This window comes from Tympanuchus pallidicinctus, unplaced genomic scaffold, assembly GCF_026119805.1.
Source record: "Tympanuchus pallidicinctus isolate F22 unplaced genomic scaffold, pur_lepc_1.0 scaffold1, whole genome shotgun sequence".
NCBI classification, from domain to species: Eukaryota; Metazoa; Chordata; class Aves; order Galliformes; family Phasianidae; genus Tympanuchus; species Tympanuchus pallidicinctus.
The window spans coordinates 97,665,452-97,953,809 of NW_026294618.1; the positions used below are offsets into that span (position 1 = coordinate 97,665,452).

Consider the following 288,358-nt stretch of genomic DNA (forward strand, 5'->3'; position numbering starts at 1 on the left):
TCTCATCTCTAGTTTTCTTCTTCCAGCTTTCATTTTTACAAGTTAGATTTCAAGGTCAGATTTTGCACTCAGCAAATATGCCTGGAAATTGAGAGTTGAACAACTTTCCGTCCCTCCAATTAGGGTTAACCCAAATGCTTGGCATACTCTAGAAGCAGAAGAGCAAAACATAATGTGGCGAAACATTAGTTTCGCCCAGGGAGAGGGCTGAGTGAAGCCATGCCTGGCTCACTGTGTGCTCAGTTGGTGCATAACTTGTTTGTGACCATATCACTCTCACAGTCCCAGATGAGCAGGGATGCTTTATTTTGATGAAAAACATGGGGGTCTGCAAACAGGGTACTCAAAGTAAGTGTACAAATCATGACCTCTCTGCACCTCCATTTGCACAACAATAATGCAGATCAAGCACATTTCTTTGCTTATTTATTTTGAAGCTAAGTTTTGCATGTGGAATATTTAAATTCATAGTGTGGGTTTGAAAATGCCTTTTCAATCCAATACCTTACCTGTAGGGAAGGCCAAACTTGGACATTTTTCACCTTACCAGTGATCCTTTCAGCAAACTTATAAAGTCACATCAGTTTCCTGAGTTCAGTAAGTTCCTGTGAAGTGCCATTTGTATTTGGCAGCAACAGAGAAAGCCTGCAGGAGAAGTTTTTATCTCCTGTCTGTGAATTGGTTCTGCAGCTGCTTGCAGACATTCATTGTGTTATGTTAGTTTTAGTCTATGGGTGGCAGTCACTTTCTAAATTTCTTGCACGATGATTGCAGTCTTTCCTGCACTAGCCTTATCAAATTTGCTGTTAGTAACACACATCAACAGGCAATCGATAAAATCAGAGCTAATTACATAATGTGTTTTTTTTTTTAAGAACTGTCTGTAGCACAAGCAGATGTTAAATGAAAGCTAATAAAGTGTGTCATCGTTTAAATAAGGGTATGCCCTGGGATTTTACACTGGCCAAACTCTGAGTCACAAAAGGCAATTTCCATAGAGGTTTGCATGCATGGAAATAATGAAATAATCATGCAAGCAATGCATACTGGAGCTAAACCTGAGCAGTCATTACGAATCTGCAAACATTTCTTAGCTTGCTAGCTTGCTAAATGAAAGAGAGCAAAGGCAGCAGACAGTGCAGCTAGCAAGGTGTCAGGCTGCTTAAATGCAAAAATATGTTATCAAAGTCTGTACATGGCCATGTGTTTGCATGTGTGCACTGGAAATCCAGTGCTTGTCTAAACAGAGGCTCTGTCAGTATAGAGATGGTGCTTATTTATTTGACTTGTACTCAAGAAGGGAGAATTTAAACTGTGGGCTACTTCACACTGTGAAGGATAGCTCAGAAGGCAGACAAAAAGAAACATCTGGCTTTCAGTTTTTTAATTCAGTCCACCTATAACCTTTCATACTAACGCTCTACATTACTGCAAATTATTTTTAGCATTTTTATTCCTTTAAATCTCAAAACACTGAGATTTGAGTCACTAACACTATTCAAGTATTTGTCTTTGTGAGCTAGTCTCTTTCTGAGCTAGTAAGAAATTTCTAATCTCAAATCTGGCTGCCAGTGAGAACGAGAAGGAGAGGAAAATTCTAAATTCCACTAAAATTAACTGAAGTTAGCAAGTGCTTCATCAGAAGTATCATTTTGTTGCATTGTGAATTAGGTATTGTAAAGGCCATGCATTTGGGCCTTGTGGTTTCCACAAGCTAAGTCTCCTGCTTGCAATTTCTGTAAAAATTGGCAGTAGTAAGCAATTTAAATGTCATGAACCAGAGGTCTTGTGTATCCTTATTCACTTAAGTTTGGAAAAATAAATAGCTGACTTTTATTTCCTATTTATTTTTGGAGTCTTGAGAGTTTACATATTTTTTAACCATCTTTCTCTGAGTCCCTGAATGCTGAATATTTATTTTATTAGGGAAAAAAACAAAACCAACCAATGAAACAAAACCCCCAAATTTCAGGTCATAACATTAGCTACGTACCTGGGATTTTTAATAGAGTTTCATTTCACAAGTTCTGTTGACATTGGAAAATCCAGTCAGCTGTTTAACAAGTTCTTAAAGATATATATTTTTTGTATCTTTAACTGATTTTTATTGAGACAAAGGGAAGGATGGCCTCTGACTTTGATGACAAGATCAGCACGTTAATGCTGAGTCACCTGAAAAATCCCATCCCAGTCTCTCAGCTGCTCTTTTGTGATATTAGGCATTATTAACTGGCCTTGCCTGCATTTTCTGAGCCAGCGATAAAAACATCCCAAAAACAAAGAGGAATAGCTGAGAGGAAATAACGTTTTTTAAAAAATTCAATACTTTTAAGTAATGGCCTTAATGTTCATGAATAGTGACCAGTGAAAGTTATCATCACATTAACAAAAGAAGAATCTTATCTGAGCTGTTAAATTTCTGTTTTCATCATGAATATTTGTTTTCATTATTCAGCTGCCTTTATTTAGTTCCCCAGGAGTGGAAATTGCTCTTTTGTAGATATCCTGTTCCTTCCACTTATTGATAATGATATAAAAGGTTATTGGAATGATTTGTCTCTCCTGTTGCCTGAAAGCCTCTCTTGCTCAACACTCAAGCCCAGGTAAAGACTGTAATTATAACTAATGCATTTCAGAAGCTTGCAAATATTGGTGGAGGCTTTGAAAACACAAAATAATGTGACTTTAAGTTATAGCATGTCAGAACTTTCTGGGGTTAGTAGAAAAATACCTCCCAGGAAAAGTAATTCTGCATGAGTTTTTGGCTGCTGCCAGTAGAGCATCTCTTAAAAAGCTATTCTAAACAAGAGTTCCTTCAGACAGGAATTTAACTCAAAGGACTTCCAGTCAGCCTAGCAAAATTTTCAGTGATATTTACAGCCTGCTGGACTTTTTAATCTGTTTGGTCTGTAGGGCTTTCACCATTACTCTGACATTCATTTAGCTCCAAAGCTTTTCAGTCTTACCATCAGATCAACACAAAATGTCTTCTTTTCCTTCTGTACCTGGACAGCAGAAAGTAATAGTAAATAGTAAATGCTATAACAAGATAACCATGGTGGTCAAAACCAACATTTTAGGAGGAACCAAATTACATCAGTGGTAACTTGGCATCTTTCCTCTTATTCCCTTCAGCACAACCTACAGACCAACTCCTCAATGGAAGATGAAGCATGAAAACTAAAATGAATTAAGTATATTTATTGGATTATTTTTGTCATGATATTTTAACTACAGAATTATACTGCTAAATAACCTAAAGGCACCATCACATTAACCTTTCTTTGCTGTTTCACAGTTTATTGACTTTCATAAAAATCAAGGCATCATACAAAATAACTAATCAGATTCAGGGAGCAGTAGTGCTGTGAGGATGCATTTTAATCAGAAATGGTGAAGATTTCCAACATTTCTCCCTCTCTGCTACAGAGTGACATTTTTAAATGCTCAAAGGGCATGCAGGTCCCCAACTCTCAGTGAAGCTAAGTGAGAATGTGATGTGCAGATCTGATTTGTGTTCTTTATAGTAATAATAAAATGTTCTTGCCATCATTTATTTATTTCAGGTTTATTTTTTTAATACGCTAATAAGAAAATATGCCAACTAGGGACACTCAGGAAAAAAATCCCCTCTCAGAACTGCAACTGTAGAGCTGAGGGCACACACCTTCCAGTAATTATATTTTATTTCAGCAGAATATGCAGACATCTTTTAAAATCCCTTTATTATATGTGGCTAAATAAATGCAGCTATTTCAATTATACTCAGTATAATTTTGTAATTGCTTGGTTTCAGAAATTGCCTGAATCTTTTTTTATGTATTCTTTTCATACATGTATGAATTATTTGAATGCTGCAACTGTGAATGTCTGCTGAAAGAGGGAATTAGAGAGTCCTGTTGAAACTCAACTGCTCTGAAAAGCAACACTGGTATTTTCAGAATTATTTTGTCCAGAAGATATTTTCTGCTTATTCATTAGGAATCAGTGTTAGAGGAGACCGATGGTCAGTTTTCTTATACTCCTGGAGAAATGCACCAGTCTGAAAAGAATGTAATTTTGTACCTCAGGAGAAATAGAATTCTTTTTTTTTTTTTTTTTTATAAAGCATAGATCTCAAACTCTGAACTTGACTTAGGGCTTTAGGAAAATGGGTGTATGGAGCAGAAGATGAATTTGGTGCACCTAGATAGATCATGTTACTGAGAAGATGAGTTGCAGTGACAAATATATTTGAAATGTTAAAAAAAAAAAAAAAAAAAAAAAGAATAAATGTGGTCGTGATTTCATTAGAATATGAGCACACACAAATATATTTTCATACAGATGGATCAGATGATTGTTGAGTACTTTGTAAATTTGAAAATGGGAGGCCACTAAGGCATTTAAGGACATCCAAAGATCTCACTACAAGTGTTTGATCTGAAGGTAAATCTGTGTTCTGATTTTAATTGTGTTGCATCTCAAATCTGGCTAGAACTATCAAATTTTTACTACCTTTTGATAAATCATAAGTTTTCTCTCATTCTGTATCCTGTGATCAAAATTAATTAGAAAAAAAAAAAAAAAAAAAAAGTTCTGTTCAAAATAATTGTATACTAGGGAGAGGTTTCAATGACTTTGATTACCAGATCTGCGAACTTATCCCATGTAGATAGAACTATTACATTTTAAGAGCAGCATTTTCCTTCTTGAGCTTCTCTTGTACTTACTGCCAACAAATCCAGTGATAAAACTTTCTCTTCCATATTTCTTACTGTTGTACAAGTGATAAGGTATAGTTTGAGTCTCTAACTCAAAACCATTTATGGATTAACTACTCAGTACAGGAGCTCGACGACTGAAGTGTTTCAGGATGGTGGTATAACATTCATTTCATGTCTGTAAGAACAACATATAGCCCAATTAAAAGGAAGCAAGGAGGAATAGAGAGGGATGATGGCTCACTGATTAGCGACAAGAGGAGGGGATGGATGACAGCAGCAGGTGAAGCTTCACCTTGTTGTTGGGAACATGCAGCTTGCTGGAGATTAGGTACAAGAAATAGCTCAGAGGGATTTCTTTCAAAACACAGCTGTTAGCTGACACTGGTTGACAATCCAAGGAAAAACACTTGACTATGAACTGCTCTACCTTACTTATTGTACTGTAAAATGATTTGTCTGTCAAGTACAAATGTTGATAGGAAGATATGCATAATAAACTTATCATAAAATATCCATGTATAATGTATACCTTAATCAGTTATAAAGCTAATTCAAAGTTGTTTTGCAAAGTTGTCTGCAAAAGTTTTTGCAAAACTTTTCAACATAACTAAACTGAGAAGTTTTTGCAAAATTAGAATGGAAAAGCTGTTTGATTTTGGGAGTCATCAGCCACTGTGCAAGTAACAGAGTAGTAACTTCTTGTTTGGTATTTGACTTAAATTTACTCGTTTTTATGAATGTTACATATTTTTGTGAAGCTGAAAGTTTATAGGTAGATAGCTCTGAAAGTAATGTCTCCTATTTATTTCCATGGAAACTACAATAGATACAAAGTACACAAACACTACTTGAAAAAGCAGATTCTCAGCTACAAAATATATTTTTTTTTACAATAGTCACTGCCATTAGCTGTGCAATTTTCCCAGTGATAAATAAGAGCCTGCATGCTTTGCTTATAAAAATCTGCACCAATGGAGGCAACTCACTGTTGCCACTGCTAAAATGCACCACCCACTGCCTCACTGTGCTCACATCCACTGTTTGGTCTCCATAAATGTTCAGCAAGCATTGATGAATGCTGGTGGATGCAATTCTTTCCACAGGGAGGAAATCAATTCCACACCATTGCTTCATAGGCACTTCCATGTCAGACACTATTCTGTGAGACTGCCCCTCTGCTGCCATTTGTTGCACAGCAACAACATGTGATGGAATATTGGCAGGAAGTTTCAGCCTCTGCTGCCTTATCCCCAGTATCTGTCTCTGACCTGTGGGCCAATAACATAAAATAGGAGGCATTAGTTTTGGAGCAGCCCTCATGCTGTTACAACTGGATGAGCTAACCAAATATATTCCAATACAAAGCAATAGTTTTTACCCTCACAGAGTAGTTGAGAAACCTATTTGCTGGTATGGATTCTGTATAAATAATTCATTCAACTCTAATTGAGGACATTAAGGGATTATAAACCAGAATTCTATGTTGAAATTAATATACAGATATCTCTAAAGATGCACAGATTTAAGAGCCAAAAATGAAAATGATGATAATATAATCTGAACTCTTGCATAATCCAGACTAAAGAATTTCAGTGGTTTTTATTTAAAATACTAAATGATTGGTTTTGAGTAAACATGTTATGGTTTGATTTTCACTATCAGAAGTTGAAGGAAACTGAAAAGGAACTCTTCTGAGTTGCAAGACGTCAAATACACTCAGGTCTTGCTGAGGTTGACAGCATAATAACAAATAGGGTCTGGATTCTGTATTGAAAAAATAAAACAGAGAAATGCAGTAAACAGGTTTTAGAAAAATGCAGAAGTGCTAATCCAATAAAATGGATAAGTCAACAGCAGTTATCAAGTTTGGGTTTTTTTTGTGACATGAATGTTACCCAGTGAAGTCATGGTAGAACGGCAGCAGATGCCTAGTCAAATGAACCTGACTGTGATGGACATGTGAAGACTTCTGTGTTTCTGTGCCAGATAATACAGTCAGCTTCATTGCCTTCACAATGCTTTGGACATTCATTTTAGCTCCTTATTGGCATACATACTTCCCAGCCTGCCAGACATCTCTGTTCTTCAGTCATGCACAGCTCTTACTTGGAACTGTTTTGCTCCACTGAAGAGTTATTTTTGAAGACAGTGAATGAGAGGAATTCATATTTTCATCTAGATTCCTTTGACAATGGGCTATGCTGTGTTGCCAGTACCACTTTCCCACTGGGTCGAATGTGCCGTGTTTGTGCTTGCTTAAGTTGCCAATATGATTGCACGTTTTGGCTTTAAAAAGAAATAAGAAATAAATCAAAAGGCCAGCAAAGAACAGTGATACAGCTTAGGGTCTTTACTTCATTTCAATGTATATATTTATAATTGATTTTTAAGCAAAATTCTAAATTTCTAGGAATTGTATGTATGCTTGGCTGTTTTTTCTTCTCTCTTGTTCACGGAACCCTTTTAAATGAGGCAGCGCTTGCAGATGCGTTTCTTAATTAATTGTGAATGTGTAGTGTGGTGACAGATGCAGAGGATGTTGCCTTTATCCTGATCACATTAAAATGAGTTGTGTTGAATATTCTATGATGCTTGGGGAAATTGCTTAATCCTATTACTTCTTAGAGAAGATTGAGTACCTCCTAATGTGAAATACGAAACCTCAGAGCTGCACAGTGCAACTGCTGCCTCTGAGAGCGCAGCACAAAACGTATAGGATTTCTTCTAATGTGAGTCAACAATGATTTCTAAGCTTGTTTATCACATAAATGTTATCAGGCAAATTATTAGACAGTTGCTATGGAAACAAAGGCTTACTACGAGAAGGATTTGTTACCATAAGTAGTTAAGACAAATACTCAGGCCTGCAGCGCTGTTGCAAACAGTCAGCTCCTGGGGATGAGACGACAGATAACAAAACACCTATTTTTACTGATAAGAACAATAAGAAATATTTACCAACTGACCTTGCTTTTTTAGTAAATACAAATATATTTTCAAGGTGTGAAATTCTGACGACGTTTTTTTGTTTCAGTCTCATTTTGTGTGTTTCGAAAAGATAATATAGTTGTTGGCATTTAATAGAGCACAGAGACATCTGGAAGGCCTGGACAGTCTTCTATTTCTCCACTGTAGTGTTTTATGAACCAAAATGTCAATATATTCCATCTGGAGATAATATTAATTTCTGGTGTTGAATTTGATAGAAAGGAAAGCAAGATGTGTGGAAGTGGTGTCTTATTCAGATGAAAGATATAATGCAAATATTTGCAAGAGGAATCAGTCAAATTGTTCTTGATTACCTTCCTTTGCAGAGCAGCAGAAGGAAAATCTTAGCTTTTTATATTAATCTCGTAAAGAAAAACAGGATGTTGTCTCAGATCTCCACATAGGTTTCAGTGTCCTTGTGTCGTGCTAGGGGCTTTCATAACATTTTGTGTCTGACTCAGGCAGTTAAGTGAATCTCTTCTGTCATTTTGGAACATCGTCTTTGAATTTATAGAGAAAACCTTGGAAGATGTGAATGCTATAAACTGAAACAAACAAAATAAGCTATAAACTCCTGAAAATAAAAGGCCTTTTTTTTTTTTTTCTTACTCTCATAATTTTGAAGCTAATGGCTGATCTAGGAGGCTGGGTTATTTCTTTATTAGAGCCAGCAGTCCCACTGTTCTCGTGAAGGTGACCAGTATTTCTGTGAATGTGTTACTGAAATATTTTCATGTGGCAGCTTCCAGCAGCATGGCTTTCAGCTTGTGAAGCATGAAGCAGCACAGTGCATTAAGTGTGGGTAGCAATTACGCACATGAGAGGGAGAGTCCTATGGCAAGAAACAGAACTGGAACAGAAAGACAAATTCCAGCAAAGCAGACTGTTGTGGCAGTTTACACCAGCAGAAGTGATTTCCCAGTGCTCTGAGCATATAGGAAAATGTGCCTATTACACAGCTGGGCTGAGACTCTCTCATCAAATCTACAGTGTACACAAAAGGGACAAATAGGTGACATTAATCATGAGATTTACTTTTTTTCCTAGCATCTATGGGCAGCTACAGAAAAGAAGATGAACAGGCTATTGATCTCAAAGCAAACAGGATGGCTGTTTAAGTTAGACTGAGTCTAACATATTGCCACAAATTACATTCGAGCAATAAAAGAAAAGCCAGAGGCACTGGAGAGTTAAAATACTAAAACAAATGATTTATAGAGCTGAATTTCTATGCACTGAACGCATATGTTGAATGTGTGGGAAATGCAGAATGACACAACTTTTGCTAAGACCAGCATAAACAGACAACAGTATCCATCACTGAGTTAAAATCATCTCAGACGTGTAGCAAGAGAACAAGTTTTTCTGGCGCAATAGAAAGAGCTAAGGAAATTTTAAGACTTCATCCAGGGAACACAAAAGCTCTCTGTGGAATATTGAATTGAGGTAAAAAAATGCAGGTTAGCCTTACGGTTGATGCCCTAGGACAGATCCCCCCATTCAAGCTGCAGGAAAAGATGAATTGTGTAGACCTGTTGCTTTGGAAACTGCTGAGCAAAGAGAAAAACAACAGGATGGATGCATTCTTTTTTGTTTCAGGGAAAAATAAGAAATCAAATATGTTAAAGAGGAAAAAAAAAATAATGCTTTCTGCCACCTACAAAGGAAGACATTTCTGGAACAGTGATTGATGCCAAACATGTATCTATGGCAAATTTATAGATATACGTATAGATGTATTTTATGTTGAGCATAGCAGCAGGAATCTGGCAGATTTTTTTTCCAGCAGACTGAGCCAGTCTTTGTATGAGTTCAGCACCTTCTTTGGGGAGATCGCTTCCTCCTGCTGCTGTTTGGATCATGTTTAACACCTGAGGTGTAACACATTTTAGATGATGTAGAGGATTTTAAGTTTACATAGATGAATTTTTTATCTGGGAGAAAACAGTAGAATATACACCCAAAGGCAACTAGACATTTTGGAAAGGATGAGAATTTTTTCTACAACTGACTAGCTATGCAAATAGTGTATGACAGAAGTGATGAGAGAAAATAATCCAACAACATATACAGGTGGGTCGTCTCTTACAAAACTTTCCCAGAAGTCAGTGAAAAATACTAAGAGATTTCTTACTTTGAGTGGTGTGGAGGGAATTTGGGCCATCTCTTATAGGCTTTGAGATGTTGCAAAGTTAGCTCAGAGAATGAAATCCATGCCCTTGAATATACTGAGATGGGTCTTCAAAATTAACCATTTAAATTACCAGAGAGGGAAGCTTCATTTCCGAAATTGTTGGTTTTTTTTTCCTTCTGATGCGGAGGCATGTATTTACTGCCTTCACCCAGGTGCAATCTAAAACTGGAATGCCACAAACACCCAACAGAGATGGCAGGCTCATCCTTTTGTTTGAGTGTGAAGTCAACGAAGGTTGTGTGACACCAACAGCGGCTGGGGACAGAAACAGGGAGGCTGGGGTTAAATTCCCTTTTCATTCTGAGAAAATCAACTATATATTGCATGCTGTTAGGAAATTGTCTTTACGCTTCCCTGGAGATCATCGTTTTTCATCCCTGTTGAATGTGGACATCAGATTTACAGGAATCCAAGGAGGAGATTTCAAAGAGAGAAAGTAAACATGGGCTTGGATTTAATGTCTGTGAGTAAGGAATGCAGCTTGAGAGGGAGGGACTTGAATCTGCTACTGAGTCTGCTACTGAGAGTATTTGTATTTCAGACATTTGCTAGGTAAGCAAGACAGAACTATGGTTGTCTGAATTAAAGACTCTGTGGTTTTGGTTGAACTTCAGAGTAGGTTTTCTGCTTTGGAGATTTTGGGCATGGTTTTCTTTGGGTCATTCGCTCTGCAAATTTTAGACTGCTCTAATTCTACAGAGTAATAGAAGTGTCTAGAGAGGTGATTGGTTTAGCAAGAATGAATGGTAGCTGCTCTGGGTATGTTCAAGAGCAAGTTTTTCAATGCCGATAGATTTGCAACAAAAGGTAAAAAAAAAAAAAAGGCACCTTCTCGTATGCCTAATAAGTCTGGTTAATGGCCTTGTGGCACACAGTGCAGATTTGGGTTTTAAGCACTTGGTTTTTGCCAGATTTATATCTGAAATGTACCAATATCACTTAGGATCTTGCCCTTTATGTGAAATATAGCTGCTTAAGCAGTTACCACTCTCTGGTAAGAATAATGTCCATGATGCAAGGCTGTCTCTCCAAATTTTGGGAAAGTTCTGTTAACATGGAGCAATGCGTTAATTTTGTCTCTGCATATTCAGGGCTGAAACTGCTATTAGGATTAGGATACAGTTATATGAAAAAGGAAAGAATCATTTTCAGCCTAAATATTTTTGGTTTTGATAGCTTTTCATTTTCCAAGGTTTAGATTAGATGTCAGGGGGAAGTTCTTTGTAGAGAAGGTGGTGAGGTGCTGGAACAGGTGCCCAGAGAGGTTGTGGGTGCTCCATCCCCAGAGGTGCTCAAGACCAGCTTGGATGGGACTCTGGGCAGCCTGGTCTAGAGCCAAATCTAGAGGTTGGTGTCCTTCCCTGTTGCAGGTGGTTAGAACTGGATCATCCTTGGGATCCCTTCCAACCCAAGCCAACAGATTCCAAAACCTGTATGCCGTTCATAGAATCAGCTTCTTTCTGATGACCTCTGACATGTACATAATTTTATAAGCTCTTCTGTTTTTAATATACTTATATGTGCATATAAAGCTACCTTATGCTCCCAGATAGAAATATATGAAGATATTTTCAATGGTTTAAGCAGTACTTCAGTCCTTCTTCAGGTACATTTTAAGATATCAAACAAATGAGGTACTACTGACTTTGGAGGAAAGAACTAATTTGCTTTTAGCATTAGTTTAGAATAAGAAATGGATTATCTTTATTTCCCATCTTTGCTTGATTTTTAAAAAAGTTTAATTCTTGAAAATTCATACCTTTTTTTTTTTTTTTTTTTTTTTAAATTTCAAATGATATGAACTTTTTTTTCCCACTTCTATAAATACAACAGAATGTACTCAGGAAGGGAAGTGGTCTCACTAGATCTTTTCATATAAAACTATATTATGTGTGTGTATTAAAGTAGATTATATGGCATCATATCTATCATATAATCAGTGAAGATCTTGCATACCTGTGTATTTGACTATTAGGAGTAAATATAGCCAAAAGTATTTTACAGAGCAACTTTGAAATTTGAGAGCAGATCTCTTTTTTGAGTACAGCTGACACTGAAGCAATTCTCGTTGGTAGTTGCAGTGTGTTTCAGCATGTGTTTCTTAGTCCAATTCTGCTTCAATGAAGCAGTTTCCTTTTCCTTCCTGAGATCAGATTTTCATGTTCCCCTGTATAATACCTGGTAACATCTTGAGCAAGGCATAGAAGTATGAAGGAAATAAATGTCTGTTCTTCTCTGTCTATAGGCCGGTAGCTTCATTGAGTACAGTGTGAAAGACATGGAGCTCAGAATATAGGACTGCAGGGAAGAAGAATGATTTTACATATTTTCTTGTGTGGAGTAAATTTTAATTGGTGGATAAACACTGTACTGCATTCATTAATTCAATCTTACAATTCCTGTTCTTTCCCCTCCACAAGAGATAGTTTATCTGTAAAAGAGAATATCCTCTGAACCAAGCAACTGTCAGTAAGTGTGTTGCTACAGATATGTGCTGAGGGAAAAACTTTTTTTTTTTTTTAATGTTAAGCCTTTATTTATCTTCTTTAGTCTCTGTTTTTCTTTTGGGCAAAAGAAAACAACGAAAACTAAGCAGTTCTGTGACTTCCCCCCCTCACCCCCCTTTATTGCTTTTCCCTCATTCATTAATTTTCTTTCCTTTACTTCACATCTTAACACTAAGTTGAGCTGCCTTTGCTTTTGTGTATTAGCATTATTTGTATCTTTTGGAGTGGAAAGATGGCAGGTAATTCTGGCAAATTGTATTTTATTTTCTTTTAGTCTGTCACTCAGATGCTCAGTTTTAGGAAATGGAGCTCAAGGATGAAGGACAATTGGTTACCTGTGTAGACTTGTAAAATGATGTAGAGTCTAAAAGATGTAGATGTGTAAGATGTAGAGTCTAAAACTGAACAATCTTCACTGTGTTATTACAACTCAGCTCCACCTATTGCCAAGTTTGAAGGTCATTAAAAAAGAAAATTCCTCTTTACTATGACCTTTGTCATTAAAGAGAGAGGAGGAGAGAAAGAGAAAGCTGAGACTCCCATAGGGCTGTGAAAGAATCTGCTAAAGTCTTTGGTCCCTGTTGGAATGAGAGGAAGAGGTTAATTGAATACAGAGGAAAGGAATACATCCCAAAATGAGCTGTGTGACCTATTTGTGTTCTGAGAGGACTTTCAATGAGCTGGAGATGCTGGTTTGAAATCTGCCAGCATTAAAAGGTGAAGTGAAAGTCTTGCTGGGAAGAAGTATTTTTGTGTTATGGTCAGGTACTGACCTGAAGATTTGTTCTGAAGATCTACCATTAGTAAAGGAGATTCACAAATAAAACAGGGTCACATTTTCCTGAAAACAGACCTCCACTTGTAAAAACTGCTGCTTGTAATATGTGCTTCAAACTACCATTTAAATATCTAGCAAAATGCAGAAGTCCGTAGTCTGTCATCTCACTCTGCCAATGAGAGAATTGAGATTTATCCTGGTTTCCCAAGAGAGGAAGGCTTCTGTGACTGCATTTTGCATATGAGTACACACATAGGGTTATGTCTGCACTTATTTGTTTTCCCCATTCTTTAATACATTTTTAGTCTATTGGCTAATTTCAATCAAATTTCACAAAGATGCAGAATTTTTCATTTTTACAAGTTTTATTAAAGAAAAGAAAAACAAACAACAGCTAGAAAGTGGAGAGCCTGCTTCACCACAACTCTCATGAGAATTAGCACTTGTTAAGCAGAATGAAGTATACACAAGGGATAGCCACAGAGATATAAAATAGTAATAATTCTGCCTTCATTAGTTGTATTGTTTATGAAACTACTAGTCTTCAAAGTTTAGCAGGTTCTTGAGTCACTAAGTAACACTAACTCTGTCCTTCAGCTAGCAGTGAGGAAAAAAACAAGAAAAACAAAAAATCAAAAGCCCGAGGCAAACAGAAGCATGAGTGGGCAAAAATGCATTTCATTTGTCAGCAGGAAAGTGTGCCTTATTGCTCTTCTGTTAGCTTTCACACGATGGGCTGGATTTCTTAAATCTGAGGGTTTACCGGTGAAATAAGACATATGTTCCTATAAAAGAAGATACTGAGCCAGTTTTTTTCCCACTTGCTTTCATTTAAATTTGATTTACTCTAACATATAATTATTGTAATCATATATACGCACACTGAACCACTTAAGGATAATGCTACAATAGCTTAGATGATGATATCACAGAATCACAAAAACATCAAGGCTGGAAAAGACCTACAAGATCATCCAGTCTAACCGTATACCTATCACCAATAATTCTTGCTAAACCATATCCCTCAACACAGCATCCAAACGTTCCTTGAACACCTCCAGGGTCAGTGACTCCACCATCTCCCTGGGCAGCCCATTGCAATGCCTGACCACTCTTTCAGAGAAAAAGAGCTCTTTCACAGATAAGCTTGACTCAGCTTAATTCTGCATGTTAAAGAGAGAAATTAGATCTTAGCAAGCATGGAGATCTATGTCTTTGTGCAAACTGCAATTAAAGCCCATACCTTTAAAACATAACGAATAGAAATATCAGAAAATAAATTTCCTATGGTGTATGTATCAGAGTAAATCTTTCCCTTAAATTGATGATAGAAGTAGCATAGTGAGGGCTGCTAATCCTTGTCTTTCTGATCTGTGTTTCTGTGGCCAGACCAGCAGTGATATGAACACCTAATGAGGCTTTGTCACTGATTTGCACCATCAGCAGATGTCCAGTACAGAATGCATCCTCTAACCTATAGTATATGTACTGCAGAGCTTGAGTGACAATCACGTGTCTTGTCACAGGGATGTGCTAATGAGTAGGTACTCAGGCAGCTTTCCAAGCTCTTTGTAGCTGTTATATGAGGTATTTTTCCTTGGTTGTATGTTTGTTAGTGCAGTGTATGAGGGCAGGGAGAAAAAGAACCTATGCAACTTCTTAGTTCATCTCTGCAACCAAGTGTGCGATAATTATTTCCAATGTTACTTTCTGCAAAGATGATGATCATGTTTTCAAGGCTGCTCTGTTCAATAAAAAACATTGATTTCTGCAAGTACCTTCACTGAGGGTTTTATAGGTTGTTGTTTGGCTCTTTCTTATTGTATTTGTTGCCCTATTAATTCTTGTATTTGAAATAGCGTGGCACACCACAAGTTTAGTGTCAGTTTCCCTTTCTTCCAGTACAGCAAATCTGTTCTCCTCTACAGCAGATGGAGATAAACTGGCTGCTAAATGGTTGACCATCACCTCAGCAATCCATAGATAACTGAAGAAGCTGGTGTGACACTAAATTAACAGGGTGATAATACTTCAAGAAATTGCATTTGAGAGGAATGCCTAGTACTTGGCTGTGTGTTGGAACAAAATACAGGCACTCCATCTATTGTACTTTCTGTGATGTGTTGAGATGTTTATCTTTTCTGAAACTAATGTCAAAAGCTAGCATTTTTTAAATGAGAAAACTGAAAGGAACATCTTTTTTCTTTGGGAGGGGAGAGATCCCTTTTTAACCATCTCCACTGGCATACAATTCATGCCTATACCCAAAACTCATATGTTATTGATCACTGCATGCTAAGGTAATTCTTGTTCATTGCAGTCCTTCCTCTGCGTGGAGCATGGAAGCAGTTTTCAGTTGATTAAACACTTTAATATGGCAATTAAAAATGTGTGAAATATACTATCATTTTCCTGTTTCCTGCCATTTGTGTGTGTAATAACAAAAGACATGTCTGAAACATGCAAAAGGTAATGGGGTTTTTCTTTTGTACTGTAGAGGGTAAGATTAGAAGAGCTTACATAGAACACAGGTATTGGCCTGTACAGCATGGAAAGGTGGGATCCATGTTAAGGAGGGAAATGCTGCTTTTACGTGTTGTTTCCTGGAAGGGTTTTCAGCAGAAAGAAAAAAACAATTTATCTGGCAAACCCTGATGTGGCATATATGTTCCAACATTGCTTGATTTAGACTTATTTTTCTTTCTCCCTTACTGATGCTGCAGGGTCTGAGGAAAGTAGCAGAGATCCCTGAGTTAAAAACAGAGCTGGCCTGTAGCTTAGACCTTGATTTTCAGGCCTGCAGCTGGGAGTCTAGCTTATTTACAACAGGACGGTACAGGCAGGGACAGTGCATAGTGCTGTGTCCTGCAACCCTGCTTCCTAGCCATCACCCACGGTTGTGGCAGAGTAATTCCCTTTCTCATTCACTTTTCTACTGGAGCAAAATTGTTCACAAAGAGATAGTTTAATGTCTCCCTGGAACCAGACTGAAATCAGCAGTTCAGGTCAGATATAGGGTGGATGGCTCTTAACAACGGATATTCATGTGTGCTTTATAGCCAACAATAGCTTTTTCTCTGGGCCACAGCTGAGCTGTGAACAGGTTATTGTTTATTGCTGTTGCTGTGTTGGAGTTTGCTGAGCTCTGGATTTACCCATTCAGTTAGGTGTAGGAGAGCTTCCAGTCTCATTACAGTCAAAATAAGCAGTTCAGTCAACACAGCTTCTTCTGACAGAAGTAGGTCATGGAGTGATCTGGGCAATTCAACCACTTTAGTGTGGTTGGAGACTCCTACTCCTCTTCTTTCCCCTCCCCGGCAGAGGAAAGGGAGACAAGTAGGAGGTAGAAGGCTATCTTTGTCACCTAAGCAGGAAAATTTTCTGTATTTTGTGGGTTCAGTTTGTTTCCAGCCCTCAATATTTTCTCTGTAATCCAATGAGAACAGATCTTGAATGCTGCTTTTGTCGTCTCCCCCCTCCCCACTTTAGGTTTCAGAATACTTGGTTTGTCAGCAAATAACATAAATAAACATTTAGTGATAGTGTTAGTAACACAATATGTAAGAACATACAGCAGCTGACTACTTCATAGCCATTACCCAATTGATTTCAGTGTGAAAAATTAAGGTGGGTAAAATAACTGTGCTGCTTATTCACTGTTGATGGGGATCCAATTATTCTGTTGTTTCCAACTGTTTTTTATTTGCACGTTCAAGACTGACAATATTCTCAGAAGGACAGCTTCAGACAGCAGTTTGCACCTATAGCTATAATGACTTCTCTTCTGCTACAGTGATGGTAATCTGATCTTAGAAAACCGTGCTGAATTTCAAAGCCCGTCATGTCAAACATACAGTGTGACATTAAAAATAAACAGAATGACTAGAGCCAGAAAGAAAAGAGATTCTGAAAATACCATTTGATAGAAGTATTTAGAAGACTGAAAAATAAGGCAAGTTTTCTGTTTTAAAAATGATGTTCACAATTCATTCTCTAGCAATAAAATTTGGCTTTCTTTTTTTTTCTGTCTGCCATTGTTTGGCTTTGCATCTGTGATGCTCTGGTTGCTCACATGCTTTTGAATACTACTGTCCTTTGGATTTGGCTGTGGCAATGATGTTGCAAAATACCTGTTACAGCACTGTTAGTTACAGTATTGTAGCATGCATTTCTTTTTTTAATAGACCTCTGCTCTGTCTTCAACATTATTTTCAAAATGTAAATCAATAATATAATGCTATCACTGAAAAGCCCTATATCTTCATCTGCCTCTGGTTTTTGCCCTTATGCCTTGTCTTGTGTCCAGCTGAACATTTTTGTGCCAGTGTGTGGAGGTGGAAGAACATATCTGAGGTATTGGAGAAGAATGTGTGTGGAAAAGGATACATATATATATATAACAACACATAGCAATCTGTGCTTTGCCCATGACTTTGTGAACTGTCTCACTACAATATCTACAGTATAAGTGCCTACAGTACTTGGTTTTGAAATTAGTTATCAGTGGTCATCATATGTTTGTGACATAGAATCATAGAATGGCTTGTGTTGAAAGGACCTCTAATGCCCCTTCTATAGGCAGGCACACCTCCCACTAAACCAGGTTGCTTAAAGTCCAATCCAGCCTGGCTTGGAGACTATACACAGCCCCTCTGGGCAACCTGTTTACTCATCACTCTCGCAGTAAAGAATTTCTTCATAATATCCAGTCTAAATCTAACTTCTTCCAGTTTAAAACCATTTCCCCTCATCCTGTTGCTACCTGCTCTTATAAAAAGTCCTTCTACAGCTTTCCTGTAGGCCTCCTTTAGCTACTGGTAGGTTGCTATAAGTCTCTTTGGAACCTTCTCCTCTACAGGCTAAAGAGCCACAACTTCCTCAGCCTGTCTTCCTTGTAGGAGAGGTGCTTATCTTTTTGGCCCTCCTCTGGACACACTCCAGCAGCTCAACTTAGTGGAAATCACTCATAGTGGGTGGTGTAATTTTGGGGCAGTGTTCTTTAATGTTATGAATGTCTCCTTTTTACCATGTTGGCTCACAACATCAGATGTAGATGTTGGTGGTATGGCAATAGAGACTGAACCTTTCCGTCAATTTTCTGCTTCATTCTGTAGCTGTGCAACAGATGACAGCAGAGGGACAGTCGGACAGAACAGCATTGGACATGGAAGTGCATAGGAAAAACAAAGGTGTGTCATTGAATTGCTCCGTGCAGAAAAAAAAATGGTACCCACCAACATTAATCAACACTTGTGGAATGTTTCTGGAGACCAAACAGTAGATGTGAGGCAGTGGGTAGTGTTTTTCAGCAGTGGTGGTGGCAGGGACAGTGGATCACCTCCACAGGTGCAGATATTTATTAGTGTGGGATGCAGGCTTTTTTTCTTTGCTGGTGAAAAAGCACAGCCAATGGTAGTGACTGTGTTGAAATACAGTGCTCTGTAGCTCAGAATTTGCTCTATTAGTGTTATTGTGCTCTTTGTATCAGTGTAGTTTCCATGTAAATAAATAGGAGACATTATTTTTTAAAAACTTTACATATTATAAATATGTAAGGTTTATAATATAAGGCCTGGATGCTGGAAGAATAATATTACCCTTGACTGTGCAACAGCAAGCAGGATAGATCTGTTCAAATGGAAAAGATGTAAGATTATTTAATGTAGGACAAATAGTTTTAGGGCAACGTGATTATGGCTATACTTAATAAAAAGCTGAAGTGTGAACAATATAATTTGTAAAGATTTTAAACAAGGTCTTTTAGCCAGAAAAAAGCAATACTGCTAAAGAACTGCTAGAGAATAAATTGGAGATGAAATTAATGAAAATGATGTCATGTAGTAGTTACATGAACAGAACAAGTTACAATTCCAATAGAATTGAAAATGAAAAAATAGATTTCCTTCACGCTTTTCCTTTCTGATAGTCTTGGTAAAACGGTAAGAAACTTTCTCTATTCTTCACACACACAACTTCTTATTTTTCCCTAGGAAAAATCCTAGCTACCCATGTATGGAGTTGTACATATACATAAAATGTATGCATGCTGGGAGACAAAATGATAGATTTAGTTTTAATGATTTAGCACTTTTAGGAACCCTCTTACTATCCTAGCCATTTTTTTGAGGTTACCATTTCTGCAGAAAGAATGACAGGGCAAGATATGAACTGCTGCCTCAGCTGCTCTGCTTCACAGCCTGGGGTATAACGTGAGTGAGGATTGAAAGAAATGAAATTAAGATGCAGTAGGAATCACTTGCAAAATCTTTCTTTTACTAATCAAGAATCTGGAAAATAGAAACAAAATTGATCTAGTATTTTTCTTACTGTCTGCTTAAGTTATTTTAATTTCTATGAAGAATATGTATCCTTATTAAAACAAATCAAAATTATTATTTTGGACCAGAATTCACTTATTATGTTTTTAGGTCTTCCACATGGGAGCTCTGACACTGAACTCCCCTGCTCTGGTTCAAATAAGTGATTGACAGTAATTATCAGCCATCTGCTTCAGAGAAAATCAAATTCATATGGCTTTCTGGGCTTATGGCCTTAATATGTATAATTTGCTTGAAGTGAATTTCTTTAATATACTAAAATATACTGAAGTTAAAACAGTATCCTATTCATTTTAAAACTCTCTTTCTATATATTTTTTCATTTAGATTGTTGGAGCTCTTCAATATTTTGTAATGTTTGTATGTTGATGTTTATCATTTTGGAAAATATTTGAGTTCTAGTTTCATAGTGCATGCATTTGGCTTAATGACTGTTGGTTAAGTGAAGAAAAAACCTTATTGTTATAATTAATGTTTAGTATGAACTGCTATTATCACTTGCACAGACAATACCGAAGGATTTTAACCTTAGGATAGAATTACTAACAGTACAAAGGACTTAAGCATGGACTTTGAGATGCAGCTACCTGAGCAAATGGGAGTGAGCCCACTCTTCTCTCTTAATATGAGAGACTGAGCTGCACAATTGTACACAAAATGCCCGAGCCTTACAGTCTCAGGTGATAGAGAGTTTCTGGCTCTCTGTGACGGATTTGTCAACATGGCTGAGTGCTGAACGCTTTGGATCTTTGATGAGAGCTGTGAGTTTATAGCAGCCAAAAAGGCTCCAGGTCATGCTGATATGAGAATTCACCCCTGGTTTTCCATTGGATAATGTCAGAGGGGAACCCTATCACTCCATCCAGCAGTGTACAAAATTGCAGTCTGACTTAAATGTAAATGAGTCACATAATCCATAATAGGTCAACATCCTACTTAAAGAACTGTTGGCTACTTCAAAAAGTCTTGGGGAAAGTCATCCTTACCTGAAGAACATGTTACACAAATAAATAATCATTTTCTGTCACGGAAATTGAATTTTGGAAGAGCTGATGAGTCTAAAGATGCATCAAAAAATTTCAGCTGGTGATAACTGACCAGCACCTTTCTAACAGTGCAGATACACCACTTATCCTTTTGTTACTACTCCAGTACACTTTGCTTTTTGAAGAAATAGGAAAAGTAGAACACCAGGGGTTTGTTCCCCTCCATCCCATTCTCTGTTCACTGGGAGCTTTTTGCCCACTTGGGTTTTAGACTTTCAGTGTTCTGTATCATAAATTTCATATGGTGGAGAAAACTGCATGTTTTCTTGTGCCTGTGCTCTGTTGACTATTTCCTCCAACCTGCGAACTGGGTTGTACATAAACCTAGGGTAGAGGAGACTGGTCTTGAGGTATTTGCTGTTACATACCAAAATGAAGTGATAGAAAAATAAGATTTATGATTCTTTCAAATCTCATATGCTCTTTTGATGAAATAATGGTAACACCATTTTAATGAATATATGAATGAAAACTGCTGAACATTGATGTCTGTGTTCCATATCCTTTGTATTTTTGGCATTTACTGGCACAATAGATGAGAAATTACTTTATAGTTGTATGTTAATATTGATTTTAATTCACTTCTAGAATTGCGTTTTTGGTTAAAGATTGATCCTTTGTCACTCACAAGCAATGAAACTGGACAGTGCCATGAGAAGTAGTCATTTACATATTAGGATGAAGTTCTTAGCTGCTGTAAACTTACAGTACTACTTTGAAGTTATGCTTATTTAATGCTACATAAGCACTTGCCCTGCTGTATTTATTGCATCGTGAGTGTTTTGTTCTGAATAAGAGCAAATTCTATCTTCGGGAAAATGAGAGGACTCTGAGTTGCTATAAACAGCTGCAACACCTCTGGCCTTGGCAGATGTTTGCTGAAATTCTGGTTTTATGTTAGGAACATTCCCTCATCTCTATTTTTTAATGGTTGTGGACAGGACATTTCCATCTGTTATTTCCTTTCTACCTCTTTTATAAGCTTATGCTGAGGCACACCCTGATTTTTGTTTATTGCTCAGATGTTATTCTGGGATAATGCTTTCCTGGGTCTAGAAAAGCTTCTGAAGGGATTCTAGAGTGGTGCCAGGGGCCAACATAGAATCATGAAATTACTCAGGTTGATAAAGACATGGCCAGGGCACATGGAGAAATCTTTGCCCATTGCAGCAGCAGCAGGGCTATTCAGTTGTTTGTTTCTTTTTCTCCCTTTTCTCCAGTCCCATTGTAATTGACTACTTTTCTCTTTTTATATTAAAAAATACTCATCTGCTAAACTCCAGTCCCTCAACACAGGTATCATGTCATCATGTTTATAACTATTGCTTCTCTCATTTTGCACTGTTCTAACTTCCTGGAGCTCCTTCATTTCTATGAAAAGAGCATTTCAGATCCTTAAGCATCAGAGAGAAATAATCAGTGCAAAGTCCACATTTTACCTCATCCTTTGTGCAGACTGTTTCCATACCAATTGTTGCTCAGGACCCATGGTAGTTCCACTGATCCTTCCACGCTATGAAAGGATGAAGCTAATACAAATAATTTTGTTATATCACCTATTTCATGATGTTGGAGTAAAATCTTATTGAAAGCCTACGTGTTCACATGGCTTCTTTATCCCTAAAATAAATGAATAAATAAAATCTAAATAATGGCTAGGGTTTTGGGGGGACTGTTCTTGTAGGTTAAGAAAGTTTCAATTTAAAATGGTGATTCTGAAGATAGAATTAAAGCCTGATATGTTTATTATCATGAAAGAAGGGAAAATATAACAAAAAATCTTCTGTGGGTTTCAGTAGTTCTGTATACTTCTAGCAGGTGTTTCATTAACTGTCTCACATCACTGAGTACTGAAATTAGCATTTTATTGTAAAGAAGACTATAATGTATTTTTAGCTATATTAATAACTCACTGAAATGATGTGTGAAAATATCTGGCACTCTAGATTTTCTTATCTTTACATTCACGTGAAGTAGAAAGGAAAAATGCTAAAAAAACGAGAAGAATAGTACTTTCATGGATGGGAATGTTCTGTTGTTTCTCCTATATTGTGAACTTAATATTCATTCTCTCTGTTTTCTTCAGTGTCTCATACTGTAGCAATCAAAAGTTGGAGGGGACATCTTCCCCTCTTTTTAGTTTGAAGAAATTTTTATTTGCAGTTTGCTCTGGTACCCAACTAGTAAAATAGATATTGCAGCTCTCTTTGAGTTGGTGAACTGTTAAAATTGCCACATTAAAGAATAACTCTTTTTTTTTTTTTGTATATTTTACAAATATTTACATGAACAATAATATTCTCTCATTACTACTTTGTATCTTGGCAAATTGCTCTTAGATCATATGCTTTTATAAACAAAAAGTTGTTCTTACACAAACAAAATAATTATTATCCATCTCTTGCCTTCTATTTGCTAAAATTTTTGAAAGCAACAGTAACTAAATATGCTGATGCAATCTTCTGAAATAGCAATTAAATCATACCAAAATAAAACTGGTTAATTGTCCACTGAGAGCTATGGAATCTGTTCCAGATTATCATATGCAGAAAGCATCCTCTGATCCCCTTTCTTGCATCATATCTTAATCCAGCTCATTTTTCTTTTTTTTTCTTTTTTTTTTTTTTTTTAAGACTTTAATCTGAATTATAAATTCCACTGCTTGCTTTTCTTTCTGTGCAGAAAAAATATTAGTCCAGAAATGGCTTTGGTAAGTGATAAGTCTTGTGTCACAAGGACAATTTCTGAATGATCTCCCCTATTGAGGCAGGAGAGTGGTGTGAAGGAGCATGTCTGTTTTTTCCTGTTGGTTTTAGACTTTTCAGACTACTATCTTGAAGCTATATTCCAAAAGACAAACAAATCTGTAATATCTTGTTCAGGCTGAAAATCAAAGTTAAAAGTACAAGTCTAACGCCCTCCTTCTTTGAAAGTTTGGAAAAGTTCTGGTCAGTTTTTGAAGCTGTGGGCTTGGTTGACTTGTGCTGAGATTGAATCATAGAATCACCAAGGTTGGAAAAAGACCTCCAAGATCATTCAGTCCACCTACCATCAATATTCCCCATTGAACCATGTCCATTAGTATAACGTCTAAATGTTACTTGAATGTCTTCAGGGATGATGACTCCACCACTTCCCTGGGCAGCCTGTTTCAGTGCCTGACCGCTCTTTTGGAGAAGAAATGTTTCCCAATATCCAACACAACTTGAGGCCATTTCCTCTAGTCATATCACTAGCTACATGGGAGAAGAGGCTAATTCCCAATATGCCACACCTTCTTTTCAGGTAGTTGTAGAGAGTGGTAGTATCTCCTTGGAGCCTACTTTTCTCCAGACTAAATAATGTCTGTTCCCTTAGCTGCTCCTCTTAAGAATCCTGCTCCAGATCCCTCACCAGTTTTGTTGCCCTTCTCTGGACGTGCCCCAGGGCCTCAATGTCTTTCTTGTAGTGAGGGGCTGAAAACTGAATGCAGTATTGTGGTGTGGCCTCTCCAAAGCTGAATATAAGGGGCTGACCTCCTCATTGCTCCTGTTGCCTACGCTATTCCTTATAAAAACCAGGATGCCATTGGCCTTCTTTGTTACCTGGCTACACTGCTGGCTCATTTTTAGGAAAGCATCAACTAACCCCAGGTCCATTTCTTTAATGGTCTTCCAGCCACTCTGCCTCAGGCCTTTAGCATTGTCTGGAGTTGTTGTGGCCAAAGTGCAGGACCCAGTACTTGTTCTCATTGATGCAATTGGCCTCAGTCCAACTATCTATTCTGTCCGGAATCTCTCTGAAGGACAGTTCAAACTATAGCCAGATCAATGCTTCCTCCCGGCTTGATGTCAGCCGCAAATTTACTGAGGGTGTACTCAATATCCTCATCCAGTCCATCAATAGATATAATAAACAGGACAGGCCCCAGTACTGTTCTCTGGGGAACACCATCCATGATGATTGCCAGTTAGATTTAGCTCTATTTATTGGGTTTGTTCTGGGTAAATACCCCAAAACCTTAGATTCCTATCTAGATTACTTCAGCATAGAAAACTGAGTTAGAATTTCCATCAGCTGAATTTTGATAAGTTTATGGCATCTCGCCATCTAGTCCAGACTGGAATGTGGACTGTTAGACCCTAACCAGAAGGTTTCAGACCTTCAAAAATACGTTTTTGGATCTTTATGTGGGCAGAGATGGAGCAGAGAACTAACATGTTCTTGTCATTCAGTTCAATTCCCTTATAGCTCTGATACTGATAAGGAGAGATTTAGCAGTTGCAGACTCGAGTATGAGGAGATACTAATGTGCAAGAACTTGTAACAAACATACAGATTAATTGAACAACTGCAATATATAGGAACATTTTTCACTGTAAGGAACAAACAGGCAGGAACAGGCAGCCTTTTTAATGTTAGGTGAAGATTAATGCAATGTGGTATGAGTTACAGGGTGGTGGTAACTCACTAAACCTTCTCCATATGAGTTCTCCTGGAAGCCTGTAAAAATGCATTATTTGCTGCACAGAATGTTGTAGGCCAGGTTAAATGCTCTTTCTTGCTTTACTGTTTCTGATCAGAAAGAAATGGCACTCCTGACTCCAATTATGTAGCAAAGCAAAGGTGTGTCTACTGAAAGAAATTAGGAGACTTTGCTTTCTCTCCTAGGGTGCTGTTTTATGGAAGAGCAAAATCAAGGAAATCACTGTTAACGTGTATGTGTTATATTTGGTTTGGTTCACCTCCTTTTTAGTGGATTTGTTTGTGACACCACATCTCATAATGCAAACTTTCACAACTGCAGTTGGATGATTCTTATTACCCTGATATGATAAAGGAATTGTTATGTACAATTTTGTTTGAGTGGGTTTGTTTATTTATTTAAAACATTTAGGAAGTTGCAGATATTTTGGTATAACAGAAGTCCACCCCAGACCCACTGATTTTTCTTAGAAGCGAAGGAATACTTGTTCCTAGCACATCCTTCTGAAATATTATTTGGACTCATTCAAACTGGTTGCAGACACTTATTCCAGTGAATGTTGATTAATAAAACAACAAATGCAGCTGATATTTCAGTGACCTTCTCATTATTCACTTGGAAATACACAGTTATAGCTGTGATTATAGGTGTTATATTCATGCTGTCTATCATTTTCAAAGAATATCTCCGTCTTGCTCAGTAAAACCTGGCTGAGCCTTTATTGCCTGTGTCCCACTCTGTTGTTGGCCTGGAGGGTGTGCTGCATTATGCGTACGTTGTTGTTGATTATTCTGTCTCCCCTAGTTTAAACTATGCGTCTGCATCTGTTCCTTGAAGAGGTATTAATTTTTAAAACATTAAAAATTTCCATTATTTTAGCAAAAAGGAATTCAATCTTGCATATTCCATGCAAGCTGTTGATTAATTCCCAAGGCGAATGTACCCTTTAGGTTTACCATCTCTCTCAAATTTGCCTATTCTGTGCAAAGAAAACATTGAGCTATGATCCTGACAACTCTAGTTATGAAAACATATTTAATTTTGGTATTACACAGTCTGAAAATATTACTGGGCGGTTAGTTGGTCAGAATATGCAGAGAAACATATTTTGTTTTGATACACATGGCTGAGCAAATAAATTACCTACGCATTTGTAATTTTAATCTTCGGCAGTTTCCTTGAGGGAGATGGTGGAAGGCATACAGTAGTCCAGATCATATTCTTTTCTGCAAAACATTAATGAAAATTAGGTTGTTGATTCTTTAAATAACAATAGCAGAAGCAGTAAATAGAACCAATTAATCTTTGTGAGTAGATAGATTCATCATAGTTATCTATTTGCACTGCATTCACATCAACCCCTGGAAATAATGCAGGAGAGCACCACTGCTCAGCTATGAGTGCTGATTTGTCTGATGCACTTTGGCAGATGTTGCCGCCTCCACAACTTCAAAGGTACCAAAAGAAGAGGAGTGGAGAAAGTTTTGTATCATGATTGCTCAATCTTGAGAAAACTTTAAAGAGTTTGCAAAAATCTCTCTTCTGTGGCTGAAAAACAGCCACAGCAGTACAGGAACTGGGTGCTGTGCTGGTCTAGGTAAAATTTTGTTCTCTCCTTTGATGGTGCCAAATATAACCCTGCTTCTTTTCCTCCAGTTTAGTTGCCTTGCATAGTGAAATTAAAAAAAAAAAAAAAAAAAAAATTAAAACAAAAACAACCAACCTGGCAAAATATCTGTATCACATATAACATTATTTAGCCATGGTATTTTTGGTAACTACTGCAAATCTGGGCTAAAGTCCAATTAAGGGAAATGTCATTAGTATATATACTTGAGTAAGAACTAAAACCATTGAAATCCTGAATTTTTAAACTGGAAGTGGGGAGTAAAATATTAGAAAGTAATGGAGAATAATCCATATGAATGTCTATTTACACTATTTGTAAATTGTGTCATTTGGAACAGAGCCCAGGAGCAAGTGTGAACATTGCCAAAGATTGCATGGAGATATAGCATTACAATGCTGTTCACTCAGGTCATAAGTCAAAGTGGCAAGTTGTTTAAGTCTTAACTGAAATGTACTCTCCTTTAAGATGAGAATAAAGCTGTAAACAGATCCTTAATTATCTTAACAGGTAAAATATCTTTTGTTGAAAATACTGAATAGTGAGAACGTTTCTCAAAAACATGCTATCAACATATTCAATTTGAAAGTGTTCATTGAAAAGCTTAGCTACTAAACACAGAGGCCCAGTTGCCCAAGCGCCCATGAATGTTAGTGTTCAAGAGACATTTGGACAATGCCGTATAACATGCATGAACTGGTTTATCGCTGAAGTTTCAGGTAGTTGTAGTCAATTTTTGAAGGTCTCTTCTAACTGTTCTCATCAACCATGCTCTACAGTACGTGTTTTCTGGAAAGACAATCATTCCGGTGGTCTGAACAACTTTACCTTAGCAAGATGGATATAAATCTACTTTTTAATTTTTTTTTATTTTTTAATAATGCAAATATTCCACCAAATTGCCAAAATCACATGACTGAAAAATATGCAATATAAATTTCACTATAATTTTTTCAGCAATTCTGCAGTAGGTTGCCTAAGTATACAGTCTTCACCAGGACACATCCTCTTTATGTCTTTGGGATAAACCATTAGAATGAACAACCACTAATAAATGCAGTGAATATAACACCCAATTAATTCCTTCACATCTTTTTCCCGGGTTCATAACAGGAAACCCGTATCCATTAAATTCACAGGGTACAAGAAAACCTTACCCTTGTTCATCATTGTATCACACAGAACATTTAAAAGTACTTGAAAATAACACCTTTGATCTTTGAAGTATATATGAAGACCAGGCTATGTCTTGACTTGAACAGTATCCTTCCATTATTCTAAGGTCACTTACAGAAACTCAGAGATGTGTCACATGTTGCCACACACTGTATTAAGTCTTCCATGCCAGGAATGACATTTGCACTTTTGTTGGCTGTATACATTGCCCAAGTTATGCCTTATCATATCATAAACTACAACAGCAAAACTGAAAATGTTGAACTGAAATCTCTCCATTGGTGACACTGCTAAAGATATACCAATAAAAAGGAGACTTGAATAAAAGTCATGAACATTAAACTCAGAAGAGTAGTAGTAATGATCTGCTTGAAATTTAAAGTCTAATATTTCAAGTTTTGCTCTATTCCATTCTTTTCAAATTTAATGGATTTATGATGTGACATTTCATTTGCTTTTCCCTGCAATCATGTCACCTGTGTCTGCATGGACATCATTATTTTGACATGAGTTCCAGAAGATTTGCTGTAAGGATTACTCAGTTCCTAGTCATAACGGGGAAGCAAATTAAATACAAGCATGTGAGCTATATTCTATAATTCACCTTCACACTGAATTTCAGTGATGATCAGAAGTAGGGAGTTTCAATTTCTGTATGTGGAACGTGAATTCTGAACATAGTGGTAGGGACATAGGAGTATGAATCTCTGTGTACCCAGATGAATCTGTAAGATGGAGAGGTAACATTAATGCATGTGGCAAAAGTGTTGCCATAAATGCCACTTTGTCATTAAACTGGAAACAACGACATGAGAAGTGATATATAATCATTCAAAAATATTAGCGATTCATATGGCAAATATTGTTTGCATTCTCCAAAAAGACACTTCTATTTAATACTGTATTTTACTCTGATTATCTTCAGAAAAATCATTAAAAAGCCCGACAAAACTGGCTCTCCAAAACATATATCATTCCTCTTTTGTAAAAATGCCACATCGTCAAATTACACAGCATCTGTCCTGAACTGAACGTCTGCTGTGCGTGGAGATTACTGTTAGCTCCTAAGATCATTTCTACATTAACACAGATCTAACTTCTGACTGACATATGAAGAAGCTATACAGATCTTAATTAATGCCATGCTATGAAATGTGTAAAGAAAATTATTAATCAGTTGATAGGTAGAGTTATGATTTTACTTTTTCTCCAGAATATCTGTATATGTTTGGCCGGGTTTCTCTGTGATAACAAAGCCACCAACTGGAGCCTAACGTTTCAATTGTTTCAATTTTTTTTCAATTGAATTACATCTCCTAACACTACACACTGTTTTGGTTTACAAAGAAGAGTGTGCTTGAAGCATGTGATCAGGATGACAGGTGACAATAAAAGGCAAAATGCCTTCTCAAGAACTCGCCTGATGTGCCCCAGCTGCAAATGGCCACTCAGCCCACAGCAGTGAACTTTGCTCAGTGTGGTACCCAAACAAGCACACAGCTTCTCTGAGCAGCTTGTTCCAGCATTCTATCACCCTCAATCACCCGCACAGTATAGTTCTTTCTCATGTTTGTGTGGAACTTCTTGTGTTCTAGTTTACACCTGCTGCTCATTGTCCTGTCACTGGGCACCACTGAAAGGAGCCTGGCCCTGTCCAAATGGCACCCCCCCCTTTAGGTATTTATAAGCATCAGTAAGATCCCCTCTGCTCACAGCTTAGTAGACATTTGCAATGACAAGCATTCTGAATTAATTATTTAGTAAATTCACAAGCCATTCTGAAGAAAAGTCATTTGTCAGAATTCATGTGAGGAGGTGCAAGGATGATAAGTCTCAGCTAGAAGTGACAGATCAAGAAAGGGAAAGCGCCTACTGCAAAAGTGCTGTCTATATTAAGTTAGGAGGCATCTTCTGTACCTTTTCTTTCCTTGTATTGCTTCCATATAAAGCCTTTAAGTTTGGGAACTGTGTTTTCCTGCTTATCTCAAAAGAATTGTAGAGACTGAAGGTCAAAATGTAAATTTTGCATTGCAGTACATTTTTGCAGCCTGAATCAATATTCGTTGATTGATAGTGCCTAGTATATGGAAACTGCACTGTCTTTACCAGCATTTTAATTATTAAATAAAAACAGAAAATGAATGCAAAAAATGCTCAAGATTTGTCTGGTGATTTTTCTTTACTGGAGTGATGTTCTTTATTTTGTGTGAAAATACTGAATTTTTCAGGTCTTTTGCTGGAAATGAAGAGAGTGTAGGAGATAAATGAAAGCAGAAATGAGAACAGAAATCAGTAAATAGAGAAACAAAGGTATGGAACTTTTTTTTTTTTATGGAAAGTGTGGGAACATTCTTGGTCACATAAACTACAATTTAAAGACATGACCTTATGCCACTATAATGGGGTAAGACTCATAGCAGGTTCTGTATAAACCTGCTAAGCATAAACAGTATTACAATCAATACCAAAATTCTACGTAATGAAAATTAAAGAATACTAGTAATTTCAAGAGGATATTCATTTTTGGACTATCAGTTTATTTGCATCAGTTTTGTTTTGGAGTCCCTTTTAACTTGTACAAATGCAAGGTTTGGAATCAGGACTTCATTTACAATTAGTAGTACTATGCAGTTCTATTCTGCAAGAATTTTATTGTTCCTTCAAAAACTGCCATGCAGCCTCTGAAAGAACAAGTGATGTTTCCAGCACCCAGTCCTGAATCTCTTTCTTGGACAAATTTACCAATTTCACAGTAGCGTGGAAGTATATATGAGAATATAGTATGGGTGAGGACTTAAATCCATGAAAATATAGAAAATTTTGTATTCAGCAAATGTGTAAAACTTAGTAAATGCAAGTTAAAGGCAAAGCCTTTTCTGTTTGGTTTTAAGATTGATACCCCCTCCAGAGTCCTAAGTATTCACTGTTAAATGCATTTTTTGCTGTCTGCAATATCCTTTTATAAACCCGACTTGGTTTCAATACCCTGAGGCAACAAATTTCTCATTTGTAGTGTAACAAAGAATTTTCTTTTACTGTTTTGATTTGTGTGAGACCAGATACTTGTTAACAAGATACAGAGATTTACTAAACCAGAGATGTACATCGGGGTGATACGATCCAGTTTGGTACAAGTTTTATGAGCTTAATATATTAGTGAGCCTGCGTTAAATAAACAAGTAGGTAGACGTTTGGTACTGGGTACTGATAAACAACTAGAAAAGGCAACTAGCTGAAAAATAGGTCTTCAAGGCGAAACTAATTCTGAAAGTCACAAAGAAAATTATCTGACTCTTGTAGTACATGATTTCTTACGTAACAAATGACACTGAAACAGTTCCAGGGCCTTGCTTGCAAAGACAGGAGGGAAGACACCAACTCTAACGGAGTGCACACGCAGAATGTGCAGAAGCAAATTCTGAATATGAGCAGCTCTCAAATGACATAGGGTGGGATGAGAGGAGGTCTCCATTAGTATCCAGGCAGCTCATGTATCTCTAATTCTAGCTACCCATCCTGGGTAAAAATGGAATAGGAAAGAGCACATTTCTGTTTCTGGCTAAAGGGCACCAGATGAGTATTTCTGGGGTGGAAGCAGTTCTACCAGCACTTGAGGAGCCTGACACTGGGTTATGGTCATGAGCATTGCCCAGTGTTTATTGCCTGGGTATTAATGATGAGATAATGCAATCCTTTTCTACACAGCTGTGCCATTGGTGAAAGTTGTAATACTGCCAGCAGTACTTGGGATATTAACGCACATTCTGCGTGTGCACTCCGTTAGAGTTGGTGTCTTCCCTCCTGTCTTTGCAAGCAAGGCCCTGGAACTGTTTCAGTGTCATTTGTTACGTAAGAAACAAATATATTAAGGACTGAAAAATAATATGATTACAGTGAAATAGTGAGTTAAAAGTTCAAAAGAAGCCACTAATTTTGGACTCCCTGCTTTTTAGCTGCTCAGACATGAAACATTTTGGTAAAATTCCTGTCAGTATTGAAGTGAAGGTGCATACCTGTTTTGCATTGCTTTGCACAAAAGAGAAATAACAGGAAGAGTATATGGCTATTTGAGAGATGAATGCTTCAAAGCAGAAGAACATTTTTTAGCCTAATAAAAAGACGTAATCACCATAAAAGTAGAAAGATATAAAAAGGAGAAAGGATGGTGAAGTATTTGTGGAGATATAAATATTCCCGAAGTCAATTACATTAGAAGTAATAAAATTAGTAATTAATAATGAATTATTAAATTTTAAATACTACTGCTAGTTAGCATTGGAAAAGTCAATTTATGGCTCGGTATTTAGCGGGACTGTTATGCCCTACAGCAGCAGGTAACTCCTAATACATAGATCCATCATCTGAGCTTGCTGCAAGCAGTTGTTCTGCTGTTCTGAGAGGTACTGACTGTTTTCCCAAAATGCTCAGTATGGGGCTAAATTCTGCCTATGGCTTTCTGTGTGAATGTGAGTATCTGCAATGCAGTCTTTTTTGGAGGATATATTCCTCATTAAGTACGCATGTGTATTACGCATGCTACTGCATTGACCTTTCCCACCCACTTCTGTTTCATTTGGTTTGCACAGATAATGTCCCTGGCGTTTCTCTGCCCCATCCATCAAGCAGGGTTATCATTATAAGCCTTTTCTTAAATCTAGATTTGCCCACATTTCTTCTTGTCTTTTCAGAAATAGTACTTAGGCACAGGCTTAAGCTGTTGTTGCTGTTTTGACTTGCCCAGACTGCACTGAGTGAAAAGATATTGTCTTTGGCCAGTCTGTAGGCTGCTCTGAAAGTAATGCCTCCTATTTATTTCCATAAAAACTACAACAGATACAATGAGCACAGTGTTTGATAAAGCAAATTCTGATACAAAACTTATTTTCCTTACAAGGCTTATTTTCCTTCATAGTTTGGGAAAGGGTTACTTTTTAAAGTACTTATAAGGAAATAAAGATGCTTTCTCAACATGGAGCTTAGTATCAGGACCATAAAATGCACTGATAGTAATGCAGCTGTGTTTTTTCATTTAGTGTGCTGACATTCAAATACACGCATTAACAATTTCCTTTTATTAAGCTATCCCCTTGGTAATATAGTGAAAGATTACAGGTTATTTGTGACAAATCCTGCAGCAGGTATTGTGTATATAGCTGTGCCTCCAGTAATTCACATAAAATAGATTTCAAGGGAAAACATTTGTTTTTCAACATCTCATTTCATTTCTTCACTCTACTGGAGAAATTTCACCACGGTGAAAGCCATTCTGTTTCTGAAATGAGATACATATGATATAGCACACTGTTTTGGAGAATGCTGCACAATCCATAAACTTTAGTGCATGTACTGTAATTGCTTTCAAAGGAAGAGTAAATATGGCACATAGCTGAATTAGGTAAAGAATCAATTAAGATATCTGCCTCTCTGCCATTTACGATATGTAAAAAGCATACTTTTGAAGTGCTTATTTTTCTTAATTTAAGCATGATAAAATTATATATGCTTAAAAAAAAATAATAATAGTGCCCTAAGCGTTCCTTTCTTAAAATAGAGTCATAATTTCAGACTAACCTACTTCAGGGTGATTTAAAGCTTTAGCATAAATTTTGCTTTGATTTTGTCTTTTATTGACTGAAAACACAATCTGACTCAAAAACATGGCACAAGAATGTTCTAATGAGCTGGCTGTATTATCTAATCCCTAGAAAGATTCAATTTTGAATCATTATAGATGCGTAGACCTAGCTTATTTGTGGGCAAGAACAGTTTCTCATATTGCAGATACATATTGTACCCATATAATAGGCATAGTATTAAAAAATGATAAAAATATAATATAAAATTGTACCCAATTTTTTATATTTATATATAAAATTATATTCTATATTTTTATATTTTTAATAATTTTCACCTATTCATTTTTCACTTCAAATATATTCTGTAAGATTTATGGAACATTACAATCCTTTCCATGCCTTTGCCTTTCCTCTTACCTTTCTCTTTTCTCTTAATATCCCCTGTTGTATCAAAATTGACTTGGGAAGAACTGAGACAGTTGTAGTTCGCTACCTTAATTACAGGTTTACCATAACTGACACTCTGAAGAGAAAAGTACAATGAGGTATATGTTGTTTTAATACTTAGTGATATCATTCTGAAGTTCTGTTTTAGCATCAATAGATTTTGAGTTCCCAGCTTGGTAGGAAACAAATACAGTTTGATGTCTGGTAGGTCATTTTCTAGTACTTTAAAGGCTGCATAACTTGTATGCTTATAGAATCCACACATGGAAAGGTTAACATTAAGAGCGTAAAATTCTTGGAATATTGCTAGAAGCAGTTAGCTAAATCCCAACTTACTACATTTAGATTTAGCTGCTTAAAATATGTATTTTTGGTTGAGCAATGTAAAAGGCCATGAAAACAGAGGTGAGGGAGTTATTGTGGAACAGATATTTCTGTATACTATGTTAAGCCAGTTGCAAGGCAAGATGATCCATGACAACCAGCTTGGCTTCAGCAATGATAAATTGTTCCTGACCAATCTGGTAGACATTTATGATGCAGTGACAGCATCAGTAGACAGAGGAAGAACACCTGAATATTATCAGGGAGCTTGAGCACTTGTGTAAAGAAAGGCTGAGGTACTTGGGCTTATTCAGTCTGGAAAAGAGGATGCTTTGGATAGGACTCATTGTGGCCTTTCAGTATTTGAAGGGAGCTTATAATTAAGAAGGAGACTGACTTTTCACATTGTCTGATAGTAATGGGACACAAAAGAATTGCTTTAAACTTAAAGAGGGGAGATTTAGATTAGATGCTAGGAGGACTTTTTTTTTACTCAGAGGGTGATGAGACACTGGAATAGAACCTATGGATACCCCATCCCTAGAGGTGTTCAAGGTCACGTTGGTTTGGGTTCTGGGCAGCCTGATCTAGTGGGTGTAAATCCTGCTGATTGCAAGGGGATTGGAACTAGATGGAATTCCAACCCAAGTCATTCTGTGATTCTGTGATATGATTCTGTGCACACAGGCTGTTTTGCTGGTGTTGGCCTTACCAGGAACAGAAGATAAAACTCTGAGCTTTCCATATTAAAACACAATCATGGATGACTCATCAACCATGTTTTCCTTGTTAGGAGCCATTTAGCATGGTACAGCTGCTCTGTCTACAGTTAGTGCCAAACCTTGTGTCAGAGCTGCTGGCTCTGCTGGGTCAGGAAAGGACAAATTAAGGATCAGTACAACTGTTTTTGTAAAGCAAAAAATTGACTGGAAAAAGACTGATCCTTTACCAATTGGCTAGTGTTATTCTCAGCAGAGAAGCCAGCAGTGCTTTGTTAGAATTGTAGTGTGAAAATGTGTGTGTGGCTTCCCACCAGGGCTGGCATTGAGTATTCTTGAGCACTGGAACATCCACATCTTGCCCCTAACTTGCAATGACATACTCTCCATCAGACCCATTCTTCTTCACATTGCTGCAACTACAGAACGCAGCCTGGGGGAAATTACCCATATATAATCCAGTAGGCTTCCAAAAGCTTCATTCATAGGAAAGTTTTTCTTTTAAGCAAGTTCCAGGCAGAAATCTGACCTTAGTGAATTGAGAGGAACCTGTAAAATATTTTACAAGAAACCTCTTTTATTTCTTTCAATAAGATATATAGTTTCAATGCTAAATATCTACTTTAATTGACCCAGATTTTCCATTAAAATATGAAGAATAAGAACAGCCTAAAAACCCTAGAACAAAAAAAACTCTCAAAAATATTTCAGCTTTATACACTTCTGTTTGAATTATTTTAACTTTCATTCTTAAAAAATATAAGCCTTTGTCAACATCTGCAGTGGTCAAAATTATCTGCGTCTGGTTTTCTGTAGAATCCTTGTTTGACTGCCTACGTGGTGTCTTCCTTAAGGGATATGTTTTTCTCTTGGCAGTACTCAAGCCTCTGAATTCTGAAAGTATAAAAAAGGAAAGATTACCAGAATTCTGTAAGTGGAGATCTTGGTACAATTTAGGAGTCTTCTTTTATTTTGATCAATGTTTGATTGGTTTTTACCCTCCATCAAATTCTTTGCATGCATAACACACTATAGACCAAAGTAGTTAATATATGATGGTTTGAAAGCTGATCTAACTGGCCTGAATTATAGAGTGGTTTGGGTTGGAAGGGACATTTAAGATCATGTACTTCCAACCCCCTGCTATAGGTAGGGACACCTCCAGCTAGACCATGCAGTCTGGTCTTGAATACCTCCAAGGAGGGGGCACAAACTCCCTCAGCTTGTCTTTATAAGAAAGGTGCTCCAGTCCTCTGAACATCTTTGTGGCCCTCCTCTGGGCTCACTCTGAGAACAAAGATGCTTTTGAGCTATAAGGTTTTAAGCAGTTAGAGAAAAATCAAATGACTTTGATGACATGTCTAATGTGTGATATGGCTGCTGTATAGAAGTTGTTTTTTGTTTTTTTCTTGGTTTTTTTTTTTTCCCCTCCTGAGACAAGGAGAAGAATGTGAAATAGACATTAACAACTGTGACAGCAACTCATGTCACAAATGTTCCATTTAACTTAGTATTCTATTCTGCTAAATTGTTTATCCCTCCTCTGACCTGTCTATTTACAGAAAAAGTGGATTTGAGTTTGAAAAGATTTCTTGCATTTTATAAATGAAATTTCATGTTCATGACTGTTTTCCAAAGGGAAAAAACAACAGTAACAAGAAAAACAAAACAAACAGACAAACAACAACACAAAAAAAGCTGTCAAATCAGGGGCAGTTGTGCTGATCTTAGGACTAATGGCTTAGCACTGTCTTAGGTCTGCTGCTGAAAGCTGAGATGCAGGGATGTGCTGCATCTGAATATGGGATTAATGTTTTTTTTGTTTTGTTTTGTGCCTAGAAATGTGGGTTGCTCCAAAAGTAGGCCTATGACATAAATTCAGATACTTGTATTTTCAGCTGTTGAGATACATCTGCTAGTATTCTGTAGGTGCTGGCTTTTGTGAGCGAAAACTATTATCTTATGGATATACAACACTTTGCACCCTGTGTATATGCTGGAAGTTGCAGTTTGACTTCATGGGCTATGGAAATAGAAGTATAAACACATGCTGCCTTGAACATGGCTGGTAGACAGTGGACACTGCTTAGATCATGGGGGTTGCATCTTGAAAGCTGTATCAGAAATATGTGTGCAGTTTTGTGTAGACAGGCTGAAAGGGCAAGTGAAAAATTGATGAGAGTTTATATCTTAGTCAGCTTTTCTTTCCCTGTCATAGTATTCTGGCAATACTGCAAGCAAGTATTGCTCTGGTAGGAATTAAGTTTTGATGTAAATATATTTCCCATGATGTTTACCTGAGTTTACCTGAGTGACAAAATCCGTGTGGACTTCTCATTATACTACAAATGAGCAATTTTCTCTCAAGCTCTGCTAAGAAGGGCCAGATTAATTTCTCATAAATATCTCTGAGAAATGGCCTTTCCAAGGGCTCCTAGAGGTTTGTGGAATAGGATGTTCCTATTGTTCCCTGTCCCAGACTTTCTAGACCAAGCAAGAGGATTTTCTTGTTCAGTCTAATGAAGAGCTCTGAAAGTCAACATCAGCATGCCGTTTGGCAAGCTGTACTTTTCTGTAAGTAAAGTGATTATAGTAATTTATGCCTATAGATTTTAAAGTAAAATGTCACCATCATTTTGTTTCCACATTATAGGTAGGGAAAGTTGGGACACTGAGAAGTCAAAAACTTGCCTTAGAGTCAGAGACAGATCTGCTTCTCTTGAAGTCATGCACTGCCCAAAACAGCATTTCTAAAGATGGCTACGTCTGCAGTTTTGTGTTTCAGTGGAAGAGAAAAAAATAGTTATCACTCCTACATTTTGCTTTATGTTTCTGATTTATTCAGGATTCACATTCCTCGGTCTTGCAGGGATTAATGGTTACTTGAGATGCTAAATGATCTGCACATTTTCTGACAGGGGTGGTGGTGTGGTTTGCTGAAGTACAATTCCTGGTGTAGACTAAGATTTGCCTGCAGCTTCAATTAAGTTTATCTAAACAAGTACTCTACCAGATGGTAACTTGTAATTGTTCTGGATTATCACTGCTGAACTGCTCTTTCCTCAGGACTGGGCCAAAAACCACCCTTGTTTTTGTTTTGTTTCTTTCTGAAAGTATTCTAAGACCGTGTGGCAAATGGGTATACAATGGAAAGATTAGTAATTTGGGATGTGTTTTGTCACTTTATTTTATGGATTTCAATCAGTTGTCCAAGAGGAATCCCTTCAAGGAGAGGCCATGATGGATGGATTTAATGTTTAGAGTACTGCCCTTGCTCCTTGTCCAAGCAACTCTGTGAGCAAAGTAAAATGACAAACAGTGGCCTAAATCCACACATGCTGATCAGGATTAAAGCTAAATGTACCTATTTTGTTGGATTTGTACCTATTTTGTTCATGGATTCAGCTTTTATTATAAAGAAAAGTGTGGTAAGCACAAATTATTGCATCATGCTAAAAACAGGAGTTAAGTTCTCCAGATTCTGAGGATTTGAGTGCTTGTATAGAGTCAGATAGGTAATGTCAAATATCTCTGTGGTGAAGCTGATTGATAACGAAGTAACTCTGATTTATACCAGATGAACACCTCTACCCAAATGAGCCAAAGTGCTGGTTCATTGCTGTTGGCTACATGTCAAAAACATGACTGCACAGGGAACACATCAGTAACAGAAAATACAGATGACAATAATTCTTAACAATAGGGAAAAATACAACAATAGGAAAAATAATTAAAAATGCAGTTCACAGCTCTGAAAATAGGACTGAAGAACTACTGTGTAATTAATAAAATTCACAAAATGTCAATCAAGTAAACAACCTGATTTTGAACAGATTGAATATACAGAGGGCCAAATTCTGTCTTTAGCTGCTCATGCAGTTTTGTCTCCAAGGCAGATTTACTTTATAATCTGTGAATAGATAACAATACAAAACAAGAGAAAGGATGCTTTCATGGTAGCCACAAATGACAGGCATTAGGCGAATCTGCTAGGTTTAACAGAGCTTTAATTGAGAAGGCTGATCTTGCATAACAGCAGCAAACTATGCTGCCAGTCCTCGAACATATCCTCTAATAAAATATCATTGTTAACTGTTAGCTGTTATGAATACAACACTGGGTTCCAGCCAGAGAATCATAAGCAGTTGATTGCCCAGATAATGGTAACAATTTCCAGTACTATTGTGTTGCAGCAATTTAGTGGATACAGCAGCTTGAGAAAGAGATGCAACTGCTTGAAGAAAAAGGTATCTTGCTGGCGTATCCTATAAAGAAAACTTAATAGCAAATAAATGCTTAAAAATTATCAAATTTTCTGGTAAACTAAGAATGTGGATGAAGAAAAGTTGGTCTAGGTTCTTCTCACCCTGCAGAAAGATAGAACATGAATAGATCTGAATGGAATATGAAAGAGTGGGTAAACACCATTGGTACGGCAGCTGAAAACTGGTATAGTAAGGTCTCTTGTAAGAAAAGAATGGGACATCTACTATGTCAAGCACAAGCTTCGTGGTGATTCTTGGTTCAGCTACACAAAAATATAAGGACCTCAAGTGACTTTACTAGTCCAGCCTTTGTCTAAATGTCCATTGACAGATGTTTCTCTAGTCCACATTTAAACCGTTTTTGTGGTAAGCATTCCACAACCTCCCTATCTATAAACTGTTCTAGTGCTTATTTTGTACTATCATTACAAAGTCCTACCTCATATCTAGCCTATTTTAGTTCTTGCTAATAGTCCATACATCATAGGTAAATGCAGAAAACAACAGATAACTATCAGGTTTATAATAAATTTTTATAGTGAAGGAAATGAAGCAAAGCCTTCTATAGTCTTCTCTATCAGTTCCTTCTATCTTGATAAATCATGTTTATTACCCTCTCATTATTTTTGCCCTCTTTGAGATCTCTCAATTTTATTCACATTTTTCCTGAAGTGTTGTGGAAAATGGGATAAACTCCTTCAGTAAGGCTGTGTCTGTATTGAAATGAGTTGAATGGAATAATGACTGATCTTGTACTCACTATGTTTTTGCTAGTACATCTCAAAAAGACACTTGCACTTTTTGAGGCATGTTGTTTAGACTCACATAACTGGAAGTCTGTTACAGGCTTTACCAGGTATTGCACATTTTGTGTTTGTACACTCTTCTTTCTTTCCTTAATCCACTTTGCAGTCCATGGTGAATTTCATTCTGATAATTTCAAACGATTTCTCCACTTGATCAAGACTGTTACTTTCTGTAAGATTTTCACTCAAGGTGCTTTCAACCAGCTAGATTTCAACTATAGCACAGTTTTTATAGCTGGATTCACTGTCCCATCTTGAATGTCTTTTGTAAAATAATTAAACAGGAGCAAGCCACATCTAGGTCTCTTGAAATACCCTCCCAGTATGATAACATAGCACTTTTGAGTATAGAGAATGATGCACACACCTTAGACAAATCAAATTATGGTTCAGTAGGAGAACACCGTGATACACTGTCTTGAAAGCCTTACAAAAGTCAAACTAAATCACTTCTACAGCTTCTCCACACTCCAAAAAGCCAGTTATACAGTCAAAGAAACTAATGAGTTTGGTCTTACACGATCTGTTCTTGACAAATCTGTGTTGTCTGTTTCTTTTCTGCTTGTTATGCTTGAAAGTCCTAAAAACAGATTATTAGTAATTTGTCCCAGTATCTTTCCAGGTGTCAGTGCAATGCCACCTTGTCTACAAATCCGCAAGTTCCTCTTCTCCACTTTTAAAATCTACTAATTTGTCTTTCCTCAGGCCTTTGGGAACACAACAATTCTCATAAGATCTTGAAGATAATTATTAATGGTTTAGAGATTGCTCTAACAAGTTTCTTAAGCACTTCAGGATGAATTTCAGTAGGCCCCACTGATGTGAATTCATCCAACATTCAAACACCCTGCTCCTTCCCTGCTTTTGCCTGTGTTTCTCTTGCTCAAGCTAATCACGTTAAGTATTTTGAACATTTTTTGCAAAGACAGAAGCACAGGGGATATTGAATGCTTCAGCCTTCTGTTTCTTTCAACATTTCTCTCCTCTTCCTTGCCATGATTATTATTACCTCTATCTAATGCTTTGCCTTTTAAAAATGAGCGATTTGTGATTCATTTTGTATTATAGCTTCTCAAGGTTTATTCCAGCCATTTCTTGCCTTATTCAATGCATCCACTGATGATGCATCTAGTTTATGAACATTCAGAGAGTAGAGTGATTTACATGGTATTTACACTGCAAATGGACTCACTATGGAATCTAGAGTTTTCCCCGTTTTCCGGTGTGCAATATGTAGAGTTTTGACATACTGGACTTACTGGCTTCTTTTTTTTTTTCCCGTATGCACAAATGCAGCAAGGTGGATATATGGTGTGGGAATTCATGACAATGAAGTTTGTAGAGATGGTTGTGTAATTGCAGTATTGGAAAATGGCATTATCTTCTCCATCAGGCTTGAAATCCAGAGAAATGCTTGCAATTGCAGTGCAAATATAGGTTGTATATGTTGTATATACAAGAGGTTTCTATACAAGAGAAAGATTTCACAAATGGAAAAAAAAAAAAGGAATCAAAAAAGGAGCATATTTCCTGTGGAATCTTAAATAGCAACATCTCCAAAGTTACCTCTTCGAAGGAAGATTTCCAGAGGTACTATTGGGATGGTCTTTATCTTTGCCTTTAAAATGCTGCAAGATAGCTTATAGGATAGCTTACAGTATTGTTCAAAACCCATGGCTGTGCAGTAGAGCACTGGGAAACTGCATTGTAATAATCACAGTTCTGTGAAAAGAAAGGTTTAGTTTGTAAATATTCACTGGGAATGTAAGAGATTCAATGACTGGTTATGACTTCGGAAAGAACATCAGCCAACCTGCTGCATCAGGGCTTCTCTGAAGGATTTTTATGTGGCCACTGAGCCCTCCCTGGGTTTCTTCCAAACACAGAGAATAGAGTTGCTGAGCATAGCAGAACTCACCCCGCTCAGCTTCCTTCTGCTTTGAAACCGTGGGAGCCAACAGAGAAGCTGCTGCTTTGGCACTGGTTTGTGATCCTGCTCTGGACTTCTGACGTGTATGGCCCAGGAAGAGTAAAATTCCTAAAAGACCTGTTGCTTTCCTAAATAGGGGTAACTGTTCAGTAGCTGAAACGCTACTCAAATGCATACCAGGCATTTCCCCATTGCAGTAGGAAATACACAGGAGCCTTTTATAATAGTAGGTTTGGGGCATTCTTCCTTTCTCCCATCATGTCCCCCATAGTCCCAGTGGGGCCAGCAGAGACTTGACACCTGCACTGTCAGTACTTTTGCTCACTAAAATGGATAAATATTGATTCAACTGTTAATTCAAAAGATGAACTCTCAGGAAGGAGGCATTATGGAGGCATTGCTCCTTGCTGATTTTTTTGCCTGATAGCATTGCCTGGAGGCCTGTATCAGTGCTTAGGAGTTTGCATGAACAGTTAACAGAAAAAGCTTGCTGCTGAGCAGGAAAAAGAATAAGGCTCATTAAACATACTGGGTTACTAACAGTAGTGTTATTCTTTATCTGAAATGCTGACACTAAAACAAAATAGAATCCACTTTTATTTTTAAAGCTCTGACAGATTAGAAGACAAATCTGTATGCAGCTGTATCAATTTGTTACCTCAATTTCATTCTATAAAGACAAGTTTGATTGCAGAGCTGTCCTGTGCTGCGTGACTCCACTGAGACTTCATGTTGCACTGAATCAGCATACTGTCAAGCCTTGAGAATCACCCATTCAGATAAGGCTTCCATAAAGAGCTAACTGTTTTCTAGCCAAGAAAATCCTGTTTCTCAGGAATCTGCAACAGTCACACATTGAAACTGAGAAAGGGAGTAGTGTGTATGTATGTCTTACATCTGTATTACTCCTACTGTCACAAAACAAAAATGATTGACTTAATAATTTTTCTAAAACGTCTTTGACTTTCAGCAGGTAGTTTGTGGCTATATAGGGCTCTTGAATTAATTGGAAAATGTTATGAACTGGGGCTTTGCAGAAAGGTCTGCTTGGGCTCCTTGGGTATTTTGCAGGGCACAGGTGTAATTTTCAGGTGTCTGGCTTGTGAAATCTTGTTTGTTTCAAAGTGATATAGTGGAAGTCTAAGCTCAGGGAATGACTCCAAACCCAACTTTAAATAATGACATCTAGAGCTGAGAGGGCAATAGTACCTTAATAATCTAGACCTGTGTGAAAAGAAGGTGTAGAAATTGTGGGAGATCACAGCCATACATGAGTGATTTGGTTTCTGCAAAGTCAGAAGACATTTAGGTTATACTGAAGTCCAACTGAAAAATATCCATGCATCTATAATGGCTAAATTCTTAAGAATACACACCAGTTTATAAGTCTGATAGAAAGCTACCTTTAAGTCTTAGATTCATTGGAATCACAGAATCTTTTCCAACTAGGTTGGAAAAGTCCTTCAAGATCATCAAGTCCAACCATCAACTTGATCTACCAAGTCCCATCAATAAACCATCTCCCTTAGTTAGAAAGATCTGGAGAATGGCTCCTACCTGATTAAAAAATATCACTGAAAAAACAAAATTCCTTGGTGTGTTTTTCTTTCAGGATTCACATCTGGAAGTCTTTTATTTGATGTATTAAATGTTTGGCTATTATTTATTAATCCAGTTAGAAGCTTTCTACAGGTTTGTCTCAATTCTAGACATTAAAAGATCTAAGAAATGTATAATAGCTAGTTAGAATGGACAGAGTTTCAGCAGGTTGAGTAATGTAGTCAGTCTGAATTGAAGTAATATGATTACAGACAAATTGCTGTTATTCATTCAGATATCTTTCAGGGGACTATTGATCTTGCCAAGCCTCAGAGAATGTGTTGTTCCCGTGTGCAAACACAAGCTGCTATGCTCACACGGGTCAGTGAAATTCAGAACTGTAGACACTGAACCAATTGCAACAAATCTGGCAAAGCTGGAGTGGATCTCTGGACTGTCTGTACTTCCAACTGTTCAACTACAAAGAGAACAACTCTTGTGCATTCAAAGTTAAATGGAGGCTATTAAGTTCTGGAAAGATCACAAGAACTGGCTGAGTCAAAAGTATTTTGAGAAGTATTTTGGTTTTAATAATGCTACTTTGAAGCAATTTAAACTGAAACCTGAGGAAGCTTGAGTTTTTTTATTATTATTTTATTTTATTTATTTTTTTCTACGTAAAAGGCTAATACAGTGCTTTGGTTTCAGTAATTACTTCCTTTCTGAAATTGATAACATGGCCTAATAATGGCAAATGAGTGAAACTCTTTACATTTTGTGTTTCCCTCAAGTAAACAAATATAATGGCTGGGTTGAGGAATCACAGACTCATAGGATTGCTGAGATCATAAATTTCAAACCCCTTGCTCAAAGCAGGGTCAGCTGAAGCAGGTCATTTGTTACTCTCTAGCTCGGTTGTCAATACTTCCAAGGATGGAGATTCTAAAGTTTTTCTGGGTAACCTGCAGTAGTGTTTGACCACACCACCAGTAAAAAATGATTTTCTTACGTTTAAGCGGATGTTTCTGTATTTTGCTTTGTGCTTATTACTGCTTTTCCGGTTACTGGATATCACTCAGAAGTATGGCTTCATCTCTTTAACTCCCTTGTGAAGGAGTAAGATTGATAAGAGTCTTCCTGACACTCCTCCACCTGAACAGTCCCTGCTCTCTGACAGTCTCTCCTTTCCCACTAGAAGATGTTCCAGCCCCTTAATCATCTTTGCAACATTGTGCAAAACTCACTACAGGATTTACTTGTCTCTTTTGAATTAACCAGAACTGGACCCGGTACTCCAGAGATGTCTCACTAGTGCTACATAGAGTGGAATGATTCCCTCTGTCAGTCTGTTGGTGATGCTTTTCCTAATGCAGTCCAGAAGGATATTGGTCTTTATTGCCACAGACTCTTTGTTTGGTCATGTTCAACTTTGTGTTTCCAGGCTCCAGGTCTCCTTCTGAAAAGCTTTTCTTCTTAATGGTTGGCTCAGCATATAAGTGGTGTCTAGGATTGTTCCTCCCTAGATTTAGGTCTTTGCACTTCCGTTTGTTGAGTTTAATGAGCTTCCTGTCAGACTGATTTCTCCAGCCTCTTGACTAGCAATACAACCATTAGGTGTTTTGACCACTTCTCATAGTTCTGTATCATCTGCAGCCTGTTGCCCCATCATCTAGACCATCTAGACTGGTAATCAGTATTGACCCCTTTATTAAAATCTAAGAATCTAAGTTACACTGCTAGTGATTGGCCTTCAGCTGGATTTCATGCTGCTAATCACAACCTTGTGAAACTCACAGTTCAGTCACTTTTCAGTCCATCTACTCTCTACTTACCTAGCATTTAGAAAAAAATTACCTTTCTTTAAAAAAAATAATTCAGCTAAGGTGGAGGAAAAGGAATCATAGAATGGCTTAGGTTTGAAAGGACATTAAAGATCATCTAGTTCTAACTTCTCTGCCATGGGCAGGGTTGCCAGTCACCATATCAGAATGCCCAGAGTCCTATCCAACCTGGCTTTGAATGCCTCCAGATATGGGAAATCCACAAGCTTTCTGTTAATGTGCTCCTGCACCTCACTTCCCTCAGAGTAAAAGATGTCTTGCTAACGTCCAACTTAAATCTCTCCTCTTTTAGTTTAAAGCCATTCTCCCATATCCTATCACTATCAGACTGTCTAAAAAGTCAGACCCCCACCCTGCTTGTAAGCTCCTTACTGGAAGGCTGCAACGAAGTCTCTCTGGAGCCTTCTCTTCTCCAGGCTGAATAAGCCCTGCTACCTCAACATAACTGCTTAGAGTTGGAAAGGACTTATAAAAGTCATCTAGACCAACTCCATTGCAGTGAACAGGGATATCCACAATCTAGATCAGGTTGCTCAGAGCCTGGCCCAGCCTGGCCTTGAATGTCTTCTGGAACCACATCTCTGGGCAACCTGTTCCAGTGCCTCACCAACCTCACTGTAAAAGACATTCTCTTCACAGGAGAGGTGCTCCAGACATTTGATAATCTTCGTGGCTTTCCTCTGGAACCACTTCAACAGCTCCACAAAAATAATCCTAGAGGATAACCAGAGTACAGCACAGGAATTAAATGTGTCCTGAATTCCCTGTGGAACCTATAGAATGCATGGACACAAATAAGTACTTCCCTGAACTGTGCTATCAACTGCTATGAATCTTTATCATAAAACTCAGGAATGGTGCCAAGATTGCTTAAAAAAAAGCTTTACTTTTTTCCACTGAAGATTAAACCCAAATATAAATATTCTTCATAATATTCTTTCAGTTTTCAAAAAACTGTAATCAAGAAATCACCTTGAAACGAGAGACATTAGTGCAAGTGCACAAATGGAAGGCCTCCTAAATATGTACTTTGCTCCAAAAGTAATGTCTCCTATTTCTTTCCATGAAACTACAACAGCGACAAAGAGCAAAATAACATTATTTGATAGAGTAAGGAAATGGAATGGAATATTGACACGAATTTCAACTTCTGTTATCACACCAACATTTGCCTCTGGCATTATGGGCCAACATAATAAAACAGGAGACATTACTTTCAGAACAGCCCTCAGACAAGTTACCAAGTGTTTCTGAAAGTATGCTAACAAAGAAGTTAATATTCATTAAAAAAATTTCTGTGCAAGCTAGGAATAAAGCAGAGCTGCACAGTCCATCAGTTATAATGCCAAAATAACTGGTTTTGATAATTTAGTGTAAGTGGGCAAAATGCCTTAAGGATTCAGTGTGTACATTAATAAGATAAACAAGTACAAACTTATTGCTCTTCAATTCATAAAGTTTTAATACAAAAGATACTAATAAAGCTGATAAGTTAAAACCGATTAACTATCAAATTACTTTTTAGAGACCACAGCAAAGTTACTTTCCTTTTAATATGATGATAGGCAAACACAAGTGCAAAATCATCTAGTTGAAAAATCTTCTGTATAAAATGCTATTAGAAAGGGAATGGAAAGCTTACTTTTAGGAGTATTATTCTCCATTGGCCTTAGAGGAAATCCTACTGTAAAATAAACAAACAAAAAGTACTACCCTCCTATCACTGACAAAGCACTCATAGAGTAGAGCTAAGGATCAATACACTGCTCTTATTCAGAGCCTTCAAAGAGTGAAAATAGAGTAGAGGAGGTTCTTATTGTGTTGGGAAGATGGCTGATGACCATGGTTCTGGTTCTGCATTGGAGAGCTCATAGGAGGATTTTAGGGTCTCATAGCAGAAAAGTACAGCCATACCCACACACTGCTATGGAGTTCCTCTGCAGTTCATTCTACAAGGTCAACCCTTTGCACCCATATCACCCGAAGAGCATACAGGCTGGGGATTTGGTTTGATATGAGAATCTGATGTCAAGTGCAAGCTTTTAACCTTTTGAAATTATGGTCTCAAGTAATCACAGAAAGCAACCAGGAGTGAAAATTATTTCATTGCAGTTCACATCAGAGTGAATCCTTATGTAAATTAGTCAGCTTTTCGATGCCAGTCCTTTCTAATTTGCCTTGTTAGTGTGTACCATTGTCAGAAAAGAGATTATTTAGTGACCTTCAGAACACAGCACATAAGAAGAAAGTTAACTGAATCAACACATCGTAGAAAAAAGATTACTTATTGTTTATTGTTGCATAAGCTTCACCATTTGTGGAAATCTCAGTGTAATTTTGTTCACTGTGCAAGTATTTTGATCACTTAGGTCTTCGTATAAACTAGTTTACCTCATCTTAGAGGAGCAGCGCATGGAGCTTACAGCACAAGTGCAGTAGCAGGCTACCTGGTTTGCAATTACAGTTCAGGATAGATATTACTACATGGTCTTTAATCAAGTCTCCTGGTTCCAGTTTGCTCCACAGAGACAGCTGAGCATGTACAGACCTTCTGGCGATTTACTGTGCTTCTTGTCTGGGTTTTGCAGTCTGTGTTAACGCTACAGTGGTGAGATTTTAGCTAGTACTTATTGCAGCTGTATGGGGAGACTTAAATCCAAGGATGCCCAGATTTGTGAGGCACTCAGACATACATAAACATTTCAATAAATATTTTCTGGCTGCATCTGTAGTTGCATTTAGAGCACTATAGTTCTAAATAAATACATCATTTTATAAATACAACCCATACAGCCCATAAATTAGCTCTCTCTGCAGACACAAATGTTTTTGCCACTGTTTTCCTTTGAAATATCCTGTGAAATTAATACATTTTCATATTTTTTGTAATTTGCTTACTCCTATTAACATCGTTTATGTTACAGAGGTGCTAAGGATGTTAATAAAGGGATTAACATAGAAAGTTCAGCACGTTCCCTCCTTCCCACAGACTGGAGATGATTGCAGTCAGTAAGGCTTACCTTCCTACTGTTTCGTACTACTTGTACTGACATTGATTTAAGTATGGCAGCCAGAATTCTGAGCAGAAATGCAGTGTGAGCTGGATATGCTCTTAACTTTGTCACCAGCTATACCTGATACATCTGGGCAGGCCATTATATCTCTCCATGCCCCATTTTCCCACCAGTAAAACCTCTTTCAGAAAGTTTTGAACTCTGTGACACTGTTAAATGTGTTTTGAAACAGATGAGGAAAACACATAAAACCCTGGAATGTGTTCAGCAGCATCTAGACAGAATTATTTGCTCCGGTGGCTTCTAAAATGTTTTACTGGATTCTGATTTTCACCCTTTTTTGTTTCTTTCTTTCTCTCTTTCTTTTTCCTGACTACCTCTTCATTTGAAATGAGTTGTTACGCCTGTCACCTTGGGACTGACTTGCTGATAAAACAACAGATGAAGGCAGTGACCCGGTACAGTCAAGTGTCTCAGACATGTAATAATCTGTGATGATGCTGAGCATGTTTGAAATAAATGTTCCTTCATTCTAGCATTCTCTGCTCTAAGGATCTCTGGAGTTTTTTTTCTATAAATTAGAAAGAGTAGAAAGCTGTTGAGGTCACACTGTTCTACTATCTTTGCTAGTTATATGGTAAAGTTAGAGACAATATTGGTTACATTAAACTTGATAAATTGTCCAAGGTGAGCTCACAGAACTAATTTTCAAAGCCATGAGGTCTATAGTAGGAAATAAAGACTGTGTGCAGCACTTTAAAGATCTTGATCTATCATTTTTTTTTTCTGATGACTGAGTTTAATGGTTTAATGGAATTGGAGTTGGACAGCAAAGAATCCAAAGGTCAGGGCTTCATCCAGGTTTGTGTGACATTGATGTGGACAGTAGAATATGCTTAAATTTATGTTTTAACCAACTTCCTTTTCTCTTTAAAAATAGTTTTCAAAGGGTTTCTTAAAATTCCTTCTTTTATATTTTCCAAATTGAAAAGCTGAGACCATGAAAAAAGATATCATTTAGCATTGTGGCAAGGTGTTTGTTTAGGAAACGTGTTTAAAGCATTTATTCTCCCCACCCCAGAACTTTATTTCCTCTTTTTCTATCATTTTTCTTTTTTTTTTTTTTTTTTTTTTGGTCTTAATTGAAATCATTTGAGAAATGCAAATCTAAATTCTCATATACATTCTTTTAATGACTTAAAATAGCAATGCCAAAAAAAAAAATCAATGAAAAATATCTTAGAATAAAATGTCAAATTCTATAGGGGAGTGCATGGGAATTGCTGAATCATGGCCTGAACCTCTGACTAATCACCTGAGATGAGTAATGGGTCAGCCACGGGAGCACAGGTGAATTGCCAGAAGGGATGGAACCTGGCACCTCTCCTAGACTTGTTTAGGAGCTGACTACCAAGGGGAAAGGATCTCTTCTGGAAATCCCTCCTCTGGAGTTTTGCAGTGAGCCTATGACGTGGGTAAGCTTTCTATCTATTCTCTTTTTGTTATTATGATCTGCTTTGCCAAACTCGTTTATTTCATAACATCTTCATATTCATTGACTACACACGGTGATAGAACAAAAATTACACAAATTTTGAGTAAATTACTCAATTACTGGCAATCAATCAATCAATTACTGGCAGCTATCAAAGGAAAGGTGAAGTTTTAAATGCTCTCTACATAATATTGAAAATAAAGCAAAATGGTCCAGGCTAGGTTTTGCAGAAGGCAAGGGAGCTTTTAACTTACCTTATACTTGTGCTGTAGCAGATGTGGCTGTGCACAGCCTGCTCCTGCTTGCTTCTCTAACTCTTTTTCTACCACTTTAGCAAAGTGTAGTTATTGTCATGGCTGATCTGTTTGGTGCTCTTTTTGCTGCAAAGCCAGGGCAGGGCTGCCAGGAGCACAGTGGGGTTCATAGTCAGAGAATTCCTTTTCAGTCTTGTGGCTTCTTATCTCAAGCAGGCATTGCATACTACACTCACTGCTGTTACCACGGTGCAGGTAGAAGCTGCAGCATTTTCTGGATGAGAAAGCCTCCATGTTTGCCTTTTTGCAAATGAGTGCTGCTGTGTCCATGTTCTTGGCATTCAGGCCCACGCTCTTGTTAGCAGCAGTGTCCTGTGTGCTGCTGAAAACACACAGAATAAGTGAACAATGGAGGAGGACTGGAAGATTGAGGGCAGCTATACTCATAGCAGACCACAATTTCATTTCTGAAAATAATTTGTGAGGAGTCAACTGCGATGCCTTACAGAATGGCATTTGCTTCAAGAATTAAAAAAAAATGAGAGAAGGCCCAGATAATTCAACTTTTCTGAAATTCTGAATAATTATTATCATTTGGCTGCTCTCTTTTTGAAAATAAAAAGGAGGAAGTTTTAGAAAGTGGATTCTGGAATTATTCAGAAGTCAGAAGATGCAAAATTACCCACCTGAAGAGGAAGCAGTTGTTTTTCTCTAATTGAATCTGAATTTATTTCATTCTGACAAAGTATCATAATTTTTCCGACCTCCCATGCAGCTACTCTTTCTCTTTCTCTCTTTAACACACTGGTGTTTTAATTTCCCTTGTTGAAATATGTTGGTATATGGGAATCAGAATTCACAAATATCTGTTGATGCATTTGATATATTGAACTTTAAAAGTAGTCTGAATGGGAAGAAATATGTGCATTTAGAGATTGCTGCTTGCAGGAGTTCAGTGACACAGTGGAGATGAGGAAGGATCTGCTGACAGTTTGATGAACTCATATATCCAGAAAAAATACAGCTTTGAGAATGTGGCAAAGAAACAGGAGATGTAAGCAATGGGGAAAAAAAAAAAGTGTGCTTGTGGTAAGGCTGGTACCTAATGTAGCTGCGGGTGCATTTGTGGGCTGATCATTACTTTTGTGCCATAGAGGATCTCTCTAACAGATCTGGTTAATGAAGTGTTTTCAGCTTGCTTTTTTTCCCCCAGTACAATATTCAAGAGAAAGAGCATAGTGCATGTAGACTGCCACTGCAAACTGAATTTATCTTTATTAAGTAGATTTCTGACAGGGATGTCCAGATCTCAACTAAAGAGTATGTTGATTCAGAATTGCAAGTGAGTGAATTTCTTGGATTCCTATTCCAGTCCATAAATATTCTTATTCCATCTCTCAGTTAAAGTAATCAAAATGTGTACGTCAAAGCTATGAGAAAAATCTTGCCCTGAAAGTTTCATTGAAATCAGAGTCCAGAAGAAAGAAATAATTTACTGTGTTTTGTCCTTTACATATGTGAATGTCTTTCTAAATCCAGACTTTCTCTGATTAGTCTTTCAACAAGAACTTAATATACAGCAGAATTTCAGAGTCACAGTCAAGTGCCTCTTTCCCTTTTCTAGTCTGAGTTTAAAAAAAAATATTCTTTTGCATGTTTTTCTCTTTTATCTAGCAGAATTGTCCTGTTACCTGCTTAACAGTAGAGTGCACAATATTGCTTCAGCATAAAGTATATGCTTTAGATGGATTTGTTATGAAGGCATACCCAAATAGTTTGAATGCTACAGTCTGATTTTAGCAGCTCCTTCTACTCAAAGGCTTGAAGTTAGGAAGCGTGTGCCTTATTTGGTAGACCATAGACCGTATGTTTAATGAGTGAGTTTGATCTCTTGATTTGAAGAGTAATGTTCCAGCTTATGAACATCATGTGACTCATGAGCTGTTCCATCTTTTTTTTTTTTTCCTCTGAGCACATTTTTGAAGTCTCCTTGCACTGTCAGACCCCTCCTGGAGAATGCTGTGCACATTGTAGCACTCATTGAATGCTCAGATATGTACTTCTCCAACTGAAGTGGTACTGTGATGTTGGCCAAGGTTGGCTACAGCGTTTTCCTCTGCATACTCTTTGACTCACTTGAAGACATATGAAAACTATTCATACTAACCATGAACTAGGAGATACTGTGTTAATGCACATCCCACAGTGTGGTTGCTTAGCACAAGCAGATTTGGATGACTAGAGCATTCCTTCATGCATCTACATCTATTGTGATATTGTGTTATGAATAGACGCCAAAAAGCAGGCACCAAATCCTTATTCTATTGTCATGTATATGGTAACCTATGCCATATACATGACAATTCTTACCCATACAGCGCACTTTACCCATACAACACACTTTACATCACTATATCCAAAATACAGTCTGTGAATGTCATTGTGCTGCTAGAAATTTACACTTGTAGTACTTTGATTAAAAAGCTGCAAACTTTGTCTCTTAAAATATTGAAAATATTAATGCATTTTCTGGGAAAGCAAGTGAAATTGTTTGCATGAGATGAATATACATCAGGAGACGGTACAGTTGTATCTGTTCTGGTATTCTGTAATGAGAAAGCATGTGGTACATTTTATGGTAGCTAAGTGGAAAGGCAAATATGTAAAGAAAAAAAAAAATTCTTAAAGAAACAGTGGATAACAGAGAAAGCATTATATAGGAATTAAATCATGCCCACAGTGTGGAAATATTCTTGTCTGGAAAATTTTAAAATGTTGAGAGCTTTTCTTATGTTTCTACCTTTCTTGCTTTACAATCAAAGTCAGATTCCAAGAACAAATTGTATCAAAAAAATTTCAAATTTACTCTGAAATGCACCAAATGATGAATGTTTGGGGTGGGGGCAGAGCAAAGGCTCAAGTGGTTAGGTATTTGTTGCACATCTATCTTAAGATTAAGAATTCACAAGTAATGCAAAAGTGATTAAATACGGCAATTTTAAGTTGTATGTGAGAATAGCTTGATTTTTCTGAAAGAATGATATGGAAAATCCAGCTGCTAGAAGCTTTGTGACATTATTCTGACAAAGAGAATTTGGAAAGAGAGAATACTTAATTAAAACAGAAATTATGTGTGTAGGGATATTTAATTATTCAGTTGCCTCTTAAGATTGGGAAGCATTTGGTTGTAGGAAATGAACAAATTTTTTTTTTTTTTTTTAGTTGAAATTTACTGGGATACCTGGTTGTCTTTTGCTTTTGTTATGAAACATATTATAATCAGAAGTTAATCTCTAAAAACACTGAATACATTTCAATTCAGTATTCCCATGTTCCATTCCCTTTCATCTTGAGTCTGAGCTTTGTGTGGTTTTGATAAAAGATGTCTTTATTAAAACTGGCCTTAGGTTCAATTATTTTATGGGCTGAATTTCAAGAATGTAGACTAATATTAGGACAAGAGAATTTCTGACTACTGATTCTCATTGGAAATGTGTCACACCTGTCCAGGATTATGTTTAATTCAGTGCTGATGACAAGTCTATATCCTGACATTGTTTCTGTACCTCTCTTTTATTGTTGTCTTTTTTCAATTAAGAAATTCAGCTTCACATTTTCTACAACTACTAAAGACTAAGAGCCAAGAAAACTCTTTAAAATAAACATTAGAGTTTGTGTTACTGAATGAAATGAGTGGTGCTTCAGACATACTGCTCTCCATTTTTGTGGATTCTTATAGAGGTCTGCATGGGGGCATGGTATTTCTTCATGTTGTAGGCTATCATTACCTAATAATGCATAAGCTAACCTTGGATGATCCAACTTGGGTATTAGAGGCAATCTTAGTTGCTTAGTAGTGCTTTCCACATTTTATTGAGTTTTATTTTTTTTCCCTTTTTTCCCCCTTGTTACATAAAAGGATTCTTAATGCAACCAATGATGTAACTTATTGTATGCAAATTGATGTGGCTTGGATTATTATTATTTTTTGAAAGGCAGTTGTTCCCTAACCACCACTTTTCCTTCCTTTCTCCCCTTTTTCTTTTAAGCCATCCCTATCAGTATTGTAATAAAAAGGAAGGTGAAACAAGACCCAGTCTTTCAAGTCTCTGGTAAGTTGAGGTACTAAAGGAGCTTAAAGTAAAGCTCAGTACCAATTCCAATTGTCTTAGCATTTAACGTGGTGCCTGTGTGCATGGGGTGATGCACAGCTGCGTTCTAGTCTTAGAGGCAACTACACTGTGGCAAGAAGAAAATAGGATAAGGGAAATGGAATGCATTATTTCTTGTGCCTGTTTACAGTCTTGACAAACACAATACATTGCCATTCCTGACACTCAACACCTTTAAAATGTGATTAATCCAGTACAGTCCATTTGTCTGCCATTGTTTGAAACATCTCCTTTACAAGACGGTCATTTTAAGACTGTCAGGTCTGCTATCAGCTCAGCTGGCATTACTCATATCACTGAGTGCTGTTTCCTCTTCTCTGCTGCGCTCCAAACTATTTGGAGCCTCATGGCTGGCTAGTCAATGTTTATGAGGTTGGGAAAGCAAATTTATAAGTAACTTAGTATGCAGATATTGAAAAGTCTACAGTAGAAATCATTTTAGGAAAAGGTAGCAATTGAAAGAAATTGTTTTGGCTGCTTAAGCAGACCTATATATCATGTAAAGAGATACTTTTAAAATGACTCTACTCTGCCCTTTTTCCCCCTCTTTTTTTTAAATGCATACACGGTTGTTTATGAACCTTGTTCCTTTTGCTGATTAAAAACTTTTTCAGAGCTGAAGGAGCATTAATGGTATTCAAGGATTCAGTTCTTTATTTTCAAAAAGCAATAATTTCTGCCTTCTTCACCATGCAAATCCTGTTACATTAGATACAAGGGCTGGAACAGACCTGGTTTATAGAGGTGCATTTCCCTTCAAAGCAAGCTGTCAGTTTGCAAATTCTTCAGAAGGCATCTAAGCTTCTAGTGAGGAGGGAAAGGGGAAAAATTTTGGAAGTGAATTATGCACACAGCTCTATCTGGGTTCCAGAGGAAAACATGTCCCATTCAGGGCAGATCCTTTCCAATGGAAACAATACACAAAGACAGGACTGGGTCTTTGCCTTGAGACTAAGGAAACTGAATTGACACAATGAGATGATATAAATCCCTTTGCACACTATCTTCAATTAATTTCCATGGTTAACTTGCATATCTACATCTCTATAAATGTTTGTCTACTTCACATTTTGCAAACTTTTACTTGTTTAACTCATGTTTTCATCTTATCTGAGTTAAAAGTGATTTTGAGGTAATGGGCAACCACAAATGTAAGTGACCTCTTTGACAACAATTATTCTTTAAGCTGAGCTGTATGAACATTATTCCTATTCTAGAAATTTCTTTATTGCATTCAAAATAACTGATTAAACAGGTATGATCATCCAGATCTACCTAGGAGATGGTAGCATGGAGGGCCTAAAGACTGACAACTATTCTCTTCTGTTGGCTTTGGTGATAAACTGGCAAGGAGATCACCTTCTAAGTGAGAAAAGGTATCGATGAGGGAAGACAAGTCTGATTTTATTTATGTACATTGAGGAAAAAATCCTACCACAGTTTAGCTCTGGAAAAGGTTGCCTAGAAATGATGTGGGATTTGCAGTCCTGGGGAGTTTCCAAACCCAGCTGGAGAAGGCCCTGAGCAACCTGCTCTACCTTGGCAGTTAACCCTGGTTTGAGCTTGGGTAGGTGAGGTGGTCCTGGGCAGCCTGAGTGAATCTGGGGTTCCTTGCATTGAACTGCTCTGTTTAGCAAATATTCCCTGCCAGATATTCAGCAGTAGTAGTTCTGACGTGCAAAATTTCTTTACAAGCAAGGGTCTAAGGAGATCTCTAATTTATCTTACTGTATGGGAACCGTTAGGTCACAGCCTGAACCAGTGATTGAGCACCTGGTGAAGGGGTGTAGCCAGCCCTGGGAGCACAGGTGGAAGCAATCTGCCTGTGTCCCCTAACCTCATTTAAGGGCTGGCAGCTGCGAGGGCAGGTCTCTGCTTGGAGATGGTGTCCTCTGGAGAGTTTGGCGAGCTCTAATCCTCAGAAAGAGGTAAGCAATTTTTTCTTTATTACTGGATTGTGAGTGCTACCTTTCTTGGTCTTAAAGGAACTGTATTTGCGCTGCCCAACCTTATGCTTATCTTCTTTCAATTTCTCAACTGATTTCTGAAACAGAGCAAGTAAAGGGAAGCACACGAGTTGTTGTAGCTTTCCAAATTTCCACAGAGGGAATAGCGTCTAAGCATTGCCTCCAAGGCTCAGATTTTCTTTAGATTAAGTAGGTGATGTTAAAGGAAACCATTCAGCGAATGGCATTGTTATGAGGCACTCCTGGCGTCACGTTGCCCTTCCTTGCTTGTACACCATTGTGTAGTTGAATGCCAGCTTAATGTGCCTCTAACAGCATCTATCTATCCGCTGACCAAGGCACGTGCAGGTTGCTTCAGAAGGACTAAAGTACAAAAACATAGAGAGCAGGAAAAATCTCTAACGTAAGGAAACATATTTTTCAGTTCCTGCTGTTCTTTGTTATTACTCTTTTCCCATTTATCCACTTACCCTGCTGCCCTAACTTTTGACACTTTTAATTTATCTGTTAGCTGTGATTAAGATCATGCTACATTCATGAGGAATGACTCTGTTTGCCAGGAAGCTTTCCTGAAGTATTGCAGCTCTAGCAAGGGACTATATTGTGCTGTAGTCAAATATAAAATTTATTAAATACTCATTTAGAAAAAATCTGCAAGTTTAATTCCTGTTGTATTTGTTATGTGTATATCCATTGTATGGATATTGTATTGTATGCATTGTATCCATCCATATATTTATGAGAAACACGATGCACAAAATCTTGCAGCATGGTGCAGCAGTGCAAATTTGATGAAGCTTCCTTTGCTATTGTGAACATCAACTTGCGCTTTTTTTTTAAAAAAAAGCAAGCAGTACAAATGTTTTATGAGACAACTAAGTTTTCCAGAGTCAATATTAGGAAAAAGATAATGGCATATATATATATAAGTGGGGCTGTAACAGGTCATGGGCTTGCTGAAGTTTTCACCAGTAGATGTATAGCAGGCATTGTGGAAACATCCTTGCTCATAGCCTTGTTTGGCTTCGTTTCTATGGACTTTTCATTACAGTTTGTTCTCTTTTCATTGTGTTTTTTTTTTCCTACTCAAGTTTGAAACTTCCATTCCAGCATCAAATAGAGTAAAAGGCTATTGTTTCTTATGCTGGGGCTAGCTAGGTATGTCAGACTTTTGCCAAATACTATTTTTGTATTTGTAGAATTTAAGATAAAAATAGGTTAGATAACCATCACCCAGCCTACTAGACAACTGCTAAAAAACACGTTAAATTCAGATGAGGCCAAAGCAATCTAGGAAAACAGCAGAGACCCTGCACTGTCAAATCAAAGCAAAACCAACCAACTTCTATTATTCATAGCAAAAATAAACATCTGCTGGGTTTTATGGGAGGAGCAGTGCTTTTAGAGTTGGCCATATACCATTACGCAGTGGGTGATCTATTACTTCGCATGGTGAAAGTAGGATGAAAGTGAGTAGAGCTACCCCTGAACAAAATACTCTGGATTTAAGTGTGATAGCATGAACTACACTGCTTTAACACAATAGACACTCGAGATGTAATGTTTTCAGTGCCAGGAAATGCCTCCTGCTAACTTCAGTTGGAGCTGATGAACAAGAAGCAAAAATAACTTGTGCTACTTATGCATATTTGAAATCCTTTAACTTGAAATTATAGCAGCGTTTCTGAGAATTGAGCTTTATGCCTGCTATGTAACACAATATAACCAAAATCAATATCCTAGTACTGACACTGCATTTTTCCACATTTTAAAAGCAGGACCATGCCTGGCTCTTGCAGTTGTACTATGAGTGGGAAAGCAAGATAGTCTTATCGCTCATACTGCTATGTAACACTCAGGAGATTTGACCCTCTTCTGAACAAAGAATTTGCTGAGAACTCAGCTGAGACTGGGGCTGCGGTCTGCCCCAGGTGGCTCTAAGTGGCCCTTTAGCTGGTGGGGAACGTCAGCATTATGAAACCCATGTGCTCTTGCCCTTAATCATGGTCTGCTCTCAGCACCAGCACCTGCTGTGATTTTGTTATCTTACACTAAGGCAGGCAACTTGCACTCTTTTGCTATTTTTTCAGACATTCTGAAAATTGCCTTTTGATGTAATATACAAGATCTTGTTCCAATATAGTCGTAGAAGCATAGTTCTTGAGATCATGTCCTCCTTGTTATCTATTTACATCCACTGATTATGCCCTCAGGTACAATGCTTATCTGGTCTGGGGTGTTTCAACTACTTACAAAAGTGTTGTTGAATTGCAGCTGACAAAACCGAGATTATCAGATTTTCTTGCAGGCCTTTTCAAAGTACTCTAATGTATTTTTTGTCATCTAGGGCATGCTCATGAGCTTGATTGCTAGATGTGTAGCTCTGCTGGATTCAGAATGCAAATGCCCTCATATGCTTTTTGTTATCTTTACCATCTTTTAGAATGGTAAATTCATTAAATGAGTGTTCTGTATCTAAACGTATCATGTACTATTTACCAACTACCAAAATTTTAGCAATACTTTTTGGCTAGATATTATATTGGATATTGAAAATGATTAAGGAGCTACTACTGATAGTGTTATGTATTTTTTTTTTAAACATTAAGCAGATTCTGAATTAAAGCATATTATGTACACAAGGCAAACCAGGTGAGCGTGAAATCTAGAGTTGCCTTCCATGTTGCTGTAGCTCTGTGTGGCTTTGCCCTCCTTTCCCATGTAATTTCCATGCTTTACAAAAAGATGAAATTTGCTGTATACCCTGTACTGATCTGACTCATTTTTTCAGGAAAGGGTTTGAAAGTAAATATTTCTATGATTTTAAAGAATCTCTTTACAACTATTTAGGTAAATTACTGTGTTCACACTGGCCTCCAAACTGGCAACATAAGTGCATAACAGCAGCACCAGTCATCTCCCCACATAGTGCCAATGGGTGTAGAGACTTTAAATTAAGCTAAATTCATTTTTTGGCTCTGTTGCCAAGACGCACAAAAATGAAGTGGAAAATGTGGCAGTTAAATTAGGAAAGAGTAAGAGATGGTGCTTTTATCTAATGGAAGGATGTAGTACTGTATGAAGAGGAAGAGTTTGACAATGGGTATGAAGAAAAAAATAATGAGAGGAAATTATTAAGAGGAGAAATTTAGATTTTAGTATCAGGGAACTTATCCAGACAGTGAAATCTCTTACAACCTGGGATTGTCTCTCAAGGGAAGATGTTCAAACTTAATTGCTTTGGGCATTTTTAAACAAGTCTTGTCAAATTGTGTGGAAAAAGTGCAGAGAACAATAACAAACTTGCAGAGGAGTACACTAGGTGACGTGCTAAGCTTTGCCACCTCTTATTTTTGATTCTTTTGTGGCAGTGTGAGTGACACCAGTTATAGTGGCAATTTTTGCTGAGAGGAGACCCGTTTTCTAAGAGCTCAGCTGTATTATTGCCTTGGTCTGAGCTGCAGACTTCGGAAGTTCAGAATGAAAAAACTAATGCTGTATTTGGGTGATATCTTTTATGTCAAAGCTTCTCTTAGGTGACCATATAAGTGGTCAGAGAGAAATGTTCATTGGGCTGGGAAAATGGAAATTAATTGGACTGTGAGGACCCAGAGATATGTTCTGCTTGCCTATAAAATGAGAGGTTGCTTCTGGGAGCCTGGGGAAGGATGTCTCCATGTGCCCTGAGGTTCAGGTACAAATCTGCTCACACGCATTATTTTACAGCTTTCCACTCACAGTAGGCAACATCAGAGTGAGAAGGCAATAAATTACAGTCATTCCAGAAAAGATCACTTTTCCTCTCTATGGAACTGTTAACTGAAATTAATAAAAAAAAGTTTAAAGTTTAATTATGCCCTTATCCTCCACCCAGCCACAGAGGCACTCAGGAAACAAACAGGCTGTAAACACAGAACAAAGTAAGCTGTGAAAACTGCTTGTATTCTCATTATTTGCCATGCAGATTTTGTATAGTCACATTTAAATTCTGTTGACTAAAATACAATATGAACTCATTTGTGTCAGGTGCAGGCACATAGGCGTGTCAGAGAACAGATACTAAAAACATTGCAACTTCTTGCGGGAGGGAACAAATAGAAGTCCAAGAGCGCAGACTCCAGACAGAGAGGAAAAGATTGCTTCTTCCAGGAAGCAAGTCCCCTGGGACTGCAGTAACCAGCAACCCTGTCCTTAGTGGCTATGTGGCTGGAGTTGTTTTTTTGGAGATGTTTTTAATGTTGTCTGTCTGTCTGAAAGTCTATTTCTTCTATTTGCTTGCTAACAAAGTCTGTGAATATTTGATTAAAAACAAGTATGAAAACTGGGGAAAAAGGAAAGGAAGTTAAGCCTATGTGTGAAAGACTATGCTGTGCTGAGGGTGGGGTGAAACTCTGCCTGCCCGATCTGCAGATATAAGAGGCAAAGAAAAACTTACCTGCGCTTGCTGTTCTGTTTTTGTGCATGTGGCATTGTGCTTGTGCCCCGGCCCTTATTTCACCTTTAGGTGTCTCTGTTCTGGGTCAGTGGTCCGTAGGGCTCACTGGAGGAGCATTGCCTCCTCCTACCGGTTGTAGAAGGGACAGGCTGTGACTTGCCCTTGTAGCCTGTGAGTTGGCTACCCTTTAAATAGAACTGAAAATACTTCAGTCTTTTATAGTGCTATGGATTTGCCCATCATCCATTGCTCTGATTGCTGCCATCTGTTTAGTAGATTCATTTGTGGTCTCTGTTTCTACAGTTACCATGAAAGGTCTCTAGATCAGAGACTGTAACATTATAGTGTTAGTAAAGTATCCAGCATGGTAGGTGTCCAGTTCCATTTTGAGACCAAGGGGGAGTATTACATTTCCAGTTATGTCTTTTGTTGTTATCCACTGTAAATCAAATCCTATTTCCTTTTTTCCATAATGGTGTTCTCATTGTCTTGAATGGGAGATATATTTATTCATGCCAGAATACATGAGAAGTCTGTTCTTTCATCATGCTACTTCACTTTCACTCATTTTTAATGAAATGATAATGCTCAAATGTTTGTTGAGATTAATGCTGGTTATAAACACCTACATGCTGACCTATTGGAGAATTTTCGTGTGTCACTGATCAGATTGATTTCAGAGAACTCTTAAAAAGGGTGGCAAAAGGGTGGCAGTGTATGTGACAATACATCATATAAGCTACAACAATACACTGTAACTAAAATAGACTAATATGAGTACTCTGAAATGCTACTCACAGAAAAGTAGTAATAAATATGAATGGCTTACTGTGCTTCTGCCTTCATTTTGGAAAGGCTGAGAGGGATGGCACTCTTCAAAGGTTGTCTGTTTCAGCTGCTTTATTAGAGAGATGCTGAGCAAGGAACTATTGATCCTAACAGCATAGTGAATTTAAGATGAGATCCAACAGGATTTGCAGGAGTAAGGCTTGATGCTCTTCTCTACCCCCATAAGCATCATCTCAAGATATTTAAAAAACAACAACAACAACAAAAAAAACAAAAACAAAAACAAAAAAAAAAACCCAAAACCTTGAGTAAATTTAGATTTCAACACATGAAAAATCCAGGCTCCATGGGATACAGGCTTTTTGAATTCCTCCCTGTAAATGGCTTATTCCAAATAATTATTTTGAATTTGCATTTTTTTCTTCCATGTAGCTTCAAAACATGTTGTAGTAAGCAATCAAACTTACAATGGCAAATTTCTTCATTAAGCTTCAGCCACAACTGTTCAACCATGGGCAAGTTGGACTAGATTATTATAATGGTCATTTCCAACCTTGATGATTCTATGATTCTAAGTTATTTAGAATACATGTGCTTAAGTTATATCTATTACTTCTGGAGCTACTTAAGATGATCTTTGGAAACTTGAGGGAAGGGAGCTTACCTTGTGAAAATGCAAGGAAGAATTGCAGTGAATGTTGCAATACTCTGCAAGAAAGGAAGAGACTTTGGAAAGGCTATTCTGTGTCCCAAGTATGGAGCTGTGATGTGGATACTGGCTGATAGACATTTGCCCAACCTTTTGTTGATATTTATGTTGGAAAAGGCTTGGTTGGCAGCCTGCTCCATTTGATACATAGTTATGTAGAGTGCTGTATCTAAATTGCATTCATAACAACACACGAGGAGCAATGGATATCCTACCTACTGAAACATCTTGTTTGTGTTCCTTTCTAGCTGTCTCTGTAGACCATCAGATTAAATTCTTCAGTGCTCATTCATGACTAGCACCGCTTCATTCAAAGCTGCTTATTGGTTCTCATTCCTGCCTTTACCCTCTTTCCTACTTGATACAAAGCAGACTCCAGCTGAGGTCTCCCTGACATTGAGACACACTTTTTGCAGAGTGTGTTGCTATTCCTAAAGAATGAAGTAGGGTTTGTCTTTTTTTTGTGTGTGGCTTTATTTTTTGTTGTTTTTAGCACGAGCTGCATTGACTTGAAACTACAGAATGGGGCATGGTGATAACTCATCAATGTTTAAAATCCAGGAACAGCAGCCAGCTAGTCATAATGTTAGGTTTTTGTCACTGCTGAAAATGTGACACCTCTAGTTTGCTGTTCCTCTCACTAATATCACCATTTGGAACTCTGGAGGTCCAGAGATATTAAATGTATAATCTGAGAAAGTGGGACCATTAATATATTTGTGAACTGTCCTAGTGTAATTGTCAGAAGGAGCAGCTCTTGGATCTGGACTTTATCAAACTCCTGCTATCTGAACTTGCCGTAATCTCATTTGGGTCAAGAGTTTTAATTGTAGCCATTCTGATGGATCAGAAAGTATCTTAGACAGCTGAATAATTTTCTTAATTGAGATTTGGAAGCTAAACCACATGGTGTTGGTTGTTGTTATTTTTAGTGTAAGGAAGGAGAAGAAAATCTTGTAATGAAACAATAGTTTTTTTGGCTAATTTGGACAAAAGAAAAAATTCATTGCAATCCAAATCTTGCACTGATCTGGATAATCTGGAAGTTGTGAAGCAAGATGTAGTCTTAAGCAACAGCTATTGCTTAGATGTCTAAGTCCAGCTGAGACAAAATAGAGGTCAAGTAATGGCATCAGTCTTAATAGTAAATGCTTTCAGTTCCATTGAATGTATCTCAAGGCAAGAAATTAGATGCCAGGGAAAAAGGTGTCTGAGGAAATTTAACTCTGATTCTAAGAGACCACCTCAAAACTGTGTGTTCTTAGGGACAGATATGGAAGGCATTAAGGTGTATAGTTTTATGTCTTCCAATCTGAGAGCTTGCAGAAAGTTGAATTAGTCAATAGGAGATTTCATACATGTTTTTACCTTACTGGAAAAAAATCGCGATAGCCATTCTCTCCTTTAAAGTGGGGAAGAACTCTATTTAAAAAATAAGAAAATAACGTACCTAACAGCTAATAATGAAAATGGTTATTGTGGTTGAATGCATGTTCTGCAGGTCATTTCTCTTGTAACTAAATTATGCTTGAGTTTATGTTGTTCTGTATTGAAGCCAAGGAATGAGTATTGCAAAACTGTAACTTAATGCATGAAATCTAAGTAAGACAGATCTTTTTGAAGTGTTTGCTTTTAAATTGTCTTCACAGCTTTACTAATTTTTGTATGGTGTGTATGAGGACTACTCCAAAAGTAATTCCTCCTATTTTAACATGCTAGCACATAATGTCAGAGACAGATATTGGTGGGATGGCAGTAGGGGTTGAACCTTCCCACCAGTAATCTTTTACATGTTGTTGCCGTGTGACAAATGGTAGCAGTGGGTCAGTCTGACAAAATGCGATCTGGCATGGATGTGTGTATGAATCAAAGATGTGGAATTGAATTCCTTTATGTGGGGGGGAAAAAAACAATATACATTGACACTTGCTGATTGTTTATGGAGCCCGAACACTGGATATGTGCACAGTGAAGCACATGAGTGGGTGATGCATTTCAGCAGAAGTGACAGCAACATGGGGTCATTTCCTCTAGTGAAGACTTTTACAATGATAGTATGCAGGCTCTTATTTATCACTGAAAATGCATAGCTAAGGGTGGTGACTATTCTGAGAGTATTTTGTAGGTGAGAACTTGCTCTATAATATAGTGTTATTACACTCCTTGTATCTGTTGTAGTTTTCTAGGAAACAAATAGGAGGCATTACTTCCAGAGCAACCAACGTCATTGTACCGTTGAACCTATAGAAACTAGTTACATTGTCTGTGGTTATATATATACTTTCAAATTACACTTTTTTACATGATGTCCAGACTCTAATTTTTGCCTGTCTGAAGTAATGAACAGTTTGAGTAGCCATAGGTTGATGTGACAGTGTCTGCTAGTAAACTGATGGCAGCAGAGGCTGCAGTTAAATTCTGTTTTCAAACCCCTTCTGTCACATTGACTCGTCCCTCTCAGTGGCTTTCAAGTGAATCTATCTCCGGAGTCATGCCTCTACTAGTCAGCAAAGGATGCTTCCGTGTTGGAGTCATCCAATATTCAGAGGAGTAATACACATCAATTCATTGAGAGCTTTCTTAACAATTAATACTCTACCTTAAGGTAAAATTGGCTAGTTTGCCAGTAATTATTAGTAAGCATTACAGATAAGACAATATTAGGCAAATACATTCCTATAAAAACCTGAAGGACTCTTTGGTACGCCATTTGTTCCACAAGGAAACTGGGTACTCTCTAATAACAAATCTCGAGCAGTATTTCCACTGCCCGTGTTGCCTGTCTGGTGTGATGTTAGAATAATTTTTTAGTAATCCTGCCATCAGCTGTTGGGATAGCACTGCTGCACCACGTTTGTGTCAAAGCTGGGAGCCTGGCAGAGGAAACGCTTAGCATGTTGTGTAATTTTCCTCTCTGCTATTTGATTCTTATCCTCCAGTTGATCTCCTAACCTGGTAGTCCATTTTAAAATTTCCCATATAATAAAATGCCTCCTGCTGATCTATAGAATACTGGACTCTCCTTTCCCCCTTGCAAATGTGACTGGTGCTTCTGATAACTGTTAAATGTTGAGCTGTGGTGGTGTTTTCTCTTACTGTGATTATTTTGTTCTTTACAGTTGATTAACTGATTTGCACAGCTTGCTCTGTGGTGAAGGAACCTGCCCAAAACTTCACTGATAAAAATGAGTTAAATGAGGATCTCTGTTGCGCAGATGAATTGTTAGATGTCTAGATCTTTTGATATTTTTCAGGATTGTCCATACTGGTGTGGTCTTTATACCTTTAACTGCTATTGAATTGCAACCTGTATTGTGATGCAACAAGTCAGATGCCTCATTTTAGAGATTTGCTCTTTACCTCTGAAATGAGGTGGGAGTGGCAAAAGAGGAGTGAGAATACAGAAAAAATTATGATGAATCTTGTGATACTTTAAATTTCTCCTTAATTTCAGAGTATAGGTATTGTTAAGAGGGAATGAGTAATGTTTCAATATGCCTTTTAGGAGAATCTTGTGTTCAAGTACTGGAGCGTATAATATCTTTTTTAGATAATATGTTGATACTGTATATGGCTTTTAACATACTGTTTATTCTAAAGCATTCCTATGTGGTCTTTTGCATTCAACAGTGATTTCTGATTCTTTGTCTTTACTGTCTCTTCACCTTCTACCTTTCATCCTTTCATCTTTATTTTTCCTATTACTTGGTGTATTAATCGTATTCTTATATCTTGCAGATAGGCATCTTGTTCCCATTTACCTTGTGCAGGGGAAGGGGTGGTAGCCAGCTGCCTTGGGAAGATAAGTTCTCATGGAGTGACTGGCTTTGCTTCCCTTGTTGTTGCATCCTGATAAACCTCTCTGTTTCTATTTAGCTTGGTAAAATGACTTACAGGCACTAAATACTTGCACAGCAAACATATTTCCAAAGCCATCTAATGTGTGTAAGAGCTGATTTTCAAAGACTAGGGAATTTTATTCTCCAGTTTATGTACAGTCAATTTAAAAGGCTGCCAGTATGATTCAAGTGAGATTTACATTCTGTAAGGGAGAGGCTGAAGCCCAAACCAAAACCCATTAAATACATTGGAAATCTTTCCATGGCTTTTGGGCACCAGATCTGGCCTTGGCAACCATGAAAAGTAAGAGGCAGAGGAATATTGAGTCCACAGGCTTTTTAGCCAGTCATTTTTACATAATTACATGAAAATATTCTCAGAGCAAGCAATTCCGCACTCACACACAAATCCAGTGACAGGAAACTGTTCATAAGGGTAGCCTATCCAGAGAACAGGTTTTTTAATAGTTATATTTTTTGAAATCTAAGAGCCATTTGTAGAGAAGATCTCATAAGAATGCACAAGAATGTCTTGAATGAGAAGAGTGCTGCATTTGTCCAAATTCCTGTCCAGGTTTTGTTGTTTTCGGTTTCTCATTGCCGTTCCATACTTCTGTGCATAGGTTAAAGTGCAGAACCACCTTAAGCCATTATTGATGATGTAATGTACCCTTTTTACTGTCTGCTGAAATCGCAGCTGACAAAAGTTTGTCTTTCTGCTGTTTTCTTTGGAGACCTTCCTGCCAAACAACATAAAGATTCGTACTGCAAAAATACTGCCTTTGCAGGCAGTGACAGCTCCTGCTGGTCAACCCCAAAGCTGCTTCAGTTTCAAGATGGGGAAAGAGTTAACGTGCATGCAATGACATCTGGTTCCTGGTAAAAGGCAACTGGAGACAGAAGCTATCTTCAACATGCAGAATCTCCCTGTTGGCCTTTTTTTTTTTTCTTTCTGGTTATACGTCTTGTAGTCACATTATAGATGTCTGCTGGGAACAATAAAAGCACATGATCCTTGCAGGTGAAACAAAAAGAGAATTTTCTTAGTGCTTGATCTGGATTGATGTTAAGATTGGGTCAGAATGAAAGATGATTCATATTTTTGCCTCAATTCAAAGCAAAATACTGAGACAATAATATGCAGTTAAAGTTCAGGGGAAATTATGGCTACAGCAATGGTAGTGCAGAAGTGTGCCCAACATACTTGCTTGCAAATGAAACTTGGTCAGATGTAGAAGGCAGATGGATGTTCTAATCTTGAGATAAAGACTCCTGATGAGGAAGCTTGACATTTTTCTTTCCTTCTCAAAACTTATTTACTGTGCTTATTTTTTGGAGAACATAAATTAGTTAAGTCTGAACGCTGGTGATAGAGAGAGAAGGTAAAAAGTTGCAGGGAAAGGTAGATGCAGTGAGGCAAGCTACAGCTTCACTGCATGGTGGATCACGAGTACTTAAAATTCCCATTTCCTCGTGTAATTATTGCTATGAAAGGGGGGAAAAAAGCAAATAAAAATCACAAATGCACTGTGTCTTTATTCTAATCCTGGCAGATAGTTAAGCATTTTAGCTTTTCTAGAATAACTCACAGGTATCTTTTGAGATTGTAACTTCCTGGACAAGAGGTATCTTTGCGCTTCTTTGACCACTCTTCCTTTATTCTGTTACAGTCAAACTGTGGCTGTACGGTCTCTAAAAAGTTAAAAAAATAAATAAAAATAAAAAAAACATTGTTAGGTTTTTCTCATGTATGCTCATATCTGACATGAACAATATGTTTTACAGTAACATGTTGTACAGTTTGCAATTTAGATAGCATGTACTGATGTGCTGTGTAGTTAAATGTTATTGTGTATTCTCAATTTGAGATAGATTGACTCAACTCAAGCTTTACAGGGCTTGAAAAGATTGTACAGTGCAAGTCATTACTGCCTAGATGTTGCAGAGTGTTATGGTGAGCAAAGACAAGTGTCAAATCCTTTTATCTAAGGACAGAATAATTCCCCATTTTAATCCTAAAACAAATGCAATTTGTGAAAAGTCAAACATAAAAGACTTGCATTTTGATAGTCTCTATAAGCAGATATTGGAGTAAATGCAATCTTCTGAGAGACATATCATGCCTGTGGGTTAGAACAAACTTTGCTAGTAATTATTGGGGGAAGGCTCTGACAAATAAATGGTAGGTACCATGTCTGAGCTTTGTCTTTGCCCTTTGTGGATTGTGATTAGTTTCAATAGTACTTTTTTGTTCTGATTAATACTACATCACTTCCATCTCCAATCCAGTTGTGATCAAATAAACATAGCTTGAGTTTCAAAAAATAAACACCGTTCTTGTATTTTCATTTATCTTTCCTAGTATTAAATGCACTTCAGACATTTTTCTTTAATTAGCAGAGTTTGAATTTGAGTGGCTGTACTTGTAAGAGTTTTAACAGATAGATGCTTATTTTGACATCTAGGAACATCTTCAATGAGTACCACAGTATTAAGGTTGAACTTGCATATGCTACTGGCTTTAACTTTGGAATTGCAAACAGTTTTCTAGTAAAGATTGAAAGCTTGCACGTTAACAGCTTGTTTCAGATATCTCAAAGGTATTGCATAGTCTTTCCTTTCATAAGAAATATAGTGGCAGATGCTATTGCTAGTAGTGCTAAAAAGCATCAGTTTGTGTCTCTCTGTGGACTAAATTCAAGTTCTATTAAAATCAGTGGAAAGGTTTTGCCTGCCTGCCATGAAAGCAGAGCAGACCTTACGTCTTTGAACTACGTGAGCTGAAAATGCCTTTGGTGCACAAAACTTCTTAGTCTACAGTTCTGAAGACTGGTGCTGACAACAACTGGGGTTGTTTTCATTTTCCCATAAAGTAACTCAGGAATGTGCACTTGCTAATTCAAAAAACATTTAGGTGTTTTAGAAGTTTATTTTCTTGTAAGCTGCAAGAGACACAGCAATAGTTTGTCATTTGGAAGTGCAAAACTACTGCACACAAGATCTCTTTTGGCATTAAGGCTAATGATATAAGCGGGCCTATTTCAAAAACTGTTTCTGTTTTCCACTTCTTATTTTTCATGTGAGAGGTTCTGCGATTTCATGCTTTTCATCATGCATGTGTTGATAATGTCTGATGTTTTTTTTGCTTGCCTAGAAATTACTGAAGGAAATTCTTCTAATATCAGCTGCCTGTCCATATCAAGGGCCAGCTTTGTGGTTGTTTTTTTTTTTTTTTTTTTTTTTTTTTTAAGCTAATGATGCTATTAGTGCTGTGAATTTTAGTGGGGTTAACCTTCCATGGATGTTACATACATGCACAGGTGCCTGCAGCAGTACAAGCCCAGAACATGGGATGTCTGGGAACAGTTTGAGGTGGGATTGTAACCAAGTGCATGGCCACTAAGGATCTGTAAAATTTATTCACTGTAGATTTGTAGACATCTGAATTTCATTAGTTCATGGCTTGGTTCCTATGTGCCGTTTACCTTGCTGTGCTGTAGGTCCATGAAATTCCGTCATCGTTTGGTAAGTGGTCTGGAGTACCTGTGATGCTTGAAAACTGGGGAAGGTGGCATTTCCTTTGGCATTTAAATGTTGCTCTGTATTGTTCGTTGCGACTCTGAGGCTTGCTGAGTGGATCGTTTCAGGAAAAAAAATAAAAAATAAAATTTCTTTCTCTCTTCCACTTGCTGATATTGAATCCATCACTCTACTGTAACAGTAAAACATCCCAACAGTGGTTTTAGCTTATGCTCGCTATTCAATGAGCTGAAGAAATGCTGCTTTGACTTTTGCTATCAAGCTGCCATAGATGGCTGTCAGCAGTGTCCAGACGTTATAAAAATGCCATCCTGGTAAGCGTGCAGACTGCATTCAAGACCCTCCTCAGAAAAGGCCTCCTTTACGCTCCTTATTCAAACAGGAAGTTGCTGTGCTGTGGGGGATTGCATGGTAGGAGAGCAGGGCTGCTTTCCTTCTGTCAGAACAGTGTTATGCCTTTTGAGGGCTTTTCTCCTTGGCTGCTCCTTTCACCAACTGTGAAATGAAGAGCAACCAGTATGGATGAGTTACTGCCAGCTCTTTTTTCAGATGGAATGAGTGAATAGCTTTGTGAACCAATTGGAGCTCAGCCTCAGTCACCTTAGTCCTCCTCCTGTCTGTTGGGGCTGATGGTTGACAGCTTTGTGAGAGAAATAGCTAGGTATTGTGATATACAAAAATTAGGAAATGATTCTATCATCTTTTCTTCATGCAGCAACTTCCCTTTTAAACTGTAAAGAAATGCAATGGAAGACTTTCTGATCTATTTATAAAAATAGACTTCATTTATTTAGCTTTATTGCTAGGAAAGTGAAGATATGCATATATCCACATAAATATATATTCAGAAACAAGTAGTCCGTGAATACCGAAGGCAGTTTTTTAAACAGTTCTAGAATTGCAAGCCATATTAATGCTTCATAATATGTGTACATGTAGTTCACTTTTCTGCTGACTTTTTTTCTTCAGAGGAAATAAACACACTTTACCAGTTCGCCCATAGCATTCACTCCCTGGCTTTAATTTCATAATGTTGGAGAAGGAAGGCATGTAAGGATTTGCTTGATAAACAGAAATGTTTCTCTCTTTATCTAGCTTATTATGAGGCAGTCATCAAAAGTAAGTTAGGAATGAAAAGAAATAAAATCAATGACAATCAAGCAAATGTTCTAATACATGCTTAGCATTTTACTAAATGTCATTGGTGTTAGTTTTTAGCAAAATGTAATTTTGTTCTGGACTTAAAATACCAAAAATTGGTGCATTAATGTTGTTGCTATACTAATTCAGATTTGCTTCTCTGTAGAACAGGCACTAACCCGATGGAGGTGTATGGGTAGCCATTTACAGTTGAAATATGAGTTGTCCCATGGACTTTGAGACATGGCAAACATGAATTTTATATACTTTGATGCAAATGATTTATAACCACAGCTCTGTAACTATAGACTAGGGATTAAAGATCTGTCCCCAAACTCATGCAATGGGACACTATTCTTTACTGGTTTTTGGGTGATCTGACGCAATCTGTTTTCTCTGGATTCTGTTTAAGGGTTTGTTTGTTTGTTTTTTAACATAACATCAAGATGTTATAATGCTGGCTTTCTTTTAAAACTGTTAGAGCAAAATAGGTAAAGCCCAGAAAGCGAGCTGTAAATCGTAAGTGGTCTCATTGATAAAGGTTGTTATTGATAAGTCTTTCTGACAATCTGTATGTGTAGTTGATACTGTCTGTAAATGCTCTAAATGCCTGTATAGATACTTTATGAGGCAATAAAATAAATAAAGATGCAACAGAGGAAACCCTCTCCAAACAACTGAGAGGCATAACAAGCAATTTTAATAAGTTTAAATCAAGGTGATTTGTTTAGAACTGATACACTTATGCCAAGTTGATTTGGCAACAAGAAGAAAAAATGCTGCGTTGTTAGTACTCACTTTGCTCGTTAACTACACAGGTCTGTCTTTCTGGACTGGTGGAGGTAAGGCACTTCTTTAGAACTTATTTTTTGAAGAGGAAAGAGCTGACTCATAGTATTCTTTTGTAGAAAATTCACATAAGATGGGTGTTATAAATGGGTAGTATATAGTTGTAGCCCTTCAGGGTTTAGGGCAAGAACATATTAAGTGCTATAGAAGAAGGCAAACTCTGTTATCAGATATTAGCTGTCCAGTCTCTTAATAGCCTTGGGGTTTGAGAGCCAGAATTTACAGTTTTCGTGATCGTGGCAAAAATAACCTAATAATTGAATGGCAAATAAAATACTTAGTCTGGAATACAGTCTAGAAACCAGTAGTTGCAGAATGAAAACCTTTGCAGAGCTCAGAGGAAGGTGGAAGATTAAAGATGTTGGAAACTTATTATAGATTGTGCCTTAAATGATTTATGAATTCTGTTTATGAATCTAGAACAGTATTTACTTTGAGACACAGAGAAATCAAACAAAACACAGTAGTATGTTTTCCTTAGCAGTTGAAGACAAAATGAAAAGGAATAATATCCCGCATTTTCATTTCTTATAAAGTTTCTCATTCTAAGAATCTTTTGTGCTGGCACTTTTTAATAATGGAACTACTTCTTTGCTTCTGGAATAAAACGTGAGGCTTAAGCAGTAGGGATCTGTCTGCAAATTTAGTTTTACCTTTCAGTGCAGTTACTTTTTAATAAGACTATAGCAGCTGATTAATCGTGGCTTCTGCATCTATAATTTATGTAGGATATAATTGCAAACAGACTGCCCATCAAACTGAACTCATAAGAAAGTCTTTCTATTTACAGTAATAGAAGATAGCATTTATGGATTCCTCCCAGCTCCAACGTTGTGCCACTGAGCTGAGACTTGGTTGTAGTGAGAATTTGCAACATCCATTAAAACTAATGAATTAGTATTGCATATCTTGTAATCACCATTAAGTAAACATCAGTAATACAGAATATCTGTTTCAGCCTACTTTTGAAAGTTTTGTTATTAATTATCTTAATGAAGGAGTTCTTATTTACCAATATAGTTTATAACTTGAAATGTCTGTCAAGTTGAGAATTCAACTTCATACCCATCTATAGTGAAATCCTGATATATGAAATTTCTGAATTGCATTCTCTTTAGTAGTCTAATGTGTTCTCTGTAGTAGTTATGTATTTGTAGCATGCTTGACAAGAAGGAGCTGTCATCTTATCAGCAAATACTACATTTAGATTCAGTTTTCATATAAGCTGAAGTATAAATATATTTGCTTACATGAAAATGTTACACCAAACATATAGTTATGGTGGTTTTCCACTGCCAAAATATATTAGAATATGCAAGAAAATAATTCACTGTACGTGTCTTTTGTTAAATCTCATGCTTTATGGGATTTTCCTGTGCCACATGAATTGTAAACCATATTCTATTTCATTTTGGTTTTTTTGATAACTGCTTGAGGTTGTATTAATGTTGCAAGCAGATATATCTTGGTGATGTCCTCTCCTAGTAAAAGAGGTATGATCCACAACAAGGAGGGTCATATTGCACAAGAGGCTCTTCTCTAGTCAAGTCAACTAGCAGAAAGAGTTTAGCACATTGCAGCATTAAGTTACAAGGTGTCTTTTAATCAGTTTTTGCATTTTTATTATATCCAATTTGATGTTGAGCTCTCTAAGAGCAAAAGCTATTTGACATAAGATGGTTCACTTGGGCTTGACAAAAGAAAACAAATATGCAAACAGCAATCTATAATGATAATTTGACTCATGGCATATGCTTTTTGGTTCAGTGAGTTTCCTGTATTGATTTTTTGAGCTTGAGCATTAACGAATTCCATTTTCAAGCAACATGCACCCTTTGGGATGTGCGAGCTTTCTGAGTATTATTGAATTAAGGCTGTGGGATGCTCACATGATGTATTTTTTTTTCTTGGCTGCTGATGGGGGATCCAGCTGAGTTTTTGTTCTGCAACACTGTTTCTGCTTCATGGTTGCTGTCTCTTCTGATTTTTCTTTTGGAACGTAAGCTAACAGCTTGATAATTTTAATTAAAACATTTGATAAATATTCATACTAATTTGTCTATGATTTGCAACATTTTTTTTCACTTGAGATCAGCCTTTGCACTGGGTATTCTCACATGTAGGTTGAACTAGCAGTTCTATTTTTCAGTGTACTTGCAACCATAGTTCCCTGGGTTTTATTTTAATAATCTATGCAATTTTCTTTACAGCTTTCAGTTCTTTTGCATAATTCAGTCAGTTCTCTTGAGTTAGCTCTCATATGTATCAACAGAACTCAGCCATGTGGGCTCCCTGACCAGTAGGAACTACCTCCTCTACAGAATAGTTCATAAATCTCATAGAATGACTACGGTTGGAAGGGACTTTGAGACTTATCCAATTGCAGCTCCCCTGCTAAGGGCAGATACCTCCCCCCAGCTCAGACTGTCCAGGGCCCCATGCAGCTTAACTTTGGACACCTCCAGAGATAAGGGCATCCACAGCTTTGCCGGGCAGTCTATGCCACAGCCTCACCAGCTTCTGAGTAAATAACTTCCTCCTAATATCTAGCAAAAATAATCTCCTCTTCTAACTTAAAACCATTTCCCCTTTTCCAACCCTGTTTAAAAAAAAAAAAAAGTCTCCTTCCTGCTTGTATGCTCCCTTCAAGTACTAGAAGGCTGCAATGAGGTATCCCTGGAGCCTTCTCTTTTCCACACTGAATGAACCCAGCTCCCTCAAGTCTTCATAGCATCCCTTGACTAGTTCTTCTTTAGTCTTTGATTAATATGCTGTACAAAAATACACTATTCTTGTGGTAGCTGTTTTTATGCTTTGTGATCAGCAGAGATTGTGGAAATACGATTCTGATGTACAGATTATAGAAGAGAAATGAAAAACTGAATTCCAATTTGTCCTTAACAGACAAATTTACTGGCACAAACCAATATTTGAATAATATTGCCAGAAACATGATCTATAGACCTATATTTACACTGATACTGTCCATATATGAATTTAGCTAAGCTCCACAATTACGGAACGCATACAACATCATTCTGTGGTATGAACGTCTGTTCTTAAATTGCTTATAGAAACTGATGTACAAGTCAGCTACTTGCTGACATGTGAAAAACAGAAAAGCTGACCATTTTTCAAAGGAGATTTGCAGCTACAAAAGTGCTTCTTCTGCACAGGGTCATGACTGAGTACTTGCTAATTTTTTTTGAGAATTATGTAGCAATGGATGACAAATAAATAGGCGAAAATTAGTGTGGCACTGAAAGAAATCACTTTGTGGAGAGAGAAGACATTGCTTCTGAATTCCAGAGTTAGCTACTTTGAGAAGAATGACATGGAGATTTTACTGTTTTGTGTCCTTAGATTTGGAGTTGTCAGTGGAAATATAGGACTGCTAAACATATAATATGATTTGTCACCTAATTGGAAACTAGGTACATAGCTGAGAACAGAATAATTGAATTAATTCTCTGAGCTGACACAAAGTCTTGCCCTGACTTTTGCCTCTTAGTATTCCAAATTGCTGCTTCCTCACTTGCAGCAGTGCCTGCTCTAGGACCTGTGTATGAATACTTGAAGAGGTTGGCAACTTCTTTCTTGCAGCTTCAGTGTCCCAGTGTGTGATGCTTTTTGAGGACTGAAAGAAGTGGTTGCAAGAGTAAGTATTATCTGCAATATAAAAAGGATGTTAAGATACTTAAATACTTAAATACAACCAGAAGGCAGTAATACTGGTAACAGGGCTGGAAGCAGTGTGCTGTGAGGAGAGACTGGGGTACTTGGGCTGCCTGCTCTGGAAAAGAAGAGGGCAAAAGGTGACCTCACTCCTCTCAAAGAAACCCTGAGGAGGGGAAGCAGAAGGAGGTGCTAGACTCTGCTCCTGAAAATCCATGGCAGCATGAGAATAATGCAGAGCTTCACTGGGAATGTTCAGACTAGACATTAGGAAATAGTGTTTGACCACTCTCACGGTAGAAAACTGAAACGGGCTTCATAGTAAGGTGGTTGATGCCCAGAACCTGTCAGTGTTCAAAAGGAAGCTGTCGTCTTATCAATAACATTTTAATTTCTTGTTAGCCCTGAAGTGCTCAGGCAGTTGGACTTGATCTTTGTAGGTCGCTCCCAGATGAATGATTCTAGCCTTGTCTAGTCTTTTTCAGCTAGTGCAGCAATTCATCAGAGCGTGGTCAGCCACTAGTGTGGGCTAATCTGAGATCACTGTGACTTCTGCTTACTATATTCATTGTAAAATAAGCCATTTCATCTGCTCAGCTTCAATGCAGCTTGGGGAGAGAGGCTCCAAGTTTCCCCATCCTTTAAGCCTACATACTTGTCCACAGCCTGCAGTGAAAACATGGGACCTGACTAGCAAAGAATTGAAAACTGATAACAGATGATAATTCCTATGAAAGATTTGTTTTACTCTTTCCAGATTAAATAGTCTCAAAATACCAAAATGGCCTCCTTCCACAAGTGATCAAGATTCTAAAGACTCTTGTTGTTTTAAATGCATTTAATGATCAAACAAACCCACAGATAAGTGAATCTTGAAAAGTAAAATAACTTGCTAAAGCAGAAGCAAGATTAGAGAAAACAGTCTCAGATCATCAGATTCCCATTTATTTTTTTAGCTTTTTTTTCTGTTGTTTATAATGATTAATGACAAACAAATCATCCTCATTATCAGCTTCCTTGTCTCTCTGATGGCACTAGGAAATATATTCCAAAACTGTTATCTAAGTAACAAATGCTTGTTTATTTTTATGAATGTAACTCTACCAGCTTTTCAGCTAGAAAACTGAACTCATCTATCATTTGTGAATTGTAAGGTATTGAATTATGAGCCAGAGCCTAATTTGTAGACACAAACATCTACAGTACGCAGCCAGCTGGGCCCAGGGATGCCAGTACAATTGGTGCCCACAAGTTAGTAAGAGAGCTCATTTAACTGTCTGTCTTTGAAAACTGTGCTCCTACATTTCTAATTTAGTTTGGCACCTTTGGAAAAGACATCCTGGGTCTTTGTTACAACTGAAAATAGATTTGCGTGCTTGGAATTCATTTAGATAGCATATGTTGCTTCAATTGTTATTAAGTCAAAAACATTACAACACTTTGTCAATAATGCTGCATAACATTAGCAATTAATTGGAGGCATCTTTTTGTTGTAAAAATAAATAAGTTCTTCTGTCCCGTATGTGTGCTTTTTAATGCAAGCCCTTATAGTGTTAAATTACAGCTGCTAAGGTAAAGGTGGAATTCAAATCATATTAGTGAATAGAAATGTTCTCAAAGAGATAACGATTGAATTTGCTGAGCCTATGAAGTAGTTTTTGGAAGGATTAGACATTCTGGTTTGTACTTTTTTTGTGGAGAGCATAATCTGCTGTACAAGTATGCACCTCTTAGAGGCAATTTATAATTAATATAATTGCTTAATGGGACATTTCCCTTGACCATAGCATGCCACGCTGCCCAAACATCTTACACTTCAGTGCATTTTTGAAAGGCCACTGGCATTTCTCAGACAGGAGAGTAAAAATGTTTCCAACAAACAGATCATCCTGCATCACTAAAGCAGGTCAGTAAGTTGATCATGAAATCCCAAATCTCGTATCCTGCATATGTTTGGATTGCTAATATATTTTCTAGTTGCCCAGTTCAAAATATCTGTTCAGAAGCTATACCTTCACTGATATGAGCTCCAAGTGTTGCTTTTAAATTATGATAAATTGTGAAAAATTCAGTGGCCTTTCTTAGAGTGCTGAGGGATCACTAAATAGTACACATAATCTATTGTTATTATGTAAGCTGTGTTTTCTACTGATTCTGGGGTGACATCACTTTCAAATACAGAAGAACCCAACTGAACTGGAGAGTGAGTGGTATCTCTTCATTAGGAATTGAGTTGAGTTGTTTTCATAAAATAATCACACTTCAGTTTCTCACCTTTTCCTTGTTTTGCAAAATTGTAATCAAATGACTCCAAGAGTTTTATAAAGCTTTTATTAACAAGTAAATTATTTACAACTTTAAGATTACACAGAACTATCTTCAAATCACATGTATTTCAGTGACTGTTTCTGTTCAAAACAAAAAAAAATTCAGAAGAAGGGAAAACATACACAAGAATAAAAAATTACCCTGGAAATTTATATGCATACATATAGGTATATATTTTAAATACATAGAGAGATTCGAAAAATAAGTATTTTTCATTATGGGAATTTGAGACAAATTTTATTTTTGACCACGTAAAAATTACAAAACAAAGCAATACGTATCTTTTCATTTAACTCAAAATACCTGGTGGGAGACAATGGAAGTACCAGGAGGAGAGAGTTATTTCTGTTGAGAAAAGCATTTGCATTTCTATTTGAGCAGCAGGTGTGATTTGATTTGCTAATTCAACAAACTGAAAAATCAATTATTAATATATCTCTAACTTGTCTACCTAAATAGAAGGTATTCTTAGTAATTCCAAGCTGAATATGAAATGACTTGTAGTAGTACTAGGGGAAAAAGTCTTGATGGCATTCATTTGTTGGTTAGATTTAAGATTAAGAATACAGGCACAAACCTAGCCAATCTTTTGAAATTCTGCTTCTGTCTCTGAGATGGGGAGAAGCAAAGAAATTTGGATTGCTATGGTATTGTTTCTCATACATGTATCAGGAAATGATTATATCAGAGACTGAGATGATATCCATTCTTCTCAGAAGTTATTATGCATTATTTACAACTTTTCCTTCAAGTCTTCTTTTTACAGTGTAGAACGTGTTAAATCGAAAACTAAAGAACAGAGTTTAATTCAGTGTCATTTTTGGAAGTGATTAGTTAATTTTGTTCTCAACTTTGTGGTTAAATAAAACTTAAAAGCTGTGTAAGGCACAACTTTTGAATCTTGAAGCAATGACGTGCAAGGCAAAACCAAGATTGACATTGATATTTATTTTTAGGAAACTTGCTACTGAGAGCATCAGTGCAACTGAGGTCAGTATTGCATTTTTCTGCTGCTTCAAGTTGCCAAACAAATGAATGTCTTTGTACTCTGATTATCTTTTACTGTTTTTTTTAGAAACAAGCATCAAAATAACAAAGTGTATCAATGCTGTGTACTAGGTTCTGTTAGACATACAGTATGTCAAATGAATGGGACCACTACTGTTTTCACTTGTTTCAGTGGAGTTTTCCTAATGGATTTTCAAGTGGACAAGTATCAATACGAATATATTATAAAAGCAAATGTTTAATACAATCCCATGTACAGTGTACGGTCCCATGAATGGTAACAACCGTTGTTACAATGTCAGCTAACCCCCTCACCTTGACAAATTAGAATAAGGAATAGTTGTAATCATTATTTGAACAGCTTTCAGTGATTAAGCTATTCAATACATTACACTGGGTTAAGCTGCAAGAAAATGCTGATTTGTGCTTTGTAAAGGCATTCAGTGGAACAATAAGCTGGAAAAATACTCTTTTAGTGAACATATTCAACACTAATAGATTTAGTATGTATTTTTATTATTTTTTGATGTATTTACTCTACTTGAAAGTGGAACAACTACAGTAAAATAAAATTAATTGCAGAAACTGCATATATAAAAGAAATATTTTACAGGTGATGATGGTTTGTGTAGCTCAGTGGGTGAGAAGAGCTTGTCATAGAGAGTGTTTTCAGTATTTGATCTGTGGTTTTGCTCATCTTTGAGGATGAAAGTGGGTCGTATTGCATGTGCCTGACCCTTGAGGGAGGTGAGTGTAGGCTGTGCTTTATTGCAGTTGTTGGCAGAGCAGTTTTGAAGAGTATCTCAAATCCTAAAAATACATTTGTTTGTTCTGTTGTCCAGTGGTAAAACTTCCGTGCATAAATGATGCCTGAGAGTAAATTGCCACTGAATATAGCTAATTAAACTAATGCTAATGGTAGCCCTGTGTTTTTTTCTTCTAAAGCATCTGCTGTACTCCTGAGCATGAAAGAGGAATACTGAAATACAAACGTTGTTTTACTAAACCTCTGTGTTCGCTAATTACAGAAAGGACGTAAGGATTGAAACGGAAGGTGGAAAAAAGAACATACAGTAATGACTGAGCTTTCCTTAGAGTTCTATTTCTATTACTGTGTATTTGGGAAATGAATAGAGTTATTTTCAAAGTACTTTATACTTGTTCAAAAGCAAAACATATAAAAGAAAATTATGTTTGGGGGTTCTGGAAATTGAAAATATCTATTAATATCTATTAATTCTCTTTCAATCATTAAAAAAAAAATGATACAGAACTGAAGGACCTTTGATATAAGTCTGCTGCTTTGATCAATCCTGTTATTGTTGTTGCTTGAAAAAACTCCTTCTACTGAAAAAGCTACCCTAAATCATGAAAAAGTGTTTATTTCAGGATTACCGTGGTATCCTTTACCTGGATCCATGCATCTAATCAAGCCTGCTATCTTTCCTTCATCTTTTGTCCTGCTTACCAAAATAAGGATAGCTACTGCTCTAGCTGTCTTATTTATATCTTTCCCTTCTCCTCATCCTCACATTTAATTAAAAGCTTGCTGTTGTGTGGTAGGGCAGATAGATGTCAATTTTCATTAAAAATGAACTATAAAGAAGGCAGCTTTCAAAAATACAGCCATCTTCAAAAAAAAAAAAAAAATCCTCAAAGAGGATTATGGACAGTAACAATAGCTATCATGCAGTGCTTGAGTGCTTGGGATTTAAAGCTTCACAGTGAACTCATGTTTCTGCTTATATAGATGATACAGAGAATGGATGCAGCAGTCCCAGTACCAAATAGCTTTCTATGAATTGTAAGGAGTACCTTAAATCTGTGCCATTGATGGAGGGCAAAATACAAAATCCTGAGCAGCTCAAATGAGACCGTAGGCATGTGGATAATGTGGATACGTATTGTGTGTATACGTGTACATATAGAAGTAGACATAAACCTGGAGTAAAATCTATTGTGGTATCTGTATACATAATCTTGCTGTCCATTGAAAGATGGGTCTTTGAGAGTATGAACCATGCACTTATTTTTTTTATGGAGTTAATTGCTCTTGGGATGGGGCTCAATCATCTTTAGTTTCCCACTATATGTTCGTAGGATGGAACTGAATGATTTTTTCATTCAGTTTGCTGTTGTGATGTATTCACAATAATATAGCTTAATGTCTTTCAGCATTGTTACATTTTTATAGCTTTTAAAAATGTACACAATGATCTTGCTGTGATTTTGTTCTTTGTGTGTTTGGGTTAATTTGCTTAAAACCAAAAGGCCAACAACTGCAGCAGTGCAGAAAGTAATTCTGAAACTTCAGTATATATTCCTTTGTGCACACTGACTTCTCCATTTTTACATTGGAAGCAAGAAGAAACAAGATTGTGTATCAGTCAAAAATGTTAGTTTTCTCATATTTCTCAGTTCATTGCAGTAAGCATATAGTAAAAATCTGACATGATCAGCACTTATTTTTGTTTTCAAACTAAGGAACTAGGATGAAATGGCATAAATAGTCAGAAATGAGACTCAGTGTAGTTTTACTTATTAACAGTATAAGGGCTAGCAGAGGTGTTTACTGTACTTTATTGCTTATGCTGTTGTCATTAATTGCTGTTGTCAGTAATTGTATTGAAATGGTGTGTTGTTCTAACTCTTGCCATGGTCTGAAATAGGTTTATTTTCTTTTGCTTGTTTCTGAGCTTTCGTGTAATATAGTGAAATCAGTTTAACCTTTGACATTTTAACCAGCAGATTGGAGAGCAGCTCTAGTGAGTTTATTCAGAAGAGCTTGATTGCTCTGTTGGAAAGTACATATGCAGATGTCAGTGACTGAAGTGAATTAGCCATCTTGAAAGACACTTGAATTTACACTGAAGTTTTCTAGTTCTGTTCTTTGAATAGATCCCACAGTAACTGAATTCTCATATTTTGCACCAAAAAATGTTGTACCTTATGCGCAGAACTGAGAAACTCCCCTGACTGTTAAAAAAATGTCGAGATGGCTTTTGAGAAAAGAATATCTGATACCACCTGTAGCAATCTTCTCATTCTCCGTGTTCTGATATTTCCATATCGAAATTGATTTCTATTACTGACCTAGGGATGACACACAAGATGACAATGTGCTGAGCATTCAATGTCATTTCAGCTCCTGGATATTTGTTGAAATTTTCAGCCCTTCATTCCTGTTGCCTGACAGAGCTGTCTTCCTATACTCAAATCTTTCTATGTACTGGTTAGCTTCCTGCAAGCACTGTGCTAAATGAAAAGAGGATCCCAGAGGAAGGACACAGCACCAAAGCATCAGACAAGGTTACAATACATGTTAGTTCAGTCCATCCCTGAGAAAGACCTTCATCTTTCAAATACTGACTCTTGAGATTCCACTGGGCATTCACTACATGCTTTGTTGTCACTTCTGAAGGGAAGACAGGAATACCAAGTTTCCTGAAATTTTATTGAGGGAAATTGCTGCCATGTCTTAGTAGAAGATAGTAGAAGATTAGAAATGCAAGTACTATTGATACCTTCCTCCTCTCCCCTCTGCCCCCCCCCCCAACACACACACACAGTAAGAAAGAGGCAAACTGAGATTGAAGCACAGATGTTACAAAAGTGGAGGTGAAATAACAGGAGTTCCTTTAGAAAGTATGGTCTTGAAGAACAGTAATAATAACTGGTCTTTAACATCTTAAAGAAAGAAGTCATTTGCACTGAAGTCCTATTTTGCTGAATATTATTCAAGTAAATAAGTTTGAGATGAAAGAATTTCAGTATATCTATTTTAGTTGAATAGCTATGGGAGATGCCTGTCCTCTTTCACAGTGCAATAATTGGCTCAAATGCTGCTTCCAGTTAAGCAGCTCCTATTGACTTAATGAGAATCTATACTGTGCTTATAAGTTTAGAGTGGGAGGTCAAGGTCAGAGCAGGTACCTTCATGAAAGTACTGATGACAGATTTAAAATATTAAGACGATAGGGAAAAAAAAAAAACATTGTCTGAACATGAATTTCATTTTCTACAGTATATGTTTAATAAGACACCTGAAGTAAAACCCTTGAGAGTCTTACCATCAGAAGCAAAACGCTGCAACCCCCTGTGAAGGTGATGTGCTATATTTTCTCAGGATTTCTGTAGGTTGGTCTTTGTCACTGACATAGCGGGGTGTTTTGCTATGAATGTGACATTTCTGAAGAGATCTAGACTTTTTTAGTTCTAATAGTGATTGAGAAGTTCTCCAGCAATAAACCTCTGTTCCATCTAACACGCTGTTTTGACAAAAGTAGGGCCAATCTGGTGTTCTTGATACACTGTTGTGTACAATCTTCGTTATGCCTCTAAATGCAGTTTTTAGAAAGGACTTTACATTTATAGCTGTAACTGATGCTTGTTTATGTTTTCTGCATATGCCCTTCCTTTATATTTCAAAGACCATTTTATATCCATATGTGTATGTTAGTGAGCTTTCCATCTTTATGCATATTTTTAATTTCAGGGAATATACATAGATAAGCTTTGCAATTGTGCAGTATTTAGCCTACAAAGACAGTTCTGTTGTCAGGGAACTCTCACACCTCCTAAGGCTTGACTGGCAGAAGCATGTTTTCCAGTTGAGTTCTGCCAGTGGTATTTGTGTATGACAAATAGGACCTCAAAAGGGAAGAGATTCAGGCAAGACAGTGTGATATACCCTTCTGCAGAAACATAAATGATTTATTATATAATTCTGAATTATTAATGTTTCATCAGATGGACTTGAAAAGCTTCAGCACATTATTGTAAACACTGCATCAGTTCTGACTGACTCCAGGTAAGATTAAAGTAAAAAAGCAAGGTAGAAGACAGAGCTGACTATAGTGACTAAAAATCTCTGAGGGTCACAAAAGGAAAGAGCTTTGATCAGTGTCATCAGAAGAGTGTTTAAAAAAAAAAAAAAAAAAAAAAAAAAAAAAACCATTTAAATGTTCTCACTAGAAGTTAGCAGTTATAATACCAGATAGAAAAATAAAAAAAAAATAAAAAATGCTGCATGGTGAGGTTGGTGGCTGTAAATTAAGAACAGGTTTGCAGCCCTTAGCTTGACTGATTTTTATGAATCACTGCAGTGATGAAATGATGGGTCACTGTCCTTTCTGAAGTGAATGGAAGAACTAATATGCAGGTAGGATCCACTTAATAGAGAAGTCTTATTCCTGTTTTGGGTTTAGGTTAGAGATACAAAGAGATAGCTTCTTTTCCTGGCCCTCAGACTATTTTTCATTTTTGTTTTTTTTTTGGGTAGGCAGTGATGAAATTCCAGCAGGAAGTCTAAGAGCACTCAAGAGGAACTTTAGGGCCTTGGGACAACTGGTTAAGGGATTAGGAGCACAAGCAATGTTTTCTTCTATCCTTTCTTTTGCGAGGAATGGTGAGGGCAGAGACAGGAAGAGCCAGCTGGGTGGCTGGGACCCCATGAGTTGTGGTGGATGGAGTTAAATCCAGCAGGAGGGCGGTTCCCTAAGGCTCAGTATTGGGGCCAGTTGTCTTTAAAATGATCATTTTATCATTTAAATCTTATAGCTTTTGTTTTCTCTTTCTATATCTCTATGGTCAGCTGAGATATTGAATATGGATTTGCAGTGCCAGATAAATAATGCAAACTTTGATGGATCTTTCTGACAAAGTATATTTTTATGCTTTAAAATACATCGTTCTTTATCTTTTAGCTTTCAGAGCAGATTATGATGCGAAGGTTCCTTTTATGAGCTACAGAATAGGGAAGGGTCTTAAAAGATTTGATATTTGGGGAAGCACTGTGGCATGAGTCATTAGCTCATATACTCTTGGGAATTTTTCTGTTTTCGTGGAGTCAACTGAGCTTAGATGCTTTTATGTGTAAGAGCCTTGAGTGAAAAACAGGTATATTTAAGAATTAAAAAGAAATTAGAAAATATAATGATAGAAAGTGACAGATGTTTATCAACAAAGAGCATATAATTCTTTAAGCCAGTTTGTAGAAAAGTTTGAAGAAAACATATGTCCTTGCTCAGTTATTTTCCTCTGGCTGGTGGAGGGGGTGTATGCTTTCTGTATTGACCTGTTAGGGAGCAAAAGAGGTATAGCTAAGAAACTAAATGAAAAATTGTGTATCTCCCTCTCTTCTGATAAAACAGATCTTTTTCATAGCTTGGAATAAATATTTGGAAGGTGTCTGTCATAGCCTAATGTAATAGTCAAATGTTTGCCTGAGATAGCTGACAGTCAAACAGCCTGAAATTACAGAAGAAGAGCATCTTAAAGCAGAGGGATCCAGTGTTGATGATCCATAGGTACTTCTTACTGAAATATCTTGTTATGGGAAATGTCAGGATCCTTACCCACAAACTAATTATGGAAAAATAGATGTCAAAGATAATTTACATGTGCACGCAAATTGTCCTTCAGCTGAACATTTAAACATTTTACTTAATAAAACACATTTTTGAATCACCAGCAGAATTAGTGCTGTGTCAGTAAATGCTCATACGTTATGAACTCTCTTTGTAGGGGGGAAAAAAAAAGAAGAATCTATAAGGTGTTTCCCCCTGTGGAAGGATTGTTATGCATGGGTATGTTAGCCTAGGCTATGGTATTGGATTCATAGTTTTTGTTTTTATCTTGATTCACTATCTAAAGTATTACACTTTAAAAGAAATAATCTAAATTCTGAATTTATTATCTAAATTTGTTTGTTTTTTTTTTAAAGTTCAGTCACTGGACGTCAGCAATATCCATTTTCAATGTTGCTTTTGTCCTTCCTTTTGCATTTATGCCATTCATTGTTTTACATGAGAATGGAGTTGGTACACGATATAACAAGGTTTTGTTTTTAAGTAAAGGAGTAAATAAAAACGGCAAAAATAGCATTATTCAAAATATCACTGAAGAAAATATTCTAAAGCACAGTGAATCAGCTGTCCCACAAAAACAATTTCAGATAAATGGAAAATCTTTTTGTTGTGAGTTGATATTTCCATCTATTCAACTAACATGAATTGGTTTTCTCTCTACTTAGCTTCAGATCTGTGTAGTTTTAAAATACAGGTAGATTTCAGACTGAGCTTGGTGTGCAATAATATGTTGAAATGTTCCTTTCTAACATAGCTATGAAACATTTTGATGAACACTTTAAGCTTCTTAAAATTCCCTTCTGTTTTTTTCATTCAAACTATTTCACGAAATGAAAATAACTATGTGATCAACATAATTTCTCTTCCATTTTTTGTTTTGGTGAAGCTTTTTGTCTGTAAAGTCCTTTTGCCCAGCTCTGCTCCCTAGTTATGAAAGTGATAAAATCAGTAAAATGGATCATAACAAGGGTTGCTTCAGATTCTAGTGCCATGTGTATCAGGTTTCTAAATACTCTTGCAATTTACTAAACAAGGTTATTTAATGTGTACAGGCCAAGAGAAATAAGAATACTTCAAATATAAAATCCAAACTATTTTCTTAAGTACTCAGATTTTGCAAATATTTTAGGTAACTCAGAAAATGTCAGGACAAACAATAATGCAAGTGTATGAAGCGGCATGCTTTTGCCTCATTTCACTCACTAATATATTAGTTTTCTGCAGTTTCAGGGCTTTTTACTGATGTATCTGGAAAACATATTTGTCCAGATGTTGAACCAGAGCTCAACAGCCAAAATTGTTTTAATTTTTGTATTTCATAAATGATGTGAGGCTTTTCTATTACCACTGATTGTTTTAATGGCTACTTAAATTTTAGCATGAATTGCAAGGATGAAGCAATCTATCCATGGTTTTTCACTGCTCTTTTCTTGCATTCTAAATTTTCTTGCATTCTAAAGATGCACATGGATTGTACTGTGTTGATTAACACAGAACTACCTTTACATGGGTGGTTCCTGCCCTAGGCTCGATAAATATTATTATTTAATAATGTAACCTAATGTTGATGCAAGTTTATATACTGGTTCTGACATTCACTCCAGCTTCTTACAAAACTATTATTTTTACTATAATTTTGTCATTTAACTGCAGTTTATGCTTTCTGCATGTTTTTATGTATTATATCTGTTCTGGAAAACTCAAATAACTCAGAACAGTAAAGATATTTTTACACTTCTGAACATTGCTGTTTTTCAAAAACTTTTGTACTTCTTAAAATTGAGACTACATCAGCTGAAGTCAGAGGTAAAGAAAGTTGATGTACATGAAGAACACTACATAATTTCATGCAGGCCCATTTCTTTTGGTACACAACATGTTTATTTTGCCATATATTGAGTTCAGTGTTAGGCCTATAGAGAATCCTGAGTATGAGCAGAAAGGTCATATTGAAAAGGGGTTATAAGAAAAAAAAAAAAAAAAAAAAAAAAATTCTGCTGATTGCAATGACTGCCTTGACAAAAATCCCAGATGGGTATTTCTGTAAAAGTTAGAATTCAGGGTCCTGCATGTGTTCTTCCATTGATGCATATGTAAACATTCATAGTGATATCCTAAAAGTAGAAATATTTGCAACAATCATTCATAACAGTAGAACACAGGGATCTGAATTATGTGAAGGAATTTATCTATTTGACTCTCAGTGTCAAGGTTAGATAACATCAGGACAAGGGGAAATATTTTGAGGGAGGGAAGATTTAGGTTGGATGTCAAGGGGAAATTCTTTACTGTGAGAGTGGTGAGGTGTGGAACAGGCTGCCTAGAGAGGTTGTGGATGCCCCCATCCCTGGAGGTGTTCAAGGCCAGATTGGATGGGGCTCTGGGCAGCCTGGTCTAGTATTAAATAGGGAGGCTGATGGCCCTGCATGTGGCAGGGGGGTTGGAGATTCATGATCCTTGAGGTCCTTTCCAACCTGAGCCATTCTATATTTTACGATCCAGCAGCATTTTATGTAAGCTCTTATTTGTGTACTTTCTTGCAAATTCTCAGTGATCTCCTTTTTCTACCCCTTTTGAAAATCAAGATTTCTAATAGAGTATTTTTGTAAAGGCAAGGGAACTCAGATGTTGAGCATTCATTTTGGCTGCACCTTCCTGCCAAAAAGCAGCAAGTGCTTGGTTTGACTCTCCCACCCACTCTGTCTTGAAAGTCCTGGGCATCTGTGTGAGATATATCCTCCCCCATGCCAGACAAACAAACGCCATCTGGACGGAAGACGCTAAGGCATTCTCTGAGTAACGAGGTCATGCCTCAGGAGTGAAATGAGGCAAAAGCGTGCCGCTTCATACACTTATTTACTGATTTCTAGACTCACAGAAACCAGCAAGAAGGAGAAAAACAGTGTAAGAAATACAGAAGCTAGCTACTGAAACTTGAGGACTTTTTTTTTTATATAGCGGAACTATGTGCTTTTCTTGTAGGTTTTTTGTTTCCACCATTTTCATGGTGAAATAATCTGATATGTGCTAAGATCCATGTGATCAATGGATGGTAGAGGCTTTATTTGTGAATTAGAAGATGCAGCATTAATGTGAGCCTGTAGTGAGTGTGTAACAGTGGCATTCATATCTATTGTTATGTTAATGTCTACATGGTTTGATGGTGTTGTTAACAATCTGCATAACAGTATTTTCTGAGACGATCTAAATAATAATAATATGGAAATAGCATTGCAGCTAGAAAGCAAGTGCTATCTTTAGGAATAAGATAAAACATAAGTAATGTTATAATACGCAGATAAATAGTATGAGCAGATGAACAGAGTAATAATTTTTTTTAAAGTTCTGTGCTATTTCCTCAGTATTTCTCTCTTGAGAGATATTAGAAGACGCCAGACTGTCCCGTGATTCTTTAGTTCCTCCAGAGGCAATAGACCAAGCAGACAAGAGAAGTACTAGTCCATTCCAGAGCCCATCTGCTATTTCAGACTTAACTGCTTACCTATCCATCCTACCGATGCAGCAGAGAGACAGAAAACTAAGCAGTGAGAAGCAGGCTGCAAATCTTACCATGATTTTTATATAACACTGGAGATGTTAAGATTTTTTGCTGCCCTCCTCTCAGCTGTAAACCAGGAAACACCAACTTCTCTGTCATCTTTATGTGGTCATAAACCATTTCACACAATGACATCCCACAAAAAGATTAAAAGCAATTCAGTCAGTCTAACTGAAGAGGAACAAGTGAAATGGAAATGTTGTTTTTGAGTGATGGTGTGGAAGCTGCTAGACAGAGCTTGGTGATGAAAGATCTGTGGATGATCTCTGTGGCCGGAAGAAGATATTTTAATTTCATATTATTTTTTAATACCGTAACAGAGCAGGTGCCAGACCTAATTAGCTGCACAATTAAAAGATAATATCATTCAAGAGTGGAATAATAAAATTAAATAGTAGATTTTAATTACTTTAGGACAAACTTAGTATTTGATACTTGACAGAAATGTGCTTGTAATATTAATAACTGAGCTTTCCCTACAGAGCAGGTACCATCTACACCTATAAGTACAGTCTGAACCAGCTCAGATAGGATTTTTTTTTTTTTTCATTTGAGAGGGAGGGTCTCCTCTGCTGCCAGGAAATTGACTCAAATACTGAGCTTAACCTGGTGGTTAGACTACTGCACTGGGTTATTGGAATAAAATGATACACAGTAATTGAATGTAACCATGAATAATTCTATATGTGTTCTGCTTGCTTGCCTACTCTCTCAAGCTACCCACAGGGTAGTTCTACAAGCAAAGCAGCATCAATTTAAAAGTAAAAACAAGATTAAACATTGCCTGGTGGAATAAACTGTATATCTGTGGTTGGTGCCTTCTCTGAAAAGAAGCAGTTGCTGCCCTTCTGTCTGGTGACAGAGGTGACAGTGTGCAGAGCAAGATGTGGGGTCTTGCATGGGAACAGCAGGTGCACTGCCTGTAGTAGCCTTCTAGCTGATCTCTATGCCAGCTCCAAAGGGATGGCTGCTCATAGGGGTCAACCTTCCAGCATTGCATTTTTGGCCTCTCTTCTACCAGCCCCTGACTTCTCCTAACACATTTGGCTTAGATTATAACTTTGTCTCTGTGCGATGCACAGCTGTGGAGCAGCAAGCCCTCCTCGGAGAATGGGAGAATTAGAAGCAGTTTCTTGAGAGGTTTTCTTCCTGATCTATCCATGCACTTGGAAGACAAAAGGCCATTTTCTCCAGCCTCATTATATATATATCTTGCTGTCAGCTCTCTGGTACTGTATCGGTGTTTTGCTTGCTCTGTTTCCCCCACTTCTTTACTTGCCCTGGCGCAAGTCCCTTGATTTTTCAGTTCTACTTTGGTTCTTTTGTGGCTGCTGAGATCCATATGTTTTTATTTATAACCATAGACAAGGCGATTTTCTTGTCCTGAGTATTACAGTGACATAGGGACTAATCCTATTTTTTTTATGAAAATTAGTGTAAGGATTTCTTTTTATATCTATGGGAAAAGGCTAACCCGCTCAATGATTATGTCTTAGAAAATTATATAATTTGGGTTTGGTGCCATAATGTCTCAGTAAATTTTTCCTGTTGTGCTGTCTAATCCAAACAACATGTGTTATATATGTGAATACACCTTAGGGTACAATCGTTACTGTCTGTAGTTCTTTGTGTAGCTGCTAACTGGCATAATTTTAAAAAATTCTCATTAGCTTGCTGCAGATAGAGGGCTTAATAGATCACTGGTGACAAATACGTTTTTAAAGTATGCTGTGTCAAATCCCTTGCTGTGAATTGTGTGTGAGAGAAATAGATATACTAGTTATTGCAGTATGTAATGCTGCTTTGCTTTAGTGTTTCTGGGATATTTTAAGACAGAAGCACATTTTAGCGGCTCAGTGAACCAAACTACTGATGAGGTGTATGAGAAACAAACCTTGAAAACAGGAGTTTGGATCTAGCCCTCCCTTCCTCTTTAACTTGCTCCAGCCCTTCCCTGACGGTAATAATTCCCAAACCAATGAGTTCATTTTCTCGCATCTATTAGACTTTCCCATTCCCTCAATTGTTTTTCTCAAGACAGTTACTCCCAGCAGAGTCACTTTGTTCCACCTCTCTCCCAGAAGCTCCTTCACTTCTGCTGGAAATATCTTCAGGCAGATTTTCTCCATCTGCTTGCTCCTGTCTGTGAAAGACTGCTGCAAGAAATGGAGGTGCTGGAGAACAAGTCTAGGTTGGGCAGCAGGGTTATATGTAGCAGTCCCCAACAAGAGTGAACTAACCACAGATGAAGATTATTCACTTTGATCTCACAAGAGAAACAAGCGTTTTTCTATAGCACAGGTGGAAGTTCTTGGAAGCTTCAGGAGGTACAGAGATACAATTTGTTTGCCTTCTTGGCTTTAATGCAGGATCCAAACTGTCTGGCAGAATGAACTTTCACTGCTAGTGTAGGAATTTGACCAGGGAGGCAGCTATCTAATGAGAGGTGGGAAGGGGCTGATACTAGTAAGCCTGGGGTGGAAATGCCCCATACCAAGGGGCAAACTTTTAGAATGTGAGGAGAAATTCTGAACCTGCCCTGCCCCTGTGACTGGCTTAGTGTTGCCCTTCAGCATGCATGGAGAGGGCAGTGTTGTTTGCTCTCCATCTCGATTCTAGTGCCTCTAATAGTGGTGTAGAGGGACAATCACATTCAATGATGTGCTGCAGGGAAGTTGATGGTCACATATGTGCCAGAGCTTGGATAAACTATGACATCTTCCTTTCACCTGTGTGCAAACTGGGTTTTGTTCTGCTTCCTATTCAAAATACAGTGTGATGTCTTATATATATGAAGGACAAATATGAAGAATAAATGAAGTTATTCTTCATTATCACAAAGTTATGAAAACAGGGTTCTTTGGAAAGAAACTTTTCTGACCCTACTAATTCAGTGTTGATAGTGTTCTACGACTCGTGTTTTCTGTTCTTGTTCTTTGGAATGCCATTTGCAGCTTTAAAAATGCTTTTATCCTTCCTGTCCAAAAGCAATCAATCCGGTCACAGACCCCATTCCATATCTGGGACCAGATATATTGGCAGCTTTCAGGGCTATAAGGACACTCAGAAGCTGTTAGTATTTTTTACTTTCTCTATAAACAATCGTCTGGGATTGTATCAGTGTAGTCCTTCTCTTTTCTTCTCTTAAAAAAAAAAAAAAAAAAAAAAAAGTATTCTGTTTTAAAGTGAATCGTACATTTTGAAAGCTGGAGTAGGACTGCTTGAGGGGGAAAAGTTTTTATCAGCATCTTGTTATATCGGATTTTTCTATTAAATAAGATATATAGGACATATTAAATGATAACAATTTTTAAGATTGATTCTTCTTTTATTTTTGGTTTATTTACTAGGATCACGTGTGTTGTGTAGTAGCCTTGAAATAACTGAATTGAGTCAAATTTGAGTGGAAGAAGCACTTTCAAATTTAGTTTGCTTGTCTAAGCTGGTGAGCACTTGCTACTTTTTCAGCCCCAGGAAGAATGATATACCATAAGCTTTAATGGACGTGTCAACTCAAGGTTACATAAAAGCCTGTTGTTTATCTTGTTGTATTTTTAAGATAAAATTAGTACCCATAGGATGGAAGAATTGAGCACGTTGTACAGTTTGAGTATAAAAGGTGAGGGAAGCACTGATCTGTCTTGATTTGAGGTGAATGAATTGGCATGGAGTGAATTTCCTTGCTGTGCAGCTACCATAGATTCTAAATCTTGGATCAAACATTTGCAACCCTAATGACTGTGGTTAGCACTGAGCAATAGATTAGCTGTAATGTGCAAAGGTGTCTTTTGAAAGCACAGTAAGGTCAGATTACAATTTCCTTTCCTTGTGTGCAGAAACCCTCCTTGTTTCACAACCCAGCTTTGAGCCTTCAGCTCTCCCCTCCAGCTTGCCAAGTCTGGTGTTAGGCAAAGACCTCCACTTGCTGTAGGAGGTGTCATCAGTTGACACAAAGGTTTTTATGTCATCTCACTTGAGCGCATCCCTAAAGAGGGAAATACTAATGTCTTTTGTCAGTGTGAACTGACACTGGAAGGCATGTTAAAGAGAAGTTACTATCTCAGCAAAAAAGTAAATCTAAAAGTTTAAAGTGCTTTAGATTGACATTAAGGTTTGTTTCTAAATAAGAGAAGAAGTACCTAGTTGAAAAAGCAGTTACACAAATCTTTTTTCCTCTTGGTCTCTGACAAATCTCTCAGTTTTTTTTTTTTTATATTTCAATATATATATCAGCAGTGACTTGGCATTACCATATTGAAACTGTATGGGTACGTACTCATTCATTAACACTTGTAAATGTTCTTTATATGATCATAACTCAGACCACTGTGAGAAATGAATTGGAAACAAATTCCTGTGTCCTCCAAACTTTAATTGTATGATAATATGCTCTTAGCAATTTAGGTAAGACTGGGTGAGGTTACCTCTCACGTTATCAAGATGGATCTTTATATAAGGAGAATGTTACTTAGCTCTCCTATTCCATTTCTGAAACCTCAGAGTAAGGGCACCTGCATTGCTAAGGACCACACCAAAACCAAACACAGACTTTGTAGTAGTAATTTGTAGCATTATGAAATTGAAGTCTGAATCGGCACTGATTGACATCAACAGCTCTCATCAGTTCCAGTAGACCAAGGTTGACATTCCTTTGAAATATCAAGGATGGTTTGTCTTTTTCTTTTATTATCTCATTAAGCACAGGACATGGCGTCTAAAAATTTTCTCTCGTGAGTTTTGTTCTCTGTCATAACAAAGTTAGTGAGCATTCCTCAAATATAAGCAAGCTTCATTTTTTCTTATTTCTTAGCCATCACCATCTTCATGATAATAAAAAAAAATGCTTTGTAGAGCTTTTCACGAAGATGACAGACCTACACAGAAAGTCCAGGATCTTCTGCAGAGAAGAAATAATAAGTCAAAAACAATCTCCAGGCCTTTTCTAGTCCATTAATTCTACCAAGGCTTGTAGTTTTACCTGTTTATTCAGCTATTGGTGGGTAGCTTCACTGAAGCTATTCAACCCCATTCATGCTTCTGCAAGCCAGTCCATGACTCACTGGTCCAGGCTGGATGATGGATGTTTTCATCACAGGGTTTTTTGAGGGGGGAAAAAAAAATCCACATATTTACTTCTAGTGTTTCTTGGGATGAGCTGTCTGAGCAGAATGTCAGCTATTTCAGGGGCTGAAATGTGTTTCTTCTCAGCAGCTTCCAGGATGGACAGAATTTGCAACTAGCCAGGACCAAGCTTTTCCCTGTCTGTGCATGACAGAAGGGTATAATTCAAGATATCAGTGCCCCCACGTGTGATGGACAGAACTGGCAAGTAATGCTCTAACAGAGATTAGGCTAGGTCTTTTTGTTTTTCCAAGCTTTTATAAAAAGCACTCATAGAAATCTATAGTAAGACTTCCACAGATTTCAGCTAGTCTTGGACTTCCTTTTTTTTTTTTTTTTTTTTTTTCCAGTTGCATAATATTTATTCTGACAAGGTTCACTCAAAATCCCAATGTTCCAATGTTTAATAGTAACTTTTTTTTTTTTTTTTTTTTTTAAATGAGCATTTCTACCTGGAGCTCAGTAAAACTGATTAACTGGTTGCAGAAAGGAATAAAAAGTAAGGGACTTGTTGATTTTTCTACATATTGATGCTTTAAAAAAAAATTCTTGCTTCAAAAATATGTTGGTTGAAATGCATATGTCATTTATCACTTAAATAGTAATAACAGTGTCTGTTCCACGCTGCAGGCTGGATTCTGACATAGGTAGATTGACAGTGTTCACTCAGCAGAAACAATAAACAGATCAATAGCAAAACACAACCTAGGGGGCTGGAGGTGTGACAAGTCAACCATGGTTTGAGTCTTGCTGGGACCTTTATTAAACTTGTTTGTACATCTGAAAACAACTGATGCTTCATTGGGTTGAAGGTAGCTGCAAATATTGGTCTGAAAAAGAATAATAACAGTGCCCCAGAGGAAGATGGTAGCTCAGGCTTCCTTTTTTGGAAGAGTAAGAGGCATTGAGGCCTAAAATGTAATTAACTGAAAAGCCAGCATCTTGTTTCATTTTGTTTCCTTCCCCACAGATATTGTCAGTGATCGTTTGGTCTGAGCCTTTCCCTTAGGTGTAGGAGGAAGAAAAATCAGATGTTTACCTGTCCTATCCTTCTATCTTTCCCTTCACTTGTTACACCCCACTAGGCAATGGCAATGTACCTCCTGGGTGAAGGAAATAGCTAGTTCCTTCCAGTTACCTTACTGGAGGGAGTGATAATAAGAATGCCTTGCTATCTCTTCTGCCAAACTGAGCAGATTTCTGACTGCAAGACTAGCAGAGAAAACTTCACTCTCTTCAGGCAGCAGTAACTCAGGTTTCCACTTTTCACCCGGTTAGGGTTGTGTTGCAATTACACTGCCCTGGAGGGAGCCCCGCTCAGGGCTTTTTCCAGGAGATGTCCTTAAAGCAAGTAGACCCTGCAAATGTTTTGTTCATATTTCAGGCTATAAAAGGAGTGTTTCTGATCTGAAGGTCAGCCAAGGTGAAAAACTTTGAGGTTTGAATTGTGTGTTCCGTTGATTGGACTTCTATGGGCAGGGATGAGGTCACCAGCAGGAGAAACTGTGGTGTTCCAAAAGCAGCATCCAAAGTGGACAACTGTCTAACTGCAGGCACCTGAGTGGGCAGAGGCTCTTTTTAGATGAAAGTGTCCGGCCTGCCTGGAAATGCTGCTTTAGTGTCTGATGCTCAGCATGATAAAATGAAACACTGGCCGCTATGAAAAATCTCCCTCCAGCAGGCTGATCAGAATGGGTGATGACCTCACTTTCACAAGTGCCTTTCTAGAACAATTTTTTCTTTAAACAAAAGAAAGTAACAAGTGGTTCTCTAAAGAAAGAATTTGCTAATACTTGGAATTAACTCCTTGCTATGTCCCCAGTTCAGCAGCATTTTGTTAAGGATTGTTATGGACAGTGTGAAAAGTCATGGGGCCAAGGTATTCAGTACATGACTCTCACATAAAGAGCTAATTATGCCTGTTTCTACCTAAGGAAAGACAATGTAAATGCTCTAGGTAAATTGGTTTCACCTGCTTACTATTTTTTGTAATACAGGGTGGTGAGCGTTGAGCTATCAAAAGAAAGCCAACACATTTTGAATAGCAGAGTTTAATTAATGCAGCCTGTAAAAGTATGTATTAGCGGAAGGGTTTTCCTCGCTGTGGGAAATCTTGTGAGATGCCTTCTGCATTCAAAAAATGAGGATCTCATGAGTTTTTGATAAACAGCATGGTTGCATCATTGCTTCTGGCTGGTACCACAGTCCTTCAAGCATTGGCTGACTCTAACATTTCTGAGTCAATATGAGCTAGACTGTTTGTAGAAACCCATGGTGGTAGTTAGGGACTTGAATCATTCTCGCTTTCTTTTAGTCACTCTGTAAATTTTGCATATATTATTTTACTTTCACTGAATCCACCTCAGAGTGCATACAGGTATTCTGTCACAAAAGGTTACATTTGCAAAAGCAGTTAATTCCATAGAGTTTAGATATTGATTTAAATTGGAATCACACAACAGGAACATTTCTTGAAAATGCAAGGTAAAATTAGACCAGAAGTCAGACCTCAAAGAAAAATAAATCAAATACAGGGTAGCTTGAGATGACCCAGAAAAGATCCCAGCTGCTCTCTGTGTAAATGAACAAATCTTTTTAAAAAGGGGGGAAAAAAAAAAGCCAACACTTTAAAAAACAAAACAAAACAAAAAATCTCTACGCTTGAAGTATAGGTTCAGTGGCATATCACTCAGCATAAATACATTAATAGCTTACCCATGGTATTTAACTGGCTGAGACAGAAACTGAAAGATAGTAATGATATGACGAAACAGAAGCTTCCTGCTACTGGTAAATTCATCAACCTCATCTTGGATACAATGGAGAAATAGTACATAAATTTTACGTATTGTCATTGGTGACCGCCTAATCAGGTTTCCTAAAAATGCTATAGAATCAATTTTCTTAAAAATGTCATAGAATCAGGGAGTTGAGTTGGAATGGACCTTAAAGGTCATCTAGTCCAACTCCCAGAGATGTCTGCCACTTGCATGGGCGGCCTGTTCCAGTGTTTCACTACTTTTTATCAAAAAACAAAACAAAACTTTTTTCTTATATCCAGTTTAAATCTCCCTTCTTTTAGTTTGAAAACGTTTCCCTCTGTCCTATCACAACAGATACTATTGAAGATTCAGTCTTATAAGTCCCCCTTTAGGTACTGAAATCTGCCATCAGGCCTCCATGGAACTTTTGGTTCTGTCAGGTTGTCCTCACAGAGTTGTTCCTTCCCTTGAATAAGTTTTGTGGCCCTTCTCTGGATGTATGTAAATGGCTCTACCTCTGCCTGCACTGAGGACTCCACATCTGGATGCAGTATTCCAGGTGAGATCTCGTCAGTGCAGAGTAGAGGGGCAGGGTCACCTTCCTTGGCCTGCTGGCCATGCTAATTTGGATGCAGCCCAGGGTATGGTTGGTTTTCTGGGCTACGAGTGCACACTGTTGGCTCGTGTCCAGCTTGCCATCCACCAGTACCTCCAAGTCCTTTTTGTCAGGGCCTGTGCTCTATCCTTTTATCCTTCAACTTGTATTGATAGCGGGGATTGCTGCAACCCAGGTACGAGACCTTGCACTTGGCTTTGTTGAGCCTCGTGAGGCTCTCCTGGGTCCTCTGCTCCATCCTATCTAGGTCACTCTGAATTGTATCCCACCTCTTGTCGACCACACTCCACAGCTTGGTGTCATTCACAAACCTGCTGAGAGTGCACTTGATCCCAAATTTGATTTGACACATAAAACATGTCCGACTCATTATTTTGGAGCTACTTATATGCAACTACAAATAAATGAGGCCTGTAGGTCTGTATCTTCATTTCTGCATGTGTAGAAATAAGATGTATATTGAGTATTCTGTATCCAAAATTATTATTTCTCATTGGTAATCGGAGGTATAATTCATTAAAAGTTATAGCTCAGCATACAGTGTAGAAAGTTTTAAAGAAATTCAAAAGAAAAAATAAAGCTTACTGTTCCAGGATAAATGCATTTTAACCCTTCATTGTAGGAAGGTAGGACTTACAGCAGGAGTACTTTCACCAAACAAGTGCAAGCAATTGTTTTAATCTTTCATTTGTGAGCAGAAAGTTTAATTTTCCTTATCGTGATCAAGGTGAATGGAACAAATAAATGCAGTATGTACACAGCTGAGAAGGAACAGATTTCCTTCAGATACAGAAGTCTGCGGAGGCTTACAGTTATTAAGGCAATCAATGCTGCAGCTTTATTGGGTACAATTCTGTATATTTGTATTTCTATTGATTTTTTTTGTAAGTGAACATTTTGGACTTCACTAAAAATATAAAAAAATCTCACTAAGCTTTATAAAGATACTCTTCATTATCTTAACTCCTGTTTTGCTACATTCAACAAAGAAATATTTATTTCCTGTAGTAATTCCAAATATTTTTCCTCAAAGAATTTGCACAATGGTGTTTTCATTTTCTGATTTATGTATAATGTACTTCCAAAATTGTTTTACTTTCTCTCTTATAATGCTATCCTAGATACTGCCTTCTCTTACTTTCAGCAAACTGAAGGGGGGTTGCAAATGTAAAATCTTCTTATGTGAGATTCAATAAGAGCAATATTATTTCTCTATAGAAATGATTAGAAATTATTTCTAATTATTATTAACCCAAGAGTTCCAAGAAAAAAACTATAGGCATGTAAAAGTAGTGAATAAATCAGACTTTTCAAAGTATTGTCTGGAAAGACATTATGAGGGGTAGTGATGAAGTTGCTATGTAATCATAAAGCATCATTTTATTTCTTAAGTAACCCTTTGGTCCTGTTTGGAAGTTAGTTTATGCAGGGAACTGTTAACAATGAATGGTCATAAAGAACAGTGTTAAAGTGCAGTTGCTTACTGTTTCCTCTCCAAAGAATTAAGATTGGTTCATCTTCTAGGATATTGTCTGACTCTTTTAGGTGCTTCACCACCATCCTTGATTTCCTAAGTCATATTTTATCCATTATTTCAGCTGGTAAGATATTTTTTTTACCTGGATTATTTAAAATGGTCACAAGCAAGTGCAAACATTGTACTAGAGACAATATTTTAGTGGAAGAGAAATAAGAAAAATAATTTATTCCTTAAATTGAATGTCAATGTATTGAATCATAATTTGCTCTAACAATTTGCTTTCAAAATAAAACTAGTAAGATGGATAAGTCAACAAAAACAAAAACAAAAATTGTTATTCCAGCCTTGATGTGATTTTAATTTACAGTATGTTATTGTGAGGATTATTTGGAAAGACAGAATTTCTGAAGTATAATTCAATAGGATACATAAAAGACAGAAAAAAAGAAATTAAATTTTATCCTTTAAAACTTGCAAATCACACAAGGAAGACTGCCTGAAAGTTTTTTTTTTTTTTTCTCCTTTCTGCTCAGTACAAGCAGCTTTGAGATTTTCTTTCTGTCTTAGTGGACTGAGAAAAACGTTTATCTTTAAAATCATGCACCTATAAATCTCTTCTTTTTACCTTTACCAAACTGCAGAATCATGGATGTGAAATTTTCTATGCCTTAAGTCTGCTGCAGGCTGTTTCCCACATTAGTTGCTAAGAGGTCAAAAAGGATGTCATCAAATGCATTTGCTTCTACCTTCATATCATTGTACCAAAGACACAGCTCTTGCTGTTTTTGTCTTTAATATCCGAATTTTGGCAGAGGGAACCACCACTTTTAGTTGGAAGGATATTAAATTATTAATATTTATAAATATGTTTTATTTCTTCTTTGTGGAAAAAGTAAGTCCAGAACTGCCTGACATAAATCAACATAATTCCAGTGATATCTGTAATTAAAACAAAGTAAAGATACTTCCCTACTTTAATTATTTATATTGTATTATCCATTATAGTTATGATTACCATGGAATTAATGATGCTTTTCTAATTTATGCCAGCAAAGACATAAAATACTGCCCAATATAGGAGATTTAATTCATATGGAGTGAATGTCACTTCCTTTAAGCACAGGTAGTATCCTTCTTGTGCAACTCATTAAAATACATGACGTGGCTGCCTATTTTATTAGGGCCTCATTGGCAAACCATCAGAGACTAAATGACAAGAAATATGAAGTTTCAGGTATGCGATTTAAGTGAAAAGCAGAACTTTGCTCTCTCTCCAGAATAGTTCCAGCCTTATACCTCCAGTCTAACCAGGATGAGAATGCAGCTCAAGAGGGAGAGAGCATGTGTGCAAATGAAGAGAGAAAGTAGAGAGAGGCTTAGAATTTATTTCAGCAAGTTGTCATGGGAAATGAAATTACTCCTTTTTCCTCAGCAAACAAAAAGTTAGAGGCAAATTATTTTAAATAAATCAGTGCTACATGGCACTATGAAGTCTGCTGAAGCGAATGAAAGCCTCTGACCTTCTCAGCGCCCCTCTATTGCAGTAAATATTTCATGACTGTAATAGAATTAATAAGATTGAAACCTCACACGTGGGCATGCACTGCACAGACACAGAGTGAATGTGTGCTTGAGTGAATCAGACACCAGAGGTAATATCTCCTGGGAGGAAACCACAGGGCTTGGTAGCTGTATGTGTTCAGTGCAGTGTTCTAGGCAATTCTTGTGTTGGAGGAAGGACTGTTCATAATCTTCCCGCACTTAAAGAAGATGGGTGTCTCATCAGAGAGTGTGGGCTAATTCTGATCTGTGCCAAGATGCTAGCAGAGATGGATTGTAATGTTCCAAATCTGATGAATAATTGTATTAGTCAAGCGCTGGCTATTTTCCTTAAGCAATCAGAAACCTCAAAAGCAAATTCTTGTTGTGGATTACCCTGCCACCTTCTTTCTCATGGAATTTGACTAGATATAAAAATTAAGATCGGTTGAAGGACGTCCACTGATTTCCACATACTTTGAATTTGACTCTGAAGAGACTGAGCTGTGAATTACCGATAATGAGGAGCCCTGAATCCCTTTCATGTGTCCCTGACCCTGTGTGTGAGATATTTCACCTGTCTACCTTGGAACTGCTTTCCAAATCTATATATTACATTCATTACCTATCCTAGACCCCTGCCATAAATATCATGGACTGAGAGGAAATAAGTCATTAGTTTAGGAAATTTGTGGGTCCAGATGAGAAAGGTTGTGTCAGGTAGGATGAATCTACACACTTCTGTGGGACAATTATTTGCCTTGTAGAACAATATTTTTAGAGTTTCGTTTAAACAGTTAATTAAACAGTAAATTAATATACTTCTATTTATTAATACAATTAATATTATGTAGAAAAAAGCAATAGATAAGCAATAGAATTACTAATATTTTTAGAATAGTTTTGAGTCTTATGGAGACAGAAATCTCACTTTTGCTTATCTTACAGACACCTCAAATTCTTCATGTAAACTACTGAATACCTCATCTTCAGTTTTATGATGGGTGTAATAATCTTTGCTTTTCAGATATAGTCTATTTGTGCTGTAAATGTTTTCTGGGGCATTTGTCTTTGGAGGAATTCTTGTATAACCCAAGATGGTTGTGGCCTCTCTAGGGACCTCATCAAGTAACATCTGACAGTCTTCTCATTTCCTTCTTCTGTAGGTGCTTAAGAGTCCTTACAAAACAGTTGTTCCAAAATTTGTATGGCCGCTATACAAGGCAGGAATTGGGAAGATGTATATAATCTCTCAGTTAGAAGAATAAAGGAAAACCTCAGCTATTTCCATTTGCTCCCCTTTTGATACGGCGTCAGTGCAGCCCAGGGCAGTCAGAAAGACCAGACATGCTCTGACATGCTTTCTGCTCTCTAGGTGAGGTTAGAGTTGATTACTTCCATTTTCACTTCTTTTGCCAATTTAATGGCTATCTGCTGTAGCCAACTCCACTCCTTTGGAGTTATCTCACCTTCTAGATGTTTTTTTTGCCACCTATTATGCTGCTTGTCTGTTTGTCATCTAGGTCTGATAAGATGTTAGAAATGAAAAAGAAGTGTCAAACTACCTGACACTCAAAAACCTTAGCAATATTTTAAAATCTGAGGGGAGATCTCTCCAATCTTACTTTTCTTGTGAGATGCAGGTCATATGTGAGTAAAACTGAGTTTATTTATGTTGGAGTTTTTTTATGCACTGAATTACTTTTATTAAAATAGTTTGCAAATAATCATGATTTTTGTGCATTATTCAGACACAATGATAAAATTTTTATGTAAAAATTTCCATGTACTGCTGATTGCTGCATCATCTCAGCTTTGCCACATTTAACATATTTTAACTTTTCAGGTTTCTGTTTGATGAGGTCTGTATGTTAATTAAGGGAAATTGCTGGTGTATATGGGAACAGAATGGCTTTTTTGTTAGTGTTGAAGGGCTGGAGGACGGCAGTTTTCAGGATTCTTTCATTTCTTTTCCATCCATAAGGCTTCCAAGACAGCTCAAAATTCTTCCTGAATTTCCTTGAGAAACAGTAGAGGGGGAAATAAAGAGCACTAGCAAATGTCTCCACTTTGTTTCTTTACAGGATTTGTGAGGAACTGAAAGTTTTCTGTCTTATGTGGTTAGAAAAAACAAGACTTTGAAATGTGTGTAATGACTTTCTGCTTAATAGGCTTTTAATGCTGGGGCTCAGAAGCAAATTTTTTTTGTACTGCTGAGCTGTGCTGAGTATTTGGTTCCTACTGCTCAAGGTCTGGTGTTGAGTTGAGTAAGAACACCTTAACAGCACGTTTATCCAAAATGGTTTAACATCCCTAAGCAATGTATAAGTAGAGGATTCTAAACACACAGGTTGTAGGATGATGGGGTGAGAGAGTGGAATAAGTGGTGGAACTGGACCTTGTTTCAGGGCACCCCAGGCCTCATAATGAACAAAATACCACATTGTGCCATGAGGGCAGCTGTTGCACTTCAGTAACCTGCTCTCCTATCCAACTCCACCGTGACAAATCATCTACCTTGAAGAAAACATGAGGTTGTTTGTGCTCTTTCCTCTGACACAGGCCAACAAAGGCAGTGCCATTAAGAGCTGAGACCCACTTGTTGTGTAGCGCAGGTTTCATGTGTTAGGGGAAAGAGAAAACCTGATGTTATTGGTATGTCTGTGCTTTGACATCTGCATGAGTCAGAGACTGCATGTGGAAAATCCTTATTATGTGCTGTAAGTGCAGAAAATAAGACTGCTGCTTTTTCCTTTCTGTATATTTACGAATAGTTGAAAGCCTAATGAGAGTATTGTTTTACCTGACTGAGAAATCTTACAGGTTTTGCCTCATCCTACTTAAAGAAATATATCAACGTCCTGACTTTCATATAAATTTGTTGTCTGATTTTGTAAGAGCCTTACCAGTCCTTGTAGTCACTTGACAGATCTGTACAACCGTATGTAGATCCTAATAGTAACTGTTACTCATGAGATGAGATCCTGCCTATTATACCAGCAAGTGAATTATGTAGGGTAAAAGAGGTCTGAGGAGAATATCTAAAACATGGCAGTTTTCAATTACAGCCTTAACTACATGGAGAAAATTTATTCCATTTACACCAAATTCCATTCAAGTTAGAGTGGCTTCAGAAATAAGGTTGATTTCAGAGGCGTTTCTAGGAGAGAGGATATATATAATGTGACTTGTGATTGTAGCTGATTTCCTTTCTTAAAACAAACAAAAAACAATTTGAATAATGCATTTGGAAAAATGATCCATTAGGCTGTTTGCTTTCCTGACTCTGTAAGCAGCATTCACAACAAATGTACCAAAAGCCTGTGTAAGAGGAAAAAGGAAAACAGGAAGTAAGGAGTGTCATGGTGTCTTCATATTTAACATGCTGACCAGAAGCACAGGAAATCTAGAAGGACATGCATCAAGGGTGAGAATGTGAACAAGGGGGATTTGATGCTGTGAAACAGGATCATCAGCATGACTGAAAGTGAGAAAAAGCTTCAGAGAAGCTTCAGCTGCTAAGTGTTTGCCCATGTCTACCAGACTTATATTACAAATGATTACAATGGAATAACTAGACCAAATTCTTGAAGAACCAAAACCAGTCTTGCATGGCTCAGAGTAAGTGATAATACCCTGATTATTTCTGGAGAAACACTGGTAAGTCCCAGACACTTGTCTCTTTTATTGACTTGAGCATTAATTAATTTATGAGTGGGTTTCACATTTCCACATGTTGCTGAAAAATTATAGAGCTGAATTAATTATTTGGTAATCGGTGAATCCCATTAGGTGAAACAATATGGAGTTGTTCAGTAGCTTAAACATTATTCAGCATTAGTGTAGCAGTTGTATACTCATTACAATGATGATGCTTTCATTAAATATACCTCCAATTAGTTCTGGTTCATTTTAATCTCTGACTCCTGAAAAAACATTCAATCAAGTACCATGACAAGAGCAGAATGATGAATATGCCAGGGCCAGCTCTGTGCAGTCCTTCAAGGATACTGTGCAGGTTATAGTAAGGAGAACTTCAAAAATGTTTGCCTAAGGTTCTTCTCTGCCTTGAAACTTTTTATATAATTGTAGAGTCATATAATATTCTGATTTGGAAGGGACCCACAAAGGTCATCAAGTCATGTTGTTCTTCCTCTCTGCTTTAAATAAAGAACAACTCCTGAGTGTCAGGGATTGCATACGAGAGGAAAAACAAAACCCATCCTAACAGAAAAGTCTGCCTGCAAGTATTAGGCAAGAAGGGCATGTACTTCCTGTCCCCACAATGATGACCTCGCTCTTTGCAGAGTTGGATACCAACATCTATCCTACTAACATGTGCAGAGGAGTTTCTGTGATGTGATATTGGGTAACCAGTGGGTTTTGGGTTCCCTCTGAGCAGTACTCTACTGCCGGTTGTCTTGTTACAAAAGTCCCTGACTGCACTGGTACTGCTTTGCTGCTTCTCTGACCTATGGTTAAAAGAAAACTATTGTTACTAATCAGAAAATTGGAGTAGCTAACAAAGGAGACAATTCTTATTCCTTGAAGGATGTGATTTTAGGGGAACCAGTAATGGATAAGGAACCTTTCCCTTTTCAAATCTCAACAAGGCAGCCATCACTGAAAATCATTATCATACTCTATTTTGTCTGTCATCTTTGTGAAATGAGTAAGTAGACTGGACAGATACCGTATTACATAAAATAATATTACAGCCACCATCTTTGGAGTCTCTGTGAGCTAGCTAACATAGACTAAAATGTGGAGTGAGAACAGAGAAAAATTCAGTACTGTATTATGCGTATTTTTGTCTGATGGTTTTTGAATATGCAGCCTAGAAGGCTGCGCTCCATATTCATATTCTGTGAATCTGAAATCTTTCATTTAGTTTTGTCTGGGCTCCCAAACATTAAGCAAATGATGCGTTTCTGATTAATAGTTCTCTTCAAATCTTAAATCTGAATTTCTTCTGCTCAACTTGCACAGAGACAGTGTGAACTTCTTCACAGGTACCTACTGCAGCTCCTTTCAGAAGTGCTACCAACTAATTCAACAACTGATGACCTGTCTGAGCATAATATTAGTGAATTTGATGTCTGTTCATTCCATTTTTCCTGCTGGAGCACACAGATGAAGAGTTTTTTCATGCACTTCATGTGCACTTGTCCTGGGAGATTGTGCGAGTACTGTGTACTTCAAATTCATTTGCTGTTTTGGTTTCTCTAGCAACTAGAAGGTGCCTTTGATCCTTCTACCATCTCTTTGTTTTTGCATTTTGATGATTTTATCATGAATTCATGTTTAATTCATGTTGAAGTGATGCAGTAAGTGGCAACACTCAAAGAAAAGATACTTTTTACAAAATCATACCATATTCATTTGAACTCTGTATGAACTACTATATTCCTTTCAAGCAGAATATATTAATGAGTGCAGATATTAAAAAAAATACTTACACTAACATTTATTATCTCATGTGAGGTTACAGTGGAAATAGATCTATCAGATAAAAAAATAAGTGTGCTTTGAGTAAACTTTTAATTGAAATACATTTACTGGAGACTAATTGTTTTATGTTAGCTTTCTGATTTTTGTCATTTTTATGCCTTCTTCTACTTCAGCATTACACAAGCACAGATACCCATGAATTTCATGGGCGTAAATCACATGAATAATTAACATGACATAAGCAAATCCAAAATAGGATCATGTTTTTCTTCCAAAAAAAAAAAAAAAAAAAGGCAAATAAGCTTCATGTAGCGTGCTCTGTTCACAGGCACCTTTCATGTTTTTGACAAGAGAAAATATTGGGGCATTTGTTTCTTTTTGTTCTATTTATTTATTTATTTTTAATGAAGCATGATTGAAATGGAGGAGCTGTGTGTATTTTTTTCAAAGGGAAACCATAAAATGCTGTGATGTTGAAAGTTCTCGTAGGTCTGAGACATGAGATGCATGTGGTCGTTGCCTCAATTGAGATAGGTTAGGCACAGCCCAGTTCATAGATGATACCATCTTGTGTGGATTTTAAAGAACTATAGCCACTGTGCCGTGCAGTTAAACTGACTTACTCAGCTAGTTAGTCTTCTGCAGCTGTATAGATTTGCCCCACATTAATACTTGAAAACTATTTTTCTTAAATGGCAAAGCATCTTGGGCATTGGAGTTTTTGACATAGCGCTAGAGAGCCTAGAATGGAGTATTAAAAAAATAAATCCATCATGAATTGCTCTGTGGCTTTTTTTTTTTTTTCATGGTTTTAGCATTCACTTTGAAGTACCATATCATGAGCTCTGTTAGTTGTAAGGCAGTCATATTCATGAAGAAGTGGGTTCATCTCCCTGGGTGCCAACACTCCCCTGATCATCAGGTCAGAGCAGAGGAGAAGCAACAGGGGCATGTAACCACTGGGATGATGCAAATTGTATAACACTGGGTTTGTAATTTAAGCCAATGAACAGCAGACTATTAAAGAGCAATTATAGCTTAAGAGAAGAAAATGATGGTTACATAAATCTAAATTGGATTATATTTAAATATATGTAAATCTGATTGAACTTGAAATTTAATCTCTAGGAAAGCTTTTTAATTTACTGTTGCATGCAACAGTTTATCATTTTGAACAGAAATTAGTTCATTGGAGGATTATTGGTCTTTTTTTTCAGGACTTCAGTAGTTGTTGAAATTGTTGTTTGCTATAGACTGCACTGTTTCATGGTTTCTTTAGCATTGTGAGCTTCAAGCTCACAGACAACTCAGCTGTAATATACAGTAGTTACTGGAAACGCTATAGTAGTTGCTAATGACAGTGTAGACTTTTGAATCTGTATGGCATTTTTCTCCAAAAGAAACTGATACAATGACATAAGATACAGCTGCTTAAGAAAACAAAAACAAAAACAAAAAAAACCAAAAAAACAAACACAAATGCTGTGGGAGGTTTAAATTGAATTCAAGTGTGTTTGGGGCTTTCACAAATTGAATTCAAGTGTGTTTGATGGATATAGGAAGTGCTGAGAGGGGAAGAGTTTTGGTTGTGGAAATAGACTTGGACTTTGTAGGCCAGGTTGATGGTTGGACTTGGTGATCTTGAAGGTCTTTTCCAACTTAGATTATTCTATGATGATTCTATGACATGTAAATTCATGGAGCGTTGCACAACTGATTGTGAGATCATACCCAGAGAGTGGTGGTCAATAGCTCAATGTCCAGATGGTGACCAGTGGTGGTGGTGTCATTCAGGTGTAAGTAGGGATTGAGTGCACCCTTAGCAAGTTTGTGGATGACACCAATCTGTGGGTGCAGTCAACATGCCTGAGGGATGGGATGCTATTCAGTGAGACCTAGATAGGCCTGAGCAGTGGGTTCAGGTGAACCTCATGAGGTTCAACATAGTCAAGTGCAAGGTCTTGCACTGGGTTGTGGAGACTCCCACTATCAGTACAAGCTGGAGGACAAAAGGATAGAGTACAGCTGTTCTGAAAAGGACTTAAGGGTATAGGTGGATGGCAAGCTGGACATGGTGCCAGCAATGTACCCTTGCAGCCCAGAAAGCCAACCATACCATGGGCTGCATACAAAGAAATGTGGCCAGTAGGTTGAGGGAGGTGATCCTGCCCCTCTGCTTTGTACTGGTGAGGATTCACCTGGATTATTGTATCTGGATGTGAAGTCCTCAGTATACGAGAGACGTGGACCTGTTGGAACACATACAGAGAAGGGCCACAAAAGTGGCATGAGAGATGGAATACTTCCCCTGAAAGGACAGGCTGAGAGAGCTGTTCTGCCTGGAGAAGAGAAGGCTCCAGGGAAACCTGATAATGGCTTATCAGTATCTCAAGGTGGACTGTAAGAATGAAGGGGACAGATTTTTTTAACAAGACTTGTGATAAGATAAAGGGAAATGGTTTCATAGACTCATAGAGAATGATTTAGGTTGGAAGGGATCTTTAAAACCATTTAATTTCAACCCCCCTGCTATAGGTAGGAACAGCTCCCATGAGACCAGAAGCTCTCAGACTAAAGGAGGAGAGATTTATGCAAGATTGGATGTAAGTCTTTCTTATATTCAGTCTAGCACTGGAACAGGTTGCCTGGAGAGGTGGTGGATGCCCTGTCTTTGGGAACATTCAATATCAAGCTGGATGCGACTCTGAGCAGTCTTATCTAGTAGTAGGTCTTCCTGTTCATTGCAGGGGTTTGGACTAGACAGCCTTTAAGGGTCTCTTCCAACTCAAAAGACTTTCTAATTATATAATACAGAATTAAAGGTAAGCAAACATGTTTTCAAATTCTCCCTATATTAAAAAAAGTGTTAAGCTGATATTTGTCTGGTTTTCTTAAGGTGCTTTCTGATCTAATTTACTTCTTGGCCAAAGTGCGTGACTTAGAGATTACTTACTAGCTCATGGCTGTGGGTCAGATGTCATTTTAAAATGTCTCATATTATGCAGAATCAGCTCTGATTGACAACCACTGTGCCTGTGCAAAAAAAGATGGAAAGAAAGTAGAAGAAAAACAAAAGCAGGTGACAAGGGGCCCAGAAACAATGAGAGTTTGAATGAGAACACCTTTATCACATCTGCGACAGCAGCTTAAAGGCCCAAGGAGAGAAATAAATTTTGTAAATCAGGCTAAACATTTTTTTACAGAGTGCAGTGTGCAGCTTAAGAACCAAGCTGGGGAAAATAGCTTTTGCAAATCAGTAAAGATAACATATGTTACTAGCTACCGTTTAGGTGCAGGGGGAGATGGGGGAGAGAAATACCTTTTACAGGACAAAGAACTTACGTGTATGTGTATTTAATATGCATGATTTGGGTCATATAAAAAAGTACATAAAGGAAGTCTTCTTTAGTGTATGGCCACCGTAGTTACATCCCATATTACATGGGATGTTGAATTAATACATCCCATATTTTCTATGGGAACTGTAAGCCTTTGTGTGCATTTTTAAGCATTTTTTATTGATGTGTACTTTTATATAAACCATCCATTTGCACATATAGAAACATCTCTATTTAGAGCAATGATACTGGCATGTAGTGACTTTGGAGAAGCCTTCTGAAAGAAGATAAAATGACCGAATGTATCATGTGGGAACTCCTGTTGAAATTAGAAGGATTAAGCAAGAAATCAGTAGGATGATCCTCCCATAGATTAATATTTAGTTTATCCAAGGCAATTACGTGTAAAGGAGATCACAACTTTTAACAGGCCCTCACATAGCAGAATATGGGGCCATGAGTAAGATCCAGAAGTTTTATTGCCAGTTATAGGACCCTTTGCAGAAGCAAAAGGCAAGCCTGGTCTTGAAAACATATGATACTGGAAACAGGATGGTATCTGAAGCAGAAAAGAGTTTCTTTCTGCTAAGCAGAATTGGTTGATAGTGCCAAGTGGTACTGAACTTGGAAGCAGTTGTTTAGAAATGCCCGTCATTTTTTGTTTTGCTTTTGTTTTTCCTGTCTGATCTTTTTTTTTTTTTTTTTTCTGGATGAACAGGAACTGTGTACAGATTGAGGATAGGATAGACTAGCAAAGAACATACTGAATATCAACCCACTCATTTGTTCATCAGTAAGAAATGGAATAGAGAAGATCAGAACACTGAACATTTTTCATTTTATATATATATAAATATTCCTTTTAGTTCTTTTTTTTAAAGCAAAATTGGACTTTGGGATCTTCCAACTTATCTTAATTAGTCTATTGAAATAGACTCTCTTGTGAATACTAGAAAACTATATTTTAAAATATTTTTAATATTTTTAAAGTGTGGATTTGTCTTACCTCTGCTCCCTGTAGCTTAAATGATGCAGGAACAGTCAGCATAATAAATAAAATGATGTATTACCACTGTCAGTAGAAAATGTTATATTGGATAAGACGTGTCCTCCTTCTTTGGGATGTTATTGTTATTGATGGGAGCTTGGGTTGTCTGTTGCCAGCAAGCATGCTGGGAAGCCATGTTTATTTTCCTCCTTGTGAAAGGACAGCTGTTTTTTGCTTTGACATCAGTTGTCCAGAGTTCTGTACATTTTTCATTTGATCGAACCAATTCTGTCTCCCTAGTTTTTCCACGGTTATTGTGGCTGTTTTTAAAGACTTTCTCCTAAATTTCTTAAATTTTGGAATGGACAAGCTTACTTGATCTGATACTTTCTTTTTGAGCAAAACAGCCTGTTCATAGTGGATTTTAAAGGCACCCTTTAGTAAAAATGAAAATAATTCTGTTGTGGTAGGAAGTCATTATCAAACTTATTTAAGAAACACTGCACATATTCTGTGCCCCTGCACTGACTTAGCCTGCGTACTAAGTTGACTTAGCATAGGAACAGCTGCAACTGTATGCCAAGTGGATAATAAAAATGTTAAGACTGTAGTACATGATCTGATTCTGGTAGTCTGGGGGTCATCAGGAAGGTAATTTAATGGAAAGAAGGCAATCCTATTATAACTTAAATATTCATGTAATCTTGAAAATACACTTTGAGCTGCTGTTCAGTATGCATTTTTAAAATGTATCTGTAAGCCAAACTCAAGTTTATATTTCATGTGATCCTGGGATGATTTAGCACTTCCAAGTAGCAGTTGCAAGACCTTGTTTTTATGTAGTTGAGAGATACCCTTAAACAAAAAAGTACCAGCTGGCTCAATTTTAGGGTGTAACTTCAGAGGCAGCTTGGGGAATCATAGTTAACTGTGTCCAACATTCCATTCGTTATTTAAAAGAAGTTATCCATTACTTAGACATACTAAGACAAGATAATGTTAGTATAAATAATGGGATGTAGAATAGGATTTCTGAAATACAGGAAGACTGTAGTTGCTATGTTGTTTACTGAGTATAAAGACATTGAGTCTTTCTTCTAGTAATATCATCTGCATCATTTTACACAGTAGTGTTTTTGGCTTAAGTAGACATTTACACTAGTGTTCTGCTCATGAAACTTTCAGATACCTTCACTGGAGTAGCACAGTGTTTAATGCTAGGATGATACAAATAACTCTTAATCATGGTGATTGACTATATAATTTTGTAGGTGTATGCTTTCATTGCTTTAAACGTGCTTTTGAATTGTGTCCAAATCTGAAGTTGAGTATTGATCTGATGGTGACTCTGTTTCCTTTGTTCTATTTCATTTTTTAGTATAAAATAAACCTGACTCAGTGTCTGATTCTGTAACTGCTAATTAATACTTCTGTCACACTAAGAGCCTCAAACTGAACCTGTAGGGGGTTTAGATCAGGAAAAATTTCTTAGTGGAGAGGCTGATCAAGCATGGGAACGGGCTGCCCAGATGTTGCGATTTGTGCTTATTGAGTATCTTGCTTATAAAATGACTCTGGAAGGAACAGCCTACCTGCTGTTATTGTAGTTTTGTATTGCTTTTTCCTGTTTATTTTTAATTTGTGGTGCTTTCAATTTGAGCTGAGCCAGAATCCTGAAATAAAGACCTTGCTGAAAAGGTGATTTGCTGAACTGCAGAATCTTCTAATGAATTTTTCTTTGGTTATTCTGCCTCTAGCTCTGTTATTTTTGCATAGGGTCTGACACTCCCAATAAAGCTAATGTTGAAGTTACAATTAAGACTTGCAATCAGAAATTAATGGTAAATATCGGAATAATAGGTATATTGTGGTACATTCTAGTAATGAGTGATTGATGTAACAAGCACAATGATCATGAAGCTGTGATTTTTCTGCAACAGATGAAGATAAAATATAAAACTGCACATGATCATGAAACAAAGTGAAAATTTGAATTATTTCTCATTCTGTAATGTACAAGCGAGCTGCCACTCCACTCTTCCTCTCCTCCCCACCATTGATCGGATCCCCATGGGGGTTCTGGGCTGAGGCAGGGCACAGCAAGACGTGTTCAGAGAAGGTTCCTTGAGATGCAAGATGAAGAGTTTGTTGATAAGCAGAACTGAGCAGGCAGCCTAGCTAGCCAGGAGTGGAGATGTTTTGGAAGGGTAGCCTGTAAAAGTTGTTGTTTTTACAATTTTGACAATTCTGAAGAGGGTCACAAGAACAGACGCAAAGCAGGAGAGTGATAAGAGACCTGTGGAGCCATTCAACCAGTCCTCTAGAAAACAAATTATTTTCACCTGAATATCTTCTGTTTAATGTAGTGTATAGAAAGGTATATGACACTGTGCTATTATATTCTCACTTCCTTTTGTTTTGTTGAACTATTATGTTTTAAATAGGTCTATTGTACTGCCTATGAGCCCTGTTTTGAGCTGTTTTATTAGCATAGAAGTTAACTAATCAAAGGATGCCATCCCTGCATTTTTCCAAGCTGTTATTATTTAATTTGAACAATCTTTCTGAGCACTTAAGAAGTGCTACATCCTCTAGGACAGGTTTTGTTTTCTGTTGGTTTTAATGTTGAGCTATGAAAGGTGTAATAAAAACAAACAAACAAACAAACAAAAACACCCTAAGAACTTCCCAAGCCCTAAGTCTAGATTTAGTGGTTTACCGCAGCCTGGTAACACCAGTTTAAAAAGAAAAATAAATTAAGTCCACAGTAGCAGTGTGACACAGAAATAGTATTTCTGCTTTTCTCTGAGGGTGGAGAGAGAGGTAAACTATGAGGGAAGTTACTTTTTAGAAGAGACGTTAATCTGTTTACTTCTCCTTTTATCCATTATTGATCAGGAAGGCTGTGCTTCTTTATTATAGTAAAATGAGTACTATGGGAATGCTTCAAAATTATTTATTGGGTTTACTTTTTAGTATAATTGAATAAATATTATGACACGCTAAAGGAATACCCATTATTATAACTTCTAAAAATGATGTGAACAAACATAAGCTTTTTTTTTGTAGCAATTTTTTTTTTTTTTTTTTTGTCTGATTGAAATAAAGAGATTCTTGCCTGAGTGTGAACTCAGGCCTTCAAAAGTACATTGCAGCAATTCTGCACTAGGTAGGGCATGGTATAGTGCAGCAGGTTGAGCACTTAGAAACTTACATCCCCAAGATATGCTCTATGAATGGAGCTATCCTGCGCAGATTTACTAGCGTGGGTGAAGAGCAAAGTACTTCTGTTTTCAGTATGACAAGAGGCTTAGTTTCAATATTTAATCTCAGGTTAATTTCAGTGGATTTTAGGCTTCTTTTACTTACACATCTATTTAAATAGAGCTTTGATTTCATTTTTCTGCTGAAGCTTAAAATTTTGTACAAGATTGTGCTGAAGCAATTATTTCATAAACCCTACGTTGTTAAAATTGGTTCTTGATTAAAAGAAGTGTAGGAGTGAGGGTTGACTTATCGCTTGCTGCAGTACAAGTGCCGTTTTCAGAATTGGATGGAAACAGGAAGATACATTTCATTTATTTTCTTGCAGTGTTTGGGCTTTCTGCCAGCTTTTCTATGAGGTGCTCCAAAAAGGACATTGAATCATGGCAGGAACTGTCAGTGCAGCTGTGTTTTTCCATCAGAATTGCATGAAAGAATAAAATTCATTTGATTTTTAAGGCAAAACTGTATTTAAGGTCCAGCTTGCTTGAAACAGTGCCCAGATTTGTTAGAATTCTAAGTTCTGGAAACTTTTTGAACAGTGTCAGCTAAATAGCTTGGTGGGATCATAGAATTTGACTTTGTGTTGCTCAGGTACTGATGGCAGAGACTACTCTGGTATGTTCTTTTGTGTATAGGCTCTGTACGTCATGATGATTTATACACTATTATGAGCTAGGAGGAAGGCTGCAGGCTACTTTATCTACAGCCATTTAAGTCTTTTTTCCTTTCTCTTCACTACAGAAATGGAACTTCAGGCTTGTCTTCTCTCCCGAACTAGATAAATATCACCTGTTTCAGCGTGTGGTAACTCGTGCTGAAGTTAAATTTATCTTCATAAATGACCACTTTTTAGGGAGGTTATCTCCTGTTGTGTGGTTCTCATGCCTAATTTATTTTGAGATTGCAATGCTTTGACCCATGGACAGAAAAAGGCACCAGCCTGGAAGTCACACAATTCAATCAGTTGTAGAATGCGTCAAAGAAAGATCCTATACATTTGCCTGAAAAGATCTGCTCATCATAGGCACCCCTAAAATATAAATGGAAATAGCAGTTATGGTTGAAGAAATCTGTAGAAAAACTAGACAGTGATTTCATTCATTGTTGTTTGTTTCTCTTTCTTTGGGGGCCCAGCAGAGTTCAAAGAGATATATGGAACCTTTATCCTTCATATGTTAAAATTAGTTTCTTCAGCATGTTGTAGGCAACCTGACTTATGGAAATATTGCAATGTATTCAGGCATGGCTATGTTTTGGGAGTAGGGTGGCTTCAGAGGGAATACTAAAGATCTTATCTTTTGGTGCTGTCAGTCACTGTTTTGTAAACTGGTCACATATTGCTGATGATGTGTACTAATCCACTTGCTGCCTGTAACAGCACTTGCTTTATTTTCTATCCCACTTTCATACCTTTTTTGGCAAAACCACAGGGGAAATATATTTCAGTGACAGTATATGGTAATTTTGCTCTATGCACTCTAGCTCATTACACAATCCTTGTCTTTCTATAATAGAGAAAGGATTTACGTCTCCTACTATCATTTCTGCCACACACTGATTCACTGAAAGAGCTTTGGGGTGGTTGGGAGTAAATTTAATTTTCCCTGCTGTTTCATGAAGAGTGAATCACTTTCTAGCAAATGATGTCACTGCCAATTTACAAGTTTTTCTTCCTGTACCTTCTATGTAGGAGGAATCATAAGGACTCTCTCTTTCTTTTTTTTTTTTTTTTTTTTTTTTTGTCATGGTAATGCAGTTAGGAGTAGAGGGCTAGATAGCGCAGGAGGCAGTCTTCAAGCTTTTATTTTTGCCAACATGGATAAAAAGCTGAGCTTGAAAGGAGGGGAAGGAAGTGCCACATTCAAACTGGCTAATGGAGAGTGGAGGATTTTGTGTAGAACTGTTTCTTAGATACTCTGGAGACTTGTTTTCTCTGGGGTCTACAACTGTAGCTCCAACAGTGAAGAATTTTGTTTGCTTTGCTTGTCATTTTTGAAACAGACGTTGAATTATACACTGTGAAACTTGTTCAAAGAAGAACTTTCTCTTTATAAAATAAAGAAAAAGAAATACTTTCTACTATTAAGAACATTTTATACACACAAATTTTGAACTATGACTTCCTATGAACTGTTCTCGACTCCTTGCTTCTGATGTGTTTTTTTTGGGGGGGGGAAGATGTATGTGAGTTTCTGCTTTCATTAGCTCCCTCAGCTTTTCAGGAGAGAAATAATTGGTGAAGAAGTTGTGTTCTTGCCATATAGCTGATCATTTGCAAAAGCCAGTTCCTCTCTGAATCAGTTTTATATGACAAAGGTAACCTCTGTAGATATATATATAAGTGAATATGAAACTAGAAGATGCAATGCTAAAAAAAAAAAAAAATACTAGTGCATAGCAAATAGCTATATACTGTGTACTAATAATAGCATCTGTATGCTCTATTAAATGCTCTAACCCTAAAAATACTAATGTACAACATCTGAAAGTTTTCTTAGATGCCCTAGATATTTATTAACCCCAACAAACAGAACTCAGAGCACTCTGTAAATGGAGCTCCATTTTTATTTGCATCAAATCCCCTTACAGTAAGTAAAACGCTTCTATCCCACTAACTCCAAACCTTCCTCCTGCTGGCATCCCATGCAGGTATTCTTGAATGAAGTACTTGAGGAGTCCTGCCTTTTTGTATTACTCTCAAGTAATTAAGATAATTGTCAAGGAAGCTGTCTCTTCAGGTTAATGAACAGTGACTTTAATAGAATTTTCAGCAAAGCAAGTATGTTCTGCAGAGCGTGTGTGGGATTTGCCATATAATTGCTATGCCAGACCACTCATGGTTAATCTGTGTAAGCCAACATGCTGATTGAACCTACGCACAGGTGTCTGCATTTCTGAAGGTAGCTGGTTCACATCACACTATTTCTGTGCATGTTGAATTCCTGTTATGTGAAAGTGCTTCGTGATTACAGATGCTGATCTTTTACATTTACATGAATATTTCACTCCTGAGATGGGGAAGAAAGTTTGTTGACTTTTAACATGACTTTCAGTAATGGAAGTGTCAGATAGACAACTTTGCAACCATGTGTTGTTTTGTGCTTGTCTATAAGTCGTACGTGGGGAAAAAAAAAATCTCAATTCCCTTTTAGTAAAATTCAACTGTATTTCAGGCTTCTGGAGGCATCTGGATTTACTCTAGGTATGTTTTGTGGATGAATATTTCAAAAAAATCTAGCCCCGTACTTTCTATGATCATAAGTCATGTTTAGTTGCATGACTAGATCACTCATCAAAAACTATATTATATGAGACTGAGTTGTTCTTTCTTTATTATTTCTCCTTTTGTGTGTGTGTGTGTGAATTGGTATATTGCTATATATCTAAAACATAAATTAGTATCTTCATATTGTCGAAGTCTGCTGTAATTATAGAAGTTTGAAATTCACTTCAATAAGCAGTGAATTGTTACAACATTTGACTATATGATAGCTGTTTCTGTTGCTTTTTTTTCCTCTTGCACGTAGAATAAATATTTTTACATATTTTCACAGACAGTAGAAAGTCTCTGCTATATTCACAATAGGACTATACACTATCTGTAAAAGAATTCCTTAGTTAGCACAATCTCTTAATTAGAGGGCAAGAAAGCAATGTTACTACACTTTTTAAATGTTTCATTATATCTTCAGAACAAACTAAGCCATCACCAAATTCCCTGGGAGTATCTTGATACACAAAGTTGAAGCAAGAAGGTCCAAATTAGAGCAAGTCAAGAACTATAGTTCAAAAGATTTGTTTTCTGAAGAAGATAATATTTCCATATATTTTTATCCCAATTTTGCAACTTTTTGTAAGAAGAAACTATCCTGGCTAGTGTAATATGGCTCTCTTGTGCCTATTTGATATGAGTCAGTCTTTTATCACACCTCCCAAAGGACTTATTTCTGTGCTGATACACTAGGTGAACAGTGCTTGGTTGTTTATTAATGAATGTATATGCTATGAAGAAAAACCGTTAATAATCCCATGGGTATCTCTATGATACTCCTCAATACGGTGTCTGAGTAGTTTATAAATGCTGATTTTATCTTCAAATTAGCCTATAATTTAAAGTCATGACAAAGTTCCTGTTTTACAGATTGGAAATTCACAAGAGAGCTTAAAGGCAGAAGTACCTACCAATTGTTGGCAGCTTGTCCAACCAGTATGAAATACTGTGTTTTTTAAAAAGTGAAACACTGCTTTTTGTTGACTTTCACTGAGCTTATAGGTGCTCAACATTTCTTCACATTAGATCCACTACTTTTCAGACTACAGTTAAATACCGTTTCAAGTTCTTCGCATACCTATTTTCTTCCGCAGCCAAAGGTATTTTAGGTATTTACCTCTTGGTGACTTCTTGCAAAAGATTGTTTTTAAGTGGTTTACTTAATCACAGTAGATATTCTTTGGAGAAGCAAATGCCCTACGACTGCTAGTTTCTGTATGCTGCCCATCGTAGCCCTTCCAGCAAGAGACAGCTCTATGTGTCTGACGTGTGCACAACAGAGCTTGGGCTTTACCAGGTGTAAAAAATAATCTGAATAAAGCACTGCTAGTATTTCACTACCTGGACTTCTATGGTTTTATCTCAGCACATAGTCATTTATATTGTAGTTTACACTGATTGTCAGTAAAACAAAGAATAATTGCCACATAACTTGAAACAGGAGTACGCGATGGCATCTTGGCCACGTGGAGCCTGTATGGGTGTGATTATCAGCTCTCTTGGTGCAGTTGTGACCAACATATTTGCAGTAACATCCAGAGTTTGTGATCTCTCTTGAAAGGGTCTCACAAACTTTTGCATTTCGTTTATGACTCTCAGACAATTAAAATGATAAGCAAATATACATTCCTTAGATCTCTTGCATGCGCTAGATGAGCTGTTACAAGGCAATGCTGAACAACACTGGCCTCTCCTCTGTGGGACAAAATGTTTCCCTGCTGTGAATCCTGGGCTTGCATGCACCGACCAAGCTCAAAAGCAGTTCTAGATGAGAAAGGTACCAACAGAATTATTGGTACAATGGGCTATGGCAGAATAAAGCTATGAGGAAAAAGACAGGCAGAAAATAATTTGTGGCAAAATACGTAGTGGAGATGAAGCAATAAATTGTGAAAAACAGCAGGGAAGCACCTGTTAGACCTGGAGATTAACTCAGTGAGGAAAAGCTAAGTAGATACTGATGTTGAGAAGACAAAGCAAGAAGTTTAACTTGAGAAACAGAGAAGGAAACTGGATGGACATGAGATTTTTTTATTTTTTTTTTCTATTTAATAGCAAGATTAAGACTGAAAATAAACAGCTGTTAGGTGACTATAGGGCAGATATGAGAGTTCTGAGGATACTGTAGTATAGGCAATACAGATGAAATCTGCAAAGATGTGAAGGAAACATTGGAGAAAACTTTGGTAATATTTGATATCCAGTAGTAGCCTTCACCTCTGTAGTCTAAGTCCTTTCAAAAGCACACTTTTTTTCCTTCAATTTGTTATTTTAAAGATAAATATGTCATTCTAGTGAACTCTGACAGTCTGATCAGGGTAAAAAAAAAAAAAAAAAAAGGCAATGAATAAGTTAATTTTTCCTACCCATCAGGCTTGTAGGCTACAGACATAATGTGCGTCTCTCCTGAATAGAAAATAAAAATGCTGCACTATTCTCATGACTCTCACTTATTCCAATACGATCTCGGTTTTAACCCAAAAGCTCTGTCTCTACTAAAGTGGCAGAAGAAGCCTCATGCAGGGACTTCATATTCTTGATGATGTCCTTCCAGCAAGCTCAGTGGTATTTATCTTTCTGTTTTTCCTCGGAACTTTGCTGTGGAGGGACATCAAGAGTCTGCAGTTAGTCCAATCTTCTAACCTCTTTGACATGTAATCTGTAGTTTACTTAGGTGGAGACAAAGATGCTTTGCATTTCAGGTAGGAATCAATTGCACAAGGTACTAATGTAAAGACCTACAAAGAGTGGCCTGGGGATCCATTCTACCACTGCTAATAGGTCAAGATGATATTGAGGTTACAGTTGACAGATGGAGATCCATCTCTAAGGAAGAGGAGATTTTTTTTTGTAGATCTCTTTGAAGGTAGATTCTATCATATTCTATCTGGAAGAGAAACTCCCAATTTGAAAGTTATGGGCATCCCAGGATAAATGCTGTTTTCTTCCCTTGAAGGCTACCAGTTGCTTCAATGTTTTTAATGATAGGAAAGGTGTCATTGTGCAGTATGTCCCTAGCACTCCTGCCTACTTGGGCTTCTTTCCTGCTTATGACCTGCAGCTCTGGGATCCGTGTTTGTTCCAAGGAAGCAGTGGACAGCAGCAGTGTTGTTAAAAGTAGAACCATGACATTTCTGAATGATTAATTGAAGTGTTATAAGAACAAATGTCTTGTAGGTGATTGATTATTTTCATGGTTTAAGAGTGGTTCATATTTTTCATGTTGCTTTGACTGTGACACTTACCCGCGGTTTAGAAATGTTGCATCTCACCTTAATGAAACATTCTGAAAGAGCATTTAATCTCCAGAGCATTACTCTGATTTCCACATGTTGTGTATCCCTGGGTCATGCATTGTGTTCATCTGCAAGAACACTGTGCTTTCATTTATTGAGTGCCCCATGAACTAAGTATTTTCAGGGGATAACCTGCTGTTCACCCTAGGTTATTTCCAAGCTCCTTTCTTTAACTCTGTCATGTTAAATAGTGTTGAGCACAATGGATATTACTATGTATCTGTAATTTGTTCTCTGTTTTGTTTTGGTTTTTCTCATAGTAAGTTTGCTTTAAAAGAAAATGGCAAAGGGGGTTGGGGTGGAGTGGAAGGTCTATTATTCAAACCCTGGGAAAGGGTGAGCACAGTGCTGGTGCCTATAACCTCTGAAAGCACTTTCACCAGTAGTTTAGCCCCAGTGCCTCTGAAAACCTATTCAATGTGATATATGAAAGCATAACCCTCTGTAGTATAGGAATCAATGGAACAATTCATGTAATAGATGACTGTTCGAGCTTGTTCAGGCTGCCACTTGAACATAATTGGCATCTATGTAATAAAATACTAAACACCAAGGGAAATATTTTAGATGTTTATGAGTCATCACATGGTTTATTATAGAAGACTGACATACAAGTGTATAAAGCAAAATAGGGTAACTAGCACTTGAATTACTGCTACAGTATCTAATAATTAAGGAAATACAGCAATTTTAGACTTTCCTTGTGTTTTACTAATGCACTGTCAAAATTCAGTTGCTGGGAATCTGTCAGGTGTAATATAGCATCAGATTTGCAAGCCAATATTTTTACATGAAATCCTTAAGTCATTGCTCAAAAACACAGGTGTGAAATACAGTTCTTCAAGTGCAGCATTACTGCCAAGCAGAACTGGCAGAACAGTTGCACAGTATGTTGCAAGCATTTCTGAAGGGGTCCTGTCTTTTGCTGTGTGCCTTCATAGTGTTTAGCACAGCTGGGAGTCCTTATCTCAGCTGGAGGCCTCTTTAGATGCTACTGTAATGGAAATAATCATATATTTGTCAAATGTATGTCTTATGCATGTTAATAAATTCCCTATTTATGAGGAGAACCTGCTTGCTTGATATTTGAATAGACTTGCAGCCTCTTGATCTCTTCCTGCACATCTTGGGCTCTGTTTCTTTAGAGGAGAATGGTAAAGTAACTTGTCCAGAACTCTCTAACAAAATGACAGCATTGTTTCTAGCACCCAGATAGCAAATTTAAAGCCAGCTCTGATCTGACAATATATTGCAGTATTCAGTGTGCACAAGTTAATGTTAAGTGTTGTTCTGTGAGGTGCTTCTCACATATAAAGTTAGCAATCACACTACACTGAAGTACCAGAGCTCTCCTCTTATTCCAGTTCCATTCACTTGACAGTCTAAGTTGCCACCCTCCACTCAACTGATTTTTGAGTGAATGGAGAGGAAGCAAAGGAGTACAACTCTGTCTGCAATAGAAATGAATGAGTGCAGCACTCTACCAGACAGCATACAATTGCCCATACATATTTTGTTTGTTTTGCTGAGTAACAATGCTCAGCACATCTGTTTCACTCCATGCCATTCTGTGCCTTGCAGAATTATGCCACATCTCTGCATTATTTATATTTTTTTATTCTACCACGGAAAATGGGAAAAATAAGATGCAGCTCTGTCTTTCAAATGTTACATTACCAATATCAGTACATCTTCGCCTCCCTCAGTGAAAGACAGCTTAACTACACCAAGCAAATTAGCGAATAGAGATGTGGTATGTGCATGCAGATGATCTGTACTTCACAGTATTTTAATAACCTTTTCTGTCTCTATGAAAAGTGGATATTTGTCTTTTTCAGATGCAGAAATAATCTTTGAACTACCTCAAAACATCTTAACTAGAAGGGCTTTTCTTCTTCCTTACCTTATCTGTGCGCAAGATCCTTAGCTGTGGCAATTCTGCTTAGCTCTGCTGTATTTTGAATTTTTCACTTATAAGCAGAGGTCTCTTCTACCATTTATTCCATTTTTTCCCTCTGATTCTCTCTTCTATCCTTCCTGTTTTGATTATGGAATGAGTCAATTTAAATTTGAGACTTCAATTTCTCTACAAAAAGCATTTCTCCTTGGATGATGTGACAGTAAATCATGCTTTGTTTCATTGTTCCTAACAGTGGTTGTCATTTCTATATTATGGCTTATTCTGAGGGTGTGGTCGTATATGACAGAGTAAGAAGGATCAGTATTGCCAGTGCCCCACCACCAAGAAGCCAAAATTTGTTAAGTACCTCATTTTTCTCCTTGTCTGTTGTTACTAGCTTGCCTGTATCACTCACTGGGGGAAGTACACCTTCCTGGACTTTCCTGATTGGAGTACCTGTAAAAGGTTTTCTTGTTCTTCCTGAGATGCTTTGTAAACAGAAGAAGGGAAACAAGAAATTGCTATAAAGGAAAGAAAGGGTCTGCTTATGCTGCTCCTGGATAATCAGAACCTTCCAGGATAGCTCTAGACATTGAGTAGAGTGTAAGAGAAGTATAAAGAAAGCTTTAGCGGAAAAAATGATGCTGGATCTGGGCCTGTGGTACAGGTGAATGTCTTGCTGTGATGCAACTCCATCTAAACTTCAGTGACCTTGGAGATCAAAGCACTGGATAAAGACTTCAATTTGCAATCACACTGGGCTTGCTGGGAAAGATTTATAATCTTTAGTTTTAGAAATAGGCTAGCATTAGCTATAGTGTGCAGGGCAGGAACGTGCTAAGGGTCAAATCTGATGAGAAAATTTGAGGGTTCAGCTAGCTCATGATGAGAGAACATATACTTTGCTAGATTGTACTAATGCAAGGGCTAATTTCCTTTTCTTCTTCTGGTAATGTGACTGTTGATGAATGCAAAGTAACTGATGTTAATATCCAGCCACAATTATCTGCAGCATAAGCTTTACTTGGGGTTGGAAATTAGCTGGCAGATTGTATAGTCAGCTTTCTGGTCCTAAGGAACTGCCAAACCTGATCCAAAGGGGATGGTAATACTATGTGAATGACAGTGATACGTGTACATTCTTTCAATTCTGCAATGTGGAACTGGAAGCTCTGACTATTTAACACCTTGTGTTTTCAGCTTTTAATCAAACCCGCAGGCTATAGAAAATTCACATAGAAATCACACAGCAGAACTTCTCCTGGGACTTCCTAATTTTCTCCAGCATGGAACATATTTTGAGAATAGTATTTTGAGAATAGTAATTCATGACAACGTAATCCTTTGGGGACAAATCTAAAATAAGAATAGTTATAAGAAAGTGAAAATAAAATATTTTGAGCCTCAAAAAAATTCAGTAGGGATTTGATCTCGAGATAAGTTGTATTTAGGCCATTCTTATTAAGTCAAAGCTGATTCACGTATGCCTAGTAGAAAAGTTTATGAGGTCTTTAAGTTAAGAGAGTGAAGGTTGGAAGTCTTGTTTTTTTTGCTCTTAAAATTTGAGATAATGGGAATTCATCTACAAGTCAGAATAGAGCCCTGACTGTTTTCCTCAATAACTGAGGTCTTGAAAAGATATTCATTCATTCATAAATATTCATTACTTTACTCTTGTAGTAAAAGTAGGGATGAAGGTATGTCTTATCATTAGTCTTTCACACAAGTTCTTTGGGGTAGTATTAGAGTTGTATTTTTTTATTTGTTATCTTTGTTGCCACATATGTAGTGTGTGTTTTAGCTGGAACAGCAGCATAGCTATTAGCTGATAAATACATTTATAGTAAGAGAAAATACAATAATCTCTGTTGCAGTATACTTAGCTATGGTAAAGTGAATGGTAGAATATCCAGCCAGAATTTTTAGCAAGTGATAAATTACCATCATTTGCTTTCCCAACCTATTAGGTTGGGAATAAGTAATGCACTTCAGTATTGGAAAAATGAGAATTTTGCAAATTGCACAAATTGCCTAACAGAAAAGAGCTGGCTGAATTGTAACTTTGTAACTGTTAAAGTATTATTTATGGATTGGTGAAAACTTGACAAAAATTACCATTACATACTTAATTTCTTTTAAAGTGGATGATACGGGTTTTTTTTTAGCAAGTAGGTTCCTTATCAACTCGTGCAAAAAGTTTGTTTGAAAATATAAAAGAATCCTTTCCTACTTCTGTTTTATACCATAGCTTCAGGAATGGTCTTGGATATGGGTAGAGGTGAGTTGCTTAATTTGATCTTTTTTTATAATTCCCTATACAAACAAAAAATAGTGTGTAATTTAGCTTTCTTTCTATCTTATGTTATTTATGAAGAAATTGTGGAACATAAATAGATGGTTTCATACGTAGTCCTGTAACCATCTCCCTTAAAAAACAAGTGAAGAGGCAACATCAGCAACTGAACCTTGTAGCCTTACTCATCTGTTTGCCATCACTCTCAACCTTCAGTATTTAAATAAAACCAACTCTGAGTGTAGAAGCAGAGGGTTAGTACAGGGAGGTGGTTTCAGCTATGAGGACAAGTGTGTGTTTGTCCATGTGTATGTTTTCTTGCATGAATACAGATCCAGGCCTTATTAGAGGAGCTGTCAGGGACTGCAAGCTGTCTGGGTTTTCTGCAGGCTTAGGTAGACTTGATTTCTGTAACTTGTAGTCAGGACTGCAAGTAGCTGGGATTACCCTTTATTCTGTGTTTTCCTGTGCTACCATAACTCAGTGTAGTGGAAAGTTGTTGGCTCTGGTTTTCTTGGTGACAATCCCTCTGTAGCACAAGCATCTTGCTGAGAGTGGAACAACATCTTTTTGCTTCTTTGTACTGGAAGTAAGTGAAAGTTTCCTTCTTGCCAAGTGTGGTAGAGTTTTGCTGTAGAAAGGGGTGATTTGTTCTTTTATTTTTTCTTCTCTCCAGTGCGTAATTTCTCTGTGTTGTTCCTTCCTGAGCTAAATGCTAATCTATTTGCTAATGCAAATACTCAAGTTGTCCCTTCCTGAGGTGAAGAACATCATTTATTTGTGTTTTTTTCATCACTTCTACAATTTGGTGTAACTTAAACAAATCAGAAATTGTGAAATTGCTGGATCTGCGTATCAGAAATGCAACTATGCTTGCAAAATCTTTTCTTCCATGCGGCTAAATACTCCCTGCATGCCATGAAAGCAACTAGGGAAGCGTTGACAGGCATGTACAAAAAGCCTCATCTGGCTGTAGAAGATTCCTACAAGCTTCCTACTTTGGTCTGCTGTGGTCACACATCACAGGGTCCATTCATATGCCAGAGTGATTCATGTCTGCCAAAATGGGAATAAAATGTTATTTCTGGTGATTTTTTTTTTTTTTTTTAATAACAGTTGAGTGTATGGGAAAGTCTTATGAAACTTAATTGTGACTAGAGCCTCAGTTTAGGAACACCTTTTAATTGGTTTCACTGGGACTTCGATAATATTTCCTGCAGTTAATTGTTGAATTGAGGACAAATGTTATAGGATTTTGTGGATAGTTAATGTGTTCTAGAAGGACCGTAGACATGAGAAATCCCATAGCTTTTGTTATTCTCTCATAATACTCCACAAATTTATATTCCTCTATCTTTTTTTTCACTTTTTCTTCCAGTAAAATGTGACTTTGAGTCTATCTGAATGTGGCTTTGCCATACAGCAGTCAAATACAAAACTTGCAACCTCTGCTTTCCAAATAAGAGTTGAGAGAATGTTTAAAAACAACTGGAGAAGAGATTTGCACAGTACATTCACGCCAAAGGGAAGTGCTCTAAGAAGGACTAGAGGAACAGAGACCAGCTTGAAAATCACTTGGATATTATGGCCAGATATGGTGCCTATCTTATTCTCCTTCTCAAACAGTTGTGATGCCATTAGAAGTCAGTGCTTCCCAACAAAAGGGGTTGAGTTTCAAAAATGAAAGGAACCATTGCTGTGTGCAGTTGGCAGATGAGTTTGTAATATGCTCTGGGATTTTTTTCCATGTTATAAATTCAATTTACATCTCATCATGTGCCTAGTTAAAGAACAGAATATGTCACAGTAGAGGAAGAGAAAACTGGGAACAGGCTGCGATCATGTTGGCAACCATGTAAGTCTAGACCACCTCTCTATCATTTCTTACCCCAGGATAAATGAAAGCAAGGCAGGGGATCTTTGGGGAAAAAAGCAAATAAACAAACAACCGAAATTCATATTGGACGAATTATAATAGTAATTATATTTCAAGTGATTTAAACGCTAAGAACAAAAGGAAATTGTGAACATGAATAATATTGGAGATGAGTCACAGAATGTAAATTTATTTATTTGGTGATCAGTCATTCCTTTTGCATGCTGCATTTTTTGCAAGTTGTGAGTTTTTGTGATGGCTTGGTACCATCTGGCAAATGCTAGGAAAAGACACATTGGAATAAGGATCTGCTCAAATTCTGCCAGTGCTGTGTACCTAAAGTTCCAGTGGTGGGATCAGAAAAGGACTTGTCTTGTACTGCTGGCCATACTTGTTGGCCAAGGCAAAATGCAATGTAGCAAAAGACAATTTGCCTTTTAAGAAGACAGTGTAATGTGTATTTCCAGAAGTAGAAATTGAATATATATATTCCATGTTATGAATGAGTGAGACCTGAGGAAATGTCAGCACCTAAATTTAACTATGTATTTTAGAAGTTTCAAAAAACTCCAGAGAGTTATTACTACTCTACTTTTTAAATTTTTTCATTATTAAAGTCTGTTATTGTTGTTTTTTTTTTTTTTTTTTTAAATTGTGATGTGCTTAAAGAGAATGTATATTGTTGACTTTAGTGTAGCAGACTTGATTATTGCAATTAAATTATAGGCTTGCTTGTTTTTATTGGGTATGGGTCAGTACTCCTGGGCATTTGTGTTGCATGTTACTTTACAAAAGGAAAAGATGAAAACTTTCTCGTGTTTAAGTGGCAGGGGGAATTTAGGTATGTTATCTAGAATGCAATTATTTGACTTGGAGCACAGACAAGAAAATGAGACTGTGTTTAATCCTATAAAAAATGGCAAGGAATTCCTTAATGGCCATGTTTTGTCAGGATCTGGAATTGGCGATGTCTCTAAAAGACCGTTTTTGTGGTGCCATTTTCAAAAAGGCATAATTAGAAAATCCGTAATTTCGGTGAATTTACTGTCAACTGCTTTTTTTTTCTTTTTTTTTTAATTTTTTTTCTTTAAGAGATGTGTTTTTGTTCTGTTATATTCCTCCTCTGTTCAGTGCAGCCCTGTGATGTCAGGGAGCTAGTCTTGGAAGGAAGCAGCTGGTCAGACCCCATGCCATCCATTGACAGGGAAGCTGTTTCCCTGGCAACGGGAATGATGAGAAACCAAAGAACAGCTCTTTTTCAGTTCATATTTCTTTTTCACTCGCTGTTGCAGGAGCTCATTAGCTTCTTAGGAGGAATCATATAGCTACTATCAATCCAAACTAAAGCTAACTGTGGAACAGTGTAAATGTCTCCACAGTTTTCAAGGTTATGAGCCTGCTGCTATCAACATTAATTTTGCATCGAAAAATATTAACAAACCAGACATTTTTTCCCCTTTTGGAATTATTCATAGCGCTGTACCAAAACAAAGAGGCAAGGAGAAAAAGTAAAAATTGCTATACTGGGTTTGGCTCATGCAATGTGCAGAATGCATTTGTGTGTGCAAGGATGCACTTTCAAGTTTGGCACCCAATTAGGGTTGTAGAGCTTATGTATGTGGTACTACACAAGCCTTCCTTTTTATTAATGCTCCTGATATTTCAGAGATCCTTAGGAAAAAAAAAAACAACAACACAACAAAACAAAATCAAGAGACAAGACAAATGCCGATCCAGGCTGCTGGATTGGCATAAAGAGTTTACACTGAAGGCATTCTGGTGTTTCCATGCTTGAGTGAGACCTCGAAGCTCCTGCCTGTGTGTTGCTATGCTTCATGTAAACATTCACCAAAGTGAACTGCCATTTCTCTGAAATTTTGCAAATGTTTTTCCCTTGTAACATCTTAGTGAAAGTGACTGCATAAGCTATAGGGCCATGCTAAAGACTTGTTTCACATCAGCTAAGGGACTCTTAGGATCTATTGTTTGTGTAATAAAGACTGAGGTTATTGTTTTCAAATATTGAGGTTAATTAATACAGAAATGCAATCAAAGCACGATCTCAGGAATTAGTAAAACTTTAGTACCCCTGTATATAGGATAGGATTTCATAGTTTATGCTTATGTAAATTGAGTGATTTAACTCATTAACTCACACAGAGTAATATATACATGTATCCATATATATTTTTAATTTATTGTTTCTTAAAAATGGCATAGCAGTGGAAATTTTGCAAGGTTTGAGGTTTTTTTTTGTGATAACTGCAGAACAGCTGCTCTGTCAGGAGTGTAAAAGGGCCTTCTACTTGCCTGTGTATGTAACCGGGTGCACATGCTTTCTGCGTTCTGTGGTAAGCAGAAGTGGACGTTACTTTGTGTAATGCTTCAGAGGAAATGTGCTCTTTCCTCTGATATGAACGTGGTGAGATTGGTGTCAGCTGAGGACTAAACCAAACTGAAAGAGCTCTGGGAGGTTTGTGTGTTGGATTTCATTGTGAGCTGCACAGGTTGGAAAATTGTTGCTGCGGAGGTAGGACAGAATTTAGTGTTATTGTCAGGTGGTAAACGTAGTGACTTTGAGTCTCAGCTGATTTAGCTTGGTGTGGTTTTAGAAGTGGCTGCTTCTAGAACTAGCAACTTGAGGACTTGTGTAAGAAAGCTCTTTGAGAGCGAAGACCAGTAGTCCCAATCCAGTTTGCCTAGTTTGAGTGTGTCAATACAATCAATACATCTCTAAAATTCAACAAATTTCTGCTGATTCTAGGGTATCTTGAAGCTCTGGTCAAGACTGTTAAGATGATGCTGTGTGAGCAGGTAGCATGAAACAATGGGAATACGCACAGATATCCAAAACCTGAATGTTAACTCTCAAAAAAGCTCTCTACTAATAAATTGAACAAATAAAAGGAGTTGTAGTGTGAACAAGTACTGTCAAGCAGTCATTTTTATAAAACAATTTTTTGTCAAAATCTTCATGCCTTCAAGCATTAGTATGATTAGTAGCTATAAATCTTTATAATGGTTACTATGCTGCTTTAAGTTGCGTAAATGCTGCATATTTAAATGTCTCAATAGCTACTGGTCTTGTAGTTATCCAGTGGCTTAAAAGGACCACCAATCTGGTCTTTGGAGATAGAAAAAACCTGGATTATGGCACTTTTTCCCCCTTTTCATGAAGTGTTAAAGCTGAGAAACAGGCGTATATGAAGACCTCCTTTGTTTTGGATTGTGACGAGAAATTTTTATGCAACATCAGGCTCAATTCATGTGAAGTTAAAGCTCTTAAAACCTACAGACACTGATCTCTTTCAGAAAAAGTAACATCCATCCTCCAGCCCAAAGTGTAATTTTGCTGCAGTGCCATTTCATGAACAGGCATTTTTCAGGCTTATGCTTTTGTTTGTTCCTGGCTTTGTGACTATAACTAAATACCAATTAGCTCTATCTAGTTAGAAGTTGTTGTCGATCGGGGGTCAGAGAGGTGATGCTGTGTGGATGCTTCATGGCAATGATTCCCTTGGGCAGTTCATGTACTCTAAAAACAATGCAACTCCCAGCAATATGTTAAATATAAATACTAACCTTTCATTCTCATTGCTGTTTTGATTTTTTTTTCCTTTGTTTTTCTATTTTTAGCTAAATACAGGGTCTCTTCTGCTGTTGTCTGTTTGCTTTTTTTGTTGTTGTTTTGAGCTCCAGCATTTTAACACATACTTCACAGGATGATGGAATAGCACATTATTCCCTGTCAAATCCATATATTGCTCTTTCTTATTCTTCACAAAGCATCTATATACAGTCAGAGACAATTCTGATGTTTGTTTTATTCCTAACCTCTTTCTGGGGGTTCCCAAAATGAAAACTACAAATGCGCTTTATTTCCTCTTCAGCACTGTTATGCCTGGCTCACAAACAGTGATGCTAAATGAAATGTGATCAAAAAAACCTTCATAAAAATTCAAACAAAATGTGTTACTTGAAAGGTTTCCAAATTCTGTGCTCTGCTTCTGCTTTAGAAATGGGCTGTAAAGCAATTTATTATTATTACTATTAATATTTTGGGGATATAATCTAATAAGCAGTAGTCAAGGCAAATGTTTGAATGCAGCACAGATGCAGACTGAAAGATGTGAAGATAATGGAGTCTCACATCAGTGAGTGGGGTTTCAGTGACAATGGAATGAAAACTACTTCTCGTTCTATTTTTTATTTGTAGGAATAGCTAACCTGCCTGATAAGGCATGAATCGTGTCTTTCTTCTTCCTCCTCACACTGGATTATACTCTAAACCTCAAAAATCTTAAGCATAGCTTTTGAAAAAGGTTTGGGAAGCTTAGGAAGAAAGTGTATTTTGGGGCTGGAGGAGCTACAGTCTCAAACAACAGTGCTCAAACGTCAGATTCGTCATACTCTGTCAGTGAGGAACAGTGGGTGACAGCAAATGAGGAGTGCTGGCTGAAGTAGACACTTCTTGAAGCCTTGTGAAACTCAATCTACCCTAATAAATCTGGCCAGCGTTTTCGCCAGTCACAGTTGTGCTGGATGAGGACACTGGAACACAGCCTATACACAGCAGTCTGCCACAGGGACTTCCTTAAACCCCACTCTTGTGTTAGAGTTACAATAAATAACACAAAAAAAATATATATAAGCATTCATTTGAAATATTGGATCTGTTTACCAAACCACTGCTGTAGGTATGATCAAAGACTAACTCAGGAAGCTACAGTGAATGTTGTCACAGTGGGTATTAAATCTTTTCTTATAACAACATAAATGTTGTAAAGTGACACTTAATCTGTCTTACTAAGACTTGAATGAAAGTCCAGATATCTCTGAGAAGTATCCAATTGTATCTGCTCTCCTGACATGCTTTTTCTTTCTATAACAGAGCAGCATGTCAGGGTAGCTGTTCATTACATAGGCACTCATACTGCAATGGAAGTTAAACAGTCCTTCAGATTTTGGGAACCCTCTGGGCACCAGATTCCAGCTTGAACTGTTTGAAGTCTGTGTCAAGAGTCTAGAGATGAAAGAATTGCTCTCTTACTGAGTGTAGGAATTATGTGTAATGAGATGTAATTTGCCTTAATGCTATTGTACATTTTAAATGCTATGGTACAGCTATCAGTGTAAGTGCAGCTTTGAACAGTGGTGGTGACCTGAACTATAGCGGTACCAAAGCCGGTTCTAAAACTCGATTACACTAAACCAGATTGATAATTATACAGCCTTCTTTGGAGCAGTAGTTGCTCATAAATATTGCTAGCACTTGTGAGATCACACAGACTGCCCTTGATACAAATTCATATGCAGGCAAGCTTGAGGGGAGCAAGAAATCTTGCTTTTCCTTGTGGGAGGTGTTGAGCTAGAAAGGAGTTTAGCTTGGATTACCAAGTTCCTAGTGGGTGGAGAGCTCAGCACCTGTTAGCTTTCATTTGAAGCTCTGCATCTTTGAAAGCTCTGCATGCTGTATCACTTCCCTGGAGATAATGCTTTGAAAAATAAGTGCTCAAGCATCAGAAACCATCCAGAATAGGATATTTGTGTTTGATTTGAGGAAGATACTTCCTGTGCAGCTGGATATGCGTGGTTTTCTGTTGTTCTAGAAATTAGTTGTATGAAATCTATTCTAAAAAGCTAAAAAAAAAAAAAGGAAAAAAAAAAAGAAGAAAAAAACCCCACAAAGTGCTTGAATTGAAATTCAAATTACACTGGCTTAGAATAAGAGTCATTAATCAAAAAAAGAAAACAGAAAGGGAAAAAAAAAAAAAAAAGAGAAATCCCTCTTAGACAAAGGGTTGTCATCATCCACTGGGACACTTGTTGATCCATGAGCTCTTTGATTCGATTCGCTTGAGGGAGAGATGCTTGTTAATAACAGAGATATTAATATAAAAACCAAAACACATACCCTTTTTGCACATATTAAACACCCATCCTGTCTTGCACAAATTAGCACATTGTGTATGCTGCCTGTGAGTCCCCATAGATTAATTTACAGATTCACATGAATTTATCCATTGGGTACACGTTTCTAATGCGTTTTAAAAACCCAGAAAACAAAACATAGCAACAGCCCACCCACGTTTGAGGGGGTGGATGCAAAGAAAGTGAAGTGTTTGGGAATCCTTTTTAAATACACAGTGATGTTACATTCCTAGAGCATGTCTACTAATTTAAGCAGTGGGTACCCCAAGGTTCTATGTCAAACCTGCTCTTAATAACGGAGGAGTATTTAATACACTGCATTTTCTAGCACTTGTGCTGGTCTACTTTCGTGCATCACAAATAATGACATTTCTACTGCCTATCATGGAAGATTATTTCACATGGTAACAGATCTTGTCTGTAGGAAGTTTTTGTTATTTGTTTTCTAAAGCTCTTTATCGCCTTTCAAATACTATAGTGAGTCATGCTCTTTGATAACTTTCCTGAAACATCGGTAATCTCCCTCTAGAAGAAATGCATGAATTTGAAGATGAGGATAACTAATGATAGAAAATAAAGTGAAGATGGAAGTGTGAGGCTGAATAATATCGCAGTGTATATTCTATATTCATGCGTTCCGTTAAGGAAAAAATAAATAGGACAGAACAATTTGCTTTTAGTTGTGACATAAAAATAATTACTCACCTTCCTATAGTTTCTGTTCAGAACTAGAGGAAGTGATGGTTGCCTCCTATTTTATGGCCAGCTTACTATGGGCTTAAAAAACTTGATTTTATAGATAATAAAGGGGTAATCTTACTTAAACTAGTCTTCCCTGAAAAATTAGAAATATACATTCACCAATTGATTTCAATAATGTTGCAAATGTTATCCTATGACAGCTGATGGACATGATGTGTTTGCAAAATTACGTCCTAGCAATACGGTATGTTTTAAAATCTTTATACAAAATACAGTTTCTCTACTAGCTCCGTGATGAATAAATAGATATTATAGGGCTGGTTTGTATGTATTGTTGGCATAATTGAAAGAGACTGAGCTGAATTCAAATGAGAAATTTAAAAATGTGATATCGTTTAGGCTGCAATTTCCCAATCTGTGTCTTTTTTTTTTTTTTTTTTTTTTTTTTTTTTTTTTTTACCTTCCACGGGTCTATTTTGGCCTGTACTAGCAACAGACCCATTATATTTATAGAACTAAGAGCAAGAACGAAGGAAACATAGACTGAAGAAACAGGGCTCGAAGAAGTGTTCCATCTTGACTTGTCTTCCAGAATTGGATTAAAACATTTTCCTTGCTCTAAAATATTGGCATTGGTGTACAGATGCTGTGGTGGGACTGCTAAAAAGGCAAAAGTAGTCAGCAAAATAAGAGTTTTATATGGCCTTGCTACAATGGGAAGGGGAAAGTGGAACATTTGAAACCTGTGTGAGGAAAACACCAAGGAGGTCGTACGTGAGCTCAGTGTGTGGCACAGCAAGCTGCAACATATCATAAAGCAAAGAAAAATTGCGTATGCAATGAGGGGGAGCTGCAAAAGGTAATGCAAGGGAGGAGGACAATATCTAGCCTGTCTGTATTTGCTTGAAGGTTGGTGTCACTCAGCTGAATAAGTAATGATTTTACAGCTAATTTTATGATAAGTACCTTATGTATGTGACATAAAACTAAATATCTAAGAGTAGTGGTGATCGCTTGAAGAGGTCCTAGTGGTATCTTATTTTCTGGCTTTCCTTCATTTAAGTACATTGGGTGACCTCTATTCAGAAGAAACCTTGAAATACAACTTCTGAAACCTTTGACCAGGTCTTTGGCTACAATAAATGATACCAACTGTAATGGTTGCCTTTAGGCGAGACAGATTTGCAATATTTGGAAGAGTTTATGAAGCAGTTATAATAACTTCCTTCACATCTTGTGAATTATTTATTTGTTTCCCATGGTCACCTTCTACGGGTAAGTTGGTGAGCAAATTAATCTGCAAACTGTCTACAGAAGCATATTTAAGAGAACATTGGAAACTCTTTTACATGCTTTCAAATGTACATCAGACATCTGAATCTCAGAGTTACAGTCTGCACGATACAAACAGGTTATTTTGTTCACAAAAGATTTAGGTTGTCTTGACTGAAGAATAAGAAATGTGCAAGAATCCCATCATTATCGTCAGATGAAAAACATGAGTATTTTCTAAGAAGTTATTTATGAAAAACATGAAATACTTGAAAAAAATTCAAGAGTAGCAAAGATGTTATAATTGCTTATGTATTTATTAAAAAGTATTTACTAGTTATTTATTTTCAAAAATGCTAATGCAGGAGGGGATAATGAATTATTAAATGTATTCCTTCTCTGTTTAAAAACACTGAAATGTTTTGTATTTCTAAATACATTACTGTTGATTGGCAGCTTCTCTACTCTGAGGGCTGAAGGTCAAGAGATAAATAATTTGAGTTATAGATGTTTTTCATGTAAGGAATACACATTTTTTAATGTATATTTACTTATTTACATACTTGTGCACATCTATAAATAAAATACTGTACATTCTTTTTTTACTTACAAAGTAAAAATAGGAAATAGTATTCATAATGGTGAAGTGGGGGCAAAGGGCAATGCTTTCTGTGAAATCTCCTGGAATTAAAAAGCTGTTTTTGAAGCATATCAGAATAACTAATGTGGTTGCTTTTGATGCTTATTGATAGAAATACTGACAATATTGAAAAAATAGGAAATTGAAAGCGGTGATGAATCTTGGAAGAACAATGTCAGGGAAATTATTGCCAAAAATATGAAGATGACTAACGTCAGATGATGATTGTCAAGCAGATGAGATGCAAACGAAGCTGAATAATGTTGGCTGATGGTTCTTAAGTGGACATGAACAAATTGAGATGAATGATGAGAAATAATGAATGTCAAATAAGAAAAAGTAAATCAAGATAAACAACGTCATATGAAGTTTAGTTAGCGACTAAGAAAGGAAACAGGTTTTCATTTTCACAAGGTTTACACATACCAGATCACTGAGTAAAGCATTTGCATGCTTTGAACTCAGAATAATGGTCTGGCGGTGAGATGCCACAAGAATAAATAAATGATTTTTATTTTATTTATTTATTTTTATTTTTTGAGACAGTACAAATGTATATTGTCATCTGCTAGTGCCTGATTTTGTTATAGATCCCTCCTGCCTGGGTTTTGTTACAGATGAGATATGCTCCTTCTAGTGAGCTCCTCATTTAAAGAACAGTGTCATGCTGTGAGTGCTAACGGAAGCAGAAAGGCTTATTAATGCTTCTTCATTACAGTCAGGCTTTTAACTTTGAATGTCTTTGTTCCTTATGCTTACCTATTCCTCCCTTGTTGAATTTTAAATTGAATTTACTTAGTGCTTTTTTCTTACAACATACAAATTTTTTTTTGTTTAATTAATCTAACAACTAATATTGTGTATTTTATTTGGTTCTTGGATTGAATGTAAGTTTGAGAAATTTAGAAGTGGAGTACTCAATCCTGCTACTAATGACAGAGCTAAGCTGCTGAGGTCCAAAATGAGAGGCAGCTGGAAGGATCAAAATCCACTTACTTGAGCAGAAATTCAGTCAGATCATTGTAGGCATCTAAACTAGAAAACCTCAAGAGGCATAGTAATTGGGCTTCCTATATTATGGACATTTTGATCTCTTGTATGACTCAGCTATTTCTCAACTATTTGTGTGGTATTCTGTGTGTAGCATGTTTTGTGGGGGTCAATTACACCTATTCCTAGTTAATACATTTTTTTCTCTTTCAAAGTAAAGAACAATAATTAATTTGCCAGATTATGTCATTCTGGTAAGAAACACTTTTATGGGCGAAAGTGTGTGCTGCTTGCATGTGTCCTGCAACTGGGTGTCCTTGGCCCTGGTACTGGGAGTCCTGCCCTGAGCACTCTGAACAGGCAGAACAAGTTGGGGAGCTGGTCTCTGACTTCCTTCTCAGCTCTCCTTGGCAAATAAGAATGTTCCATGAGTTTAACTTTGGGTGCCTCAAGTTTATAAGGCTGTACTGCTTTCCTCCATGGTCTCCAGTTAGATGCCACAGAACCAATGGTCTCCTTAGTCTGAGTCTATCAAGACTTGTATTTTTCCACATCATCCTGCTAGCTGACACTTGATACCTGTACTTAAGAAGTGAAAAGAAAAGTATTTTACTAGAAGTGTCTTTTTCTTCTCTTAAATGACTATTTCCTCACGTAGTAATCATACTTGCTGACCAAGGCTTTGTGGGATGGATCCATGTTCTACCCATTTGCAGTCTGTGTTGCAGACTATGGGCATGCCAATGTACCAATCTAGAGAGTGATCGGAAAGTGTTAAAAAGAGGTGAGATTGGCTACTGTAGGTAATCTTGTTTTTTCCATGTTTGATATTTACTATCCGACTGGATAGAGGCATGGTGGGTGATTATGAGGAAAGAGGAAAGTTTAAGGGGTTTTTTTGGTGTCAGGAAGGACCAAATCTGCATATCTTCTGAAGATTTAAATGAGCTGTGCATGAGAATGCTGGGAGCTTTATCCATCCCATCCTATAGAAAGCACTGTCCCAAAGCATTAGAATTTAAGTTCAAGAGTATTTTCTACCCAAAGCAATGTTTTGACAATAATCACAGATGCACAGACTGTTGCCTCTGAGTCGTGCTCAGCTCTTCATTTTCATCTCATCTGTAACACCTTTCTCAGCAAGCAACTGGATCAGTTTTTGCCTTTGGTGAACCAGGTGAAGCAGGGAATGTTGGGTCAAATGTAATGCTAGAGTAAGAGGTGCAACTGCAACCAAAATTGGTTAGTAGTAAATTTTACACTATTTGGAAATGTTATATTTCGCATTTTTAACACTGGAATTCATAAAATAACAACTTTTAATAGCTTTTCTAATTTTGATTTGGTTGAAATGTTTCAATTTTTATTGTGTTTAAAAACTAAAATTTTAAACATATCAATTCAGAAACAGTTGATTAATCCTTCCATGCTGAATTTGTGAGAAAAAAAATGTTATGCCATTTAAGTGGTTTCTTTTTATAGAGTTGAAGAATTTTCTTCAAAATTGTCAGTTCAGTTAGTTTTTTATTTATTTATTTATTTTTTTTTTTAATAGGAAAAGCTCATATCAAAGCTATTGAAGCTATTTTTTTGTCAGCTGTAAATTATTACAGAGAATATTTCTTTTAAGGGTCATTGGGTCTCTATTACTGTGGAGAACTCTGAATCATATAGGTTATTGACTAAATTGATATCCAGTAACTGAGTTAACTGGGTCCATTCTCACTATGCCCTGCCTATTGGAGCGAATACAGTGATAAATTTCAATTCTGGTAAAGTCTTTGGCTGTAACTAATGTATTTTGCATATGACTTAGACCAGCAAACTTTGTCTTTGCTCTCTGTTGTCCAAGCACTGGAAAGAAACAGTTTGTGATTTCATTTTATATTCACACCAAGATAGTCATTTCATCCCAAAATGTTCATCCAAGCAACTTCTGTAAGAAGTCTCCTGGGGATAAATCAGTGCTTATTAAGTGCTTAGTTAATTCTTTCTTTAGTTACTGCTATATTTGTGTTTTCATAACAGTGTGTATGTGTATATATATTTATATTTATATATATTTGTTTTTTGTTTTTTGTTTTTTGTTTTTTTTTTGTGTGAACAACCTGGTCTAGTGGAAGGTTTCCTTGTCCATGGCCAACTTAGGCCACAATTTAAGCAGAAATTGTTTAACATCAAAATATGTTTTGTTGCAAGCACAGAAATAAACTAGGAAATTTTGAAATGCATTTAGATGATTAACTGTGGCTACTACAAAACTCAGTTGACAATTAATAGCATGGATATTTTGTACTATCCTACACAGAAATATAGTCAGAAAATGGAAGTTATCTCCTATAGGAAATCCAGGCCTAGAAATTCATGCCACAATGTCTTTTGTTGTTTAATTTTTCTGTGTCATAGAGAATGTTTAGAAATCTGATTTTTACTCTGTAACACTCAGAAACATTACTTAAAAAAACAAGTAATCTTCTATACAATTAGTAGGAAAATATGGAGATATATGAGTTGAATCCAATGGACATAAATGGAATATTAAAACAACACAAACAAAAAAAAAACCACCAAAAATTCTTGATGCTCTACCATTACAAATCCTCCACAAGATCCACAAACATTTTCCAATCCGAGGAATATGTTATATTGTTAAAAGAAGTTAAGAGCAAAGTGCATGGCTGCCTGCTTCTTCAGCTGCTGGGACACAGGCTGAGGGCTGTGTCTGTTGTTTTCCCCTTTGAAGGTTCAGCTGGCAACAAAGCTGAGCACCTCGGAGTTGCTGAGACAGACAGGACACTGACATTAGTTGAACACCTTAGATTTGTAGACTTGAGGACGGAAATTAAGCTCCATGTTAGGAATATTGCTTATTGCTGTTTTCTGGTTTTCTTCTTCCTTTTCTCTGTGCATGTGTGTGTGTGGCTCCTCTTGGATATTTCAGCCATTAAGCAGCTAGTATAGATAAGCTAAATACAAGAGATCTATGTCTTAGTTTACAAACCTTGCATTCTTTTAGAATCATAGAATCCTAGAATCACCAAGGTTGGAAAAGACCTAAAAGATCATCCAGTCCAACCGTTCACCTATTCCCAATAGCTCCCACTAAACCATGTCCCTCAACACAACATCCAGCCTTTCCTTGAACACTCCCAGGGTCGGTGACTCCACCACCTCCCTGGGCATCCATTCCAGTGCCTGACCACCCTTTCTGAAAAGTAATACTTCCTAATGTCCAGCCTGAATCTCCCCTGCGGTAGTTTGAAAGTTTTAGTTATGGAGTTATATTTAGTTATTTAGTTATATGACTTTTGATTTGTATCCCATAGTCTGTAATCAAGAAATATATTTCCAGATAGCAATATGAAGTGCTTATACACTACTGAATTAAGTGAATGTTGAATTATTCTCCAGTTGAAATAGCTTAACTTTTTAATTCTGTTCTACAGAATGTGGCACCATGAACTACTACTTTTACAGTTTTTTTTCTGTGTACATTATTCCTTCAGTGTCATACCCTGACATCCCACCTTCTCGACACCTTAGAAAGAAGTGAGAGTTTATCCATTATCACTTGAAATGTTATCAGAAAAATTGTATTGAAATAACTCCAAGCCTCATATCTCCAAAATGTTAACACTTTAGAAACATTTTGAGTATTTTCTGCCTTAGCTAACAGACGGTGGATGAGAACAAAGAAATGGTCTGGGATGTATTCTTAAAAAATGAATAGAGAGGAAGATTTGTTCCCAAAATGACAGTGCTCCCTCGGATGCAGAAATTAGCAGAAATTCTCTATGTATTTCTGTATGGGAGCTCCGATAAACCTTCATTTTAATTAAATTTGCATGTCCTGTAATTAGAGCAGCAACATCTGCTGCTTCAAGAGATCTTGAAGAAAAGAACAGAGCATGACATGTGAACACAAAAAGTTTAAAATCATAGGATCATAGAATGGTTTGGGTTGGAAGGCATCTCAAGGATCATCAAGTTCCAGCCCCCTGCTGCATACGGGGTTGCCAGCTGCTAGGTCAAGTACTAGACCAGGCTGCCCAGGGCCCCATTCAACCTGGCCTTAAACACCTCCAGGGGATGGGGCATCCACAACCTCTCTAGGCAGCCTGTTCCAGTACCTCACTTCTCTCTCAGTAAAAACTTCCCCCTGACGTGTAGTCTAAGTCTTCCCTCTAGTTTAAAAGCACTCCCTATTATCCTACCATACCTACCCATGTATAAAGTTGATTTCCCTCACATTTATAAACTCCCTTTAAATATTGGAAGGCCACAATGTGGTCTTCCCACAGTCTTCTCTTTTCCAGGCTGAATAAGCCCAGTTCCTTCAGCCTGTCTTCATAGGAGAGCTGCTCCAGCCCTTTGATCATCATTGGTTGCTAACCAATTTCTTTAGGATGTTTGGGATGTAGTACTGAGGCTGATCTCAAGGTATTGGGATAGATGTTTCCTGTTAAAGCAGGACAAAACCATTTATAATAATGGAGAACAGGTACAAATTTTGAAGAGGGATGAATTAACTTATACGTAAGTGGAAATATGTAGTGTAAGGCTTAAGGTGTGCTAAGACATTTGAGTTAAACTCTTTGGTTAGTAGAAATATATACTTTTATCCAAATGTCTATTTTTCAGTTCTTACCTGTCTTGCTATAAATATACTGAGGAAAATAAACAACAACAAAACAGGCTATTTGGCACAAGTGCCTTTGGCTGTGTTTTCATTCTCTGTACCTCATTTTACTGTCTGCCTTTATTCTTGGACAGGTGGGGCAGTGAGCAGTATGGCTGGAAATGTGTGTCCTCATTAGCCCTTCATAGAAGCAGGGAGTAGTTCCATGTGGCATCACTGTCCACATCCTCATGTAGAGAGTTAAAATTCAGTGAAATACAAATATTTTCTCGGCTTCTTATATGCTTGGCCTTAAGCTTTAAAGTGTCAAAAAAAAAAAAGAAAAAAAAAAAAAAGCAATTCTGATGGTCCTGTCATGGTGATTGCCTACCTGAATGAAATTGGGACTAATGAGGTCTTGATATTACACTCGTTACTCAGGCAAGGCTTTAATTAACTGAGGTGTCAGGTCCTTAATGCCTTATCCTCAAGCACCTTCTTTCTTTTGTGGTGCTTCCCTTTAGCTTCCAATTAAAAAAAAAAAAATTAAAAAAATTACGTTCAATGCAGAATTCTTCATTTTATTTTGATATATATTTACTATTAAGATAAATGCAATTTGTTAATCTTTTTTAAATTTTGTGATGTTTCAGTGCATGCTGCTGGCACTACAAGATAATAAATAATATCTCACAAGCTCAGATTTTGAAAAGGCAACAATATTATAATGAAGCAACACTTTTTGTTCTTTTCCTGTGGTTCTAACTGGTTATTAGTTCAAACTCATGTCTACCAAACCCTGCAGAATGGGAATGAAATTTCTTTTGGGTCACCTCCAGTTCCCAATGTGTTTATGTTTTCTTATCTATTGAGTCTGCAAAATATTTATATGCAAGTCTCTGTATGATCGGCAGGAAGATTTACCTGGCACACTTTTCTCATACTATGAGCAAATCAATGCTGTGCCCTTGGAGTCATCCAAATCCCAGAATGTAGCCCTTTTATACACTTGTAAATGGCAGAAAAGCACTAAATCATTTTTTTTCTGTGCAGTGGAATTGTATTTTGTTCCACAGATCAAAATGAAGCTGCCTAATAAGAAGGCTAGCCTAAGGTTCCTGGTAAAGTTGCTTTCACTCTTATTCCGCTAGCTCATTGGTAGGGTGCCTTCAGACTTTACTAGCCTTTATATTACCTTTATTTCTTTTCTACTGGAATTAATCTTTTTGAAGCTTCACTGACATTATGAAATTTCACATTAAAAAAAAATTAAAAAATCATTTGGAGTTTCCTGAAATATCAATGTAAATTAGATAAGGTTCACAATTTCAAAAGTGGTTCTCTTTTGAGTGATTACCTGTTGTATACCACAGTGCATCTGGCATATAACAAAACCAATTGGTTTAAGCTTCTAAATAAAGCAATTGCTTTCGAGTAATGTAGCTGTTGGTGCTTATGTTAGCTGGGAGAGTTAGATGAACCCAAGAAGAAGAGTCTAGCATTTGCCATGAACAGATGGTCTTCATAATCAAGGAAGCAAAATTAAAGACTGGAAGAAAATCATTATCAATGCTAATGTGGCTCTAATAGCTGAGACTATGTAAGATCTTCCATTCTAGTCTCTCTATGGCTACCGTTCTACAAAAACTGGGAGTAGTAGAACAGTCAGAGATAGTTCCAGCTGATTACTCTGTGAATCCCCAATTCCAGGTCTGCTGAGTACTAGTGAGGCAGCTCATAGGTTTCTGTCACATCTAGTTAGCTTCTGTGAGTTCATGCCTAGCTCTGTGAGGAATCTCATGTGTGACTAATGGATCTGAAGAATTGAGATGACCTTTTATGAACTGCTGTTCCTGACCCAGCTGTGTTCTCTCAGTGGCAATTTCAGTCAGTTTTGTGGGTGAATCTAGTTTTTGTGTTCTTATTTTGCAGCAGATTGTATTTTTAATCTCTGTAACTTTGTGGTAATTTTGCTGCAAGGTAAGTAATTAATTCTACGTTGTTTTTCAATTCAGGACAACGTGTTCACAAGGTAGTATTTGCAAAATTAGCTGGTTTCTCATGTGAAGTAAATCAAAAGGGATTGATTTTTAGGTCATTTGTTAAAGGAGGCGTGAAAGAAGGGTTATGCTCTATAGTAGTGGACCACAGTTCAATAGTTGACATACTTGGGTTTGTGCATGGCACTGACCAGCTAAATGTTCCAAAGTTTCTGAAGGCCAAGTCCTCCCTCCCTCCCTCCCAAATCAGGATAATTATCTGATGCTGAAAAGGATGGGAAAAGACTTGTAGTGAATATTGTTTCTCATCCAAATATGCTTCTGGATAGCCCTTTATCTTATAATTCTGGTTTCCAAGTACTTCAGAATTTGTTTGATTTTTTTTTTTCTTTTTTTTTTTTTTTTTTTTTTTTTCTTTTTAGTACTTTTTGGAAATTATTCTATTTCTTTTGTACAGAGAGACAATTTTTACTTAAAATTATCATCCACTAGAGCAAAGCTTTGGAGACTGGGGAGTTTGCATGATGCCTCCACAATTGGACCTGTCAGAGATAGTGGCAGGGGCAAGGTTATTTGTTGCATTTAATTGCCTGGTCTGTTAGAAACACAACAGATTCTTGTGCTGCTGGATCCTTATGCCCTACTCAGACAATGAAGGAACACATGCAAAGCCTTATCTTGTTTTACACGTAAGCAGTGCAGCAGTGGAGAGTGCGTTCAGCTGGTTTACTGATGTGTACTGTCAGTGATGCGGGCATAGTGCCTCTGTAGCCAGCAGTCTCTGAGTTAGGGCCTGGTGCCCTGCAGGGCCTGTGAGTTTGTAAAGGAGCTCTTCAATCCCAGCTGACACTAAAAGATCTCTGAATGCTGTTCTGATGGAGCCACCCCAGTTATGTTTTGCTGCATTGGTCTAAGCATTTTTTGAATGTTGCTGTGTGTGTTGCTGTTTGCCTGTTACTGTGTCCTCAAGGCTGAGAGACTGTCAAGGGAGAAATATAGTTAACAAATAGTTGCAGCAATTTCTGGGAAGCAAAGGGGGCTAAGAGGGTTTCTCCACAAGGACGATGGTTACTGTAGTCCTGATACTGCAACTGTCTTTCTCAGAAAAACCTTGTCTTTTCAAATAAGTAGAATTGTATACCTGGGGTATTTCATAGCACTGTAACTTCAAAGAGCAGGAAAAGCACTTCATGGACACTTCAATATTCAGTATTTAGGGAGCCTTCTGCTCCTGCAGGAGGACTTGGGGAAAGTGCAACCTGCGTTATTGGTTTGGAATTTTGCTTCCCTGTTCATGATGGGATCTCATTATTTGCCGTCCCACTTTGAACTTCAGCTTGGCTTCATTTGCAAGAAATAGAAATTGCATGCACCAAGATAACTCTGTAATATAAATCAAAATATAGTATGTGCAGATAACCATGCAATTTACTTCATAATTGAACTCCAATTCTGAAACAAAATATTAATGTAGATGTGTCTGAAGGAAATTTCATCTATCTTTGCTGTGAGTTCTTTGTGCTTATTTGAAGCACAGTATTCAATTTCTACTATTGACTGTCACTAGTGTCAGCAAAAAATATATATGTATATGCATGTCTATGTGTGGACTCCCTCGATTCTCAGTGGAAGAGCATCAGAAGAGAGCTTAGAGGAGAAATTGAGCAGATTGGTAGGGAAGCCAAGCCTGCCCCAGTTCTGAACTGCATGGTCCAGACTGATCCAGTCAGCCTAGAATAGGCAGATTTTCACCTGGAGCACAGAGCGAGTATAGAAAAGATAATTAGTCACTTCAAAAAAAAAAAAAAAAAAAAAAAAAAAAAAAAGTTCTATATTGCTTACTAAGAGTTTATATTTCATTCTTTTTGGTACACGTTGCTTTGTTTAAAACACTAGGCTGTTTTGCAGTGCAGTGGTATCACATTTCCTTCCTTTCCTGCTTAGCAAAGAAAGAAAATTTCACTTCCAGGACTTTGGCAGAACTAGTGTGCTTGTATCACTGTGTCCTTCCATATATCATGTAAGAAAAAGGGAGTGCAGGTAACATCTCTGCTATTGACTCAATGCCTGTAAGTTTCTGTGCAGCCACTTTTGTAAAACTGTATTGCAACATATCTCTAATATTTTGCATTCTGAGATGCTGAGAAGACTAAATGAAGATTATGTAGCCACAGTCTCACTTTCTCTAAGATGTTTTGTTATTAATGAGTTTCTTAACACCTCTACTTAATGCAGTCTTCTTCAATTGCATTAGAAATGTGACATCAGTTCAGACTCTCTCTCAACACTCTCAAGTTGTTTTCTCTCATGCAGGTTAACTAGCTGATCACAGATAGAAAATGTAGGTCCAGTTGATTCATCAAGCTGATTAAATTACTTCATCAAGATTGCTTGTGCCAAAATACTGGAAAGGAAACTTAGACTGTGCTGAAAACACTTATATTACACCTCATGAAACACCTTATTTGAAAAACATGAAACAATTATACAACCAGAAATACTGACATGCCAGACAAAAAAAAAAAAAAGAAAAAAAAAAAAAGGAAGGCTTTTAAATTGATTTCAAATTTCATGTGCAAAAAGGCATAGAAAACTGATATTTTGCTATACTAGTGGAACTAAAAATAAAAGTGAAATGTAGGACTGCTGGATAAAATTGCTTCCAAATAATTAAATACGGTAATGAAAATGATCCAGCTTTCCATTTTCGAATCAAAAGTGGGAAAAAGAAACTTTCACATTTGCTCAGCCTACTTAATCTAAACTTAAAGTAGAAAATGCTTCTTTTCCCTTATAAAAGAGTCACTTAAAAAAAAAAAAATCTTTCATTTTAAAATGCTCTGAGACAGAAAGTTCAAAAATTTGATTTTTACTGTTATTTTTAAGGTGATTTTACTTGTTTTGTTCTCCCCATTTTCTCCCTCTTTAATAGAATTCATCTGATCCTTAGGCATTCCCATTTTTATGAAAATGTTTTTCTCAGCCCTACTGTGAATAATGTGAGTGGATTTTTTGTACCTTTTAAAATTGATTCATTTAAAATTCATCTTTATGTTACTGAGTCAGTCTATGTTTATTGTGGTTAGAGGAAAATGTAAATTGAAATTTCATTAGTGTTAGTAGGAATCTCTCGTCAGCATTTGAGACTTTTAAATGGAAAAGCAACAGTGAAGGAGGCAGTGAAAGAGGTTAGGTTTGCAGCCTCAGTGAATTATCCTTGCTGGGACAATGAGAAGATTAAGTTTGTAGGTCAACTGGGAGCTAAAGAGGGTTTGTTTGGTGGTAGATCAGAACATACCACAGCAAAATGATGCCAAGTAGTATCCCAGTGGGACTCTTATTATTGTATGCTGCAGTTAGACCTTGAAAAAACTTGTAATCAATACACAAAGGCTTTGAAAGTGGATTTTGTTTTTAAATGAAAATTAAATCTATTTTTTTTCTCAAGGATCTTCCCTCCCTTATGATTACAGTGCAGGATATACAGTCTTTCAGCCTTGTGAACATATGGTTTCTTTTAACAAGCAAGAGGGGATTTTTTTTTCTTTCCTCTCTTCTTTTCTGCTCTTTTCCTTATATTGTTTTGCTTTGTTGTAAGTCTGAAGTAGATTTTTCATGAAAAGTTAAAATAAGTACCATTACGTTTTAAAGAGAGATTGTGTGTATCATTTTCTAAGTACTGATGGCAATCTCTGTTTTTGCAAGCTAATGTAATCATGCTCTCAGAATAAGGAATTTCTAGGCACTCAGAGCCCTTATTACTGTCTCTGGAGCCAGAAGTGTAAAGCATCTTCATGCTCAATACTGAAGGGAGAAGAGTTATCAACAAGTGAACCGTTTTGTTTTGTTTTGTTTTCTGTGTATTTTCCACCATCTGTAGGACTGTTTTCACTCTATGTTTTTTAAACAAGAAGGAAATGAATGCAAGTAACTGTATAAGCGTTAACAGAGAGCACATTTCCACATATTGGAATAACATTTTTCCCTTTGTCATTTTATCTAGGGCATTCTGTCCTAGTCAGATTGTAGAAAGCAGTCAGAACAGAGATGCAAACATCTAGTTGGCACCAAAAGAGTTGGACTGCCTCCACCTTCCCACACTCCCTCTACATGTACCACCAAGCATAGCTGGAAGAAAAGTTGCTGATCCAGTGTGGCATTTCGAGTGACTGACACAAGCTAGAATTCTTTAGATTTCTCTAAAATACATGAGAACAGACCAAGAATAGATTTGCTGAAATAAATGGTTTCTTGATGAGCCAATACTCCAATGAAAAGATTTAAACATGGATGTACTGATATACTGCTGTTTCTTTTGAAGTCAAACAAAAATTACCTTTAATCAGCATGTATGTATTATGCAAGTTCTTCCAGACAGAAACCAATATTTGTCATCATGTTTTGAGTATACAAGTGAGACTGTAAAAAAGGACCATTAGCCCCAGTAGCCCTTACTCAGCAAATGTTCCTGTCAAGCTGTGAGAATGAACAAGTTTCACAGGAGCTGCTGGGTATATATTGAAAACTAGCTATGTGTAAGAAAACTGTTTTAAGCATGTAATCCCAGGCTTCAAAGTTGTTTTATAACAAGAAGTTGCCACATTGTAGCTGTGGTTTCCCAGATCTTTAAGGCTGTGATGTGATGATTTAATCTGAGAGAGCCTTGGGAATACCACAGCCTCGAAACATGTTGACTGGACCCTGCAAAAATCGCAGCCTCAATGCTGGTATAAAGATCCTTTAGCTTCCGCACCAAATTTATCATGGTAGAGTCCAGAGAATGGCCTCGCTGTCTTCTGAAGTCATTTCAAAATAGATGAAAATGTTACCCAAGAGTGGTACTGGACTTTCAGCTCACAAAGGAATTTTCAGTTTGCAAAGTGCTGATGGTAACTTGAAGGAGATACAGTTCTTCATGTGATAAGGCAGTCTTCTGAATCACAAACAGCAAAAACAGTAATGTGTCAATACTCGATGTTGTGGAGCTGTCTAAGTTCAAGTGTGATCAATTTCAAAGGTAAATGTACCATCAGTTACTAATGAAATAAAATTCCATTAGTATCCTTAGTAGCTGAACACCAAGAAGAATTTCTGGACCCTTTAATGCATAATAGCTTGCTCTTTTAAGTTTTCTTGTTGCTTCTTTGTAACTATGGAATCAAGTGTTCTTTTTGTTGGCTTTGGGGTGGCTGGTTTTTTTTTTTTTTTTTTTTTTTTTTTTTTTTTTTTTTTAATGAGAAAGTAGATACAATATTTTCTTTAAAGTTACATTTCTGAGGCATTTGATCACTTGAACATTTTCCAGTTTCTTAATTATTTCTGCAATTATATATATTTAATGAACTACAATTTTTAGTATGGAATTGGAACTCTTAGTAAGGTTTGACACATCTGGAAGAAAATATTTTCAGTGTAAGGTTTTCTTAATTTCCAGTTCACCACTTAGGTAAAAATAATGTTTTTCTTGTGACAGCAAATTTTAACAATGGGAACTTAATTTATGGGAATTTTAGCTGGAAAATTCAAAATACATTCAAACCAACTATCGTCAAAGTGTAGCACCTTTACTAAAAAAGCTTATTTTACAAAATATGTGCATGTTCTTGTTCTTGAATCATTCATTACCTTGAATAAGCTACAATGGGAAACTCAAGGAAGGTTCAGTTTCTCAGCTGGTATGAACCAAGGGCACTTCAGGAATAAATCAAATGTTTGCAATCACATAAGAAAAGGATCTAGCCCAGAGTCCTCAGTTACTCTAGCAGTTTTCAGTAGGATGTGGAAGTTTTGATTATCTTCTGCAGTGTTGTAGGATGACTGCTAACTGTAGTGCTTGCTGGCTGGCTAGTATCTGTGATTGCAACTCAAGAAAGGAGTTGGTGCTGTTCACAAGTGCGCTTGGTGCCAGAAGAATACTGGATGCACATCGTTCTCTAAGTGGAAAGAGGACAATTCCATTTGAAAAGGATTTGCATCATTCTGAACACAAAATATTTCACTGATTTTTTTTTTTTTTTAGTTGAGCTTGCTTAATGGTGACCTTGCTGAGAATAACAGAATGACATAAAACTTGTATGTGGAAATTACTTGAACTGCACTATCATGTGTTTACTCTTATATTTACATTCTTTTAGCAGAGAATGGATATCCAAAGGAGTTACCTTCAGAAGTTTTAGAAGAATATTGAAAGGCTGTAATACTCTGATATATCATTGTTCAACATGAAGGTTTGTCCTCCAAAAATTGCTACTCCATTTCACAGAATTTTTTTAGCACAATTTCAACTGCAGAACGAAGATGTAGGTTAATTCCTTCCTCCCACTTCCTTTCTCTCTTAAAAAGCAAAATAACTCAAACCCAAACCAAACCATCAGTAAATTACTATATTTTTAGCAATTGCTTTCCTTGACTTGGAACATTTGGGGGTGATGCTCAGCTAAGATGCCTAATAAGGGAATGGTATTTGTTTGTCCACATAGAAGTACATCCACTGTCCTATCTTAAACAGAAGCTTATAGCAAATATTTAGTGAAGAGTTTAAAAACTAAGCATGCATATAGTGGCACTTCCTCAGAAAGCTTTCCTAGTCTCCAGCATCTCTGTATTAACAGCCCCATATAGATTTTACTATGGAAAGGCTTACGGTATCCACATCACAGTGGGGTAAGTATTTCCTGCAGCCCATGTACCTGTTGTATGATCAGTAAGCTCCTTCTATTTGTTTGGGCACCTCTTGCTGCCTGCTGGCCTCACTGATGCCCTGTGGTGAGAGACATGGTGAACTGCTAGTTCCTGTTCTGCCACAAGCGATGGCACAGACTGCCATCATAACTCTCTTCAGACATAATCTCTCTTTCAGGCAGTGGTACTGTAGCCCATTTATCCATTCCTTATGTAGAAGGTGCACCATGCTCACAGTGTTTTGATGCTTTCCATTTCTATTGCAGCCTTTTGGAAAAGGACTAGAGCTGCCTGCATTATTCAAGATACTGGCACTCTGTAGGTGTATACATGTAGACATAACAATGTTCTATCTGGTCTTTTTTTTCCACTCTATTATTTTTCTAGTAATCTATATTGTTTGTTTTATTGATTGCCTTTCAGTAGAAGTGAAAGAAGCAAGTATGCATACTCAAATGTATAGCAAGAGAAGGTATAATTGATGTGTAATTCCTCCAATTTTTTTTTTTCTATTAACAAAGGCTGATCAGGCTAGAGAGTAGGCTTATTGCATTTACTAAGGAATAGAAAAATCTGTGGAGAGTGCATCAGGAGGTTCTCTTGAGCTTGGGCATAAGCACTGACGGAGAATGTATTATCTTTTTCTGAAGACTGTTGGCCGTATTTTCCTGCTTTCAGCAATAGCAGATGAGGTGTCAGAGAAAAGCTGCTCCATTTGTTGCTGGTTCTGCTGCATCCTATTCCTCTTGGCACCAGCAATCAGAGAATTAGCATGTCTCCTTTTGACATTTTGCAAAATATCTGTTTTCGTCTAGGAGTGGATTCAGAAAGCAGATAAAATAGGGTGCACCCATTTTGTTCCTGGGCTTTAAGCAGGGGATGGGAGGTGCCCTGCTTGCATTTGGGTTTTGTGCTCTGGTTATGTTCCTGGTATCTCCCTGCACTAAGCGGCAGGTGGGAAGCACAGTGCTCTCTGGTTAGGAAAATGTTATAGGAGTTGTGAGCCCAAACCATCTTTTCCCTTTTCAGTGCTCACTCTTGAGTGCCCAAACTGAACTGAGAGCAGAAACAATTGTACTTACCTAAGATGAGGCTAGCTAGCGTCTCATCATGGTTGCTCCAAGTAGAAATGGGAACATAAGGAGTACATCCATTCTTGCTTAACAGCCAACCCAGTTATGTGTGTAGAAGAAGTGTGGGTGGTTTTTGGAAAACTCCTGGCAGCGGATGCTTGGCTGGGGTAAAGAGTCTTCAGCAGTCTTGTGATGATCTACACCAGATGAAAATCTGATCCCAGTTATGCATTTGGGACTTTAAATGGCTGTCTTCACTGGAAGCTGCTGAGCTTCCATCACTGATAATTTAAAAGGAATTTTAATCCTTTCAGAGCCTGCTTGTTTCAAGCCTTGTAATGACACATGCTGATTGTTCTACGCAATTCATAAAAATAATCACCAGATGCAAAATTTCACAATTGACAGAAGCGAGGAATTACTACATTACTAATCTCTCTCAAAACAAACAAACAACAAGAACATACACAGATAGCCAAGCCACAGGGCTTTAGAAATGTTACAACATTTCCAATAAGTGGATGTAATTCAAATCATGGGATAATATGGACTCCCTGAGAGAAAAAAAATGGGCTAGTTTTTTAAGCCACTCTATCATCTTGCTGCTGTTTAGTATATGCGTGAAGAAAGTGGGGAGTGCAAGCACATTTCTTGATACTTTTGCATTTCAAATCTCATCAGATTACATTAATTGGTAGTGAAATGCATTTTCACAAAGGTTTATTCAAAAGTTTTGTATATACTGCTTTTTGAGATATTTGTAGGATGACTCACTTTAATCTGGAGCTTTTATAGCTCTTCCTCTTAAAGTCATTTTTTGTAGACATTCTCAATGGATGCTTTCCCTAAGAAGTACTATTAGAAAACCATGAATGAAGCTGTATGCAGTGAATTGCTTTGCAGCAGCAGTAGGAATATATCGTGATAACAGTCTTCTGTGCTGAAAATTAGAACTCACCTACATAGCATTTTCCACTTATTCATGGTTACCTTTTTCATTGTGATTGTCACACATGCTTGTAACAAACTGGTGGGTTTTGGAGCTTTTCAACAAACAATTTCTTTTTTTTACTAGGTGTCACTATTTTAAATATGTATGCTTCTGACTGACTCGTTTGGGAAATAACACCACTCAGCTTTGTGGAATGCTTGGTGATTGCATTCTGAGCTTATGGTTCATAGCAAATAGATGACCTACTTATATAAGGAACATTCTCAGGAGTCCCCTAAGTAACGAAATGGAGGCAGTGCACGTGTTCATAAAGAGAAAAAGAGGTAAAATCTGATAAACAGGAATTGTTAGCATTCTGATTCACAGAGATACTTAATCTAGAAATGAAATCAATTTTAAGATAGCTGTAGTAAAACGTTGTTCTAAAACCACCCATTTGTTTATAGTCTCTATGGTAGCTTTAAGTGGTAGTCTTTCTGAGGGAATGTGAGTGGCTTTTAATAAGAAAATCTCAGCAAACAGGAAGGGGCACGATATAAAGGCAGTGTTTTAATATACACCAGAACCAGTAGAAAATCTGTCATTTGCATTTGGAGGATGTGAGGTATCTGTGGTTCATGGATGAGAAAGAGTTAGAGGGTGCGGGATCATGGGATGGCATATGTAAAGAGACTGAAACTAATAGCAGTTTTAAAATAACAATACTGAAGATAGCTCGAACAGGGAAATGGGAAAAAATAAAATACATTGTTTTCTGGCTAGATTGAAAGAAAACAAAGAAGAGGTACTTCATTTCCAGATGTGGTTTCTGAATATTAAGATTCAGTGTTCATTGAGATTAAGATCTGTAGAGTTAAGGGTAGTTGAACAGTAACTGGCATATTGTGATACTGAAGAATTGTAGGTGTCTTGACGTAGAAGACATAACTGCAAATCACAAATCTTATTTAAATCTGTTGTTGTCCTACTGCTAATTCAAACTACAGAATCCCACGTATTCTGCCATTATTTCTGCTGTTCTCCTTTAACAAATATCTCTTGGTATGCCACTGCTTCAGTAGCTTCTCTTCCACTGAAGATCTAAAGATCTGAAAATCTAAAAAAAAATAGATAAATGAATACTCAGGAAAAAGGCTTGGTACTATATAAACACAGTAATACTTTATGCCCAAAATTCTGATATCTTCCTGTATGGACTGTTTTAGTCAGTCAGTCATTCAGATGCAATTTAGGAAAATGCAGTACCAAAAAAAAGGAAACCAACTTCCCTTAGCAGAAGAAAGTGGGATGCAGGAGTTAGGAGTGTCTGAGCTAAATATATACTGGAAGAGCAACAATTTTGCTTCCCCACTGTCTCAGCTTTGCTAAAGCATACTGAATAAAATCTGCTAGAGGAAACATCTATTTTATATGGTAGCTTGCAGTGTCTCTCTCAAACTGACTGTTGCAAGCTAGCAAGAGGCACAGACAAGCCTCTGGGATTGCCAAATGCAGCTTTCACTGCTGATTGCCCAAAGGGTTTGTCAACACCACCAATTTCCTTCGATTTGTCATTTTCATAAAAACCATGTGTCTTGAGACTGTCAGATTTACTTGAGTCTACTATAAACAGTAGCTAAGATTAAAATGAGAGAGAAACTCTTGACTACAAAGTTGAAAAGGCTATTGGAAAAGGGAGGCTAATGTAAGAAAATGTGAGGCTAAAATGCACCTGAAAGCAATCTTTCCTCTAAATTGTTATATAAGATTGAGATTTGTCTCAGGTGCTTTAGCTCAGGGCTGAATCCACAAAGTCCCAGTTGGAGAACTGTCTTGGAGAACAGACGTGTGAAAAGACTTTGGAAAGGTAACAGCATAGTTCTGCTCAGCCTGGATGCTCTCTGTCTTGAATTCTCCTCCTTTTCTTTGGTCTCCAGCAGGTCTCTCAGGCTCACTTTCTTCTTGTATGTTATCTAAAATAAAAAGGCTTTCATACCATATGTTTCTACTCATATTTACCCATATTATCGTCACTAATTTCCTGAAGAATTCATTTCTTAGGTCTTGGGATCCTGTGTTGCTATTTTAGACCTCACTCAACACATTTCTTCTGGTTGAAAGAGTGCTCACTTAACATATTCCAGTTAGTAGAAAGACCTTTTTCTTCTAACAGGCTTCTAATTCTGCTGACTGACAGCACCCCATATATATTGTATTCATTTTGCTGTCAATAAATTCTATGAAAATCCTAACCTCCAAGTTTTCACTGAGGTTGTACATAGTTCGATAGTAGCTGTAGTGTTCAGACAATTGTTAATTTTTTGATAGTGTCACCTGATACCAGTTCTGGGGATCCTCCACTGGCAAAACGGCTGGCATTGAGAAACGTTCATGCACCTGGTGGGATTCTTTGCAGTAGCAGATGTGTTCAGCTTGGGCAGGCACAGATGTTATGTCTAGCATGGAAGATATGTGATTTGTAAAAGAGTAAAGTGGGATTGCATTTCCACACAGATCACACAATAAAGCTTCCACAGGCAGTGGATGTTTATCCTCACTTGGATGCTGAACCCGGTGCAGTATGTCCCTTGCCTTGACTTTGACAGGGAAAGGCATTTACTCCACTGTGGTCCGCACTGTGGTATGCCCACAGCCTGACAAGATCTACAGGAACTACGTGACTTCACTCTGAAATAGAAGTGTAAATCAGGAGTATCTCCACTGAAGTCAGTGAGATTATGGTGCTATAAAAGTGATATATGTGTGAGGAAAACCAGAGCCATGGGATGAATGACTAGAGTTGCCACTGAGCTGTAGAATCTCTTGGCATACCTAGTCTGTAAAATGCAAACACTGCATGCAATACTTTCAATCAGAACAGTGAAAAAAAGAGAAAGATTTAAGAGAGACATCACTGAAACAGCAAAGCTGAGGGCCTTGCTTAAAGTGAGAAAAAAAATATTTCTAAAACACCTGAAGAATTGACAATTGCTTGACAGGATGCAAGAATGAGTCTCTTTCTTACCCTCTCACTTGTTTAAAAGCTGGGGTTAGAGATTATCTTTAAATTCCAGATTCCATTGAAATAATTTTTTTTCATTTTTCTATGAAATTATATTAAAACTAATTTTCTTAGTCTTTTTTTCTAATCTTGAGTTTAGCTCTCTCATACTTGTTATAATTCTTTAACACAGCATTCGGATTCCATTCTTAAAATTTCCACTTATAGGGAAGTAGAAAAATATAAATGCAGAAGACTTTCTCTACAGTCTGCTGAATTTCTTATGACATTGCTAGTCTTTGGAGCTGCTTGCTGTGTTGTTTTGAAGAGGTGAAGATGAGCACTTTATGTATTATGATCTATTTAAAGTGCTTCAGGGCATTTGAATGTGAAGTAAAGATTGCAGACAATTTAGCTGTGGGGTAAATATTCATTGTTCTTTCACCATCTCTCTGGGCAACCAGGTCCAGCGTAACACCTCTCTTATTGTAAAAAGTTTCTCCCTTATATCTAATGTAAAAATTCCCTGATCTAGTTCAAAACCATTTCCCCTTCTCTTGTCACAACAGGCCCTACTAAAGTATCCATCTCCTTATTTCTGACTTTTTAGATACCGAAAGGCCACACTATCAAATCTTCCAGGAGCCTTCTCTTCTCCAGGCTATACAGCCCCAGCTCTCTCAGCCTGTCCTTGATGGAGAAGTGTTCCATCCTTCCATTCCTTGGGTCATTTTTGTGTCCCTCCTCTGGATGTACTCCATCAGGTCCATGTCTCTCCTATACTGAGGACTCCACATCTGGATGCAGTGCTCTGGGTGAGGTCTCACTTGCACAGAGTAGAGGGGCAGGATTACTTCCTTTGCCTTGCTGGCTGCACTTATTTGGATGCAGCCCTGGATGTGGTTGGCTTTCTGGGCTGCAAGGGCACCTTGCTGGCTCATGTCCAGCTTACCATCCACCAGTACTGTCAGGTCCTTTTTGGTAGAGCTATTATGGTGCTTTAAATTCTGATTCAGTTGTGATTAGGCACCCAGATACTCTAAGTGTAATTAATAGTTCTACTGAAACCTTCTACAAACTGCTTTCCTGCTCATATAAACTACTCTACTGTCAAACTCTGACCTATGACTCTGAGGCAACAAATATCTGTTTTCTTTGTGTGAGTTTTGATTTTTTGTTTGCAGGTGCTGAAGAGTCATCAGTGTGATGACTTCTGTGTAAAAAATTATTTATTTTCACTCGGAGCTGCTCCTCAGTGCTCCTTTTTACTTACAGGCACAATCTAAATTTGAAAGGAACAGCCAGCAGGGAAATGCTGTATTTTTCATTGGGGTGATATGTATAGAATGTGAGAGACTGCTGAGTCAGGCACAGTTTGCTGTTTGTCACTGCCTAAAACCATTAGCATTATGAGATTATACAAGGCACCTGCTGAAAGATCAAAAGATCCTACTTGAAGCCCGGGAGAGTGATATTGTAAGCAGACTTTAGTTTGTAGCCTGCATAAGAACAAAGGTTATTTCTTTTTCAGAACTTCTATAGTTTAACTAACAAACCCAGGAAGACACAATTTTCTATGGCCTGTGACAAATGTTTCAGGTTGTCCAGTGTGATCTTTTGAAAAATATGGTAGAAATGAGAGAGGAATTATTACTGACATTTTTTCACAGAGAGACACAAGGTGGTCACACCCCTAATTGCTTTAAATCCAGTTTGTTCATTTTGGTGTGTGGTGGGGAGGGTGATGAGGCTCAACCAATGCTGCAGATTTGATTGTAAAGTGCTTTTTTTGCCTGATGTATGCAACGGTACTGACTTAAGTGCTAGAGTGTCTCTATAATGGAGGTGAGTAGCTTGATGCACAGAAAGCAGTGCTTTAAAAGCTCAGGCTTACCAGCACAATGTGCTGAAGTGGGGAATATGGTTGAAACTCTGATCCTCTCAGAAGAATGTTAACAAACTGTGTACAGCAGGACAGCATCTATCTCCTGATTTCCACCTGCTGGAAGGGGAAAGGGTAAAAGAAAGTTCCTTCTGAAACCCTGCTGCAGAAATAAGCAGTAATAGTGAAAACCTCTTTGCTAGAAGTTAGAGCATCTGCTGCCATTTTGCGTGTGGATGCTTGCTACTCTGCAGTGGCAGGTGTCTGACTGAGGTACTCATGGTTTTTCTCTCTCCTTTCTGTTTAAGTAATAATGTATTGGGCTGAGGAGAAAAAATAGTACTGCAGCTGGATGACTATATTATCTGGGAGAAATGGGTTCGTGTTCCCTCTCCAGTGTGTACTTAATATTATGTGTTTATTGAAATAATCTCTTGCTGGGTCAGCTCCTCCCTAGGTGATTGATCCTTGAGATCAACAGGGTGCAGTGAATATTACTCATGCTTTTCTACCCTTTTTCTCCATACTCCACAGCTCATGAGAAGTGGAATAGTTCATAGTACAAGGATTATGAAAGTTCTGGTAACTCTGTAGTTTGAGGGTTTTGTTTTTGTTTTTGTTTTTGTTTTTTTTTTTTTTTTTTTTTTGCAGTAGGCAGTTTCAAACAGAGAATGGAGAAAAGATTTGCTTTTGTATCCACTATGCACATGTTCATGCTTACATTTCTATTTGCAACCTGAAGTTTTAGCTGTGCTCTGAAAATCTGCATGGTAATGCAAAAAGAGAAAACTACAAAAATCAGTCATAATGGTTCATTTGGAAACAGCTCAGCTGAAAGTCTCACCTTAATTGTTAGTCATAATTGGTCTTTCTAAGATTATAGATAAGTAATGAATAGTGTAAATAGGGTGATACATATAAAAATATAAATTAAAAAGTACAAAAATAAACTCTACCCTATTTTCATACTTGACTCATTCAAAAGAACTTAACAACATTTGTTAGATCATATTAAAAATCTTTTCAATCATTATGCTCAAATGGAAATAATGTCCGTATTTAAAATGATTTACTTGCCTCCCATTGAAGTTTTGCATTATGTCTTGCTCTTCTGCAAAACAGCTGTTGCCCCTTAGTAGAAGGCTTCAAGCACATTTGATGTTGGCACATTTTGGCCATACCCTTCTTATCCAGCTGTCAAAACAGTCTCAACAACTATGGATGAGACCCTAGGGGTTTTCTTCAGTGGGGAGAGATTTCCTGGTGAAGAAGACTCGAGGCTTTTTTATTCTACTGTGTATTCTTGCTGTGAGAGGTATTCAGAGAAGAAAAGGGATACAGCCTAAAGAGCTTCAAGCAATGCCAGTCCTTGCTGCTGCAGCAGGCTGTCAGAGCAGTGGGTACTCAGGTGTAAGTTAGAGCAGTTTTTAGCATCCTCTAGTTTGTGCCAAGGACTGGGTCAGTTATTGGCTGGTCCCAGAAGGTAAACACTGCAGAGAGGTGGCTTTGCTTCCCCAGGTTTGGAGCAGTGTTGTGACTGCTGGGTGTGAGAGCATTTCTAGCGCTCAACAGCAATTTTCTTGTACTATGAATATGGTGCTGTCTTACCTTGCAATTTTTTTCCATCAGCAAGAAATAGACCCAGTTCAAACTAAAATGTCTTCTCCTTTCAGGATGAAATTGTGCATGCATAAGTAATGGTGGTTTGTGTCAAATACTTTTAAAAGTCTTTGGGTGTTTGTATATTCAAATCTGATTCAGACTTCGGGCTGACAGGGGTCTCAAAGGATACAAATGTGAGCTGAGAGGAATAATCACTTGAAGATGTTAAAAGAAAAAAAAAACAACATGAATATCTGGCCACCCTCTAGAAAAATGAAGTATGAATATTCTAAGGTAAATCTTTATTGGAATACAAAGGGAATAAGACCACAAAAACTCCACCCAACACTACCCACATCTCCCTAGGATAAAAAACACACTAAACTCAAGGAGAACAGAACTACACTGTAAGCTAAATAAAATGATTTTTCAAAGCTAACTAAAGATTTATGTACAGGCTCATTGTGTAGTTTTTGTGCTCTTCCAGGAACACGGACGTTTAGTTCAAGTCATTCATTTCAGATACATTACTTTAGTTTGGAAGTTGGCACATTACTGTTAAGATCAGAGATGTGTTTTAAAGAGCTTCTTGGCTGGAATAGAGATTAGAAAGTTTTTTGTAAAGCTTTTTTTTTTTTTTTCTTCATACATATGATTCTTCTACATTTGTGTTTTAGCACATTATTTAACCAATGGATTCTTTGATGGATTGGTTGCATAATGCAAGAGATATTCCAGGAACTGGCAGTGTGTATCCAATGGGAATAGCTCTATTTCAGTTCTGTTGCTTTGTGTCTGAGCGCATTTACTTACATTTGCCTCTCCTGTTGCCAGAAGTCATCCTTTTCTTTCAGGATGCAACTAGGAACTTTTTGAGAAAAGTGTAATGATCCCCTTTCCAAATATTATGCAATTTTACATTCTTTATGTGAGGTATTTTCTTAAAACTTTGGAGTATCAAAAAGTGAGTTGCTTCTCATTTTATGTAAGGGCAACTGAGGTAAAAATGTAAGCCAAGAGATAGTGTATACAAGTGTATACAGAGTCAGATTCTCAGTTGGAAACCACCATTACACTCAATTTTTATTTTTTTTAATTTGAGAATGGAGAAGACCAATGCTTGAAATTAACTTAGTGTGTTGATGTCAGTTTGCCAATAACAGTTTTGTGTTTTTTTTTCTCCTAGAAACCAGTCTTATGAGAAAGAAAAAACCACAACAATGCAGAGCGTCCAAATCTCCTTTAAAGGTAACAGAATTCACTCCTGGTCTTATATTTATTGTTCAGGGCCAAGAAGCGTGCTTATTAGTGCTTATTAGATTGCTAAGTGCTTTTATTTGGTCGTTCTCCTCCATATGGAATCATCTAGGGTGCAGACAAATAGATATTAATGGTCTGCAAGAGCCATCGTTATTCCATTGTGCGTGTCAATTCGTGCTGGTTCTTTTTCATTTCTCCTGTGCACATAAAGCTGTGAGGTAGTGTTTTCTATATAATGTCTTTTCCCAGCTGATACTTTTTAGCATAAGGTTCTTGGTTTTCTTTCAAGTACAGAATAAATGTCAATTAGTCCCTCATCTGCTTTATGATGATTCTTGAATCTCAAGAGTATAAAGCCCAAGTAGCTCTGCATGCTATGCTCATCTAAAGATGGAGATTCTGGCCTATTATATTTATCTACTCTATGAGAAACTTTGAATCTAATGTAAGAATCTGTATCAGAAAAGAGCTCAGTGAGTACAGAATAGCAGGAGGGATTAAACACATTTGTCACAATTACCTTTGCTGTGTCTCTTCTAGTAAATAGAGTACTCTTTTCACTCATATTCCTGCTGCTTTACCGGTGTCCGCTTTCATTTTGTGATAAAAAGAATCCAATTTGCTTTTCTTTCTCCGATCTACGTATGGATATTGCTCTGCCCTTATTGTACTTCTTACCAACTCATTCTTCTTAATACGCTCTTAGAAAATTTCTCATGAATGTTTAATTCCTAACAATAGAATACTGGAATAATTTTCATGGTGCAGAAATGTTCTGCTGACCAACTTACCAGAGTGAAAATGCTAATATGACCCCTGTGTCGGTCCTGCAGCCATGTTTAATGTAAATTTAATACAGTGATTCCCTCAGAGATGGAAGATGGCAGGCTTACCAGAGCTACACTGAATCAAGGTATTAGTATTTAGCAGACCCCGGTTACTAGGCTACTGTTTGTCTCTGAGACTAGGAAAGATCACAGAAATGCACTTTCATGTTATCTGTCACACATGTGACTGGCTATGTTGTATGAAGAAGGCATTTTACAGATTTGATGAGAGGCTAAAAATAATAAAAGAATGGCTGGGAGTGGGAATGGGAAAGGCAAAACATACAGTATTCTAATGCCCCACTCTGATTCTCAATTGCTTTTCTGTAGGAATAAAAAACAGAACAAAACACCAAGAGCCCAAACCATGCACTCAATATCAAATAAAACATCATATTTTTTTATAAACTGAATGCTGCTCTGGAAAGCAGCCAGTGGGGGAATTTTCCACTTGTGCTCCCTTTACAGCCTCTTTCAAACCTACTGCTAAGCAGCAGGGGCACATACTCCCTTTGGAGTAGGGCACTTCACTACCTTTTCTATTATGCAGCTATGACACATTAAGCTACTTGAAATGGTATTCATATTTTATCAGCTCTCCTAACTTTAGTTCTTTATTTATAATGCACTCTGACTTTTTTTTCCATCCTGTATATCCAGATTTAGTAAAGTAAAAGACCAATGCGGCTGAAGGAAAAAATGAACTGAGCCCCCAAACCACTCTATGAATTTAATCATACCTTTCAGGTGCAGTGTATATTTTCATTCAGTGTTAAAGGCTTCACCCAATCATTGCTTTCTTTTTGCACAGCGTTTGCCATGGTGCCCTCTGTGAATCGTATTTGCTTTGCTCATATTTCAGAAATCATCTTTACTTGGAAGAATAGCACATTTTATTCCCTAAATATGACACATTATGGCTGTGATCTGATAAAAGATCCTTGCACGTGAAAATGCTAACATTTCTGTGCAAACCTGCACTGATTTGCAAATGCAGCAATGCAGATTTGGTAACAACTTTAGAAAATAGTGTTTATATTTTGGTAGCCTTCTTATATAAGCTTAGGAAATCTCTTTTCTAATATTGAGGAAGGCATTGATTAAGTACTATTGACAGCACTATCTTATCATGTTGAAGATGGTTTGTAAATACCAACAGAACCTGTATTTCCTACCACCACTCTGCTAACCTGAACTGTTAGTCAAAAAGATGTTGCAAGAACGCTCTGTGTAGGTGGGAAATTTGATAACAGAAGCATGCAATATTTTTGGTGCAAACTCAGTGTTTGTTTTATAAATATGTTCTGTTTTTCTGAATACAAGAGAGAGAGAGCCATTGGGCATTTTTCTTATTCTCAAATATCACGCTTGCTACTCCAATAACGTCTGTCCTCAAGAAGCCTTTCTTATTTCTGCCTCCTACTTCCATCATATATTTAGACTGGCTTCTTAGCCCATGCTTCTACAAGCAGGAAAACATTTCTTCTGCAGCTCACAAAGGTCAGCCCTGCCATGACCTAAAGCCTGTAGCTATGGCCATTTAGTCCCAGACAGAAATGGGTTTGAGGCTGATCAATCATAATAGCTCCCAGTGCAGGTCCCTTTTAAGTGAAGTTTGTCAAAAGCATTGTTGAAATCAGTGGATAAGTGAAAAAACAACGCATTCGTGAATGCTAGCAAATGATTGAGATTTTATTGTCTATTTAGTGAGACTGTGTGTTGGAAGAAGGGGGAGAGAACAGGACGTGCTTGCTATGCTCTGTGAGCAGGGTTCTGATGTTTTCATTAGGTGAAAACCTTGCGTACCAAGAGAAAAGCTACCCTCCCAAAGCTGAGGAAAGCAAGACAAAATGGCTCTGTTCTGTGTGGAGGATGCTGCTAAAGCCAGAATCATGAAACAGAATTGTGACGGCAGCACTACAGAGCACTTTGTCAGTACTTACGCAGTATTAAGCACATGCCTAAACCTAGAAGCTGTGACTCACTGCCTGATGTTTTCCTGAGGAAATAAATAAGTAAAGTGATAATAGGAAAATTTTTTTCCCCTTCATAAACCTACACACTTTTAAAAGTAAGGCCTTTGTTTCGCTTTTCTTTTGAGTTGCAGTGATTTTCATCAAGAGCTTTTAAGAATATTTGGAACAAAAATGATTGAACTTGCATTTTAATGTCACAAGCTGGCAACAGGTTTTAAACAGCATTGTATGGTTGGACTGGAAGTGATAAAATACAAGGTGAATTTCTTTGGAAGGCCACTCATGAAAAAACAACGCGCTTCTAGTGTAGTCTGACAAAGAAATTCCCTTGGAATCCTTTGCTCTAAATGTTGTTCCTCATTGCTGGGTGCCTCTCAAAATCTTTTACCTGCAAAAAATTTTTACCTGCAAAAATAACACTGTTAACATTTTCTCACTTTGTATACAGAAAAATGTTCAGTGCAAGAAGATGGAGAATTAAGGGCTCTGTCTTACTAAAGTAAAAAGAAACCTAGCTTCACACTGAGCCAGGTTTTGACCTTGGATAGGTATCATTAGATCCGTTGGTTTAATTAAAACTTAGCTCTGTTTCTCCACTTTGAATGCTTTCACTGTAGTGTTCTTAAACTCTGAGTTTTATGTAGTAGTGAGTAGGGATTTTGAAGGCTATTAACTCATTTAAGTGCAAAAGTTCGTAACCTCTTACGGCAGTACACTTTTCTTTATAGTTGCAAGACAGAGCTGTACATAGAAGAAAAATTTAATATGACTTTGAAGAATTTGAGGAGAATGCTTCATACTCAGTGATAATTCTGAAGTACAGTTGTACCTGTCTTGTTCTGCTATTTTTCTTGCTTCTGACTTTCATAGATTCACCACTGCAATCTCTCGATTAATAGGAAAGTCAAGAAAAATATTATTGAAATATCATATGCAGAGTGTACCTGACCAGCACAGGTTGTTCAAAGGAATAGTCAGAAACTATGGAGAGTATAGAAGATATACAACCATGACAGAATGTGTACTTACTCTGTAAGTAATGCCTCCTATTTATTTTCATGGAAATTTCTAAGAACAGGTACAAAGAGGAGGATAAAACTATTTAATAGAGCAAATTTTCAGCTACAAACACCATTTTTCAACATAGTCACCACCACTAGGTGTGCCTTATCACCAGTGATGAACAAGAGACTCCATGCCGTGCTTGTACAAATGTGTACTAGCAGAGGTGACCACTGTTGCCATTCTGCTGAAATGTACCACCTACTGCCTCACTGCACTCCCATTCATGTTTGGTCTCCAGAAATGTCCAGCAGGCATTGATGAATGTCTGTGGGGGCCATTTTTTTTCTGCATGAAATAAATCTTTGCTTCCATCTGCACTTCCAAATTGTGCCATTGTGCCTCTCTTCTGCCATTTGTTAAACAGCAGCAAAAAGTATTGGGATGTTGGTGGGAAGGTTCAGCATCTACTGCCATACCTCCAGCATCTGTCTCTGATGTCATGGGCTGCCATCATAATATTGGAGGCATTACTTTTAGAGCAACCCTTGTGCATCACAACAGATCCATGAGAACATTTTTCACTTCTCAAAGTGGAAAGGCTGGCAAATACTCACCTTTGCATATAAGTGTGTGTAATTTCAGATACAGCAACTGATCTTTCATACAGCTCTATACCAATTTAGAAGGTTTTTTCAACATAGCAGCATCTTCTGCTATGTGGATGACCAGGAATAAATGTAGCAAAATTTCAAATAACAAGCTTCTGAACCAATGTAATTTCAGGAATATTGCTTTGAAAACAGTTGAATTTCTCCCAAAATTCAGCAGTATAACTAAGAACAGAACTTCACACTTTCCTGTTTTTGCTAGGAAATTTAAAATGTCAAGTAGCAATCAAAAAAATATCTAATTCTGTAGGAACTTAGGCTTTCTGCAGATAGCTCTTTTGTTTTCCGTGAATTTTTTGCCAGGTTTTAGCCGGAGCTGCTGAAAATTACAGAAAAACAGAAAGGAATATGGATCCGAGTTACTGCCCTCTTAATAAGAGATCAAGCTTCTTTAAAGCCACTCTAATTTGTGAGCAGAGATCAAACACTTTGCTTAAGATAATGAGTGTAGTAAATTTGGGAAAAACGCTTTGATTGCTTAGCAGTTCATGGCTTTCTTTTTCTAAAAGAAATGGTGTCTCAGAGATACTATGTAAGGATCTTGATTAACTATTTAGCTTCTGCATCTTAAAATCAAGATGATTTATGAGTAGTTTTGATTTTTGGGCCAGCTAAAGCGATAATTGTGTGTAATTGCCATGTTTTACATTTGAATTTCACATTAACACTTACTAAAGAGTGTGTGTATGTGAATATATATATATATTCATTTAACTTCTAAGCATGTTTTCAAAATCAAGATAGGTTGTTTTGTTCTGTGGCTTTTTGGAGTGTGTGTGATTAGTATTTGGGTTTTTTTGTTGTTGTTTTGTTGTTGTTTTTTTAAAGGATTTTTTCCCCCTCCTACTTATCACCAGAAATAAGTGGACCAAAGTCACTGTATAAAGCAAAGAGATCTATGTTCTGTCTATCATGAACTATCTTGGACCTTGGTCATTCCTGTATCCCTACAGGCTCTAGTAAGTGTTGGAAGGAGAACCTAATGACAGAAATAAGAGCTGTGAATCAGTCTTCCTTATAAGACTGTGCGTTGGATAAAAATGTGTCGTTTTTACACCCCCAGGTTTGTTTTTGAGAAGCAGAATCTCCTAATTAAAAAAAATCAATGATTGTCCGCGAATATTTGACTTTTAGAGTATCTTGTTAAGTAAGAAATACAGCTTAAGTAATTTTAGCAAAGAGTATTTTCTGGTACATGCAAGCAGAATCCATGGAACATTTCTGTAAATTTAATACATGATTTAAATAATTTTTAGAAGTATACAGGTTTGAAAGCTATGTTACACATAGCGGTTATAGAGTTCATTAATACAGACAGAATTAGTCTGAAGCTGAAAAACTGAGGCCTGAGACTTTGTTCCAAATAATTTTAAATGTAGATTTAAACTGGCAGTAAGAAATGTTCCTAAACTTCTTCAGAGAGGATGGGAGAAACACTACTGCTGTGGAAAGAGTCCATGTACAATAACATAGCAGGAACTGCAGTTTTGCGTCTATGCTATAACCAGGCTGAACTAAACACTTTACACTTATAATGCCCCTTTACATCCCAAGAGTCCTTTGAGGGGGAAAGAAAAATAATATTGTATTGCTTAAGAAATTTTAATGAACTTTCTTTAAATGCAAAATCCTAAGTATGGCAAGTATGAAAACATGATATGAAGAGAACAAAATCAGCCTGAGCAGAGCCCAGTGTTGTTATGGTATGATTGACTATGTGAGTTAGTTTGTTTAAAGTCAGGTTGGCAATGTCTGTGCTACACTGCAGAAATAATCAGATTTACAATAGAAAACTGATTCATCAAAGGAGAGACTACGAGAGGGAGCAGAGAGACAATCAGGAGAGGAATAGGGAGATGAAGACTGAAAAGGCTTTGAAGGATTTATTTTTGAGGGCAGCGCAAACAACAATGCTGAAATCTAATATAGAGTTCATGGAAGCGGGGGACCTTTCTTGTGGAGAGAGTATTTGCCTGAAAGAAATCTGCTGGAAAACAGCAAGCAGCTACTGTGGGGATTTTTGATGATTCACTGAAATGTTCTAGTAGAAACCAAGTCATGTCTCCTGCAAATAGGACATCAATTCTTACTGGTGGGTAACTGGTGTGGTAGATATGTTGTGCTTACAAGACAAGGTTTAGGTGGTGGGGACCTGTGCGAGCAGAGCCCAGCACTGCACCGTGTCCAAGAGGAGCAGCTCCGGTGGGCAGACTGAAGGGAGGGAAAGAGGACAGAGGAGTGGGAGAGGAGCAGCCCTGCAGCCAGTAAGGTCAGTGCAGAAGGACTGGAGCAGCTCGCTCCATAGAGGAGCAGGCTATCCTGCAGCCCACGGGCACCAGATCTCCACATGCAGCAGCAGATGATGCCTGATCCCCAGCAGGAGCAGCCCGGGCTGGAGCTGCAGCCTGTGGTGAGGCAGGAGGGCAGGGGATGCTGCTGCCCACAGGGCTGTAGCGGAGCAGACCTGCAAGGTGGGCAGTGGCACAGAGCTGTGCTGAGCAGTGCTGGGAGAGCTGCCCACATGGCATCCGTGCAGGAAGGACAGCATCCCATGGGACAAAGCTCATGTGGAGCAGGGGCAGAGATTGGTCACGGAGGAGCACTGACTGCAGCCTCATTCTCTGTCTTTCTGCACTGCTCAGGGAGAGGAGGAAGAAGGTGAGTGATGAGATATTGTTTAGGTCTACTTTTAGTTTCTCTCTGCTCTAGTCTATTAGTAACAAATTACATTAATCTCCCTTATGCTGTGTCTGTTTTGCTTGTGATGGTAACTGGTGAATGTCTTCCCCATCCTCATCTTTACCCATCAGCCAAAACATTTCCTTGTATTTTCTCCCCCCGTGGTTCTGAGAAGGGGGAATTGAGAAAGCAGCATGGTGGAGTTGAGCTGCACATCGGGGTGAAACCACCACAGTAGGAAGCAGAAATGACAAGTGACATTTTCTCTTTAACATAAGTGATTTTCAGATAATTTAAATTACGTACGTTCAGGTCCAATAACAACACTTATTTCCTTGCTTTACTGCCGATGTCTCTTATTCTCGTCTTAATGTAATGCGTGGGATGCGTTTACCTACCAAACAAAGGCTAAAAATCTAAATCTACTTGTGGTATGAAAAAATCACAGCAAATTGCTTTCTAAGTTTAGTACACATCAGCTTCATGTTGTGCTAAAAATGTAGTTTTGAATCACACCACACTCTCTTCACTTGTGTTGAGGAAAAGACGTGCCTTGTTTAAGTGTATGTTTACAAAAGGCCTTTTGTTTCTCCTGATGGTGCCATGAGGAGATTGTTGAAGATCATTGGGGAGTGTTTAGATTATGAAAACTTGTTAGCATTCCTGGAGATGTGTGGGGGGGTGGAGGGGGAAAAGGGCTCCAGGTCCCCATTGGCGTGTCCCCATGCCAGCCTGTTGTCATCCCCCTCCCAGCGAGATGCCTGATGCCAGGTCTCGCTCCAGCTGCCCTGCCCTGACCTGTCTGAGGAGTTCCCTTGACACCATCATATCCCAACCACTGGGACTAAGTTAAGAACAGTATGGAATAGTATAGTAAAGGATAGAAAAGTTCAGGTTGTACTTAAACGCATCTCCCTCGAAGTGAGCATTCACTCATTTCCTCTGTAGTGAAGGTGCACACCTGAGGAAGGACCAGAACTCTTGTTTTCTGCCCCAAATCTTTCCTTACATTGACTGCCTTTCGGACTGAAGAATCTCAGTACTCGTTACTGCTACTCACATATTTTCCCTAATGTTTTAACACAAGCTGCCTGTGGTTTTTTAAGGTTATGACAAGCTGATAAATGCACAGTACTGTTTTAGGAAATATGCTTGGAATTTTTTTTTTGTCAGTTTTGACTTAAAAAGCTTCAGACCTCCAAGCTGTATGTGTAGTCAGGCACAGTAGCAGCACTGCATTTTCCTCAATGTTGTTGACAACTAATGAGCTTCCAAAATTTAACAGTAATTCTATTTATTGCTTATAGTACAGAAACTTGCATCTTTCCAATTGTATCTTTTTTCATTTCTGGGATTGCAAGTTGAAACTCATCATTACTCTCTTTAAGTTACTCAAAATTTCTATATTTATGGTGCTTTTCGATTATAAATTATCAGCAATTTAACTGGAATATGTAGGATTTTGTGTAGATTATTGGAGGAATGCTGAATAAGATACTTGAAACTGCATTAATTGAAGAGATTTGAGCTTTCATTAACAACGTCGAGGTAGCATCAGGGGCATTTTGTCTTGGTGCTGATGCCTGAGCAAACTTTTAGGAATTTTCAGCAGATGTTAAACTCAAAGAGACTGCTTAGGAGCTTGCCCACCAGTTATTACTCTTGTTTAAGCACAAATTGATACCCATTCATGGAAGAGCAAGAAGAGAATCTACAGCTCTTTTAAGTGATACTTTGTGACTGTGAAGTCCTATGCTTAGGTTTGTGTACTTTTTGCGTGAGTTCGCTTTAAAATAGATAGGATTGATATATCAATCTCCACCACCTTTTGTACTTTTTGTACTATAATCTGCATTCATTTTCAGAACATTTAGCTGTGTCTGAGTCCCAATTCTTCATCTTCTTCTAGGTCTTACCATCTGCTTCAGAATACATATCCAAACTTGAAATGTCTTGGTTATAAAATCATGTCATTTTTAGGACTTGCTGAGCAAGTCCTGAACAAGTTATTTTACTCTTTCATTAAAAAAAAAAAAAAAAAGAAAGAAAGAAAGAAAGAAAAAGGAAAAACATTGTTTATAGGAACATATCCTCTCCTGCTCTCTGCACTAGGAATGAATGAACTCTGCAGTTTCATACTTCTAGTAAACAGGACTTTGCTGAGCGTAAATGATAGAAGGAGACTAAGCAGTAAAGTAGTTCAATTCATCGTTTCTTAGATTTCTTGGCCATGCCTTCCATGCAGAACCAAAAATGTTCGTAGCCACATGCAGTAAAATATCTTGGGTAACTTCTGAAATAGAGCTTAATTATCAGATTCCTGAGACTGTTATACTTTTCCTATGAAAGTGCTGAATATTTTAAACTTCAGTTAGAAGTTTTTAAGGATATGCATGAATGAGGTAGGGGAGAGACAACTACTACTCCCTTAATGCCTTTGAAAACATTGCTTTGTTATGTACTTGCTCATGACTTTATTTTTAGCAGTTCACTGTTTCTGATAAAATATCCTGGTATTAATAACAAGCTTCAGCAGTGGCAGAATACTTAATCTCCTTTAATCATAGTTGTATTGGTCGGCTTCAACTGACTGGAAAATTTGACAACATGTCTTTACTGTTGTCACTTATGGGTGTTTTCTGAGTTAAATTTTAAGGTTTTCAGTACAGATGTAACCGCATGGAATAGAAAAGTAACTGCCTGAAACTAGAAGGAAGGATTGAAAAGCTTGCAGTTATTAACTATTATAGAAACTAAACGATGATTTTTATAAGTGATTATTTTCTGCACAAGCCGTCTTTCTTTGCATCAGAAACAAAGCTCATCAAATGGTATGTGGTAGAGATTGGGAGAAGAGAGAAAAGTGGTGTTGATAATGATAATATATCCAGAAGTAAAATAGAAATTTACCTATCTCTCTTCCACTAAGGTTCAGTGATAGGAAAGAAGTTGAGACACTTTAATGATAATGGTCTTAACTGTGTCATGGTACATGAAAACACAATGATGGGAAAAGAATTTCTGTAAAAACAGTGCATGAGTTTTGGAGAATAGTCTGAGGCCAAAAATAATACATGGAGGTTGTCTGTGATAATGAAAGGCAGGAGCAGAAATAACAATCTGTATTTTGAAAATACTTACCAGCATTTGAGGAGATATGGTCATATTTCTCTTATCATATTTGATTTAATTAGAATTAAATGTAATGTAATAATATATAATTAGAATATAGAGTTACAAGAAAAGTAAGAAACATGGACAAAGGAGCAGATATTGCAATAGCCAAAGGAAGAAGTAAAGGAGTATCTGAATCAGTTTAGAATAGCATGGCTTGTAGAAATGGCAAAGTAAAAACTTTCAAAGAAATCCTCCCCCTCTGGGATAAAAAGGGAAGACCTGTAAATTAATGTCTTCTTAAGTAGGACCAGCCCTTAAGAGGGATTATAGATCAGGTCTTGCGTGAGTTCTCTTGAATCAAGAATCATGGAAGTTGAGAAATGACTATTCATACAGTTATGAAAAAAGACTAGTCTCTACTTCTTACCAGACTGTAAGGAAGATTTAGACGACACAAAAATGTGAGAAGTGGATGGTTCCTCCATCTAGAGGAACCTTGACAGTCTGGAGTAATGGGATGAGGGCAATCTCAGAGTGTTCAGCAAACAGAAGTGCAAAATCCTGCAACGAGGAAGAACAACTTCATGCACAAGGACATGCTGGGGGCCACCTACCTGGAAGGCATAAAAGGACCTGGGGTCCTAGTGGACAAAAGAGACATGAACATACTGGAGAGAGCCCAAAAAATGACCATGAAAATGATTAAGGGACTTGAACACTTCTCCAATGAGGAAAGGCTGAGTGCTGGGCTATTCAGCCTGGAAAAGAGAAAGCTTTGGAGGAATTGCATTAATGTAGAGTCTGCAAAGAGGTTGAAGCCAGGTTCTTTGCTGTGGTATCCAGTGACAGGATAAGAGGCAATGGGCACAAACTGAAAAATGTGTGTTGCAGATGAACACGTTTTTCCTGTGTGGGTGACTGAGTGATGGAGTAGGTTACCTAGGGAGATTGTGGAGTATCCCTCCTTGGAGATACTCAAAAGCAATCTGGATGTGGCACAAGAGGCAGTAGGTGGCCCTGCTTGAGCAAGGCTAAGCAAGATGATTTGCATTCAAATCTCAGCCAATCTGCGATTCTGTAGTTAGAAACAATTTCAGAATTTTGGGGGTGGGGAAAAGTAGTTTGTTGTGCTGAGCTCTGTTTATAAAACCTGTAGTTTTTGCAAGCATCACATATAACCACTTTTTCTGGTACTCTCTGTATACAGAAGATTTGGGTCATCTAGTCACAGTATTCTTGGATGTTTGAGTGGGAGTTTTTTGTTGTTATTTTTCTTAAGACTGTTGAAGTCTGTGAATCCAGCTCTTATGTTTTTTCCTCTTGTGTCAAAATAAACAAAACTTTTGTTTTCTTACTTCCACTTTACTTTTGAGACTGTTGAGGCTGTCTCCAGATGGCTGCGAGATCTTACTGGAGGTAATCTGTCAATGCCCTTCATGTGCAGGAGATATTTCTGTGGTAGCCTCAACATTGGAGGTCTGTACTTCTGCCTGAGTAAAACCTCTTTGAATATCATGTGTTCTGCAGGGCAGAGCATTCAGCAATCATGCTAGTAAATTCAAGTGCTATCAGAAACTCATGTTGTTCTTGCCTCAGTGGAACTGCAAACCTGTGGTGGTTGTCTGAAAGGCAGTATTAAGTCAGTAATGGTATTCTGATTGAACTGCTTTTATAGACAGATCAAAGGTACAATGACACACATTTCATTATGCTTTTTTACCTCTCTGCTTTTGACTACACCTGCTCTTTCCACATGGTTTCTAGACCATATACTCTTAATGTGCACAGAGCTGCTATCTCATACTTTTCCTGGAGGTTAGTGATGCTGGTGCTTTACTTTGCCATGCTCATAAATGTTTTTAGAGCTGTGTGCATTTAATTATAGCACTTTATCTGAAGAAAGATTTGTGCATTTTTATAGGAAAGAACACTTTGTCTATTGAATTCCATATTGTAAGTAAGCAGTCTGTATTGGGATGCTAACTCCATTTCTATGATAAAAAATATAATAGCTCTCATTTTTAAGCAATGATGGAAAGGAAATGGTTAATGGAACAAACTTAGACTCATCTATCCAGATCTCAACCAGTCTGCATATATCTCATTTTTTTCACAAGGATAGCCACCTAATATAGTCAGGTTTCTCAAATGCCTCCCAAGCAGCTGGGAGCATAATTTCAACTGAAAGCAAGCAAGCTGAATGTCTGGCTTTTTCAGGACTTATTGTTGTTCAACATGATTTAGGCATCAAGCATTTTCAGAGGACATTATAGTCCTTTCTCTGCACAGTGAGGACAGCAGATTTTTACATGGAGGAGACTGAATGTAGGGGGTGTAGGGGGAAGAATTTAATTCATCTGTGTAATGTTGATTGTTATAGATCTTGTTTTAAAATTTTTTGGACTAAGAATAGTGATTTTGAATAATACTGCTATGAGATTTTTCAATTTCTTTCCAGAAAAAAAGTTTCTAGGAGAGCGCAGGAACAACTTGTGATTTGAATAGAAAAATAAGCTTTTAGGAATATCTGATTTTGTTCTGCCTTACAGTTAGGCTGATTTGTTATGAAGATACTAAATGGAATTAGTATTGAAGACAAAATCAGAGAATCTGAAATAATTTAGGTTGGAAAAGACCGTTCAGGTCATCAAGTCCAACCATCAATGTAACATTACTAAGTCTATCATTAAGCTACGCCCTAAGTGTGCCAGCACCTCTAGGTCCTTTTCTGCTGGGCAGCTTTCCAACCCCTCTTCCCCCAGCTCCTGGGGTTGTTACAAACCAAGGGCAGCAATCAGATTTTGGCCTTACTGAATTCATGTGATTGAACATGGCTCGTTAGTCCACCCTATCCAGATCTCTCTGTGCATCTGGCCTACACTCAAGCAGATCAACGATTTCCTAAAATTGCTCTTGTTCTGTTTAGATTAGCTTTCAAAATGCAAAGATGGTTTTAAAAAATCAACAAAACCAACAACAAACCACTCAACACAAACAGCTATGAAATCTGTCTGACCTTATCAATGTAAGCAGTGTTGACAGTTCTCATGTATGGGTACATGCAGTTCTCCCAGCTGGCATCAGACATTCTTAGGTCAAATTCTGTCTTTGTCAGCAGCAGATTTAATCTGTAAGACTGCCTTCCCATAATGGAGAAAAGTTCCGAAAACCCCAGTCTTATTTTCTTCTTATTATAGCAAATATAATTTTAAATTTAAATCTTTTTATGAATAACAAGTAATCACTTTATGGCTAAAATAATATACTTTTACATGAATCTTTTGGGTCTCTGTCATAATGTATTTCTCTTGCCTGCATAATAGAAGAGGCATGGCAAATACTGTGATTTTGAACCTGCTGTTATAAGCTTGCGTGAACATTGCTTCTGTTTTACTTGCACTGGGACATGAAAGGATATAAATTAGATCAATATCATTGGAAGATGTGGGAAAAAACTTTTCCTGAAAAGATACACTCTAAAGGCAAGGTTAACTTTTTGTTTGAATAGTGAAGAGAAACATGGATAACCTGTTTGTCTTGGGTAGCTATGATTTTCCATCTTATCCATCTTAACATTAATGGCTGCTCCTCAGTTGTATTTATACTGCAGTTCATATCAAGTACTCAGATGATCGCAGGGTGCTACTCTTGAAATGCAAGAATAGAAAACTATTAGTGAATCCATCTCCTCCCTTCTCAGCATAAGCCATATCAGCAGAGTAAATGGCACAATTAATTATTTACATGGATTCTCCATATATCATGCCATTGTTATCATCCCTCAAGCAGAAAATAATGTGCACTTGAAACACTGCAGTAACAGGCTGTGGTGGCCGAAGATCCAGGTAGGAATAACTGGTTAGAGACATTTATGTTTTAGTACTCCTTACTCTGTGTAGGGAAATGTGACATAAAAGTTACTTTCCCACAATTCACTAGTGAATAAGTAGCAGAGCAAAGGTACGACACTGTCGTTGAAATTAAATGTGATTATCTGATTTACAGCACTATGCTTTCTTTCTATCAACTCAGAAGGTCAATTTGATATCTTAAGTAACATTTTAAACAGAAATAAATTGATGGATGTTTTTATGCGGAAATTGGAGCATACATAATAAGCTACTTGACAAAAGTGATAACAAATCAGCATGAGAATGAGATATATACACAGAGCTGATCCCCTAGTCTGTTGTTTCCCTGTCATCTAATTTCTTTCTCTGAGCATGGTGGGTTTTTTTGTTTAATAGTATTTAAAGCAGTCTGAATTGTCACGTGCTGTTTTATTAGTGAGAATTCCTAGGTAAGACTCTCTTTTTGCTACCAAATGTGTAGTTTTTATGTGAAGAGTTTCATCCTAGTTATTGTTCACAGAAGCATTGATTAATTTTTTAGTGCTAATTTGGCATTCTAGTACAACCTTATACTTAACTAAGAAATTACCATATATTTTTATTGGTTTAAAGAGATGTAAAAATGCTTTGATCCAAGAAAGCCTCAAGTATTCACCTACATATTAGATGATTAACGTGTTGCACCATTCAAAAGTTATGAGACTTTCCTGCCTGTAATAAGACACCACAAAAAAAATGGATGAGCTATCACAATCAGGAATTTCTGAACTCTTCCATTGCCACTTAGCTTTTCCTCCACTCTATTTCTCCATTCTAGAAGGATAGCCTGTAACCAAGGTTCTAGTACGCCTAATTAGTCTTTGGTATAATGATACTGACCTTTGTTGGTCAGCACCCAAAATAACTGTATTTCTCTTCTTTTTTTATCTATGTTCTTATAATTTGTATCTTGCTGGAGTCATTTTTGATGCCATTGTTTTTTCATTTATCTCTTCTGCTGTAGTATTTGTACTTGGAATTTTGAGATTTATTAAATCTGGTGCCAGACAGGAAGAAGACCGCAGGGGAAAGGACAGATGGATTCATAGAGGGGAGAGTTTAAGGTTGTCTTGACTAACTCTGGACTGTGTTGTTTATGGGAGTGAGCTTCTACAGGATGTACTGAAAATATTTCTAAGTTCTCTTTCTTTCTAAAGCCTGTAAGAGTGTTTCTAAATTTTGATGTGTCAAGTAAGTGCACAAATGTTCAACTACTGTCAAGTAAATGCACAAATCTCTATTCCTGCAACAACTATAAGTTGGCAGTAGCTGCCATGAGCTAGAGAAAGCCAATTTTTGTCTTTAATAGCCAAACAGTGACAGGCATACCAGAAAGGTTATTTCTTGTCCTGCAGAATCAAGGGAAGGGAAACCTTTCAGTAGTGTGTAAACTACTGTATCTCTATGATATCAAATGTCAGACCAGACTGATGATCTCTTCTGGCCTAAAAGTGTGTGACTTTGCTCAGTGACTCAACCTTACAGCTTTTATTTTGAAAGCCTGATTTTAGTCCAGAGCTATATCTATTAGTTCAGGCAATAGTGTGTTTGCCTGGGGGCGTTCTTTCTCTAGCCGTATTCTCTTCTTAGGGAAGGGGAAGGTGTCTTAGATGTGGATCACAATTCTGGATTTATTTCATGCAAACACTAGTTTACCACATGATCAATTAATAGTCTACTTCCAAACCTGTTCTCTGCTCTAGATGTCGTGTATATGTGAGCTCTAATCACCCACTCTTGGATTTGTCACAGTCTGCTTAAATAAGAAAGCATCACAATGTGTTTTTAGTCTCTGGACATGTATGACCATAAGTCAGTTATTTTGAAATAAACTTTTTGTTTAGTTCTGTAATGCTAACTAAAAGTTTTCTGAGTATTTAGGAGTACAGTGGTTCCTTGGCATACTTGGCATTCATTTTTATCACAAACATCTCCAAGAAGTTACAGTGCTGTGGTTCTGCATTATCCTTGATACAGCTTCCTCCTAACTGATATCACAGCTGGGATTTGGCAGCCACAGGGAATTAAATTCAAAGCTAAGGCCAACAAGAGGGTCAAAATTGAGTGTTAAAGGAGAGATATCAACCATAACAAAGTCTGAGGAACTTTAAAATAGAGGGAAAAATATTTTGCAAGCAGCAGTTTCTTAGGAAAACTTTGATAGGTTCCTTCTGTGTGTTCATAGTTATTTATTTCTGAAGTTAAAGTCTTGTTCTTAACAAAAATTTTCAGAAGTAGCACCTGATGATGCTGCTGGTTTTTAACACTTTAGAGAACAAAGCACTTTCAGGACTAAACCATGGAGTATGACAAGCACCCTCATCTTGCTATAAGTAGCTGCTACTAGACTGTGATCTCTATTCATTTTTGGAACCTATTGTTACCTACTGCTAGAATAACTATAAGGGAGAGAAAAGTTACTAGCTCAGGTCTTTCTTTGGTCTTCTTTACTCTTTTCACAGAGTCTGTAAGCTAATTTTGGAATTATTTTTTATATATTGCATATAATTTTAGTTGTTTTTTGTTTCAAAGATGGGTGCTGCGTAGCCCACTGGTGATTGATCTACCTGACCAACTTGCTGAAGGAGACAGTATTCTTGCCTTTTCATCCTTGAAAATAATACCTGCCCTTTCAGTGCAGATCATTTTGTGTCATGTTTACTCACTTAATGTAGTTTTTAATAATTTATGGTTACTTAGCTATTACACTGAGAAGTGATTACTTCAAATGACATTGCTCTGGAAAACTGTTACAAAGAGGATGTGTTCAGTGAAGGAATCCATACACTGTTACCCACTTCGATTTTAGTTGAATAATCTAATAATTATTTGAATTAAATGGTTTATTAGGTACAGAATACATCATATTAAATCACAATAAATAATTCAGTCTGTGAAATGCAAGTTGGATATAACTCCCTGAAGATAGGTATGTCTTTGAGACCACAGAGTACAGAGGAGTGTTGTATGAACAACTGATTTCAGTTGTCTCTGAGCAAATATATGAGAATGTATTTCTTGTCCTTTACATTAAATTTCAAATAATAGATATCATAAAATCAGTCTCTCTCCCAATTTAGACACTATACACTATGCATTTTATTGACGCTATAATGGAATGTAAATTAGGGTAAAATTACTTTTAATGGGTGTTAGTAAAGTAAATGATGATGAATCAGTAGTCTTTAAAATAGTTCAAGCCCTTTCCAGAAATCACAACAGATATCATATAAATCTATTGATCATAGTTATGGCCAGGACACCCCGTGACTAAATTAGAGAAGAAAGCTCTTTTAATGCTATGAAATAAAAAAAACTGAAAATAAATTAAAAAAAGTAAATAAATTTGTGCTACTTTTGGGATTCTTCCTCAATTTCAAATAGAGTCTAGGCAAACTGGTTAAAGATGACTTTAGGCTCTTCTAGGTAAAACTGAGTCACCAAACAGTACATACACTGTACTTTTTTTTTTTTTAAACAGTGCTAGGCCATTTGTAAGAAATAAGTTTGTTTTTCTGGTTTTCAGTAACTGTTAAATCTACACCAGAAGAGAAGTTCCTTTTGGTCAGCTGCTCATTGTATTGAGTTTTACCATTGATTTGCCTATGGGTTTGAGATTTTCTATTATTGATTCATATTGTTTCTATTATTATGCTATCATTTGGAATTTTCTGTTATTTCTGCTATTTACTTACTATTTCCTTGTCAGTGTGAAAACCCTTTTGTAAAGAAAAAAAGCATTATTCACTCCTTTCAAAATCTGAGCTTCTTCCTTCAAGGTATAAGCTGTCCTAAAGATATTATTCTTAAATATTTCCATTCTTTTGGATTTGTCTGTTTTTCTTGACTCAGCTTACCGTTAAAGCTAGATATATGGAAAACAAATTAGGTTGTTGTTATGGTTGCTTACCTCCTTCTGGCAGTTGCAATGGTTTGCTGCACTTATGATTCATAATGGTTTCCCATCTGCTGCTTGCTTCTGTTCAAGATGCTGTGCATTTTAAATCTTTAAGTTGTTAGGTCTGAGTCTAATCTTTAAATTGGTAGGTCAGAGTTAGTCTGGGGACAAGATTCTCCTACTGCCTTTCCTTCTGGATGAGGGTTGCCACTCTGTGAAAAGAAATGTCTGTAGTGTATGGAAGGTGATATATGTACTAAATTCTTTCTGAAGAGGAAAATTTAAATTCTGCTGTCAGTACTGATGCATTGTCAATCTCCTTCTGTCTTCCAGAAGTGTATTCATGACAGATTATCTCTTTCACTGGCTTGATTAAATATTTACTTCAACACTTTCCTAAAAAAATAAACTAGAATCAAAACTCCAGGTACTGGAAGCAGACTTAGTACTGAAGGAAGGTGAAATGTACATGTTGTTAATGTAGACCATTCCTGAAAATTTCTACAGGTCTTAAATGCATTTATTCTTGTGGAGCTGTTGAAGGTGGTCCAAAAGAGGCTACAAGGCTGCCCCCAGAGGGCTGGAGTGCATCTCTTATGGAGACAGACTGGTGGAGCTGGGCTTGTTCAGTCTGGAGAAGAGAAGGCTCCAGAGAAACCTTGTATTATTTAAAGAGAGATTATAAACAAAAGGGAAATGATTTTTTTACATGGATAGATACTGATAGGACAAGGGGGAATGGTTTTTAACTAAAGGAAGGGAGATTTAGACTTTGTAGGAGGAAGTTTTACCCAGAGAGGGTGGTGAGACACTGAAACAAACTGCCCAGGCAGAGGTGGATGCCCTGTCTCTGGAGGCATTCAAGGTTGGGTTGGATGGGGCAACCTGATCTAGTGCTTGATCTGGTTCCCTGACAACTGTGCCTGTGACAGAGGGTTGGAACTAGATGATCTTTGAGGTCCTTTCCAACCTAAGCCATTCTGTGATTATATGTTTTTATGTGGAGTCTGAAGTGTTTAAATAATATAACGTATATATATATATATATATAATAAAACTGATTTACAGATTAAAAAAAAAACAACAACATTCTTCTACTTTAAGATCTGAAACTGTGCTTTTTCTTTTTTTTCCCTTAATCTTGGCAGAACGTATTCATTTATTTGTAAGATTCATACCACTTGCTCTAATACAGAAATCAACTATTTCTCTAACTCCCTTCAGTTGGCAATTAAGAAAATTACAGGTTATTCTTGCATCTCCCTCTTTCCATGTATGCAGATCATAATTTATTTCATCAATATAGAATCAGTTTCACTTATACGATTTAGTACAGAATGTATTGTAGATTTTTCTTCTCTGAGAGCTAGCAAATTACAATAATAAAGAACCCAGACATCCTACTGAGATAGTTCAGTACCTCAGGATGCAGCTTGGATAGGAAAAATCTTTGTATTCCAAGCTAGATAAGTTTGTAGTCTTTTTTAAGTTTGATAGTTTAATTGTGATTCTGGTAGATGCCCATTCACTATGCAGTATATGCTCACAAAATGTACAGCAAGCTCCCACAGGTGGTCAGGAAGGCTTAAGAAGCAATGATGATTGCAGTGGCCTTGGTACTGTTGTGGGGCCTGGTCTGAATTGTGGTGGGGCAAGGCGTGCCTCTGCCTCATATTGATGGAGATGTGGGAAAGTGTCTGCAAACCACCAGTAGCAAGTAACTCATGTAAACTAGTACTGTTCAGCATAGCTTCTCTTCTGAAATTGTCTTTACCAGCTTTTTTAAGCTTGAATAACTACTTTGCCATTTAGATTTTAGGATTTTAAGTTTTAAAAAGGCTACTGAGTACATAGCTTTTGGATCTATTTTTACCTGTTTATGGGAGGCATTAGATTCAGTTCAGGATTTCTGTCTGTTTTTCGTCTACAGTCTAGGGTCTAGAAGCCCTTATTAGAGCTAGAGATGGGCAGGAGGAAGCTCCAGCTCTCCTTTTCAAACATCTTGCATTTGCTTTTCCTTGGGAATGGGACAAGAGAAGGGGGAAGAGAAGTGACAGATTTCTGAATTTTGAGAGGTGCTTTATCCTAGTCTTATACATGCAAGTTGCAACCTCTAAGTTGACTCAAGAGTTAGCAAGATTCTTGAAATTATTAAAAAATCTTTAGATTATTTTGTGCTTTCTTATATGGCCCAAGAAATGCATGCTTCTGTCATTCTGAAAGCTGAAATTCATGTGAGATGTCCAAATATAAAAAACTTCTAAATATATGCATGGTTTGACTTTTTCTTAATATTCTCAAAGCGACAATTTAATCTTCATAGTCACGTCATGCATGAAATCTGAATGTGTCCCTACCTGATGTCCGACTTGTATTGCAAAATGGGTATTACTAAAAAGCAAAGAAATCTTCTGAGGATATTTCTTCTGTTAAAAAAGAGGTCAACATATAGATGCAATCTCCTGATATGGATTCATCACTAGAAGTTTCTGTCTGCTTCAAAACTATTTTCATACATTTTTGTCTTCCAGAGACCAACAGTAAAATCTAAGTTGAAAATATACCTAAGAACTTACCCTAAAATATTATTAGTTTGTTAGGTGGCTGTCTATATTTAAAACCTAATTAAGGAAAAGAAGAATTGCTTTTGAAGTTTCCAAGTTTGATGTTTTGGAGCATATCCAAAGCTGACTGTAATTCAAATGATCTCAATACAGCCAAGGATCTGCCTACTTTATTCAAACAAAATTTTTACCAGCCTGTTTTTTAACTCATGAAATTCTGCAGGTTCTAAATAATGACTGTATCTTCTCCAGTCTGTAATTGGGATAAGATGAAGAGCCTATTTGCTTCTAAGTAATGGCATATGGGGCACACTGGGTGCAGTGAAAACAAGCACCCTTTTAAAAACAGCTTCATTATGCTCCCTTCAGGTACTGGGAAGAGCTTGAGGCAAGACAGCGGGTGAGATGGATCATTGAGCTGATCAGATATGGCAATTCCTGTGTTTTTTATGTGCTCAAGGACGACGTAGTTTTAACCAAGCATAAACATTTTACAGCTGGCTGATACAAATCTGTTTTATTTGTTTTGGAGTTAGGGAAGAAAATGTGTTTCTCAGAGGTTTTGAGGAGAGCCTGTAGTATGGACACATAAGGTGATGATGGATTTATATTCATCTGATAACTTGTAGCAGGCATTTCATTGAGTAACAGAGCTCAGAACATGATAATACTTTCTAAAGATGGATAAGAATGTGTGTTACTTCTGATTTTCACAAGAATTGCCATGATGAAACACGTCACTGTCCTGTAGAGCTCACTTCGAATATGTGGTTGAAGTCTCTTAGGTACATTATTTCACCTGACTTCCAATATTGTTAGACACCTCCTTACTAGATACCACAATTTCGTTTATCCTTCAGTTACAATTTCTTCTGCATAACAAAGTGAAATATTTTCCTCTAGTAATTCTATTAATTAAATGTTGTTTCCTCAAAGATTTCTCAGATTTTAGAAGAACTTTTGGAAACTGTTTCAGTAAGAAATACTATATTTTCATATCTGCAATTCTTTGAGCCCTAATGATCTAGTCCTAGTGAAACACGCATAATGAATCACATGCATGGTTTGATTGTTTTCCTTTAGTACTGTTTTTGATTTGTTGTTACAAAACTCATTGCTTTAGCTGTGATCTCTTTTCCATGGCAAGATGCTAACTATAAAATGAGAAGGTAGAAACAGGAGTCTGTTGATGGATTAAACTATAAATGCAAGTGATAGCAACACTTTTAACAAAAAGCCTGTTAACTACCCTTTAAATGTAATCCCGGCAGTTTGTAGAGTCAGAAATTCAGAGAGAAGAGTGTTCTGCAGCCAGAGGGGATGTAGAAACAAACTAACTGTGACAGAGACCTGATGCAAATAGGTGTGACCTGGAGGTGAGGAGCTCACTGGTACAAAGTCTGGTCAAGCCCTGGAGATGACAGCCTCTGTCCACCAGCTTGCAAAAGGGGTTACATGCCAAGGGCCTCTTCCACAACTTCTGCTGAAAAACTCTATCAGAGATGGCAAAAGCAGACTTTTTAGATTTCACGTGGATTAACATTTGTTACATAATGTGCCCATGCTTTATGTTTTCTAAAGGGTTATGAAAGAAAAGCATTTGACTTCCTTGAGTTTCCAGTGATGTTCACATCCCTCTGGGCTGTTTGAAATGCTTGATTGAGATCATATGGTGTGCTTACAGATGTGGTATGTTTATTCAGTAGTGTGTATGTATTTAAAGTCAATTTGTGTACGTTGCAGTTTGTAGAAATGTATGTAAAAATATCTAGAAATATATAAATGTGTTTATATAAAACTAGATCACTGTGGATCTCCCAAGGACAAATGCCTCATTTTGACACATTATGCTGAGGTACTTCTGTTGTGACATGGTGTTAGCCTTCATGTCACTGTTGCTTATCATCTTTTGCGCTCAGTCCACCTTCCAGCTAAACTGGAAGGAAGTATTGAGTTTGAGGTACCATAAATGCTAGATGTCTGTGGGATGACATTTTATATGTGCTATTTTATTTTCAAATTTCCTATAAGCTGTTTCAGCTGCTGATTTTCATTGACTTCACCGTTGCTAATCTGGCAAACAAAGTGCAATAAGCATGTCTGTTTGGTGATCTTGTTGGTGAAGTGCTGAGAAAAAGTGCTGTTATTTTGTAAAGAATGTTGTTTCTGTGTTTTCTTTTCCCTTGAAAGATTTCCATGTTTCATATCACCCATATTCAACTGCCTTCCATTGGTGTTTTATGAATGGAGAGGAAAAAGCCCATCAGAACCAAGTTATAGGGATGCTTAAGTCCAGTGTCGCAGGCTCTTTCTGATAATGCTTCCAAGGGAATGACAGTAAAATAATGGTTTTCATATGACCTGTTTTTGACAAATGGCAGCATCTCACCTGTGAGCTCATTGTGTTTCTCGTTTAGCATGAAATGGTAATGACAATCCATAAATTAAACAATTTTTTATTTTACCAGCTTATTTATTTTCAATTTTCCTTAAACTGCCTGAGCACCGGGGACCATTGCCTCTGCTGTCTGAGTATCCTTGTGCAGATTTACATAGCCCAAAGCCTTTTGCTTTCTTTTCTTATGCAACTTGAACTTCCCTGGCAGCTGTCCAACTGTACATGTGTTTGCAAAAACGACTTCTGTGCTGTCCAGAGATCCATGCCATGCTGCATAGTGCCTTGGCTTTATCCAGCATAAAAGTTTTTAGGGAGGGACTGGTACAACTCAATCAAATGGGAATGTTTATTTTTAAATTGTCCATAGCTGTTTCTGTTACAAAATGGATGCAATTCAGGAAAATTGTCAAAGAGATGAAATTATGCCTGGCTCCAATAAAATTCCCCAGTGATTTCCATTATGTGTGATGTCATAGCTAGTTATCACTAGATAATAGCCCTTACCTTCACATATGCTTTTAGAGAAGCATCTGCCTTTATACAGAATCACAGAATGGCCAGGGTTGGAAGAGACCTCAAGGATCATGAATCTCCAACCCTCCTGTCACATGCAGGGCCACCAACCTCCCCATTCAATACTACTCCAGGCTGTCCAGGGCCCCATCCAATCTGGCCTTGAACACCTCCAGGGATGGGGGCTTCCACCTGGGCAGCCTGTTTCAGCACCTCACCACTCTCATAGTAAAGAATTTCCCTGACATCCAACCTAGATCTCCCCTCCCTCAACTTAAAACCATTTCCCCTTGTCCTGCAGTTATGAACCCTTTCAAAGAGTTGACTCCCCTCCTGTTTGTAGGCTCCCTTTAGGTATTGAAAGGCTTCAATGAGGTCACCCCGCAGCCTTCTTTTCTCCAGGCTGAACAAGCGCAGCTCCCTCAGCCTGTCTTCATAGGGGAGGTGCTTCAGTCCCCTGATCATCTTTGTGGCCCTCTTCTGGACCCTCTCCCACAGCTCCCTGTCTTTTCTGTACTGGGGGCTCCGCACTTGGATGCGGCATTCCAGATGGGGCCTCAATAGAGCAGAGTAGAGGGGGACAGTCACCTTCCTGTCCCTGCTGGCCACCCCTCTTTTGATGGAGCCCAGGAATACACAGAATGTAAATGCAATGCTTGTCTTTGAAGCTTTGACGGTAGAGATTCCAAGCATCATAGATGCCTTGGAAAGCTATATGCTCCTCTATTTTAACTCTTTCTCCAAAATTTTGCTTGTAATATAGGTGCCACTACGTGTACTGTATTTGAATGTTTTAATACCTAATTCAGATATTATTTAAATGAGACCCCAAGCCTTCTCATTCAATTTTAATTAAAAGCAATGAGGATATTGATTGAAAGAGCATAATCCAGTTTTTATTTTAATATAAGATGACAGGTGAAGATGATCTTTGTCACAATAAGATTGTAGAGATAATCTCATTTAAGTATTGTTCCAAATAAAACCAGTTACATGTTAATATTGAACTTGAAATTAGATCTGGTTATGAATTTTAGGCTTTTATTTTAATATTTGATCAAAAGTTTTGAATTTATTGGATTGGTTTTATTACTGTGGTCATGAAGGTGTCTCTTCTTTTTCTCTGCATTTCCTTCATCCTGGAGAAAATTTCTGAATATGAGTGAGAAAACTCTTTATAGGGAGGGATACACAATAAAGGTTTTTGTAGACTTTTCTGAGAGACAAAATTAAACTCTGATTTCTGACATTGTAATGCCAAGACATGGACAGGATCTGGGCTTTGGGAAATGTTCAGAATTTTGTCTAGTGACTGCCAGCTGCATCAAGATATGTGTCCCAAAGCCTTGCTTTTTTGGATATAACTTGCCTAGCTGTAGGCTGAAAAACAGTTCTGTTTCTTTTGATTTGTGATGGAAGGTGGTCACTTCAGGTTTCTTGTCATGGAAAGGGCATTTCAAGTGGAACTGTTACCTCATAGGACTCATTTCTTGAGTGAAGGGAACCAAAAGATGGATTTCTTACTAGAAACAACCAGAATGCAGCCAGTTGCGTTTTAAGTTCCATATTTAAATGCTCTTTTGTTGATTTTAATATTCATTCTATATTTCTCTGGAATTATGGTTTCTTGATTTGCACTGTTGCAGAATTTCAAGGCCACAAATAGCGCTGAATAGCTTTGCTTGATTATTTCCTTACTGAGTTGAGAAAAAGACTCACTGAGGCAATGCATTCAGAGAAAACTGTCCAAATCCTTTTCCAGACTGTCTTCCTCCTTCTAAGGTTGCACAGTTATGTGCTAAAATTAAACTAACTAACAAACAAATCACCACCACCAGAAAGTAGATAATAAGGTGACAAAAGAGATATTTCTTTAGGGAATTAGTACAGATGTTTCAGACATCTCTTTCTATTTTGAAGTGCCCAGCATCATCTTCAAACCTTTCTTACTTTGCCATAGATGTTCCATTTGAACCCTGCCGTAATAATCTCTCCATGTGTTTCTTCCGCTCCTTGCTGATGTTGGAGGCTCTTTGTACACTGCCTAAATCATGCTCTTGTGTCTTATTTTCACAAAACTAATCTAACTCCCATCTGATACTCAGGTGATTGTGTTCCTATTTTTTTTATGTTATCTCCAAAACCCCTGTGCTGCATAGATGTTCTCTGCATCTCTTTCCTTGAGTCTTTTTCTGCCTTGTGCTCTTTGCTACCTCAGAAGCGGTATGAAGCAACAGTCCTAATGAGCTGCTCCTTGATCAGTGTAAGATGCATGCCTTTCGCTTATTCTTCTTGATTTTACTGCTGCCTTTCTCAACAATAATCACTGTCACCTCCTCTGCTTTCTGTCTGCTCCTATTTTTTGTGATAATGTAATATCCTGATGATGTGCCATTAACTGGTCACCTACAAGTCTGCAGCAGCAAGTAGTTCAAAGAACAAATAGTTTTCTCTCCTGAAAGTGAAAATCTTTTTCTGGGGTCTATTAAATCAGTACTTAAAATCCTTTCTAGATTACCTGATGTTGTTTGCAATTGCTTTTGAATTAAAAATAATTGCATAGCAGGTACTGATATTCTTACTACAAATAGAACAATAGTTCCTGATTGTTCCAGTGAGAACTGTAATTGAAATCAATTGGAGTATGCCTTCAGTAAATAAAAGATATTGAAATAAGGTCAAAATCAAAATTCTCTAAACTCTTGACTTCTTCTTAATCAGAATTTTCATATAAGAGATTACCACGGCAGGATTTCAGAATGTTTTCCCCTTTTGCTGTTCAAAGCCAGAGATACTGGCAAAGGCATGACTGCCCTTAATTGGCTTGAACTGCAATTCTTTCAGCTGATTCTTTTGCTTTTATGGCTTGTAAGAAAGGAATATTGTCTTTTTTATTTTAAATAGTCAAGTCTTCCAGGTATGGAGTTTGTCTCACTTAATATTCATAAGGTTTCATTCCAGTGGAGAGTTCTGTGTTAGTAATAGGTTATTATCATTAAGAAGTTCATTATTTGCAGGCAAAGTGCAATTGGGTATACCATTTTCACAAAGAGTAACATAAGGGTATTTATCACTATTCAAAAGCTGTTACAGCTATGCTTGAATTAATGGGAAGCTTGCAGTGCTGAAAGTGATGGAAAACAAACAGGCAGGGTAGATAATAAGGTTATAATAGTATTTTGGGGATTTACATTGTTTAAAGTGAAAGCAAGACTTCAAATACCTATACAGATGACACAATTACATGCCTGTTAAAATTGACAGAATCAAGAATTCTCTATGGTCTGCTGAATTTTAAGTCTGCATAGCACTTCTCTCTGCCAAATATTACACTCATACAATTTGAAATCTGGATTGTAACCCTTCTTTTTTATATAATACTTCTACAAGTTCAAGCTTGCAGCATATCTCATCTAGACTAAACTGCAAGACTAGAAAAGCCTGAGGTGCACACATCTGTACATTGCAGTTTGTGAAATTCAGTCAGTCTTCCTTCAAGGTTTAATCTAGTTCCATTATTTCCCTCAAGGTTTTTCATACTCTTCCAATTTTATTAGGTTTAGAAAGATCTCTGTGGCCAGTTAAACCCTGTCCAAGTTACTATTAGGTATCAATGTATTTTTAACATATTTTCCACTAAAGCCTGTTTTAAACAAAAACTGTTTTAATTTAGCTTCATGCTTTTCAAATATGTAATCAGCTCTCAGGTAATGGCCATGAAATGCACACGTTCTGTACCAAAAAATCTTCAGTGAGGTTTTGAACCTGGATAAGAATTAAGGCGTGCAGTTTTCAGTGTCTAGGTTAGGGACTGTGTACGTAGACTGTGTTTATGAGTAAATATGTACACATGACCAATTGTATCTGCATTTTCGGAGGGCAGACAAAGAATGGAGCCATTTCAGCGACTGCAGGTGTTTGAGAAAACCCAGGCATGAGATAATGGATTAAAGCATGTTACATTTTGAAAGCTTTTCAGCTCAATCTAGCTAGGAAGTCTACAGGTCATACTAAAATGTTAGTCTCTGTTTTCTGAAGAATTGAAAACATTAGCAGTGATTTCCCTTCTTTTTTTATTTTTTAACTGCAGTTCTGTTCCATTCACAGTGATTCCTTGTCATGCAAAGCGAGTACATAATATAATTAAAACAATTCTAGCCACTGAGAGTGCATAATTCTGATTTTCTTTTGATTTCCTTGCCAGTGCAATGTGGTACCCCACAGGAAGAATATAATGAGTGATCAGAATTTAATTTTGCAGCTTTTAGTCTTTAAAATAATGTTTTAAATTATTTTCCAAACATTTTTAACAGTTATGCCAATAAATCTATATCTAGTCATGCTATTGCTATCTAGAAAGAAATCCTTGCTATTTCAGTTACTCCTTCCCAAATAGAATGTCTTTCATTTCTTCCTTGTTACCTATCTGGAAAAAAATAACCAACCAACCAAAAAGGATTTGTTTAGTCAGTACTGTGGTACTATTAGTAGCCTTAGCTGGTGTAAACATTTAAAATAATACTGATTTATATAAAACCATAGAAAATTGCATCACTGAAGATATTTCCTTGCCTTTATTCTAATAATAGTATTTTTATTGTTTTCTGTATCTCCTGTCATTGGTGAACATGGTGTCGTACTTGCTCCTCCATTTTCTCAAAGAACTCAAGTGTGTCTCTTTTTTTCTTATGAGCTTTTTTTGTATGCTTTTTTTTTTTTTTTTTTTTTTTTATAGTCAGCCACTAAATAAGAGTGAAGTAAATTAAAATTAGATTGCCAAATGTAATCTGTTTTCTTTCTTGCTTGTTAAGGATTTGTTAATTCATTCATTCACTAATAAAAATGCTTTGCAGAAAGATATACTTGACGAAAAGACCTCACAGGACTCTTTGTTATCTGTGAGGTATTTTACTTTTATTTAAGGGAATCATGCAAAGATAAAACAGAAGAAATCTCTCCTTACTGACTATAATAAATATACAGTGTGCCTGCCTAAATTTTTACAGGAATATGTGCAACAAAATTGTACATTATTTGGTTATTTCTCTGAACCTCTCATATTTGACCATCCAGTAAAGCTTTTCTCATTGTTTGAAGTAGAAAATCTAGATCAGATGCAACTATTAAGGCACAGTTCTGTTACAAGTGATAGTCCTTTTTCTTGTTCGATTCATTATCTCATATAAGATTTATCTACATTTTTTAATGCCAAAGAAATTGATACATTACATTCTTTATCTGTAAAATTATGCTTCACATTTGCAGCAATGAAGCAGAAGGCAGTGAAGACTGGGGGTGTTTTGTATTTGCAGTGGGAGTTCATTACACAGGCTTGGAGATGCCCCAGAGAAGTTTAATCTCTTGCTTGGATGATCAATATTTTTGCAGTGAATAGTGGCACTGTGACCAAGAAAGAAAGTTATGAAGTGTAGTTCCTCATCCTGAATATTTAGTAATCATCACCTTTTTGCATGTACCAAGATGTCAGTGGTAAACCATAACGTGGAGAGCAGCATGCAGCTTTGCTTTGGTATTTTAATACTCCTAGATTTTGAGTCTGAATCCAAAGGAAGAAGAATCCACAAGGCCAGCAGACTGTGAAATCTGGTGTTCTACAGTTTATTCCCTTCCTTTTGAATATCGGTGGGTATTCACGGATGAAAGTTACAGTTGGTCACAGCCTTTGAGAGGATAGGCTGAATAAGCTGGATTCTTTTGATTTTCCTTCATATAATGAGCATCCTTGTAACCATCTTGGAACTTGCCCCAGTTTGTGTTTGTATTTCCTAGACCCAAGGAGCCAGAAATCTGTATCATTTAGGATTTAACATCAATGCCTTGCACAATGAAGCAATCTTCCCTTTCACTACTCGAAATGGTGACCAAGTCTTCACTAAGAAATAATATAGTCCAGATCCATCCTCCTTCCTTCAACACAAGTGGCAGGATACTGCTTGTGTCCGTGCAGTGGCATTGGAGTGGCATGAATTTCTCAAAGTTGCATGTGGGAATAGACCTGGATCTGAACATCCATTTGGAGCTTTCCTTGAGAATTAGTGCTAGCTGTTTCAGGCTAAAATTGAGCCACTGGATTGTAATGTTAAGTGGTATGGATGCCATATCAACTCAGTCGCTGTTCCTGTTGAACTTATGGTCATAGTTGTGGCTGTAGACACTATCATGTCTATTACTGCTTCACTGTAGAAATCCAGTATCCTTATCTGAATCTTGTATATTGATCTCCATCATCATCCCCTCTCACTAACTCCTGACTGATATTTCCAATTAGTTCCAAAATGTGTAAACTTAGTGAATTTCATTCCACTTTGTTCCTTTAGTCTCAATGGCACTTCTTTGCATGGTATCTGTATACCTCTAGTAGTACTGACTACAGCTATCACTGGTAGTGTCCTATGCAAGTTTTAGAAGCCAATTCCGATATTTTGTGCTGAATTACTTTAATAAATGAGTAAATTAAAGTGATCTTGAGATCCTTCTCAGAGGGACTTTGCTGATAATTTCAGGTAGCTCTTATGAATGTAAGTGGCACAGTTACATTTATTAGTTACAGTTATTTCAGCCATCTTGCAATTCCTGTCTTTTTACTCCCTATCAGTTTTCCCTATGGCACTATACCTAATGGTTTTATGAGAATTCAATATAACATTGAATTCAGGATTTTACATTTGCTAGAAAATCTCTTAGTCGTGACTTTTTTTTGCACACCTGTAAAAGAGTGTGGAAGAGTACAGTGGCATGGTAAGGTTTTTTCTTTGTGTGTTTGTTTTTACTTTGTTTTCTTTTCCATCAAACCAGCATTTTCTTTCTCTTCCTCTCAAAATATGCACAAAGAATCAGTCAATAATGCAAAATAGTTTCCAAGTGTCATCCACTTAAATGATGAATTCTTAAAATGTCATGAAGTCATAGCTCAGAAATTAGGAGGGTTATCAAACAAATTCTCTTTTGTTGTCAGATTGCAAAATAACTTATTTGTGCAAATTTCAAAAGGAGTAAAATAAAAATATACGAAGCCTGATTTGTTGTAAATTACAACAAATTATTTGCTTGGTTAACCTTGAGAAAAAGTCCTTGTTGAAGAAGTTAAGACTGTTTCACAACTTTTTTCTTTAGCCATTTCTTATAATGTTGCCAACATGAAGATGATATTTTGACCATTGCTAGGAGCTGGTATAAGACCACCACTAATTTTCCACAGATCAGTAGGGATTTCAAAAGGTAATAATTTAAAGTCTGGTTTCTCCAAAATCTTTAGTGGTTTTGAGCCCATCTAATTTACAATATGCCTATTCTTCTTCTGGTTTCTAACCCACTAACATTTCTCACTCCCCGCAAGTCTGCAGTAGTTGAAAACTGGACCAGATGAAAGAATCCTGAAAACAGAGATAGGAAGAGAATTTGAGCCACAGAACATCTTAGGTAGGTCTTTCCTGATGACATTCCACAGGCCTAGCTCCTACTAATCTGGGCACTCAATACAGTTTATTAAGGCAACATCCATCTAAACAATTTCACAGCTGCAAATTAATTTAGAACAAGTTAAAATTTCAGTTGTTTCTATTCTTTAAATTTCAGCATTGCATTATTAACTAAGTTTGTATGTGGTCATTCTTCATCCTTCCATCTTTATTTTCTCACAAACCACTTAATTTGCATTCATATCAAATCTTTTGTACCCTGGTACAAGAGAAACATTTATCTCCTTATTGTTTTCAAACAAAACTAGACATCCAGACATAGCTGTGTAAACTTTATTCCTCATAGGTTCTGTACACGGGTCTCTAAGAGCAATGTGCTGCTTTTCAATACAGGCTGTGAATTCTTTGACAACACATCTGTTACTCCATCCATTCTCAGTCAACCATAAGAAGCTTGCTTTGCTCTCATCTTTCCCAAGAACTTTGAAGCTGTGTTTCATCTTTCTGATCTGACTATTGCTTTGCTTTTTTTCCCCAGTGCATAGCTATTTTATGTGCAGTGAAAGTGATAGATTTAACCACAGGGAATGATGTATGCAAACAGTAGTTTTCTTGCAGTTTTCACTGACATCTATCACCTTTTTTCCATATACAGTGCTTATTCCAGCGGGTCTTTTTCACAGGATTTAGTCAGCTTGCAGAGGTGGTTTTATGGTGCTGCATATCCTAGTGCTATGCATCACCTCTTACCCAGGGTTTCAGTGGAAGAGAATCTTCCATAAATATCTCAGGGCACAGAAAGAAGTGTGAATGTAGCAAAGAGAACATCTGCTAAAATTTGATATTTATGTCACGGGCTCTATTGTGTATTGTGTCTTGATGCACTGTATTAAATTCCAGAATTGCCACATCAGATCAGCTATAATAATGATGACGTGAGTGTTTGTTCCTTTCAATATTTACATTAAATATTTCTGTACCTTGTAGTATCTTAGATTTCTGAACAGAAATCAGGCAGTTGTTCACTTGCCTTTTGCTCCAGAGGGATGAATCATGAGTAAATAAGCCTGTCATTCTCTGCTTTCCAAAATACAAACAAGAAAAGTGAACGTACACAATGACCATTTTCCACATGCCTTTCCCCCCCCCCCCCCCCCCCCATAGAAAGTATTTACCAGAGGGATATTATTTACCTAGAGCCAGGCCAGCTTTCAAGAAAGCTAGAAGAAAAAAAGTAATAATCTCACATTGTTTGTAGGCCCCTGAGATACATCACAGTATGGTGTTTCATCCATTTTTGTTACCAGCTGCATGCTTGGAATGGGAACAACTCCAGTCACAGAGAGATGAGGATATGAGGAAAGGTGTCTATTTTAAGTGGTGCTGATGCACATAAATTAAGTTTAAAATTTACTCCTACCTTTCACTTGCTGTTATATAGTGGGTGGAATTCCATTTGCTTGATCCATCTTCCCTGCCTGCCCCTTCTAGCTTCACCTCAAGTTCATGTTCATTCTTATTTTCCAGGCAGATATATCTTAGAATCGTTCCTAGATTTTTTTTATTTTTTTAATACCGATTTTGAAACTGAGGAACTGCAGTGGCCTCAGTGGATAGATTAGATGTCACTCCAGTTACAAGACCAAACTGGGAAAATTCTGCCATAAGAAGCCTCATAGAGCTCTACTGTAGGTGTAGATGAGCAATTGTCTACATAGCTGGATACTGTTTGTAGACAGTTGTTGACTTTATTAGGATAGTAAAATCGACTTTTCCTTATAAAATTGGAGTTCTTATTTTCTTTCTGTATTTTTCTCCCCTAAATTGTCTTTAACCCTTTCATTCTACAACATTAGTAGTTGACCTGATTCAAAATCTGGCAATTAGCTTAGCAGCCATTTTCCACATACCTTGATCTTACAGAAAATGTTTACCATTTACTTAGCTATGAGTAAATAAAAAAATTATGCCCCTGAGGTATATCACAGCTGGTGTTTGGACTGCCCCTGTTACCCAGCTGCCTGCCCAGAATGAGAGCGGCCCCTCTCCCAGGGAGATCTGAGATCCGAAAAGACAGCAGGAGATATGGGGATCTCTTTTAACATCTATTTCAGATCCCTTCTGATTAAAAACAGTGGGATTTTTCTGAACTGATTGTTGACTAAAATGATCATTTCCTTTTACGTTGCCCAAAATAATGAAGTCCTGAATCAGGCAATGTATTTTTAATGTTTTAAATATTTATATTGGGAAATGAGTTATGTATGCTCCAAAGTGGAATGCCTCATTTGTCTCCGTAAGCAATTGCAATTGCTCTGTATTTCTTGCTGCTATGTCTGTCAGATGGTCTGCTCCAGTGGGCTCTCACTGCTTGAGGAGTGAAGGAGACAAAGAACATGAAAAGCTGGCAGAGAGAGAGCTTAGGGTGAGGGAAAGCCCTGCCTTGCTGGCCAGAATAGTATGTGTCCCTGCTGCTGTCTGCATCTCAGGGAGGCTGCCAGGCCTTCTCAGCTGCTTCCAGCCAGCACTTCTGGTGGAGATGTCACGTCCCTCAGCAGTGTCTCTGCCATGAAAGGCACAGCAATCAGATATCTTCTGAACAGACCCAGCTGAAAAATGTTTGCTGTGTTTTTACTACATTAACTCCTAAGCCCTGATTAGCACAGGGGCTTATATTGTGTTATGTTTCGGATAACTGCTTAGCAAAGAAACGATCCCTTGCTGAAAGCTTTCACATGGGAAATAGAGAAGTTACTGTGATATTATAGACCGAGAACAAATATCACTGGAAACGTCCAGCTCTAAACTTTGATGATTATTTAGTCTGAACCTTAGACTCCCTTGGTTAATAGTAATTTATTTTTCAGTGGGCTTACAATGGTGTGAGTCAGGATTATGCTTTTCTGCCTCAGATTCCCCACCTATTAAATGCAAATTAAACATTCACATCTATCTCAGAGGAGTATTGTCAGGAGTAATTAGTTAATGTCTGTGAAATTCTTTAAGGCTGTAGAATAAAATCACGGTGTATTACATACTGTTATGCACAAAATACAAAACTTAAGTGTGGAATGTATGTCATTCGCTCAAGGATCTGGATGGTGTCTCAGGAGATTATCTTGGTTACGTGCTGGCATTTTACCAAAAAATAGTCAAAAAATTACGTTAGCTTTTTGTTTTTGTCATTTCAGTCATAGTACTACTTCTCTTTGGTGACTATTTAGCGTGCACTGATTGCTAAATGTTTACTAATATTTTTAATGTGGTCTTGGATTTGGGTAGTCTCTAGGCTTACTTTTGTTACCTAAGCTTAGGCACCAAACTGCCTCTCAGATGGCTGTTAGACCCTTGCAGCTATGCAGCCAGATTAAGACCAGTCTCTTAAACTTCTCTGTCACCTTTTTGGATGCTGTAAGCTAATTGCAGCCAACCATAATGAGCACGCTCTCTACTAAAGGAAAATGACAGGTGGGAAATTCAGATCAACCAATACTTCTTCTAGTAGGCCTGTACCAAACTGTTTAATTCATTATGGTCGTAGAAGCAAAATTTAATTAGGGTTGGAGATTGATGAGAATTTTGCAGTTGGTTGGTTTTGGATTATACAAGCATGAGCAGGCATTTCTGCACTGCTCAGTGTTTTCATGTAACACCTAACTGTCAGCATTCTCAGGTCAGTAGCACAGATGTAAGCCTCTTGAGTTAACAGAGAAACCTGCAGCATGAAGTCATCCTGTCTGCAGATCTGGCAATAGGGAGGAATGAAGAATGCATTTCTTCTGCTAAATTGTGAAGCTGTCGTCTGACCACATTTTGACTCTTGCTTTTGGCAGAGGTTTCTGTTCCAATTGCTTCCTTCTGCCCCAGTTGTTAGCAACCTCCGCCAGTGCCTCTTTGGTATTCTGCCTTTGCAGCTTTTTTTGTTTATTCTTCCATGCCTTCTCACTTAAGCATGGAGAGCTTTTCAACCATTCTGTTCTGTTCTAGCTGGGAACTGGTATTATAAACGTGGGGAAGACAATTTTGTTTCCAGTGTTTATAAGGGCCTCTTTCAGTTTGCAAGAAAATAACTCATCCTCTGGAAATCCCTCTCTGATATCAGTACATGTAAAGCCACCCCACAGGCAGTGTTCAGAACAGCCAACATCTTTGAGAGCAGTGATGGCATATTTTCACAAATTTCCCATGGATCTGAAAAAAGATTCGTGGTTTCATTTAAACCTGTCATCTTTCATAGATAATTTCAGCAAAGTTTTTCTCTCGCTTGTCTTTATGTTCACATGAGAATCTTTTGTTTTGTTTTGTTTTGTTTTTGAAGTAGAAAGTGCTTATATTATATTATAATAATCCTTCCTGAATCTTTTGCTAACGTGCAAAACTAACCAAATTAAAAACAAACAAACAAGCAAACAAAAACACCACAAAACAGAGCTAATGAAGTTTTCTTGGGACTACTTTTAAAAGACCTGTTCAACACAATTTGCTCATAAATGAAAAGTCCTGGTATCTGATGCAGTGTAGCAAATATTTGCACTAGCAGATGTATCTCTTGGTTTGTAAAGTCAAACCTACGTCTCATAGAGGAGTGGTAAATAAAATATAAATTCCAATCACCACGATCAAATCCATGTAGAACTAATCTTGTCCCTAAAATCTGCACAGTTTAAATCTGTAATTCCCTTTAGAATGTGGAGGAGGGTTAAATACTGCCTAAAAATCTAAAGCAATATTGTTAGAATAGTTTGTGTGAAGTTACTAATTGTAATCTTGCCTTCTTGGGCTCTGTTGATCCCTGAATTTTAGGTATGTTAGTAGTTCTAAAATGTAGAGAAATTCTATCCCTTGATAGCGAAAGCTTTGACAAGTAATATTCATCAGAATATAATTTTAAAAAAATTAAAAAAACATTTTGTTTAGTGATTACTGAGCATCATGTATCCTTCAGCCTTGCAAGTTAAAGTTTTAGGACAAAGAAAAGACATACTTGAAGGCCTAAGGAGGATAACAGCAGTGGATTTTTCTAAACATACACAACACTGTTCATTTCTACTTCATTCTGGAATTTAAGGCCTTCTAAGCCTATGTTTTTAAGATCAAGTACAGCCATTTTTTCTCCTGTAGCATTGATAAATAAGTAAAAGAATTAATGAGAAAATAATCAGCTAAGGCTGAGAGAATGTAAAAGTGAGCAGAATGCTTTAGATGTTTGTGTAGTCATCTGTCATTGCATTCCAGTGGGGCATGGTGCAATGTGCTGTGCTGAACCTGAGAGCTAACGTATGCTTGTGGCTTTCTGTCACCCACAGTTGGCTAGGAGACACTTCTACCCTGACAGAGGCTGACAGATTTCAGTGGAACATGTATGGAATTATAAATACTCTCAACACGCAGACTGACATGCAGCATGTATTTGTGGTAGCTGCAGTTTGGAGGTGCTGTGCTCTTTCCATTGCAGGTGGGACTTCACAGATAGGCCATGTACTTGGTGGGGTGTTGAAATGTGCCCTTCTAGAGCATATGAGAGAGGTTTTTCTGTTATCTAACCTGGACTGAATTTTCAAAAAACAGTGCTCTAAAATGATATATCATTAATCTGCTCCACATTAACTTAAAGATCTGTTACGAGAATTTTATGATTCAGCATTTTACTTATAAATAATTCAGAATAATAAAAATCATTCTGATGAAAGCAGTTGTGCAAGTGAGAAGAATAAGAAATCAGTAGAAATAATGGTGAGGGCTAGTTGCAAGATTTCCCTTTATTTGAGCTGGATAACAGATCCTTCATTTTCTTAAATTCATGCTGAGGGCATAAAATACAAGTTAACTTTCCTGTGCTGGTGAAATTGAAATGCAGAGAAAATTCCTTTATCAACACTTTCTGGTAAAATTCTTTGTGCTCTGCAAATTCTCTGTCCTCTGTCCCTCAATTTGTTATCAATAAAAGTTGTATCTGAACAGCTCTGTTCAGCATCTGTGTCAGTGGCTGGTAGATTAATTTGCCAGGTAGAAGCTTCAAACACAGTGTAGCTGTTATTTCTTCAAACTATGTATCCTTTATCTGAACAATATGTTGCCTGATGGATACATTGGTTGCAGCTCTCATTACTTGTCAGATTTGGGAAAGAATACTCATTTATTAACTTCCTTATTTGCCAATCCATTTGTGGTTAGGCTGGTTCTTTGCTACCTGCCCTATATTGTCTGATTTCTATTTGACAAATAGCTATAAAAGCAGACTTATTATTCTACTTTTCTATTATCTCCCCAAATGTGCTGAGCTGGTTGCTTGTTCTTTTCCTCTTCCTCTTCCTCTTCCTCTTCCTCTTCCTCTTCCTCTTCCTCTTCCTCTTCCTCTTCCTCTTCCTCTTCCTCTTCCTTTTCCTTTTCCTTTTTCTTTTTCTTTTTCTTTTTCTTTTTCTTTTTTTTCTTGGCTTTTCAGCGTTGTTGACAGTGATAAATGGCCTTCATTTTATTCAAATTAATTTTCAGCACTTTTCTCTGTCGTTCATAATTGAGTTCCGCTATCAGTATTCTACATGTATATTGAATAAGAGCAAGACTGCATTGCTTGCAGTGCTTCTGTAACTTTTTTTCTGTAACTTCTGTAAACTTTGTAACTTTATCTGCTTATAGTGTTCTATGTTTCTTTACAATCCAATCTTTGAAAGGTTCTTCTGGGCACATATTTAAACCACTTTACACATTTTTCTTTTCCTGCTTATTACCTTTTTTCAGTTGGTAAGAATTGTTACTTTGACAAGAAGTCTAATTTTCAGTTTTGAGTTAGTAAGGGGGTTGGCAGGTCAATACTGATCATTTATATGTAGGATGTTAGTTGCTTCTCTTTGCAAAATGCTTATTGGCAAACTTTTTTTTTTACAACCTTGTACTTGAAGTACAATCTATACAAAATTTATTCCTTCCTATCTATATATCTTATTTCTTACCTATCCTGTGTAGCACTTCTTAATGATAACAGTTGCCTGCACAACATGTCCTGTGGTTGCTAACATGGATTTTTCTGGGACATTTCTCTTTTTTGATTTTTGTAACTGTTTGATTTTGTTTGGTTTGCTTTATTTCTTAAGGAAGTTATAGGATGTATAGACAGATTACTAATTTTCTTAACTTGATTGCTGCAGCTAATAAAGAAAGAAGCAGCTTTTAAAGCAGTATCAGTCATTTCTGACGTGGGCTCAACCTCATCGCTTCCTTCAGCAGTAGAAACTGCAGTTTCTCTGATTATGATATGCAGGCCCACAGACTAGAGAAGGTGATAGAAGACAGGCAGGCAGGCCATCTTGCATCTCCTTAAATGACATAACAGCTGTGCATCATTTCGATGAGTCATCCTGCTTCTGTTTGTTACTCAGCAGTTGGGCAAAACATAAACCACGAGCAAAAGTAATTATTGAATAAGTATAGGATGAAAAGGACTGATTATGCACATTTTGGTAAAAAGGTCAAGTGCGAAGCAGAAATGATGATGACAAATGGAAAATATTTTCTCTAAATAAACAACTAAAATCAATTCCATAGCCTTTATTATAATGTTGAAATTGCTAAAGCTAATTACGATGAATGAGACTAAACATAGTGTGCCTCACTGACTGAAGATATTCATGCAGTGTTGTTGTGCTGACTCCCAGCACCAAATTTAGCAGAGCCATTAATCATTACAAAGATGTGGTATACTCTCTTAATGGTGGGTTTAGGATTTCAAATATACATACATATATATATATAGTATAAATATACTTCTATGTATACAAATTTAATATCAGTGCAGAATAATTAGAGTCACAGAATCGTAGGGGTTGGAAGGGACCTCCAGAGATCATCGAGTCCAACCCCCCTGCCAAAGCAGGTTCCCTATAGCAGGTCGCACAGGTAGGCATCCAGGCAGGTCTTGAACATCTCCAGAGAAGGAGACTCCACCACCTCCCTGGGCAGCCTGTTCCAGTGCTCCGTCACCTCACTGTAAAGAAGTTCTAGCGCACATTTGTGCGGAACTTCCTGTGCTGCAGTTTCTGGCCGTTTCCCCTTGTCCTGTCTCCACTCACTTCTGAAAACAGTATGGCCTCGCTACTCTGCCCCCCGCAACTTAGATATTTATAGACCTGGATCAGGTCCCCTCTCAGTCTTCTTCTCTCAAGGCTGAACAGACCCAGTTCACTCAGCCTTTCCTCATAGGAGAGATGCTCCAGGCCCTTCATCATCTTTGTGGCCCTCTGCTGGACTCTTTCCAAGAGATCCCTGTCCTTTTTGTACTGGAGAGCACAGAACTGGACACAGTATTCCAGATGAGGCCTTACCAGGGCAGAGTAGAGGGCTCCCTCGATCTGCTGGCCACGCTCTTTTTAATGCACCCCCAAATGCCATTGGTTGCAAATGCAATCTATTTGAGATTAAATGTTTTATGCAAGGATGCACCTCGTGTCTTCTTTAAACCAGGCAGTCAATATGGGTGTAGCCTAGTAACAGACTAGAAACTGAAGTAGAGACCCAACACAGAAATACGTCATAATAACTGGTTAATTATGAAAGAATATCTGTGATCACGTCTAATATGTCTATAGTGGATCTGGTTCATCTAACTTGAACACAGAAATCTTTCGAATTAATGCCATTTGCAACTCCAGGAAATTTAACTTTGTATTGTAAAGAGAGGTAGTTTAAACATAAACTTTGAAAAATACTTCCATTTTATACTGGATGCTTTACAGCCAAGTGCTTAATATACCTAAGAAGAACAGAAGAAATGATAAGGAAGGAAAAGCATTTGAAAGTTGAATAATGAACTCTGGAAGGGCTTTATTGATTTGGTGTTAGGTTAAAACTTTAGGTAGATGATGGAATGAACACTGAAGTGAAATTCATTAATCACAAATATGGAAGAACAGTATTTAAGCTGAAAACATGCTGACCTCACTGAGTGTGCTGAGAGAGGCAATTCAAAATGTGAAATTCTGAAAACCCAGGTATGCTGCACTGTACTGTCAATGCTGTGAACGTCAAGGTAGCGCAGTATTAAAGCCTTCCAGTGATAGAAGAGTGATGTACATGTCTTATTGTGAGTAACTTCTATTTGTATTTTTGACAGTTTAAGTACTTCTCCATCTAATCCAGCTTTTAGAATATGAATGCCGTAAAGAAACAAAATTAAATAATTTTCCTGTCAAGGTAGATCTGACTTCTTTTTATAGTAGAGTTGAGTTCTCTACAGGATCTTTGTAGCTGTGTTGTCAAACCAGTTATATAATTGAAATTCATATTACATATAGATTTATTTAATGTATTTTATAAGTTACGTGATAAAAGCTCTTTGGTAGATCCACAATGTCGGTGCCACACCATCTCTGGCACAGCTTGGAGAGGCAAGGGCAGAAGAGGGAGTCCAAATACCCTGCTTGGATACTCTCCAGCACATCAGTTGAGTATGGGATGCACTGTGGCAGGAGAAAAAGAGTTTGTGATTGCTCAAAACTTAGCATGGAATAATCAGAGAAGGAAGCAAAGGTGAGAAAAGGAAGTTGTTTAAAGAATCTGGGGAGAAACTTGTGGAAGAATAGAGGGGTAAGGGAATAAAAAAGGCTGACTGTATAAATAGTGGGCTGGTCAGTCTGTGTTCATGTGAGTACTCTGAGTGTCTGGTCTGTCATCTGTGTGACTACTGTTCTGTATGTGCTTACATGCGTGTTTATGTGTGATTTGTGAGCATGTGCCTGCTGGGAACACAGATCCAGCCTTGTTTCTGCTTGGGGCTTAGGGCACAGCCTGTTAGATCCAAGCATAGTATATTTTCCATTAATAGTATTAATCTTGAAAGATGTCAGAAACTGCTGTTAAAAGTAATCATTATGAAAAATATATCACAAAATGATGGAAAGAGAGGGCTGTACCTCATATAGACCATGCATACAGAATACAGAATAAACATGGAAGTGTGGAATTAGACTCCAGGTATGCATTTTTATAATTTCACTGTCATCTTGCATAATTTTATCCAATAAAATATAACTGGAGAAAATGTGCCTGATTTTTTTCTGTATTACTTAGGGCTGTTTTTCTTGATTTCCGGATGGAAATTTCTGAAAAACTAGTATTGCTTCATGGTTCTGTTTATTTACACAGATTTCTCCAACTCGAACGTACTATTATTTTAAATTCTGATTTGAACTTGAATAATCTTTGCTTTGGAACAAACAAGGTAAAAATTGCACACCACGAATATGAGTAATTGCATTTCATTTTGAAAACAGACTTAAGTGTTTGCCCGTGTTCTCCAATGGACTTCAATACTGAAGACTGCAGGTAGGCTTTTAGCAAGACTTTAAAAGTCAATGCATGCCACTTCAGAATTTCAAGGGGAGATAAGAAATCACTTGATCCTGTTTTTCCTATGTACCTACTCAGCCTTTAGGTGCCTTTATAAACCAAGGTCTGAAGCATTTTTCAGATTTTTTACTCCTGTAGTCTAATGAAACGTTTTATTTTTTGTCCCTCTGTGAAATGATAGCGTAGATAGGATTGCAGGTTATACAAGCATAGTATTTAACCCAAAAGAACAAAATCTCCATTTGTTTTAAGCTCATTTGCTATTTTAGTTGTCATGGGTTTTGTTTTGCTTCCAATTCATAATTATTTGCACAGGGAGCTTCATAAAAAATTTATTTTCCAGGGTCAAGGCCCCTAATGTTTTAAACAAGGATTGATAGAAGAAGAGGAGGGGATTACCGTTAGTAGCACTGAGGTTAAGCCAAGAGATGGGATGGTACTGTCTGAGGGCAGCAACACAAATAGGAAATCTATGCTACTCCAAGGAACACACTGAAGCTTTAGGAGCACATCTGAAATGCTTGTACACCAGTGCATACATTATGAGGAACAAACAGGATGTACTGGAAGTTTCAATCCTTTCCTAGAGTTATGATATTGTTGGTATTAGCGAGACTTGGTGGAATGAGACCCAGCACTGGATTGCTGGAAAGGAGAGCTGTTGGCTGTTGAGGAAGAACAGAGCAGGTGGAGGTTTTGCACTGTACGTGAGAAATTAGACTGTACAGTCCTTGCCATTTGGGATGACATGGTAGAGAACTTCTACGTGAGGATTATGAGGACTGATAGTAGATTCTGTTGTGGAAGTCTGCTATTGAGAAATGATCCAGGAAACTGTAGACCTGTTAATCTATCCTTAGCACCTGGAAAAGTTGTGGTGAAGAGTATCCTGGGTGCTATTTATAGGCATTCACAGAACAAAGCTGTTGTAAGGGATAGTCGGCATGGGTTCATGAAAGGAAAGTCACCTATGGTAAAGTCACCTGCTTAGTGGATGAAGGAAAGACAGTGAATGTAATCTTGCTGGATTTTAGTAAAGCTTTTGATATCATCCCTCATGGCATCCTTCTGGATGAATTGTCCAGTTGTGGGATTAACAGGCTCACCCTAAATTGTGCAATAAACTGAAAGAGGATGGCATAGCTCAGAGGGTTGTAGAGGGTGGGGTTACATCTGACCAGTAGCCATTCTAAGGCTCTAACTAAGCCTTAGGCTCACTCGAGGGCTGGTTCTATTCAACAATATTATCAAGGCAGGATGCAGGAGCTGAATGCATCCTTAGTAAATTTGCTGATGATATTAAACTGGGAGATGCTGTTGTCTCTCTGAAGGGACCAGAACTCTTGAATGGGGTTCTAGATGCATTGGATCAACCAGAATGCAAGCACTTCTATTTTTCTATAATGTGTAATTGTTATGTAAGACTGAGAAAACCTTGTATTTGGCTCATGAAATAGCTTGAAGTGAGCTTGTCTATGCTAGGCTGTGTAATTTCTGCCAGCAGCAATGTTAATACATTTTGAGGAGGTTAAAGGAAGTATTTAATATTTCTCTCCTGTTTACTTAAAAGCATTTTTTTTTTTAATGTTTTCCACTGCTTCTAGGCTTATAAATAATCTTTTCTTGTTCCATTGGAGAGGTCCTCCTTCCAGTCTATGTCTTCTTGATACAGACAGAGGATTCGTGACCTTTCATTCAATGTCTCTTCAGACATCTCCCTTAAGTGAACTTTCGTGTCCTACTGCTTTCTTTTTCTTATTATTATTGCTGCTTTTTTTTTCTTTTTTTTCTTCTCTAAGACTCCTTCTTTCTCTGAAGTCCTAGACATTACAGTCTCTTTGGCATTCTGTCGCAAACCTCAGGATAGACTACTGTCTTCCTAAATACTCCTTCTATTCCTTTGTTTACTTCAGGGAGATGGGATCCAGTTACATCTAACTCCATATTGAACCTCTTATTCCGATGGAGGCCAGAAATGAACACAAGAGTGAAAAAGGTGGTGAAGGAAAAAAATATATATGCATAGAGCATTCAAAAGAGCGTGGTAATGGTGAGACTTGTCAAAATCTCTCAATAAGGAAAGGTTACTAATGTCAAATTAGTTAACAGTGGAAATAGCTTTTCTAAAACAGAAGCAAATGTAAACAGGAGAAGAAAATCAGCAGTGTAACCTGGGTGGGAATTGAAAATTAGTCACTTGTACTAAATATTAAGGACCTGTCTCCAGTCTAACTGTAAATGCCTGGAGTAGACAGAGCAAGCTATGAAAAAAGGTTCCACTCTTAAGGATGGTCAGAACTAAGAGTCAAGGAGGATATGATGTTTGGTTTAGAAATAAAAAAGTTATATTGAGAACATACTGAAATATATTCAAAAAATATGAGGAAACAGTTAAAATATTCACCATATCTTACAGTACATGGAAAGGACAGTTAGTGAAATCAACACCTGTTAAAGCACTGTTTTTCCTCCTTTGTGTAAGGATGTTTTAAATAGAAAGTCAACTGTGAAATGAAATATGCTTCTTACTCAGTTGAAATCCCTACTTATCAGGCATTTCACCTACCATGCCATGTATTTCAATATGTGGAATCAAAATTACCATCTGCTAAATCAAATGCAAAAACCAGTGACTCAAGTATATTGCCTAGAAAATCGAATCAATATGAAATTGCATATATTCAGAACTAGTGGATTTTCTGCTTTAAAGTTTCTTTTTTGTTCAAATACAGAGTTCTAAGTGTCCAAATATAAATAGGGCTACTTGTTTACACAAGTATATATATATGTGTATATGTGTATATATTATTAAAATTTATATTTTTTCCTTTAGAAATAGCATAAAGCAGCTTAGCTAGGATCTAAGGCTGTCTAATATACCTTTTTAAGCATTTAGTAACTTAGAAAGCAATGTTATATTCTAAGTAAGTGAAACAAGAATCAAGCTATTTACTTGCTTAGTTTTAACCACAAACCAGAACACAAATTTGTATAGTACCACTGTATTAGGAGGAATCCTTATGACTTTTCAGTTGGTTCCACAGTGAACATAATTGAGAGATTTAACCTTCAGATCAAGATTTCACCTAGCTGTAGAGGGCAGCTTTAAAAAGTATGTAGAATCTCTTCTTAAGGTTGCTGATACATTATATAAATTTGAAAAGAATGCTTATCTTGTGAGATAAACATAAGGGTAAAGCCACACTTCTACATAAAGAACTGGTAGAAATACTGAATTAGACTCAAAGCCCTGGCTCTATTGCAACATACATTGCTGTCTTACTGGACTCTGCCATTGTTGACTAGTTGTATCAGGGAGATCATCACATTTGTATTGGATCTGGTCCTAATGTGAGCTATACAGGCTCCATTTGCTGAACCCGACAATAAATTCATGTATGTCTTTTTCCTCAAGTGCATTTTCATCTTAAAGTTGTGTAGGGAAAATAGAAGGAAAGAGAAAAGTACAAGGACCAATGCTTATGTTAAAACAGAGTGAAAAAGCTATTTCTATCATTACATGGGCTGTTGAAGAAACCAATAAGTTGTGAAATAATTCTCTTATATTCCTTACTGTGTGTGTTCAGTATCTCAAGAACCTTTGTGAAATACACTGTATCTACTATTTCTCTGGCTTTTTATCCTGAGCTGAGTGCTCAACTGTCTTCCTTCTTGACCGGAAGAGTTGGAGTTATATATATATATATATATATATATATATATATATATATATATTATTTTTTCCCATATCATATGTTTCTTTTGAAATAGTAGAAATAGTAGTACGGTACATTAATAAAACAGAACCACTGCAGAATAACTGTATGATGTGTAACAGAACTTCTAAGCAACTCTCACCTGATGATTGCATTTCCCTAGAACAATTTGAAAAGCATGGAAGAACTCCCAAATATTTAAGGAATAAAGTATTGTAATCTATTCAATAGCAAATTTCTCTTAAGAATAAATAATATATATTTATATATATATTTAATATATTATTAATTCTTTCCTGCTGATTTGATTTGTAATTTCAGAGCTTCCTTGAAAGGCAGTTTTTAAACACTTTATTTCCTTGCATAAACTGTCATAAATATATTTTCTCCCCTGTGGTATTATAATACCTAGTAACTGTGAAAAAATGTGTTTATACACATCCTATGTGTTAAAGCCTGCCACTTTCCTGCCTGCCACTTACATCCAGGATCAGTGAATTTGTCATTATTTGGACAAAATTGCTTTAGGTTAAAAATAATGAAAAATGAATCCTTCAGATAACTGAGTGCTTTATAGAACATTTTCATATTGGAGTCTGTAATCTGTTGCTCCAATAAAGAGTGCTGTTCTGTAAGCTAGTTCTAAGAGTTCTCATTTGGCATAGCCAAACTCTGTAAGGGTGATCACATGAGTCCATTCAGATGCAACTAAACAAAGGTGCTTGGTGTCATGCATGAATCTGTAGTTCTAAGAGTTCTCGTTAGACACAGCCAATTTCCCTAAGGTTTGTTGCACGAGTCCATTCGAGCATATCCAGGCCAATAGCACTAAGGAGGGTATTAACCATTTAATGCAACAGCATATAATTAAAAGCATCACAGAAGTCTTGGGTGGAGATATCACTCCCTCTGAAATAAGTGATGGATTTTGATAATAAAAGTTTGTTTCCCTAATCTAATGTTCATGTGGCAGGGCTGAATCCAGTTAGGAGGTTGATGTTGTTACTAGTGGAATTACTGCTCTTCTGCTCTCGTTGTTTATGAGAGGTGACTTTGACCATCTTATGGGTGGAGTTTGGAGTTTCAGTATTTCCATCAGGGGCCAAGTGAGATACTGCAAGGTATCCCTTGCATATGGATCTGGAACAGATTTTTCTTCCTGTTCAGTTTTTAATATTCTGAAGTACACGGAAGAAATTGCTAAGAGAATGTGATAGAGATAAATCTTAGCTTAAGTGGCACAAAGTCTTGTCTGCTAGAGACCAAAATAGCATAGAAGATAAAAGGTGGAGGTTAGTATTCCAAAATGATAACAATTTCCTGTGATATTTTGTTGCCTTCCTAAACAACCTAAATGGTACTTTACAAGAAGTGATGGTAAATCCCAGATGGGTTTTTGGTATACTTGTATCTGTGGGACTGAAAAACTTTCATAAAGATAGTTTAATTCTGCTTCACGTGGATCAGCCTTCCTAATAAAAGGGTTCTGTTGGTGCAAGTGCTTGGTTACTGTGAATTTGTTTGTCACTTCTTCCTTGGTGGCAAGATAAATGGCCTTAAAGTACTTCTGAAGATCAGACATGACAGTATAAGAGCTTAAGTCCCTTTCCTTTGGCCTCATCTCTCTCTGCTTTATAAAAGTGCATCTTTGCCACTTAAGTCAGTGCCCAAACTGCGTGGAATTACAATGCAGACATCTTCAAATACACAAGCAGGTGATATAACAAACAGGTAAGTTCTGTTCAATTCCAGAAGACAAAGTCTTAAGGGTAGCATCAGAAATGAAGTTCTGTGCCTACCTTGCAACATAACCACAACTGAGATAGTCACATTCAAAATGTGATGATGAGTGTTCTTATTTGCTGATATATGTGAGATGCAATGTAAATGTAAAGATGCAACCAACTTAGCTAGCAATTCATTCTAGGTAGAAACTTAGGAAATTGACTTCTGACTGCCCAGAGGTTTCTTGCCTTACAGTACTTAATCAAAGGCCTAAACTTCAGTAAGACTAATAGGCTACATATGCCCTATGTGTAGCATCTCTTGGTATAATTATGAGGAGATTCTAGTCTAGTGTGTACCCCTACAATTCATGTTTTGTACATATCTGTCTCTCTTAGCACTGTGTTTGTTTTCCTATATAATGTATGTGGTCCTGACCTGCGTGCCTCAGGTGAAGTTGTGTGGGAGTTCATAGGATGCTGTGAGGTAGCTGGGTTCATTAGATGTAAGCTGTTAGAGCCATAGCCACTAAAATTGGTAATGCGTTCCTATTTCTCAGCTCTCCTAAAATGGGTAGTGATACTGTTTGTTTGCACAGACAGGCTTGTTCGTACTTGTAAAGCTCTGGGGCAGCGTGATCATTGCACAGACCCACACCACAGCAGCTGTAGTGCAACAAAGTGACCACAGAGAGAGAAGTGGCTTTGAGGGTATCACCACAGCTTCTGTGGGGAAATAGTGTGTGATCACAGCATAAACAGCCTCGGAGGGCTGGCTTCTATCTGGATTTTTATTTACAAATGAATAGTTTTGCAATCTTACTGCCTTTCCTTTGGCAGGAATCCTATTTTTTCAGGTGAAATTTGTGGAAATGTCCTCTTATTCTAGTGAATTCCATGTCCCTTATACGAGTAGGTGTAGGGCATACAAGGGATCATCTCAGCAGATGCATTGCACTATATGGAACAGACCTTAACCTGCAAAGTGTTTTACCGTCTCTGACTACTCATGATGCTGTGTTCTGATAACTCAAGATTAATTCTGATACCTCATGGTAAGTTCTGATACCTTTCTCTGATAACTCATAATGCGGTACAGTGAAACTGGGTTTCAAACCAATGATTGCTTAAGGTTTGTAGTTCAATGTTCTAAGTTGTCACTGGTGAAAGTTTCATATATTTCTTCACATACACCTAGGAATAGTATATTCTTATAACAAATGGAGTACAGGGGTGTTTATACAGAGGGTATATTTACACCAAAGCAATTTGTCCACTCATAAGTATTTGCAGTGTCTTAGCTATTCTGTGTGACCTTAGTTCAGTGAAGTCCTTGGCTAGACTAATAATATTGATTAGCATCTCATCATGGTTGATCGGGGAATGCTTTTCGCAAGTGATATGGTTTGCTAAGTTATAGATTTGATTTAATAGGTAAGGGATCCAAATAACTTGGTTGTGACTTTGATGCAGTATACAGCATCTCTAATTTGTTAAGTCATTAATCTGCTGGGTTTAACTAAGTAACAGATTGCAGCTCTCGTCAGCTCCAGAAATAAAATGAGCTGGAGTCCAGATGCTCTCTACATGGCATACCCTTTCTCAGTAATTGCTTTGCTCAGGTGATCTAAATTTCTAGTTGTGACTCATCCTTTAAGGTGCCACTATTAAGAGCAGATATTTAATGCGAGGCAGGACTTGCAACATTTGCCATTCATCAAGTTTGTCTTGAACAGTAAGATATCCATAAGCAGCCCACTACTTCTTGGAATATTGATACACTGCTGAAAAGTTGATATTGCCTACAGTCTTTTAAATTTGCCTGGTCCTAATCTACGTAATTACACAGAATACAGATATGATACCAATGTGTTTTGCTACAGGTTCATTTGATTTGCAATGTGTTGGTTTTTTTTTTGTTTGTTTGTTTTTTTTAAATGAAATCCTTAATATCTTTTGCTACAGTAGCTTGATGCATTTGTGTCCAACAGAACCTCTGATTGCTCTTAATAATGCTTGTTCTCCTAGCTGAGAGTGGATACTTCTAAATGTCAGTCTGAAATTTGTCTAATGTCCAGCTGAGTGAAAATCTCTTCCAATATTGTCACTCAAATGTTAATAACGTTGGTAGTACACTGAAGAAATAGGACATTCAGAGGATGATAGATTTTCCAGTCAAAGACCATCCAGACTCTTCAAAAATATTCTGCCCAAAACAGTCTTAGCAAGGCTTTGTCAATTGAAATTTTTTACATTTTCTTGAAAAGATGTTAACAAATTAGTTTTCTAAGTATTGATGAGAATGGCGACAGAGATGTCAAAAATCATTCTCACAAGACATATATTGTCTCTTAGTATAAAAAAGTTACAGTTTTTATCTGAAGGCAATGAGTGATCAGTGATGTACAGAAACAAACAGGTTTCCTTCATTTTTTAAATTAATTATCTGCCTTACATTTTTATTGTAAGCTAATGTGGTATTATCCATAAATGAAATTGATATTGGAAGAATCATAGCTATACATGATACTTGCTGAATCTCTTTGCATTTGAGAGGTCTAAATATTGTACAGTTAAACAATGTACAGAGCATACAAAAATAAAAATTTCAAGCTAAAAGTTTTATGAAGAAAATTGAGCTTACTGAAGTAAAACTGAAAATTATTATCTGACAAAAAATCTAAGTGGAAGGCACATTCTCTTTATACTCTTTCTGCTGGCTATCTTCATTCTGAACTGAATTAAAGATACATTTTTAAGTATACGCTGTACCACAGTAAGAGAGTGAGAGTGTATTTCATTATTCTAAGAGAGATGTGATGAAAACAAACAAATATTGTGCTGATGATGCTGATAGGAAGTTGGAGGGGAGAGAGCAATGTATGGGGGGAGATTTGAATTCCAGATGAAATAGTCCACGGAATTTAGAAATGTAAATTCAGTTTGGGGAAATGCATCCCTGTGCTGAGAGCTAGCACAAGCCCTAGGCACCCTTCAGGCCTGCTTAAGCCCTCTGTGAAGGCCAATTAGCTGCATAGCATGAATTTTCAATTCAAGATAAATATGCATTTTACGAACAGTCTGCAGAACACGAGCTATTTCTTGGACAAGTTTGTGAATAATTTGAAATATAGGATGAACTCAGTCATTGTTAAAAACCATTTATGACTGTTTACAAATGGGTGGGTAATAAAGAGACAAACTTAAGAAGAATTTGTCAAGAAAGGTGATTACTCTAGCCGTTAAGGAAACGTACTTCATAGCAAGAGAAATGAGAACTTGGTCTGCGGTGCACAATGTCTCTAAAACTTCTTTAGTATATCAAGGTGAAATCTTTGCTATTTTAATTTTTCAGTGGGCACCTTGCAGTTGGTGCAGATGTTGCTGAGGTCTTTTTCCTTCTTTCAGAGCTTCCCTGCAGCCAGTCCTGCACCTGGCTCTATATACATGCTGGGGAATGATAGGCTGGGGAGCAGCCTCATGAAAAAGGATCTGGGGGCTCTGAGTGGCAGCAAGTTGAATGTGAGCCAGCAGTGTGCCCTGGCAGCCCAAAGGGCTAACAGCACCTTTGAGGGCAACAGGCTCAGTGCTGCCACTGGGGCAAGGGAAGGGGCTGTCCCCTCTGCTCTGTGCTATGCGGCTTCACCTGCATTGGGTACAATCTGGGTGCTGCAACAAATGAAGAATGAAAAATTGTTAGTGTTCAAAGCACGGCTATGAAGATGGTGAAGAACCCAGAGGGCAAGGTGCATGAGAAGCAGCTGAGGCCCCTGGGCTTGCTTAGCCCAGAGCAAAGGAGGCTGAGATCTGCTCTCTGGTGACAGCAACAGGGCTCAAGGGAACGGCATGAAGCTACATCAGAAGATTGGTATGTGGGGGTTAGGGAAAGGTTCTGAACCAGAGGGCAGTGGGAATGGCCCTGAGCTGCTAGAACTCAAGGAGCATTTGGACAGTTCTCTCAGACATAGGGTTTGGATTTGAGTGGTACTGTCTGGAGCCTGGGGTTGGCTTCAATAATCCTTGTGGGTTACTTCCGACTTGGGATATTCTATGAATTCGTTATTTTCCTGTTAGAGGAAATAAATGCTCTCAGCTTTAGAGAAGTCTGTGGTCAGAGTGGAATTTTATGGTGCGAGAGTCCAGGTGTAGGCTTTATACTCACCTAGAGGCATAGAGACATACATAGTTAGTGGAGGACGTGACTACCTGAGCCTAAGCTAAGGCCTACATACTGTGGTGCGCGTTTTACTGACAATGGTCAGTCACTGTCCTTGACAGAGTCAGCAAGAATAGGGAGATGCATAAGCACAACAAGAGCTGCATTAGCAAAAGAACAAAAAGTTACAATTTAAGGTGAGGTGAGAAGTTGCTTGTTGCCAACGAATCAGAGCAGAAAATTAGGTGTGTGATTGCCTCCTGCCATCCACATACTAACCGATTAGGGAAGCATTGCATGTGATTCACGCCTGCATCCAATCAGAAGTAGGCTTTGTATTTTTTTATATATGAGTTGTATTTTCCAATAAACTCTCTCTGTTATCACTTTCATAAAGTGCCAGAGTTCATTCTTTTTCTCCTCACACTCACCCTTTTCCCTTATGGGAAGATTAGTAAGAGCTTGACCCAAAGAATCTAAAATCAATTCTAAAGAAATTAGAAAGTACAAGAATATTCATTTATTTTCTTTTTACAAGTAGGATGAAGTAAACCTTTATAGTTCTTTGATAAACAATATGGGATACACGAGATGTACTCATACCAAGATGTACTCATATTTGTGCTTTTGTTCACATTTACTTTGGCAATAGGCATATTTCTTTTCAGATTGAACAGAGCAACTAGAAAAGGTTTTTTTGTTGTCGTTGTTTTTTTGTTGTTGTTGTTGTTTTGTTTTTTAATTTTAATTTTTATAAACCAACCTGAAAGGAGAAGTACTTCTACTTATCCTAATTTCTACTTATAATTAATTCATGGCTCACTTAAACTCATTTGTCCTTGTGCCAGTATTTTACTTGTTGCTTATGTAATTTTTTTTTCATTTGATATTTACGTGCCCTGATGTTTTTATAGGGAACAGTTCGTATCCCTTCAGACATTGTTTTGAGGAGCTGAACAAATCAAACTTCTTTAACCTCTGCTTATAAAATGGATTATCATTTATATTGTTCAAACTCACTTGTTTACCATGAGGTTATTTTTGTACTGGTTTACACTTTAATTATTCCTTGACTTCCTTATTTATTAGGAAAAAAAAAGAAAAATGAAATTGAAAAAAAAACACAGACAGTATTTTCTGTGCCAGAGTAGGCCTGGGACAGATGATATTGTATTTATAAATGACTACTGGATAAAAATGTGCATGGACGATAGAATTATATTGCTTGAGAGCTTTTGGGATGGGTTCTTTTCATGATGATGTTAGAAAGCAGCATTTGCAAATTCATATCAGGAAATGCCAACTCAGGAAAACTGTTGCTATTAAAAGCTAAACTAAGTAAGATCCTTTGTGTAAATTCAGCAGGGAAAATTTCTGAATTCCATAGCTGTAGAGACTACTTACTGCAGATACAAAATTATTTTTTCACTGTATGTTGAGCTTACAAAGACGCTTCAGAGCAAAAAACACAATTTCTCTTCTGATGGCTATTTCGAATCTTTGACTTGCATTTATTCTCCCAGACTGGAACATGACTGTGATAAAAAAGCCTAATGTAGAAAATACTTTTACTAGTACCTTTGTGTGAATAGCAATGCCCTCTTTTCTTCTGCCAGCCATACTTGCTAGCACTGACATCTCATTGGGGATGAGAGGTCAATCTATCTTGGGAGCGATTAATTTGACAGAAGCATAGATAATCTCACGTAGGAGGATGAGAAGATCACAATTACAGCTGTATATGACCCAACAGAGATCTGATTAGCAATAGATATTAATCCTCAGGTGGGACAGGCTTCTTCTTGGTGGAGTTTTGCGCTATTTGAGTGTAGCACAGTGCCATGCACTTGTTCCCGCAATGGAAGATATATGGTGACAGTTATGTTGGCAGTTCTTGATACTTCTACTTTTTTCTCCCCAAAATTCATGAACAGGAAGAAATGAGGTTTTGGATACTACAATGTGGGACACAGAGAATAGCTCAGAACTAGTAGTAGCGGGGAGCTCTATGCAGCTTTGTACACTATGTTTTGACAAACCAGCCCTGCTTACGTCCATTTAATCTAATTGGTTTTGGGTTGATCAGAAGATTTATAGCCTCAAATGCACCTCCACTCAAAGATGGCTACACTATTTTCAAACTCTTTCACAGTACCTTACTATCATGTGAAATTATTGGCTCAAAGATGGCTGAATGCACTGTACATAATACTTTGTTGCTTGATACAGATATACGTTAGCTCATGTCTTTATGTAGCTTATATTATTAATTCAACTGACACTAATTTTCTAGGGTGGCTATTTTGCCTATCTTGTTAGGTTAGATCGTGCAAAGAAGACATTTGAACTCCACAATAAACTGACAAATAACTGTATAGTACAAAGAAATTTGTATGTGACAAAATAAAAGGATGTGGATAACTAGAAATAATCAGACATTTTCTTCCCCTTCTCACAATGTCTTAAATATTCAGAGTAGCTTGAACTAGAAATTCTGGTATTTCATAAGTAGAGGTTATGTGTAATTATAATAACACCATATTCACTTAAATGTCATCTGTGAAATGTTTCATTAACAGAAGGTTTCAGTAAAGCTTAGATGACAATAAATAAGGATTTCAGAGCTTCATCTTCACCAACTACTTAAGGAACCCTCTTTGTACTGCTTTTGTGTCCATGCTTTTAACTAATTTCTTTAGATCCTTTTTTGTTTGTGCATTTTAAAAACAACAACAACAACGACAACGACAACAAACATTTAGAGTCAGTATACTGGATGAAACTGAAAGGGAGGCACCAGGTTTAAACAGCAGGAAACTCAGTGCTACCAGCTGTCTTGGGACTTCTACAGGAACTGTAGCTTCACAGGAATGCTTCTGGAGCCACTGCTGCTTCTTTCTTGGGACTCAGATAAGGAGCAGAGTGCAGATCTTTCCAGAGAAAAAGAAATCATGTAATTGCCAGATGTTAGGACTTCACTTGTTAGTCATCACAGTGCTGTGCTTTATCTTATACTGTGTAGATCTTAACAAAATATCATGTAGCATACTTGGCAAGTAGAATAGTTACTGTATAAAGTTTGTACAAATTTGCAGCATTCAATTATAGTGAGCAATTCCCTAACATCAATATGTTGTATTTGTTATTAAGTTTCAGAAAGGTCATCAGTCTACAAGAAGCAGAGAAAGCCCTGCAGCCTTCCATTCCTTGGCTTGGCACTAGCAGCCAGCCTGTCAAAGTTGGCCTTTAGAGACAGATTTGACCTATGGTAAGACAAGCAGTTCAACTGGTGCCTCTCTGGCGGAAGCCACTTGATAGGCGGCAGATCAGAGAGCTTCTTTAAATATTTTCTTGAGCAAGCTTTTAAGCAGGATTCTGTATTCATTTAGTCTTAGCCATCACTTTAGTTCAGAAACACTGCTGGCCCAATTCCCTTCTCATACTTGTGTAACCCTACTGACTTTGATAGTGCTGGTCTGAACACCGATGTCAATGAATTAAACAGCAGATACTCTATTTCTAAATAAATGAGTGAGTCACTGCAGAAAACATTTTGATATAGGATGGGCACTCGACCAATTTGCTTAGACTAAACTAGGTCGGAGTGCATCAGCAACCCCATGCTGATCCTTTCTCTATGCATTTTAGCTGACAAAGCAGCAACAGAAACTCACTTGTCTGCCCATACCCTTACTCTGCAAATAGCCTCATCGATGTCATGGAGTGAAGTGCAAAGAATTTCTTTCGGAGTCTGATCTGCCGCAACTGTAAACTGGCATGCTACTTGAGTTACTTCTGCACTTTGGGGGTGAAATCAGACACATTTCTACATATTCCTTGGCCTCTGAGTGTGCAAGTACAACTGCAATCTGAGTACTCTATGTGAGTGTTCTATATGAAAGCTAAAAAGACATGAGACTTTTTCAGCCCTTTGGTGGGCTACCCAGAAAGCAATGGGAAATGGCACTACTGATGGCTTTCTAACTTGAAATTAGCACATCTACACTGCCTAGCCTGTGAATCAACAAAATTGTCTGATTAGTGAAACTTGGTTTAAAGTAACATGGTGCTTAATATGGACTTTCCTGGATTTTTTTTTTCTGGAATGCACAGTGCTTCTTTGCTAGAAAGAAATGTGAAGAAAGAAGCATAAACAGACGTTAGATATTATTAAAATGTTCTGTTTTGTTTTGATTTGATTTTTGCTGATCTTCATTTCAAAAATAGACAAGTTCATTTAAATGTTTTTCCCTTTAACTGACGATAAATGTGATGTTTTTTTAAGGAATGAGTGTTCTATAAGGGAAGCACTGACAAGCTGTCTCATTGCTTGAGACTCCCTGAATATCAAAACAGTTATTTTAAATGCCTGATCTACAAAAGAACTTTTGTTTCCCAATCTAAAACAACAAATAATTCTTTCTAGTATGTAGTTTCATTTTTCACATTATTTAGCAGCCTGGCATTTTAGTAATGGCTGCACAATAATAAACTGCCATAAGTCAGCAGAAAGCCTATAGGTGTCTCTGTGCCTTGCTCTTCATTTTTCCCCCCTCATCTCTGTATCTCCCAGATGACTTGATACATCATTACTTTTGTAACTTAAGAAAGAACACATTGCACTTCTGACCTGAGGAGTAAAATATGTTCTCATTAAAAGTGAGAACAACTACCTTTTTTTTTTTTTTTTTTTAACTTACCCAAATGAGAATCTTCAATTAATAGTTGCTTCCACAGCTTAATGTGAATCCAAACTCTGAACATAGATTTAATTCAGATTCTTTTTATATTAAATAATATGGGATGAACAGGAGGTGATGTCAATCCTTGATTACCACTAATAACACCATGCTAATTGCCCTGAATATCTCATGGCAGTGAGGTGATGTTCATATATATATGACAAACTTTGGCATGCTGTACAAGCCTATTGCTGCCAAGACAACCAGGCTGACCAGTAGACTGATAGGCATTTTCTGATTATTGTAGGAGAAAGCCCTGCATAATATATAATATAGGATATGTGAAATATAATCACATGAATGGGGACAGTAGGATGATTATTTGTACTGTGAGGGAATAGAAGTTTCAGAAGTAGCAGCACAACCAGAGTGATTCGCTAGCTAATTAGCAGCATCAATAATACAGGGCAATCTTCAATAAATATTTGCTATTTAAAAGACATTTTTTGAAGAGGCTAAAATTTGACAGATTTTAGTTCAATATCATTTTGTCAGAAGTTCACCTGCACAGTAAATCTGAAATGGATTAAGTTGATCTGCTTTTCCCATTATTTGCTTTTTTTCTATTTTCTTACCAGAAGCATGACATGAATGTAAAAGTGTCATGCTGAATAAACTTTCATTATATCAGAAAGCCTGATTAGAAAGTAAAGAACAGCTGGGCTACATATTTTATGAGCTTCCTTTTAAAGAAAGCTTTTTGAGCATACTGCTGTCAGTTGGTATTTCTCAGGTTTCCTTTGCTTTCAGTCAACCAATGTGTCTTTCTAATATGGCATAGAGAGTTTACCAATACAAAAAAAATGTGTTGAAAAGCAAGGTCCACTTTAATGCATAGACTTCTTTCTCCTCTCCGTCCCCCCATCTGCCCAGTCTTATGCTGCTATTTGGGAATGTTCATCCTTGAAATACTGGATTCTTGTGGAGCTCATTTCATAACCTGCTGGTAGCTGTGTTTCCATCGAATCACTGTCGAAATTATTCAGGTAGTACGGACAACACTGGCATCACAAGAGTGATCTTGGAATATTGTTTTGAGCCTGGGAAATGTTGATAACAGACTGTGGGTAAAACTGAGTTGAAGGTACACTACAGGACTTGGAATGGAGTTTGGATGACTTTGTGTAGAAGAAGGCTCCTTAGTACTTGTTACATTGTCATGTCATTTATTCCCATCCATCTTGGTTCTTGCACAGAACGAAGAGTAAGGGCAGTGGTTGGCGCCTTTCACTTATCTTCCTCAACTCCATTAGCCTGTCTCTTGCTCCCCACTGCCCTCTCCTGCCTGCCTGAGTCAGGCAGCTTCTTTCTAATTTGTTTTTGCTCTCAGCTACCTTCTAAAGGCTGCTACATAATTCATATGTATATAAGGAGGATGAAATAATGTTGAAATAGGGAGGCAGGCCAAATTGCAAAATCTTTTTTTATTCTGTGCATGTGGCACAGCCCAAAAATGGCTACATGACAGAGACAGTTGAAGTGTCTCTGTGCTTCTTAGAAGCTGGGTGAGCGTTGAGGCACAGACAGGAAGATTGTTAAAAAGAGTATTTTCAGACCGAATTTTGCTGAAATTGAATCAAAAGTCAACTGTGCCAAAGCAGCAGAGACATTGTCATGGAGCATAGACAGAGACGTCAAATTCACATGCTGTTACATTCCTTTTTTAATTGTCACATGATAATTACATTCTCCATTCACAACTGGAAAATTCAGAAGTTGGCTCTGGTTGTACATACAAATTTTGTATCTTTTAGTATTTTTTAATACATAGGCAAATTGGTTCGTTTACGGTGAACCTGAATTCTTTCAGAGAGGAAATGAGGTTGCATTTTGAAATCTTACAACATAAAATGCAGGGTGATGCTGCACATCAGAGATGGATTAAATCTTATGCTGCAGAGTTTTCTATTCAGCAGCCCCTTTTCAATATAGAAAACACGGTCAGATATTTTTAGCACACTCTCTGCAGCCCTTCCCTCCATCTTTCTAGATACAAGCACTTTGTCTTGGAAGTGTGGCTGTGAGAAATTCCTTCATTGTCACTTCTGCCCGTAATGAGCCCTTCTTTTACAGGAGTTCTGAACAGTTTGCAGTGTTAACATTGATTAGCACTAATCCTAAATTACCTGATTCCTTAACCAGCCCCTCCCAGGTGGCCCAGGAGGTGTGCCTGATTTTTGTTTTATTTTGGTTTTAATTGATAAACAGCTGGGCATCTCAGTTTTAGAAAATGTGCCACAGCTGTGTGGTAACTCCTGGTGGTTTGTCACTGACATCTTATCAATGATGCCCATTCAGGAGTAATGAGCATTGTAACCTTCCTACACATTTATTGATATTATTGTGCTTTCATTGATTGCCTGCCACCGCAATGGAGTCATTGTGATATATGGTCTTCTACCACTTTTGTTGAGAAGGCCTTGTACACAACCGGACTCATGAGCATTACACATCAAACTCATTATCGGGTGAAAAAGAGCAGGAATAGAAAATATGGGGAAAGGGAACAAAGAGATAAAAAGGAGTAAGGAAGGATCGAAGTCATTTTATGAGATTGCCAGAGATGGGGAGACTAGCTCATGAGACAGCTCAGAGAGCATCTGGAGGAGGCATCTTGTTGCTGTTTCACATATATAAGGTGACAGAGCCTGAGCCTTCTTGAAGAAGGGTGTGAAGTGACTTACTGATGGAGTCTAGTTCATGAGAGGCTAAGGCACTGAGAGGTTGATGGAAAGGAGGCAGTAGGAGGGGATTTGTATTGAGAAGAGTGCTCTTGCACTGCAGTGAAGCATATGGGCTTATATTTGGTCTGAAGCACCCACTCACAAACCTAACTTGAGGAAAGCACAAAACAAATACAGGATAAAAATATTTAAGATGTAAAATGGAGAATTAGTCACAATATGAAGATGTTTGGCACTCCACTACTGATATGCTGTCTTAAGAATATACCAGTTTCTTCCAACACAGAAAAAGAACATGACTAGGTTCATCGTTGCTGAGTACATGTGCACATAAGTTTTATGTAAAAAGTAGGTTAAAAAGAAGGTATTGGCTTTATGAGTAAACATAACAGTTCACAGACATTTTAGTTACATAAAATATACTTTTATTTCCTTCCTAAAAAAATAAGAGCAAATAAATCATATTCTCTTGAATAATTTTATTTGTTTCTGCCATAATGAAATATGTTTGTGTCCATTTTTAAAATACTGATCTAGAATGCAATTCAGAAACATTCAGGTTCACAAAAAACTTCTAGTTTTGAAATTTGAGTGTATCTACATCTGCTATTTAATATTATTTTCACACTGCATGTTGTTATGGGCACAAACTAACAGGGAGGAGAGAAAGCAGAGAAGGTGGAGGTGGCTGAATGAGTATGGCTAACATACTGGGAAGTGGAAGTTTTGCAATGAAATTTATACTGTTAATATTAACTCTGTGATCTTCTGCTATTCAGATCATGCAGTGAGAATGGTTTGCAGCAGTAGATGAGCAGGTTTAGAGATGAAGAAGAAATAGCAGGCTAAAACTGGCTGCTGCATTATTGATCATTTAGAATTTCTGACTTTTGATTTGTATGACTGACTTTTCTCACAGACCTTTGCTAAGGTTTGCCACTATGAGAAACTATTTCTCATTAATGGTTTTTGAGAAATGCCTCATAATAAGGAGTTTGGATATTCTAATCCCAGTTTTAAAGCTCCTCCTTTCAAATTGATTTTTTCCATTTTGAGAAAACATCAATTGAATCCAAAATAAGGCAGTTTTTCTCTTTTCTCTCTTTTTTTTATTATTTTTTTTTTTTACTTTATTCCTTCCCCCACACCGTCTCTCCTAGATGGGCGTCCCAATAGGAATAGTCAGTCTGCTCTCATCTCAAGTTCCAGTTTAATCCAAATTAATGCATCTCTATTGAGAAATTTGGTGGAATCAAAGTTTCCATGGTCAAAAGAAAGTCAGGCTAAGAGCAATATCATTTATACTGTAAAATATAAGCAGCATCACTTTGTTTTACGAGAAGAGCAGTGAGATCTCAGGTGTTAAAGATTTCAAAAACACACTGCAGTAGTAGAAAGATGAACTCTTTTGCGTGGTTCTACTTATCTATCTTATCAGCTTTCTGTAATTCAACCTAGCAATCAGGCAAGAGCCTTTCAAAACAGTGCCTATGTACAAAGTAATGTATGGAGTTGTCTTTTGACTTCCAAGATTAAGAGAGCTTTAAAAAGTTTATTCAATAATTGTTTTGTTCCAGATTCTTCCAGTAATGTTAAAAATAGCAAAACCCAATGCCCCAAGACCAATTCCTGTTTAAAATATTACTGGTGGCCATCAACTAGTACTTCAGGGGTTTTATTCATTAAAATACTTTAATAGAGCCCCAAATAATTATTTTCAAGAGTGTCTGAAGGGCACTAGAGATCAGTAACAAACAATAAATTAACTAAAAAGGATTTTTACATAACGTCACACAGTGCAAATAAATGGTGTGAGTTACACTGACTGTTAATTAATGTTTAAAAAAGAAAACAGGGATTTGCATATTCTTCTAATACGATATGTTTCCTTTTAGAAATAGATCAAGCCCGGGAAACAGAGAGGTTCTCCTTTCCTTTTAAAAGATTTTCTTTTTCAAGTGTAACAAGCTGGTCTATTCATAAATGTGTTGTCAAGATGCCCAATGTCTCTGAACTGCCCTGGCTGTCACACAGCGATGTGGCCCTGTGTTAGAAGGTCAGGGCACGGAAGTGCCCTGGGGCGTATTATCTCATGCTGAAGGAGACCCAGCTGCCTTCCCTCTGTTGCTGCTGTCCTCTTCTCAGCTGAAATGGAGGATGGTCTTCAGTGGGGAGAAACTGAGCAGCGCGGAGTTTGTTCTCTCTGCCTTCTGCATTAGCATAAAAATGGCACAGAAAGAAAAGTATCTTCAGCACTGCAAATAAATAGTAATTATACAAGAATAGATCACAGATGTTTTCCCCCAGTGAATGGCAGCTCACACTGCAAGGATACTAATTGGTTTTAGTGGCAGCACTTTGGAGGGTCCTGAATTGCTCCTTAAACAAAAATACTAGTGTGAATCAAATTAAAGTATGTCCTTAACTTTCCCTTTGGAACCTCTTAGGATTATAAATAAATCTGTCATTTCACTGTGTCTTGAAAATATTGTGTTATCAGGGAAGCATGACTATATAATCTAGAACTGAATGAGTATATTGCTGCTTCTAATGAACTGAGTTTTATTGCAAGATTCAAGATGGCTTGAGTGCTAAGAAGAAACTGGGCTTAAAAGGATGCTTGTTGTGTTTGCATCTGTGCCTACTGGACCGAGGATGGTTTTTGTCCTGATGTGTCAGTTCACCAAATGACCTATAAATGTCTGCGTAGGTATATGAGAAAAAGACATTAATCAAAAGTCACGCAAAACTGTATGATTTTTCTTTTAGTCAGTTTCTAAGCTTCTTGAGAGCAAAAGTATTTTTATATTGACATGGGCGATACCGTAAACTGCAATGGTTCCTGGTTCTACTATGGTTTACCTAAAGAGGAATAGAGACAAGCTTAGTATGAAAATTCTCTGTGTGATAGAAAAGCTTCAGCACTAGTTTATCTAGGACAAAAAATGAAAAGCAAAGCAAAACAAAAGAACAAAAAAACCCAAACCAACCAAAAAAAAAAAAAACCATGAAAGCTGTGCGTCATTTAATTCTGAAAAATGACCTGACCAGATGTCAAAATTATTAAGAAGCAGCATGACAACCCTTGGATGCCAAGACTTGAAAATAAGACAAGCAAGACAAGGAGATAGGGAAATATGCAAACTGAAACTAAACACTCTGTGTGTGTGTGTATGTTTATTTTCCTAAAGAGGAAACAAAAGTCTGTCTACAAATATTGTCTTAATCGTTTGCTTCCATGAGTCAGAAATTTCAGTTGAAGTTTGCCAGTTGTGGGGTTTTGGAAATTTCAGCCTTGGTGATTTGTTATTTTGGTTTTCTCTCAGAAAGTCTAACTTGGACATATCCTCCTAGGTGATTTATAAAAAGAACACAGGTTTTGAAAAAAGAATTTAATTTAATTAGGTCTGTTTGCCTACTCCTTGCTGTTCCCTTACAAGGAGTGTTGGTTGTGTAGGACAGAGTGGAGGTGGGTAAGTATGTGTGAAGATTGAATTGGCACTTAGCTTAACAACAGTTCAGGTCTGAACTGTCCCTAGAAGAGTTCAGCCTGTGTTATGTAGAGTCACTTGCAATCTTACTCATAATGTTGGCAATGGAAACTGCGTGAATAATTTAATTATAAACTAATTGGTCTGTTAAAAAGCTGTTTGGGATTTAATCTACGAAAATCACAGAATTGTAGGGGTTGGAAGGGACCTCCAGAGATCATCGAGTCCAACCCCCCTGCCAAAGCAGGTTCCCTACAGTAGGTCGCACAGGTCGGCATCCAGGCAGGTCTTGAACATCTCCACAGAAGGAGACTCCACCACCTCCCTGGGCAGCCTGTTCCAGTGCTCCGTCACCTCACTGTAAAGAAGTTCCTTCGCATATTTGTGCGGAACTTCCTATGCTGCAATTTCCAGCCGTTTCCCCTTGTCCTGTCTCCACTCAGCACTGAAAACAGTCTGGCCTCGCCATTCTGCCCCCCACACCTTAGATATTTATAGACCTGGATCAGGTCCCCTCTCAGTCTCCTTTTCTCAAGGCTGAACAGACCCAGATCACTCAGCAAATCTTAATAATTTTTTTCATAGTCTACCTTTTTCAGATGGGATGATATATAAAAAAACGTAGAAGTTCTTCTACCCTTTGTTTGAATTTAAAGCTGTTCTTTGACAAAGTAACAGGCTGGTTAAATACTGAGTTCTTCTGCAGTGCTGCTGTCCATTCTATTTATATTATAGCAAAACAAATTAAAACCACTCTTCTACGTCTGCTGTCTTATTTTAGCTGCTTCTTTGGTGTAATCAGATCTTCAATGTAGATTGATAAGAAAGTGCACCTTACGTTTTTCTCCAAATATTTTCACCATCTTTTTATCACCATCTTTTACCTAAACAAAAAAACCAAAAACCCTGCACACATTCATTTTTCTTAAAACTTTTAATAAATCATTATTTCCTACTGAAAGTTAGTTAAGATCAACATTAATTTTTAAGCATCTCCTAGTTGTAGCATTTCATTTAGGAATGGACTATAATTACAGAATTTACTACTTTTTTTCCTAGTAGCAGTCATCAACTTCCAGGAACCTGCAAGTTCAATGTAATCTAATGTTTGAGAAATTATAACAAAAAATTGGATATCTGGGTTTCTATAAAAAGAAAAAAAGAAATAATCTATGTCAACAATATTTTCAGTGTGAAAAATCAGTTAAAGGAACAGAATTTTTTATGTATTGTGCAGAGAGCCTCTCAATTTCTCTGCACTTTCCTGTGGGCATGGGTTCTGCCGATATTGCTTGATTCAGATCTTGTTGGTACTAATGTAAATCTCTTGATTTTAGTCAAGATTAACTGCCTATTCTGATGCAGACATTAGTCAGTTCAGATACCATACAAATAGCCCAGGCCTGTTTGGAACTAAATCCAAGGAGACTGGTTATCATAAGGCTTTAGAGGACACCTTACTAAGGTTATTTCAGAGCTCATGTCCAGTGAGCTTAAAGTATGGAGACTGGATCTCATATCTGTCAGTTTGCAGTGTGGAGGTCTTACACTTTCCAGTTTTCTTGTACTCTGAAGAAGGAAGAGAAATGAGCAGACTCTTAACTTCTGGTCCAGAATTTCTTGAAGGACTGATATTTAAGGGTCTGAAGAGGAAAGGCAGTGTAAAACAGTACAAGATCAATCAGGCTATGAAAGCAAGACACTCGACTCGTGAGCTTTTTCATCTTATTTTCTCTCCCTGTCCTGCTGAGGAGGGGGAGTGAGAAGGCAGATGGGTAGGAGTCAGGCTGCTTGCTGAGGCTAATCCAGCACTCTGAAAATACCGGCCCAGGCAGTCTGCAATAGTCCTCGTATTTACATGATGAAATTAGATGCTAATGAGGATCTGTCTGAAAAACCTCAATCAGCACAAGGGTTCCCAGACTCAGGAGTCATAATCTCTGTCCTTTCTCCCTTCTGCACCACTGAATTTTCAAACTGGCCTTCTTTTCCCTTTATATATTGTCCCAGACCATTGTCCTCTCAGCTTTTATGGTGTATCTCACCTGGTTGGTATCTCTATCCAGATCCCATTCCTCAGTTCCGCATCTCTATTTCCTTTCAGATATCTGGTGTCATGGGCGTAGGGTTGTAGTGGAGAAAAAAACTCAGTTTATCCACTTACACAGTCTTTCCAGCTTCTCTGAAGCTCCAGTTCTGAGTCTGAAGGCATGGCTGCCCATGGTGCAGTATTTAAAGGAATCTTAACTGACTTTTTACAAGGTTTGATAGTGACAGGACAAGAGGAAATTGTTTTAAACTAAAAGGGCAGTTTTAGGTTAGACGTTAGGGAGAAGTTCTTTATTCAGAGGGAAAGAAGCTGTGGATGCCCAGTCCCTGGATGTGTTCAAGGCCAGGCTGGATGGGGCTTTGAGCAACCTGATCTAGTGGGAGATGTCCCAGCTCACAGCAGGGGTGTTAGAACAAGATCATCTTTAAGGTCTCTTCTAATGCAAACCATTCAATGATTCTTTGACATGCAACTTTGCTCCCTCTCTCCTGCCCTTCTGCAGCATGGTGCTTGTGCCCAAAGAATACAGGAAAAGTTCTACTCTAGCCACAACACTGTAGGCCCTGGTTAAGAGAGACATACTTTACTAATGGGAACAGGAGATCTAGTTTGACTTCCACTTAATAAAGGCAGTGGGATTTTGTCCAAGTCTTCCTATTGAGATCAAGGAACACACTCATTGCAGAAGGAAATCTGTGAAAACAATAATCTTGAAGAAACCTGAAGATAGAAAACCTATTGTTTTCTTCAGTAAAATGTTAAAATAGTGATTAATTTAATTGCTAAAATGTGTGCTTCTTGTTTTAATAGATTTGGCTTTAATTTCCCCTTCTTTGTCCTTGCTATTATTTTTTCATATCTGACCATAGCAAGACCTTCAAAATTCTCGTATAGCATTAAATGCTATCATGGAAATTCCAATAAAAAAGATTTGTTTCCTCCAGATGAAGAAAAAAAAATCCTGTGCCATGTAACTAATATCAGTTAGGAGAGCATTCAAAGGTAACGTTAGAAATATGGCATAAGAATCAATTTCTGAACAATACCCACAAAGCTTCATTCCTTTCTTGATTATTTTAGAAAAAAAAAAGAAGAAAGCTGAGCTCTTGATTCAGATAATAAAAAAATCCAAAGTGCATTCATGGCTGACAAATTCAACACTGCACATCTAATGTAAAAGTAAAAATATAAGTTCAGAGATTTATTTGGATTAGAGATGCAGGATGAGCCCTGTGACCTGATCAGACTTGCAATGTTAGCAGTGATTATCTTTAGTAAGAAGAATCCATGGCATTTGGATGAAAAAATGAAAATGTAAAAAGGAGACTGGCAAGGTTGGAGGACTCTTGTGTACCAGCCAGAGGGTGTGCATGTGTATGCACAGAAAAAAAAAAAAAAAAACAACCAACAAAAAACCAAAATATAAGGAAGACCTACGCTTCTCTTCAAAATTGCCTAAGGTCAATTTCTGTCAAACCAGCTTCTCAAATAGAAGGGAAGCATTCAGGCAGCTTTAGTCTCCCTAAGCACCAATAGGCTCACCACATAAAGCAACAAGGATGTTTTAACCATCTGTGTATTGTCACAGTTTTTGGTTTCAATTTGCCCTCCAAATGCATATCAAGTTATTTCAGCTCCTTGTCATCCACATGTCAGGACAGATATTTCAGAACTTCAAAATCAAAATGTTAATTTGGACAGAAAACGTCACCTCAAAGTGGTTAGAAGGAATACAAGTGGCTTTATGGCTACAAGTAGGCCTTAAGTAAATCTGTGACAGGGTGCTGGTGTTGTTTTGTGGCCATGAAGTACCCGGAGGAGTTAATTTTCTTCTCACCTCTGCTGCTTCTGCTGCTGGATGGGCAACAACCCATTTTACTTTCTGTGCTTCAGTGCACATACCTATAAATCAGCATTAGAAAATAAGTGTGGGGGAGGGGGTGAGGGGAGGTAGGAAATTAAAAGGGAAAAAAGGCTTTAAGCAAATAGAAAGTGAAGTGTGATCATATTCTTCAACACCCCTGGTAACCTAGGTAGGATGCTGATAATGATAATAGTCAACATAATGCAATCACGGAAGTTTTTCATGGTGTACAGAAGAGAATTGTTTTGTTTTTTTTTTTTGTTTGTTTGTTTAGATCTCTATTTTCAGTATCTTTAAGAGCAAACAAACACCAGAAGACTAGTATTTTCCTTTTAAAAATTAGATAATGTGGCAGGGTGAACTAATAGATACCACAGAGTTTGTATGTGTGTCTTTGAAATGTAGTCTACTAAAGTTGACATACCTGTGGTTTTCATTCGGAGGTTTGCTTTGCAGAACAAGTACTGTGTGAACTGTTGTCTTCTCCTAAATGGGTCAAACTTTACAAGGTCTGAGCGATAGGACTCAGCTGAGCACCAGTGGATAGGAAACTTCTTTGTCATGAAAAATGTGAGCTTTATCCTTGTTAGTTTCAACATTGCTGATTGGCAGTATGCTGAATTCCAGAACAAGTGTTCAGTGGCATCCTGACCCGCAACTGCAGTGGTGCTGTGGTGTATTTCAGGCTGTGTGACACTGACTAATTTAGGTTTTAATTTACACTGCAAAAGAATTCATTCCTATCTTTGGACAATCTCAAGGGGATTGTGTTAGAAGCAAATAGGATTTAAAAAGCTACCTTCAACCCAAATTCAAAATCCACTGCTGGGTCAATTCCAGAGAACTGAATTTGAAAATCAAGAGTTTTTTTTAATGATTGATCATTAGATGTGGATACCAGTGATAGCATAGAGGAATATGAAACAAACAGTAGTAAAAGTTAATGGAAAAAAAGAGTAGAAATGAAGAATATTACATGAAAGAAGCAGGTGTTCTGAATTATTTGTCAGAAGAATGGTAAAACTGTGGACATGGTGTCAGCAAGAACCATGCAGAAGCATAAGGTTTTGTTTTTGTCACCCTATCTCTAATATTTTGGATACCTCCTGATGTAGCACTTTGGTGAGCCTGATACTGTATGTCTGTGATCATTTCTGAATTTAGCAATAGAGCTCTTATTGGGACGTCCATTCTGATTTGAGCGTTCTCAAGAGCAATATAGCTTTGTGAGCCCAAAGCAGAATCTGCTTTAGTCAGTGCTGGGAAAAGAAGGCTCTGCTAGTGTACTGGCGTGTAGAGGGCACAGCATTAAGGAGTTTACATTACATTTTATCTGTGAGAGCATCTCCTTATAGTGTTGCTCTTGGCAGTGTGAGTGCAATGTGTTGTATGGGTGTTCACATAAGAGTGTCTGCATGTAGTGTAAACACAGACTATGAAGTTATGAAGTGTTTCATTTTTTTTCTTTTTATAGTCTTTAAAATGGACAAATTTTCATGAAGATATCTTCAACTAAATAAGAGGGTGATGAACTTAACAGATAGAGTCATAGTATCATATAATCATTTATGTTGAAAAAGAACTTCAAGATCATCAAGTCAAATCATCAGCCTGACCTAAGTCAAATCACTAAACTACATCCCTTGGTTCCACATGCACGCATCTCTTGAATACTTCTAGGAATGGAAAATGCACAACTGCCCTGGGTAGAACATTCCAATTCTTGACCACCCTCCTAATGAAGGAATTATTCCTGATATCTAGTTTAAACGTGTCCTGGCATAACTTGAAACCATTTCCTTGCACACTTTCACTTGTCACCTGAGAAAATAGACTGACACCTTCCTCACTGCAACCTCTTTTCAGGCAGGTAGAGATCAACGAGTAGAGATCACCTTTTCTCCCCACTACACAACCCCAGTTCCTTCAGCCACTCAGCCTCAAATATCTTGTTTTTTGGTTCCTTCACTAGCTTCATTGCTCTTCTCTGAACGTGTTCCAGCAACTGAATATCTTTCTTGTGGTGAGGTGCCTTGAAGCAGAACACAGTATCAAAGTGTGGTCTTTCCAGTGCCGAGTGCAGGGAGATGATCACTTCCCTAGTTCTGCAGGTGGCCACCTGGGCACATTGCTGGCTCACGTTCAGCCAGCTGTCAGCTAACACCCCCTGATCTCAGTAGGCTGAGATCATCCAAAGTAGTAGTTCTGCTGACCACTTTCCCTGCTTTATGAGAATTCTGCCATCTCATGATCCCTGTGCCTGAGAAAGCCTCCAACTGACATATCACCCAAAAGACCACAAGAGTGGCACTGGGAGATAGGTATTTTAGGATAGGAATACCACTGTGATAAGGCAGAACTCTGGAATCCTGATATTGAAATACTTGACTAACCATTTGTGGTTTTTGTGTGTGTGTGTTCCTTAAGTTATCCTTGGCTATGACATCATGTTTTCTTAGGTAGTTCTGCCACTGGAGACAGTGTAAATAGTCCCTGTCTCATATATCCTATGAGAACAATTGTGGTTTAGCCCACTGACGTATGTGTAAGAAACATCAGTCCAGGTAAACCTGAGGCTGAACTTTTTTAAATCTCAGCACATTGCCTCCTGAGTTCAGAATTTGTGAGATTTCCCTAGTCAGAGTAAGTTGGGGTTAGTGGGGTAACTAAGAGGCTCTGTGCTCATATCAGCCTTCTGATTCACCAAAATTGTAAGGGAGCACCTGCACCTTTTGAAGAGAAACTGCTTTGTGCTCTCCCTTGTATTGTTTACTATTTGGGGGCACATTCCACCTCCTAATGCTTCTCTTTGCACAGGTGCCTAATGCAGGGCTAAGCTATATGCCACAGTGTAATTCGTGGTGATTCACCAAACAAAAAGAAAGTGTAAATATTATGATGATGTGAATGCTAACCAATAATGCACCTCATAAAATGTTTGCTGGTGGAATTCTCTCACTTGCTGGCAAATGTCATGACCCATATTATTCAGTGTATATTAAACAAGCTGTCAGCTAAGCATATTTGCAAAAAATAATACTGGATGAAAAATGCACTTTGGGGATTTTGAATGTCTCCAGTGCTTAATATCTGCTTGCTTTATTTGCCAGATCCAGCATAAAATAAGTGTACTAGACTACAAGGACAGTGTCCTCCTGTCAGTTAATGTACCCATATATTGCCAGCTAACAACCCGTCATGAATGCAGATTGCACCATAATTTAAAATTATTGTACAGCATAGCAAGCTTACAATTTCTGAGCTCTTTTGTGTATCATAAAAAATATACAGATAATTGTTCTTAAAGTAATCAACAGTGTTAAAATACGAACCTCTGGGGTGAAAAATAATAACCTATGAGGAAGAAAGCATATAAACTTTCCATCTTTTCCTTTCCCTGACCCCTACAAAGTAGGTAGAAAAGACATGAGGTATGGAATAGACAATAAACTTTTCACCTACAGGCTCCTAGTTCAAATTCAACTGAGGCTACCAAGTGGGGAAAGTAATTAGTTGACAGCTGTTCTGTGACCTCTGCAGGAGAAATAAGCTAATGAGTGCAGCCCATTTTCTTTGTACCAAACAGATATCCACTTCTCATCCAGAACAAGTCAATGTCCTCTCGAGTGGCCTTGTAGCAGCCACGTTAAATACGTCCTAGCCATGGAAATTGAACTCACCCCTCATATGTCCAGCACATACACACATAAAGTTGTTAGAAGAGCAAAGGAGAAACTATACACCACTTCCAAGGAAGAAGGCCTTTCTCTGGGCGTGAAACCTACTTTTAAAAATGTAATTGAAGGAGATAGGGATGGTGGATACTGCAGATGAAAATAGCTGTTGCCCAAGAGTAAGGGCTTGGACGTCATTCTCTGACACTTTGACCAATCCTGCAGACTAATTTAGGAAGCTGTACTTCAGTTTACCTTTCCTGCTGAGAAGGTCAGAAATGAGAAAATAGTTGTCATCATAAACTAATATTTATGAAGGAAACTGTCTTCATTTGAGAGATTATAAAATCACACTATAGTTCCATCATACTCTCCATACAAGACCCTTCACTTAATAGTCTTTAGACTCACTTATCTATCTCTGTTTTGATAGCAATGTTTCCCTTCCTATTCTCAGTCATTTTGACAAGATTCTTGACACAAAAGTCACTGCCCCTACTTCTGTTTTTCCTTACAAATAACTGAGAGCAATGATGGCTCAGCTATGCTAAAGAAGTCTTATCAGTCATATCTATCTCCAGCTTTGTGGCATTTGATTTTTTTTTTTTTTTTTTTTTTGGCTACAGTGCTTCATAAAAGTAGTTTCTTGATTTGATTTTTCTTTGCTTTAATAATACTGTGTGCAACTATAGATGAAGTCATGTTGACTTCATATTAGAGGAGTAGACAACCCTCAGTTTTATTCCCCACTATTTCTCCCCATCAAGTATACTTCATTTTCTATTCTACTTCTTTCTAGAGCCACTCAGAGGCATCATTATTGAAGAATTATTTTTGATCACTTGAAATAGACTTAAATATTTTTCAGTGAACAGGCAGACATTACTTCATATCTCAATAAAATAAGTGCTGGCCTGACATTTAAATGTCATTTTGACACACTACTGACCTATGTATCTTTATTTCTATGAAAAGCTCTAAGGCTGATGTCAAACTTAAAAGTATTTAAATCAATTGTAAAGGGAAAAAAAAATTAAAAAGAAGGAAGAGTAATTATATGGCACATTTAAGGGACAACTGTTTTTTGTAATCATGGGGAAAAATGATTCTTGCTTGGCAGAATCTTTAATAATTATTATAGAATTTATCTTAGAAGAAAGAAAATCGACTTGAAATTTAGCAGGCTAAAAATTTGCTTAAAAGAAACAAAAGAAAAGTAAAAAGGACCTCCGAAATCCAGCAATGAACTTCTTTAGAGCTATGCATATTCTCTGAGTAATTAAAAATTCCTTCTCTTATTTGTGTTATCAGAAATTAGTGAAAGCAGCATCACAAACATCTCACATGCCATGAAATCTGACTGAGATAAACCTTTCAGTAGAATTTGCCTCATTTTAGGACAAATGACTGCAGCTGCAACAGAAGAGCAAGTTTTGAAATAATGCCAGAGAAATATCAAAAAAGGGGAATAAGGACAAATGTAACTTTAGAAATAGGAAGAGTTCCAAAAGTGAAGGCTGAGTACTACCTATAAAAAAAATAAAACAGTATTTAAAGACTTTAATTCATTTTAGTAGGATGGCATGAAAAAGCATTTGTTTGTATTTTACTATAATCATTTAAAATAACAGGAAAGAAATATTTAAATATATAAACAGCTATATAATACTGTAACTAGTCATTTCCAGATTACACAGAAGTAAATATATGTGGCAGTAATCTTTATATATTTATCTCCTCCAAGCTGTGTATTTTATTTCCCATCTTTGCTACATCACTTGTCATGTTTTACTTCCTGCTCCTCATTCAATTGTCAAGTTTTATATTCTGTGTTTCCAGGGAAGATTTGCATTTTGAGGGAAAAGCCATTTAAGTGCAATTTAAAATTCTTAAACACTTGGTTTCTTTTTCTAACCTTTGAGGGCATTAAATGAACTAAAAAATTTCTGGGTTTGCCTGTTTCTCTGAAAATGCCCTTGACCAACAAGACATATCTAGTAGTTTGTAGCTATTCTTATTTTTCTCCTGAATTTTCAAAAAAATCTTTCTCCTTCATAAAAGTGGGAAACATCATAATGTACTTAAGGCTAATGAAAGGTTTATTGAAAGTTTTATATTTTTGAGTGCTTATTTCCACTAACTGAGGGTGCTACATCCAGGGAAAAAAATGTTTATAGCTGACCTTCTTAGTAGGACCTGGTAAAAAAATAAAGGCTCATGTATTTGCTCTTGTCCCAGTGTTGTTTCCTGAAATATTGTGAGGAGACTCTTGAGACTTCTCCCCCCCTTAGAATCACAGAAACAGAGAATGGTTTGTATTGAAAGAGACCCTAAAGCCCATGCAGCCCCAACCCACATCCATGGGTAGGGCTTCCACCCCACCAGCTCATGCTGGTAAGGATCCATCCAACCTGGCCTTGGACACCTCCGGGGATGGAGCAACAACAACTGTGGGCAGCAGTACTTGGGCCTCACCAACCTCTGAGTAAATAATTTCTTCTTAACATCTAACCTGAATTTCCTCTCTTTTAGTTTAAAGCCGTTCCCCCCCGGCCCCATCCTGTCATTACACTCTGTGATGAAGAGTTTCTCTCCACCTTCTCTGGAGGTCCCCTTAAGTTACTGGAAGGCTGCAATGAGGTCTTCCCAGAGCCTTCTTCTCCAGGCTGGAAAACCACAACAGCCTTTCTTCATAGGACAGCTGCTCCATCCCCCAGGATCTGATTATCTTCATGGCCTCCTGTGGACCTGCTACAGCAGCTCCAATGTTTTCTTAGGCTGGAAGCCCCGGAGCTGAACATGGTACTGTAGGTGTAGTCTAATGAGAACAGAGTAGTAGGGGAGAATCACCCCTTTTGACCTGTTGGCAGTGCTTCTTTTGATGCAGCCTAGGATGTATAAACCAGTTTAACTGTTACAGAAGTGAACAACATGCTGTGGCCATTCTGCAGTTTGCATAGGATAAATTATCAGGCATATTATCAAGGGTCTGTATTTTCTGGTATGTTTGTGTTAATAGCAACAGATTGTATTACAGGCCTGTGCTGTAAGCGTATAGCAGCTAGTAGTTCATGCAGTGAATGCTGCCTTGTTTTGGGAATGAGCTATCCATTGGTCTGACATCTCCTGTGCTCCTACTTCAATGTGGAGGTTGTATACCTGTATTAATACTTTTGCAAATCAATAAATCTTGCTACTCCACTCCAGATATAGGCTGAACAGCTGGTACCTGCTTGCATCAGTCTGCAGCAAAATAATATGAAAATCTAGCAAACATATTTGCAATATCAAATGTATCTATACAAAAACAAGTGCTGTTGGGGAGTTTATATGGAATATTCTGTTAATTCAAACATACACAGCGAAGTGATATTATCATTGAAGGGCATGTTTATAATAGTTTTACACTGATGCTCTTCATGGCAAAGAAAACTCGTGTGGAATACTTGAAAATAGAAACTGCTGAGCAAAGTCACAAAGCATGGCAAAAATACGTGTGAAACAGAAGAAGACAATATGCAGAACCTATACAGAGAAGTAATTTAAATGTTTGTGAAAAATGATAAACTTTCTGTTGCATAAAAACAGATTTTCAGCTTGTATGCTTCTGAATGAGTCTTAAGTAGTAAAATTTATTTTGGGTGACTGATTATACAACTCCAACCCAGGAAGGTTAAATCACATCTCCTGCATGCTTTAAGAAACAAAATAATCTTCTATCTTGGACATCATGTATCATGTGAAGTTTGAGCCATAAAGTAGTGAGAGGGCCCTTCTCTGTCAGCCTAGCACACAGCCATGACCTCTATATTATTTAGTGTCATTATTAAAGCCTCAAGTGTTACAGAATAAACTGTTATGCAGGAACAGCATGTTACTTTTGGTACCCAGTAAATGCGTTTTGATATGGCTTGCAAGCAGGATGGTGAAAGAGGGCACTGTCATTGTGTGCAGAGAGAGACCGTCTAGTAAATATTAGGAATGTATGCACAAAATTTGTATTTCCCTGTTAAGAATTGGGTTTCTTGAACTTTGTAGTTCAGCTGGTAGACTGTAAGCTGGATGATGTTTTTACAAGGATTTGGGTAACAAGAATGGCTGTGCAGCTAAATTACCAAATAGCCAAATATCTCTAGCTATTGTCAGATTATTTGATAAACCTGCTTTTATTAATACATATATAAGAGGCTGCAAAAGGTAGGTGGAGCTTGGATAAATTTTCTGTTCAACTGCAATTGTGCTAGTAAAGATATGCTTAAATTATTAACAAAAGTTGCTATATTTTAATGTTAAGAATACTAATTTTCTTTTTGAAACAATATAAGCAGTGATAGCTCTATTTTCCCACTTATGAGAAAATGAAAGCACCAGCACTTGTCTCCTAGCCGATTACTGAACAGCCCTGATTCTGAAATGGACATGTTTCCATGCTACAGAATACCTCAGGCTGCCATCTCCCTTCACGCTCATCAGCCTCAGACAGGAACTGAAGGGAGAATGATTCCTCTCCCCTGCAGACACTGACATTAGCAACAAGCAGCCAATCATAATTGATGCAAGTATAAAGACAGAGGGGGAAAAATGACAGTGGCATTTCCTAAATATTAAAGAAGCTATTCTGAGACAGGAACAGAAAGACTGATTTGATAGCTAAAAGCTTATAGGCTAAATACCAGCAATTCCTTTTAGAGAAAACTATTTTATACAATTATTGATATCATTATAGGGTTTTTTTTCTTTTCTTCTCCCTGCAGTATAATTCTTTGCTCTGACTATACTACTTCTGTGCTTTCATTCTGCATTTATGTTAATTTGTTGTCCAAACTTTCTCCAGGAGAAAAGACCATCACCTGGCATTGCTAGCTTGCTTTATGCTTCTTCCTACTTTTGTACATCTATTTAGTAACTTCTTACCCACTTCTTGGGTAAATGCCACTTACTTGTTTCATTATATTTCAAGCTTGAATATACTTGAAACACATCATGCCTGAAGTTAACTATCTGCCATTTGATTCCATTCAGTGAAGGAAGCAGCCTACGCATTAACACGGTTTTGAGCCACTCACATCTGCTTGCTGTTCCGTGTAGCCATGTATCGGATTTGATTGTGTATTGTTATGTTGTGTCTATTTTGGTTTATGTCAGGATTACACACTAAATAAGTTACTTTATGTCTTACATTTCCAGGTTAAAAGTTGCAAGTCCTATCGTTCTCTGTATGCGGTGAGCATATTAGTGGCAGTTCTCTGTACTGGGGTGAGTAATTTTTCAAAGAATTTATTACTGTCACAAAATTCTTTGAGTATAAAATTTAGATACGACTGCAGTAGTGCAATCTAAATGTTTTCTTGCCTAATATAAAGACAAGTCTTAAAAGAGAAAAAAAATTACTTTTGCTTTACAATTGCAATCCCCAGGCACATTCAGTCATTTAAAATTATCCTGATTTGTTTAAATGAAGTAATAGCTTGTGTTTTCAGAAATAGCTTTTGACACATTATCTTGCTGGTGAAGCCTGTGTGTTTAATGAGTCAAAGGGAAGTGTTTTCCAGAAACCTCAGATATTTTGCATGGATATTCATCATTATCATTATCACCAGTCATCCTAGTGAACACCAGGAAAGCTGCATATTAGTCACTGTGAAAGGTGTTAGGTTGAACTATACATCACTGCTCATTTCTAATAGACTTTGAAACAAGATAGCATGATTTATAGTTTCTCCCATTTTGGAAAATCAGATGAAGGCTCTTTTTCCAGCCCCCACTCTGCCAAAATAGACTGATTCTTTGCAAATTTGTTGCAGTGGAAATAAAGGAACCTTTAGGTAGGGACATGTTTGCCTCGGTTGCACTGGGTTGCTTGGATTTTGTGACTGCTACCTGCTGAAGCATCAGCAATTTCACTAGGAGGACCTGAGGAGACTACCTAGCAGTATTACAGTAAAGTGAGGGAGCTCAGAGGCAATTGCCCATCCTGCTCAGACACACACTTCATCACGCTTCTCTCTAAAATCTGCAGATGTTGTAGACCTAGTGCCTGAAAACTTCCCAGGCCTTCCAGCTCTCCAAATCACTCAGCCTGTGCAGCACTGAGACTGTCATTTTCTTCTGTTATTTCTGCTGCTGTGATACCTGGCCACTGGTATGGTACAGGAGTCAATGCAAACAGCATAGCAGAAACCAGTAAACGTCTTTGAAAGGCAGGTCAGACTGAGCCTCTCCTCAGTCAGGCGCTCCTTCCACTGAAGGTATCTGCTTGTTACAAGCCTGTTCACATGCTGACCTGAATCTGTGGAGAAATTCTCAGTTATTTTGTTGGAGACCGGAAATCCTAAGTTCCTGAACTGAACTGTAAAAGAATAGAGAGAGGCCTGAAAGCCCAATTCAGTTAGTCTCATTCTTAAATGGGCAGATTTAAATGTGTGATCACTTCAGGCACATAACATACAAGAAAATCCCTCCACACAAGTGAAGAACTTCTTTAAAAGATTTTTCTAAATCAGGTTCTAGCAGCAGATTGAATCTCAGTTGAAACCTCTGTTTCTTTCTATCTTCATTCTTGATGCTATCACTTATAGATAGTATCTGAGAGGCATTTTGAAATAGTCACAGATAAGTCATTTCAAATTAAATCTAGAATAATCTGATGCTTTAAATAATTTATCATCCTTTCCTAATTCATTTAATTTTCTTGGCAGTAATTCAGATAAGTAGCCACAAAAGGTAAAAATGGTAATGTAAAGGGAGATAAACAGAGATGAAATCTGCCTGGATTTTTGCAAAGTATTTGATACTGTTCTGCACAGCATGCTTGTCTATAAAATGAGGAGACATAGATTTGATCAGTGGACCACAAGTTGGATAAGGAATTGGCTGGATGGCTGCTCTGTAAGAGTTGCAAGTGATGGCTCCTGCATTGCAGCTGAACTGCCAGGTCACAGCCTGAACCAATGGTTGAGCACCAGGTGAGAAGATGTGGCTAACCCAGGGAACTCAGGCATATGCAGTTGCACCTGAGTGATCAGAAGGAGTGGAGCCCTCCTCACCCTCATTTAAGGGTTAGCAGCCAAGGGAGTGGTATCTTTCTGGATAGAGATCTTATTCCTCTTGAGCTATCACTGATATCATCAGAAGGGGTGAGCTAATTTCCCTTCTTTGTTAGTTGCTATTGCTCCATAGTGGTTGTATCCCTTTAGAAGGCACTGTTGTTGCCTTCTTTTGTCATGCTCTGTGCTGAGGTGGAGACCAGTGACAAATAATGTCCATTGTGGGTCTTTCATTGTTGAGACTTCTATTACTTGACATCTTCATTGGTGACATGGATGGTGGGATTGGGTGCACCCTCAACAGGAGCTGTTTAGTCAAGGTAAAGGTCTGTGGTTTTCCAGTAATTAAAGGGGGCCTAAAGGAAAAATGGGGAGATATTCTTTATCAGGGAATATAGTGATGGGAGTGGAAGTAACATCTATAAGCTAGAAGAGTAGATTTTTATTAGATATTCAGATATTGTGATCATGGTGAGGCAGTGGACCAGGTTGTCTAGATGTGGATGCCCATCCCTGGAGGTGTTCAAAGCTAGGCTGGATGGGACCCTGGACAACCTGGTCTGATAGGAGGTGACCCTGCCCACGGCTGAGTGTTAGAACAAGATGATCTTCAAAATCCCTTCCAATCCAAGCCATTATGTGATTTTTGTACTATAAAATGGTTTTAAAATATCTTTCTGGGAGTCTTAAAAATTATAGATAGAATCTACCGTTCTTTAATATCTTTATCTGTGTTCCTAATCAGAGGTTTACAAAAAAAGATTCCTGCTTCTCACTACTTTCTTTAGGCAGGGAGCAAGTTGGTGAAAAGCACCCAATGTGCCTCACCATTTCTGCATCTGCATAGATCAAATCACCTGTCTTTCACGTGAACTTCTCAGATGTATTTCTTGATCATGGAACAGCTTAAAAAAACAGTTTTAAAAAAAAAAAAAAAAAAAAAAAAGTTCAAGTTTTAGTTTAACAAGGCAGTTGACAAACACTCTTTGCCAGACAGTCTCTGTGGGACTATAATGCATCCTAGAGTACTGAGAGAACTGGCTGACATAGTTTCTAAGCCACTCTGGAGGATGTTTGAAAAGTCATGGCAGTCAAGTGAAGCCCTCAGTGACTGGAGAAAAGGGAAAATAGCACCTATTTTTAAGAAAGCTAGAAAGGATGGCCTATCAACCTCACCTCTGTACCAAGGAAGATCCTGGACCAGATCCTCCTGTAAGCTGTACTAAGGCACGTGGAAGAGAAGGACATGATGGCTTCACCAAAGGCAGATCTTACCTGACCAGTTTTGTCATTTTTTTATAATGACATAACTCTCTCAGTGGGCAAAGGAAGAGCCACTGATGTTGCCTCGCTGGATTTCTGTAAGGCCTTTGACACTGTCCCATGTATCATCCTTCTCTTCAAGCTGGAGAGAGATGGATTTGATGGGTGGATTGTTCAATGAATGACAAACTGGCTGTGAAATTTTACTCAGAGAGTGATGGTCAATACCTCGATGTCCAGATGGAGAGTGGACTGGTGCTCTTTAATATCTTCATCAATGGTGGGATCAAGTGCACCTTCAGCCAGTTTGTGGATGTCATCAATCTGTGCGGTGCAGTTGACACGCCTGAGGGATGGGATGCCACTCAGAGAGACCTAGACAAGTTTGAGGGGTGGGTAGGCTGATGAGGTTCAACAAAGCCAAGCGTAGGGTCTTGCACCTGGGTCGAAGCAGCTCCCACTATCAGTATAAGCTGAAAGACATAAGGATAGAGCACAGCCCTTCTGAAAAGGATTTGGGGGGTACTGGTGGGTGGACATGTGCCAGCAGTGCACCTTCACAAAACCAACCGTACCTTGGGCTACACCCAAATTAGCATGGCGAGCAGATTGAGGGATGTGATCTTGCCTCTCTGCTCTGCATTAGTAAGACCTCATTTGGAGTACTGCATCCAGATATGGAGTCCTCAGTAGAGGATAGATGTGGACCTGTTAGAATGTGTCTGGAGGAGGGTCGAAAAATGACCCAAGGGATGGAACACTTCCCCTACAAAGACAGGCTGAGAAAATGGGCTGTTTAGCCTGGAGAAGAGAATGCTCCAGGAAGACCTGATAGCATCCTTTCATTATTTAAAGGGGAGCCATAGGAAGGAAGGAGGCAGGCTCTGTAGCACAATGTCTATTGTGATTAAACAAGTGGAAATTATTTTAAACTAAAAGAAAGGAGATCTAGCTGGATATAAGAGAGAAGTTTTTTACAATAATGTTGGTGAGGCACTGGAACAGGTAGCCCAGAGAGGTGGTGGATACTCTATCCCTGGAGACTTTTGAGGTCTGGCTTGACAGGCTCTGAGCAATCTGATCTAGCTGTAGGTGTCCCTGTTCACTGCAACAGAGTTGGATTAGATGACCTTTAAGTGATCCTTCAAGTCAAAAAGATTCTATGATTCGTTTATATTCGTATTGTTGTCTTATTATAAAGATACAAATAATAGAATAAAAAAGATAATAGTTGATATTTATAAAATCTGACCCGTAAATCTCACCAGTGCGATGACTGCTTGTGCAAAGTAAATAATCTCTCTATAGTGTTTACTGCTCTGGCTTCCTCCCTAATGCTTAGAATGTTTCTGCCATCTGTTTTACTTCACGAATTCTTGCTATATTAACCATAGTTCTCCACTATGCAGTGAAAAGTGAGAACTTTCCTTGGCATGCTGTTTTCATGGTACTGCAGTTCTTTCTGAATTCAATCTCCGAGTCTGACAGGCTACGTTAATATATAACATCTAGTTGTGAGTAGTCATCCTTTGGCACAAGACTATTCTAAATAAATCAAGTTATATGTACTGCACTGAACTCAACATATCAGCATCAGTTCAAGCTTCTTACATCTTCTTCATGGATTATAAAAATTATTTTCTGTGAATAAGATTCAGAAATGATAAGGAATCCTTCCTCTCTATTGGTGTTCACAATAAAAAGTTTCTGCAGTCTTGTAGCAGAGTGAAAGTAAATGGAGAAGAAATTTGTTACAAGATGCTAACAGTGATGATGTTTGTTGGCTTCAGTTCTTCATGAGAAAACTATAATGTGTGAGATTCTATAACTGCTGAAAAATAATGTCAGTGAGGCTAGTATACTGTCTATGCTCTAAAGTTCTGTACTGTAGCCACCTCATTGTACTTTTTTTTTTTGCCAGCAGTTGGTCTTGTACACATGCCAGCAGAAAGCAATTGAGTCTTAAGACATTTTTAATAAGTTTTGTCTCACATGTGTAAAGACAATAAGGAGGCAAAACAGTGATTCATTGTGGTCTTAGAAGGGGATATGCCCTTTTTCTTTAGGTGTAATAAAGAAAAGTCAAAGGAAAAGATTAAAAAAAAAAAAAAAAAAGAAAAGAAAAAAGAAGAAAGGAAATATGGCTTACTGCGAAATAAGTGAATTTATAACCCAACATCAATAATTCTAACATAATTATTTTAACGTAAGGATGCAAGGATAAACTTGCATAATGATGCAGTAGATTATCAATACATTTGGTTTTGAAGTGATAGAAATAAACTATTCAGTCAGTGATTTCAGGAGCAATAGACCATCTGAGGCTTTTGCTTTTGCCTTGTTTTCTTGAAATTAGCTTGGTGCTATCTGTCAGTCATCTGGTATTTGCAGAACAGAAAGGGTTTGTGAGTTGGATAAGAAACTGCTGAAGGTTTAGCTTTGTTATAAGACCTATTGATTTTCACTGTAAAGAATGTTGAACTTGCATTGTGTTTGTCTGATGTGCAAGGATGCAATATTCCCTATCGTAACCTTAATAGCTGTCTTGTGATTGCTCAAAAGGACAGTTGCTGGAGACAAATAGAGAAAGACCAGGTAAACACGCAAATGTTAACAACAGTGTGTATATACTCTTTTCCTTGTTTCGCATTGTTAGATTAACTGCAGAATTAGTGTGAATGGGTGCCCAGGTAAAGAATAACTGTTTCTACAAATTTAGTGGCATTTTAAAGGCTTATCTTCTCTTTAGAGCTCAGTAGGACTACTACCATCTTGTAGGACAAGCACACTGAACAAAGAGTACACAAAAAAACTCTCTGACACCATTCAAAACCATGATAAGTTGAAACCTTTCCCACTATATATCTTTTCTTACTTAATAGCTTATTCCTACTAGCTTTCAGATGTGTTAATTACTGGCACGTGAACAACTGCTGACCACAGCTTGAACAAAGCTGATGTATGCTAATCAAATATCTATGTTTTATCAGCATCAGAACTTTGGCTGCTATGTAACTTTATTGGAGGAGAACTCAGATGCATGTGGCTATTCAGATACTAGAACAATTAAAATGTTGCTCCCTTCCACCATTATTTCATTTATTCTTAAACATTAACACTTTTCCTAATACAGACCCTCAAGTCCTTTTTAGTATCTCTCTGTCACGTTGAAAGCGAGCGTATTCTAGACAAACCCTTGATGTGCAGGCCAGTGTGATAACAGGTATATTTCATGTCCCTCTTGTCCCACCATGCTATGAAATCTTGTGAATCGCATATGAATATTCTTGCAATAAAAGAGTATTGTTGAGGGAGCTACTGTGGGGATAAACTAGGTAGTAAACTAGTAAACTAGGTAGCAATGCCTCTAAGAATTAATGCTTGGTATTACAATAGTGGAGATCTTTCTTGAAGCAGAGTTCCTGGAGTCTGCTTTCAGCATCTACCTGTTCCTGTCAGCTAAGGGTGTAGCCCTACAGATCAGCACACTTACAAATTGTGCATCAGCTCTTGAGCTATTTCCACATTCTTTTTTTACCAGTATTTTCTTTTTCACAGAGAGCTTTGTTGTAAGTTACTCTCCATTAGAAAGCATCTTTTTCTTTCTTTCTTTCTTTTAATGATTCAGGTTATTTTTTTTTTTTTTTCTGAAATCATTATCTAAAGAGACATTCACACTTCTAGTGAACTCTCTGCATGTTTATGGATACTCATGCAACTCATGCCACTCGTGCCATATTAGTTACATCAAAGCAAAACTGACTTGCTGCTGCCACAGTCAGTTAACAGGGACTGGTTTTATTTGCACTGTTCCTCATGAGGACTGCCAGAAGCAGCTCTGCGGATATACTTTTGGAGCAGCGAGCCTATCATGATGACTTGGGTAGCACTGCATCTAAACTTCTCTTCAGTGAAAACCAGTTGATTCACTCTCAGTAGGAGCAGTAACAGAACAAGCGAGTGATAAATGCGGGCAAGGGACCAGAGGAGGTGATTAAAATGACAGTGTGAGTATACACTGAAATATTAATTGAATTAAATTGTATGTTGATTCATAGCATTTGATCTAATTCCATGAACTTAAATTTTGTCGCTTTTTATCACATCAGTTACTTATCTTTTCTAATGTGACATATGCAGCATCAAAAATTAGTTTCTCTATTGATGCAGAATTCTTTATTTTATTTTATTTTTTTAATCTGGAAATTGCAGCAGCAGCAAACATTTCTTAGAAATGGCTAATCTTGTCATTTAGAATCATCATATTTATCTAGCCTGCTAAAAGGGAGATTAGCCCTATGGTTAACAATCCAAACATATGTGAAAGGGAGGGGTGGGATCAAGAATTCAACAGCGCTGCAGACCTCTCTCTGAAACCTGTAGACATAGTTTATCCAAATGTATACAGGGAATTTTTAATTTTGTTCTCTTGCTGTGTGTGATTGGTGGAAGGATCCCCCATACATCCAGCACTGTATTGAAGACTTCCTGCTTCTTAACACCACATTGATCTTAACAAGTTTTATTTGGGCTAGGATTTGCCTGGCAACAAATCTCTATCTAGCTAGTGCTATGCACTCAATATTTTTAAGCAGCGGTAACAGCCTAGAGTTTTTGAGGGACACAAAAAGGAAAAGATGAAGTGCTTCTTTCAGTATCACATGCTTGTTCATCCGAACTCAGAAGCAGTTTAATAACTACGACTTTCTTAATTGGATCTGTATGGGTTACTTATTCTCACACTTCTAGTCCAGAAATGCTTTCCATAGCTTAAGATCTTGTTGAAGTGAAGTAGAAATATCTTTGTTTTCATGTCAATATTCTGCTTTCTCAGCAGATCATCTTCTTGATGATCTTTGTTTGCTTGTTTAGAAATCAGTAAAAAATACTTGAAAATTTATATAAATCTTTAAGTTCCAGGAGGTAATTCAGTGTCTTTTCCTCCCTGCACCACAATCCACAGATTAGTACTACAGTGTTTTATGGTTACTTTTCTCTCTTTCCTGTTTCCCTCCTCAGCCTTTTTCCATTTTGACACTGATGTATTGATGAACATTCAGATCATTTAGATTTTTGTGTTGACAGCAGTTCTGTGTAGTAAGGTAGGATTGCCTTCTATAGGTGTATGCATGGACGGAGGGTTGATAAGACTCAGCTATCACAATATAGTGCAAATTAATAACAAGGGATATGGGGGACAATCTCTATGAATTTTGATGTGAAGCCAAAACCTAGTACCATTCTTTGTGTGTACTTCTACCTTAAGTTGTTTGTGTGTATATGTATGTATTCATGCTTATCTGTCTTAGATGGCTGATGTAGCTGGAAGTGAGGTCTTCTGTATGTGGAAAATGCTGCAAAAGTTTGTTAATTAAGTCAGATCCAAATGTTTAAAGCTCAGTGTAATTTAGTTGCAACTTCAGTCCTCTGGAAATCTGCTCCCACAACATTTTCTTTGACTTCAATCATTCATTGTTTTAAAATAAATTAAAAAAAAAAAAAAAAAAAAAAAAAGGAAACATGGTTTCATTAATTCCATGAAATAAAAATAACTGCAGTATTTTCCTTAACTTTTCATCTTTCTCTTTCAGGGTACGCCTTAGTTTTCACTATCCATTTTTGCTGTTGGTTTCTTTCTGACATTTTGTGAAACAGCCAGGCTTTGCTAACATAGCACTCTTGATACATCCCTAATAAAATTGCTCTAAAGAGTGACCACTAAAATCGTAACTTAGAAAGTACTTTAGAAAACTGATTCCACTGCTGCAGATAGATAGAAAATAAATGTTGATGGAAGACATAGATGGAAAATTCTGCTTTTTATTTCATACGTTAGTGGAGTAGACCAGGATACGAATGTAAGGTTTGGTTTGGAAATCAAATGACATTCACCTTGTTCTTCTCCTGTACTGTCCTGTGAATCAATCTGAAGAGTTTTTGCTTAAACTTTTTCTGAACAATTCAGATGCAGGTGCTGTCATACTTTGTTATTTATATTTATTCTGGACATGCAAAATGTGTAGAGCTATTGCAGAATGATGGAAAAGAGAAACTATTTCTATATGCTTTAAATGTAAAGATTTCAAATGTAATCTAGTAAACTAATTGTGTCTGCCAGGAAAAAAACATCCCTTAGGCAAGTAATTTGCCTCAAACTTCCTCTGAAGCATATGTATCGTCTACTATAAAAGATATGACTAGCACAATACCTGACATGAAGCACTTTTTCAGTAGGAAAAATCCCTGGAATCTTTGGATCTTTTTAGGCTAATTTTTTGATCTTTCAAAAAGTGGATTTGTGTGTGTGTATGTGTGTGTTAGTTTTCAGTTATTTTTCTACTATGGGTCAAAACATAACAAATGAGATCTGCTGTTCTTAATTTGCTTCCCATTTTCTCTAAAAAGGTATTTCTCACATTTATTTTTGAGCCAAGCAACTATACTTTCCGTGAGTAGTTTATATTTTCGCACTGCATTGATGCCTGAGAGTACTCAGCATTTCCTCAGAAAATTCAATTTCAGGCAAGGCCAGTTTATGCTCAGAAAAAGGTAGTTTATTTCTTATCTTTGAGCACCTATCTTTGTTATATAATTTACCAAATGTTCTGCATACATTTTCTGTTTATTTTGTGGTTAAAGTCTTCAGGAAGTGATTCCAGGATATCCAGGAAGGATAGAGGAGAATCTAACCTGGATGAACTGAATTGATCTCACCAGTCCTTGACTCATTTATACGCAAAGACTAACATTCTAATATGGGTCTAAGAGATTAGTTGTTGCGAACAAGTCTCTCCTTTCCTTGATGTGCTATGGATCTACGTGCACTTGTGGCCTGGGAGATTTGTTCTTACACACAGTTGGCATTTATGATGATGTTAATTCACAAGGAGACTTGTATGCATTTTTAAAATGTGTCCACAAATAATAAGTTCAACATTTTTTTTCCTGATACACAAACCCATGAACCTTCTCTGTGTTAGATCTGGTACCTCCTGCTTGTTGTCCTTTCCCAATTAATGAGTAAGAAATAAAATAAAAATGCTTATTATATTGTAAAGTTGCAGTTTTGTAGCCATGTGTAAGTTATAGATGATATAGTTGTAGGATTGTATACAGTTCAGATGTATACATCTGAATACTTGGGCCACGAAGAAGATCAGAGGCCTGGTACACCTCCCCTACAAGGACAGGCTGAGAGAGCTGGGACTCTTCAGCCTGGGGGAGAGAAGGCTCCAAGGAGATCTTATAGCAGCCTGCCAGTACCTGAAGGGGTTTTTTTTATAAGGACAGAAAGTGACAGTGCAAGGGTAAATTGCTTTAAACTGGAAGAGGGTAGATTTAGATTAGATTTTAGGAAGAAATTCTTTACTGTGAGGGTGGTGAGGCACAGGAACAGGTTGCCCAGTGAGGTTGTGAACACCTTCTCCCTGGAACCATTCCAGGCCAGGTTGGATGGGTCTGTGAGCAACCTGGTCTAGAGGGAGGTGTCCCTGTATATAGCAAGGGGGTTGGAATGAGGCGTTCTTAAAGGTCCCTTCCAACCCAAAACATTCTATGATGCATGTTTAAATAAGATTAACTTTGTTTTAATTACAAAACACTAGCGTTGGTCTTTTTAAAAACAAGAAAGACTGCCTGCTAAGCTTTAAGATAGAAGAATCAAATGAGAGGCAGACAACTGAGAAGTTTGGTTTTTTTGTTTTTGTTTTTTTTTTTTTCTAACATAGACGCCTGTAAAAGAGATGAACAATGTTAAAAGATTGTAAATGCTTTCCTTGTTTTCTTGAACTTAGGAAATATTCAGACTCATAATGATCGTAAAATACCCTGGTGAGCAACATTAGAGACTACAATGACGGACAGTTTTTGAACATAAATGGAACTAAAAACCAAGAAAAGTTTTATTCAAGTAGAATGAGAATGATATTGGAATTTATCCGAACACTTAAAAAGAAAATGATAATAACAACATGCAAGGACTCTGTTTGAATTAGCATTTATTATTTATATTTCTGGTACTAGCTAAAAGTCCAGGTTAAGATCAAGGTTTTTATATTCCTGGGGCCGTATGATCAGAGCTGTTTCCTACCGTTAAGTGTTATCACCCTAGCTGGAGCATGAGAGTTGGTAGCCAAAGGCAGCATTTTGCTCTGGCTTTACAAGGGGGAAAGCTGTGTCATGAAGACTTATGTGATTCGCCCAGAGTAAAACTAGTAGTTAGTGGGAAAAGCATCCAGCTGTCTTCAGTTATAGACCATTAGTGCACTACAATTCCTCTTTCAGACATTAATTCTTTTTCTAATCTGAGTTTTCTGACTTTCTTTCTTGACTCAAGGCAAAGTAGCATAGACTAAAGGAAGAAGTTTGCTCACGTGTGATTTGATTGGACTCTTCATAGTGTTTTGAGTAGTTAATAGCAGTAAATATGCATAAAACATGGGAAGGAAAGGACTGATGATACAGACCCATAAAAAGTTGTTCACACGAACTGCTGTGGTCTGAAGGTTGTTGTTGTTGTTTTATAAAGGGAAATAAAGATCTGTCTATATTATTCCTTTTAAATACTATAAACTCTTCTTTTTAAATAGTGGGTGAAATCCTCTATAAGGTATAGGACCCTAATAATAAGCATTAGTATTAATTTAAATAATTATGCATTATCATAAACAACTACAAAAAGTATTGGGAAATTCATTCAATATATATATATATAAAAACAAAAAACAAAAAAAAAAAAAACAAAAAAAAACAGAAAAACTTCAGCCATTAACTCATAATAACAGTAATTTCTGAGAAAGTTGAAGCTCAGACAGAATTAAAAGAACGGTGAAAAAGAAAGACATGACTCGATAGCTAAAATTAGCTGTATGAAATATAACTGCTGGGTAACAGTTATGACTTGAGGTAGATTTACCACATCAAAGACTAGTATGTTTCAATAGCTCATTTTCTCAGTTTAATCTGATTGCATGAGTGTATGAGATAGAAGAGAAAGTCCCAGCCAAACCATTAAGTAAAGTTCTGTATTCCAAAGTAAAAAAGAAATTTTCATTTACTTTAACAGTCAACATTAAAGTATTAGTGTTATTAAAATGCCTTCAAGCTTGATAGTTAAATATCACTCTGCATGTGAGCAGTCAGCCAGCCATTTCCACAGTACTATTTCAAACATTGGCTGCTTTCATTTATCAGAAATTAAGCTGATGCATCTTAACATTTTATGCAAAGTTAACCAAAGAAGAAAACAGTGTTTGTGCTGGATCTCTTTGAAATTTGTATCACTGTACTAACTTCTTAAGGGCAAAAATTTCCCCTTAAAATCTGGATTAGCAATAGTCAATGGTTATTGTATGTGTTGCAAAAAATGAGTGGCAGGCTTTTCAAGATGAAAGAAAATGCTCTGTCCTTGAGTCTTGTCTCTTTACATAGGGAGCAAGAATCTCGACATTTTTCAATGTCTGATACATATCAAGCCTTCTTAACAGTATTACAAGGCCTAATATTAATTTCAGTTTTCAGCAGCTGGTTGCATGCTAATTACAGATTCACAAAATAACTGGCTATTTATCTTCAAGATGCTCTACTTTTAGTTAAAACTAATCAAATATTCAGCTACCACAGATTCTTCAAGGATAGGTTGGTTGTCCTTTTGAAACAAACTATCTCAACTTTTTTTTTTGTTTGATAAAGTACTTCAGCTAACATTAAATAAAGTCCAATTTCCAAAGTTTTGAGGTTTTTGTTTTTGTTTTAAATGCAATGTATTTAGAGTTACATTTTTTACTTTCAGTACTCAGAGTACAAATAAGGGCAATGTGTTAAAAATTTCCCTCTGCACCTTCGGGGATTTGGAATACATATGTTTTAAGGAATAGAAAAAAAAAAAAAAAAAAAAAGAGAAGAAAAAAAAAAAAAAGAAAAAGATTTAGAGTCATAGAATCATAGAGTGGTTTGATAGTTTGGGCTGGACGGGATCTTTAAGATCATCTAACTCCAAACCCCGGCAGGGGGGGGTTACCATCTACTAAACCATGTTTCTCAAAGCCCCATCCAGACTTATGGTATGTCTGTTCTTTGAGGAAAGAAGATGAGAGCAAAGACCTCCCTCAGTGCAATCTCTTTGGCATGAAAGATGTTTTTCTATTTTTCCCCACTGTTTTCTCTTTCTGGTGTTAAGGATCTTTTTAAGATGATGATCTTCTATCTTCAATGGGAATGTATGCAGTATGTAGGAGGTAAGGACGCTGACCAGCAAAGCATGGTTTTCCTGCAAGTGACAATTGGCAGTATTTATTAAAAAAATGTTCTTTGAAGCAGTCACATTGTATAATCTGAGCTAAGTGAGTGAAACTAAGCTAATGACTTGAAGTAATTTTTTTTTTCTCACTGCTACAGAGAAAGGAAGTAGTTGCTTTTACTGTGTGGAGAAGCTATTAAATTAATAGATCTAATATGTCTGGATTTGTAGAAAGCTATTTGACAAAGCTTCCCTTGACAGATTATTGTAAAAGTTCTCTAAATACGGGTGAGGTAATACATTATTAAGATGGATAAGGAATTGGTTAGAAACCAGAGACATGGATTAAACGTATCTGCTGTTCATAGCAGTTGGTAAAGAGTGAAACCCTGCTGGGCTCTGATTATGCCAATACTTTTTAATATTCATTTTAATGTTTTCAGCAGAGTCATAGCATGTTCATTTGATATATTTGTGGGTGCTGTGTGAAAGAGAAGCATAGCGCAGACTTAGCATCTGCTGCGTGTATGGGCAGTTGAGCTACTAGTTTCTGAGGCAGTGGGTCAGCCCATACAAGATTATGTGAATCAGAGATGTGAGCAGCTGTGTGGCTAGGATTTTAAAACTAACCAACCAGTGCATTGCTGACCACCGAAGCATGTTGGTAGAGATAATGGTTAAAGAACAAACAGTAAAATGTCCCAGATTTTACAGACTTAGGTGATATCAATATTTTCATGTTTGGCTAGATCTACCGGCTACAGGAAATGGATTTTTGAGGGCTGCTGCACTGAATAGGCTGAAAAACGGAAACCATCTTATCACTGTATCTTAGTTTCACAAAGTTGTTTTCTTCATTGTGTCTTGCATGATGCAATGTTACATTTTTAAGAGAAAAATGATATTGATAATACACCAGTGTTTACAATTGCTGCTGAGCAGTATTGCACAGAGCCACTCGGAGGCATCTCAGTTTCTCCTATTGTCTATCCAATGAGTATATCCAATGAGTGGGTATAAGGAACTGGGAGGTAGCAGAATCAGGATAGCTGACGAACTGGCCAGTGGCATATTATGTACCATATGACATCATGCAGAAGGAGAATTTGGGGTGGGAATTCATCAGGCACTGTTTCTGCTGTCCAGGGGCTAGCAGTGCATCGGTTGGTGAGTGGTGAACAATTGATTGTGCATTGTTTGTTATATGTATTTTTATATACATATTGTAACTATTCTCCTTTTGTAAATCTTAGTAAATACTTCTATCTCAACACATTAGCTCTACTTTGTGAGGGTTTTTTTTGTTTGTTTGTTTTATTCTTTCCCCCATCCCACTGGGAACAGGTGAGCAAATGTGACTGTGTGGTTCTTAACAACATGCCGGTTAAACCACAACACACTGTGACACTGAGAATTCCATGTTGCCCTCTTCTGGTTAATGAATACTGCAGCCAAGTGCTTGGCTAATGCAGTGGTCCTTGGTAGTGAAATTTACCTTGGTAGTGAAATCTGTGCTGTGGATGGACAAAATCCCATTGCTCAGCCTCTCATGTAAATTCTTATGAAAAGGCTGATATAGACTGACCCATAGGCAGGTGCACCTGAGCAAAATCCCAGTGAAGTCTGGAGATCACTGCTATTGAATTTAAGGGAGTTGGATCAGGTTGCTCTTATGGTCCCAGTTTTAGGTGGTAATACGTGTTCCCATACTGGGCTACATAGATAAGACAGATTTGAAAGGAGAGATTTTAACAGCAGAAAGACTGTGTGCACCAGGTTCCCTGTGAATACAATGATTACTAGGCAGTTCTCAAAAAGTCTTTCTAAACATTGAATTTTCTTTAGTTCCACAATGAAAAAGCTCCTTTTATGTAACAGAATTAGCTATACCATCCTTTCATGATTTGTATTCATATGTGTGATACAGTGTGACAGTGCTTAAAAATCAAACTAGCAGTTGGTTTATTGTTTGTGTTAATCCACAGCAACAGCTGAAAACAATGTATATCATCTCAATTGGTACATACAACCCCAAGAAATGAGATGTCTGAACTTTAGGAACACAGTTACTTTTCCACAGATTGTGAAATGAATATTTTAAGTGAATCAAGACTTTTCTATGTGAAAGAAAGTGAATTTGAATGCATGCTGTCAGATGAATGACACCTAAGGGGAAATTATAGCACAATAATCAAAGCCTGAGACAGAGAAACACTCAATTTGACCAGAAAAGGAGAGATCACACAGTCATTAATAAAACAATAGATAGGATTTTTGGTACATAGCATCAGCAGTCATTTTGTACCTAAATGGGAGCAAGACAGTAGCAGAGAGAAAAACGACTGTCTCTCTGTCATCCATTTTTCAAACCTTTATAGCATTAGAAGTGACAGGTCATGTCTAATTCAAATATAATGTGAACATGCAGAACAAAACACCATGAGAACAAAATGAAGCCGACTGGAATTTTATTGCATTTTTCTTTTTTATGTCTGAATTCTTGAAAAACCCATATTTAAAAAAAAGAAATAATGCCAACCACTTGCAGCCTGAAAAAAGTCATGAGATGGCCATGGGCAGGATGGCGTGATGAAGCAATTTAAATTGGCCATCCCTGGTAGAGACATCAGTGTAGCCCCATGGTAGCACAGTGCTTTTTATTTATTGTTTGTTTGTTGTTTTTCTCCTGGAAAAGGCAATTGGTACTCTGCAGTGTGTTCATGTCCAGAGGTTTTGCACAACTGTATTCATCAATTGTAAATGCGCTTTTATAGAACTTTTTTTCCCTCTCCTTTGAGGTCAGTGATATCATTGTGACTACAAAGAAGTTAATCAGCCTGATAACAGATGCAAATTAGCAACAGTTGCTATTTCTGTCCCTTAGCTACAATGCTGACTCTCCTGTGACTTGTGGTTCACTATATGTCATGTCAGCAAGGGAATAACAGTAAATTGATATTGGGGTTGCTCTTGTATGTCAAGAATAAATAAAGGGTGAAGGCTGAGGTAAGTAGATGTTCATTGAATTAAGCGGGGGAGGAGAAGAAATCAGCCTGCTCAGAAGGAAGACCACTATTTAATGAAAAAGGATTTCCATATAATAGAATATGAGTGTCTCTTGGAAATTCAGGGATTTTCAATGTAAAAATTAAATGGACTTAAAAAAAAAAATAAAATTGTTAAGTAACATCAAGAGAAAGATAAATGTCTCAGTATTTGCTCTGTATATGTGTGACATCCCTGACCCCTTTGCTGAAGCAAAATCTGCAGGACTATGTTAAGTGCTGGTGCTTCCTGTGCAGCTCTGGAAGAAGTACCTGAAAGCTAGAAAAACAATCAAAATTCTTAAAATATTTGCTAATAACAAAACAGAGAACAGAAAGTTGAATATGAATATGAAATCCTATCTGAAATAGAGGTCTAAATATTTTGCTGAATGCTGTCTAGAAGTAGCTCTGCACACAGTATTATCCTACAGGTAGATGACTGCACTTTTATTCTGTTTACTTTCAAAAGAATGGAAACTAGTTGCACAGTTAGTTGTTGTTTGTTTGTTTTCTGGGAGAATAAACCTTTTCTTTTGAGAACTATTAGTGTATTTTACCACATATGACCAGAATACATATCATGCCTTTGGAAATGAAGTAGGCACCCAGGGCTTCCTCTTCCACATGTAACTCTTTAGTATTAGGCTCGAGAACCATGCACACGCTGTCTCAATAACTGTGTATTTTGTGCTAATGACAACAGCTTCCATAGAAATGTTTAGACTACATGTTCTTTGCTACATGTAGTATTCCAGGTAATTAGTAAGATCAGAGGCACTGGACTTGACCCTGTCAGATAGACAGAACTGAACTCTGGTCTCCCTGGATAAGCACTTTAAAAGTAGAAATGCTGTTTTAAAACTTGGGACAGCTCCATTTCTTTATCCTCATCTTTGTCTTAGAGACTTCATTTTAAAGAGCACGAGCTCCTTAGTTTGCTGTTGATTGCCTGCCAGATTAGGATGGGAACAAAAAGAACTCTAAATTTGTGGACTTAGCTGGAACTTGTGTGACAAAAATACTAGGGATATGTGTTAGTGCCGAGAAGAAACTTCTGCACATGTCTAAATGTTTTGTTGGAGCCCTATTGGATCTTGCTGATCTTATTAGGGACTTCCAACACCTCCGGAATTGGACATTGGTAGCAGCAGGAAGTCAGGTGTCACTGTGCATTTGTAGATATGAACTTCAAAGTTCATCATAAGTGTTTCATTAAGCCAAATAGTACCAGCTTTCTCATAAAGTATAAAACAATATTCTAGGATAGTTTTTATATCTGTACTTCAAACCCACAGGCAGTGCATGGTCCTGCCATCAGAAATGTTTAACCCACACACTGTTCTTCTAAAGGAAAATTAATGTTTTCTTTACACAGCAGCAGGTATTTCACAGTTGAAGGCTGAATAATGTATCTTTTAAAAATAGCTCTTTATGCTTTCAGTTCCAAAGCCTTTTGCTAACATTGAGCTTAGCCTTCCTCCAGGTATTGAACTCTTCCAATGACAGAGCACGATACAGATATAGGAACTGACAGGATCAGTTCCATCCTTATACCCCTCCTGTGAAGTACATTATTTTCTCTTTATTACAGATGGAAGACAAATATAGACTAAATTTTATTCTGTGAAATGATGATGATGGGTAGTTGCTCACAAAGTCAAGGTCATATTTCAAAACAGACTCTACCAGTTCATTGAGCTCACAGTCTTGCCCAAACAGTACACACCAAAACAGGAATTAAGTGCTCGTTTGGCAGTGAACTGTACTTTACTGAGATTAATGTAAATCTAACTCTGTATTTGTACTGAGCTTTTGGACTTACACATGCACTGAAGTGGTGTGAATGCTTAAACACTCGTGCTCTGTTGTTAAGGTTAGCAGACGTGTCCATTGGTGTGTTTGCCACTGTCATTGACTGGCCCTAGTCAGTTTGTTATATTTATCTGTTTACTTTTAAGTGGGAGGACTATAGTTCCAAGATTTATTTACTGTGGGAGAGTGTGTGCTGTTCACAGAAATGACTGTGAGTGAATGACTAGAAATGTGAGACATCAGAGATGCTGTTTTCCAAACAGAACTCAAGACGCTTGAGCTATTTATACTAAAGAAGCAAACAAATATTTATTGCAGTTTTCTTAATAAGCCATAGTGTTCTATTTCCTTCACTAATATTTCTTATCAAAATAGGTGTATTTTCTGGTAGTTTCAGAGATTCTTTAAACGTGTATTTGTCAGCTCATCTTTTGTGTAGAAAGGACAGAATGCAGGATGAGACTGCCAGAATTCCACAAACTCATTAAAAAATATAATGTTATAAAGATCCCAGTGTATAACACAAAGATTTTCAAGTGCAAACGTGCAGCAAACTTGCTTCAATGAAAGAAATAATGTTCCTTTTATCGTGTTATCTTTTTCCCATTATTTTTGCAAAAGATATTTGAGAAATTAAAGCATATTCCCAGGGGAGAAAAAAAAAAAAAAAAAAAAAAAGTGAAAAAAAAACAAAACACAACAAACCAAATAAGACTGTCCATACTTAGCTGAATGGAATAAGCAGGAGTAAAAACAAGCTGTCCATCTGTCCAACCATTTCTCCTATGACTCAAAAGCAGAACATAAGATTAAGAGAAAGCAGGGATTTAAGGACATATTCTTTGTGAAGTTGATTGCCTTAGCATTAAATATTCGTTTGCATTGATTTCAGAGGAAATGAGTGTAGAAGTAGCTTAGACACCGCACAGACAGGCTTATTAAGAAGAAAGTCCCTGGCAATAAGCACATGTGGCTTCATGAGTTTATCATTTTTCAGATTTTCATGAACGGGCCATCAAAAAAGCAAGGCACAGAAATGTGATGATGTTCTTTAATAGGTCGTAGGGTTAGGTAATCTGCTTTGGTGGCAGGACTCCTGTGTAGATGTAAACCTGTTGATTTCTTAACTTTGAGGTAGATCAGTGTTTGGACTTATAAATTTTGGTCACAAAGGCTTTTCATCCAACTGAAAACATCCTCCAGTTACTAGTGGTATTATTTAAATTAAATAAAAAAAATAGTACTTGTGAACACTGTAAAACATTGACAGTCTTAACAGTTTGATTTTGTAGATTTTCTTTTCCATTTCTCAATTTGGTTTATGGTATTTCATATTGTAATCAGCAATTTAAAAGATTTTAGAGAAGAATCCCACAACAAAAATATTCTAACATGTCTTATGGCAACAGCTTTAAATGAAACACTTTTAGCATTCAAAATCCATTAAAAGTTAAATGAAACCTCAGAGCGTAAAGACAAATGTCTAGGGATTCAAATACTGAAACTGCTTGCAATCAACTTCTTTACCTGGAAGATCCTCTTTTTCAAGCTTACAAGCAATAAGACTATTTGAAATAAAATAGAGAAGCTGATGTCAAAGTTTCTGTACATCGCAAAGCAATAGGACAATTTAATATGATATTAACATATGAAACAGACGTTAACTGTGCTTTTCACAAAGCTCTTTAAAAAGAACAGAGACAAATGGAATGATGATATATTCTTAGACTCTCATTTAAAAATTACAGTATTGTATAATTTCAGAGGGATAAGTTGAGTAGGAAAGTTGGTTGTCTTGTGTTACGCTTGTGTTTCTGGACTTAATCCTATTCAAAATTAGCTATAGAGGAAACTTTGTCAGATTGTCTTATTCTTTCTTTCCTTCTTAATTAGGACGGAATAAGTGGAAATACTCAGTGCTCACCTACACTGATCCAGAACAAATTAAAATAGAGCAATGCATGATTCTGCCTTAGCTCTCTCTACAAGAGTCTGGAATTCAAAGATATACACCGCTACACACTAAGAAAATAATATCCATCATTCTTTACTTGCTGATGATTTTTTTAGCTAGAAATTAAAATGTAAGAAAATCACCTTTTTTCTTTTCTTTTTTTTCCAAAATATTTATTCTCTTGGGAAGTGGGGGGATTGGATCCCATGATCCTTGAGGTCCCTTCCAACCCAGGCTATTCTGTGATTTGGTGATTCTGATTCTGTGAGACATTTTCAGCTGTCACTTCTTATCTTCCCAGCAAAACTGAAATGAATTCTAGCAGATTTTCTCACCATTCACAAATCTAACTTTCATATGATCGTGGTAAAAAGTACCTCATTCTTTGCTTTCTATTACTTATGTCTATTCCTCTTATTCACTTAGATATGCATATTTTTAGTCCAGGAAGAATGACTTAAATATTTTGCTTAAACTTCTGTAAGTTGCAGGCTTTGTGATGTAAACTGGTCATTCCTATAACTAGTGGTTGAACAACGGCACATTGATTTAAATTTTCCATGTTTTGCAAAATCCTCCACTTATCTTGATTGATGTGAGTCTTTACTAGCAGGAACATTTCCTGGGAAGTTAGTCAGGATCAGCACACTGCATGAAAATCCAGCTGTCCTTTCATTTAAATACTGTAGACAACATAAAGAATCTGCAAAATAACGTTTGTAAAATGTGTCATGTGTAGTTGGAAAAGTTTTATTTGGATAAATATGAATATATACTTACATGCAGATATATAAATGTACTTGTGTAGATATAAGCGTGAGAAACATAGAAAACTTTCAGAGAAGTTTGAAATAAAAGGTATGTACTACCAGGATACTAGGATAAGACCTTGTAGAAAAGACTTTCCTTCTTCGTAAAATAGAAGCATCTGTGGTGCTGGCTACAAGGTACAACACAGTTGTGAGAAAGGCAGACAAAATATAATTGCCATATTGAATGGTAAATAGGAGTGTGACTGCTGACTGGAATTTCTGGTCACGTGGGTCAGAAAAAGGAAAGTGCAGAAATCATAAATAACTGACATAAATTAATGTGCTGCTCCCATCACTTTTAACTAACTAACATTTCATAGATAGGTAGAGTACTGATATAGTTGAACTTACTGATCAAGAAGCTGCAAATGAATCCACTCTTGTGGCTAAAGTTGAGAATGGCCAATGGTACAAAGTTAACCCAATCTTAATGATATTTGAGAAATACAATTTCATGGTCCACCTCAGCTGGTTTGCCTTACCTTGTTATATTTCTTTAGACTCAGTAATGCTATTTTTGAACATGGAAGAAGACCTTTAGAAATTGAAAATGTCATCAGTGAATTGAAAAGAATGTTTTGTTTCATTCTCAACTCATAAATGTGCTTTTCCTATGCAAGAGATGTGTAAGTTGTGGAAACGTCACAGTTAAATGGCAAGATAATCAGTTTCATCCTTTATAATGGCTAATTTGTCAATGTATGACATATTCCCTTTTCAGATTTTACCTTTGGATTTAGAGAACTGAAAAACTGAAAGACAAGATGAACTCTAGCATGCTTTAACTATGGTAGAATTTGCACCACCTACTGAAGTGGATCTCATACATGGAAGTTTACTGGCAAAATGTTGTCCCAGTAAGGCTTGATGGGGTCAGGTTTTCACACTGTATTTTGATGAATAGCTTATATAATATGCAGATGTGGATTATCCATGAAAACTGTGCCATGTATAAGCGTGGGTATAAGTGGGTGTTGTATGGACTGTGAATCCTAGTAGGGTTAAAATCCTATCATATGAGGAGGTGATGGCACTGGGAGTTGAATCTACTGAAATCCTCTGAAGAAGCACAGTTGTTATAGAGGTGGAGTTAAGTGTAAGCACATCATGCTAGTAACAGATCAAGGATAAGGGTGCAAGAAAGGTAACAATAAATCAAATAGTTTGCTATTTAACATAAGCAAGCCATTACTTACACCTTGTGACAATTCTATTTGCAGTTTTCTGCAGGGGTTCATATAAAAGTGTGATACATTCATATTTGCCGCTCATCAGTTAATCACAGTTCCTTACTGATTATAGATGCTCTGTGGATATCCAAGGTAATCAGACTATTTAATGTTTGTCTTTCTGTAATAGAATTTTGACCCATCTTATGAGAAAAGCTTTGCTGACTGCGTTGAAAAGAAATGTATATTGTTATTTTGTTTAATATGATAAGATTATTGAATTACAGTAAGCTAAAATCGAATTTGCAGTGTGAATTTTAAACACCACTCTTATTTCGTATGTTGTGAAAAATACTGTTTCTGAGAGCAGGCATTAGATTACCTGTGCATTGACATTTACTGTAATCAGGCCATGTCACCCTTTGCACCAGCCCTCTGTGCCCAGGACACCTAATTTTTGCAGAAATGCTGAGGACACAACCCTGAAACTGGTGTTAGTGGAAGACATAAGCCTTCATAAGCCAAATGTGTATTTCCCCACTCACTTGCTTCTGAGAGCACAGGAGGCAGGTAGGGATGCAGCACTTAATGCAGCAGAGGACCAGGAGAGCACAGCAGCTCTTCCCATCTTGGTAATGGTACTAATGGAGCCAACTAGGAAGGATGCCCTCCTAGATTTGTTGACTGTGAGCAGAGAGGGTCTCATGGATGCGGTGGCAACTGGAGGCTACCTTCATGGCCTTATTGGCCACAAAGTATTTCAATTTAAAATCTTAGGAATATGAAGGAATCTGTCACCAAAATTTTGATCCTGGATATGGGAAGAACAAACTTTAGGCTACTCAGGAAAACAGCAGTGTCCCCTGGGAATCTGCTTTTGAAGGTGTTTGGGCTCATCAGTACTAGCTGCTTTTGGTACTCCCTCTAAATAGCACAGGAATAGGCAATTCCAAAACACTGGAAATCAAGCAGGTAGGGAAGAAGGCTGTTTTTTCTGAGCAAAGATCTTCCTCTAGATCTTAGGTGAAGAAAGAAAGTGTATGAACACTGGAAGCAGGATCGTGTGACACTGAAGGGCTACAGAAATGTAGATGTTCACCACTGTAGGGAGGCCTGCCTCCAGGGCTCTGGGATGCAAGAGAGCAGGCAGATGCGTGTTTGACCAGTCTGTCTTCCACTGACTTCAGTTGCAAGTTTGTGCCCTCAGGACTTCCTCCAAATTAACTCACCTTCATTTTGTTCTCCCTGGTCTTAGTGACCAAATAATTTTCAAGCCAGTTAATCTGCTTGACCCTTTTACATTTTCCCTGTCTTTTTTTTTTTAACTTTGCCTTAAAACTTCTTATCATCTGTAGAACTGGCAGTAAAACGTAACAAGTCTGTTGGCAGGCTATTGCTTGCTCTTTATAGAATACACTGCCGTATGTCTCTTGCTCACAACTCTATGGTTTTGAGGTATGTTAAAAATAAGGATGTGTGCAAGTAGCTGAGCTTTTTAGCTTGAAGCTGCATTTGGAGTTCTCTGTATCATAGAATGAGGCACATCGAAAGAATTACACTCTCATAAGAAAACACGTGTACAGTACCCTTTATAATTTATCAGTAATAATAGACCCCATACAGTCATGCAGTTTTGACTCAGATTTCTCTTAGATAATACTACAGTGTCTGTATCTGAAAAAGGACTGACTAGCAGCCTCGATTGAGAGTAGCAGTGTTACTCAAAATGGAGTTCAGATGTATTTTAATTGTGTACAAACCTTAGAGGAGGTAGTGGGGCCTAAGCCTGTGCTTAAGTCTGTAAATAATCAAGAGAGTATTTATATATATGTAACTTCAAATGGAAGACTGAAAGCTGTCTGAACTGAACCGAACACATTCCGGTTGTCATTTTTAATATGACCTTGTTCTGGAAGTGTGACTGATTGATTGATTATTTTTGGTGGGTTTTCTTGGACTAGATGTAGTTCAAATCATACTTTGAGCAGTTATTCACTTTAAGCAATGAAGTGAGAATCTCTATACTTACTATTTTAATAAATTGAGTTCTTTTTCATTAAAAAAGTTACTGTACAAAAAGATACCATGTGAAATCTTTCAATGGAATTGCGAGAATTTGTAGCTAAACATACTCCCTTACTTTAATTGTACTTGTGGATTTGAAATTAGATGTGCTTTTCTGTTAAGAGAAAGAGAAAACTTCCTCAAATAGCAACTGCAAGTAAGAAGATAGGCAGGCTTGTTGCTTTCTTTTGAGGAAAAATATATATATTTATTTCTGGTATTCACAGGCAAAAAACTTGTGTACACTTTTTTAGTAGGCAATCTCTAAAACTATGAAGACCTTAAAATTAGGCTATACGTTTTTTTTAACATGCCTTATTCAGTACTTTTTGTTATGCATGAGGGAAACACGTCATGATAAAAATAATTTCCGGTTATATTGCATGTAAATAAAACATTATCTCTAGTAGTTGAAAAACACTGAATGCTTAAAGTTTCACAAAGATATGTGAAAGATATCTACCTTAACTGTCATTTTAATCAGTGTATATATCCTTGTGTATAATTCCTGAAGCAAATGAACTGAGGTAATAATTAAATAACTCAGACTGCTTTTCTTCATAAATCAAAATATCATAACAACAATATTTGATATAATGATTACTTTATAAAGGAAAATTGTAATTTGTATGGAATAAGTACTGTATGTGAATTCAAGGGAGAAAGAAAAACACCTGTAAAAATAAATATAAATAACAGAGAAATTCTAGATACATGATCGGTGTTAAGCAGAAAAGATATGTAGGATTTTTTCCTCATTTCTGAAGTAACACAAAAACTACAGTAGAAAGAAGGATGCATTGAACAGGCTTATGACCAAGGGAATGCAGATTAAAGCAGACTGAAGTAGCAGGAAAGAAACAGGCTTTGCAAGACATGGCTAGAAGTCATTTGAAGTGTATATGTGTATGTGCTCCTCACATCTTCAGGTAATTGTTCATAGTGTAACTGTGTATGTTCAAAATTGTATTCATTTTGCACTTGCATTTCACATTTAAAAAATTCATAAGCCAGGAGTTTTTTATTGTTCTCCCACACTGGAGATGAAATCCCAAGGCTTACGAAAGTCAGGACTATTAGGAGGTAGGAAAGAGGAAAAACATCATTCTGTTGCTATCTTCAAAACTGGAGTTATCCACTAAAAGTAAGCAGCTAAAACACATTTGTTCCATGGGAAAATAACATTGCTGGTAGAAGAACAAATGTCTTTCAGGAAACAAAGCTTCAGGCTGTCAATGATATCCATTAAAAAAATGCAGTTTTTAACTTGGATCTTTTGGTGTTTGGTAGAGTGTGTTAGTACTGGTTTTTGTATTGCTGGAGGTCTGTGGAAAAAGCCATCATCTTATCTTGAAATACAGATTGAAAATATGTAGTTTAACGTAAAATCTCTTACATCATTGTATGAGGAATTGGAGGGTATGAGCCTGATTTGCATTTCATGAATATTTGGAGCTCTTAGTGACAAGAAATATGTGGCCTTTTATGCTCAGTTCAGAAGGGAAACCAACTGCCCTGATAGATATATATTTGTATGTATAAGAGGGACAGAATGTATATAGATAAGGAAGTCCAGGATGGGAACCTTCGTACAACTTCACTATTTCAAAATAACTTATCTGTTATCTATTGGAAAAGTAAAATTTGTCTTAGGGTCAAGTCATTTTGTATTATATTTTTAGCAGTGTAATATGAAAATTATGGTAATAAAACTTCTTTGCAAGTGCACTTTTTTTATCAATGTTGAATCTGAAGTCAAGACCAATTTAGATAAAAGGACAACACAACACAGGTTAATTGCTATTCAGTGACCTGGTCTAGTCAACTTTGTATTAAAACACATGTGCATTTGGTAACAGTTAAGTGTTGGTAACTTGATAATTATCAACCAGCAATGTACATTCAATCATGAGTAAAGATTACTTTTTTTCAATAGCAGTTGTGAATAATGCACATGTTTATCAGGACAGAATAAATTTAAATTCTGTATTTTGTATTCCCAGGAATTGTTGCAACTGCTTCCTTAAAACTAAGTCCACATTTAAGATTTTTAATGATTAGGATATTGTGGTTTAACCGGACAGACATATAAGCACCTCACTTCTCTCACCCTCCAGGATGGGATGGGAGAGAGGATCGGGGGCGAAAAAAAAGAACAAAACGTTCTCAGAATAGTATTGACCAGGACTACTTGCAGCTCAGACACTGGTGTTGTGCTAGCTGAGTAGATTAAAGAGTATTTAATAAAATGTTTAGTTCTTAAATATTACTTTTCATCCAGAAATATAAAATGTGTTAGGAAAATTAATCTCAGCCTTGTGTCTCAATAAGACTCATGAAGTGATTAAAGTAAGGACAGCCGTGCAGACAGAAAACCTCAGTGTTTCCTGCCAATAGACTAACCAAATAACTAATATTCATTTGGGATATGCTAGGACTAGAAATATGCAGTACATCACAGCTAGTGATCATTTCCAAGTAAGTGTCATTTAGAAACAAGACAAAGAACTCCTAACATCTGAGTTTTGAAAATTTCTAGGGAAAAAACACATCTGGAAATATTTGTTTGTAGGAAAGAAATCTCTCTAACCAAAGAGTGAAGATTAACAATGACAGAAACCACTTTAACAGTGTTGTAGTTGTTGTTTGTTTGCTTGTGTTGACAACTTTAAGCATCATGTAAACTATCTTAGTACTTCTTTGTGCTTTCTACGTTTTTAAAACTAGTATTCCAGTCCCATATTCTTGCCAAATTATATGTGAGACTTTTATGTCCAGTGATAACTCCTTCTGACTTCAGTAGAGCCTTGAGCTTGGAGTTGAGAGTGTGTGTGTGTGTGTGTGTGTGTGTAAATAAAATTCCCCAGTTTAGCTGAGGCACAAGCCAATGTAGCTTTGTCAACACATGTATGTGCTTACATCTTCACATCCTGATAAATAATCAGCAGACTGAAAATTCTTCAGCACTTTATCTTGTCTATAACCGATTCACTGTTTGGCATGTCTGTTGTTACTGGGTAGTTATATCAACCTATCCTTGCCTATTTTAATGTGGATGAGGTGACGAAAATTTTACTTTCAGATTGTCTGCATCAGCAATGCAGAAAGTTTGATTGTAGGTGATAGCTTACAGCAGCCAGCCAAATGTTGCTTTCTTTCTACACCTGTCAAGGACTTCTGTGTTTAGAGACAAATTACTCATGCTGATTCTACAAAAGGGGAAGAAAGAATGTTTAGATACATCAATGTTTCGGGGGATAAAAAAATAAATGTAAGGGAAAAGAAGTTACCTCTTCTAAGTTCTAGTTTTCTGTAAAGAGTGAAAGCAGTAGAGAACTCATCAGTAAAGCAGATGAGAAGCCAATTGTTCAGACTTTTTTTCCCCAAGCTTTATTGGTTTCTAAGCATAATTTGTTTTTTGACTTCCTCTGTAGATGCAGTGCTGGATAGTGGGATGTAATGTATAATCATCTTTTGCAGCCTTTTAGAATGCAGTTCACATCAGTGCACTTCACAAAAGCATAAGTATTCCACTGCATTTTCTGTCATGCATTTTTGAATGTTCAGTATTTTGCTGAAGTCTTATTTTCCAAACTTAAACTGCCACAGGTCTGTTAAAAAGATCTCAGTTTTAATGAAAAGTGAAATCATAGAAAAGAAAGTTTTTGGCCTCTGTACTTACAGACTGACAGGTTATTTTAATCATCAATCAAAGAATAGAAGCCTCTGATCATTACTGCAACCTTTTCCACCTTTGGAGGCAACATTCAGTGGCATTAATGAACTTTATGACAAAACAATAGCACTTAATGAGCTAGAAGACAGCAAGCATTTAAGATGAAGACTAATGATAAAAGAACCGGAATTCTTTGTCTCTTCTTCCTTTTCAGTATGCTTAGTTAGCACTAGATTGTGTCTGTCCATCTCCCCAGAATGTGCAGTTATGCTGCACCAGTTGTAAGTCATTGACTGTCACTTCATTTTCCTGAGGTGAAGTAATTTTCCTGATCATTTTATCAGGTGTAGTGTTGTTTCTGTGTAGGATAAGACTCTTCCACCACTTTATTAGTAATTTATCTTCTCAATATTTGAAAATTTGAGGTTGTTATACAACAGTTTCCCTATGTTGAAGGCCACCTTTTAATTTGTGTGTTATTTCATTTCACCTTTAGTAATTGTTGTGACTGGATGAAATGTGTTCAGGTTACAGTCAAAAATTTTTTTGTGAAGTGATTGTCCTGCTCTGTGTACTGCTTGCTGTTTTGGACATGGAGGGTAAAACTATTGGTGTGCAAAGGAGGTCGTCAAAGACGGCAGCATCTGCTGGAGTTCAAGGAGCTTTGGACAGTGCTCTCAGATACAGGTTCTGTGATTCTAGGAATATTTATTTCTATGAACAATTGCTTGGTTGAATCATTGTTCCTTCAGCAAGATAGAATATTTGCAGAAAAGCCCATTCAATTTTTCCATATTTTATTTCACATTTTAATTCAAAAGAAACTTCAGTGTCTCTTATGTTTAGCATGCAAAAGTCAAGGGGTCTGAATGCTAATTTTGCACACCGACAGGTCTTGGCTCCATGTCTTCAATCCCAGCTGTCTAATTTATCTACAGCTTTCTCTTTTACTGCTTCTGGGGTTGTTTACAGCATGGAAAATACTTTCTTTGCTGAGATGACTAGCACAAAGTGTCACAGAATCACAGAATCACCCAGGTTGGAAGGGACCTCAAGGATCATGTAGTTCCAACCCCCCTGCCTAGCAGGGCCACCAAACATACACATTCAGATCAGGTTGCCAAGGACCCCGTCCAACCTGGCCTTGAACATGTCCAAGGACGGGGCATCCACAACCTCCCTGGGCAGGTTCCTCCCTGTGTCCTGGCTGTACAAGCATGTCTAAGTCCCTAAGAATTATATAAAAAGATATCTCAAGATGCACTAAACCCCAGCAAGAGCACGAATAACTTTCAGATCTTTGGCAGCTCATGTCCAGATGCCTTGTATTTCAGCAAACCCACCAAGTTCCTGTATTTTTCTCGGGTAGGCAGAGACAGAGCAATTATGTATCAGTCTGCAGATGACTGCTTAAGAACTTGCTCCAAAAAACCTTTCTGAGAGTCCCTTTATTGTTCTGTTAGAATAATGCTCTTCTAGGCAAATAAATATGTATTAGTGGATGCAAGACACTGTCAAATATATTCTATTAGTGCCAGGTGCATAACACATTCCCAGAATTAGATCAACCCATAATCAACATTCAGCTAATTTAGCCAAAATATATTCTTTCCGTTCTGTTAGATTTTTGATGCATGAATAAAGGAATTAAACAAGCAGGAATTTTTTGTTTTGTTTTCTTTTGTTTTTTGTCCTTGTGAATGGGAAATTACGAAGAATTCCAAAGTCTATTCTTCAGAAGTCTCTTAAAGGGAACCCTTCACTCTCCCATGAGACTGACTGTTCAATCCATAGAATGACTCAGCGGAATACATTCTTATTTATAGAATAACTTTTGTAATGCACTTAAAGAAAGGAAAAACAAAAAAAGAAAAAGGGAAGGGGTAGAAAATTGTATTAAAGAAAAGTAATGCACTTTGCAGCCTGAGTGAAAAGTGTAGGAATGAGCTTTTGTGAGCAAAATGCTGCACAATGAGTAGGCAATTTAAGTACATAAACTTACTCACCACTAATAAGCAGTGAGTAAGACTGCAGATAGAATTGACTAGGCCTTCTGAGAACAGATTGGTGAGATAGTTAAGTGTTGGGGTATTTTTATTTTTTGTTTGTTTTTGTTTGTTTGTTTTTGCATTCATCTTAGTTTCTGACTTCTTGTAATACTTTGCTGCACTGTTCCTTTTGCTGCATTTGGTCACTCGCTGTATTTAGACTGCACAGTAAAGGGAGAACATGGTACATTCTGTTCTCTCTGTATTCTTAGTTTCCCCTAAGGAGGGGAGATATTGTGTGTCCCACAGATCTGGTTTGAAAAATGAGAAGATGGTGTATGGCCGACTTAGGGTATTAATGCAGCCTTTGTACACACTAGTATGCCAGTGTTGTACATAAAAACTCTGAATTTATTCTGTCAAAATCTCTTCCTTAAATTTCCAAAACAACTACTGTCCAAATTCCTGCTGCTTCACAGAATCACAGAATGGCCAGGGTTGGAAGGGACCTCAAGGATCATGGGTCTCCAACTCCCCTGCCACATGCAGGGCTACCAACCTCCACATTGAATACTAGACCAGGCTGCCCAGGATCTCATCCAATCTGGCCTTAAACGCCTCCAGAGATGGGGCATCCTTAACCTCTCTGGGCAGCCTGTTCCATTACCTCACCACTCTCACTGTAAAGAATTTCCCTGGCATCCAACCTAATCTTCCCTCCTTCAACTTAAAGCCATTTTTCCTTGTCCTGCAGTTATCTACCCTTTCAAAGAGTTGATTCCCCTCCTGTTTGTAGGCTCCCTTTAGGTATTGAAAGGCTTCAATGAGGTCACCCAGCAGCCTTCTTTTCTCCAGGCTGAACAAGCCCAGCTCCCTCAGCCTGTCTTTGTAGGGGAGGTGCTTCAGTCCCCTCATCATCTTTGTGGCTCTCCTCTGACCCTCTCCAACGGCTCCCTGTCTTTCTTGTACTTCAGACTCCAGACCTGGACAGAATGCTCCAGATAACCACCTTCCATGCCAACCACCTCTCAGGCAGACTTTGATTTGTTCCTGTTCACTTATTTGACGTGTTCTCTTGCTTAAATGCTGTGCAGAGAATTGGCATAACTTCATGTTAAAGTTCTGGGGCTCATGGCAGCATATTGAGAAACAATTTGCATGATCGAAATGCTCCCTTACTGAACGTCATGATCCCAGTGGCTCTTGAAAGAGCCGTATTTTGTCTCCATGTATTTAAGTTTCCACGCATATATGGATATATGGTTTATGTAAGACTTGGGCCACAAGGAAGTGGATCCTATTTAAGCAATTTTCATTTTGCAGTTGTGTCTTCTGGGTTTAAGATACAGGAGCTGTAAGTGGGCTTTTTTTTTTTTTTTTTTTTTTTTTTACTGTGCATTCATTGTTATCTTCCCTCTCATTTAATTTAATGATAAGCTTTCATTCCAGGTAGGTCTCTGGGAGAGGAATAGCAAGTAAATAAAAAATCCCACATGTTCAAGAAATATTGTTGCATAGCCTAGTAAGAGAAAGACTGTAAGAATGCTCTGTTTTTTAATATTAATGTACTTCTAGTTTCTTTTTTTCAAAATAATCTAGAACATTTACTCTGATTTTCAGAAAGTGAGAATAAACAAACATATCTTACCTTTGTTCATGTTAATAACACAGCTGAATAAACCATTTGATAGTTGCCTTCCTGTATTAAAGAAATAAAAGGCTTTTTTTTATGTATTCCTCCATTTGTACTTTAATTTTGAATCATGACATTTGTATTTGGGATACTTATTCAAGGTACAAACAAGGCAAGAACAAATTTTTGTAGGTAGGCTTGTTTTACCTTATTTTGACTTACCATAAAAATTAGCCAGAAGATTGAATATTTAATCAACTCTTGGCATTTCCAGAGAGTGTTTCTATTTAGGTATACCAAAAGAAAAGCCAAGAACAGGTTTTAGGCTGCTTATTTCCTTGACAGTTTTGTACTGTCCAGAAGCCAACTGTACCTCAGATACAAAAGTAATTCTTATGTTTTATTGCTTTATTCATTATATTATATGAAAGTCTGCCTGATGTATAGTTAGTCAGTATCACACGTGTACAATCAATGAATAATACAGATGATATAGTACATTCAAGAACTTGGCTTATGTAATTATTATACTAGAGCAGAAAAGGACACCCTGTCCTGGACTTGCATAGGAAAATCTAGTGGAGTGGATCTCTAGAAGATATCCTTCCCTACTGGCAGTCAGCTCTTAAATGGCTCTAGGAGAGGTACAACCAGGCTCCACCCCTTCTTGCAGCACAACTGAATTGCCTTCACCTGTGCTCCCATGGCTGACTCATTGCTTGTCTCAGGTGATCAATCAGAGGTTCAGGCTGTGATTCAGAAGCCCCATACACACATGCAACAAATGCAGTTATATCTTTTAACGTGTTAAATTAAAAATTGAAATTATATGTGCTTTTAATGGGTATTTATAAAAACAGCTGAATTCAACTGCAAACAGTAACAGCAAAAATTGTTAACTAGTTAATTAACATCAATATGAAACTGAAATTGATGACAAAATCATTAGAGTGTTACTGAAATATGAAACTTTCTTGGCCTTCTTCTTGTTATGTAAGATTTCATAGTTTAATGTTGGGTTTGGTTAGAATTTTCCTATACTTTGTGTGTTAGTAAGGGATAACTGTGTTTGGTCAGAGTAATAACCATGAGGATGTACTTCATTTATGACTGCTCAATTATAGATATGTAAAATTTTCTCTCTTTGCTTAGCAATGGTATGCTGTGATACATACAGATGTAGATGCAGCGTAATATGAGTTCTGCTTCATTTCCTGCCTTATTTATTATTGTGGTAGGCTATTTAAAGCCATTGTGGTTTTCCTTAAGGCAGCATTGACTACAGCAAAAAAAGTGACTCATCTTTTCTTAAAACTTTTTGAATATGGTTTCAACTGATTGTTTCTGTCTAGGACATGAAGCTATTGCTACTTTTTAAATCTGAGTATGACAAAGCAAAATCAATTAGTTATCAGTTAAAAACGGGTGTGCATTCTTATCTGAGGGGAATAGAAAGATGCATTTTCATGGTGTATGTGGTCATTGACTTTGTCATCATCTTGGCACAGCAGAGGTAAAGATTAGACTGAGGAGTATGGTCTTCAAGTGCATGGGGATAGGATTTCTTAACTTTGATTCTGATTCTAGCATCAAAATAATAATAGTTTTGAAAGGCTGCTTGGTCAAAATAGGTATATTTCCGTTGTTGTGCTACCAAGATTCCAGCTGCATTTAGTCCCCCACTCATTTTACATACTGAAGAAAGGCTGTGTCTTCTGTGTGGTTTGGTGACAATGTTGTAGGCCATACAAAGAGCTTACTATGTTCCCTTGTTTCTGGGAGACAGTAGAAAGAGATTCAGTGAGTGTGAACATAACCAAGAAGAATATTTTCATGTGTATAGATCCATGAGTTTTTGCACAGACACATTGTTGATTAAAACTTAGACCTAGTGAAAAGAGAAGATAAATATCCACATGAAGAAGAGCTCTAAGAACCTATTTTTTGGGGTTTTGTTGCTGTTCTTTTTTGCTTAGAAACAGTGCATCTGCTAAGAGATTGGAATTGAAGCAGGAATTCACACTTTATAGTTACTGCTATCCAGGAGGTAGCTTAACAATCAGAACATCAAATTAAAAAAGTTTCTTCAAAAGGAATCTCAGTGGAATGACAGCTCTTGATTTCCACGGGGCCAGGAAAAGAAAAATAATGTTTACCTTCTTATAGCATCTGTCTTTAAATTTCAGTCCTTTAATATTTCTTGCTTCCTGCGACAGAGGAAATAAAAAGGGCACGTAATAAGCTTACTTTCTGCACATGGAACAAAGCTGGATGTAACTTTCATCCCTGGACTCTGTTTTCCCCTAAACCTGTCTGTCTTTGAACATTCTCCTACTCTGTGCCAGTAGGTCATCTGTGCTTGCAGCTGCAGCGTTTGGTGACAGACTCTCTTGTTTCCTAAAGCACTACAATGGAGATTTGACTGTGCCCAGAAATTCTTGCCATCATATTTGGGGGAGGCAGTGGTATAGATCTCCCAGAGATGAGCATTTCTCACTCTTGCTGAATGACAAATGGTCATTTAGTCCCTCATTATGGACATAGAGCACATTCTGAGTCTATCTGCAAAAAAATAAACGAGAGTTCTACTCTCATGTCATATAACCACTGTCAAATGAATGAGTTGCCTTGCAGAAAATTTTCATGATAATATTTTAAGTGGGTCACTTAAGCTGTGCAGTGCATGGGGGATAATGTGGAGATTTCATCCACATTGAAGGGTCATCAGATGTTTATATAGTGACAATACTCAGGAGGATCTAGATATAACTAAGTTCCTGTTATGCTGTACAGGAGTGGAAAAGACACAGTGTTTGTCTTTAATGTGTTTTCATTTTGGTAGATCATACTGAAATCAGAGCTATACTTCTGTAGTACTCAAAGAGAAAAGGTTTTGATTCATTTCTGGCAACCAGCATAACTTTTCTGTCTTTAATTCAAATCTACAGATTTGAATTCTCCTAAGTGCTTTCTGGATTCTTGTCATGCAATTCCTTTTCTCTCCTTAAGGAGTGTTTGTGTCTTTAATATGAGCTTAGTTTTGAGAAATGCAATTTTTAGGGCATCACCCCACAGATAGAGAGGAAATCCTCTCAAATCATTCCTGCTGAAGGAGGAAATGACTTAGTATTAAAAGGTTCTCCTATTTCTCCATTGAATGCATGCACCTGTCTTTTCCCTAAACTCTCTACATAATGGATGAGTTGCAGTCAGGTGGAGGCCATTTCCCTAGAAAGGAAACACACAGCAACTGATTTCTTTTATTTTTATTTTTTACAATTTTTCTGGTTGGTATTTAATCTGTTTTTCTTATTCTGATGCTTTGTTCCATAATTGCCATTTTTAAGACAGAAGTGATTGTAGTGATTCCCTCAGACAAGTCATGAAAGCCTCTCTTGTGGTATAGTAGTACATTTATTAGTTCAGTTGACTGGAAGGGAGAGGCATCAAACATTTAAGATTGCATTCTCTATTGATTCGTGTATATACAATCATACCTCATTGTAATAATCTAAAATCTAATCTCTTTTGTGAAGTGAATTCTCTTCTTTCATTAAGAAACAGTAAAAAGAAGTATTACTCCTTTGGGACCCATTACTGGAATAGTTTTGGCCTTTTCACAAGGTTTTCTTCAGTGTTGAACAATTCCATGTGTTACGTTGCCTTACAACTCTCTGTAACAAGGAATCATATACAGTTCTAAAATCAGTTATATGAAGAAATTTGTAATCAGAAACACGGGATTTGAAAACTGGTAGGAAAACATGTAGGATGGGAAGCCTCTAATTAGATTAGTTGTACAGAGTTGGGTTTGACACCTTGCCTTAAGTATTATGTCCAACAAGGACAGAAAATACAAATTAGTGCCAGCGTAGGTTTGTTCTGCGCTGGGGATCGTTTACTGAACATTCCTGCTATTGCAGCTCCACTGACATCAGTGTATGAGGAGCTGCAATATTCACAGCTCTCCACTGCTAGCAGCTGTTCCAGTACTGTGTTAATTAGATTGGCACTGAGCTGTTTTAATAGACACGATGCTACTGACAGCTGCTGGGGTGCCATCTACACTAGGGCTGCCAGCACTGATAAAGCTGTGGTAGTGTGGCAATTATTTGCAGAATTTTTCACGACAAGTAAAACTGAGATATATGGGCTGAATTTGTAATATATATGTGAACTTATATATGTCATTTTATTTATTCCCTATTCTCCCTTAGTGTCCTACTCACTGGTAGATGCTTTACCGCTCATTTGTAAAAATGAAAACTCTCATGAGTCTTGCATCTCCTGGTTTGGTATAGTCTTAAATCAAGCATAAAGAGTTAGAGTCAAGGATGTGAAATATATTGTACCCATGTAAGAGTAAAATAGGGGTGATAATTATCTCAGTGTTCGTTGTGCGACCTGTGAAGTGGTAAAGTGTTTTGTATTGATTGCTAAATCACTTTAAAAGGCTTTCAGCACCCAATTCAGGTTGTCTTTGCTCATCTGTTCCACGTGTACCTGCATGTGGTACTAGCTTTTCCCTACAAAGCTAGTAGGGTATATTTGCATAAACCAAGCAAATTTTAATGAAGTATAAAGACAATGAAATTTTTTCGTGTTGGATAATTGTACAATGTTTTATCATTTGTTTTTGTTCTTTTACTTTAAACTAGCAGAAAAACTTCATTGGAATTACAGTTCTAATATCTGTTCCTATTTTCCTTTTTTCTTTTGCTTCAAGTAATTTATGTTGTTTGTTTTCCCTGTGTGGGAAATTAGCGTTGCTTGACTTAACCAGTGTTGCAGTTTTCTTAATAAATAATTGATAAATTATTTGAATATAGGTAATGAAAAATACACTGTTGGCCAAGAAATACCACTGTACTATTTCTGTTCCTTTCTAATACCTCTAACCAACTCATGTCAGATTTTTCAGAAGTAGTGCTTAGATGTCAAATGGAAAATTGTTTTGAGACACGTCACTTCTGCAAGAAATGACAAATCATTCACCCAGCCATGGACTGCTTTAATCCACCACATGTACACACAGTTTAGCTTTAAAAATGAGAAGTCTCAATTTGGTAAATTTTCTAGAATATGAAAGAAAATGAAGGCTTGTTTCTTCTGCATGAAAGATTTCACTGATTCCTTTTAACTTCTATTTTAAAAAATCCCTTTTTTGAGAAACATCACAGCTTTTAAAAATGTTGTGTATATGTCAAATGTGGATTTGTTGTATTGAGTACTTTTTATGTATTTAAAACACAAAATAAACACAGGAGCTGTATTTAAGAGCCTGTGCTGGACTAACTGAAGGGCAGTATATACAAATAAAAGATAAAATTTTTAAATCCAAAAGGTTGCAATGCTGACCTTGGATGATCTAAATCTCATCATCCTTCAATTTTTGTGCTTGATTTTCTTTTTATTGTGAAAATAATTAAACATTTCTATGAGTATATATTTTATATTGTTAATAAATTTTCAATTTCTTTCAGTTCATATAAATCTTAGTCTTTTTTTTTTTTTTTTCTTTTTTCTTTTTTTTCCCCATTTATAAGTCCATATCATTTTTGCTAGGGATGCCATCATTTTATTGTCACAAAAGGAGTTTGTCACAGATTGCATCTCTGATGCTGTAAAATGTTTTTCCTCAGTATGGTCAAACATATAAGACCAGAGAATTGGTAGCAATATCTTTTTTCATACACAAAGAAAGATCTAAGCCTGATACTGTAGAGTGATTTATAGATCTTGGACATTACTGCTGAAAGAAGTATATACATTAAAAGAAATGAAGTCATCCATGGGACAATAGCTGTCAGCAAGTGTTGTCTATAGGGTGCTCCAAAAATGAGAGGAATAAAGGAACCATTTCAAGGATCAAAAACATGACCACCTTTCCTCCACCTGTCCTTGTTTTGCTTTCCATTCAATGCTTCTGTCATTGTGTAGCCTTGCTCTGAGCTACTGAGGAATCACTGAGGAAATAGTGAAGGAATCCTGAAATTCTTCACACAGTGCTTCCAAACCTCAGTGAAGACTAAGTGCATATAAGGAAAATGAAAGAAAGATGACAAGTTTTCTATTTCAGGATCTGTAGTTAGAAATGGAAGCAAAAATCACACATGAGAAGGAAATTTTAAATACAGTTTCAGTAGTTCATCATGATGTCAAAAATTAAAGATTTTAGTTCAGGTTAGGGAATAATAAACAGGCTCTGACACACAGCTTTCTTTTGCTCTTTCTTAAATGACAGAAACAAAGAACTATTAAGAAAAAAATCTGTATTTAGAACAAAATTCTTTCACCAATTACTGAAAATTTTCATGCAACTCTCAATATTTTTAATCATTCTAAAACATGACTAGGCTAGAGGAAAAAAAAATAATTTAGAGATACACACTTATACATATACGCATCTATCTATCTACCTATATATATACACACAATATATATTTGTTTGTATGAAGAAATATTTCTTATACTATCCACTAGATGGACTCATGAATAGTGTGTTCAAAACTAAAAGGTAAAATATCAAATGTCAGGCTCCTGCTAGAGTTGGGCTCACACAGCGGAAGTGAGGGGCAAGGAGTTTTGGCACCTGCAACTTCAGTCACTGCGAGGATTAGCTATAATTTTGCTAGGGCAAAAGTTCTGGCTGACTCCCTGTGCTCTCTCTAGTGCTAATAAAAATAACTCAGTATATTCAGCCAAGAATCTTACATATTTCATAACATACAAAGTAGTATGTAAGTGCTTGAGGTAATTTGAATCAGACATCTGATGTGCCCAGGGTGTGTACTGGGGTGCCATATAACCATAAAAGTGGGAAAGATTTATCTTGAAATGTGCTAATAATTAGATTTAGCAGGCAATTGAATATTCTGCTTGAAATGACAGGCTTATTAATAATCATTACCTTCAAATAATTTTTCCAGCTATAAATTAGTAATATAAGCTAAATTATTACTGCTTTTTGTGTTGGTTTGTTTCTTTAACATAACTAGCTGCCTTTCATTTAGTTGCTGTATTTCCTAAATGATGCAGTGCTTTCTCAAGCTGACAACTGAACAGCAAAGTCATCAGCAGTAATCATTTCATTAAAATAGTTCTCTTTAAACCACCTTGAGTGTTCACATGCACTCATACACACAGTAAAGTGGATAAATGGCCTCCAGAGAACATGCTTCCAGCTAGCACCAGGTTGTCAGAGTGGCATTGTGTTGTCTCCTTTCTCAGTTCTGATATCAGAAACAAGCAGAAGGATAGTCAGAAGAAAAACTGGAAAAAGATTATCAAAGATTTGTGACTAGTACTCTCTTTTACTGCAACTTATTTCTGTGGCGTAGAATCTGAAGTAGTTCTTCAACAACTGTAATGGCACTGGAGCTTAACAAAGATCCTGGGACGCTTGATTGTAAAACTGAATGGAGAATATGTAATGAGTCTGTTTGATGCTTGTTAAGATAGTCAGTGGAGTCAGTAAGATGTCTGAATAGTAACTTGACAACACAGCACAGAGTGCAGAGGTGCCTTAGTGCTGTGAAAGTCAAGTAAAATTAATGATAACAAATATTAACAGCTGTAAAGGAAAATAAATGTGCTCCAACTATCCAGTCCTCTCACCTGCTTTTAGTTTATTAAAGAAAAGCATCCTAAATGCCCTCACACTTCTTTGAAAAGGCATTAAAAGTAACAGAGCTTTCTTTTAAAGTAAGTATAAGGTAATGCCTGCTGGTTTTCTTCCGTTCAAACTTAGAGCTGACTATGGATATATCTTTCCGTAGGAAATTTGTGATACATGCTGAACTAGACTGATAGTGTAATATATGCTGTATAATTGAAAGTTCTCAGTCATAGAGTCGTAGGATTGCAAGGGACTTCAGGAGGTCACCCAGTGCAGGATGAGAATACTTCATCATTCCTGATAGATTTTCCATTCTTAATGCTGTGAATGGCTATCGTTTTCTTAGAAATTGCAGAACTCAGTGACTCTGACACTTATCTGGGCAATTTTGGACATTAGTCCATTATCTCTATCATTGAAAGCCCTGACTTATTTTTTAATCAACCCCCTCCTGACTGTATCCTGTGTCTTTTGTCTAATCAGTGTTCATTTCTTATCCTATACGCTGTAGGCATGGATAACAAGATTATTTTCTTCCTCATTCCAGCAGATTGTTGTGTCATTCAAAGTGTTATCATGTTCCCCTTTTTGGTCTCTTTTTCTCTATCAAGCCCTAAACAACCCTAATTCAAATGATTATGATAGGTCTTGAGGAAGAAGATTCACATTTCTATCTCTATCTAGTATTAGTAGATACATCAGATGGACTTAAGAGGCCGGCTTCATTATATTTGAAATGAAATTGGTATTCACTGTTCCTTCCTTCTGTGGATGACTAATCACACTCCACACCGTATCAGCCTGTTGCCATGACCTTCTGTGGGATTTTTTCCACAGTGATTACAAAATATTGTAAACTAAAGAAACAAAGGAATGCTGAATTGCTGTAAGAGGAAACAAGTTCATAGAAAGATTGTGCTTTCTTGCTGGGTTGTCAAATGTCAAATCAAAAATGAGAAGATGAATTTGCATGGCAGGGCTATGAACTGAATAAGGGGGATCAAGGTGCTCAACCAAAGGTAGAGACTTGAGGAACAAGAGTATTTTGCAACTCAACCAGCAACTCATTGAGTCAAAGTAGTCTCCTGAGTGTCTGGCATAGGAAAAAATTACTGGTCTTCTAAATATGCTGTATAGGAGATACTTTAAACAGTTTCTAAGTGGTTTAAGTTCATCTTCTAAATTATAAATCAGACTTAAAGAACGTTCTATGAGTAGCATATATTCAGTTTCGTCTGGAAGGAATGAAGAACTGTGTTTTAAAAAAGAGGGGGAAAAAGGACATGTAATGAAAGTTAAAAATTGCTCTTGATTTTGTGTGTCTTTATCCCTTTTTCCATCACTTCGGTGTAAAAGTATTCAACTCTGCAATTTACATTTTGTTTTGAGTAGGTCTTATTAAAGAAAAAGGGTGTTCAGCAGCTTCTATTACTTGCAGTAGTCCCAATACTCGGTGTGTAATTTAACATTATAGTATTTGCTAACACAGCTGATAAATACCTTGGCTTTTTACATCATGTATGTTATCGAATAAGTATTTTTTGCTGATGATAGGACATTCCTCTAAGAAAATACTAAATGGATTTTCTTGAAGGGGCAATCAACCTGTAACCTGAGAAAGAGCCATTGTCCAAATATTTACAGTACATCAGGATCTGAAGGTCCAAGTTCTGCATCTCACTGTCATATTGATCCATCTTGCTGTGTATGTCTCTTAGTCACTGCTTCTGGTTAAGTTACTATCCCTATAAAGCACATGGAGCCCTGTAAGTGAAAAAAGCTAGGCATTATCAATAAAATATAAACAGCAATTAACCATAAACTTTCATAAACTTCAGGATCCAGTTCTCATACACCTAAGAAGAGATAAAAACAGTAGCATACAATTTTGTCTTGATTAAGTATTTGATATGTTATGTGTTCTTGTGAGGCTGATCTTGCAGAGTATTTCTTTGTCACTCTGGCAATCCTTATCAACTAGTAAAGCAGTGACAGAAAGAATCTATGAGTTTTGCTAGATGGGCACAAACATCAAGTCTTAAGTAAGATTTTGAAGAGATCTGAATCACACTGATAAGTCATTCCTACTCCATCTTCTAATTTGATTTAAAGCAATGAATTTAAAAAACTTTCCTTCATGCAGTATCTATTTATCTATCTATCTATCTATCTATAAAATATCAGCAGTCTCCTTACATGAAGTGACAGTAGAAACCTGAACAACAGGTTTTTATCTCTACAGTAGTCTTTCTTGTCTCATATCTGTCTTGTCTCTTCTCACCATTTCTGTCTCAGATGGAGTTTGTACCATATTAAGGGCGCTGTTCACAAGAATTAATAATCCATGGCTTAGTGCCTTTCTGTGCAACTGTGAGACAGGTCAAATGAAACAAAGCTCAATTTCAGGCGTGTACTAACTGTTTAAAGCTGACTGTGTGAATCTGCCTTCCAGTTATCTGAAGATGAACGGAATCTATATTTACTCATGTTCTCTTATAAATAGAAAAATCTATTTTATATGGTCAAGTGTATTGATATTTGCGTATCTGAAAAAAGAAGTGGATAAGGTATGGAGGAGCATTTAATTACTTCCAATACTTAAATTGTATTAAGTATATATCAAGTCTTTAATCTGTTTGAGAAATGTCCATTGTCACAGTTTGTTCAGGCATTTTACTCAGACACACAAATTAATAAACGTGCTCATTTTTCTTCATTCAAAATGAAATGTTTTTTCAGTAAGTTTACAGTATAAAGCAGTATTCAAATAAGTTAATTTTTTCAATATTTGTTTATAACTTTGCTTTTCCAAAATTGTGTATTTTTTCTTCCTGTGTCTGTAAGTTTTCGCCTCTGTTGTGACTTCCATTAAATCCCATTTAGTGCAGAACAGTCCATTCAATGGCTTAAGGATAAAATTTTACTGTGATGACATAGTCAGCAAAGTATTGTATTGCTATGTATGAACTGCTGGAAAGATTTAGATGAAGCATCAGTACAAAGGCAGTAGCATAATTATAAGTGCTATAAGTGCTACAGATGTATCAGTACCAACCTCTCTGAATGCACTGCAGTAAACCAGGAGAGGGAAATACCAACAGGAGACACGAGAATCCTTGGAGTCCTCCCCAATCTTAATAACTACATATTTTACCTGACCATGAATTGGGCTGTCAATCTCATGTGCTCATTGCATTAGTTCATTTCAGAACTTCAAGATAGCAGTTTTTTATCTGCATCTGTACTTCATAACTAACTGTACTTTAAAGCAAAATGGTAATGCCTATAATAGTGCTTTTGTATACTAACTTAGTGAATGAATAATACATTATTTTTTCATGGTAAGTATAAAGAATTGCTGTTTTCTTTCAGTTTTGGTGTATTGGTTGTGCAATTATTGCATAATTAAGTTCAGTTTGTGCAACAGGTGATATTTCCACATTGCTTTTCCAAGTTGACTACACAAACACTGTGTTGTGCAACAGAATTTCACATCTAAGCAATGCTGACAGCTACTTGAGTGCATTTCATGATCCAAAATGGCTTCTGCTACTTTGGATACGCAAGATGCATTTCTGAGGATGTGTATGAACTAAGAGACCCAACAAGCCATTAAAGTTCCTTAATTAGTGAAATCAAAACAGTGAAGCAGTGACATTAAAATGAATGCAGTTTCATCTCTTCCACAGAAAATTTCTATCTTTTCTTTCTTTGTTTAAATGTGCCTATACCCATTTGTCAACTGACAAGAGGTCCTCTACCACATTTGCAATTCTAAATGGATAAGTCCTATGACTCATTCTGTAAGAAATGTGTAAGAAGACAATCTCAGGGGAATGAAAATATTCCTCTAATCAAATCGATATAGTTGATTCTCAATGCAGCTCTGAAAAGAATATGGAAGAAAGTTATTTTGGTTTAAAGTGGTGGAACCTGTGGGGTTTGTTTGTTTGTTTGTTTATTGATTGTTTTGTTTTTATTACAAATTACTGGTCCTTCTAATTGCATGGGAATTCACAAATCTACTCTGGTTAACTCTAAAAATGCATTTATTTGTGAGACAGGGTTTCCACTGATAAGCCACTTTAGATTCAATATATAGAAGAGCGTTGTAGTATTAAATATTTTTTTCTTTACAATTTTTTTTTTTAATTTCTATGACTTAATAATGCTGACATTGTTCCTGAAAATTATCTGTCTGATGGAGTTAAGAGTTAGAAATATGCAGTTATGTGAAGGCTGTTTAAAAGATCTCAGAACCTTGTAAAGTGAGTATCCTGATTTAAAGAACATTAATGGTCATTCAGTGAGGGAGATCAGAAAAAATACAGAAGCAATAATCATCTAGCTCTGTATTTCATCCATTAAATTTTTTAAACATGCCTGGACATGTGTGCATTATTTAGAGAAACTCATGCAAGTACTTTGTTGCCATCAGGAAGATTTTGAAGTCCGTGGCAAATATTTATCTTGACTTTCACAGCAAGTCTAAGGTACTATATAATATTGCTTTGTCTGCTAAATAGGGGCACCTAAAATTCAATTCTTTTCAAGTATTTTCTAAAGTGCAGAATATTACAATATTTTGTAAGAAGGATGACACAATTCTAGTGCATTTTCTCACTGTAAGAAGGCCACAGCATCCCACCTGACCACAGATGAGAAAACACTGAATTAATTATCACAACTCAATAATTTTCAGAAGCTCTTGCATATTCTGGAATAGTCTTCAGAAGTCAGTTTGAGAAGAGTTGAATCTTCGACACTAGTTGCGTATTCAGTTGTAATTCTAGTTTTGTACAGAGATCGTCACTTCTTTTCCGAAAGAAGCTTGTCTGTCTTATTCTCCACATTTGTGTTCAGAAGCATTTAGTGTGCGTTTGCATGTCATCTTACACATTAATCTTACATATTAACTGGTCTACATGTACAGGAACTTTTCCCCCCAGAACATATGACATTAGTAAGATGATGAAGAGGACTTGAAGTCTTGGGTGTACTTTCCCTAGCTCCACTCTGTTAACTGCATAGCACACTTAGAGTGGTCTAGCAAGTGATGATTAACCATGATTCAAAATGATGATTCACAGCTACCATCCACAATAGGGAATGAATCACGGCACTCAGCAATATTCTACTGAAATTCACCTATTGCAGAAAATAAGTTGACAGAGAAGTGCTGTGGGCAGGAGCGACTGGAAGTTCACAGAATCTTCTTTTGAATTTATCAGTGTTTTTCAAATATCTGTTGCCGTAGTGGGGTTGTCCAAAGTGTTGTAGGAATAAAGGAAAGCACCCTTATGTTTTGTTTCACTGGAATTTCTACTGACTCTAGAAGTTTGAATATGTTTATAAACAATTTTATAAAAGGTGTCCTTTATTCTTGTGTGAAAGTAATTTACTGAAGCAAAATAGACAAACTAGATAGGAGCACATGAAACTTTCCTCAGATTTTTCCATTACAATCTACAGCTGGACAGGTATAATTTAAAAAGTGAATGTATATTGGAATACAATACCATGTTCTTTGAGAAGCAGGATTAATTAACCTGATTTTTGTGTTTTCTTTTGTACGTTAGCACTTGCTGATCATCTCACTTGGATGAAAGTCAGTAGGCAGAGTGTCAAGATTAGACATTAACATTTTACAGCTAAGAATAAATGAATTAAGAATAAATGAGTGAAGAGACTTTTAGAAGAGTTTATATGTTAGTAGTACTTCACACTGCAAATTAATTTGGAATTATATGTAATTTCAGTTCTTCATACACAAGTTCAATCAGTATTCACTGGAGTAGGCACAGAATAGCAGACTGAGAGGAAGAAATATTGTACAAGAAGAGAGTAAACAAGCTTGGCTTGTTTGATTTGCAAAACACAGATGGAAGGAAAGATATGATTCTACATTATAAGTACATCCAGGGAAATACCAGGGTGGAAGAAGAGCTGATCAGAAGTGTGTTTGCACACTAGAAAATATGAAAAAAACCATATGGCTGTAAATGTATTTAGGATGAAAATTACAACATATTGTTGAAAAGTGAGGTGCTACAATTCTTAGCAAGTGGTAACAGAAATAAATTTAAAAGCATGACATTCAATTTAAACAAAATAATAATTAAAAATTACTGTAAGAGTGGTCAAACATAGCTTGCCTGCAGAGGTTGTAGAGTCTCCATCTATGGAGATATTCAGAGGCTACCTGGATATAGCCCCGAGTGACCTACTGTGGGTTATTCCATTCTTTGTTGCCTTAAACTATATGGTCTGTAGAGGTCCCTTCTAGTCACTTTCCAGTGCAAACTGCAACAGGAGAATGTTGATGTATAAAATTAATAGTCCTGTAAAAAATTATGTGTATAAAATTAATAGTCCACCTTTGTTCCTTAAAATCACGTGTTATTAAGACTGGTGGGAGGTAGCATTCAGTTTCAGTGTGAGATGAGGGAGGAAAAATAAAAGAAATGAAGAAATAGAAATAAAATAAATGATGAAAAGAAATACACTTACTCTCAGATCAGGATGGAGTTATGTGTATATTCATCATAGTAATTCAAGTATATTCAGAAACTGTCACAGTCTGTTTATCCTTATAATGATCTTCATTTTTTCAGTAGGCTGCAGTGCTTTAAGATTGGATGCTAATTATTTCAAAATGTGCACCTTCACCTATGTCAAAGACGACACAAAGTCAGTCATCAGATCATCAGAGATCAACTAGATCTGGTGATACTATTTTTTTGCTATTTCACAGAGTTTTACATATGAAATCCAGTTTTTCTTAGGATTCAGTAACAAAATAAAGGAAGAAAATCTTTTTGAAAGCACTGTAAAGTTCTTGTTCAATATAGTTTTGTACAACTATGGTTTGTTAACAACAAACCTGTTGCTTTCAGTGACCAGTGATCATTGAAATCTCAGGTCTTGCTCTAACTCAGAGCAAGAGTTAGCAAGAGTACTCAAAGCACTGTAGGCATTAAAAATAAAAATATATCATTAAAATATCTTAGTCAAGGACTAGGCCTGTCTTACAGGTTTTGTCCATTCCCATATTCTTTTCAGCCTACATTCATTCATTGTAACTTTGACCATTTGATAATTTTTGAGCATAACCATGCAATCTATTTACTGCTCACTTTCCTTGCTCAGCAGCCAAGGTCAGCAGCCTTGATTAGTATATGTTAGAAGGCCATGAAATAAAAAATCTCAGTTAAATAGAAATTATGATTATTACAATTCAGGCTGTTTGTGGTGCAACTTTTTGTTCCTCTATAAAGAAGAACACTTGCTGTGTGTTGATTATTTCCATCTTAATCCAAGAAGGATTGGACCAAACCAATAATACAAGGCCAGTTATCTTTGTTGTTTCACTGTCTTTTCCTCTAGGCTTGTTGAGTTTGCTGAGCTCCCTACATCTTTGCCTTTTTTAGATTTTGTCAGCATTCACTCAGATCAGCAAATCCCATGCAGGCTAAGCTGGAGACGTCTTTTGACATATAGTTGTTTACTCTGTGTATCATATATTTTGCATCTTGGCATGGATAAGCTAGAAACACTGTGCCAAAATCAATGAGCAAATACAAAAGGGAATCTAATACAGTCTGAAGCATACAGCATTTTATACCTGCTCTGATCACAGAAGTAATGGAGGTTAGCCAGAATTCAATTAACAGGAGAATATGTCAAGGACAGTATAATCAGTTATGGCTATCAAGAGCCTACACAGGAAAAATGGGGGGGATTTAAGGACAAAATATACTTTTTAAGCACATTTTTCAACTTTACCTTCTGTTTTCTAGTATTCTCAAAAAATACTGACTGAAATAATGAGGTACATCTGCTACAGAAATGATAATTACTGTCCACCTAGATACTATGTAAGATTTATTTAAATGCCTTAGATCCTACCTCATTGATCATTTTTAACCAACACTAAACATTTGATTTCTTTTTCTGCTCACACTTCTCATATCTGTGTCATGGTTTGTTTGATGGGTTTTTAATTCTACTTCTATTTTCCGTACAATAACAGCTTTCTAACTGGTAAAACTTAAGGAAAGCAATCTTAAAAGCATTGTCTGCTCAAAAATTTCCAATGATTGTAGAAATTTAAGCTGATCAGATGTCATTTTCTAGAATTTAAAACTCTTGCCTTTACCATGGAGTTGTTGAGATGTCTACTACATTTCTGAAGCAAGTATTAGGGTGGGAGGAGGGAATAATGAGTGAAAGAAAAAATTAAACAACTGGGTTTTCTTTAAGCGCTGATACTTGTTAGAGTTTTCTCTATGACTAAACTTCAACACTTCAGAGATGTTAGAAGGCCTCATGGACAGGATAGTGAAAATAAAAAAAAATAAAAATAAGAAGAGTTAATTACTACTCAGTAACAGGTAATTTGCTCTTTGAATAGGCCTTCAGTCTGAAAACAAGCTTTTATTGTACAGCGCAATGCAGTAACTAGAGTTTTTCAAATGCCTGCTATTCTAGAGCTCTGTGAAATCTTCATTTCCCAAGTTGATACTGTTGGAGGCAGGACAATCTTGAACAGATATAGGTGTTCAGTACAGTACAGCTTCTTAAAGGAATCAGTAAGAAGCTACCATCTACCACTTGTAATTTTCTGATGTTCAGATCTTGTTGCATCTGTGCAATACCTGTGTATAGGTAATATCTTATATCAGCCTGGAATTGGTTTACTGGGTCCCCTTTGCTTCTTTGACTCCTTGGACATCTTCATAAAGGTTCAAACTACTGGTGAATCAGAGGATAAATTATCATTATATTTCTAGAGGAGCCCTTACCTCTGATTTATTTTTACAGTAGAAGAATATACATATTGTTATTGTAGTTAATAGATGCTGCGTGACGAGCAATAGCAAGAATGAATTACTTGTTTAAAGCTTGATTTTCTTTTACTGTTTAGTTAGTATTTTAAAATCAAGTGCAATTACCCCTTTCATGGTTCTCCTTGTTAATCATCTGCTAATTTATAAGTAAACAGTATATTTCACACTGGATCATCTGTAAGAACTTCCTGACACAGCTTCTTGACATTGAGTTCAGTTTTCACATTGTCTCAATAGAATCAAAACTAGCCACAGAGTTCTTGGACCACTGTTGTTTCCTCTCTGCAGTATCTATCATGTTGCCTGATGTGATCACACTTGTTTCCTGTCCAGAAACAGAAACTTCTTGCGTTACTTTTCACATCAGGATATATGTCAAGTACCAATTTTGCTGTATTTTGGTGATATCTGAGGCTGTGAGAAAACCTGCTGTTTCAGCTTGAGGACATTCTGTTACCTTTGTTCCCTATGGTTTGGTAGCCTTTACTAAACAGGGGGGGCTGATTCACTGCTGATAGTGAAAAGTAAGTTACAAGTGTGTCATGGTCAGGAAGAACATTCTCCATATTTTTACTAGTAAGAAAAAAAGTAGAAAATGTTGCTGGGCACAAACTGTGGGGACACTGAAATTCTCCCTTCAACTACTTTGTCTCCTTGTGCATTTCCTTGTTGCAACCTTCTTCATAAGGCGTTAGGAGTTTCTGCCTCTGATCAGCCTCACTGTGTGTATTAAAGCCTCCTAGATTATTAAACACTATCAAAATAAACAATGCACAATGCACATGCAAATGCACAATGAATCTAGATCTGGTCTAAAATAAATACATAAAAATATAATTGGAAATGTCTGTAGTCAAGCTTACCACTTCCAGAAAGGAAATCCAAACAACCCTTGATACAACTGTGTATGGAAATGAAGGCTTGCAGGAAAATTTGGAAAGAGCAATCCCAACATTTAACGTTACAGATGATTAAGTACTACATGGTAAGCTAATAGTATACCTTATAACAAGTGTTCTAATATAAACTCTGATCATTTCAAGATATTCTGCAGGAAGAATTAGAATGGAATGAAAGTTCATAGCAATTAGCTGCAAGGATTGAAGCATTTCTTTGCTGCTGTTCCTCTGCTTTTGCTGAAGTTAGTCTTCATAAAGAATAAAATTAGGTTTTTCTGAGAAAATTTAGGAATAATTCTGCACATTACCCCTTTCACTGAGAGTTTTTTCAGAGTCACACCCAATTGCAGCTGTAAGTTTTGTTTACCTCCCAGCTATAATCGTTGAAGTGGACAAAGCCTCTGTCCCTATTACCCATTCCTATCAAGTTGCCCTTAGAATCAAATTCTTCCATAGCCTAACACTTCCCTTTGAAAGTTCTGTGCAGTCAAGCTTTAGAGCCTTTATCTGTCTATCCTCTCACCCTAGCCATACTCCTTGCCTTGTGCTGACTCTGCTGAGCCCCTCAACTCTACACAAAATGAAGTTCTCAGGGGAGAGCACTTTTGGCCTGCTTGGGTTGGCTTACTAAGGGACTGCCAAATGGGGGGGTGGGCTGGGGACAGAGGTGTCCCCTTATGACTACTTCATGCAGAGCAGGCCTGTAGTATTTGGTTTTAGACTCACCCCTTACCCCTTGTTATGTTTATAATTAGTTCCAGAAAAGAGACAAAATCTAGGACTTCATTCGGAGAGAGGCTGGAGACAGATTGTTGTTGTTTGAAAGCCCCTTTGTGACCATACCCTAGCTGAAACTCTAGGTTCCGTCACTCCTTGTCACTTAGCCCAATTTCAAACAGTCCAAATAAAAGAGTTTTAAGGGGCGAGGAATCTAATGTCTTAAGTGTTTGAATTTTTCTATTAACGAGAGCTGTGTGGAGAGTGTTTGACTTTACTTTTGTCAAGTGTTGGCTCTCATGCTTGTCTTGCATTCTTGAAACCAGTGTTCCTATGGAGCTTGTATTTTTGTTGCCATAAGTCATAACAGCAGTTCTGTTCATGCTAGCTGATCTTCACTGAGATGTACATCATACTAAGTTACTTAGCAGGATCACATTAGTGATAGGTCACCATCTGTTCAGTTCTACAGCCTGTGAAGAAAATTAAGTAGCACCTCTAATAATTTTGTTTTACATTATGTATTTACTGTCTAGTCTTTTCATTTCACTGTGTGATTTCTGAATTACACAAAGTGTCATTATAATTGCCTTTTCTAAAGGAAAGAAAGCTACTTAAAAGATTCAATTCTCTGCTCTGAAACTTTATTCAAAGTACAAATGCTTTTTGTACTTAGTCATTAACCTATATACGCATAAGCAGACACTTATGTGGTGACACAAAATCTGTTATAATTTGTCACTCCTGTTGGTGTGCTGGAACTTTGCCGTAACTCTTGCATTTCCCTTTAATTAAAATATATTTTCACTTTAATACAGTTCCTAGCTTTTTATCAAAGCTTTCCCACTTAAACTTAAGAGTTTTAATGTTTTCTCTCACCTTTTAACAAGTCCAATTTCAGTGCATGTAGGAAATGTTAACTAATGATAACTTTTGAATTAATTTATATGAGTGTATTCCTGTAAATGATAAATTAAATAGGAATTTCTTTGTGGACCAGTTATTAGTCATATGTAAGCACTGGAGATGTTAAGTTGTTATTCATCTTTAGTTGACTTCTATGTCTATATGCTTATTTTGCAAAAAAAAATCAGGATTTTTAATAGTTCTTTCTTTCTGAATAAATTACTTAAAAATCAGTTTTATGTCATAAGCAGAAATAGCATTAAAAGGTAGAATGAGTTTGATTTGGGGATTGAAAAATAGTTGGCCATAAGTCTTGTCTTGCAACTTGTCCTGAGATAAAGAATGTCCTAGAATAATTTTCTATGTTTTATTCATTTTTAATCATCTACATTCCCTTTAGCAGACACTAATACTGAAGAAAGAAATGCCAGAATCTCATGCAGAAAAGAGTTATTGCTTTATTTCTACATGAAATGCACACAGAAAATGCTGAAAATCTTTGTAGAAAGTCGTTTATGTTCTTTCCTCCCTTTTTTAATCAAAGGTGTGAAAATGAAGTAGCTTTCAAAGGAGGGGTTGCTTGTTTGCTTTTTTCTTTTACAAATCAAAGCGCATATGAAGCCTGAAATTCATACGTCTTTGGAAAAAGGACCAAAGCAGATGACAGGTATCAATTTAGCATAAAACTTAAAGTAGCGAGTATTAACGCTGCGCTTTATGTGAAAATAGAACTTCAATTGAAAACCAAATTAATTTCTTACAGGGATGCTGAAGCTTCTTGTATAAAACTACTTAAACTATTTCATTTAGTACCAGTGGAGGCAGCAGTGTTAAATTTAGGTTACATTACCAGCCTTAGCACTGCAGTGATAGGAATGAAAAAATTCAGATTCATTTTGAGAGATATATCTAGGTATGACAGGACTAATGAAGCGAGCAGTAATACTCAAGATTGTAGGATAACCAGTGTCTAGACAGACTGGCTTAAGAACTCAGAAGTTCTGCTTTTCTGCCACGTATCTATCAACTCATTTTTTACAGGACTTCTGATTTGCATCACGCTGACATTCCTATTGCTGGAGAAGTGACAAGCAGAGGATTAAGGTTTTGTTCCTGCTGGAAAATTCTCTATTACTACAATAAGTCATAATTAAGTCAAAACAGCATTCTCACTTTCTCCAGGAAGAAATCAAAATATCAACTTCCATGATCACTGTTCTGGTAAACAACATCTTTAAACTGCTCCAGAGTGGTCCCTTACTTCTCTAGACCTGACCTGAAATTTAGATACGAACTGTTGGAGGAGTTCAGCACTCTGAAATTTTATGAAGTAACAACATTTTATTTCAGTGACATAACTAAGACTGTGAATTAAATTCTTAGATATGGTAGCAGGGGTAAAGCTGTTGGTATGATTCCAGATTTATCTTCATATATGAAATAAGTATGACAAGTGTCAGTGTTTGCCTTTAAGTAGAAGATGTTCAGAGAAAAAATAAGAACTACCTGATATAAGTTCCAAACGATGTCTTTTTATAAGATGGCTGAAATCTGTGACCTATGATTTTTTTCCAGGTAAACTTCAAGAACATATGAGGTCCTTATGTACCTCATAGCCCATGTCCATTTAAGCATTACAGAAAAGAACTGGAAAAGACGCAAACTTTGAAATTCAGATTATAAATAAACTGCAGATATTTTGTAATGGTGGTTATTAACATCTAGAACAGCATATTTAGTGACGTGATAGATTGTCAATTACCTCTAGTCTGGAAACTGTGTAGGTCCGTATTTGCTTAAAATTGATTTTTTTCGAAAAATCAGTGGTCTGTTATTTTTATAGATATGTTATCTTTACATCAAGTCAGGTTGTGAACTGCTTACAATGGGAAGCAGCGTATTACTCCTCAGATATGCATGTCTTTTGCTTATAAAAATAATACATCTGGTTCGAGAATGATGCTAAACTGTTTGCCAAATCCCTGCATGGGATAATGTCTTCTTATAAGACATGAAATTTAAAATTCATTGGGTAGTTTTGTTACACAGGAAGAAGTACCTGCTTTTAAATTGTCAAGTGTGCATTGTGCTGTGTGGTTATGAATCCTGAAGAGGATTCCTTCCTTGTAGAATGCAGTTATTCATTTTAGCATTATTACTTGTGCTTATCTTCAGTAGACTTTTCAGTTTGGTTGTAAATTCAGTCATAAGGATTTGAAGACCTTATAGGTCTTTTCCAACCTAAGTGATTGTATGATTCTAAACTCGCAGTGCTGTAGTTGAGCTTTACTTTCTGGACTATGTTCCTGACTGTTTCCATTCTACTTTGTTCTCTTACCTTTTACCGACACTTTTACTTTGCTGTCTCACTATTCTGATAACAAAACTTTCAATCTAATTAGAGATGGTTATTTTTCAGCATTCTGTTTTACTGATACTCCGGTTACACTGAATTTCAGCTAAAAAAGGATATTTTCCTCTTTTCCATTATCTAGTCATAGTCTCATTTTCTTACTCTGTTTTTTGTTGTTGTTGTTGTTGTTATGTGAAATGAGATGTGTGGAAGAGGCTTATTCAGCTGTTTGAAAATCACTGATAAAATCCAACCAGAAAAGTGAGGACTCTTTATGGTCATGAAGCTAAACCTGTTTCCTTCCCTTCTCTTTCTTCCAAACTGAGACCTCTGGTCTGTCTAGTGAGTCCTATTTCAGAATTGTTTGACATGCAGTATTTGTATTTTCCTGCAAAGTATTCTGACATAAATTTTAAAATCTAATAAAATACATAGACATTCTCTACACATTACACATCATTAGACATCAAATGTGACAGAGCCATTTCTAAGAGACTTAAATTCAAGAGGCATCTAGTTTTTGCTCTTTTGGCCATCTAATAGATTTTCACTTTATCCTGATTGTTCATCTCCTGATGAACAACTGTTTGGACTGGTAGGTAGATTTGAATATTAAAGGTGTTGAGGGGAGGATTCACATATGGAAATTATTCCATAAATCAGCTCTAAGAATCCAGTTACAGACCAGTGACTTACTGAGTTAGCAGTTTTATCTAAATTGCTGATTCGTCAGAGCTTTAAGGGTAATTTCCTTAAATCAAGGTTACCTTAGTAATGGAAACTTGATTAACCGCTACAGTTCTCCGAATTTCTAAATTCTATTAATACTAATGGAAGCTCTTGAATACCAAAGTCTTGACAAATATTGACTGTTGTGTATTTGAAAGATAATTTATGCTATTGCAATGTGTCTGTTGCATCAAAGATGCGTTGTTTCCTCTGTGTTACTGTACCATTTTGTGTAATTGTTTCTGACTGGCCTAGTAATGTGTATGACAAATGAAACATAATACAATCAAATACCCAGGAATATGTTGTGCATTGCTTGCAGAAATATGGCATATAAATACAAAATAAGAAAGAACTGAAGCTGACTTTGATTGGAATTTATGGAAATAATGTAGATCTGCTTGTTGTCTTATTTAAACAACATGGAAAAGCAATTTATAAGTAAATAAAATGTTGTTTTTACTTGTCTAAAATTACAAAATAGAGCTGCATGGTTCTGAAGTTCAGATGAAATTGTGCAGTGTTCTCTCTCTGCTTCTTACATGTAATCTCTTCACAGAGGTCTTGATGTCTAAAGACTTAATAAGATCTGTCACTTTTCTCTTTTTGTTGTTGTTGACACACTGAAAGCATCCTTAAACTGTGTTTTAGTACTTCAATGATACTTAAAGAAGAAATAGTTAAGCAGTCAAATGTTTTACAAATATTCAGTATCAATATTTGACTTCTTTGTCTTAAATTGCTGTTTGCCATCATTTCTGTCATATGTGACATTAGCTTTGAGCAAGAAAGTTGCCTTCAGCATTAGATTCAAAAATGTCGATTACAGTTTCCTGCTTAAAAAAAGTTTCACAGCTTTCTATCTTTAGTTGTCTCTTAGGCTGTTTAACTTTTCAGCTGAACGTAATAAGCATCACTTAGCTTTCATAGCTGTTTACCATTTTACTCGTTAGAAAGACAGAAATGGGTTGGGATTTCAACTGCAGCTGATCAGGAAGCAGGATATCTTCAGAAGAGTGTGTACACAAGTAATGATACATGCACATGTGGTCTTCACTCACACACACAAGTAAATTTTGGGGTAATTCACAGAATTATGTAGGTTTACACAAGTAAAACAGGAGGCTAATGGACTTCAGATGTTTAGTCAAATATACCAGCCTCACTAAGCATGCACGTGAATCTTGTGGCATGTCAGTACCATTTAAAACATGGCCCTGAGCAATACTGTGATCATTTGATTCTCAGAATAAGTTTAATGAACCTGAAAGACATTTTGTACCATGCAGGTTATTGAAGGCACTAGTAATATGTAGCCATATTTCAGTCATAACACTCTTCTGTCTTTCTACTTACCCTGTGAGCATGGGTCAGTGGTAGCTAGGGAGCTGCCTTAGTGTGGTGGAGAGCCTTGCTTCGACAGAGAGTCTGCTATACTGTCCTGAGGGTTGCTTGAAATTGCTCTTCTTACAAAAGAGATTAAGGATTTAGCAAGGGTTTCAGTGTTGCAACATGAGTGAAAAGGCTTGGTATTACCAGTATCAAGAATGTATTCTATAAAAACATTGCAAATACTATCTAGTTATTACAAGTATTATCTAATAGCACCAATGCAATGTTTTCATACTACATGTAATGAAGCTGACACTCTTTCTTGAATTTATTGTGGAGAATGAGTATATTGAAAATAGCTAAACTGCAGTTAACACTATAAAGTGTATTTTCACCTTGTTAGACATTTTTTAAATAATTGGAAGTGGAAAAAGAGTCCTGAAATCAATGCCTTCTCTCATCTGAGATGTAAAAAATAATGAGTGAATTCAAAAATAGCTCTTAGGCCTTACTTCCAGTAGACTTTTCTTCCTCATTGTTCCTGGTTATGTGTGATCCCATTGATCAGATAGAGAACCTCTGAAGAAGAAAATATGTATTGGTTTCTTTCCTAAGAACAAAGTGCCATACAAACTCCTAGCGTT

At 37.1% G+C, this 288,358-nt stretch overlaps 1 long non-coding RNA gene across 1 annotated transcript; it reads left to right on the plus strand.

Moving 5' to 3' along the window:
• The first annotated feature begins 56,099 nt into the window (after positions 1-56,099).
• Positions 56,100-181,184, plus strand: LOC128079208 (uncharacterized). The gene is made up of 4 exons (XR_008206028.1): positions 56,100-56,135; positions 78,435-78,468; positions 158,121-158,182; positions 179,188-181,184. It is a non-coding gene; the product is annotated as an uncharacterized LOC128079208 (long non-coding RNA).
• The last annotated feature ends 107,174 nt before the right edge of the window (positions 181,185-288,358 follow it).